This window comes from Lissotriton helveticus, chromosome 8, assembly GCF_964261635.1.
Source record: "Lissotriton helveticus chromosome 8, aLisHel1.1, whole genome shotgun sequence".
Taxonomy (NCBI): Eukaryota; Metazoa; Chordata; class Amphibia; order Caudata; family Salamandridae; genus Lissotriton; species Lissotriton helveticus.
In genome coordinates, this window is record NC_136069.1 from 15,251,834 (window position 1) to 15,506,253 (window position 254,420).

Sequence of the window (254,420 nt, forward strand, 5' to 3'; positions counted from 1 at the left end):
GGTCTCTCCAGGCCCCCCATCTCAGAGCTGCCCCCCCCCGCGTGCCAGCACCCTGCAACGACAGGTTCCCCACTGCACGTGTCAGCGGCGAGCGATGCACACGGCCATTAACAGTCCTCCGGGGCCTGGGGGGTGTTTCAGCGGCTCCGTGCGGTCTCTCCAGGCCCCCCATCTCAGAGCTGCCCCCCCCGCGTGCCAGCACCCTGCAACGACAGGTTCCCCACTGCATGTGTCAGCGGCGAGTGATGCACACGGCCATTAACAGTCCTCCGGGGCCTGGGGGGTGTTTCAGCGGCTCCGTGCGGTCTCTCAAGGCCCCCCAGCTCAGAGCTGCCCCCCCCCCCCGCGTGCCAGCACCCTCCCCCTAACAGGAGCCCCACTGCATGTGTCAGCGGCGAGCGATGCACAGGGCCATTAACAGTCCTCCGGTGCCTGGGGGGTGTTTCAGCGGCTCCGTGCGGTCTCTCCAGGCCCCCCATCTCAGAGCTGTCCCCCCCGCGTGCCAGCACCCTCCCCCTAACAGGGGCCCCACTGCACGTGTCAGCGGCGAGCGATGCACACGGCCATTAACAGTCCTCCGGGGTCTGGGGGGTGTTTCAGCGGCTCCGTGCGGTCTCTCCAGGCCCCCCATCTCAGAGCTGCCCCCCGCGTGCCAGCACCCTGCAACGACAGGTTCCCCACTGCACGTGTCAGCGGCGAGCGATGCACACGGCCATTAACAGTCCTCTGGGGCCTGGGGGTGTTTCATCGACTCCGTGCAGTCTCTCCAGGCCCCCCATCTCAGAGCTGTCCCCCCCGCGTGCCAGAACCCTCCCCCTAACAGGGGCCCCACTGCACGTGTCAGCGGCGAGCGATGCACAGGGCCATTAACAGTCCTCCGGGGCCTGGGGGGTGTTTCAGCGGCTCCGTGCGGTCTCTCCAGGCCCCCCATCTCAGAGCTGCCCCCCCCGCGTGCCAGCACCCTGCAACGACAGGTTCCCCACTGCATGTGTCAGCGGCGAGTGATGCACACGGCCATTAACAGTCCTCCGGGGCCTGGGGGGTGTTTCAGCGGCTCCGTGCGGTCTCTCCAGGCCCCCCATCTCAGAGCTGCCCCCCCCGCGTGCCAGCACCCTCCCCCTAACAGGGGCCCCACTGCATGTGTCAGCGGCGAGCGATGCACAGGGCCATTAACAGTCCTCCGGTGCCTGGGGGGTGTTTCAGCGGCTCCGTGCGGTCTCTCCAGGCCCCCCATCTCAGAGCTGCCCCCCCCCCCGCGTGCCAGCACCCTGCAACAACAGGTTCCCCACTGCATGTGTCAGCGGCGAGTGATGCACACGGCCATTAACAGTCCTCCGGGGCCTGGGGGGTGTTTCAGCGGCTCCGTGCGGTCTCTCAAGGCCCCCCATCTCAGAGCTGCCCCCCCCCGCGTGCCAGCACCCTCCCCCTAACAGGAGCCCCACTGCATGTGTCAGCGGCGAGCGATGCACAGGGCCATTAACAGTCCTCCGGTGCCTGGGGGGTGTTTCAGCGGCTCCGTGCGGTCTCTCCAGGCCCCCCATCTCAGAGCTGCCCCCCGCGTGCCAGCACCCTCCCCCTAACAGGAGCCCCACTGCACGTGTCAGCGGCGAGCGATGCACACGGCCATTAACAGTCCTCCGGGACCTGGGGGGTGTTTCAGCGGCTCCGTGCGGTCTCTCCAGGCCCCCCACCTCAGAGCTGCCCCCCCCCCGCGTGCCAGCACCCTGCAACGACAGGTTCCCCACTGCACGTGTCAGCGGCGAGCGATGCACACGGCCATTAATAGTCCTCCGGGGCCTGGGGGGTGTTTCAGCGGCTCCGTGCGGTCTCTCCAGGCCCCCCATCTCAGAGCTGCCCCCCCCGCGTGCCAGCACCCTGCACCGACAGGTTCCCCACTGCACGTGTCAGCGGCGAGCGATGCACACGGCCGGGGGGTGTTTCAGCGGCTCCGTGCCGTCTCTCCGGGCTCCAGAATGAACCGGCTCCGGGAGGGGCGCACTGAAGCGGGCCCGGGGGCAGGAGGCGCTGGATCCGGCCGGATGGAGCATCGAGCACCTGATGGCAGAGATTGAACGGTTAATATTCAAGCGGCTGAGGCCTCAGGGGGCGCTTAGGAGGTGAAGCCTAAGTGGCATTAATGAGGCTTAGCGCAGAGGAGAGGAGAGGCCGCCTGCGCACGTGAGGGGGGGGGGGGTACCCACGGGCGGGGCCTCTTGAGGCCAGCGGAGGTGGGCAGGGGGCGGGTCCCTCTTGAGAATACATTTTCAGGTTGAGAAATTGGAAACAAGCATTTACAGTGCAATGGTCTCGGCATTATTAAAGGTAGAGCTATTGGTATTGCTTTTTTTTTATAAATCATAAAAAATAGTATTACCTTTTTATTTAGCAATAATTTAAGCGGTAAATCAATGGCATTGTTACTACAATGCAAATATCTTTTTCTTTTGCATGTGGTATTGAATTGTTACATACAGATCTATACATACACACATATAGAGCCACTTAAACAGAGTTGTTCACATAGTTACTTACACACACAGAGTTAGTTACACAGAGCTACTGTCACACACAGATATTAGTACTTACACATAGAGTCACCTACCAAAAAAAGCTATTTTCAGAGAGTTACATACTTACACAGAGGCAGACAGACAGACACACACACAGAGTCACATACACAGACAGAGCTACACAGACATAGAGGCACTTATTTGAAAGCTATATACATAGAGTCACATACACACAGAGCCATACGTACCGACCGAGGCATACATATAGAGATGTACACATACATAGTCATACACACAGAGCAACATACATATAGAGCTACACACACATACAGAGCCACACTTATATTTATACACTAGCAGCCCGTCCCGACGTTGTCCGGGAGCAATAGGCATCCCCGAGCCCCGCCTGCCCCGACATTGTCCATCAGCCCGACCCCCGCCCGGCCCGTCCCCCGCCTGCCCCGACCCCTACCTGCCCCGACCCCCGCCTGCCCTGACCCCCACCTGCCCCGACATGGGTCCCCTCTGCGCCGACATGGGTCACCTTACCTCAGCCGCCGCTCCTCCCGCCTGTCCGCTGCTCGCACCGCCGCTGGCCTGTCTGCTGCTCCTCACGTCAGCGCTCCTCCCCCGCGCCATGTCTGCCGCTCCCTTACCTCAGCCGCCGTTCCTCCCGCCTGTCCGCTGCTCGCACCGCCGCTGGCCTGTCTGCTGCTCCTCACGTCAGCGCTCCTCCCCCGCGCCATGTCCGCCGCTCCCTTACCTCAGCCGCCGCTCCTCCAGCCTGTCCGCTGCTCGCACCGCCGCTGGCCTGTCCGCTGCTCCTCACGTCACCGCTCCTCCCCCGCGCCATGTCCGCCGCTCCTCGTCGTGCTCCTGGACGCCACTCCTCTCCGCGCTCCTGACGTGAGCACGCACGTCGTGGCCGGCGCTACTTCGGAGGGACTACTTTTTTTTTTACTGTACATTTTTTAAATAACGTTTTTTTTTTACATTTAAATAGTCTATAACCATCTACACACCCTGACGATTCCAACGGTGTATCGGATGCGTGGATTGGCGCTGTGGTTCCCGAGTTTACCCGCCTCAAAGGCTGAACGTTCTTCCTTTATTATAGTAGTATAGATATACAGATTCACACACATAGAGTGACACAAACATACCGATTTACACATACACACTCAGAGCCATGCACAGATACTAAGAGCTACACACAGACTCAGACATATAGAGAGGCACTCTTACATTTACACATACACAAAGCTTTACACACACAGCCACCCATATATATAGTGATACAAACATACAGAGCTACACATACACACACAGAGCCATACACAGCCACTAATAGCTACACACAGACTTGGACACATAGAGAGGCACACTTATATTTACACATACACAGAGCTCTATACACACAGAGCAACCTATATTAAGAGTGTTACAAACTTACAGAGCTACACATACACACACAGAGCCATACACAGACACTAAGAGCTGCACACAGACTTAAGCTACATACAGAGCTACATACACAGTAGATAGTTGTAGTGTAAGTAATAGAGGGAGTACAAATAGTAATAAGTTGATACTTAGTAGTAGAGTGTGTAATCTTTGTTAGTAGAGTTTTTAAAGCTGTACCTTTAATAAAGTAGTGATACATATTTGTTAATATGTATGTATATATGTATATCTGTGCAGTATTTGGCATGCATATATATGTACGTATGCATTTATTGAAGTAGGGCGCTGCATACATATGCATTGAAGTACAAACATTTGTTTTTATTGCTTGAAAATAATGAGTATTCAAATAGTTTTAACATATTTTATTATTTTAAAGTATAACATAAAGTATTGTAAATTTTTTGAAAATTTGCATTTTTCTATTTTTTATTCGATGTTGATTTTAAGAGCCTTCAATTATTTCTATAACGTTTCCATTTTGAAAATTGACATTCACTGTTTTTGGTAAGTAATCCATGAGAGCATCTGGAAAGTCTTCTACGTCTGCTGGAATATCGAGGTAGTCCATTTTAATCGTATTTTGTATGTCCATAGATTTAAAATGCTCATAGTCTTTAATTTGTACTGTTATTGTACTTTTTTCTTGTGTGGTATTTTCCAGTCCATAGATTGTAATTGTTATGGGTTCTTTAGGTGGTTCTATTATCTGCAAAAGAAACAATTATTGATAATTGAGGCATTTACTGTGTATTTACATTTTTGTTAGTTATTGTAGTACTACAGATGTTAAGATTTGAGTTCGCTTATAAAAGAGTAAGCTGTAGTTTGCTTTTTTAGAGAATAGGTGCCTGCGTCATGGCAAAAGAAAATGCTAGGTACAATGTACATGAGGTTCCACTTTTAACAGAGAGATTATTAAAAAATAACAGGCAGTGCACCTACTATAAATTTGAAGTTAAAGGAAACATTTGACTGTGAAGTTTTGAAATTTTTTAAATTCGAAAAATATAAGCGCGCTAACAGCTGCATTAAAAATGCACAGAAATGTTGTGGCTAAGATGTTGGGGTAGACTAAAACAGTAATAAATGCAGCTAAGCAAAACTAGTTAGAAGGAAGGCTAAAGTATTTTAGTATTTACTTCCAATTGAGTATTGCGAGTAGTATTTAACATTTTCTCATTATTAAATTTGTGCACAGTCAAGTGTGTCATTTTCACATATGATTCAAGTTTTCTGTGGAAATCTGTTGCGTCCCTCCATAATGTTATTTTAACGGAGTCTGTTGTATCAATCACTGTTATTGATTTTAGTTTTGTTTCTTCTCCCGCCACAAAAATGTTTTTTGTTTCTTCTTCCTGTAAAATATAAAAAACATATTTTGTGTATATAGTGACAGTATAAGTTGTATTTTGTTGTGGAAGAGAGGGTGGCGAAGAGTGGGTGGCGAAGAGAGGGTGGAGAAGAGAGGGTGGGGAAGAAAGGAAGTGAAGTGGCGTGGGTCACCCTCTACACCGAAGTGGCGTGGGTCAGCCTCTATGCCGAAGTAACATGGGGCAGCCTCTACTCCGAAGTGGCACGGGTCAGCCTCTATGTCGAAGCGGCATGGGTCAGCCTTTACGCCGTACCAGCGTTGGTCAGCCTCTACGCCAAAGCGGCATGGGTCAGCCTCTACGCCGAAGCGGCGTGGGTCAGCCTCTACACCTAAGTGGCGTGGGTCAGCCTCTATGCCAAAGTGGCGTGGGTCAGCCTCTATGCCAAAGTGGCATGTGTCAGCCGCTACACCGCAGCGGCGTGGGTCAGCCTCTACGAGGAAGCAGCGTGGGTCAGCCTCAACGCCGAAGCGGCATGGGTCAGCCTTTACACCCAAGTGGTGTGGGTTAGCCTCTACACTGAAGGGCGTGGGTCAGCATCTATGCTGAAGCGGCATGGGTCCGCCTCTACACTGAAGCGGCATGGGTCAGCCTCTACGCCGAAGTGGCATGGGTCAGCCTCTACGCCAAAGCACCGTGGGTCAGCCTCTACGCTGAAGCGGCTTGGGTCAGCCCCTACACCAAAGTGGTGTGGGTCAGCCTCTATACCGAAGCGGCGTGGGTCTGCCTCTACGCCGAAGCGGCATGGGTCAGCCTCTACACCGAAGTGGTGTGGGTCAGCCTCAACGCCGAAGCGGCATGGGTCAGCTTCTACACCGAAGCGGCATGGGTCAGCCTCTACACCGAAGTGGTGTGGGTCAGCCTCTACACCGAAGTGGTGTGGGTCAGCCTCTATACCGAAGTAGTGTGGGTCTGCCTCTATGCCGAAGTGGTGTGGGTCAGCCTCTACACCGAAGTGGTGTGGGTCAGCCTCTACACCGAAGTGGTGTGGGTCAGCCTCTACACCGAAGTGGTGTGGGTCAGCCTCTACACCGAAGTGGTGTGGGTCAGCCTCTATACCGAAGTGGCGTGGGTCAGCCCCTACACCAAAGTAGTGTGGGTGAGCCTCAATGCCGAAGCGGCGTGGGTCAGCCTCTACACTGAAGCGCCATGGGTCAGCCTCTATGCCGAAGTGGCGTGGGTCTGCCTCTATACCAAAGCGGCGTGGGTCAGACTCTGCGCCGGAGCGGCGTGGGTCAGCCCCTACACCAAAGTGGTGTGGGTCAGCCTCTACACTGAAGCTTGAGAAACAAAATAACAATCTGGTATCTATAAAATAGGGCTCGCCTTCTGGGGAATCAGAAAAAAGCAGCCACTATATGTCCCCATGGCTGCCACAGACCACCAGCCTCGCTGCAGTGAAACACAACCTTTCAGCAGAAGGGGGACAAGAAAAGAGCGAGCCCCCAGAGCAACCCTCCCTCCCCCTCCCCCCCATCAGAGAAGGGCTGACACCCCTTAAAGCAAGGTAAGGCCGTGCGTGCACAAGAAAACTTCAGAAAAACCCTTTTGTTTGAGGTGTGATCTGGAAACAACGTTTTATTTATTTGGAGTGCCATAAAAACTTGCACCAGTCTTGCCTCAGAGGAATCTAAAACCAGTTTTACATATGAGAGCTCAACAACCACTGAAGCAAAAAACAAAACCAAAACACTCACCCTCTCCACCCACATACAAAAGAGACATGCTGGTGACTGGCAAACACACAGGCAGTGAGATGCCTCAGCCACTGTCACACTGTCACACTGAACTCCTGGGAACCCCCCTTAGCAATCCCTCCCTGGGTGCAGCAGACTAGGGGGGGGGGGCAGTGGGAGGTGTGACTGTGCTTCAGGGGGGTCCAGGTGGGTGACACCCACCTCTGGCAGGCACCACAGAGCATGTTCACCATAGAATGCCCTCCTGGACAGAGTGTCACCTGGCTAAGACTGGGCATGACAGGAAGTGTCTGCCCGCCCCTTCCTGTCCGGCCTCCATTTTGTTACTTCCATAGCGAGGGGGTTTTGCAGACCGACAGTGGAGACCGGGTCTGCAGCAGAGAAGAGCCTCAACCAACCCCAGACATCCAAGCTCCACACATAACCTACGGCAGTGATCTTAACCCTTTGACTTCTGAGGACCTCACTGAATCATTACTGGAATCTGAGGGCCCCCACTGAATCATTATAGGAACCGGGTACCCCCACTGAGTCTTTATTGAAATCTGGGGACCCCCACGGAGTCATTATTGAAGCTGTGGACCCCTCACGGAGTCATTATTGAAGCTGGGGACCCCCACCGAGTCATTGTTGAATCTGGGGACCCCCCACTGAGTCATTATTGAATCTAGGGACACCCACGGAGTCAATATTGAATCTGGGGACCCCCAAGGAGTCATTATTGAATCCGGGGACCCCCACCGAGTCATTGTTGAAATCTGGGGACCCCCAAGGAGTCATTATTGAAGCTGGGGACCCCCACCGAGTCATTGTTGAATCTGGGGACCCCCACTGAGTCATTATTGAAATCTGGGGACCCCCAAGGAGTCATTATTGAAGCTGGGGACCCCCACCGAGTCATTGTTGAATCTGGGGACCCCCCACTGAGTCATTTTTGAATCTAGGGACCCCACGGAGTCATTATTGAATCTGGGGACCCCCAAGGAGTCATTATTGAATCCGGGGACCCCCACCGAGTCATTGTTGAATCTGGGGACCCCCACGGAGTCATTATTGAATCCGGGGACCCCCACCGAGTCATTGTTGAAATCTGGGGACCCCCAAGGAGTCATTATTGAAGCTGGGGACCCCCACCGAGTCATTGTTGAATCTGGGGACCCCCACTGAGTCATTATTGAAATCTGGGGACCCCCAAGGAGTCATTATTGAAGCTGGGGACCCCCACCGAGTCATTGTTGAATCTGGGGACCCCCCACTGAGTCATTATTGAATCTAGGGACCCCACGGAGTCATTATTGAATCTGGGGACCCCCAAGGAGTCATTATTGAATCCGGGGACCCCCACCGAGTCATTGTTGAATCTGGGGACCCCCACGGAGTCATTGTTGAATCTGGGGACCCCCCACTAAGTCATTATTGAATCCGGGGACCCCCACCGAGTCATTGTTGAATCCGGGGACCCCCACGGAGTCATTATTGAATCTGGGGACCCCCAAGGAGTCATTATTGAATCTGGGGACCCCCAAGGAGTCAATATTGAATCCGGGGACCCCCACCGAGTCATTGTTGAATCTGGGGACCCCCACCGAGTCATTATTGAATCCGGGGACCCCCACCGAGTCATTGTTGAATCTGGGGAGCCCCAAGGAGTCATTATTGAATCTGGGGACCCCCACTGAGTCATTATTGAAATCTGGGGACCCCCAAGGAGTCATTATCGAATCTGGGGACCCCCACTGAGCCATTATTGAATCTGGGGACCCCCAAGGAGTCATTATTGAATCTAGGGACCCCCAAGGAGTCATTATTGAATCCGGGGACCCCCACTGAGCCATTATTGAATCTGGGGACCCCAAGGAGTCATTATTGAATCTGGGGACCCCCACTGAGCCATTATTGAATCTGGGGACCCCAAGGAGTCATTATTGAATCTGGGGACCCCCAAGGAGTCATTATTGAATCCGGGGACCCCCACTGAGCCATTATTGAATCTGGGGACCCCAAGGAGTCATTATTGAATCTGGGGACCCCCAAGGAGTCATTATCGAATCTGGGGACCCCCAAGGAGTCAATATTGAATCCGGGGACCCCCACCGAGTCATTGTTGAATCTGGGGACCCCCACTGAGTCATTATTGAATCCGGGGACCCCCACCGAGTCATTGTTGAATCTGGGGATCCCCACGGAGTCATTATTGAAGCTGGGGACCCCCAAGGAGTCATTATTGAATCTGGGGACCCCCACTGAGTCATTATTGAAATCTGGGGACCCCCAAGGAGTCATTATCGAATCTGGGGACCCCCACTGAGCCATTATTGAATCTGGGGACCCCCACTGAGTCATTATTGAATCTGGGGACCTCCACGGAGTCATTATCGAATCTGGGGACCCCCAAGGAGTCATTATTGAATCCGGGGACCCCCACTGAGCCATTATTGAATCTGGGGACCCCAAGGAGTCATTATTGAATCTGGGGACCCCCAAGGAGTCATTATCGAATCTGGGGACCCCCAAGGAGTCATTATTGAATCTGGGGACCCCCAAGGAGTCATTATTGAATCTGGGGACCCCCACTGAGGCATTATAGGAACCGGGGACCCCCACCAGAGTCATTATTGAATCTGGGGACATCCACGGAGTCAATATTAAAATCTTGGGCTCCTGGCCTAAACAGTTTCGCTGATTTGAACCGCAAAGCAATACACACAAAAAAAAAACATTCTTCAAAAAAATATACGAATAATAATAAAACATTTTATTTAATTCACAAACATTTAAAAAAAAATCAAGATGTTAATTTTAACGGAAAGGTTGTAGCTCTTCTAACTTGAATTGAGATCACCCATCCTCCGTACTAAATTCTGTTTGATGACTCCCAGAAATCACTCTGAGGACACCAACAGAATTTTTAGCCACCAATTTCAATTTCATTCACATTTAAAGAATGTTTTTACACTTTCAATTTTGCTTCTTTATTTGTGTACACTTTATTAATTTGTTAATCCTAATTAATTTTCTAAGCAGACGCTGACCCCCTGCGGTGAAGAAGGACTGAGCTACACAGCACCTTGAACAGGGGGTCTCTGACTGGCGGTACCTGGTTTTCAGCCACAGCTCCCCCCCGCACACACCCCCAAAAGGCCCGAGACCCTCTCCAGCTCCCTGTGCATTCCACACACACACCAAGAGAGACGCAGGGACACCCCAAAGCCGACAACTCACTGAAAATAAAGCACCTTCAGTGCAGGGCTCCGATGCACGACCGCGCGGGTACGACACGACAAGGGGCCTTTCAGCGGCAGTGAATGGTGCGTCAGTCCAGAGAGGTGTTTTTATAAAGACCCGGGGCCTCGTTTCCAAGACATGGGCGCAGGGCAGCGACACCCGGCTGCTTGCACCACGGTGCCAGGGTGTCTGCGTTGTTGGTACACTTACGTTTGTGTAGAAATGGGTACCTTCCTGCACAAAAACAATCAATGGAGGTGTTTTCCGCTTTCTACGAGTGCTGCAGAATGCAGGACACATAGAAAGAGGCAATAAAAAGGGAGAAATAAAGTTATTCCTCCTCATTATGCTACGACTGGGGAGGTGCACGGTTTTGACGCTTTTCCTGTTGTTAATCTGAGAATGTGTCAAAATCCATGGGTGTTGCGTGGGAACTCACACGGCGCGCCTCACTCCATATGTACGAAGCCCGGGCGGCGTTGCGTGGCCTCGTACATATGGTTCTGCACTGTGCGCGGCCAGAGCCCCATAAAGAAGTGACTATCCGGCAGCGCACGGGGCTTGTAAATGAGCCCCAGTCCCTGCTTGAGTTTATTTGATGCATAAGACGCCCCTCCCCCCCAATCCTGTCAGGGAGGCCAAAGCATCATGAACAAACCCCACCTGCAGGCAGAGTGGTACCCAGGCAGGTCGGTCAGAGCAGGCCCCTGGCAGTGTGTTTTAAGGAGCACAGATGTCAGGAAGAGGGTGGGGGAGGGGGCTGCCACCCCCCCCTTACCCTGCAGGAAGGTCACCCAGACTGAGCTGCAGCCTCTCACCTTGAGCAAGTGAGCGGCGCCAGCAAGGCCTGAACTCTGATGCTGCACTGCGCCCTGCTGGCAGCTGCTGGTATCACTGCTGTCAGGCTACAGATGCACTTCTTGACTGAGTTTATTTACTTACAGGTGTGATTCTTTCTCGAGATGTTTGGTGCAGCCTGGTCGTGTTCTAGTGTAAAAGTGCAGCACGCCACGGACACATCTACAGCACGCACCTCAGATGCCGTGCCCCATGACACAGAACTGGCTGCACCCAACGTGGAAAGAGTGCTTCCCCAAACTGTTTGTTTTTTCTTTTTTATTGGGATTATTTTCATGTAGAGTGAGCATGGAGGCTGATTCTGAGCAAGACTGTAAAAATTCAAGAGAAAGACTCAAAATGCAGGACAGACATTTTGGACGAAAGGTCAGTTTTACGGACACACCTGAGGAGGTCAGACCATTTTGTAAAAGTTACTAACCAGATGAGACAAGTACAAGGGAAAATAGATTTCAGTTCTTTTGCATTGTGCCACTCTGGCACCTCCAGTGTGGGCTGCAGGCTGGGGCTGCTTCCATAGCCCACCCGTGACAGGGTGGCCCCACTCCGGCCGCAGCCTCCTGCAGCGTGGGGCGGCTTCGAGGTGCTTTACCAGGGATGAGTCTGGGTTGTAGTCCAGCCTTACTGGCAACACTGTTGTTTGAGAAAAATGCTGGCCAGGCTTGTGTACACCGTTTTCTTCAAAATCATTGTCTACAGTTACTTATTCTATTATTATTATATAGCGCATAGATACTCGACAGGGCTTCCCAGCGCTTGGCATGCGCAGGAAGACATCAGAACAACGCAACAGGATTAGATTTAAAAGAGCCAGGCCTTGAAAAGTTTCTGCAGAGCACTAAAGGATCGACACGTTCTCATAGTAGTGCGTACCACAGCTTAGGACCTGGATAAGAGATGGATCGGCTGCCCCGTCGAGCTCTCCTGGTTCTGGGCACCACACAGAATTCTGTCCTGTCCTGCCAGAAATCATAGGACGCTCCGAATATGGGGGCATATTATCAAGCGGCAGCGATAATTATCGCTGACCGCTCTTAGTGAGAACTTTATTATCACCGGCTATCGCCATGCTATCGCTGTATTAACAATGCATAGTGCAATGCCGATAATTTTCCAGCGATAGCTGTGTTTTCCATAGAACATCTCTGGTTTTCCAGCGATGTTCCATGGAAAACTGCGAAATCCTTGATGATAGGGCCTGTGGTCTTAGCCACACAATCCACCTCCCATGTTAGGTATGCCTTAGTCTGGAATTTAACAGACGTTAAATTCCAGCGTTAAGGCCCAGTTAGCGTGAACAAAATGAGCGCTAATCCGGATGGGGCTTCGTTGTAAATACAGAGAAGCACCGTTAGCGATATTTTATAATGTAGTTGTAAGGGGCACGCCTACCTTGCATCTCATTAGCGATGCGAGGCGATTGGAAACCGGGCGCTGTGGCAGGGAAACAAGCTCTAGCGTATCCTTGTTAATAAAGCGATAAAATTGTCACCGCTTTTCACCCAAAAATGGACGCTAAAGTGGCGATAAATCGGCGGTCCTTGATAATATGCCCCATGTTTAGCATGAAATACGTTCTGGCCCTTGTGGATTTCTGGTGCACTTACACTCTCCTGCCCTCTCTCTAATTGTCTTTAAAGTTTGCACCCAGGGTTGGAGGAGGCAGGAAAGCAGCTGACAAAACACTCACTTTCACTCTAACTGTTGGTTAACTCGGAGGTCACGCAGTATATCTTTGTGTTACAGCCCATGAGTGCTTGCATTCCACTTTTTAATGTGGTGACTGTTCTATTATATCAAAAGGTTGGACAAAAAAATTCACAAAAGTGCTGAGGGAAAAGCCTGAACTTATCTTGAGTCCATGTGCAGAACAAAATGATGCAAAAAATCCGGCCCAATCCGCTCCACAAGCAAACTAGAGGAATGTGGCGTGTCCAGCACGAAATGTGCAAAGCTGGTGGAAATCCAGCGAAAACTAATGTGTACACACCGGAATCTATAGCACTTTTTAATGTGGTGAGTGTCATTTTTTTTACTGCTGCTGATCACCAAATCCTAACGCTGTGTTTGTGACGTATTTACAAGACTTCACTAAATTGCTTTAGGATCAACTAGCGGCCAGGAAAATTGAAGCTAACTCTAGCGTCAAGGTGATAAAAAAAATCACGTTATCATGAAAAAAGTGGCAGCAGGCTAAATAGCAGTAAAAAAGTTCACTCGAGTCAGCCCAATGTCACTTTTCAGCATCTAGCGGCAAAAAGAGCTTACAAATACAACGCTTAGGAAAAAAAAAATCTAAATTTCCTGAATGCAGAATGGAGCAGCCGGACCAAGTTCAGCACAGGGCAACAACGCCCCAAGTCCCTCCAACTGCCAGGATGACCAGCCAGCATCTCGGGAATCGGAAGAGAAAATGCAGATTCAGTCAGGAGGAGACAGAGATCCTGATTGCGGAGGTGACGGAGCATCAACACCAGCTCTTCGTCAGCTCCAGGGTGTCTTTGAGGACCAAAACCGCTATATGGCAGTCCATAGTCAACAAGTTGAAGTCCGTCGCAGAGGTCAAGAGGACAGTGACGGACTGCAAGAACCGCTGGCATGATGCCGTGAGAAAAACTAAGCAGAAACTGGTGAGCAATCGACAGCATTGCAGACTGGAGGTGGCTGTCCGGTGTAGTTTGTTAGAATTTTTGTGTCGCAAATGGTTAAGAGTTAAATTTTCATTGACAGCTCATGTACTTGGTGTTTTTTAAAATTTTGGCTATGAAACCTTAAGGTTAAAGTGTAATGCGGTTAATAAAAGAACGATAAGTGGTATTTGACCTGTATTTGTACTATTTTGTTTAGCCGTTGCATGCCTGGCAACGGTCTATGGCTACGGCATGTGACATATGATGTGTATGTGGCTTTCATTGGTGCCATCGCCAATGCTACCATACTTGAGTGCCTCCGGTCTCAAGCAACGATCTTCCCGGCTGGGCCTCTCTGCTCCCCCAATGGTGTCTGTTTGTGTGTCTCTCCTTCTCCTACGGGAGGCGCAACATGGAGAAATGTTTTCATTTCTCCTTGTTTTTTCCTTTTTTTAAGCCTGCTGCAATCTGCAGCACACATAGAAAGAGGAAATCACCTCTTGTGATTGATTTTGTGTAGGAAGGGACACCTTCCTACATAAAATCAATCAGGCCCGCTATGCTGGCACCCTTGCACCGTAGTGCAAGGGTGCCTGTGTTGGCCCGCAGCAGCCCATTGTGCGCCAGCGCTAGGGAAAAGGGCAGGACTGCGCCGTATCCTATAGAATTGGCTCATTCTTGCACTTTTCTTTTGATGAAGGGCAGCGCAGCAAGAATCCTTGCGGTGCTGACCAGAGCCAAGACCTCATAAATGAGGCCCCTATTAGTGTCATTTTTAACACCAGGTACGCCTACTTTGCATCTTATTTTCGGCAAGTCACACTAAGCGAAATGGCGCTGCGAAAAATTGACTCTAAGGCTTAAAAAATGCCGCTAACTGGGCTGTGCGGCAACTTGTAAATATAGCGATAAAAAAATCTGGCATGGCATAAAAAAATGTAGGCTACTGCGGAGTTAAATCCTTGTAAATATGCCCGTTAAGTATTACGCATGGAGACCGGATTGCCTTGTACAGAGCCCCCAAAACGGGCCCGGATCTAAGGAGTGTGGCCCCTGCATCGTAGGGCCTCAGCACGCACAAGTGCCCTGTTGGTAGTGAGTGGATTCACTGACAATGTGCCTCATTCTAGGGAGGTACAGCAAACTTGACTGTGGGTTGATTGTAACCATATTGTCTGGTGAAACTCATATCTTTACACTAAAGACGTTGCGCCTCATTCCAGGGAGTTACGGCCAACCAGACTGTGGGATGATTGTAACCGGATTGGTTGGTGCGACTCGTATCAACGCGCACCAGAAGTTGTGCTTCATTCCAGGGGAGGTACTGTGAACCCAGCTTTGGGTTGATTGAGACTGGACTGTTTGGTGCGACTCGGATCATCAAATTATCAATCGAACTAGATGGACATTCAAATTGATCTCCTCACAATGATGGCAACAGAAGTTGCAGGGATCGACAACAAACTCGTGCAGCTTAATAATCTGATAATCAGAGTCCAAAATGATAAACAAAAAACAGACATGGAATGTATCTGCTCCCCCCTATTGGAGAAACTTGCAGCAATACCGGAGGTCTTGCATACTATAATAGAGGACCACAAAAAATGCTCGAAAGAAAGAAACTGGGCAGGAAGTGGGTACAAGGAAAAATAAAGATATGGATATAGTTAATATGGAGGACGACAAAACCATCCCTAAAACGAACAAAGAAAAAGTAATAGTGAGGTTGTCAGAGGACAAAGAAGAAACACAAGATGTAAGTGACCTTTTATCTGAATTCAATCAAAGGAACGTAATGCACGAAGAAGATAGAAATACAGCAGGAATAGGAGAATATGATTGTAAGAGACAAGGTTCAAACGGTTACACTATGTCAAAAAGGCAAAGGAAAAAACTACGCAAAGCAAGGAAAAATCAAAAGTCTAGCCATCAGAAAAATGAGGAAACAATAAAGTCTAGTCAGCAGGAACATGAGGAAACAATAAAATCTGATGGTATAAAAAATAGAGTACTGCAACAAGAAGAGCCAAGTAAGGAAAGAAAAAGTTCTCCTTTGTCCATCAAGGAGCCTAAGAAAGTATTATCAATATTCACACAAGAACCATTACAGGAACAACTATTACATAATGTGGATAAAAAAGGACAAAATGAAATAAAATTAAATGAGATGGCTAGAACGAACCCTCCAGTTAAAAAACTAAATAGAATGGAGAAAGTCGAAGCCCAGGTGAACGATTCTAAACAGGGTCATAGGAATGAAATGTCTCAGTCACTAAAAACAATGAGTAAATCCTGCGATCAACAAGACGGGCTTTACAACGGAAACACAGAGCCATGTCTGAGGGAAATCAAGAACGACGTACCGAGATGGAACTCAGAAGCAATAGTAGAGCATAAAATTAAACCTCCGCATTGGGATCAATTAGTAATTGAGAAACGAGAAGGAGAAAAAACAATTAGATATAAAACAAATCAAATAATGGAAAAACCATGTAAAGAAAATCAAGTAATTGCTGAGAAAATTCAACTGATATTTAACCCTGAATATGAATCCAGAGGCAGATACGATACATTGAATAGAGGGAACAACCCTTAGATTATTCAAATCAATCCCAGCATTAATCAATATAAAAAACGATGACATCAACTCCATCGAATTTATTGCTGATAAGAACAGCTCCAAAGAAATGACACTGGTCACGGTTAATTCAATGCCAATAGCAGAGCAAATATTAAAAGAAATTCCGATATTTAAGTCCTGGGGGATAGTTATTACAAAGCAGGCCCCGAAAGTGTATCCAATTCCATTCATTAAAGAGGCAAATTTGGTTCAAACAGAGCAAAATACCAAACAAAAAGGAACTGTACATTGGAACGCTCGGGGTAGATCCATTAGTTCATCAAGAGTGGCACCGCCACCTTCCACAAATGATATCACATCAGGAATAAACAAAAAATGGATTGTGCAGGCTCTTCATAACAATGATGAACAATGAAGGATTAAAAATCCCATCTCCGAATCAAAAGCAACTGAGTTGAGAATGTGTTCATGGAACATAAATGGAGTAGGGTCCAAACTATCCAACGCACATATAAGGTGTATACCCATACCATGTCAAATCTTATTTCTACAAGAAACTTGGGAACCCCACCCGTTTGCACTGAATGGTTATGTAGGTTACTATGAAAATGCAAGCAAAAATCACAGATTCGGTCGTTCAAGTGGGGGGTTAGCAACTTTTGTCTCCTGCAGTCTGCAAGCAGAACATGAAAAAATTGCAACAAATAGTAAAAACATTCTCATAGTAAAACTGAAATACAAAAATACTGAGCACAATGATAGGTCAATAATTCTGATCAATGTATACATCCAGCCAACAAAAGCAAGCAGAACTGATATATGTGCTACCATTAATACTATACTGCTGGAACAAATGCTAAATAATCCATTAGTAGACTACGTGATGACTGGGGATTTTAACCTGAACCTATTAATACCATTTATAAGGGACGATGTATCACAATCCCAGGACCAACAATGGTCAATACCGCAGCAAGAGCATCAAGGCGGTACGAGCAACAAGGGGCGAAAGCAAATAGGTACAACATTCATGAAGGATATGGAAGCGCTCGGTTTGCGAGTCCTTAATGGTCGATTTAAAGACGATAGACCGCCTGCATACACATATATAGCCCACAATGCAAGCTCCAGGATTGATTATACAATGGTCTCATTGAATATATTTCAAAACATAATCTCTTATAGGTTGGTTAAAGTCGAAGACAGTGACCATTGTCAGCAGATAATAACCACCAATATTACAAACAATATTAACCAACAATATTATACTGTGCCAGGACACACTGGAACGATAAACTACAAAAAATTAATTTGGACTAATCTCAATAAGGACAGCATGAATGAAAAGGTCGAAAATATTATAAGGAGCTGCTTCATTGAAAATAGGAAGGAGTCAGCAGTTGACCAGTGGGTGGAATTTACTAAAAAAGTAGTGAAACCCCAATCCCGGAGTAACCTAAGCAGTATGAGGTTGAATCGTGAAGCAGAGGAAAAAGACTCACATATGAATCTTCCATATACAATAACAAAGTTAAAAAGAGCACGGAATAGAATAAGAAGACAACTAAATTCCTCATCAACTAGTGAGGAGACCCTGACTAACTTAAACAAGCATTGGAAATGCAATAGGTCTCGCATTAGAAAAGTTGGAGTTATTGGTCTTGTAAATGACATATTTTATTTATTTGTTGGTTTTTAAAATTGCTAAATTGATGGCTTTGTCATTTACAATGCCAATAGTTATAACTTTCGCGAATGTGACACCTATAGCATTTGGAATGGAACATGTTTTGTATTTACGTCACTTAGATGGCAGCTCTGGTCGTTAGGCCACGTCTCTAGAGAGCAGGAGAGTGCAGCAGGGGAGAGAAGCACAGCAATGCAATAGGTCTCGCATTAGGAAAGTTTGAGCTATTGGTATTGTAAAGGACACATTTTTTATTTATGTGCTTGTTTTGAAAATAGCGAAATTAATAGCTTTGTTATTTACAATGCCAATAGTTTTATCTTTCGCAAATGTGACACCTATTGTAACACAATATGTGTTGTGAGGGTGAGTGAGGGTGAGGGGTTGAGGGTGAGTGAGGGTGAGGGGTTGAGGGTGAGGGGTTGAGGGTGAGTGAGGGTGAGTGAGGGTGAGGGGTTGAGGGTGAGGGGTTGAGGGTGAGGGGTTGAGGGTGAGGGGTTGAGGGTGAGTGAGGGTGAGGGGTTTAGGGTGAGTGAGGGTGAGGGGTTGAGGGTGAGTGAGGGTGAGTGAGGGTGAGGGTGAGTGAGGGTGAGTGAGGGTGAATGAGGGTGAATGAGGGTGGGTGAGGGTGAGTGAGGGTGAGTGAGGGGTTGAGGGTGAGTGAGGGTGAGTGAGGGTGGGTGAGGGGTTGAGGGTGAGTGAGGGTGAGTGAGGGTGAGTGAGGGAGAGTGAGGGTGAGGGGTTGAGGGTGAGTGAGGGTGAGTGAGGGTGAGTGAGGGTGAGGGGTTGAGGGTGAGGGGTTGAGGGTGAGTGAGAGTGAGGGTGAGTGAGGGGTTGAGGGTGAGGGGTTGAGGGTGAGTGAGGGTGAGGGGGGTGAGGGTGAGGGGTTGAGGGCGAGTGAGGGCGAGTGAGGGTGAGGGTGGGTGAGGGTGAGTGAGGGTGAGGGAGGGTGAGGGAGGGTGAGGGAGGGTGAGGGTGAGGGAGGGTGAGGGAGGGTGAGGGTGAGGGGTTAAGGGTGAGTGAGGGTGAGGGTGAGGGGTTGAGGGTGAGTGAGGGTGAGTGAGGGTGAGGGGTTGAGGGTGAGTGAGGGTGAGTGAGAGTGAGGGTGAGTGAGGGGTTGAGGGTGAGGGGTTGAGGGTGAGTGAGGGTGAGGGGTTGAGGGTGAGTGAGGGTGAGGGGTTGAGGGTGAGTGAGGGTGAGGGGTTGAGGGTGAGTGAGGGTGAGTGAGGGTGAGGGGTTGAGGGTGAGTGAGGGTGAGTGAGGGTGAGGGGTTGAGGGTGAGTGAGGGTGAGTGAGGGTGAGGGGTTGAGGGTGAGTGAGAGTGAGGGTGAGTGAGGGGTTGAGGGTGAGGGGTTGAGGGTAAGTGAGGGTGAGTGAGAGTGAGGGTGAGTGAGGGGTTGAGGGTGAGGGGTTGAGGGTGAGTGAGGGTGAGGGGTTGAGGGTGAGGGGTTGAGGGTGAGTGAGGGTGAGGGTGAGTGAGGGTGAGGGGTTGAGGGTGAGTGAGGGTGAGGGTGAGTGAGGGTGAGTGAGGGTGAGTGAGGGTGAGGGGTTGAGGGTGAGTGAGGGTGAGGGTGAGTGAGGGTGAGTGAGGGTGAGGGGTTGAGGGTGAGTGAGGGTGAGGGTGAGGGTGAGTGAGGGTGAGTGAGGGTGAGGGGTTGAGGGTGAGGGTGAGTGAGGGTGAGGGTGAGTGAGGGTGAGGGTGAGGGGTTGAGGGTGAGTGAGGGTGAGTGAGAGTGAGGGTGAGTGAGGGGTTGAGGGTGAGGGGTTGAGGGTGAGTGAGGGTGAGGGGTTGAGGGTGAGTGAGGGTGAGGGGTTGAGGGTGAGTGAGGGTGAGTGAGGGTGAGGGGTTGAGGGTGAGTGAGGGTGAGGGGTTGAGGGTGGGTGAGGGTGAGTGAGGGTGAGGGGTTGAGGGTGAGTGAGAGTGAGGGGTTGAGGGTGAGGGGTTGAGGGTGAGTGAGGGTGAGGGGTTGAGGGTGAGTGAGGGGTTGAGGGTGAGGGGTTGAGGGTGAGTGAGGGTGAGGGTGAGTGAGGGGTTGAGGGTGAGTGAGGGGTTGAGGGTGAGTGAGGCTGAGTGAGGGTGAGGGGTTGAGGGTGAGTGAGGGTGAGGGTGAGTGAGGGTGAGTGAGGGTGAGGGGTTGAGGGTGAGGGGTTGAGGGTGAGTGAGAGTGAGGGGTTGAGGGTGAGGGGTTGAGGGTGAGTGAGGGTGAGGGGTTGAGGGTGAGTGAGGGTGAGGGGTTGAGGGTGAGGGGTTGAGGGTGAGTGAGGGTGAGGGTGAGTGAGGGGTTGAGGGTGAGTGAGGGGTTGAGGGTGAGTGAGGGTGAGTGAGGGTGAGGGGTTGAGGGTGATTGAGGTGAGGGTGGTGGGTGAGTGAGGGTGAGGGGGTGGGGTGAGTGAGGGTGAGTGAGGGGTAGTATCTTTGAATCTTATCTTTGAATCTTATCTTTTAATCTTTATATGTTAGGTTGAGTGAGGGTGAGAGTGAGGGTGAGGGGTTGAGGGTGAGGGGTTGAGGGTGAGGGGTTGAGGGTGAGGGGTTGAGGGTGAGGGGTTGAGGGTGAGGGGTTGAGGGTGAGGGGTTGAGGGTGAGTGAGGGTGAGGGTGAGTGAGGGTGAGGGGTTGAGAGTGAGTGAGGGTGAGGGGTTGAGGGTGAGTGAGGGTGAGGGGTTGAGGGTGAGTGAGGGTGGGTGAGGGTGAGTGAGGGGTTGAGGGTGAGTGAGGGGTTGAGGGTGAGTGAGGGTGAGTGAGGGTGAGGGGTTGAGGGTGGGTGAGGGTGAGGGTGGGTGAGGGTGAGGGTGGGTGAGGGTGAGGGTGGGTGAGTGAGGGTGGGTGAGGGTGGGTGAGGGAGGGTGAGTGAGAGTGAGGGTGAGTGAGGGTGAGTGAGGGTGAGTGAGGGTGAGTGAGGGTGAGTGAGGGTGAGGGGTTGAGGGTGAGGGGTTGAGGGTGAGTGAGGGTGAGGGGTTGAGGGTGAGTGAGGTTGAGGGGTTGAGGGTGAGTGAGGGTGAGGGGTTGAGGGTGAGTGAGGGTGAGGGGTTGAGGGTGAGTGAGGGTGAGGGTGAGTGAGGGTGAGTGAGGGTGAGGGTGAGTGAGGGTGAGTGAGGGTGAGGGGTTGAGGGTGAGTGAGGGTGAGGGGTTGAGGGTGAGGGGTTGAGGGTGAGTGAGGGTGAGGGGTTGAGGGTGAGGGGGTGAGGGTGAGTGAGGGTGAGTGAGGGTAAGTGAGGGTGAGTGTGGGTGAGGGTGAGTGAGGGTGAGGGTGAGTGAGGGTGAGGGTGAGTGAGGGTGAGTGAGGGTGAGGGTGAGTGAGGGTGAGGGTGCGTGAGAGTGAGGGTGAGTGAGGGTGGTGGGTTGGGTGAGGGGTTGAGGGTGAGTGAGGGTGAGGGTGAGGGTGAGAGGGTGAGGGTGAGTGAGGGTGAGGGAGGGTGAGGGGTTGAGGGTGAGTGAGGGTGAGTGAGAGTGAGTGAGGTTGAGGGGTTGAGGGTGAGTGAGGGTGAGGGGTTGAGGGTGAGTGAGGGTGAGGGGTTGAGGGTGAGTGAGGGTGAGGGGTTGAGGGTGAGGGGTTGAGGGTGAGTGAGGGTGAGTGAGGGTGAGTGAGGGTGAGTGAGGGTGAGTGAGGGTGAATGAGGGTGAATGAGGGTGAGGGTGAGTGAGGGTGAGGGTGAGTGAGGGTGAGTGAGGGTGAGGGGTTGAGGGTGAGTGAGGGTGAGGGTGAGTGAGGGTGAGTGAGGGTGAGGGGTTGAGGGTGAGTGAGGGTGAGTGAGGGTGAGGGGTTGAGGGTGAGTGAGGGTGAGGAGTTGAGGGTGAGTGAGGGTGAGGGGTTGAGGGTGAGTGAGGGTGAGGGGTTGAGGGTGAGTGAGGGTGAGGGTGAGGGGTTGAGGGTGAGTGAGGGTGAGTGAGGGTGAGTGAGGGTGAATGAGGGTGAATGAGGGTGAGGGTGAGTGAGGGTGAGGGTGAGTGAGGGTGAGTGAGGGTGAGGGGTTGAGGGTGAGTGAGGGTGAGGGTGAGTGAGGGTGAGTGAGGGTGAGGGGTTGAGGGTGAGTGAGGGTGAGTGAGGGTGAGGGGTTGAGGGTGAGTGAGGGTGAGGAGTTGAGGGTGAGTGAGGGTGAGGGGTTGAGGGTGAGTGAGGGTGAGGGGTTGAGGGTGAGTGAGGGTGAGGGTGAGGGGTTGAGGGTGAGTGAGGGTGAGGGTGAGTGAGGGTGAGGGGTTGAGGGTGAGTGAGGGTGAGGGGTTGAGGGTGAGTGAGGGTGAGTGAGGATGAGGGGTTGAGGGTGAGGGGTTGAGGGTGAGTGAGGGTGAGGGGTTGAGGGTGAGTGAGGTAACCTGGCATGGTAACCTGAAAAAAATGTGGGTGTGAGCCATGTGAAGGGGTCTGCGGTGAGCGCGAGACCCGAAAAGGCAGAAGTCGGGAAGGAGAGGCTGCGGGTAAGGGTATGCACGAAAGTGAATGTGCACAAATGGGGCCATGCGGTGGGCGACCAAAGCAGAAGTGGCTGGCAGAATAAGCGGGCCAAGGCCGAGAGTCCACTGGGTGCACGCGTCCTACCCGGAAATGACTGGGGGATAGGTGGGGAATGGCATGGTAACCTGAAAAAAAGGTGGGTGTGAGCCATGTGAAGGGGTCTGCGGTGAGCGCGAGACCCGAGAAGGCAGAAGTGGGGAAGGAGAGGCTGCGGGTAAGGGTATGCACGAAAGTAAAATGTGCACAAATAGGGCCATGCGGTGGGCGAACAAAGCAGAAGCGTCTGGCAGGATGGTGGTGCCGGAATAAGCTGTGCACATGTCAGGCCATGCTTCGAGTAACTTATAGAGATGCGGCTGACAGGATAGTAGGGTTGAGAGCAAAAGCGCCGAAGGGGCGCCTGTGTATATGCTGCTAATAATTAAAAAATGCATATGAGAACTGTATTATCGCAAATGATGGAAAAGATATCTAACCTGAAAGAAAAACAAGAAAGGAAACAAGACGGAGGGCATTGCTGTGGGGAGGGGGGGGGGAGGAGAAATGCACACGGCGGGCAGGGGAGGGGGCGGAGCGGGGAGAGCGGCATGAGTGTGTGAAGCAGCCGGGGCCTTTGAAGTGAAGCTAAGCTTCACTTCAAAGGTGTGGGAGGAGTGCGGCTGAGGGAACAGACGGCGATTTGGTGATGTGCACGCGCATTTTAGGTCAATGCGCCTGCGCATTGACCTAAAAGCCACGGGCACAGCACCAAATCGCTGCAGTTAGGTAAACTTTGTTTAAAGCCCTATAGTCTCACTCTGCTCAATGCGCATGCGCATTGATAGGTCACGAGACCTAAAACATTGAACCAGCACCTAAAAAAACTTATATGGAATGAGAAATATCAAGCAAAACAGGAACTATGCTCCAAACTATTGCATGCAAGTAAACAGGCTAATGCAAGAGAATTCTGGAAAATTATAAACAAATTAGTACGGCCAAACAAATTGGTAGTTTCATCAACATTAACAGAACAAGAATGGGCAACGTTCCTAGAAAAACATCTAAACAACAATGGTGCAGCAAAAATCACTGTGAGCATGCAAAACAGCTGTACAGCTAGCGACGAGATGCAAGAACAATTTGTAATTGCTAAAGTGCACTTAATAAAATTAATTAAGAAGCAGAAAGATGGGGCGCCAGGCCCTAATGGGATACCATTTGCCCTATACAAAGAAAATCCTGACTTTTGGTCGACGTACCTGTAAAAGTGTTCAAAGAAGTGATAGAGACAGGAAAAATCCCTAATTCCTGGCGAGGATCTCTAATCTCTCCTATATATAAGAAAGGTAATTGGTCTCTTGCAGAGAACTATAGACTTATTACCTTACAAGACACAGATGCCAAACTGTTTGCTGGAGTACTCTTAAATAAACTAAATGAATGGGCAACCGAAAACAATATTTTGCCAATGAATCAAACTGGTTTCATTAAAGGGCTGGGAACAATGACAAACATCATGGCATTATCGCTAACAATTGAAAAATCATTGAGAATAAAACTGCCATTATATCTATGTTTTGTAGATTTTAAGTCTGCTTTTGACTATGTGCAAAGAAACTTATTGTGGAAAAAACTTCTGGAAAAAGGCATCCCAGCTGTGCTACAAAATCTTATACAGTTGCTGCACAACAAAACCTGGGTAAGAGTAAGGGGAGGGGATGGTCAATCACTAACAAAGGAAATTCCTGCATTGGAAGGGTTGAAACAGGGATGTGTACTGGCCCCCCTCCTTTTTAATCTATTTCTAGGAGACTTATCAGTTAACCTGGATGACCTTAATGCACATCCTCCCAAATTGGGGGATAAGCTGATATCCAACTTGATGTATGCGGACGATGCGATCCTACTAAGTCACACTAAAATAGGTCTCCAGCGTCTAATCAACAGAACACTTTTGTATACAAATGAAAATGGAATGGTTATTAATGAAACCAAAACAAAAATCATGGTGGTGTCCAGGAGCATAAATGTGAGACAAAAAAATAAATGGTACATGGGAAACAACCAACTTGAACAAATAGAGGTGTACAAGTACCTGGGTGTACTGTTTGACCAGAAGGGAAATTATCTCCATCAGAAACAGGACATCCAAAGGAAAGCCAACTCACTAACAGCAGCATTCAAGAGAGCACAAAAATCCCTTGGGAATTTAACTTATGGGCCACTACTGAAAATCATAGGAGCTAAATTGCTCCCAACTATTACATATGGAAGTGAGGCACTAATGGGTACGGATGCAGAACTAATTAATAAGGTACTTTCTAGAGTATATAGATCTCTCTTCCACCTCCCAACCAATGCTTCGCCAGCACACATGAGACTGGAATTTGGTTTGAACAATCAAGAGTTAGCAAGAAAAGGTCAGTTTATTAAAATGTGGTATAGGTTTAAGAATGACCATGACAATCAAATTTCACAAATACTCTGGCAAGAAGTAAAAAATAATAAAAAATCACTTGCTTGGAGATATCTTCACGAGGCATTAGAAGAGTTCTCGCTGATGCCTATATGAAACAATACGATAAACAATGGATCATTTAAAAAAATAGTGAATCGCACAACCAACTACCTATCACTTCTACATGACAAAAACGTGCTGGCAAAAAGAAAACACTCGTGGACAGTAATAAATGGATATGGAAAAAAGAAAGTGCAAGAATACCTGGAGATACCATGGTCCGAAAGAAGTAAACAATGTTTTATAAACGCAAGATTCGGAATTCTGCCAGGCCTTAGTCACGCTCTGCCATGGAAAAAAACTAACTCCAGTCTATTGTGCAGACTTTGTAAAGGTGGAGAGGAAAATATTGTCCACCTCCTATGTATCTGTCCTGGACTTCGTAGGGAAAGATGTGCATTACTCAAACCTCACCTTAATCTCCGGGGTATAAGAACATGCAGGCAGGCACTGAAAATTTGTCTTCATCCAAATGATATAGTCATGAACGTTGCCTTTGTAAAAATTTTAAAGATAATAACTACTGAAATAGAAAAATAGATGAGGAAAAAAGTTTTTAAGAAAAAATTAAATAAATAAATAAATAAATAATTTTTAAATTTTATTTCTGTTTTTAAGACCCAAGCATCTCAATTTTAAGGACAAAACTGTCTTTTTTTTTATTATTGTATCGTACTATATAACTTGAAAATGTTTGTGTATTGGAAGTATTGTAAGATTTTAAATAATCAAACAATAAAGAATTTACTTAGTCCAGACTCGGATCATCGCGCACCAGATTTTGTGCCTCATTTCCAGGAAGGTACGGTGAACTCAACCTTTGGTTCATTGTGACCGGATTGTCTGGTGCGTCCGGATCAGGCCTGGGTGGTAAGAGTAAGTGACTAGGCTGAGAAAGACTTCCGAGAGGGATCGGATGCGGGTCGAGAGACTGTGTGACTCCCCCGTGCTTCGCCGAACTGGGCTAGTGCCAGAAGGTGAATTGAGAGACCTCTTGATTGAACTAGGACAGCCTCAAGCCCGTTCTGTTCCGCACGCAGTGGGTGAACTTCCTGAGTGGTGGCCAACCCACTATTTGTCAACAGTTGCAAGGTTGGTGGATAGTTAGTTCAGCCTTCTCCCCTGGGTCCCTGACTTTCTCCCCTGGGTCCCTGACTAAGTGTGTCTATGGCCTTAAACCAGGTATAGTAAGGGGTGGAGGCTTTTTGACTCTAGCCTGTGAGCAGAGTAGTGGGGGTAACTGAGAGGTGGGGGAGGGATTATGCCATGGGGGTTCGCATTCATATTATCAACTGACCTGCCGGATTTCATTTGCACCACGTTATGGTTCCGAGTGCGTGTTTGTGCGAGTGTGTTTTATATGGACATGCTGATTTCCTTTGCACCGCGTTATGGTGCTTTCTGAGTACGGGGGGAGTGTGCGGAACAAGAACAGCCTGCTAATAGTTGCACTGCACTGTGGTGTTGTTGTAATACTTGTTTCATTACCTAACAAATACTCAGTTTTGACATTGATTTTACCCGTGCGGCCTCGGCCCACAGTGCTGCTGAAAAGTGTTATAAATTCCTCTGTGTACACATTCATGATATTATTGTGGCCTGGTGTGCTCCCTAGAAATGTCTGGATTTGAATTGTGTTATTTGCCAGGGTAGGCCCAGTTCTGACAATGTATCCCACTGCATAAGGGTGCTGGGAGTAGAATAGGATTTATTCCAAATATGAACAACCAAAGAACAGGACAACCTGACCAAGGTTCAGCACAACCAAAACAATAGTTCAAGTTGAAGTTATATTGGTGCAGCACACTTCCCGTGCCCGTTGTCCCCAGGCACAATACCGGTCAGTAAATTGTAAACAAAAAGTGGGAGGCGCACCCAGTAAGTAATCACACAGATTCTTATAGTCCAAGAGTTTTTTCTTCTTTATTTAGGTAATTATACCCAGAACACATAGACAGCCAACGCGTTTCGTTACTTGTTGTAACTTCGTCAGGGCATGTGCTCTACTGTTATATTTCAAACTGAGAGCCGGTTGTAGTTGGAAAGGTCGACGAGGTTTAAGAAGTCGCAATTCCACACAATCAGGAAAAAGCCTACATTCTCTTGTTGGAGATTAATCTAGAACACTGGGCATCAAAACGAAACAGTAACGTAAAGAGGCTTCATATGTCCACAAATTGTAAAGAAGGCACAAATGCTCTAATACATCGAAGAGCTGAGAATGAATGGCGTGGTCTTGGGAGAGAAAGACACAGTCCACTGACCCTTCCGGTATTCGCCGAGAAAATTCAGTAGCAAAGTAAGGTCTATAATTGATATATGTTTTCTCCTTGGTCTGCGTCTAAATCCAGAAGCAGTTAACGGACCTTCAGAGTTCCTGGTCAATAGTAACGACCTCCTGGTATGGTAACCTGGGTTTACTGAATCCAAACGGTCCAAGTGAGCATACTACTTGACTACTTGACCCAGAGGTACCCTGCAACTACAGGCCAATCTCGCTCCTTCCAGCACTGACCAAGATCTTGGAGAAACACGTGCACAACGTGCTTTCCAACTTCCTGGAGTCCAATGATTTACTTCATGAATCCCAATCGGGCTTTCGCTCCAACTTAAGCACCGAGACGGCGCTCTTGGAAGTCTCAGAGATCGTAAAAGAGGTGCTGGACATGGGAGGCAGGGTGATGTTAGTTATGTTAGACCTGTCGGCGGCGTTTGACACCGTCCCCCATGAGGATCTCCTCACCAGGCTCCGTGACATCGGGCTAGGGGGGACGGTGCTCAATTGGTTTTCTTCCTTTCTGGCCAACCGCCGCCAGACGGTCTGGGTCCCACCCTGACCGGCCGAGATGCCGCCATTGGGAGTCGGAGTGCCTCAGGGCTCCATTTTGAGCCCCACTCTATTTAACATCCTTATGACCCCTCTGGCGACATTGGCGGAGTCCTATGGGGCCCGGATCGTCTCTTATGCTGACGACACTCAGCTCCTTTTTACCTGTCGTAAGAGCGAAGAGTTCGATGGAGAAAGGATCCGTGAGTGCCTTGGGGCTGTTTTTAGCTGGTTTTCACATAACAGCCTCAAGTGCAACTCGGACAAATCCGAAATACTATTCTTCGGATGCCCATCAGAACCAGATTGGCAAGGATGGTGGCCAGCCGACATGTTCCCTCCCACACAGTCCTCTAAGTGGGCCAAGAACCTGGGAGTTAAAATTGACAACGAGCTTTCGCTCAAATCCCAGGTTTCCACTCTTACGGGAACATGTTTTGGGATTCTCAGAATGTTGCGCAAGTTTTTTCCCCTTCTTTCGGAGCAACATCGGAGGATCACTGTTCAGGCCCTTATAGGGTCCAGATTGGACTATGCCAATGTCCTATATCTGGGCCTGCCTGAATATCTCCTCCAACGTCTGCAGGTCACCCAGAACGCTGCTGCGCGTGCCATTTTTGGCCTTCATCGCCGCACTAGCGCCTCTAATCTCCTTGCATCCCTCCACTGGCTTCCGGTGCGGAAGAGGATACTGTTTAAGGCCATGACTCTTGCCCATAAGGCCTTGCATGGCAATGGCGCCAAGTATCTCCAGAGGAGGCTGGACTTCTATCGACCTGCACGTTCCCTCAGGTCAGAAGCCTTGGCTTTGGCTCGGGTACCACGCATTAAAAAGGCTCGGCTAGGCGGCCGGTCTTTTAGCCTCCTTGCTCCTCAGCTATGGAACTCGTTACCGTTGTCCCTGCGAAACACCTCAAATCTGCTTGTCTTCAGGAAAGACTTGAAAACCTGGTTGTTTGCTGGATAATTTCTCCCCTTCTTTGGGCCTCTTTCTGTTATTGTTATGTCTCTTGCTCTTTTCCATGGTCTGGAGCTCAAAGCGCCGGGACACTCCTTTGGAGTAGCCGTTGCGCTATAAAAGTCCCATTTTAACATTAACATTAACATTAACTACTGATGGCATTTTAACATGGGTGGGACTAGTATTGCCAGTAATATTTCTAAGTGTGATTTGTGCCAAGAAATACATGATTTTCATGTTTTGTTAATGTGTGTGCTGAATACAATCTTTATTTTGAGGGATAAAAGAATAGATTTCCCATGCATAAGGAGTATCGGACCTATATTATGTTAGAATGATGCATCTATAAATACCCTCTTTTGCTTAAAAAAAAAATATATATATATCTATATGCTCTTGCAGGGAAAAAAACGTTTATTCGCTCCTTGCGTATCTATTGCTAACAGAGTAGGCCGAGAACCATACAGACGTCATTTTCCAAACCTATGCTCGAACACGGGCTGTGATCACGTGTTAGTCTCCGGCAGTTGTCAAGCCCCAGTTCATCTGAATTACTGGGAGCAGCTGAACGTAGGCTGTCTACTCGACTGTCCTGAGACTCAAGGTCGCATCTGGCTTTGGGTGCGATAAGCGCATTCCTGGAGGCGCCGTGTCTATACTCCCAGCACCAAGACGAAAGGGAGTCACCCCTCCTGGCCTTCACAGTAATAATAGTTAAGCTTTGAACTAATCATGTGTGCCATATATGGTCCATCCCTGGAGCTCGAGGGCCAACTGGTGTTTTTCTTTTTACAGTGATTATATGTGTTGAACCGAAAAGTATATAACCTCATGTTTGAATACGAGCCAACAGTCTTCTCCGCGCACCTGATGGGTGAGGGTTGGAGAGGCTCCTCTATAGAGTATTTTGCTTAATAAATGATTGAATTATTCTTCACTGCCAACCGATTGATTATTGGGTCATGAGATTGGGGCTATTGGTAGGTATAGCCTTTTATGTTATTTTTGTAGTACTTCAATTTATAACACCAGGTTTGGTCTCTTTTGTGACACTCAGTGTATTTGTTGTGTGAGAGTGCTGTGCCAATGCTTTGCACATTACCACTGTGACAAGCCTGACCGCCCATTGCCTATCTACCGAAGGGTGAGCGCAGGTGATACGGTGAGTGTAATCACCAAACCCTGACAGGAGTGGTAGGTTCTGCCTGGCTTGAGCACCACCTAAGCCAACCAGAAAGTGCCAGTTCAAACATTTGGTGGCAGCGGTGGGATAGGACTTGTATTTGGACAGCATTGCACAGTAGTTAGCTATGTCCACGATTTCACATAGGCAAAGAGTTCCTTTGGTTCCTAAGGTGTCTTTAAAAGGGACAGAGGGATAGCTGGGGAGTGGTGATTTTTTTGAGTTCCTCATAGACCTCTATTTCTGCCTCCACTCAGTTGCTAAGATGTCCGTGGGCCTGCCTGAGATAGAGTTTGAGCGGGCTGATCTGGAAATCTTTATGGTGGCACAGGTCAAGGAGGTCTGGCAGGCAAAGGGGGTGGTATGCAAGGAAAGAACCAAGAAGGTAGAGCTACAGTAAGCCTTGCTAGCCTTGGCAGAGACCCTCTCTGGGTGAGTGGTGAATGGGGGTGAGACCCTGACTGGAGGGAGGAGTCAGAGCAGGACCAGAGGGGTCCTGACGAACAGCTTGTAGAAGTAATGTAATGTAATGTAATGTATGTGTCTTGTAAAGTGCACTGCTGCCCTGAGGCGTCGTGGTGCTGTAGACCGCTGGGGAACCCGTCCTGGCTTTCCCTGTGAGATGGTCCCTTCTGGGTATCTCCAAGGTGAAACCAGGCATCCCCGGCGAATGTGGGGGGCCGTTGTAGAGATGAGGCAAGCTAATGCCCAGAGTTGCCGAGTGTGATCCCTGGTTAGAGTAGGCACCGAGGTGAGAATTATCGAGTCCGCTGACCCTGGTCCACGACCCTGCCGCGTCGGGAATTGAACCCTGGTCCCGGGCCGTTCTCTGCTTCCGGGTCTGCCGCCTCTAACCAGTGAGCCACACCACTCCACACCGGAGGACCCTCTTCTCCCAGACCTGGGGGGCCACTCTAGAACCGGCAGCAGTATATCTTCAAGGAGGCTGACCTCCGAACAGATGGAGGATAAGAGGGAAGAAATGAAGTTAAAGTTAGAGCTTTCCAGGACTGCCAAGGAGCAAGACCAAGCCCTTTCTGAATTAGAAAAGGATCAAGTTGTGGCCAAACTGGGCAAAGAGCAAGCTCTGGCTGAAAAGATACTAGCCATGGAAGAGAAAATGATGGCCCGTGAGCTTAGCCTCAGAGAGTTGGACCTTAGAGGCCTAAAAATTGGGTCCAACAACAGTAACGGTGGCAGCACCCCTGCAGTGTCTAATAGTGAAAAAGGGTTGCATCCCAAACGATATGGTACAGGATTACCAGGTGGGGATGAAGTCGACATATGGTTGTCAGCCGATGAGGTGGCTTTGAAGACACAGGGTCCCCGAAGAGAGGTCGGGAGGTAGTTTATAGTGGTACATGCCCCCCGTAGGGAGGGACAACCTACTTACACTGGAATTTGAATTTGAATTTAAAAGTATTTATTGAGCGCTCGTACACCAGGCGGTTTCATGGCGCTGTTGAGGAGAGTGAGTCCTAAGAGGAAGGGTGTCGTTTTAGATTTTATGAGCCTGTGCGAACAAATAGGTTTTCAGTGTGCTGCGGAACTCCAGGTAGGATGATGTTGATCTCAATCGGAAAGGTAGAGAATTCCAAAATTGTGGAGCAAGGACGGAGAACGTTGTGCCTCCCGTTCTGCTCTTCTTGAGCCTGGGCACCACCAGGAGGGATTGAGAGGAAGACCTCAGTTGTCTGCTGGGGGTATAGGGTCTGATTTTGGAGGTGATGAAAGATAGGGCTGTTCCCGCGAGAGCCTGGAACGTGATGCAACCCATCTTAAAAAGGGCCCTTTCTCTGATAGGGAGCCAGTGGAGGGATCTAAGAAGGGGAGAAGTGTGGTGAGATTTAGGTAAACCATAGAGCAGGCGGGCAGCATGGTTCTGAACCAGTTGGAGCCGCCGAATGGCGTATGATGGGGCCCCAGTGTACAGGACATTCCCGTAATCTAACCGGGAGAGGACCATGGCCATCAGGATCAGTTTAAGGGCTGAGAAAGAAAAAAACGTGAAATTTTTCGAATGGTGCGTAAGGTGAAGAAACAAGAGGAAACCACCGTGCTGATCTGGGAGTGTAGGGTGAGTTGTTGATTGAGGGTGATCCCCAATGTCTTGACAGAGGGAGAGGGAGAGGGGGGGAACTAAAGGAGGGGGGCCAGAAACTGGGGGACCAGAGGTTGAGTTTACTGCCAGTGAGGAGAAGCTCAGTCTTGTCAGGGTTTAGCTTAAGATGGTTAAAGCTCATCCAATCCCTGACAAAGACCCTCACCGACTGGAAGTTGTTGATAGAGTCAGGGGAGTCGGAAAGGTTGAAAATGAGCTGGAGGTCATCGGCGTAATTAAACACCGTGACCTCCATCCTTTGTAGGGCAAAAATAAGCGGAAAAATATATAAATTAAAGAGAAGGGGGGGGGAGAGAAGATCCCTGCGGGACGCCGCATTGCACTTTGTGGGCCTCGGAGGAGAAGTTCGCCAGATGGACTGCCTGTGACCGGTCGCTCAAAAATGAGCTGATCCAGGCAAGGGCAGGACCTCCAATGCCAGCCGCCTCGACACGGGAAAGAAGGATGGTGTGGTCCACCGTGTCGAAGGCGGCCGATAGGTCAAGGAGAACCAGTGCCTGTGGATGGTTGGCGTCTTGTCCCTCTCTGAGTGTGTCTAAAACAGAGACCACCACTTTCTCGGTGGAGTGGAGGGGGCGAAACCCTGCTTGGCGTGGAGAGAGATAGCCGCTGTCCTCGATAAAAGAACTTAAGATTTTGGTAACGTGTCGTTCGAGAACTTTGGCCAGGTAGGGGAGGAGAGAAATCGGCCGATAGTTTACCAGCGCTGTTGGGTCTGCGCCTGTTTTTTTCAGGATTGGAATGATGGTGGCTGATTTGTGACTGGAAGGAACGGTGCCTGACTTAAGGGTCTCATTGAGAAAGGTGAGGGGGGGGAGAGGGCCGGTGAGGAAGATATCTCGTAAGATGTGGGCCGGACAGATGTCGGAAGGAGATCCAGATTTGACGCAGGGGAGTAAGAAGAGGAGGATGTCTTTAGACAGCGGGGTTATAAGGTCGAGGTGGGAGGTGTTCGGAGGGGGGTCAGGGTTTAAGAAGGCTGGGGAGGGAGGAGGAATGTTGGCCTTAATGTCTACGATTTTGTTGATAAAAAAGTTGTTCAGTGAGTCGCACAGGGGTGGGAGGGTACTGGCTTGGGTGTGGTCCGGTCTGAAGAGGCCAATTCGAAAACTGTGGCAAAGATTTCTCTAGGTTTGTTCTCTGCCCGGAGGATTTTATTCGAGAAGTAGCAGGTTTTGGCATCTAAGATGGCTTTCTTGCACTCAGCCTGGATAGAGGAGTACAGTAATTTGGTAGCAGTGCAGTACGTGTGTCTCCACGCCCGTTCTGCACGGCGGGTGGCCAGTTTTTTCTCCTTGAGTTCTGGGGTGAACCATTTGTTGACGTCGTGAGCCCGTCTTACTCTAATGCGTCTTAGGGGTGCCACCTGATCGCAGGCGTTAGATAGCCATTTATTAAGGGTTTCTGCCTGAAGCGGGATGGGCTGGTTCTCTGTGGTTGGACTAGAGGCTAATAGGGAGGAGCAGAGTAGTGGGATATGTACTTTGCCCCAGTTGCGGGCCCAGGTGTGGGAGACCTACATAACCACCTTGCCATGAAGACAGTGTTGGTCAATAAGTTTGGACTGACCCTGGAGAACTACTGCCGGAGGTTCAAGGCCAGCGACAAACTAACCACACAAAACCGAGTAGACTTCTTAGATTACTCGGGTAAGGCACTGGAGGGTTGGGTGTTGGGCAGTAAGGCCATTGATTATGAGGGATTGTACAACTTAGTCTTGAGGGAGCACCTCCTCGAGACCTGTTTTACCAAACTGCGACAATACCTAGTAGACAGTGAGCTGGTTGATTGTCCGAAGCTTGTTGAGGACGCAGAGCTCTGGGCCAGCACCAGAGTGTCCAACAAGATAACTGGGGGGAATCCCTAAAAGGGGGCCAGAGTCCCTACCAAAAGAGGAAGGGAATTATTGAAAAAAGGATTCATCTGTCAGCCCCTAAAAGAATTCACAGGGGACAGGGTCTAGCTCGAATTCTCAATCCGGTCCCCAGAAGAAAGCGTACCTGGATAAGAGTCCATGGCCGACGACTTCTAAGTGCTATGAGTGTTACGGGTACGGACATTACAGAGTAGATCCTAAGGCCCAGATGTAGGTAAATATATTTTACCGACTCATAAATACCGAATTTTACCGATTCGGTACTTATGAATCGGTAAAATATAAGGAGGGAGATGTAGGTAAATCCAGATGTGGATTTACCGAATCTGTAAAAGTCGGTATACTGGTAATGCCCATTCATTCCTATGATTCAAAAAAGGGGGTGGTGATGAACAGAGTGTCTGAATTAAGCTGACCACTCTTACCCAGTCCAAAATCTCAGATGTGAGTCCCTTGCTCATTGCACCATCAGGATTCAAGCAAGCCGGGCCGACGACGGCTGAAATGCCAGAAACCGGTCCCCGGAAGCTTGTTTCCTTCCCAGTATAAGAATTGGCTTGGTAGTTTGGTTTGCCCTGTTCCCATCATGCACTGGGACAGGAACAGACTAATTTGCATGTAGCCAGGTTCTGAGCTGGGATGGTGAGCTAAAAAACGGTGATGGATCAAGCCCTGATCTTTGGACTGGGTAAGAGTGGTCTGCTTAATTCAGACACTCTGTTCATCACCACCCCCCTTTTCTGAATCATTCATTCCTATGGGCTTTGAAGCACATAGGAATGAATGGGCATTACCGGTCGGTATTTACCGAATCGGTAAATACCGAATTTCACACCCTCAGGCCCCCCCAAAAGAGGCTTGGGTGCCATGTGGCAGGCATACCTGCCCTAAGGGCAGGTCTGCCTGTCATATGGCACAGGTGTGCATGCACACATGTGCATGCACACCGGAATTGGTATTTTACCATCAAATTGAATTTGATGGTAAAATACCGATTCGGTAAGGCTTGTGGGACTCAGAAGAGTCCCACCTACATATCAATTTTACCGAATCGGTAAAAATACCGATTCGGTATTTTACAGAATCGGCAAATTTACCGATCGGTAAATTTACCGATTCTGTAAAATAAGGGCCCTACATACCATTTCTCAAATACCAGTCGGTAACGGCCGAAAATACCGATTTTCGGCCGTTACCGACCGACCTACATCTGGCCCTAAGTGTCCAAAGAGAGCGCCCCGCCCACTGTAGGAAAGGCTCTGGGGATGGCAAGCATAGTAATTGAGGAGGTGGTAGAGGCTCTGAGGATTACAGGGGCCAGCATGACTGTGGTAAGGAGTCAGCTGGTCTCCCCAGAGCGCGTAATTCCCCAAGACATCCAGCAGGTAGTTGTGGCTGACAACAGAGAGGGTTGTTTTCGAGTGGCCCAGGTGCCATTTGGATGGAGGGGAGTTTCTGGCCTGTTGAAGGTCACCCTGAGTCCCGCCATGCCAGTGGCTTGTCTGTTGGGTAATGACCTGGAGCACCCTATCTGGAGGGAAGTGGAGCTCTGGGCACATGTGGAGATTTTGGGTTTACCCGACTGGATCTGTGCCACCAATCGGCCCATGGCTGCCCGAGAAGGGAGTCAGAAGCGGCTGGAGTCTGTAACAATGGCCCAGCCCCTGCTAAGAGGGGGAGAGGATGAGGACGGGGGAAACACTGCCTCGGAATGTACCTCCGGTGAGATGGATGGGGAACTGGCCAAGGCCACCCCAGAGTCCACTGAAGCGGGCATTACTCCTCCTGGTGCCCTGCCTGAGCTTCCCGATTGACAAGTGGAAGGAGACCCCACAGGGGAGGAGTTCTGTAGGGCACAGAGAGAGTGCCCCAGCCTTGAGGGAACCCCTGTCTCTACAAGGGCCCCCTTCAGTATAGGTGCCATCTTCAGAGCCAGGGTCCTGTACACTTGTGTTTCACCCCTCCCTGGCACCCCTGAGTCTACAAGGGCCCTTCAGTAAAGGTGCCATCTTCAGGGCCGGGGTCCTGTACTCTTGTGTTTCACCCCTCCCTGGCACCCCTGAGTCTACAAGGGCCCCCTTCAGTAAAGGAGCCATCTTCAGAGCCAGGCTCCTGTACTCTTGTGTTCACCTCTCCCTGGCACCCCTGAGTCTACAAGGGCCCCCTTCAGTAAAGGTGCCATCTTCAGGACCAGGGTCCTATACTCTTGTGTTTCACCCCTCCCTGGCACCCCTGAGTCTACAGGACCCCCTTCAGTAAAGGTGCCATCTTCAGAGCCGGGGTCCTGTACTCTTGTGTTTCACCCCTCCCTGGCACCCCTGAGTCTACAGGGGCCCCTTTCAGTAAAGGTGCCATCTTCAGGGCCGGGGTCCTGTATTCTTGTGTTTCACCCGTCCCTGGCACCCCTGAGTCTACAGGGGCCCCTTTCAGTAAAGGTGCCATCTTCAGGGCCGGGGTCCTGTATTCTTGTGTTTCACCCCTCCCTGGCACCCCTGAGTCTACAAGGGCCCTTCAGTAAAGGTGCCATCTTCAGGGCCGGGGTCCTGTACTCTTGTGTTTCACCCCTCCCTGGCACCCCTGAGTCTACAGGGGCCCTTCAGTAAAGGTGCCATCTTCAGAGCCAGGGTCCTGTACTCTTGTGTTTCACCCCTCCCTGGCACCCCTGAGTCTACAAGGGCCCTTCAGTAAAGGTGCCATCTTCAGAGCCAGGGTCCTGTACTCTTGTGATTCACCCCTCCCTGGCACCCCTGAGTCTACAAGGGCCCTTCAGTAAAGGTGCCATCTTCAGAGCCAGGGTCCTGTACTCTTGTGTTTCACCCCTCCCTGGCACCCCTGAGTCTACAGGGGCCCTTCAGTAAAGGTGCCATCTTCAGAGCCAGGGTCCTGTACTCTTGTGTTTCACCCGTCCCTGGCACCCCTGAGTCTACAAGGGCCCTTCAGTAAAGGTGCCATCTTCAGAGCCAGGGTTCTGTACCCTTGTGTTTCACCCGTCCCTGGCACCCCTGAGTCTACAGGGGCCCTTCAGTAAAGGTGCCATCTTCAGAGCCAGGGTCCTGTACTCTTGTGTTTCACCCGTCCCTGGCACCCCTGAGTCTACAAGGGCCCTTCAGTAAAGGTGCCATCTTCAGAGCCAGGGTCCTGTATTCTTGTGTTTCATCCTTCCCTGGCACCCCTGAGTCTACAAGGGCCCTCTCCAGTAAATGTGCCATCTTCAGAGCCAGGGTCCTGTATTCTTGTGTTTCACCCCTCCCTGGCACCCCTGAGTCTACAAGGGCCCTTCAGTAAAGGTGCCATCTTCAGAGCCAGGGTCCTGTATTCTTGTGTTTCACCTCTCCCTGGCACCCCTGAGTCTACAGGGGCCCTTCAGTAAAGGTGCCATCTTCAGGGCCAGGGTCCTGTACTCTTGTGTTTCACCCCTCCCTGGCACCCCTGAGTCTACAAGGGCCCTTCAGTAAAGGTGCCATCTTCAGAGCCAGGGTCCTGTACTCTTGTGTTTCACCCCTCCCTGGCACCCCTGAGTCTACAAGGGCCCTTCAGTAAAGGTGCCATCTTCAGAGCCAGGGTCCTGTACTCTTGTGTTTCACCCCTCCCTGGCACCCCCGAGTCTACAGGGGCCCTTCAGTAAAGGTGCCATCTTCAGAGCCAGGGTCCTGTACTCTTGTGTTTCACCCCTCCCTGGCACCCCTGAGTCTACAGGGGCCCTTCAGTAAAGGTGCCATCTTCAGAGCCAGGGTCCTGTATTCTTGTGTTTCACCTCTGCCTGGCACCCCTGAGTCTACAAGGGCCCCTCTCCAGTAAAGGTGCCATCTTCAGAGCCAGGGTCCTGTACCCTTGTGTTTCACCCCTCCCTGGCACCCCTAAGTCTACAAGGGCCCCCTTCAGTAAAGGTGCCATCTTCAGGGCCGGGGTCCTGTACTCTTGTGTTTCACCCGTCCCTGGCACCCCTGAGTCTACAGGGGCCCCCTTCAGTAAAGGTGCCATCTTCAGGGCCGGGGTCCTGTACTCTTGTGTTTCACCCGTCCCTGGCACCCCTGAGTCTACAGGGGCCCCCTTCAGTAAAGGTGCCATCTTCAGGGCCAGGGTCCTGTATTCTTGTGTTTCACCCCTCCCTGGCACCCCTGAGTCTACAAGGGCCCTTCAGTAAAGGTGCCATCTTCAGGACCAGGGTCCTGTATTCTTGTGTTTCACCCCTCCCTGGCACCCCTGAGTCTACAAGGGCCCTTCAGTAAAGGTGCCATCTTCAGGGCCAGGGTCCTGTATTCTTGTGTTTCACCCCTCCCTGGCACCCCTGAGTGTACAAGGGCCCCCTTCAGTAAAGGTGCCATCTTCAGGGCCGGGGTCCTGTATTCTTGTGTTTCACCCCTCCCTGGCACCCCTGAGTCTACAAGGGCCCCTCTCCAGTAAAGGTGCCATCTTCAGAGCCAGGGTCCTGTATTCTTGTGTTTCACCCGTCCCTGGCACCCCTGAGTCTACAAGGGCCCCCTTCAGTAAAGGTGCCATCTTCAGGGCCGGGTCCTGTACTCTTGTGTTTCACCTCTCCCTGGCACCCCTGAGTCTACAAGGGCCCCCTTCAGTAAAGGTGCCATCTTCAGAGCCAGGGTCCTGTACCCTTGTGTTTCACCCCTCCCTGGCACCCCTGAGTCTACAGGGGCCCCCTTCAGTAAAGGTGCCATCTTCAGGGCCAGGGTCCTGTACTCTTGTGTTTCACCCCTCCCTGGCACCCCTGAGTCTACAAGGGCCCCCTTCAGTAAAGGTGCCATCTTCAGAGCCAGGGTCCTGTACTCTTGTGTTTCACCCCTCCCTGGCACCCCTGAGTCTACAAGGGCCCCCTTCAGTAAAGGTGCCATCTTCAGAGCCATGGTCCTGTACTCTTGTGTTTCACCCCTCCCTGGCACCCCTGAATCTACAGGGGCCCCCTTCAGTAAAGGTGCCATCTTCAGGGCCAGGGTCCTGTACTCTTGTGTTTCACCCCTCCCTGGCACCTCTGACTCTACAAGGGCCCTTCAGTAAAGGTGCCATCTTCAGAGCCAGGGTCCTGTACTCTTGTGTTTCACCCCTCCCTGGCACCCCTGAGTCTACAAGGGCCCTTCAGTAAAGGTGCCATCTTCAGAGCCAGGGTCCTGTACTCTTGTGTTTCACCCCTCCCTGGCACCCCTGAGTCTACAGGGGCCCCCTTCAGTAAAGGTGCCATCTTCAGAGCCAGGGTCCTGTACTCTTGTGTTTCACCTCTCCCTGGCACCCCTGACTCTACAGGGGCCCCCTTCAGTAAAGGTGCCATCTTCAGGGCCAGGGTCCTGTACTCTTGTGTTTCACCCCTCCCTGGCACCCCTGAGTCTACAAGGGCCCCCTACAGTAAAGGTGCCATCTTCAGGGCCAGGGTCCTGTACTCTTGTGTTTCACCCCTCCCTGGCACCCCTGAGTCTACAGGACCCCCTTCAGTAAAGGTGCCATCTTCAGAGCCGGGGTCCTGTACTCTTGTGTTTCACCCCTCCCTGGCACCCCTGAGTCTACAGGGGCCCCTTTCAGTAAAGGTGCCATCTTCAGGGCCGGGGTCCTGTATTCTTGTGTTTCACCCGTCCCTGGCACCCCTGAGTCTACAGGGGCCCCTTTCAGTAAAGGTGCCATCTTCAGGGCCGGGGTCCTGTATTCTTGTGTTTCACCCCTCCCTGGCACCCCTGAGTCTACAAGGGCCCCCTTCAGTAAAGGTGCCATCTTCAGAGCCGGGGTCCTGTACTCTTGTGTTTCACCCCTCCCTGGCACCCCTGAGTCTACAAGGGCCCTTGAGTAAAGGTGCCATCTTCAGAGCCAGGGTCCTGTACTCTTGTGTTTCACCCCTCCCTGGCACCCCTGAGTCTACAAGGGCCCTTCAGTAAAGGTGCCATCTTCAGGGCCGGGGTCCTGTACTCTTGTGTTTCACCCCTCCCTGGCACCCCTGAGTCTACAGGGGCCCTTCAGTAAAGGTGCCATCTTCAGAGCCAGGGTCCTGTACTCTTGTGCTTCACCCCTCCCTGGCACCCCTGAGTCTACAAGGGCCCTTCAGTAAAGGTGCCATCTTCAGAGCCAGGGTCCTGTACTCTTGTGTTTCACCCCTCCCTGGCACCCCTGAGTCTACAAGGGCCCTTCAGTAAAGGTGCCATCTTCAGAGCCAGGGTCCTGTACTCTTGTGTTTCACCCCTCCCTGGCACCCCTGAGTCTACAGGGGCCCTTCAGTAAAGGTGCCATCTTCAGAGCCAGGGTCCTGTACTCTTGTGTTTCACCCGTCCCTGGCACCCCTGAGTCTACAAGGGCCCTTCAGTAAAGGTGCCATCTTCAGAGCCAGGGTCCTGTACCCTTGTGTTTCACCCATCCCTGGCACCCCTGAGTCTACAGGGGCCCTTCAGTAAAGGTGCCATCTTCAGAGCCAGGGTCCTGTACTCTTGTGTTTCACCCGTCCCTGGCACCCCTGAGTCTACAAGGGCCCTTCAGTAAAGGTGCCATCTTCAGAGCCAGGGTCCTGTATTCTTGTGTTTCATCCTTCCCTGGCACCCCTGAGTCTACAAGGGCCCTCTCCAGTAAATGTGCCATCTTCAGAGCCAGGGTCCTGTATTCTTGTGTTTCACCCCTCCCTGGCACCCCTGAGTCTACAAGGGCCCTTCAGTAAAGGTGCCATCTTCAGAGCCAGGGTCCTGTACTCTTGTGTTTCACCCCTCCCTGGCACCCCTGAGTCTACAGGGGCCCTTCAGTAAAGGTGCCATCTTCAGAGCCGGGGTCCTGTACTCTTGTGTTTCACCCCTCCCTGGCACCCCTGAGTCTACAAGGGCCCTTCAGTAAAGGTGCCATCTTCAGGGCCAGGGTCCTGTACTCTTGTGTTTCACCCCTCCCTGGCACCCCTGAGTCTACAAGGGCCCCCTTCAGTAAAGGTGCCATCTTCAGAGCCAGGGTCCTGTACTCTTGTGTTTCACCCCTCCCTGGCACCCCTGAGTCTACAAGGGCCCTTCAGTAAAGGTGCCATCTTCAGGGCCAGGGTCCTGTACTCTTGTGTTTCACCCCTCCCTGGCACCCCTGAGTCTACAGGGGCCCCCTTCAGTAAAGGAGCCATCTTCAGAGCCAGGGTCCTGTACTCTTGTGTTTCACCTCTCCCTGGCACCCCTGAGTCTACAAGGGCCCTTCAGTAAAGGTGCCATCTTCAGGGCCAGGGTCCTGTACTCTTGTGTTTCACCCCTCCCTGGCACCCCTGAGTCTACAAGGGCCCTTCAGTAAAGGTGCCATCTTCAGAGCCAGGGTCCTGTACTCTTGTGTTTCACCCCTCCCTGGCACCCCTGAGTCTACAAGGGCCCTTCAGTAAAGGTGCCATCTTCAGGGCCGGGTTCCTGTATTCTTGTGTTTCACCCGTCCCTGGCACCCCTGAGTCTACAAGGGCCCTTCAGTAAAGGTGCCATCTTCAGGGCCGGGGTCCTGTATTCTTGTGTTTCACCCCTCCCTGGTACCCCTGAGTCTACAAGGGCCCTTCAGTAAAGGTGCCATCTTCAGAGCCAGGGTCCTGTACTCTTGTGTTTCACCCCTCCCTGGCACCCCTGAGTCTACAAGGGCCCTTCAGTAAAGGTGCCATCTTCAAAACCAGGGTCCTGTACTCTTGTGTTTCACCCCTCCCTGGCACCCCTGAGTCTACAAGGGCCCTTCAGTAAAGGTGCCATCTTCAGAGCCAGGGTCCTGTACTCTTGTGTTTCACCTCTCCCTGGCACCCCTGAGTCTACAAGGGCCCCCTTCAGTAAAGGTGCCATCTTCAGAGCCAGGGTCCTGTACTCTTGTGTTTCACCCCTCCCTGGCACCCCTGAGTCTACAAGGGCCCCCTTCAGTAAAGGTGCCATCTTCAGAGCCAGGGTCCTGTACTCTTGTGTTTCACCCCTCCCTGGCACCCCTGAGTCTACAAGGGCCCTTCAGTAAAGGTGCCATCTTCAGGGCCAGGGTCCTGTACTCTTGTGTTTCACCCCTCCCTGGCACCACTGAGTCTACAAGGGCCCTTCAGTAAAGGTGCCATCTTCAGGGCCAGGGTCCTGTACTCTTGTGTTTCACCCCTCCCTGGCACCCCTGAGTCTACAAGGGCCCCCTTCAGTAAAGGTGCCATCTTCAGGGCCGGGTTCCTGTATTCTTGTGTTTCACCCCTCCCTGGCACCCCTGAGTCTACAGGGGCCCCCTTCAGTAAAGGTGCCATCTTCAGGACCAGGGTCCTATACTCTTGTGTTTCACCCCTCCCTGGCACCCCTGAGTCTACCGGGCCCCCGGCCCCTTCAGTAAAGGTGCCATCTTCAGGGCCGGGGTCCTGTACTCTTGTGTTTCACCCCTCCCTGGCACCCCTGAGTCTACAAGGGCCCTTCAGTAAAGGTGCCATCTTCAGGGCCGGGTTCCTGTATTCTTGTGTTTCACCCGTCCCTGGCACCCCTGAGTCTACAAGGGCCCTTCAGTAAAGGTGCCATCTTCAGGGCCGGGGTCCTGTATTCTTGTGTTTCACCCCTCCCTGGTACCCCTGAGTCTACAAGGGCCCTTCAGTAAAGGTGCCATCTTCAGAGCCAGGGTCCTGTACTCTTGTGTTTCACCCCTCCCTGGCACCCCTGAGTCTACAAGGGCCCTTCAGTAAAGGTGCCATCTTCAAAACCAGGGTCCTGTACTCTTGTGTTTCACCCCTCCCTGGCACCCCTGAGTCTACAAGGGCCCTTCAGTAAAGGTGCCATCTTCAGAGCCAGGGTCCTGTACTCTTGTGTTTCACCTCTCCCTGGCACCCCTGAGTCTACAAGGGCCCCCTTCAGTAAAGGTGCCATCTTCAGAGCCAGGGTCCTGTACTCTTGTGTTTCACCCCTCCCTGGCACCCCTGAGTCTACAAGGGCCCCCTTCAGTAAAGGTGCCATCTTCAGAGCCAGGGTCCTGTACTCTTGTGTTTCACCCCTCCCTGGCACCCCTGAGTCTACAAGGGCCCTTCAGTAAAGGTGCCATCTTCAGGGCCAGGGTCCTGTACTCTTGTGTTTCACCCCTCCCTGGCACCACTGAGTCTACAAGGGCCCTTCAGTAAAGGTGCCATCTTCAGGGCCAGGGTCCTGTACTCTTGTGTTTCACCCCTCCCTGGCACCCCTGAGTCTACAAGGGCCCCCTTCAGTAAAGGTGCCATCTTCAGGGCCGGGTTCCTGTATTCTTGTGTTTCACCCCTCCCTGGCACCCCTGAGTCTACAGGGGCCCCCTTCAGTAAAGGTGCCATCTTCAGGACCAGGGTCCTATACTCTTGTGTTTCACCCCTCCCTGGCACCCCTGAGTCTACCGGGCCCCCGGCCCCTTCAGTAAAGGTGCCATCTTCAGGGCCGGGGTCCTGTACTCTTGTGTTTCACCCCTCCCTGGCACCCCTGAGTCTACAAGGGCCCTTCAGTAAAGGTGCCATCTTCAGAGCCAGGGTCCTGTACTCTTGTGTTTCACCCCTCCCTGGCACCCCTGAGTCTACAAGGGCCCTCTCCAGTAAAGGTGCCATCTTCAGAGCCAGGGTCCTGTACTCTTGTGTTTCACCCCTCCCTGGCACCCCTGAGTGTACAAGGGCCCCCTTCAGTAAAGGTGCCATCTTCAGAGCCAGGGTCCTGTATTCTTGTGTTTCACCTCTCCCTTTGCACCCCTGAGTCTACAAGGGCCCTTCAGTAAAGGTGCCATCTTCAGAGCCAGGGTCCTGTACTCTTGTGTTTCACCCCTCCCTGGCACCCCTGAGTCTACAAGGGCCCTTCAGTAAAGGTGCCATCTTCAGAGCCGGGGTCCTGTACTCTTGTGTTTCACCCCTCCCTGGCACCCCTGAGTCTACAGGGGCCCCCTTCAGTAAAGGTGCCATCTTCAGAGCCAGGGTCCTGTACTCTTGTGTTTCACCCCTCCCTGGCACCCCTGAGTCTACAAGGGCCCCCTTCAGTAAAGGTGCCATCTTCAGGGCCGGGGTCCTGTATTCTTATGTTTCACCCCTCCCTGGCACCTCTGACTCTACAAGGGCCCTTCAGTAAAGGTGCCATCTTCAGGGCCGGGGTCCTGTATTCTTGTGTTTCACCTCTCACTGGCACCCCTGAGTCTACAAGGGCCCTTCAGTAAAGGTGCCATCTTCAGGGCCAGGGTCCTGTACTCTTGTGTTTCACCCCTCCCTGGCACCCCTGAGTCTACAAGGGCCCCCTTCAGTAAAGGTGCCATCTTCAGGGCCGGGTTCCTGTATTCTTGTGTTTCACCCCTCCCTGGCACCCCTGAGTCTACAGGGGCCCCCTTCAGTAAAGGTGCCATCTTCAGGACCAGGGTCCTATACTCTTGTGTTTCACCCCTCCCTGGCACCCCTGAGTCTACCGGGGCCCCCGGCCCCTTCAGTAAAGGTGCCATCTTCAGGGCCGGGGTCCTGTACTCTTGTGTTTCACCCCTCCCTGGCACCCCTGAGTCTACAAGGGCCCTTCAGTAAAGGTGCCATCTTCAGGACCAGGGTCCTATACTCTTGTGTTTCACCCCTCCCTGGCACCCCTGAGTCTACAGGACCCCCTTCAGTAAAGGTGCCATCTTCAGGACCAGGGTCCTGTACTCTTGTGTTTCACCTCTCCCTGGCACCCCTGAGTCTACAAGGGCCCCCTTCAGTAAAGGTGCCATCTTCAGGACCAGGGTCCTATACTCTTGTGTTTCACCCCTCCCTGGCACCCCTGAGTCTACAAGGGCCCTTCAGTAAAGGTGCCATCTTCAGAGCCAGGGTCCTGTACTCTTGTGTTTCACCCCTCCCTGGCACCCCTGAGTCTACAAGGGCCCTCTCCAGTAAAGGTGCCATCTTCAGAGCCAGGGTCCTGTACTCTTGTGTTTCACCCCTCCCTGGCACCCCTGAGTGTACAAGGGCCCCCTTCAGTAAAGGTGCCATCTTCAGAGCCAGGGTCCTGTATTCTTCTGTTTCACCTCTCCCTTTGCACCCCTGAGTCTACAAGGGCCCTTCAGTAAAGGTGCCATCTTCAGAGCCAGGGTCCTGTATTCTTGTGTTTCACCCCTCCCTGGCACCCCTGAGTCTACAGGGGCCCCCTTCAGTAAAGGTGCCATCTTCAGAGCCGGGGTCCTGTACTCTTGTGTTTCACCCCTCCCTGGCACCCCTGAGTCTACAGGGGCCCCCTTCAGTAAAGGTGCCATCTTCAGAGCCAGGGTCCTGTACTCTTGTGTTTCACCCCTCCCTGGCACCCCTGAGTCTACAAGGGCCCCCTTCAGTAAAGGTGCCATCTTCAGGGCCGGGGTCCTGTATTCTTGTGTTTCACCCCTCCCTGGCACCTCTGACTCTACAAGGGCCCTTCAGTAAAGGTGCCATCTTCAGGGCCGGGGTCCTGTATTCTTGTGTTTCACCCCTCACTGGCACCCCTGAGTCTACAAGGGCCCTTCAGTAAAGGTGCCATCTTCAGGGCCAGGGTCCTGTATTCTTGTGTTTCACCCGTCCCTGGCACCCCTGAGTCTACAGGGGCCCCCTTCAGTAAAGGTGCCATCTTCAGAGCCAGGGTCCTGTACTCTTGTGTTTCACCCTCCCTGGCACCCCTGAGTCTACAAGGGCCCTCCTCAGCACAGGCCGAGAGGAAGCCGAGGGAGCAGCCGCTGACGTCACCCAGGAGCCTCGCTGCCATTGGAGGAGGCTGCGGGAGCCTCGCCGGGCGACTCGCGCTGTGATTGGCCCCTAAGCAGGAAGCAGACAGGAGCCTACCCCATGCTCCTGCGCTGAAGAAAGGAAAGACGGCTTCTTCCCCCCACCCCCCCCCCGGGCTCTCAAGACTGAGGGAGAGCTCCGGAGAGCGACGGAGGAGCGAAGAGTGAGAGAGCCCCGAGGAGCAGGAGCTCTCCTGCCGCCGCAAGACCCGGTGAGTGCCTTCGTGGGGAGAGGTGGGCGTCGGGGCACATTGCCGGTGCCCGCCCCTCCCCTCCAGTGCGAGGGCCTTGGTATTTGGAGCCTGTGAGGCCCGTGGGGCCGCTCCCACCTTGCCCCACAGTTTGTTCTCTAGCCCAGCAAGACTCACGGGGCCACGAGTGTCTTGGTGGCCAGAGCCTGCGAGGCTCCACCGTGTGGGTCCCATCATCTCTACAGCTGCCCAGCACTTAGTGGGCAGCTGCTCCGTTTAGGCCCCTGACATTTTTGGGACACAGGGCGTTTCAGCCCCAGAGAGGCCAGTTGGACTGGGGACAGTCACAGGTTGTGGCCTAGGTGATTTCTGCGCAATTATTCTTTGCTGCACCTCTGAATGTGTTTTTATGCGTCATGTGCTTTTCCCTAGACCGCTGAATGTATGTTTATGCATCATGTGTTTTTCCATACACCTCTGAATGTTGTGATGCATCATGTGTAATGTTTTTAGGCCTATACCCCTAAATGTATAGTGAAACTTAGGTGGTTGTTCTTCCTAGTACAGGTGTTGCTGGTGAGGTCCTGGTTCCCTGCGTGATATTTTCCTAAGGTGGTTAGGGTTGCGTAGGTGGTACTTACCTGTTACCAGTGGTTACTGGTTGTGTGCTCTATTTTCTATTTTGTGCTACAAGTTATTCTATGTGCTATGTCCTAAGTGCTAATTCAAACAAGTATCCTAGTTCCAAAAGTGCTTATTCCTGACAGTGGCGCCCGTGGCCCTGTCCCATGTATATAATCCCCTGTAAATTTTGCCTGTGCCTGTTGGCACATTGTAAAGTGTGTGTTTTTATCTCATGTGTTTGGTACAATACAAAGGCTATTTTTATATATAACCTTGTGTGGAGTTTCCTTTGTGGTGGGCCTTGGGTGTTGTTGCTGGGGTGCGTGCGCAAATACTTAACTCACATTGCCTCCTGGATAAGCCTTACTGCTCGCGTCACGTTGCCTAGAGGGTGAGCAGGGGTTATCTTTCTAGTCTAACTCCCTTGCCCTGACTAGAGTGGTGGTCTCTGTCTGGCTTTGGCGCAAGCCCTGGCCAGCCAGAGATCCCATTTCTAACACTAGGTGACAGTGGTTGTTCCATTAATTACAAGTTTGTGCACTCCGCATATGTCCAACAATGATTGTATACATGAGGAACATTAGTTAAGAGAAAGATATTAAACACTTTGCATTCGCAACAATTACACTTGTCCACACAACCATAGACACGCACACATGGCCTAATTGATGGTGACACACACCTCTACATGTGGCAGCTCGAGCCTAGTCTATAAAAGATGCTCAAACTATCTGCACTCGCGTTCCCTCGTCAACGCTACCATTCTTGAGCTCCTCCTGTCTTAAGCGACTATTTTCCTGGCTGGGCATCCCTGCGCCCCCAATGGTGTCTGGTTGTGTGTCTCTCCTTCTCCCACGAGTCCTGATGGCTTCAGAGAGTCTCTGGCCTTCCATAGTTCCTTGTTTCCAGCTTCCTGTTGCTGACGTTCCAGCGGTGCAATGTGCCACAGCATATTTACAGGGCCATGTAAAGCCACGTGAATTTTCATGGATTTGTGAATATGTGCCCCTTTAATGCAGAACACTGCATGAAAGGGGCATTCCATGGGTGTTGTTGTGTGTGTTCCCATGTAACACCGATGGAATCAGAAGCATTCCCAGATATACAAGAAATCGTAAACCTGGAAATGCGTCAGAACCTACGGCCACCCCAGGGGTGGCGTTAGGGAAGCACAACAAGGAGAACTGAGGGAGATTTTTACCCAAATGGGATCCCCTAAGGAGGTGGTATCTAACAGGGGCATGAGCTTTCTGTCTGCTTACATGCAGGCCTTGTGGAAGGAGTGTGGAGTGATATGTAAGTTCTCCACCCTTTGCCACCCCCAAACTAGTGGGCTTGTTGAAAGACTCAATAAGATCCTGAATTACATAATCAGAGGCCTGCCATAGGCTCTGAGGAAAAGTGAGATGTCCTCTTACAGTGTTTGTTGTTTACCTCCTGGGAGGTCCCTTGGAAGGGTGCGGATTTTAGTCCCTTAAAATTTCTATTCACGCACCTGGTCATTGGACCTCTGAGCTTGGTCAAGGAGGGCTGGGAGCAGTCTCCCAAGAGAACTCCCAGGGATGTAGTAAGCTACATGCTAGCCTTGCGGAGCCAAATGGCCAGGTTGTAGAAGCAAGCCTCCCACAGCTTAAAAGCCAGCCAGGATGTCATGAAGGAGTAGTATGACAAGGAACGCCACTCCTGTGCAGTTGGCACCTGGACAGAAAGTGTGGGTGAAGGAGGCTGCAGAGCTGGGAGCCCTCCAGGACCGATGGACTGGGCCCTATGAGGTGATTGCGGGGAAAGGGGAGACCACCTACCTGGTGGATCTCAAGTTCAAGTTCAAGTTCAGTATTTGTATAGCGCACTGCTCACCCAGAGGGTCTCAAGGCGCTTGGGTAAGGGGTTCATTATTTGTCAAATAGCCAGGTTTTAAGATCTTTTCTGAAGGCGATGTGGTTTTGAGTAAGGCGGAGGTGAGTGGGGAGTGAGTTCCAGGTCTTGGCAGCAAGGAAGGAGAAGGATCTTCCTCCCATGGTGGATTTTCGGATGCGCGGGATAGCGGCGAGGGCTTGATTGGACGATCTAAGTTGGCGGGTGGGTTTGTAGAAGGACAGTCGAGTGTTGAGGCATTCGGGTCCTAGATTGTAGAGGGCCTTGTGTGCGTGGGTGAGAAGGCGGAATGTAATTCTTTTGTTGACGGGAAGCCAGTGGAGGTCTTTTAGGTGTCCGGTGATGTGATCTTGGCGAGGGATGTCTAATATGAGTCTCGCTGATGCGTTTTGGATGCGTTGGAGTTTTTTCTGTAATTTTGCTGTGATTCCGGCATATAGTGTGTTACCATAATCCAGTCGACTCGGGACCAATGCGTGGGTGACAGTCTTTCTTGTCTCGAGGGGTATCCAACGGAAGATCTTTTTGAGAATGCGAAGTACGTTGAAGCAGGAGGATGAGAATGCGTTGACTTGTCTGGACATCGAGAGAGAGGAGTCTAGGATGAAGCCAAGGTTACGTGCATGGTCTGTGGGTGTGGGTGATGTGCCCAGAGCGGAAGGCCACCAAGAGTCGTCCCTGGCAGAGGGGGAAGATCCTAGGATGAGCACCTCCGTTTTGTCTGAGTTGAGTTTTAGGCGGCTATGTTTCATCCTTTCGGCTACTTCTTTCATGCCTTCGTGAAGATTGGTTTTGGCGGTGTTAGGGTCTTTGGTGAGGGAAAGGATTAGCTGGGTGTCGTCGGCGTAAGAGATGATGTTAAGGTTGTGTTGGCGCGCGATGGAGGCGAGTGGGCTCATGTAAACGTTGAAGAGGGTGGGACTGAGTGATGATCCTTGTGGTACGCCACAGATGACTTCAGTGGCCTCAGAGTTGAATGGGGGAAGTCGGACTCTTTGAGTTCTCCCAGTGAGGAATGAGGTGATCCAGTCCAAGGCTTTTCCATGTATTCCGATGTTGCTGAGGCGTTGTATAAGGGTGCTGTGGCAGACTGTGTCAAAAGCGGCGGAGAGGTCGAGTAGAATGAGGGCCACTGTTTCACCGTTGTCCAGTAGTGTTTGGATGTCGTCAGTTGCTGCAATGAGGGCGGTTTCGGTGCTGTGTTTGGCTCGAAACCCGGATTGAGATGGATCGAGGGAGTTGTTGGATTCAAGGAAGGCGGCGAGCTGGTTGTTGACGGCTTTCTCAATGACTTTGGCCGGGAATGGGAGGAGGGATATGGGTCGGTAATTTTTAAGTTCAGAGGGGTCTGCTGTGGGTTTCTTCAGAAGGGTGCTGAGTTCGGCGTGTTTCCAGCTATCCGGGAAGGTGGCAGAGTTGAACGAGCAGTTGATGACATCGCGGAGGTGGGGGGCGATGATGGAGTTCGCTTTGTTGAAGATGTGGTGGGGGCATGGGTCAGTTGGTGAGCCGGAGTGGTTGGAGTTCATTAGGCGGATGGTGTCTTCAGTGGTGATTGGGTTCCAGGCGGTGAGGTTGTTAGTTGGCGGAGTAGGATCTGAGGGGGGTGGGGGGGGTTGTATGCCGGGAGTATTCTCGAAGCTGTTGTGGATGTCGGCGATTTTGTTGAAGAAGAAGGAGGATAGCGCATCGCAGAGGTCTTGAGATCTCAAGACCCCAAGGCAGCTCCTTAGGGTTCTACACATCAATCGGCTCAAGCCATACGTTAAGAGGTCTGAGGTCACCATGCCATTGGTGAAGGATGAAGAGGAGGAATGGGAGAGTGAACCTCTCCCGATGTCCTGAACTCTTAAGAGATAGATGAGTCGGTGGAAGAAGTAATCCTGTCCCCCACCTTAACTCCGGACCAGCAGTGTGTTGGGGCAGTTTCCCTCTCTGTTCTCTCTTATCCTGGGAACTACCCATCTGTGTACCCATGATGTCGACACAGGCGACAACCTCCCTGTCAAGAGCAGGTCTTAAAGGTTGTCGGATAAGGTGAGGTCTAGCATCAAGGAAAAGGCTAGAATTGGAAGTCATAGAGCCATCTAGCAGCCCCTGGTTCAGCCCGATGCTTCTGGTACCAAAAGCTGCTCCTGCGCTCACCACACCTGAACTAAGGTTCTGTGTGGACTATAGAGTGTTGAACTTGGTGACCCAGATGGATGCCCCTCTAATTCCACAGAGAGATGAGTTGATCAACAGGGTGGGTGTGGCCCAGTATTTAATTACCTTCGACCTCAACTCTGGGTACTGGCAGATCGCCCACAACGAGGGAGCCACGGAGAAAACTGCCTTCTCCACTCCAGAAGGGCTTTACCAATTCAGGGTCATTCCCTTCTGGCTTAAGAATGCCCTTCAATAAACAAGACAAGAGTGTTCCAAGGTAGTAACGGACCACCATTTTGGAGCAAAGAAACGACTTCACTTAAGGCGTTAAGGAAAGCCTTCACTCACCACCTAGTGATGACATGCTTCATCAACGGGCCCCACAAAAGAGACCTAGCGTCTCTTTTGTGTGCTTCAACGCCAGATCTACTGCGGAGCGGGTTGGTGGGTTAAGGCAGTGTTGTGTAAAGAAAATTAAGTGAGTGGTGAGAGGTTAAAAGGAGTCAGTAGTGTATCAAAATTAACTTTATTATAAAGATCACTAAGGACTTATAGATAAAAATTATGTGTAGGAAATTCGTCCACAATTAAGTGGTAGTTTCCTAATATCAGTTGACATGTTTCAGCCACGAAACGGTATGAATTTACCTGGCATTCATCAGGACTCAGTGTAAATAAACCCTGGCGGTATGGACTCTCTAAGGCCCATCCTTACCTAGGGGCGTGAAAGTGAAAAATACAAAGTGAAAAGTGCAAAAATTAGGAAGAAAAAGATGTCTTCCTAATTACTCCTGGTTTAGGAGGCTTCCGAACTTACGGTTTCTGCACTTTTAAGGTGTCAAGGATTCACACCATGGGTCACAGGAGGGGGGTGGGAGTGTAATTGGCACACCGCCCTCGACGCTCGGCACCCGTTGTATACCTGCATCGACCCTCAACTGGACCCCGAAGATTGCCCTTGCCCCCTGCCAGAGGCTGTGAACCAGGTCATTGATGATATGGAGGTTCTCAGCGGCTTACCTAGATAACCTTGCCGTCTTCAGTAACAGTGAGAAGGATCATCTCTTTCACCTCCAGGAAGTACTTCAGGCCCTGCAGTAAGCAGGCATGACTATCAGGGCCAGTAAGGGCCAGATAGGGCAAGGACAAGCGGTGTACTTGAGACACCTGGTGAGCCACGGAAAGGTGCACCCTGTGTTTCACAGCACACCTCTCCCTGGCACACCTGACTCTGCACAGGGCCCTCTTCAGTAAATATCCCATCTTCAGAGCCAGGATCCTGTATACTTGTGTTTCAGCCCTCACCCCTCCCTGGCACCCCTGAGTCTACCGGGGCCCCCGGCCCCTTCAGTAAAGGTGCCATCTTCAGGGCCAGGGCCCTGTACACTTGTGTTTCACCCCTCCCTGGCACCCCTGAGTCTACAGGGCCCCCCTCAGCACAGGCCCCAGCTGTAGGCAGGGGGCCCTGGTGTAGGCGGGGGGCCCTGGTGTAGGCAGGGCCCCGGGGTTGGCAGCTGACACGTCAGAGGCGGGCCGGCACCGGATGTGGTTCTGCTGCTGGAGGTGAGACTCTCTGCAGGGCTCTGCTCTGCCCTCAGTCTGCAGTCAGGGGAGGAAGAGATGGCGGAGGCCGAGCTGCCCCCCCTCTACGCCAAGGTCTGCGGGAAACTGCGGAGCCGGAGCCCCCGCCCGCCCCTGGAGGCGCTGCTGTCGCTGGGGGTGCCGGAGCACCGGGCGTGAGTGACCCCCTACCCCCTTACTCACTGCAACAAGGGAGACCCGGGGGGCTCTGGGGGGAGGGGTCGGGGTGGACCCCCAGTTCAACGTGGTGGCATTGTCGGTATGTGACTGACCCTGCCCCAGCCCTGCAGGTCAGACACTGACCTGGGATGGATTCGCTTCCAGCCACATCACCCTATGACTGTCTGCACCACAGGCCAGTCCGACTTGTCATTCGCCAAAGGCTTCAAAACATGGGCCTGACATCTGACTGACTCTGCCCCAGCCCTGCCAGCCTCTCAGAGGCACTGCCCTGACATCTGACTGACTCTGCCCCAGCCCTGCCAGCCTTCCCATGGCACTGCCCTGACATCTGACTGACTCTGCCCCAGCCCTGCCAGCCTTCCTAAGGCACTGGACTGACATCTGACTGACTCTGCCCCAGCCCTGCCAGCCTCTCAGAGGCACTGCCCTGACATCTGACTGACTCTGCCCCAGCCCTGCCAGCCTTTCGAAGGCGATGCCCTGACATCTGACTTACTCTGCCCCAGCCCTGCCAGCCTCTCAGAGGCACTGCCCTGACATCTGACTGACTCTGCCCCAGCCCTGCCAGCCTTTCGAAGGCGCTGCCCTGACATCTGACTTACTCTGCCCCAGCCCTGCCAGCCTCTCAGAGGCACTGCCCTGACATCTGACTGACTCTGCCCCAGCCCTGCCAGCCTTTCGAAGGCGCTGCCCTGACATCTGACTTACTCTGCCCCAGCCCTGCCAGCCTCTCAGAGGCACTGCCCTGACATCTGACTGACTCTGCCCCAGCCCTGCCAGCCTCTCAGAGGCACTGCCCTGACATCTGACTGACTCTGCCCCAGCCCTGCCAGCCTTCCAACGGCACTGCCCTGACATCTGACTTACTCTGCCCCAGCCCTGCCAGCCTTCCTAAGGCACTGCCCTGACATCTGACTGACTCTCCCCCAGCCCTGCCAGCCTTCCAAAGGCACTGCCCTGACATCTGACTTACTCTGCCCCAGCCCTGCCAGCCTTCCTAAGGCACTGGACTGACATCTGACTGACTCTGCCCCAGCCCTGCCAGCCTTCCAAAGGCACTGGGCTGACATCTGACTGACTCTGCCCCAGCCCTGCCAGCCTCTCAGAGGCACTGCCCTGACATCTGACTGACTCTGCCCCAGCCCTGCCAGCCTTCCTAAGGCACTGGACTGACATCTGACTGACTCTGCCCCAGCCCTGCCAGCCTTCCTAAGGCACTGGACTGACATCTGACTGACTCTGCCCCAGCCCTGCCAGCCTTCCTAAGGCACTGGACTGACATCTGACTGACTCTGCCCCAGCCCTGCCAGCCTTCCTAAGGCACTGCCCTGACATCTGACTGACTCTCCCCCAGCCCTGCCAGCCTTCCTAAGGCACTGCCCTGACATCTGACTGACTCTCCCCCAGCCCTGCCAGCCTTCCTAAGGCACTGCCCTGACATCTGACTGACTCTCCCCCAGCCCTGCCAGCCTTCCTAAGGCACTGCCCTGACATCTGACTGACTCTCCCCCAGCCCTGCCAGCCTCTCAGCGGCACTGCCCTGACATCTGACTGACTCTGCCCCAGCCCTGCCAGCCTTCCTAAGGCACTGCCCTGACATCTGACTGACTCTCCCCCAGCCCTGCCAGCCTCTCAGCGGCACTGCCCTGACATCTGACTGACTCTGCCCCAGCCCTGCCAGCCTTCCTAAGGCACTGCCCTGACATCTGACTGACTCTGCCCCAGCCCTGCCAGCCTTCCTAAGGCACTGCCCTGACATCTGACTGACTCTCCCCCAGCCCTGCCAGCCTTCCTAAGGCACTGCCCTGACATCTGACTGACTCTCCCCCAGCCCTGCCAGCCTTCCTAAGGCACTGCCCTGACATCTGACTGACTCTCCCCCAGCCCTGCCAGCCTCTCAGCGGCACTGCCCTGACATCTGACTGACTCTGCCCCAGCCCTGCCAGCCTCTGCGAGGCGCTGCCCTGACACGAGAGTCTGTGCGTTAAGATCTGTCAGCAGTCAAACCTGAGATGTGACTGACTTTCCCCAGCCCTCTCTGCCTCTCAGGGGATTCATACCCGTGCTCCACGTTATGCTCTGTTATGATGTCTTTACAGTTATGGAATGCGGGTCTTTTCTTTCCCAGCTCTCTTTATCCGTATTTATTTATTTATTCTTCTTTCTACTGTTTGGAAGGTGAAATAACTAGGGTGTAACTGTTTTACTGGGGTGAATGTTTTGCCAGTGTGCAACAGTCCGTCCATCATCTTGTGTGTTTTGCTGTAACTGTTTTATTATCATAATTATTTAATTCATCAAATGTATTTATTTATATCATATGTATTTTTTGTAGCGTTTTATTGTGCAAATGATAAACTAAGATGAACACTTGATCACGTCATCAGCAGCACTGGTGCCCTCTGCAGGTGGTTGCCCTGGCACTGTTCACCACACCCCATGCCACCCGTGGGGCGCTGTGGGCCCGCCTGGCAGCGGGAGAGAGGCTGAAAGGAGGGGGCGCTCCCGCCTTTTGCCATTATTAGATATAAATACCGCCTGCAGACACATTGGCAGACATGTGTAATGTAAATCTTTATTGTTTAAGTTATTTAAAACCTTAACAATGCCATAATACAAATATGGAATCCCTATAAAATGATTTAAAAGTATTTTTTTTTTTTTTAAAAAGCTTCTTGCACGCCTGGTGAAATGTAGCTCCTCTGCACCAGGCCGGGCGCCTCTTTAACACTGTTTCATTTGAACTTTCTTCCGTGCTCAGATAATGATGATATCAAATGTATATGGTTCACATATGCTTATGAATCACATGGCTAGAGCTCGGTCCAGCGGCGCTGCATAAAACATAACCTGCGCTGTAAAGCGCGCATTCACCTCCACGGGGCTCTGGGCGCTATGTGACCGATGGGTAGCGTGTCATTGGAGTGCACGCAGGAAGATGAAAGGCTGAGCGCACCCCAGGAGTGCAAATTGTGATCTTGCGGCCAGACGCGGACCCCAGCCGCGCGTGCTTGAGCCCACCGAGCCGTACACGCTGAACCACAAACCCCTCGTTAATAGCGACTCCCGGCGACATTCTTGAACGCCTTTGCCTCAGACTCGCAGCTCCTCAATGGTGAGTTCATTCAGGAGATCTCTTTACGCAGAAAGGGAGGAGAGAGGGGGTTCACACCCTTGGCTGCTGGTGACGGAACTGCTCCGTCACCAGCCTCAGGTGGGCTGTGCTAATGACGGAATGGTTCCGTCACAGCCCAGCCGCCGCGCCTGCGCTGAGCGTTCTATTAGGCGGGCGGGGCCGTGACGGAACCACTCCGTCACAAGCACAGCACGCCCGTGGCTCGTGACGAAACCACTCCGTCACCAGCATGGCAGCACCGCGCGGCCCCCCTACCCCCCAGCACCACGGCGGAATTACCGCAGCGGTGAAGGGGTTAAACTGTGCAGGAGGGCGGCGACGGCAGTAGGGCGAAGACTTGAGGCTAACCCACGTGTTAGACCCTCCGGGGCAGATTTACAAGCCGGTTGCGCCACTTTTGCGTCACTTTTAACATGGGAAAAGTGACGCACCGGTGGCGCAAGGGCTTGTAAATCTGCCCCTCCGGGCGCAACAATTACTCTTAATGACTGAATGCACAGTTTCTACTTAACTTCAGAAAAAGAAAAGTACTTTAATTCTCAAAAAACTAAACATGAAAATAGAACCCTCTCGAACCAGAGAACTCGCCCCAAACATTGTTACAGGTTTCATGCAACAAGGCCCCCCCTCGAGGGAGCAGCCAGAAAATAAAAATACTCCCCACTTTGAAACAAAGCTCTTGTGGCACTGCTGCTTGAACATTAAATACCTTTGAAAAACAAGATACTAGAGGCGTTTGGCATAACAGGAACAGTTTGCTTAACCCGTATACCGCGGCGGACATTCCGCCGCGGTGCGGGCGTTCTAATGAGTGGGCGGGGCTGCGATGGCCAACAGTCGTGCGCAGCACCACGAAGGTAGTGCTCGCGTCGGCCAATTGTTCAAATTAATCCAGATGGGTCTCAACCTTGCGAGAAGTGGACACAATGTGGCTTGCGGGTAATGTGTCAGTCCGACATGGGGAGCGCGTGATCACTGCGCGAGCTGCGTGCTGTGTTCTGATTGGCTATGTGTTCCTAACTCATGTGGCATCTGACTTTGCGGTGTTTTGGGAGCGCGCGTACCTCTCTGGCCATGTGTGCTTTATTGGAGCTAATCTTCCAAGGACCATTGTGGTGTCGCTGCTCATAACTGTGGGATTCATACAGGATTTCTTGTTCTTGAATTTGTCTGCTGGCTACGTGCCACCCAACCTGCACTGTTCAATTGGTACGGCATTTCTTGTTCTTGCGTTTGTCTCATCGCTATGTGCCACCCCACCCGTGTCCTCCTCGGACATAAGGCTTAGTGCTTGCCTTGACTACATATTTGTGAGTCGGGGTTGATGTCGAGTTCACAACAGGTACATTTGTTAATAAGGACTTGATTTCGTTCACATAAATGTATTGTTTCTTAACGCAACTCATTGCGGTGTTCCCCAGTAGAGCTTTCATCCAAGCATCTATCTATTCATCCTTTCATCCATCCATCCGCCTGCTGACATCCACCATTTCACTGGTACATTCTTTCATTCATTCAATCTTTCGACCATCATTCTGTCGGTCACCATTCCATCTGTCCGTTTATCCATCCATGTTCCTATCTATATCAAAACCTATCCAACCATCTTCAAACCTATCCATCAAATCCATCCATCCTCCACTCATTAACTCATCCATCCTTTCACTTATCCACACCCCTTTTCATCCATTCATCCATTCATTCATTTATCCATCCTTTTGCTCATCCATTAACCCTTTCACTCAGCCATCCACCCCTTTCACTCACCTATCCACCCTTCGACCATTCATCCATCCACTCATCTATCCATTCACCATTTCACTCATCCATCCTTTCATTCACTCATCATCCACCCTTTCACTCACCTGTCGGTCCACCCTTTCATCTGAACAACCATCTACCCTCCTTTTCATTCATTCATCCACCCTTTCACTCATCCCTCTTTACATGCATCCTTGCACTCTTCCATCCATCTATCCATTCATCCATCCTTTCACTCATCCATCCATTCTTTTACGCCACTCATCCATCTTTTTACTCCACCCATTCATTCAGCTTTTCACTCATCCATCCATTTACTATTTCACTCATTCATCCTTTCACTCTCTTATCCATCCATTCATCCATCCACCCTCCCTCCCTCCCTTTCACTCATCCATCCTTAAATCCACCCTTTCGCTCACGCATTTATGCAACCACCCTTTCACTGACCTATTCCTTCCATCCACTATTCCTTCCTCGCTTCCCTCATTCCTCCCTTTCTCCCCCCACCCTTTGCCTTTGTGTGCAGAGCTGCAGACAGAACAGGCCCATGAAGAGCCCCACCCCCGCTGTAGCTGCTAAAGCGGGGTTCGCAGCGCCCCTGCTGCCTCATTACAAGGTGCGTGGGGTGGATAAGCCGAGTGCAGTGCTTCTGGTGTTCAGTCACTGTACACACTTAGAAGACAGCGCTAACATCAGACCAGGTGTTACCAGGTGCAGAAAAAAATCTTTTTAATTTGGGACCAAACTAACTGCCAGAACAGGTGGATATTAGGGCAATCAAATAACATATGTTTAAAATCAGCATTAGAACTAGGCCTGGGCGATGAACTTCGCTCCGTTCACGGAGTTTTCAGCACTCCGCACTCCGCGGAGCTCGCAGAGTGCAGAAAACTCCGCTTCGCGATGTGCATTGTAGTTTTTTCCCCGCTCACGATCGCAAATGGTAAGATCGCAAACTGTAAGTTCGCGAGCGCGAGCTGCCGCTCGGGTAGAGATTCTACCCGAGCTGCAGGAATACCAGCACAAACTGCAGCTCGCACTGCAGTCCGCCACTCGCGGAACTTCGCAGAGTTTTTTTGTGACTTCACGGAGTTCCACGTAGCATAACTCCACGAACTACGCCCAGGCCTAATTAGAACAGGAACAGGACCAACATGTAGAAGGAGTATTTGGTGAGAAAGATGCTAGTGTCGCAGGGGAAAGTAGTAGGCGATGATAAATAAAATAATGGGCCTGAGGGTATTAGCAGCTCTTGATGTCTCATACATTTTAAAGACAATGTAAGGTTAGGGATGCTAGCAAGGGACTTTGTTTCAATCAAACGACTTTCAGTGTGTGATTCTGTATTATGATAATTACAGACCTCTATTGATCAAATCAATAACTGCTACAAGTTTTCTTTGATTCAAATAAAACTGACAAACACATTTAAATCAATTGATCAGAGAATTTTTAAAGATGGAAAAGACGTACGGAAAAATGTTCGAATGTAAAATTTGTCTTTATATTGTTTCTTAATTTATAGGGTACATATCAACAAAAGTTGTTGATCATAATGCTTAACAAATGAACAAGGAATTTGTAAATTCAGCCTATACTTCATTTGAGAAAAAGTCCATCCCTAAATTAAATTGTTGGATGACATCTATTCTGCCACAATATGATAGTCACCAATGTAAATTCGTCATAAACAAAGAAAAAGTCTGTGTAGTCGACGTTTCGGTCTTGACTTGAATTAATCCTTTAGACCATCTTCAGGACAGGGAACTGTGCAAACGATAGAGACCCTTTACAATGTGGTCCTAAATGTGACCATGTATGTATCCACTAATATTAGAACGACTCTCTTTGGCGATTATATTATCAATCTCCTTCCAGTTATCCACCAGACTAGGTATGAACGTAATTTTTATTCGGAGATCAACCGTCCTCCAGTCTTTGGCTTTAGGCAATGTTGGTGCTTGAGAGTTCATAAATTAAATCCAGCGCAGGATGTCGGAGCCTCAGTACGTCACATCCGCAGGTAGCCTCAGTGATCCAAGTTTAGTTCAAGCTATATTAACTGTAGAAACAAAAAATTGTAACTGCAGCACGTGGTCCACGCCATGCTGTAAACGTTGTTTCCCGGCATCTCACCGGTCCTACTCACGCCTTCTGCCCAGCTGCACGGCCATGCTCACCAGCTCTCTCTTTGCACCCACAGGCAGAAAGCCCTGGCAGCCACTGGACGGAAGAGCAGCGAGGAGGCCGCCGCCTGGTGAGTACCAGGATTTATATTCATTTTTTGGGCATCATTTTTTGCGTCAATAGCCGAAACATGTCAACGTTTATGCCAGCGTTTTTTGAGTACGTTACCGGTAAACTGGCCAGTGATTAAAACCAGCATTAAAATGCATCTTCTAGGTGTTACTACTGTTGTTTAATTGATTACGGTGCTAATATATGTAAGTAGGGGTGGAGTCGCTCACTTCCACTCTTTAATTATTGTCACTCTAACCCTTTTTTTTCAGTGATTGTCAATTTTTTCAATGTAAAGTAAAATGTCCATTGCAGCGGGTGGCGTGCTAGCCCCCTTAGGTGGTGAGGGGGGTGGAGGGGTCCGGTCGAACTGTTTGGGAGGGCCGGTTTCAGCTGATTTTGTTACAAGGGGGTCTATATTGCAGGCCCCTGTAACACAAACACCCCCCCCCAGGGCCCAAAACCGTCCCCCACCCTGGCGGCCCACCAGGGAAATGCCTGGTGCCCACTACGGCCAGTCTGGCCCTGAGTGCACATCCTGCACCCGACCCCCTGCAGGAGAACTCTGCCACTCACCAACCCTCCCCCCGAGGCCCTCCTCCAAGGCCTCCACCTAGCATTATTTTTATTTGCCACTCCTCCAGATCCGCGAATCCCCGACACTCCCCAGGGGGCTGTGCTGAGCACAGCGGCAGATCCTTAGAACCCCAGACCGGCAAACAAAAATATGTTGTTTTTTTTTAGCTTAGGGGGAACCCCACACAGGGCTCAGGGTGTGAGGGTGCCCATACCCTGCCTTATTATATTCTTTTTCTAAAATGTTTCTAGGACTCAAGTACTGAGTCCCCAAGTCCTATGATAGGAGCTGCAGACGGTGGCCCACCATTTAGCGCCAAGAAACCCAAGGGTGTATGTGCTCTCAAGAAATTGCTATTAACGTAACATATTAACATAACATAACCATTGGAATCCTGTACTCAAGATCTATTGTGAATCATCATCGCAGTCAACCAATCAGGGGGCATATTCTCAAGGAGCTATCGCTGAGTTATTGGCACTTTATCGCAGCCAGAGTGGCGATAAATGTATCACCCCATTCACAAGCGGGTGCTAACAGCCCATAGCACCAGTTTACCTGCGATAGCAGCCGCAAACAATATTGCCACAGACAACCCCCACAACTAACGCTAATGAGATGCAAAGTAGGCGTTCCCGCGCAAAAAGCCGTTACAACACGACTCTGCAACATTCTCAACAACCAGCCAGATCAGCGATAAGATCACAAAACATGCGATAAGGCGCATTAGCAGCAGAAAACTAACACCTGCTCTGACCTGGTGTAAAGTCGGACCACAGCCTGCTCCACAAACGGGAGCCCAGCCCAGAGCCACACCTGAAGAACAACAGATACCACGGAGCCTTCAAACATGCAGATCGGACACCCAAGAGGGCCACAACACCCACTGCCACCACCCCAAGGATCCCCCCACCCCACCCCTCGCTTCCCGGCAAAGACATGCCACATCAATTACACGGAATCATGTACCAAATAATCCTCCTGATGTCGCACAATCATATCTGGTGACATGCATGTGTTGTCACAAAAATGAGCATCACACATTCACCTTCGAAGCAACAAATGAAAATGTATTCAAAGAAACACAGACAGAAATGAAGACACATGGCAGCTCCCCTAGGGACAATCCGTAGGTCACAGCCTGAAAGACAAAAATCATGTTGAGAAGGTGTGTTCTGCGCACAGCAAGGGACAGAGAGAGAGCGAAGAAGAGAGAGCGAAAGAGAGGGAGAGAGAGAAAGACAGACAGAGAGAGAGCGAAAGAGAGAGAGAGAAAGAGAGGGAGAGAGAGAGAGAGATAGACGGACAGAGAGGGGGAGAGAGAGACAGATGAACAGAGAGAGAGCAAAAGATAGATTGATAGACGGACAGAGAGGGGGAGAGAGAGATACACAGACAGAGAGGGGGAGAGATAGATGGACAGAGGGGGGAAGAGAGATAGATGGACAGAGGGGGGAGAGAGATAGACGGACAGAGGGGGGAGAGAGATAGACGGACAGAGGGGGGAGAGAGATAGACGGACAGAGAGGGGGAGAGAGAGACAGATGAACAGAGAGAGAGCAAAAGACAGAGAGATAGATGGACAGAGAGGGGTAGAGAGTGATAGACGGACAGAGAGGGGGAGAGTGTGATAGACGGACAGAGAGGGGGAGAGATAGATGGACAGAGGGGGGAAAGAGAGATAGATGGACAGAGGGGGGAGAGAGATAGACGGACAGAGAGGGGGAGAGAGTGATAGACGGACAGAGAGGGGGAGAAAGAGATAGACGGACAGAGAGGGGGAGAGAGAGACAGATGAACAGAGAGAGAGCAAAAGACAGAGAGATAGATGGACAGAGAGGGGTAGAGAGTGATAGACGGACAGAGAGGGGGAGAGTGTGATAGACGGACAGAGAGGGGGAGAGATAGATGGACAGAGGGGGGAAAGAGAGATAGATGGACAGAGGGGGGAGAGAGATAGACAGAGAGGGGGAGAGAGTGATAGACGGACAGAGAGGGGGAGAAAGAGATAGACGGACAGAGATGGGGAGAGAGACACAGATAACAGAAGAGACGGATAGGGAGAGAGAGTGCCGACACTGCGCACCCAGGCCACACTGCTCACCTGCTGCCACCGATGTGTCTCCAACCATATGCCGGTCTGTAGTGCAGTTCACCAGGTCCCTCATCTGAAACAGAGTTCAGATACAAGAATGGCAAAGTACATAGAATTGCACACAACATCATCGTCTGTCCGTCCCAGCGCACCCAGGCAGCTGGACCCCAGCCCCTTCCGCCTCCCAACGGTGCATGCCCGTCCCTGCACACACAACCCACACTGCTCACCTGCTGCCTCCGGCGTGTGGAAAAGAGGGCCCATCGCGTGCCGCTGCAAGCCCCAAGCCCGGGAACCTGCAGATATGGCAACCTCCACATCATGCAGCCATGGAGGAGGACATACCAGTGCACAGGGCATCATCGCAGGCTGCATACCCGCTCAGCCCTTGAGGTGCCACTAACTCTGTGACCAGCGAGACCACACCACGTGGTGGTAGGCCCCGCTGTTCGCTGGCTCAGGCCTACACTGCAGTCCAGCAGGGCTCACACACATCCTTACCAGTCGGAACACCAGGACGGCGCATCATCGCAGGCTGCACACCCGCTCAGCACTTAAGGTGCCCCTACCTCAGTGCACCGAAAGTCACTGTCCCGTGGCGGTGTGCCTGTGCCGGCCGCAGTGTATTCGGTGCCACCAAGTCTGTGCCCCGCAAGTCATGGACCCTCTATGATTAAGTATCGTGGTGCGCAAGCCAACATGTCACCTCCGGCCGGCAGAATGTGATGTCGCAGGCCCCTGGGCCCCCGTGCCTACATGCACACCACACAGATACACCCCGAGAGAGGTTGGAAATGGCATCGAGCACGTGCGCGGGGCCCTTTTTATTGGCAGGGTCACATGTGCTGTGACGCGAGTGCTTGATGGGTGTGGAGTGGGTGTAAACCAGCCATGAGGGAGTGGCTGTGGCACTCTGACAACTAGGCCTGTGATCAGGAGATCACTACAAGGAAGACCTGGGACATGAAGCATTGTCGTCCCCGCTGTGTGCGTAAGCGTAGTGGGCTGGCCTGGCATATGCCAGTCCAGCGTAAGGGTTTGAGCCATGACCACGGGGCCCTGGGTGTTGTTCCGTATGGGGCTGGACAAAGAAGGGTTGTATGATGTTACAACGCGATCAAAATGATCGCGGTACATAACAACGCAAGTCGGTACCACAACTTGCGTTGTAGGGTGCTGGACTTAGGAATAGTAAGATTTACTATTCCAACTCCAGCCTACGTACAGTAGTGAAGGTGTTGGAATAGTAAATCTACTATTCCTTAGTCTAGAGCGCCCTCCAGCGCAAGTCGTGGTAACGACTTGCGTTGTAAAAGACGCGTCGTAATGGCACGCAGTGTTTTGACCGCGTTGTGAAGGATGTTTACCCAAAGAAGCCACAAAGGCGTGTGTCGCTGTTGTTGCGTCGGCACCACCCGGACAACATTCGGCAATGTGTCACCCTGTGACCCAAGTCCGATGGCATGAGCCACATGAACGTAAGAGGAATTCACTGACCCTACATTCATCCATACTACCACACTTGAAAGACCATGGACACAACACATCTGTGTGATTCGGAATGTTTAATGCACATTCAGTGGAGTGTTGCAGCTGGGTCAGTGCAGGGCCATGCAAACCCCAATTGACTATGTTGGCCTGTGGAGGGCCAGCCAGAGTCCGTCAGGGAATGACAAGTCCAAAGGATGAGGAAGAGTTCAGTCCGCTCCCATCTGCAGTTTCAGCTTCTTCCCCATTCTCCCATACCCGATATAGATTTTTTGGTTGCTCGCTCAGTCAACCTTTTAGCTCCTATCACAATAGTTCTAATGTATCGTCCCCCTCAGAATATGCCTAGTTTTGTGCCTATCCTACAAGCATTACTGGCCACACTTGTGGTCAACAACTCCTCAGTGCTCCTTCTTGGAGATTTTAATTATTGGCCAGGTGATCCTAGGGAGGATCTGTCCTCCAAAGATTTTTCAGCTACTCTTCAGTGTCTCAACTTTCCTTCTCACCTCCACTCCCCTACCCATATTCACGGCCATACCTTAGATCAGTTATGGTCAGCCAGTTGTACTATTCTTCCCCCTACAGCCGTCCCCTGCACCTGGTCTGATCATTTTTTGATTTCATTTCTCATTGAGCTTGGAGCCCAAAAAAAAAAAACCTTTGTCTAAGAATGTTACAGCTCGCAACTGGAATCGGGTTGATCTCAACATTCTTTGTTCCTCCCTAACTGCTTCTCCTCCTGATCTAGGGACTCTCTCTCTTGATCTTCAAGCAGACGCTGTGAATCAGTGGTTGTCCTCCACCTGTGATCGCGTCGCCCCCCCCCTTAGAAAAGTTAAGATCTGCCGCCCCCATGACGCCCAAAAATGGTTCACAGATGATCTGAAAACCCTTAAATTGGACCTCAGACGATCCGAACGCCATTGGAGACGCAATTACTGCCCTTCTCTGCGAGCCAAATATAAGCTTCTTTTTATTAATTACAAGAAGGCTATTCTCGCAGCCAAAACGACGTATTTTTCTGAGAGAATATCTCTGTCAGCCAATAAACCTAAGGAAATTTTTTCCATAGTCCGCAACTTAGTTGCCTCGGACAGAGCCAATTTCAATTCCGTCCCCTCTCAAGCTCTTTGTCTGTCTCTTAATGACTTCTTTCTAGAGAAGATCGCGAAGATCAAATCCAATATTCCTCCAACAAACTCACTCCCTCCCTCCTCTCCCTCCCCCTCACCTCCTCTGCCCTCTTCGTTCCTTGATCATTTTCCACCCATTTCTCTAAATTCCTTTCTGGCTCTACTCCAGAAAGTAAAGTCAGGCTCTCCGGCTGACTCTGCTCCAGCTCACATTCTGAGAGAGCTTTTCACTCATTGTCCTGATCCCTTTCTTTCCCTCCTTAACTCTTCTATTTCCTCAGGTCTAGTTCCGCAATTTTTCAAATCTGCAATAGTTCGCCCCATCCTAAAAAAACCTGGTGCAGACCCCTCCCTTCCTTCCAATTTCAGGCCCATTTCCCTTCTCCCTTACCTTGGAAAGATATTGGAGAGCTACATTACCTCTTGTCTCTCCTCCTTCATTGAGGATAACCATCTCTTGGCCTCCCACCAAGCGGGTTTCCGCCAAGCTCACTCTACCGAGTCAGTGGTCCTGTCCATCCTAGACGAGCTCAAAAGTAAGGCGGATTCCAACTTGCCTCAAGCCCTGGTGCTCCTTGATCTGTCCGCTGCGTTTGACACAGTCGACCATTCCATCCTTCTCGACCGTGTCAGCGCGGCGGGCGTTCGGGGCACCCCCCTCTCTTGGCTCACCTCCTTTCTTAACGGGCGGACTCAGGCTGTCCATCTGTCTGGCCATATTGCACCAACCCGCCTGGTTTCCTGTGGGGTCCCCCAAGGTTCTTCCCTGTCCCCTCTTCTTTTTAATCTTTATATCCGTCCCCTTATCCTTTCTCTCCTTGACATAGGGGTCTCCGTATATAACTATGCGGATGACCTCCAGCATGTCTTTGACCTCTCTTCCCCCTTGCACTCCCTACCTAAATTTCATTCCACTCTTGTTTTCATCTCGGAGTGGATGAACTGCAACCAACTTAAGCTTAATCTTGACAAGACGGAGTTGGTCCTGACTGGCCATTCCATCTCCCCTTGGTCGTCTGCCTTTTGGCCCTCCACCTTTGGCCCTTCGCCCATACCAGCGGCCTCTGCAAAGACCTTGGGCATTAAAGTCAGTGGGGACCTCTCCATGCATGCCCAGATTGGCTCCGTTGTCTCCTCATGTTTTCTTTCCCTCCGTATTATTCGGAAAGTGTCCCGCTTCTTCTCCACCGATGCCCTCAAACTTATCATGCTAGCAATGATTCTTTCCCGTCTTTACTACGGGAATAGTCTCTACGTGGGCATCCCAGCCTACGAATTGCGCCGATTGCAGGCCATCCAGAACCAGGCTGCTCGAATTATTCACCACCTGCCCAAATCTTCCCACATCACGCCTGTATTGAAATCCCTTCACTGGCTTCCCAGCTGCCAGAGATCTCTCTTTAAGATGGGATGCTTGGCCTTTAGGGCCCGCACTCGTATTGCCCCAGCCTTCATCAATTCACTCATCATCCCTTATACTCCCACCCGTGCCCTCCGTTCTTCCAACCAATTCCTTCTTAATGTCCCGCGGTTTCGCAAATCTAAAACGGGAGGCACCAGATTTTCGGTACTAGCCCCCCGTTTCTGGAACAGCCTCCCTTTGTCAATCAGGTCTATCCCAACTTTCCCCCAATTTTGTAAAGCCCTCAAGACACATCTGTTCTCCATAGCGTACTCCGGCTGATCTCATCTTGGCATCCTCTATCCTCTTTTAGCTTCTACTCCCAGCGTCAGGAAGCCGCTTGGTCGCAGTGTGCTTTATCAAGAACTTTCTTCATTTCATTTCATTTCTCCTATTGCTGTGTCATTGGCGAACACGCAGTATATGGCAGTCCATGTCGAGGTGCAAGGTGAGTGTCGCAGAGTGCATCGGGGGACAGTGGAAGGTGATGATGCAGAGGGCAGAACCAAGCAGAAACCGGCCACATGGAGGAGATGAATGCTACTGTGTCCTTCTTACCACGAAAGCAGTTTCAGCCGCAACTTCGTCCTATGCTGTTTCATGTGCCTCACGTGTGGGTGGTGGTGTTCTGTCTCCAGCACTGTGTGGCAGCGAAACCTCGGGTGCCGGAGAGGGCATGTATGCCGCTCTGGTTGGCCCTGACGCTTCAGGGGCGGAGATGTGGATGTAGTGGTAGCAGCAGCACGCATCAGCGCCAGGCCTTGTGGCAGCAATGGCATGAGGAGTGTCTTGAGGTCATTCAGGAACCCAGCTACCACTCGGTGGTGTGCAGCCTTGGCAGCCGAACCTTCCACCTGTGTCCGTACCATGGTCTCCATTAACGTCCGCATGTGTTCCAAATCGGGTGTCATGTGTATAATATCATAACAAAAATATCAAACAAGGGAGAAAACAATTTACCGAACAACAAAACAACGCAATTGTTAAAAATTATATTATTTTTAATGATATTCCTTTTAAAAGCATATTGTGACCATACAAATTAATAAAAGTTTGACTAGGAAGACAATTTGTTACAATACTAAAAATAAATTACACAAGTCAATATAAACATATCAATAAAAAATGACAATCAAAACTATTTCAAATTTCATACAAATTAATACAATCAAAAAAAGGGGGAGGAAGGAAGAGACAGTGGCAATTAATACTTTCTCGACGCGCGTTTCGGCGTTTAAACCAACGCCTTCATCAGGAGCCACACAAATATTTCTGAAATACACAATTAAATCAACATAAGAAACACATAAACATTCAATTCTTTAAAAACAACGTAATTGCAAAAACGTAAAAAAAATTTTTTTTTTAAATGTCTCGTGTTCGGCATTTAATAAAAATTAAAAAACATTCTAGTCTCCAAATCGGGTGTGACATCTCTGGAGCCACTCTGACTGGACAGTTGTTCTAGTCTCTGAGTCAGGGCTCCAGCGATGTCAGCCATGGTCCGTTGGAGGGCATAGAGCGAACTGTGGGTGTCCGTTAGGGACTGTGAGTGGTCCCGGATGGAACTCAGACACCTACGTTAGTGCATCTAGTTTTCCCGCCTGACACGTGTGAATTGCAGGCCTGTAGCTGGTTTTCGATGATTTTTGTATGGCGGTTGGCCTCATTGCAGCTTTTTTTGCGTTTGCGTTTCGCATTTTTGCAGCGTGGCGTTGATTTTAACACGGTCAGTTGACGCGTTATCTGGAGTATATCGCATGGTGCCGCCGTGTTGAGAATGCTTCCTTATCATGGTGGAACTTTCCCGCGATAGACTGCGATGTGGAGAGTTGCGTTAGTTAATTTTTGCGATGGTTATCCTACGTTCTTGAGAATATGCCCCCAGAGCACGGCTGGATCCGCGGATCCTCCACATGGATCTGGGAATGCGGCCGTGGACTTTCACTGGACGGGCCAGCGCCTGCCCCCTTCGGAGCGCTGCAGGCCCCTCCCACCCATGCTGCCGGAAGTGATCTCATGTGCTCGGTAGCACCTTCCACAGGCCCGGCCCCTTTTCAAGGCACAGGAGACTTTCACACCAAGCAAAGCAAAGGTGCCTGTAGACTCTTCTTCAAGCTGATGCCAGAGGAGTGGGCGGGGCCGGGGCCGGAAGTGCAGAGTGTGGTTGTAAAGAAGATGTCGGCAGAACCGGAAGCAGTGGGCGGGTTTGGGTCAGATCAGCCGTAGGTGCTGAACCGCGGGGCTATCTGAAATGGTTGTAAAGGAGGCGGGTGGGGGGAGGGGCGTTCTATCAAAGAAGCGGGGGGGGGGGGGGAGCAGCGCCGTGCCTCCAGGATAAGATGGCTCAAACCTAGAGTTTACACCATCACCTTGTGAGGTGCTCTGAGAAGGGTCGACAAGACCCTGAAAGTTATAAAACAGGCTCATGCAGTGCCTGGTTCTAAGGACCCTGGGGGTGCTCTGAGACGCCCCCAAAGGGCCCCAGAGAGCAGGATCACACAAGGGGCCCCTCCAAGTTCCTTGTGAAAGCAAGAGCACATTATAGTCTCCCCAGTGGCGCAAACAAAACATGACCCCCCCACCCCACCCCCTCGCAGAATGTGGTGAGGGCCCCTGAGACTCCCTCACTGATACTCTTAGCTTGGGTTGACAGGGAGGCCTCAAGGGTGGGCTGGCGGAGCCTGTGTTACACCCCTGAGTATCCTGTGACTCCCCCAGGGCCTTGGACTAGGAGCTTATTCTAGGCTAATGTGTTGCTGTGTTCTAGGCTCATGTGTTGCTGTGTTCTAGGCTCATGTGTTGCTGTGCTCTAAACTCATGCGTTGCTGTGTTCTAGGCTCATGTGTTGCTGTGCTCTAAACTCATGTGTTGCTGTGTTCTAAACTCATGTGTTGCTGTGTTCTAGGCTCATGTGATGCTGTGCTCTAAACTCATGTGTTGCTGTGTTCTAAGCTCATGTGTTGCTGTGTTCTAGGCTCATGTGTTGCTGTGTTCTAGGCTCATGTGTTGCTGTGTTCTAAACTCATGTGTTGCTGTGTTCTAAGCTCATGTGTTGCTGTGTTTTAAGCTCATGTGTTGCTGTGTTCTAGGCTCATTGTTGCTGTGTTATAGGCTCATGTGTTGCTGTATTCTAGGCTCACGTGGCGTTGTGTCTAGGCTCTTGTTGGTGTGTTCCAGGCTCACGTTTTGCTGTGTTATAGCCTCTTGTGTGGCTGTGTTCTAGGCTCGTGTGATGTGTTCTAGGCTCATGTGTTGCTGTGTTCTAGGGTCACGTGGTCTTGTGTCTAGGCTCTTGGTGTGTTCTAGGCTCACGTTTTGCTGTGTTCTAGGCTCTTGTGTTGCTGTGTTCTAGGCTCATGTGTTGCTGTGTTCTAGGCTCATGTGTTGCTGTGCTCTAAACTCATGCGTTGCTGTGTTCTAGGCGCATGTGTTGCTGTGCTCTAAACTCATGTGTTGCTGTGTTCTAAACTCATGTGTTGCTGTGTTCTAGGCTCATGTGTTGCTGTGCTCTAAACTCATGTGTTGCTGTGTTCTAAGCTCATGTGTTGCTGTGTTCTAGGCTCATGTGTTGCTGTGTTCTAGGCTCATGTGTTGCTGTGTTCTAAACTCATGTGTTGCTGTGTTCTAAGCTCATGTGTTGCTGTGTTTTAAGCTCATGTGTTGCTGTGTTCTAGGCTCATTGTTGCTGTGTTATAGGCTCATGTGTTGCTGTATTCTAGGCTCACGTGGCGTTGTGTCTAGGCTCTTGTTGGTGTGTTCCAGGCTCACGTTTTGCTGTGTTCTAGCCTCTTGTGTGGCTGTGTTCTAGGCTCGTGTGATGTGTTCTAGGCTCATGTGTTGCTGTGTTCTAGGGTCACGTGGTCTTGTGTCTAGGCTCTTGGTGTGTTCTAGGCTCACGTTTTGCTGTGTTCTGGGCTCTTGTGTTGCTGTGTTCTAGGCTCATGAGTTGCTGTGTTCTAGGCTCATGTGATGTGTTCTAGGCTCATGTGTTGCTGTGTTCTAGGGTCACGTGATCTTGTGTCTAGGCTCTTGTTGGTGTGTTCCAAGCTCACATTTTGCTGTGTTCTAGGCTCTTGTGTTGCTGTGTTCCAGGCTCACGTTTTGGCATGTTCTAGGCTCATTTGTTGCTGTGTTGTAGGCTCTTGTGTTGCTGTGTTATAGGCTCACGTTTTGGCATGTTCTAGGCTCATTTGTTGCTGTGTTGTAGGCTCTTGTGTTGCTGTTGTCTAGGCTCACGTTTTGCTTTGTTCTAGGCTCTTGTGTTGCTGTGTTCTAGGCTCTTGTTGGTGTGTTCCAGGCTCATGTTTTGCTCTGTTCTAGGCTCTTGTGTTGCTGTGTTCTAGGCTCATGTTTTGGCATGTTCTAGGCTCATGTGTTTTCGTGTTCTAGATTCTTGTGTTGCTGTGTTCTAGGCTCACGTTTTGGCATGTTCTAGGCTCATTTGTTGCTGTGTTGTAGGCTCTTGTGTTGCTGTTGTCTAGGCTCACGTTTTGCTTTGTTCTAGGCTCTTGTGTTGCTGTGTTCTAGGCTCTTGTTGGTGTGTTCCAATCTCATATTTTGCTGTGTTCTAGGCTCTTGTGTTGCTGTGTTCCAGGCTCACGTTTTGGCATGTTCTAGGCTCATTTGTTGCTGTGTTGTAGGCTCTTGTGTTGCTGTTGTCTAGGCTCACGTTTTGCTGCGTTCTAGGCTCTTGTGTAGCGGTGTTCTAGGCTCTTGTGTTGCTGTGTTCTAGGCTCATGTGTTGCCGTGTTCTAGGCTCATGTGTTGTGTTCTAGGCTCACGTTTGTGTGCGAGCCGCAGTTACACCTCTCTTTGCTGAGTGGCACTGAGTGATGTCAGAGGTGGGTGCAGGGCAGCCCTCTAGTGGCCAGGGGGCAGCGAGGAGCCCACTGCTGTGTCACCTGTGGGGAGAGTCAGGTAGATGAACCCAGCGCTAGCGGCTTGAAGCCTCAGTGCTCGCTCGCCTTCAGTGGTTCAGTCCCAGCAGAAGGCGCAGCCGGGCCTGTGATGCTGCTGGCAGGGGGTCCTGGCACTGCCACGGGCTGGAACAGAAGGGGCGCCTGCACTGGCAGTTCCCGGGGAGGAAGCCTCTTGTGACGCCCACACCCAGCGTGCTGCTCCCTCCTTGCACGACTGCAGCTCACGAGCACGGATCCGTCGTGTGCCCGGCACTGCTGCAAGCTGGCGAAGGGCAGGGCATCGCGGCCAGGGGTGCCAAGCAAAGATTCTGTCAATCATTCATCCGTACAGAGGCTAGCGCTGCAAGGCTCCTGCGGTGATGTATCATTCATCCATACAGAGTTCAGCGATGCAAGGTTTGTGCAGCGAGGTATCATTCATCCGTACGGAGGACAGCGCTCTAAGGCTCATGCAGCAACGCATCATTCATCCATTCATCCGTACGGAGGACAGCGCTCTAAGGCTCATGCAGCAACGCATCATTCATCCATTCATCCGTACGGAGGACAGCGCTCTAAGGCTCATGCAGCAACGCATCATTCATCCATTCATCCGTACGGAGGACAGCGCTCTAAGGCTCATGCAGCAACGCATCATTCATCCATTCACCTGTACATAGGACAGCGCTCTAAAGCTCATGCAGCAACGCATCATTCATCCATTCATCCGTACGGAGGACAGCGCTCTAAGGCTCCTGCAGCAATGCATCATTCATCCATTCATCCGTACGGAGGACAGCGCTCTAAGGCTCATGCAGCAACGCATCATTCATCCATTCATCCATACAGAGGACAGCGCTCTAAGGCTCATGCAGCAACACATCATTAATCCATTCACCCGTATAGAGGACAGCGCTCTAAGGCTCCTGCAGCAATGCATCATTCATCCATTCATCCATACGGAGGACAGCGCTCTAAGGCTCATGCAGCAACACATCATTAATCCATTCATCCGTACGGAGGACAGCGCTCTAAGGCTCATGCAGCAACGCATCATTCATCCATTCATCCGTACGGAGGACAGCGCTCTAAGGCTCATGCAGCAACGCATCATTCATCCATTCATCCGTACAGAGGACATCGCTCTAAGGCTCATGCAGCAACGCATCATTCATCCATTCATCCGTATGGAGGACAGCGCTCTAAGACTCATGCAGCAACGCATCATTCATCCGTACGGAGGACAGCGCTCTAAGACTCATGCAGCAACGCATCATTCATCCATTCATCCGTACGGAGGACAGCGCTCTAAGGCTCATGCAGCAACGCATCATTCATCCATTCATCCGTACAGAGGACATCGCTCTAAGGCTCATGCAGCAACGCATCATTCATCCATTCATCCGTACGGAGGACAGCGCTCTAAGGCTCATGCAGCAACGCATAATTCATCCATTCATCCGTACAGTGGACACCGCTCTAAGGCTCCTGCAGCAAAGCATCATTCATCCATTCACTCGTACAGAGGACATCGCTCTAAGGCTCCTGCAGCAACGCATCATTCATCCATTCACCCGTACAGAGGACAGCGCTCTAAGGCTCATGCAGCAATGCATCATTCATCCGTTCACCCGTCCAGAGGACAGCGCTCTAAGGCTACTGCAGCAATGCATCATTCATCCATTCACCTATACAGAGGACAGCGCTGCAAGGCTCCTGCAGCAATGCATCATTCATCCATTCATCCGTACAGAGGACAGCGCTGCAAGGCTCCTGCAGGAATGCATCATTCATCCATTCACCTATACAGAGGACAGCGCTGTAAGGCTTCTGCAGCAATGCATCATTCATCCATTCACCCGTACAGAGGACAGCGCTGCAAGGCTCCTGAAGCAATGCATCATTCATCCATTCATCCATACGGAGGACAGCGCTCTAAGGTTCATGCAGCAACGCATCATTCATCCATTCATCCATACGGAGGACAGCGCTCTAAGGCTCATGCAGCAACGCATCATTCATTCATTCATCCATACGGAGGACAGCGCTCTAAGGCTCATGCAGCAACGCATCATTCATCCATTCATCCATACGGAGGACAGCGCTGCAAGGCTCCTGCAGCAAGGCATCATTCATCCATTCATCCGTATGGAGGACAGCGCACAAAAGGCTCATGCAGCAACGCATCATTCATCCATTCATCCGTACAGAGGACAGCGCTCTAAGGCTCCTGCAGCAATGCATCATTCATCCATTCATCCATACAGAGGACAGCGCTCTAAGGCTCCTGCAGCAACGTATCATTCATCCATTCATCCGTACAGAGGACAGCACTGCAAGGCTCCTGCAGCAATGCATCATTCATCCATTCACCCGCACAGAGGACAGCGCTGCAAGGCTCCTGCAGCAATGCATCATTCATCCATTCATCCGTACAGAGGACAGCGCTGCAAGGCTCCTGCAGGAATGCATCATTCATCCATTCACCTATACAGAGGACAGCGCTGTAAGGCTCATGCGGCAACGCATCATTCATCCATTCATCCGTACGGAGGACAGCGCTGTAAGGCTCATGCGGCAACGCATCATTCATCTATTCATCCGTACAGAGGACAGCGCTGTAAGGCTTCCTGTGGCGATGCATCATTCATCCATTCATCTGTATGGAGGACAGTGCTCTAAGGCTCCTGCAGCAATGCATCATTCATCCATTCATCCGTATGGAGGACAGCGCTCTAAGGCTCCTGCAGCAATGCATCATTCATCCATTCATCCGTATGGAGGACAGCGCTCTAAGGCTCATGCAGCAACGCATCATTCATCCATTCATCCATACGGAGGACAGCGCTCTAAGGCTCATGCAGCAACGCATCATTCATCCATTCATCCATTCATCCATACGGAGGACAGCGCTCTAAGGCTCATGCAGCAACGCATCATTCATCCATTCATCCGTATGGAGGACAGCGCTCTAAGGCTTCTGCAGCAATGCATCATTCATCCATTCATCCATACGGAGGACAGCGCTCTAAGGCTCATGCAGCAACGCATCATTCATCCATTCATCCATACGGAGGACAGCGCTCTAAGGCTTCTGCAGCAATGCATCATTCATCCATTCATCCATACGGAGGACAGCGCTCTAAGGCTTCTGCAGCAATGCATCATTCATCCATTCATCCATACGGAGGACAGCGCTCTAAGGCTTCTGCAGCAATGCATCATTCATCCATTCATCCATACGGAGGACAGCGCTCTAAGGTTCATGCAGCAACGCATCATTCATCCATTCATCCATACGGAGGACAGCGCTCTAAGGCTTCTGCAGCAATGCATCATTCATCCATTCATCCATACGGAGGACAGCGCTCTAAGGCTTCTGCAGCAATGCATCATTCATCCATACGGAGGACAGCGCTCTAAGGCTTCTGCAGCAATGCATCATTCATCCATTCATCCATACGGAGGACAGCGCTCTAAGGTTCATGCAGCAACGCATCATTCATCCATTCATCCATACGGAGGACAGCGCTCTAAGGCTCATGCAGCAACGCATCATTCATCCATTCATCCATACGGAGGACAGTGCTGCAAGGCTCGTGCGGCTATGTATCATTCAATCAATCAATCATTCAATCAATCAATCTATTTGTCAAGTCAAGTCAAGTCAAGTCAGCAATTTGTATAGTGCGCTACTCACCCAGAGGGTCTCAAGGCGCTTAAGGGAGAGGGGTTCGCTACTGATCGAACAGCCAGTGCAGAGTTGCTTTCTGAAGGAGAGATGGTTCTGTGTAAGACGGAGGTGGGTGGGGAGGGAGTTCCAGGTCTTAGCCACCAGGTAGGAGAAGGATCTTCCTCCCAAGGTGGATCTTTGGATGCGTGGAATCGAGCCAAGGGCTTGGTTGGACGATCGTAGTTGGCAGGTGGGTGTGTAATAGGTCATGCGAGTGTTGAGGTATCTGGGTCCTTGGTCGTGGAGGGCCTTGTGTGCGTGGGTGAGGAGACGGAACGTGATTCTCTTGTTGACGGGGAGCCAGTGGAGGTCTCTCAGGTGACCGGATATGTGGTTGTGGCGAGGTATGTCTAGGATGAGTCTAGCGGAGGCGTTCTGAATGTGTTGAAGTCTTTTCTGTAATTTGGCTGTGGTTCCGGCGTAGAGGGTGTTTCCGTAGTCCAGTCGGCTGGAGACAAGTGCTTGGGTGACCGTCTTCCTTGTTTCGGTGGGGATCCATCGGAAGATCTTTTTGAGCATGCGTAGGATGTTAAAACATGATGATGAGACGGCGTTGACTTGTCTGGTCATCGAGAGGGAGGAGTCTAGGATGAATCCCAAGTTGCAAGCATGGTCCGTTGGTTTGGGTGCGATGCCCAGTGCCGGGGGCCACCATGAATCATCCCAGGCAGAGGGGGATGATCCTAGGATGAGGACTTCTGTCTTGTCTGAGTTCAGTTTTAGACGGCTGTTCTTCATCCACTCTGCTACGTCTTTCATCCCTTCGTATAGGTTGGTTTTGGCGGTGGTTGGGTCTTTGGTGAGGGAGAGGATCAGCTGGGTGTCGTCTGCATAGGAGATGATGTTGAGGTTGTGTTGGCGTGCGATGGATGCGAGGGGACTCATATAGACGTTGAAGAGGGTGGGGCTGAGCGATGATCCTTGTGGTACGCCGCATATGACCTCTGATCTGAAATGGGGAGGCGGACTCTCTGGGTTCTTCCGGCGAGGAACGAGATGATCCAATCCAAGGCCTTATCTTGTATCCCAACGTTCCTGAGGCGTTGTACAAGGGTGTGGTGGCAGACTGTTTCGAATGCTGCGGAGAGGTCCAGGAGGATGAGGGCCACTGTTTCCCCGTTGTCGAGTAGTGCCCGGATGTCGTCTGTGGCTGCAATGAGGGCGGTCTCGGTGCTGTGGTTGGCTCGGAAACCGGACTGTGAGGGGTCGAGGGAATTGTTAGACTCAAGGAAGATGGCGAGCTGACTGTTGACGGTCTTCTCTATGACTTTGGCGGGGAATGGGAGGAGCGAGATGGGGCTGTAGTTCTTAAGCTCGGTGACGTCTGCTGTGGGTTTCTTCAGGAGGGCACTGAGTTCTGCATGTTTCCAGCTTTCCGGGAAGGTAGCGGTGCTGAAGGAGCAGTTGATGATGTCCCGGAGTTGGGGGGCGATGATGGAGTCAGCTTTGTTGAAGATGTGATGGGGGCATGGGTCGGTTGGCGATCCGGAGTGGATGGAGTTCATCGTGCGGATGGTGTCTTCGGTAATGATCGGGGTCCAGGCGTGCAGGGTGGTGGTGGGGGGCTTCGGTTCTGTGGTCGGGGAAGTGGTCAAGTCTCCGAAGCTGTTATGTATGTCAGCGATCTTGCTGTGGGAGAATGAGGCTAGAGAGTCACAGAGGTCTTGAGAGGGAGTGATGTCGTTGTTGCCGGCGCTGGGATTGGTGAACTCTTTGACAATGCTGAAGAGTTCCTTGCTGTTGTGGGCGTTGTTGTCTAGTCGATCCTTGAATGCTGATTTTTTGGTGGTGCGGATCAGCTGGTGGTGTTTGTGGGTGGCGTTCTTGAGGGCGGTCATGTTCTCTGTGGTTGGGATCCTTCGCCAGGCTTTCTCGAGGGTGCGGCAGTCCTTTTTGGAGTTCTTGAGGTCGTCGTTGAACCAAGAGGCTTTTTTGCTTCCTGGCTTGTTGGGAGGGTTTTTCAAGGGTGCTAGTTCGTCAGCGCAATGTGCGATCCATTGTGCGAGATTGATGGCTGCTTGATTAGGGTCCATTCGTCTGGCAGGAGGGTTTTGGTTCAGAGATGTGGTGAGCTGGTCGGTGGTAATTTTGTTCCAGCTTCTGCGGGGAACTTGTTGTGGGTGGTGGTGGGTCGTGGTTTTTCTGAAGCTGAAGTGGATGCAGCTGTGGTCTGTCCAGTGTAGTCCCGTGGCGTGGTTGACGGAGATGTGCTTGCTGGAGGAGAAGATTGGGTTGAGTGTGTGTCCGGCGTAGTGGGTGGGGGTGCTCACCAGTTGTTTGAGTCCAAGATTGGCGAGGTTGTCCAGCAGGGTGGTGGCGTTGTTATTCTCCAGGTGGAAGTTGAGGTCCCCAAGGAGAATATAGTTATCGGAGGGGAGGGCGTGCGGGCTGATGAAGTCGGCGATGTCTTCACTGAATTGTGTGCGGGGACCTGGGGGTCTATAAATGAGGGTGCCTCTGAGTGTGGTCTTAGGGTCGGTGTGTATCTGGAAGTGGAGGTTTTCAGTGGCTACGAAGGAGTCGTCGGAGCTGGTCGTGATGCGGATGGTGTTCTTGTGAACCATGGCGACGCCTCCTCCTGTTTTGTTGATGCGGTCTCTTCGGATGATCTTGTATCCGTCCGGGATGGCTATGGCGATGTCTGGCGCTTATGAGGTGTTCATCCAGGTTTCCGTGAGAAAGGCGACGTCCGGAGTTGTGGTGTCGAGTAGGTTCCATAGTTCGATGGCGTGTTTGTGGACGGAGCGGGTGTTGACCAGGATGCACTTCAGGTGGTTGAAGTTGGAGCTCTGAGTGGCGTGTGCGGATGCAGTGTGGGTCTTAATGCTGCAGAACTTGCAGGATTGGCAGGTGAAGGGTCCGTGGGTGCGTCCTGGGGCGGCTCGGTGGCAGTCTTGGAAGCGGCCGGTGTTGAGTGCAGTGAGGGTTGCGGCGTCGTAGGTTCGGCGGGAGGGTTGGTCTCTGCGGGGTCCAGGAGGTCTGGCACTGGGCTCGGTCCAGGCGCGGACGGGCGTAGACGGGCTTACCTTTGGCGCGCCTTCGGCGCGCATATGGCGCGTCCGCTGCACGGGAACGCTGCGCGTAAGTGCATCTGTTATAAGTGGTAAAGGGGGGCGGAGCGAGGGAGGAGCAGCTGGGAGGCGGGAGCGGGGCGGCGAGTGGGGAGGGGATTGGTCTTGGGATGCTGTAGGGAACGGGGGTGGGGCCGCGGGGGAGCAGCGGCAGGGAGCGGGAGCGGGGTGAAGGGTCGGGCTAGGGGGCACAACAAGATGGCACCAAAAGCGAAACTAAACAGTGCAGGACTAGATCGGGGGCACGATGTTCTGCAAGTACAAATACACAATGGTACACAATGCAGGCAATATCGGGATCACCATGTTCAGCAGAAACACAATGGCAAACAGTGCAGGCAGGTCGGGGGTACAATCCGGCACAGATGACGATCGTAAGCAAAGGCGCAGGATGCAGGCAATATCGGGAGCACAATCTTCAGCAGAAATACAATGGCAAACAATGCAGGCAGGTCGGGGGTACAATCAGGCACAGGAAATGATTATGAGTAAAGCCACAGAATGCAGGCGAGATCGAGAGCGAAAAGCAAGGTCGATACAATACCAGGTGGGCGAGGAGCGGGTGGAGCGACCGGTTCTGACCAGGTCAGATCGATCACAGCGCTTCACGTCCCGGGTCCTCCCTTAACTTTCCAGTGGGAGGGAGGAGCAGTTGGGAGGCGGGAGCGGGGTGGCGAGTGGGGAGGGGATTGGTCTTGGGATGCTGTAGGGAACGGGGGTGGGGCCGCGGGGGAGCAGCGGCAGGGAGCGGGGAGCGGGGTGGAGGGACGGGCTAGGGGGCACAACAAGATGGCACCAAAAGCGAAACTAAACAGTGCAGGACTAGATCGGGGGCACGATGTTCTGCAAGTACAAATACACAATGGTACACAATGCAGGCAATATCGGGATCACAATCTTCAGCAGAAACACAATGGAAATTTGTAAAGCGCACTACATACCCGTGAGGGTCTCAAGGCGCTGAGGGGAGGGGGTGCTGCTGCTGCCCGAAGAGCCAGGTCTTGAGGAGTCTTCTGAAAGCGAGTAGGTCTTGGGTCTGCCGTATGTGGGTAGGGAGGGTGTTCCAGGTCTTGGCGGCGAGGAAGGAGAAGGATCTGCCGCCAGAGGACGTTTGTTGGATGCGGGGGACAGCGGCTAGGGCGTGGTCGGCGGAGCGGAGCTGGCGGGTGGGGGTGTAGAAGCGGAGTCTTTTGTTCAGGTAGGCTGGTCCGGTGTTGTGTAGTGCTTTGTGTGCATGGGTGAGGAGTTTGCAGGTGATCCTCTTGTTGATGGGGAGCCAGTGAATATCTCTTAGGTGGGAGGTGATGCGGCTGTGTCGAGGGATGTTGAGGTTCAGGCGGGCGGAGGCGTTCTGGATACGTTGCAGTCGTTGTAGGTGTTTGGTCGAGATTTCTGCATAGAGTGCGTTGCCGTAGTCCAGCCTGCTGCTGACGAGGGCTTGGGCCACCGTTCTTCTTGTTTCGGTCGGGATCCACTTGTAGATCCTGCAAAGCATGCGGAGGGTGTTGTAGCAGGAGGAGGAGACGGCGTTGAACTGCTTAGACATGGAGAGGGAGGAGTCGAGGATGAATCCTAGATTTCGTGAGTTGACTGTGGGTGTCGGAGCTGTTCCCAGTGTGGTCGGCCACCAGGAGTCGTCCCAGGCGGAGGAGGTGGGGCCGAGGATGAGGACCGCCTTCTTGTCCGAGTTCAGCTTCAGATGGCTGCTCCTCATCCAGTCGGCAATGGCCTTCATTCCCTCGTGGAGGTTGGTTTTCACGGTGTGGGGGTCCTTGGTGAGGTAGAGGATGAGCTGGGTGTCGTCGGCGTAGGAGATGATGTTGAGGTCGTGCTGGCGGGCCACTTTTGCGAGTCAGAGAGACGAGAGGTAGCAGGGAGGCCGTAGCGCATGCTCAAGCCAGATGATTAAATAAATCTGTGCTGGAGTAAATAGAAAAAGTTGCAACGATTTAATTAAGCGATGACCTAATGCCGAGGAAACCATAGAATCTAGGCAACCACGAGCAAATTCAGGCAACCACGAGCAAATCTCAATCAGATGTCAGTTGACACCCCATTCATCAACATACCAACGGTGGCTACCTCCACTCTCCCATTTTGTTCCTAAAACATGAGGACATAAAGAATCCTTCACCAGATTACCAATTAATAAGGTAACATCTTTTATCAGCAAGTTAAGCAATAGTGGCTTGTGTGTATAACTCATTAACACACACCGAGCATCTTTAAGGAGTCCCCTATTTTTGGAAATGTTGGGCCATCATATAAAGTGATGTAAAGAACTTCTGAAGAATCACACAGGGAGGATTAATGCATTCCCTCCATAAGAACTCTGTCCTGATGAAGGTCACATCCTAAATACCGAAACGCTGCGTCGACAACTTGTGTTCACGATTTTATTGTGTTATTTATATGTACCAACGTACATTTTTAAGTGTTTTAAAGTGTGTTCATGGCACCGCAAAGTATTTTATTGTATATGTAATAGTTTTCTCAATTAAAATTGTACATCTTTTTACACATTGTTTTATAGTTGCTTCATGATTTTCTCCTCTATTATTGTGATTTATTTTTCATGTGGTTATGGCACCTATAGGCGAGTAGCCTCTCCCCCTCCCCCTCCTTTGCATTTACTGGCAGCTAGCACCCCTTTGTCCAATTCTTTGGCGTATTAGGGACCCCTCTCTTTTTTTTCGTGTACTACTCCTCGTCCCTAATTGGATCTGTGAGGAGACCTCTCTTTTATTTACTCACTTTTGCAAGGGGGCCATGTAGATGTTGAACAGGGTCGGGCTGAGGGATGAGCCTTGGGGTACGCCAAAGATGATGTCCATGGCTTCGGATCGGAAGGGTGGGAGACGAACTCTCTGGGTTCTGCCGGAGAGCAAGGATGTGGTCCAGTCCAGGGCCGTCTTCTGGATTCTGGCTTCTTGGAGGCGTGTTCTTAGTGTGCGGTGGCATACTGTGTCGAAGGAGGCTGACAGGTCCAGGAGGATGAGGGCTGAAGTTTCGCCGTTGTCTAGTTGGTGCCTGATGTCGTCTGTGGCAACGATGAGGGCTGTCTCGGTGCTGTGGTTTCGTCTGAAACCGGACTGGGAAGGGTCTAAGATGTTGTTGTCCTCGAGGTGGCAGGTCAGCTGTATGTTGGCGATTTTCGCGATGACCTTCGCCGGGAAAGGGAGCAGGGAGATGGGACGGAAGTTCTTGAGGTCCTTGGGGTCCGCCTTGGGCTTCTTGAGGAGGGCGTTGATTTCAGCGTGCTTCCAGCTTTCCAGGAATGTCGCTGTGTTGAAGGAGATGTTGATGACCTTCCGTAGATGGGGTGCGATGGTTGCGTTCATGATCTTGCGTGTCTCGTCGTCGTTGACGTGGGACCAGGAGGTTAGCTGGTTGGTGCAGGTGGCGTTCGGGGTGGGGTCTGTCATGGTCGGATCGGATGAGGGGTTGAAGCTGTCGTGGATGTCGATGATCTTGCGATGGAAGAAGGTGGCCAATGAGTCGCACAGATCTTGCGAGGGCGGGATGTCGTTGGTATTGGCGCTGGGGTTGGAGAGTTCCTTCACTATGCTGAAGAGCTCTTTGCTGTCATGTGCGTTGTTATCCAGGCGGGGTTTGAAGGAGGATCTCTTAGCTGTTCTGATGAGGTGGTGATGTCTGCGGTTGGCGTCCTTGTGGGCTGCGTGGCTGTCTGGTGTGCGGTCGTAGAGCCATTTCTTCTCCAGCTTCCGGCATGTCCGCTTGGAGGTCTGGAGTCTTTCTGTGAACCAGGCGGCTTTCTTGCTGGGCTGGTTGATGGAGGGTTTCTTGAGTGGGATGAGAGTGTTGGCGCAGTCGTTGATCCACTGTCTGAGGTTAGGGGCTGCGGTGTCTGGGTCGGTGGGTGGGTTCTGGCCGAGGGTGGAGGTCAGCTGGTCCTCGGTGACTTTGCTCCAGTAGTGGTGAGGCAGCTGTTGGGTGCGGTGATGCGTGGTTGGTTTCTTGAAGGTGTAGTGGATGCAGCGGTGGTCGGTCCAGTGGAGTTCAGTGGTGTTGCTGAAGGTGACGTGGGTGCTTGTGGAGAAAACGGGGCCGAGTGTGTGGCCGGCGGCGTGGGTGGGTTCGGTGATGAGCTATCTGAGGCCGAGATTGGCGAGGTTGCTGATCAGGGTGGCAGAGTTGGTGTCATTGTTGTTCTATTGGTGGAAGTTCATGTCCCCGAGAAGGATGTAATCCGTGGAGGCGAGTGCGTGGGTGCTGGCGAGGTCGGCGAATGAGTAGCTGAACAGGGCCTGTCGTCCGGGGGGTCTGTAGAGGAGTGTTCCTCTGAGGGTGGTGTTGGGGTCGGTGTGGATCCGGAAGTGGAGGTGTTCGGCGGAGTTGAGGGAGTCGTCTGCGAGGGTGTGGACCTGGAGGGTGGACTTGTGGACGATGGCTATTCCGCCTCCGATTCCGTTGGTGCGGTCTCTGCGGGAGATCTTGTAGCCGTCTGGGATGGCTATGGCGATGTCTGGTGCCGAGGAGTCGTTCCACCAGGTCTCGGTCAAGAAGGCAACTTCTGGGGCGGAGGAGTCGAGCAGGCCCCAGAGCTCGACGGCGTGTTTGCGTGCGGAGCAGGTGTTGAGGAGTATGCAGTGAAGGTGGTTGGGTTCGGTCCTTGGAGGCTCGGTGGTTCTGTCACAGGTGAAGTTGCAGCTGTGGCAGGAGAAGGGTCGGGGGTGTTTTCCGGGGCGGCCTGGAAGCAGCGGTGGTCTCAGCCGGTGTTGAGAGCGTGGAGGGTGTTGGCGTCGTATCGGGGGCTGGCGTTGTGGAGTGTGCGGGGTCCAGGGGTCCTGGCACTGGGCGCTGACCAGGCGTGGACGGGCGCAGATGGGCGCGCCAAAGGCACGTCCGCTGCGCATCCGGGCAGTAACCGGCATTAAAGGCGGGGAGGGGAGGGAGGAGCAGCTGGGAGGCGGGAGTGGGGCGGGGAGTGGGCTTGGCCGCAAGGGAAACGGCGGTAAACAGTGGACACAGAAGGCAAGAGAGGGGTGGGGGGGCGGAGGGCTGCAATGATGGATAACACAAAGGCAAGAAATACGAGTGCAGCAGAGAATAACCGTGGCCAAATTATGTAAACACAAAACCAAACCACAGACTGAGCGATGAGCAGGGCACGGGAGGCTCGAACCCCAACTAGGAAGGCAGCAGCGGGGGAGAGGGCAAACAGGAGGATCTGTTGGCGGCAGGGGAGTGACCCGACCCTTGGACAGGGTCTAAGGTCACCCGTTCACCCATTCATCCGTACAGAGGCCAGCGCTGCAAGGTTTGTGCGGCGATGTATCATTCATCCGTACGGAGGACTGCACGGCAGGGCTCCTGCAGCGATGTATCACTCATCCATTCATCCGTGCAGAGGACAGCACTGCAGGCCTCCTGCAGCAATGCATCATTCATCCATTCACCTGTACAGAGGACAGCACGGCAAGGCTCCTGCAGCAACGCATCATTCATCCATTTATCCGTACGGAGGACAGCGTTCCAAGGCTCCTGCTGCAACGCATCATTGATCCATTTATCCGTACAGAGGACAGTGTTCCAAGGCTCCTGCTGCAACGCATCATTCATCCATTCACCTGTACAGAGGACAGAACTCTAAAGCTCCCGCAGCAAGGCATCATTCATCCATTCACCCGAACATAAGACAGCACTTCAGGCCTCCTGCAGCAATGTATCATTCATCCATTGATCCGTACGGAGGACAGCGTTCTAAGGCTCCTGCAGCAATGCATCATTCATCCATTGATCCGTACGGAGGACAGCGTTCTAAGGCTCCTGCAGCAATGCATTATTCATCCATTCACCTGTACATTGGACAGCGTTCTAAGGCTCCTGCAGCAGTGCATCCTTCATCCATTGATCCGTACGGAGGACAGCATTTTAAGGCTCCTGCAGCAATGCATCATTCATCCATTCACCTGTACAGAGGACGTCGCTCTTAGGCTCCTGCAGCAATGCATCATTCATCCATTCACCTGTACAGAGGCCTTCGCTCTAAGGCTCCTGCAGCAATGCATCATTCATCCATTCACCTGTACAGAGGACAGCGCTCTAAGGCTCCTGCAGCAATGCATCATTCATCCATTGATCCGTACGGAGGACAGCGTTCTAAGGCTCCTGCAGCAATGCATCATTCATCCATTCACCTGTACTGAGGACAGCGCTCTAAGGCTCCTGCAGCAATGCATCATTCATCCATTGATCCGTACGGAGGACAGGGTTCTAAGGCTCCTGCAGCAACGCATCATTCATCCATTCACCTGTACAGAGGACAGCGCTCTAAAGCTCCCGCAGCAATGCATCATTCATCCATTGATCCGTACGGAGGACAGCGTTCTAAGGCTCCTGCAGCAATGCATCATTCATCCATTGATCCATACGGAGGACAGCGTTCTAAGGCTCCTGCAGCAATGCATCATTCATCCATTCACCTGTACAGAGGACAGCGCTCTAAAGCTCCCGCAGCAATGCATCATTCATCCATTGATCCGTACGGAGGACAGCATTCTAAGGCTCCTGCAGCAATGCATCATTCATCCATTGATCCGTACGGAGGACAGCATTCTAAGGCTCCTGCAGCAATGCATCATTCATCCATTGATCCGTACGGAGGACAGCGTTCTAAGGCTCCTGCAGCAATGCATTATTCATCCATTCACCTGTACAGAGGACAGCGTTCTAAGGCTCCTGCAGCAGTGCATCATTCATCCATTGATCCGTACGGAGGACAGCATTTTAAGGCTCCTGCACCAATGCATCATTCATCCATTGATCCGTACGGAGGACAGCGTTCTAAGGCTCCTGCAGCAATGCATCATTCATCCATTGATCCGTACGGAGGACAGCGTTCTAAGGCTCCTGCAGCAATGCATCATTCATCCATTCACCTGTACAGAGGACAGAACTCTAAGGCTCCTGCAGCAATGCATCATTCATCCATTCACCTGTACATTGGACAGCGTTCTAAGGCTCCTGCAGCAATGCATCATTCATCCATTGATCCGTACGGAGGACAGCATTTTAAGGCTCCTGCAGCAATGCATCATTCATCCATTGATCCGTACGGAGGACAGCATTCTAAGGCTCCTGCAGCAATGCATCATTCATCCATTGATCCGTACGGAGGACAGCATTTTAAGGCTCCTGCAGCAATGCATCATTCATCCATTGATCCGTACGGAGGACAGCATTTTAAGGCTCCTGCAGCAATGCATCATTCATCCATTGATCCGTACGGAGGACAGCATTCTAAGGCTCCTGCAGCAATGCATCATTCATCCATTGATCCGTACGGAGGACAGCATTTTAAGGCTCCTGCAGCAATGCATCATTCATCCATTGATCCGTACGGAGGACAGCATTCTAAGGCTCCTGCAGCAATGCATCATTCATCCATTGATCCGTACGGAGGACAGCATTCTAAGGCTCCTGCAGCAATGCATCATTCATCCATTGATCCGTACGGAGGACAGCATTCTAAGGCTCCTGCAGCAACGCATCATTCATCCATTGATCCGTACGGAGGACAGCATACTAAGGCTCCTGCAGCAGTGCATCATTCATCCATTGATCCGTACGGAGGACAGCATTTTAAGGCTCCTGCAGCAATGCATCATTCATCCATTGATCCGTACGGAGGACAGCATTCTAAGGCTCCTGCAGCAATGCATCATTCATCCATTGATCCGTACGGAGGACAGCATTCTAAGGCTCCTGCAGCAATGCATCATTCATCCATTGATCCGTACGGAGGACAGCATACTAAGGCTCCTGCAGCAATGCATCATTCATCCATTGATCCGTACGGAGGACAGCGTTCTAAGGCTCCTGCAGCAATGCATCATTCATCCATTCACCTGTACAGAGGACAGCGCTCTAAAGCTCCCGCAGCAATGCATCATTCATCCATTGATCCGTACGGAGGACAGCGTTCTAAGGCTCCTGCAGCAACGCATCATTCATCCATTCATCCGTACGGAGGACAGCGTTCTAAAGCTCCCGCAGCAATGCATCATTCATCCATTGATCCGTACGGAGGACAGCGTTCTAAGGCTCCTGCAGCAACGCATCATTCATCCATTCATCCGTACAGTGAACTGGATTCGCAATGAAATGAAGGATGGACAACTGCGCTAATTCGGTCAGACTCGGCATCAGTCGGAGCATGATTGGAGCCGCCCTAAAGCTGAAACTGAAGCTAAACACCCCGGGGAGGCTGAAATGTGAGCGGTGGCCCTGCTGCTGCTTTCGTTACTGGGACCGATTTTGCTTGCAACAGTAACAAAACCGGCCCTGTTTGTGAGGCAAAGAGCTACATATATCAGTACGTCATGGATTAGAGACACAACCCTTCTCGAGAGTAATGAGGAGCCCGTCCAGGCGGTTCCACGCAGGGAGGGGCACGGAAGCCATGCGGGTCACCCACACTGACGATCTGTGGAATTAGGCGAATGCACCGTAAGCAGGACACAAGTCGGAGGTAGGCACCGGTGTCCACCCACTATTTTCACAGGGTAGGCACCATCTCCTCTGCCAAGAGTTTGGGGCCCACAGAAACATGCTAAACAATTTCACCAGGACATGCAGCGCTAGCACGTTGCCTGCTTTCCTTCTGGGCAGAAAAGTGCAGCAGGTGAGGAGGGGGGCAGATCAGATTCCAACTGGGCTCACAAAAAAGACTAAATTAAAGGGCCATCAGGCCTCTTTAGCGCCCACCTAGGCTGCACTTGCGCTATCTCTTCGAGACATGCTGTATCTAGGATATGGGTTTGAAAAAATCTTTTCATTGGTTCCTGCTGCTGTCCTTCAGAAATACTGCCATTTCATTGGTGAATACACTTAGTAGCCCCTCCTTTTGGAATTCTGCATCCTCCCATGAGGACAGGCCCTCTTACATGTGTTCTTACTGTTCAGGTTATTTATACTTAGAGAGAACTCTTTTTTTAGTTGGCCTTCCTCCTGCTGATTAACTGTCGCATCATTTGCTTGCCCCTGACATTGCTTTATCTCGCATGCCTCCCTCGCCCCCCTCCCCCAACACTCCTCGCAGGCCCCCACCACCCCTTCAAGGCCAATGCGCAGTTTTTTCGTTGCTTTACAAATGCTTTTATTTATATAGCACACTCAGAAATGAAACTATCAGCCAAGCATCGCAGGATGTTGAGCCTGACAGCAGAGTCGAACCTGGATCCCCAGCTCACCAGTCGGCCTAGTCATGTTGCAGCGTGCAGTACCATACGCGGCCAAAAGAGGTCCCAAGGGACACCTAGCTACAGCCTGTGGCACTGCACCCTCACAACACTGCTTGTTTTAATGTAGAGTCGGACCTGCCATTTTCACTCCCAAGCGCTACAGCACCATTGCAGGTTTACTATATTAAAAAAAACACAACAGAGTTCTTTATTTTATTAAGGTAGGGAGGACATATCTATTCCATTGATACAAAACATTGACATTTATAATGCCAATAACTCCAACTCCAACAAATGTGAGACCTATTGCATTTCCAATGCTTGTTTTGTTAGAGTATCCTGGCTGGGAGCTATGGGGAGCCTCATTCCCAGATGCAATGGAGGGGAAAGAAAGCCTCACATCTTACCCCTTCTCAGGCACTTAGAGAAATGTTTTTACTTTGTTCAGTCCCTGTATATAAGGGATATATCTATACAGGCACAGTAAGAATGCCAGATGTGCTGGTCTGTCAAAGAATTTACACAATTAACAATTTAAATACCACTATTTCTCATTTTTTCTTTCAAAACACTACTCATCCCATTACAGAATGTCAATGCACTTTTACATGACACATACATATCGTACATTCACAACAAATTAATGTGTGTTAATGAGTGTACAGGAAGTGTTACCTACGTCAGTGAGGGTTACAAGGTGTAGGAGTCACGTGTCCTTCATACCTGACTGTACTATATTAGAAGGATTGTAATTTATGAACTGCAAGAAACAAAAGGGCCTTTGTGTTAAAATCAGTATCCCACTCACCCAGCTACATAAAATTAAATCTGTCATCTGCTTGATACATAATGTGCTTTAAAAGAGACATATTAACTCTCTCTGCTACTTTGATTCAAAACTGGGACAAGAAAAAACATAGGGGCATATTACCAACCTACAGCGATATTTATCGCTAAGTAGGGTTAGCGGTAATATTTTTATCGCCGCCCTTCACCTGTTTTTATCCCTGAGATAACTTGCTATTAGCAAGGTTTATCTCAAAAGCGATAAAAATCAGGCGAAATGCATGAATATCGCTGTCAATACAGCGATATTCATGCATTACCGAGCTAATGCTCTTAGCCATGTTATCCACCTCCCATTGGATAACATGGCTAAGAACTGGTCAGGGCAGGCGTTAGCTTTTGGAGATATTCGCGCTTAGCGCGAATATTTCCAAAACTACGCCTGTGTTGATCATAGGCGATAGCGATGTTAGCGACTGTTTTCAGTCGCTAACATTTTGGCACGCCCACTTTGCATGTCATTAGCGATAAAAATATCGCAGACATGCAAAGTGGGCCCTGAAACCGCTCGCTATCGCCTACAAGATGTCGCTTACTGGTGTTAGCGACAGCTTCGTAATTGGGCGAGAAAATTATCGCCGCCGTAGCGGTAAAAAGTCCCGCTAAAGCGGCGATAAGGGCCCTTGGTAATATGCCCCATAGATCTCTCCAGAAAATGCGTTAACCTCCAGAGTTATATTATCATTCTTATTATCTCCTGAGATTCATTTGGCCACAAAGATATCTGCAGAAAGCCCAGGTATTGTGAAATGCAGACTTTGCAAACAATTAAGCAGAACAGATTTTATTCCTTGTTGTCATTTTTTTTTTTGGTGGAAGGTTTTGAAAAATAAATGTGTCATTTGAGGCCCAGATTTTGCGCCAGGGTTGCGTCACTTTTTTGGCTCCACCCAGTTGTTAAATATTGTAATGCTCTCACATGACTGGTGGTAGACATGCTCAACGTGTGAGGTCTTAAGATCTGATATCACTTCTTGTGATGTCACTTCCGGTGAAGTCCTAATTTGTGATGCCACTTCCTGTAATGCCATATGCAGTGCCACGCGCCGTGATTTCACGCAGTGTGATGTCATGCACCATGATGTCACTTGATTACGGCTTGTCTTGGTTAGTCCCCCCCACATCTTTGTTTAGGATTTGTGCCCTGACTGTGAGGTATGTGGGATCCACCGGTTGTGGCATCTCTGTGGCTTCCTGGTGCTCCAGGATCCAGGGAAGAGGGGGCTCTGCGCTCACTGCATGAGACGTAAGGGGGCTTCAGGACACGGGTGATCATGCACTGATGTGCAGCCTGCAGGGCACAGGGGACCATAGTCTTAGGGTCACTGTTGTACCTTTGGCACCGCGTATCCTGGTTCTGTCTGCCCCCACTGGGATGAAATGTGATAGATGGATCTGATATGGGGATAGTTGTAAGACGGGTGTGTAACATGGCAATTGTGGGGGTCTCAGTTTGACTAAGTCTCAATCTGAGTAGAAGGCAGACTTATTTGAACTCTGCCACAATCATAGTAGGAAACAGACCACGCTCACCAAATAACTGTAGAATTAGAACCACATTACCTCCCCCAGAAGGACTCTAGAGCCCTGAATCCTTTGCTAAGACGACTGTATCGCGCGAAAACCTTCAAAGAACTGGGGCACCAAGATGAACCCCTTCTGGGGGTGAATGTGAAGACCTGACCAGCTGTGGTGCTCAGTGTAACAAGACAGAACATTATCAGACCAGCAGACGTCAGCACTGTCCCTCTCGGCACCACGGGAGCGGACCAGCGTCCCCCTCACACCAGTTGTTCACCTTCACTGGGGTAAGGCTCCCCCAGATCTAGAGCCTCCGACCTATCAAGAGAACCCCCCCCACACACACCTGTGTGACTATTCATACATGCACCTGATTGGTTCCATCCCCCTGGACTCTGTCCTCGTGCCTCTTGCTAAACCCATCACCCCCTCTTCTGCTGGCTAAATGCAAATCTATTTGCCCAGAAGAGGGGAAAGGATAACTCTGGTCTCCAACCAGCCTCTCCTTATGCGGCCCCCAGGGGAAGTGAGGTCGACAGACCAGTCTTCCCCTGGGGTGTTCGCCGATAGCAGGACAGGTAGGCTAGGATAGGCTGGGGGGTGGGCTGACGGGTGGGGAGTTAGGGAGGGTACATAAGGGGACAGGGGAGGAAGTCCTTCCTCTTCCTGTCCCCGGTGCCGCAGGGAACAGTTAGTTTGTGGAAGTGGTGGGTGCTCGTATCTTGCAGGGCCTTGTGTCAGGGTTAGATGTAGGGTCAGCAGGGGTGGGGTCAGGACGCTGCTGGTGCCCCAGTGTGGTCCTTCAGGAGGAATGCTAGCTTTTGTTACTATCGAGTGTGGGGTTAAATGTTTTGCCGGCGGGCGCGCTTTTCCCTTGGCTTAAGTTACGTGTTCCGCGTGAGGCGCGAGGCTGCCAGATCCCATGCATCTCGCGGGCGGGACCTAGGTGCCAAATCTCACGCATCTCGCGGGCGTGCGAGGGGTGCCGAATTGCACGCATCTTGTGGGCACAGCAGGTTTTAGGGGTCTCACAGTGCGCAGGACCTCAGGATAAGGGAGGCCATGGCGACACCGGATGCGGAGGCAGTGCGCGAGGCTCTGCGGGTGTTGGGGATGAGGTTCTTTAATTTTGACTCCATCTTACATTTGTCATCAATTTGCGTTGCCTTTACACAGGCTGCTCTATTCATGAAGTGTATCTGCCCTTTGGACTGCAACGTGTAGAAACCCCCCCTCTGTCCTTGCTTTGATATCAATCTCAGACACCAGCTGGCCTAACTGCATACAGACACGTTCTGCCATTACTGATTGACCTATAAGTGCTGTAATTGATTCACTTATGGGTTGGGCAGATATATGACGTAAGGGGGACATTCTGGTTACATGGTGTTTTTCTATTGGCTAATATTTTGCAGATCTTGTATGTCCATATTAGGTATTTTGCATGCTTGCAGAAGCTAGGACTGCCCCTTTCTTTTGTGTTGAGTTTGTAACCCTAAGCATATAAAGACCTCTGTGTTCTGTATTCTTTAGACTGCCTCATTCAGGTGCTAAAGGCTCCTGTGTGACGTAGTCTCATTTAATTAAGTTTAATAAAGATGTCTTTTAATATTTCAGCTTCTGTGCCAAGTTCTTTTGTATTAGTGAGACCCCTGAGAATGAAGATTACAGTTCTTCAGATGGCGCGGCCAACGCGGGCTTCATCAGAGAAGTGACTATCTGTGGGAGTGATCTTGTCAGGAGACTGAAATCTACTGAGGAGGACAGAACAGGATTCTACTAAGGAGGTACTCTGTGCACAGGGATTCTGGAGATTCTTTGTTTCTGCAGCCCAGTATATTTCTGATCTTCCTGATTTTGATCCTCCACATGATGTCACTCCTGACTGAGAACCTTTTTGGCGTGAGTATTCTAAAAAAGACCGTTAGGTCATGTAGAACTTGACAGTTAGAATTTGGATAACCTTTTGATTAGTAAGAATAAGAAGTACAAGTGGGACGCTCCCACGACTTTGTTTGGTTTCTTGGTTTTGATTTGGTTATTGCAATTACCAAAGACGAGGGGCTCGTATATTTGCGAGTATATCGTTTTTGATAACCCCTTGAAGTTTGAAGCTAGATTAGTGAGCTATAAGATGCCTGGTCTTACCAAATTTAGGACTGTAACTTTGGAATTTTGGAATTTGTGTTGGCCAACTTTAGATATGTTTTGGATTTTGGATATGCAAATTGCAATTTGTATTGGCTCACATGGAAAAATGTGTTGCTTTTTCTTGGCGGTACCATAGTGTGATGTGAAATTAATTAGCCGGCTCTCCTAGAAAGAATACTTAAATAGGTTTAAGTATACAAACATATTTCTTCCTTGGTGATTTTTTATCCCCAGGGAATTAAAATATGACATAATACAAAACAAGGATCCTTTATTCTGCACAATTTTATAAATGAATATATGCAGAGCGATTTTTGGTGTTCTGCCAGCCAAAGCTAGTGAATTGAGTGTGTTTTGGCTTCTTGGATATGCAGCAGTCTGTTTTTGCAGTCTTTTGGAACACTATTGAGAAGCGTTTGTTGTAAATATGACTTACAACTAGTATTTGCAAATAGTTTGGTTTATGTACAGTCTGTGGGCCGTCCTTTATTTTTGTTCTGAGTATTGATTTGTGGGTTAAATGTGTGTTTAAATGTCAATGTGGTTTTCCCATTAGTGCAACTTCTGTAAGTACATAGCGATGGCGCTATTTATGAAATGCATGGCTAAAGCGCGCCGTATTGTGTGTCCTGAGTGTTTGACCCCTTTTCTATTTATGTCTGAAATGAGCTCAAATGTGTGTTTGTGTTTCTTTTTGATGTTTTCAGTCTATTAAGCAAGATGTCTAAATGCTTAAAAACTAAAATGTAAATTCACATTCACTAGGAATAAAAAAGGCCCCAAAAACGAAATTGGGTGTTTTGCAAAAAATAAATAAACTTACAGCATTAGATATTAACAGGCAAACAGATCAGCTGAAGTAAATTCCTGCTGAACTCAAAATATTATAGAACACGCATTGATATGTTTTAGTTTGAAAAAGACTGCCAGCTGCTCATGTTACAGACACTTAGAGACAAGCTAAATAAACAGGAATATTTATTCAGCCAGGACTTTGCCCTCAGTTGCACGGGTGAAACTTTGCATTTCAGAATGTTGTTTTAAAAAGGTTTCAAAACTAAGGTTCATTATTTTGTATTATAGGAAGACATTTCAATTAAGGGTTTTCCTCTCTTTAAGCACTTCTGTAAGTATATTCTTGGCTCAGTTGCTAAATAATAATTAACCCATGTAATGAAGAAACATTTAACAAGAAAGAAACGGTAACAGATGCTGAAACAAGATAAGGCAAGTCCAAGGAAACTAAAAAGTTAACGATGTCTTGAACATTGATTGGCAATCTCAGATAAAGATAAATCAGGGAAATTGGTTTTGCGAGGTCAGTTTCGGGTGAAGAAGTTAGTTTCTTACAGTTTAAAACTGGTTAATGTGTACATGACCTGGGGAGGCCAGGCCACCTTGTTCGAGGAATTACAGAGCCTTAATATGTGGAATTATCAAAAATGATTGAGTTATAAAAATAAGTACTACAAAATTCGTTTTTTACTATTCATGAAGCTTAATGCTCATACTGTGACCTCCTAGCATTATAATTTAATTTGAGTTGTGTTGCACTGCATAATGAGGACGTTAGCATATGACATCTCACTTAGCACAGGCGTAAAAAACAAATTTTTCTAAGGATTTGCATGAGATATGTCTAATGTCTAATATCTGTAATGTGTAAAGAACATTCTGAGGATGATTAATATGTAACATACTTATAGGATATTTATTTTTAAGTGCCCCAAATATCAAAGTCGAATTTGGGTATTTTTTGCCATTTATAATAGCTTTAAAGTGCTTTTAGGCTTCAGTAAATGCATACATTTAGGTATAATACAAATTTGCAGCTGTCCTCATTTGGGGTTTGCTTTTAAATGGCCCAGTGAGATTCATTTAAGGTTGAAGAAATAAGTACCATTGCAACAAGCACTTGTTCTAAAACTGGTATGTGTGTTATTAGGTTCTGTGAATTATTCACAGTAAATGTTGTTTAATAATCTGGAAACAGAGATAATTTTTTAGCGCATAAAAAGGAGACATTATTTTTCAAAATAGAGTGAATTATTGCAGGTTAGGAGGAATTAGGAAGGCCTTTTGCCTTTGTCAGCCTCAGAATGTGCAGAGGATGGGGGCTAGTAGAGCTGCAGAGGCTTGCTCAAGTCGCGCTGAGGTGTTATCTTTAATTTCCCTGTAAACGATGGAAGGAGGCTGTCATGTTGACATTTGTGACCTTTTAAATTAGGGCCTCGTCTCTGTGAAATGCAGAATGACCTTGCTAAACAGGCCTCTAAAGGGAGGGTTTTCTGGTTTCTCCATAAGAACAGTTGCTTTTATTTGACAGAAAATTAGGTATTGCATTACGTTTTACACAGAAAATAAGAGGAAGCTTTTTATTCAAATTTTGAAGGCTACATGCCTAAGTGAGAACGATTTGCCAATTAAGAATTATTTTTCAAAGTGGAAATTGTGGCACAAAGCTAACATGGAGTGTCAGCGAAAGAATTTTAGTTTTAGTTTAATGTTGCAAGCTGACCGACAAGATGGTAACAGTTAAGTAATGGAAATTTATTTTTGTGTCTGTTAATGTGTATCATGCTTTGTCTTCTGATTACAAGTTATAAAGGATATTTGTTTGTTATGAGAAATGTCTCTCTTTTGTGTGTTGTATTTTTTTCTCTGCTTCTGCCCGCAGATCATTCATGGATTGTTCTGGGTGATTTTAAGGCTGACAAGACACGTGAGTTTGGTTGGTTGAAAAAGGGATGTGTTTTTGCGCAACTCCTTTGGAAAGGAATGTTCAGGTGGTTTTCATGTTTGTGTATTTGGTCCTATCATGACTTGTTCTTGATGGTCTTGTATGTCAGAAGTGACATAGTAGATTGTATTGCCAAACGATCACGACTGACTAGTGATCAGCTGTCAAAAGGAGGGTAAGGAAAGTAAAAGTAAGTGTGAGAAAAGTAAGAGAAGGTGTGTAAAAGAAAGTGTAATTATGATTTTAAACCTGACAAATTAAGAAGGCCTGAATAGCAGGTTTTGGGCTGCAGGTTCACAGTGCATACAATACAGGACTTGAAGTGTGTGCGTCACCGCTCATTCACATATGCTATTGTTTGTTTATGTTTTTTTTTGTGCTTGATATACAGCAAGTATATCTGATGGCTTGACATGTCCGTTTTGTGCGTTTTGTTTGTTGCATGTTTTTTGTTTTATGTTGCTGCTTATGATACTATTACAAGTTTACCTGTGTTGTGAAGGGATATACATGACGATGTGTATCCTGTACAACAGCTGGGTGAATTTGCGCTAAATTTCACAGATATGATATTTGTTTTCATCCTGTGAGCAAGACAGACAACACTTCACCAGTGCATGTCAAATTTGGCTATACTGGTATTTGAACAAAAATAAAATAAGATATACAGGAAACAAGGTTTCACCTACAGTTAGTCACGTTACTGCCCCCCTTCCCTTAAGGAACAGGCAGCCCTAAATTTATGTATCCTGATTGGACGTAAGGATAAATTATAGATTTGTGACTCTTGTACATGGTGACCTAATTTATATATTACATTAGTCAGTTTTGTTCTGCTTCCTAAGTAGTGTATGGCTTTGTACCATAAAGGAAACAAGGTTTCATTTTTGTCCCTGGAGAAGGAACTGGAACATTAGCTGAGATTACCGTGTATGGTATAGAGGCCAGCGGTAGAGCTAACATTCGTGAACTATTTTTGATTTTTGTGTATCACCCCCCCCCCCACCCCCCTCACACACACTTTTGGTGTTGTGTCACATGCTTGACTATCACGCAAGAAATTTCTTGTTCTTCCTATAGATTTTTCTTTCGTCACTTCTCCCCTGATTGATGTTGCATCGTGCCTAGTAATTGGGGATTTTAGCTGTGTCCTAGTCCCATTTTCCATTTTCCCTTTTCCATATTCCTTTCACCAGTTAGCCTTCTTTTATTGTTATTATTGTATTAGGTTCACACTTCCAGATTGCAGTAATGTACTAGGAACCCCATATTATGTATAAATCCCTTTTGTATAACTAGACTGGTTTTTAAGAATTTTCTTTAGGCCTACCTCGATGTTTTCCAGTCTGACCTTCGTGGTAATAATGGACTGGTTACATGACTCAATGCTATTATAAGACAAGTTTCCACATTTTTTATCATTAGGCTGTGTATTGCATAGTGCACTTGATGCACAGTTATTAAAAGGGAGGTATCTACATGTCCCTGATAATCTGTATCATGTGATTTCTCTTTTGAGATGTTCTAGATAAGGAATTTAGGAACACCTAGACTTAATCATTGAGAGAAAAAATTTGTTTACCCCATTGGACGATGTCACTATGTGTGAGGACATCCATTTAGATAAAATTCTCATATTGTTATCTACCCTTAGATTGTAGAGGATATGCTCTCACATGGAAACCCAATTGAAGAAATTAGAGGCACTGTTTTGCTTATTGCCTTTGTCTTCGTATTCTATGAGAATGACAATGTGTTCTAGACCAGAATTGTCTCATGGCGTATGGCCACTCCCTCGCAGATTGCAGGCCACCTGCTGGCAATCCTCTTGTTAAAAACAAACTGCTTTTGTACTAAATTGAAGGAAAATAACAAATGTGTCCCATTTCCTACGTTACTAGGTTCTGCGGGATTAAGTCATAATAACATGCGGAACTCACCCACAATCCCATCAGTGACAGCTAACAGATGAACAGTCCCATCACCCAGAAAGTGCTTCATCAACTGCATCTCCAAAATATTGTACTTGCTTCATCAGAAGGCGTTGAACATCAGAAAAGAAGGAGGAGCTGGTTTTGCCACAGAACCAGAGTTTCAGTGCAAAAGAGCGACCTGTCATGTGCTGGCAACCTCTGACAGTGTACAGTCCCTTGAGCCCCTTGGCCTGAGTTTTGGCCACACACCCCCTTTTCTTTGCTCCAACGGAAGTGCTGTGCGCCGGAGGATCCAACATTGGAAAAAGGCACTACATTGTGGTACCTATGATTAAGTGAAAGAGCAGCCTGAGTGTTCTCTGACACTGAATAGAGAGTGTTGGAGCCTGAAAGTGTTGCTGAGAGTGACAGTCTGTTGCTCTTTCCCGATTGATAGTACTTGGGTCTGCATGAGATGATCTGTGCCCATGATCAATGAAGAGCACACTATCTGTAGTGCCTGCAGCACAGGAAATATTGGTGCACTGCATTGAGACATTGAGACTTTCAAGTGAGCTGTGAGTGTTTGCCAGGAAGGCACTCCAACGGATACTGAGAAACATCATTTTCATGCAAGGCCTGAATGAAGAGGCCCATGCGGAAGAAAACAACAGAAACGGATTTTGATGGACAATAGAAGTCTGCCAGAGAGGCTTGGACGGGCTCTGGGTATTTCCCGTGCGATTGCATAGAATGGGTGTTTGGAGACTGATTCTTATTGTTTTATTGGCATTGTCAATAGTTACTGAAATACATAATGGTTGCAAAATAATTTTAGGATTTGCCTGTGTAATGGCAAAAGGAGGGTCTGAGGTTCTTTAATTTTGACTCCATCTTACATTTGTCATCAATTTGCGATGCCTTTACACAGGCTGTTCTATTCATGAAGTGTTTCTGCCCTTTGGACTGCAACGTGTAGAAACCCCCCCTCTGTCCTTGCTTTGAAATCAATCTCAGACACCAGCTGGCCTAACTGCATACAGACATGTTCTGCCATTACTGGTTGACCTATAAGTGCTGTAATTGATTCACTTATGGGTTGGGCAGAAATATGACGTAAGGGGGACATTCTGGTTACATGGTGTTTTTCTATTGGCTAATATTTTGCAGATCTTGTATGTCCATATTAGGTATTTTGCATGCTTGCAGAAGCTAGGACTGCCCCTTTCTTTTATGCTGAGTTTGTAATCCTAAGCATATAAAATACCTCTGTGTTCTGTATTCTTTAGACTGCCTCATTCAGGTGCTAAAGGCTCCTGTGTGACGTAGTCTCACTTAATTAAGTTTAATAAAGATGTCTTTTAATATTTCAGCTTCTGTGCCAAGTTCTTTTGTATTAGTGAGACCCCTGAGAATGAAGATTACAGTTCTTCAGGTAGGGCCGGTAGGGCGGACCTCTTGCGGCCAGGAGTTTTGGATCAGGCGTGGGTCGGCATGACCCGGACGCCGAGGCCTGCGTCAGCGGGTGTGGCGGCGGTGGTGGTGGCTTGCATGGACGAGCCGCCACCGGCCGGATCAGACGCGGGAGGGAGGGGTAGAGGCAAGAAGCAGCCGGTGGCGCCTCTGTGCAGAGGATGGCGTAAGAGCCTTCCTGCGCGGTTGGTGGATGTGTCAGTGGGGGTTGGGGGAGGTTTGGAGTTTACGGCGGGGGGCGGCGCCGCGGACTCGGACCGCGTGCCGCAGGTCATGCATGTTGGCAGCCCAGCCCCCTCGGATTCGGAAGGGGAGGGGCTGGATCAACGGGGCATTGATGAGGCCATGAGGGAGGACAGTGAGGCCAGCGGCCGGGAGGGCGATGTTGGTTCGGAAGTGTCTGCGGGCGAGGAGTTCACGCTTGCGCTGTAGGAAGGGGAGTCTGAGCCGGAGGAAGGGGGTGGCCCGTCAGGGGAGCAGCCGGTGGACTTGTCCAGCGGCAGGAAGGGGGTAGTGAGGGCGCCCGTCCCCAACGGGAAGGGCCCGGCCAAGGCACTATACCAGCATGCGGGGGGGCTCACCCGACAGGGGGGCGCCCGGCCCCACAGCGGGAGGCGGAGGCTTGTAAGGAACCCCCGTGGTACGCCAGGTGGGCACACATGACGGAGGAGGAGAGGATTCACGACCAACGTCGCATAATTGAGGAATCCGAGCAGGCATGGCAGCGTTTGTGCATGGGGGCAAAGGGACCCCGGCACCTGCACGTGGGGCAGGCATGGGTAGAGGCCGTGGTGGGGGGACCCCCGGGTCGCGGGGTGAGTGGGTCTGGGTAGAGGGGTCACGGACTGCTCGGGCGGCGCAGAGACCTGGTGGCACTGGGGCCTCCCCGGGCGCAGACGGCTCGGGGGGGCGGAAACAAGCCAGCGGTGAGTGCTGGCAGAGGCAAGGGTGGGCCGTCGGGGCACAAAACGGCCTCCAAACGCCGGGACGAAGCAGCAGGGGGGTCCGCGGCAGCCTGCCCTCCATCGAGGGAGCGCGCAACTGCAATGCTGGAGTGCGAGTTTATACCTGGAGTGCAAGGGAAAGGTGTAGTGGAAGTGGATGAGTAACGGCTGGACTATGAGGACGAGGATGAGGAGTTGGAGGAAGGTGAAGTGCGTGATGATGAATGTTGGGGGAAAGGGGGAGCGTCAACAAGCAGGATTGGTGTTTTCCAGGCGGCACAGGACGAAGCTGGCCGGACGGCCAAAGGGAGTCTGAAGCTGGCGGATGCCCGGAGGACGGAGCGTGGAGCTCCAACGACTTTGGCAGGTGAGGGCGCATGGTGGGATGCTTGGGACGAAGGTCCTAGAGGGGGGCGCAAGAAGGCCTGCCGGTCGGTGGGTGTGGGGGACGGCTCTGTGCGGGATGTGGGGGCCTTTGGGGACACGGGGCCCGATCCAAAGGATGGTAAGAAGCAGGTCGTGACGGCCAGCGCGCAGACAGACGCGGCGGAAGATCAGGGTGGGAAGGAGGATGTATCGGATAAGTTGAGGAAGAAGTTGCCGTACATGGGTTTGGCGATGCCACTCGGGTCGCATTTGTCGGAAAAGACAAAGGCTAGGATTTGGAAACATGAGTATGTGGATGTTTTCAAACTTTTACATAGAGAAATTCAGGCGAAGGAAGGGTCTAAGGAGGAGGAGTGGGAGTTGACCAGGCGGCCGAGGGTGCCTGTGACAATGGAGAACTGGACGTCGGCGTTCTTGATATACGTATCTATTGCGAGAAGCATGCGGACAGGGCGATAGCATTGTTTAAATATATGGATGTGATACGGAAGGCCCAATTGCATTTTGGGGGCTTTGCCTGGTTGAGTTATGATGAGGAGTTTAGGGCCAGGATTAGTGTGAACCCGGACAAGCCATGGGGTGACATTGATCAGGAGCTTTGGGTGCAGTGGATGTCTTCTATGCAGGCGGCGGCATCTACTCATACGGCGAGTGGTCTCCCGATTGCGTAACGGCCTTTTCAGCCTCGTCCCGCCCAGTCTGGGGCGGGGGGGTCAGGGAGTGTCCGGGGGGTCAGGAAGTCAAGGAACGTGGACGGGGGCTGCTGGACAGCAGTACAAACCTGGAACCACTGGGGCCTGCTGGAACTTTAATAAGGGTTTCTGCACGCGACACCCATGTAAGTTTAAACACGAGTGCTCCAAGTGTGGGGGGCGTCACCCGGTCACACAGTGCCTTACTCTTGCCACACCTTCAGAACAGTGGACGATTACCAAGGGTAGGGGCCAATCTGGGCCGAAGGGCCCCTACTCCGGTTAAGGTGGAGGCCATGGGTCCATTCTTCTAGGTACCCTGATAGAGAGGCGGCTTTGAAGATTCATTGGGGGTTTGTGGAAGGATTTCGGATTGGCTATCAGGGTCCCAGGGAGAGGCGTTGGGCGGAGAACCTGCGTTCGGCGAAGGAATTGCCTGCGGTGGTGGCGAGCAAGTTCCGGAAGGAGGTCTCGGAGGGTAGGATTGCTGGCCCGTTTGACACGTGGCCGATGCCAGACCTTATCATTTCTCCACTGGGGGTGGTTCCCAAAAAGGAGCGAGGGGAGTTCAGACTAATTCACCATTTGTCGTGGCCTGAAGGGAGTTCGGTGAATGACTTCATCGAAGAGGAGGATTCCAGGGTGTTGTATGCGTCGGTGGATGATGCAGTTGGCTTGGTGAGGGCTTGCGGAAAGGGGGCAGAGTTGGCCAAATGCGATATCAAGTCGGCCTTTCGCCTCCTCCCCATTCACCCGGCGGATTTTTCGTTGCTGGGCATGCAATTTAAAGGGTCCATCTTTGTGGATATGGTGCTGCCGATGGGTTGTGCGATTTCTTGTGCGCTGTTTGAAACTTTCAGTTCCTTTTTGGGCTTTTGTGGAGAGGAGTGGGCACCGGCTGGTGTCGCACTACCTGGATGATTTCTTGTTCGTCGGGAAAGGGCTGATGGGAGAATGTGGCGAGGCCCTGGAACAGTTCCAGTTGTTGGCGCAGGAGTTTGGGGTTCCAATGGCACCAGATAAGACGGTAGGGCCTAGCTGTTGTTTGACCTTCCTGGGCATTGAGTTGGATTCGGTGGCGTGGAAGGCGCGGCTGCCGGTGCAGAAGGTGGCGGAGATACAGGATGTTTTGACACAGGTGATCGGAGTTTGCAAGATTGATTTGAGGTCGGTGCAGCGCCTGCTCGGTTTGCTGACTTTTGCGTGCCGGGTGGTGAGGGCTGGGCGAACGTTCTGTAGGCGCCTCGACATGGCCATGTCGGGGGCGGTGCTCCCTTACCACAGGGTCAGGGCCACGATGGGAGTCCGGTCGGACTTGCGTGTTTGGTTGGTTTTCCTGGAAGAATTCAATGGTGTGTCCCTGGATTTTGCGCGCGACAAGATGGTTTGGCAGGTGCAGCTCTACTCTGATGCGGCGGGTGCAGCAGGTTTCGGAGTTTTTGGGGACGGGCGTTAGTGTGCAGAGCAGTGGCCGGCTCATTGGCTGCGACAGGGTAGGAGTATTGCTTTTCTCGAATTCTTTCCCCTGCTGGTGGTGTTGGTGGTGTGGGGGCCAGAGTTCCGGAACCGGTCGGTTTTGTTCCATGTGGACAATATGACGGTGGTGGAACTGGTGAACAATCAGAAGGCAAAGGATCTGCGAGTGCTGCGCCTACTGCGAAGATTCATGCTGCTCTGCTTGCGTTTTAATGTGCTTTTCCGCGCGCAACATGTGCCTGGGGCGAGTAATGACATTGCGGATGCGTTATCTCGTTCGCAGTGGCAGCGCTTCAGGAGGCTGGCGCCGGGAGCAGAGGCTTGCAAGACCAAGGTGCCGGAGGGTATCTGGGCCTGGGGGGAGTGAGAGTGGTGGGTTTGGTCGAGAAATCTATAGCTGAATCCACGAGGCGAGCGTACAGGTTGGCATGGTCTGAGTTTGGTGCCTTTTTGGGTTGGAACAGGACTGCGTGGGAGATGTCACAGAGTGACTGTGAACAGGGAGTGGTGCGTTTTGTTTTGGATTGCAAGGACCAAGGATTGTCACAGACTACAATAGCTGGCAAACTGGCTGGTGTCTCGTTTTACAGCATGGTTTACTTGGGTTTTGATCCGGCCAGGGCGGATTTGTTGAGTCGAATTTTAAAAGGTTGGGGTCGCATGAGGTCAGAGGGGGAGGGGGGGAATTGCCACGTGAAGCGATCACTTTTGAGTTGTTGACGAAAGTGCTGGGGGAATTGCCTCACTGCTGTTATGATGATGGGGAGGTGGCATTGTTCCGATTGTGCATGGTCTGGATGTTCTTCGGGGCATTTCGGGTGTGGGAGTTGTTGGGAGTGCGTGGGGCGTTTGTTTGAGGATGTAAGGTTGGACGGGGCCCGGCTGGGTATATGGTTGGGTCGTTCAAAGACGGACCAGATGGGTCGAGGTAAATGGGTGTGGCTGAAGAAGAGCGGGTGTGCGGGTGTGTGCCCGGTGCGTGAGTGGACGGCCTTTTTGGGACGAGTGCAGAGGGCGGATGGAGAGATTTTTGTGCATACTTCTTTGAGGCGCTTGACGTCCTTTCAGTTGTTGGCTGTTTTACGGATGGCTTTGCGGAGGATTGGCAGGGATCCAGCACGTTTTGGCACTCATTCGTTTCGTATTGGTGCGGCCCCAGCGGCGGCTGGGCTGGGTTGGTCCTGGGAGGAGATTTGGAGAATTGGGCGCTGGAGGTCCCGCTGCTGCGAACGCTATGTGCGTAAATGAAGGAGGTCGGAGTCAAGGTAGCCAGGGGGGGGTTGCGGCGGTTGTGTACAGATCTGTTTTGCTGTGGTGTTAACCTCTTTCTCTTCGTAGGTTGCGTTCGTCGGGCCAGGGGCCAAGACGGTTGCCTGGATTGTTGGACACTCCTTTGTACACTGGGCATCAAAATATGCGGACAGGCAGGTGTACGGTCGTAGCCTGGGCCTGCGGAGCAGTCATCACGAAGTCAATCAATCAATCAATCAATACATTTATAGAGCGCACTACTCACCCGTAGGGTCTCAAGGCGCTAGGAGGGGGGGGGTGCCTTTACTGCTCGAACAGCCAGGTCTTGAGCTTCTGCCTGAAGGAGAGGTGGTCTTGGGTCATGCGCAGGTCGGTCGGAAGGGAGTTCCAGGTCTTGGCGGCCAGGTAGGAGAAGGACCTTCCTCCTGTTGTCGCTCTTCGGATGCGGGGGACGGCGGCGAGGGCGTGGCTGGTTGATCTGAGGTGGCGCTTGGGAGCGTAGAAGTTGATCCGGTTGTTGAGGTAGCTCGGGCCTTGGTCGTGTAGGGCTTTGTGTGCGTGGGTGAGGAGGCGGAAGGTGATTCTTTTGTTGACGGGGAGCCAGTGCAGGTCTCTCAGGTGTCCGGAGATGTGGCTGTTTCGTGGGATGTCGAGGATGAGTCTGGCTGAGGCGTTCTGGATCCGCTGGAGTCTCTTCTGGAGTTTGGCAGTGGTTCCGGCGTAGAGGGCGTTGCCGTAGTCCAGTCGGCTGGTGACGAGGGCCTGGGTGACAGTCTTCCTGGTCTCGGTGGGGATCCACCAGAAGATCTTCCGTAGCATGCGCAGGATGTTGAAGCACGACGAGGAGACGGCGTTGACTTGTCTGGTCATGGAGAGGGAGGAGTCCAGGATGAAGCCCAGGTTGCGTGCGTGGTCCGTCGGTTTGGGTGCGGTGCCCAGGGCGGGGGGCCACCAGGAGTCGTCCCAGGCGGAGGGCGAGGAGCCCAGGATGAGGACCTCCGTCTTGTCTGAGTTCAGTTTTAGGCGGCTGGTCGTCATCCACTCGGCTACCTCTCTCATCCCTTCGTGCAGGTTGGCTCTGGCGGCGGTGGGGTCGTTGGTCAGGGAGAGGATCAGTTGGGTGTCGTCGGCGTAGGAGATTATGTTGAGGTTGTGTTGGCGTGCGATGGCCGCGAGGGGGCTCATGTAGACGTTGAAGAGGGTGGGACTCAACGAGGATCCTTGAGGGAAGCCGCAGATGACTTCGGTGGCCTCTGACTTGTACGGTGGTAGGCGGACTCTCTGTGTTCTTCCGTCGAGGAAGGAGGTGATCCATTCCAGTGCCTTCTCCTGGATTCCGATGTTGTCAAGGCGCTGCACTAGGGTGCGGTGGCAGACAGTGTCGAATGCCGCGGAGAGGTCCAGGAGGATGAGGGCCGCTGTTTCTCCGTTGTCCATCAGGGTTCGGATGTCATCGGTGGCAGCGATGAGGGCGGTCTCGGTGCTGTGGTTGGCTCGGAAGCCAGACTGTGAGGGGTCGAGGGATCCATTTGTCTCGAGGAAGGCGGCCAGCTGTTTGTTGACGGTCTTTTCGATGACTTTGGCCGGGAACGGGAGGAGCGAGATGGGACGGTAATTCTTGAGTTCGGTGGGGTCCGCTGTAGGTTTCTTGAGTAGAGCGCTGAGTTCGGCGTGCTTCCAGCTCTCAGGGAAGGTGGCGGTGTCGAAGGAGGTGTTGATGATGTCCCGCAGGTGGGGTGCGATGACAGCGTCGGCTTTGTTGAAGACGTGGTGAGGGCAGGGGTCGGTTGGAGATCCGGAGTGGATGGAGTTCATCGTGCGGATGGTGTCTTCGGTGCTGATCGGGGTCCAGGCGCGGAGGGTGGTGGTGGGTGGCGTTGCTGCGGTTGTGGCGTGCGTTGGTTGGATGCTGAAGCTGTTGTGTATGTCCGCGATCTTGTTGTGGAAGTAAGAGGCGAGGGAGTTGCAGAGGTCTTGCGATGGGGTGATGTCGTTGTTTCCGGCGTTGGGGTTGGAGAGCTCATTCACGATGTTGAAGAGTTCCTTGCAGTTGTGTGCGTTGTTGTCCAGACGGTCCTTGTATGCAGTTTTCTTGGTGGCGCGGATCAGTTGGTGGTGTTTCCGGGTGGCGAGTTTGAGGGTGGACATGTTGTTCATTGTTGGTTCCCTTCTCCATACTTTCTCGAGGGCTCGGCAGTTCTTCTTGGAGCTCTTGAGTTCGTCGGTGAACCATGGGGTTTTTCTGCTGCCGGGTCTGCTGGGCGGGCTCCTCAGAGGGGCGAGTTTGTCCGCGCAGTTGCTGATCCACTTCGAGAGGTTGTCGGCGGCCTGGCTGGGGTTCGTTGAGCCGGCAGGCGGGTGCTGGCTCAGGGAGGCGGTGAGCTGGTCGGCTGTGATCTTGTTCCAGCTTCTTCGGGCAACCTGTTGCTGGTGGTGGTGGATCGTCGTTCTTTTGAAGGTGAAGTGGACGCAGCTGTGGTCCGTCCAGTGGAGTCCTGTTGCGTGGCTGAAGGTGATGTCTTTGCTGGATGAGAAGACGGCGTCGAGTGTGTGTCCGGCGAGGTGGGTGGGGGTGGACACCAGCTGTTTGAGTCCGAGGTTGGCGAGGTTGTCGAGCAGGGTGATGGTGTTACGGTCGCTGTTGTTCTCCAGGTGGAAGTTGAGGTCCCCCAGGAGGATGTAGTCGGCGGAGGGGAGGGCATGTGGGCTGATGAAGTCGGCGATGTCCTCGCTGAATCGTGTGCGTGGTCCCGGGGGTCGGTAGATCAGGGTGCCTCTGAGGGTGGTCTTCGGGTCGGTGTGGATCTGGAAGTGCAGGTGTTCGGCGGTGGTTAGGGTGTCTTCGGTGTTGGTCGTGATGCGTATGGTGTCCCTGTGGATGATGGCGATGCCTCCTCCCGTCTGGTTGGCGGTGCGGTCCCTCCGGGTGATCTTGTAGCCCTCTGGGATGGCGATGGCGATGTCGGGTGCTGAGGAGGCGTTCATCCAGGTATCCGTGAGGAAGGCGACGTCTGGGTCTGTGGTGTCGAGCAGGTTCCAGAGCTCGACGGCGTGTCTGTGGACGGAGCGGGTGTTGAGCAGGATGCACTTGAGGTGGTTGCTGCTGGTGTTCGGCTTGGCGGGTGCTGGTGCAGGGTAGGTCCGGACGCAGGAGAACTTGCAGGCGTGGCAGCTGAAGGGTCCGTGGGTGTGCTTCGGGGTGGCTCGGTGGCATCCCGGGATGGCGCCGGGGTTGAGTGCGATGAGTTGGGCGGCGTTGTAGGTTCGTCGGGTCGGCTTCCGTCGGTGGGGGCCAGGGGTCCTGGCGCTGGGCGCGGTCCGGTCGCGGACGGGCGCAGACGGGCTTACCTTTGGCGCGCCTTCGGCGCACAATCGGCGCGCCCGCTGCGCGTCAACGCTGCGCGTTCGCACGGTCGCCATATATGGCGAAGTGCGCGGGTGGGCGGAGCAGCTGGGAGGCGGGAGCGGGGAGGGTACAGAAGGGAAAAGGGGCGGGGTCAGCGGCGGTGGCGGGAAGCGGGGAGGGAGTACGAAGGGCGGCGAGACAAGGGGCACACAGGAAGGAAAACGCAAAAACGATCAGAAATTTACTAAAACAGGCACTAAGGAATGACAGAAACAAAACAAAAGTCCATTGGTGGGGTAAGAGTGGGATGCGTTGGGGCGAATGTCTGACAAAATATCGAGAGACAGAAAATCGACCTACAAAAATATCGAGACAAAAATATCGAAGTGAAAAATATCGACATTATATCTACATAATGGTAAGTACAAAAATATCAAAAAAATAATATCGTAGTACAAAAATATCGAAATTTAAAAAATATCGTTTTTTTAAATGTATTAATAATAATGTAAAAATAATTTTAAAAAACATAATTTAACAAATATTAAATAAAAACATTATAACATAATTTAAAAATTAAAAGTAATACATATACATTTAAAATAAATTAAAAACTTAATAATTTAATGTAATGTTTTTTTTTAATTTCATTTAATTGATTTAAAATAAATTTAAAATTATTTTATTTTTACCCTGTACGCCTGTACCCCAAAAACCCAAAACTGACCCTGAACCCTAAAAATACCCCTGTACCCCAAAAACCCAAAACTGACCCTGAACCCTAAAAATACCCCTTTACCCAAAAACTGAAAACTGACCCTGAACCCTAAAAATACCCTTTTACCCAAGAACTGAAAACTGACCCTGAACCCTAAAAATACCCCTTTACCCAAGAACTGAAAACTGACCCTGAACCCCAAAAATACCCCTTTACCCAAGAACTGAAAACTGACCCTGAACCCTAAAAATACCGATTTACCCAAAAACTGAAAACTGACCCTGAACCCAAAAAATACCCCTTTACCCAAGAACTGAAAACTGACCCTGAACCCTAAAAATACCCCTGTACCCCAAAAACCCAAAACTGACCCTGAACCCTAAAAATACCCCTTTACCCAAAAACTGAAAACTGACCCTGAACCCTAAAAATACCCCTTTACCCAAGAACTGAAAACTGACCCTGAACCCTAAAAATACCCTTTTACCCAAGAACTGAAAACTGACCCTGAACCCTAAAAATACCCCTTTACCCAAGAACTGAAAACTGACCCTGAACCCAAAAAATACCCCTTTACCCAAGAACTGAAAACTGACCCTGAACCCAAAAAATACCCCTTTACCCAAGAACTGAAAACTGACCCTGAACCCTAAAAATACCCCTTTACCCAAGAACTGAAAACTGACCCTGAACCCTAAAAATACCCTTTTACCCAAGAACTGAAAACTGACCCTGAACCCTAAAAATACCCCTTTACCCAAAAACTGAAAACTGACCCTGAACCCTAAAAATACTCCTTTACCCAAAATTAAGTAACATTATTTAATTACCAATTAATTATTAATTAACAATAACACTAAAGTAAATATATTAGCACATTAGCTATAATTAATTTAATTTACTAATTAATATTAATTAATTACCAATTAATTATTAATTAAAAATATGTCCAAAATTATAATTAATTAACTAATTAATATTAATTAATTACCAATTAATTATTAATTAAAAATATGTCCAAAATTATATTAATTAATTAACTAATTAATATTAATTAATTACCAATTAATTAATAATAAAACATATTTACAAACATATATTAATTAATTAATTATTATTAAATTACTTCCCACCCTATTCCCCTATAAACCCACAACCCGCTCTAATACTAAAACGCAAAATGTTAACAAAATTACTAATTTTCAAACATACATTTCTAAACATATTTAGCAAACATATAAACAACAAAATAAAATACATAACACTAAACAACAAAATTTCGATATTACTAACATACATACCTTAACCTCGATATTCTGTCTGTCGATATTATGGCACATCGATATACTATACCATCGATATTAAAACATCGATATTATTGCATATCGATATTTTATTTTCGATATTTTGTCAGCCTACCGTTGGGGCAACTTGTTGCCCTGGCTGACGAAGAAGGTTTCTCAATTGGGTTGCCCGGACATACTGGTTATCCACCTGTGAGAAAATGACTTGGTAAAACTGTCAGGAGTGTCCTTGTTACATCTGATGCAGAGGGATCTGGAGGCAATAAGGAGCAATCTGGCTGGCGCCTGTATTGTTTGTACAGAGTTTGTGCCACAAAGGATTTGGAGGGGGGCACTTAAGCCTGCTGCCATTGAGAGGGCATGCGGAAATTGAATAGGGCGATGAGACTTTTTTGTGATGCTCACGAAGTCAAAGTTCTGGCACATGTTGGGCTCCGGCTTATGGAGCCCCTTCTCTTCCGCGATGACGGAGTGCACCTTTCCCACATGGGAAATGCTTACTATCTAATGGAAATGTGGGATACCATCAGCTTGTTGTGGAACGAGTCTATCTGGTGTAGGAGAGATTGAGTGCGAAAGGTGCACGTTTGGTGGGGCAGGTAACCGCCCTCCGGGGGTTCCCTGGGTGGCAGAACTTGGGAGGAGTGGGGAGTCCATGACAAGCAGAATCACCCTTCCGGGGAGGGGGTTACAGGTGCAGGATGGGGGGTGTGGTAGATGGAGGTGAGATGACGGGAGATGTTGGAGGAGGATGAAGGTGAAAGGGGAAAGTGAATGGTATGCGTGAAGAGGTCGTGGTGTGAATTGGAGTGAGTAGTGGAGTATGTGGATGGATGATGTTTGGAGGTCATGATGTTGGGGGGATTGTTAACTGTTATTGATGTTATGTTGAAATTTGTTTGTCATACCTGTCCTAATAAATGGCCTTTTACGCTAAGACATGCGTGGAGTGGTTATTTGCGCGAAAGAGATAGGTGCAACCGAGAATTGGAAATCGATGCAATTTAATTGGATACATTTCATCGAAATCAATTTCCATTAGCAAACTCTGTTGCATGTAATTTGGGCTTCAAGAACACTTAGCATGAAGAGGTCAATTTCATAGTTTCATTTTCACCTACTTCAAAATCATTTTAAATCGACACCTACAATAATACTACGTCCAATTTATCACTGCTTTTAAATTGTGATCCTAAAACGTGGCATGATGACATGTCATCTGCGCCTTTCATCTTGGAAGTGATGTCCTTTAAAGGGGTGTGATCACTTCCGGTGCGTCACCACAGTAGCCGTGATGTCATGGACCAATGAGAAGCCGGCAATGCTTCACTGGGCAGTTCAGTCCTTCTGATGGCTGCAAGAGGTCTGAGAACCAGCTCAAGGTCTCTGGCTGGAGTGACTGATGACGTAGGAAGAGAGAGGAGGGGCTTAGGGGGGCTGTTGAGGAGGAGTCTTATTAGGCTGGAGTATGGGGGCTGCCAGAGAATAAAGAACCAGACAGTCTTTGGGAAGGTACTGAAGGGCTCTTCTGCAAAGAGCTGGAGAGTTCAGTGCTCAGAGGTGGACTCCACCAAGGTAGGACCCAAGGGAGGCAAGCCGCCACCCTGGACCTGCCCAGGAACCGACATTAATCACCGTCTGGTAGAGAGTCTTGAGGTAGGACGGAGGCGCGCCTCACATAAGAGAGGTGACACTTCCACTCTCATCGTTTGTAGTCAAAATATCAACCCGCAACGATGGCAGCTCTACAACTCCAGCGTCAAGGAGAGACGATCAGGAGGTGACCGGTCCTCACCTCGACACTACAGCGGCGGCCAGTGCTGTGGAGTCCAAACAAACGTCACAAAATCAGGGATAGCTCTTATTTTTTTTTTCGGACCAACTGTGGGCCGCGTATTGGAAAAAACATTCCTATGGGCAGCTGTGCAGCAACCAACACAAAAATGAAAAGTTCTGTAAGTAAATAAATAAAGAGATCCATCACCTGCTGGCTCCACTGTTGCCCACCTGTCTGAGGAATGCGCGAGTCACTCAATGCTAGACAAACTTCTGTCTGTATTAGTCGGTTTTGTTTTACTCTGTTCGCCTCGAGGCGTTTGCGAAGCTTTGCGTTCTCATTTGCCTGCTAGCAGAGGGAAGAGGGTGTGGCGTACCGATCAGAGCTGCTTACTCTTGAACAGGGAGCCATGTTCAAGCCCAAAACATCTTGTGATTCTAGGCTCATCTCTTAATGTACCTGTGCCTTAAAAATAATAATCTGACCATGTATAATGTAGCCGGTTCTCCTGTAAAGCGTCCTTTATAAAATTGCAACAAAAAAAATACGAATAATAATAATCAAGTTGATGCAAAAGTACCTCAGATCTGAATCATGTCTCTCGTCTTTAAAGGTGTATGCTGCAGTTATGCAAAAAAGGAAATAAATGTCATTCCTTTGTCAACATCCAGGTGAAACACAAGTGCTGTACGTGGAAGATGCACTGAGTCATTGATTGACCCAATGGGGTCATTTTTAATAACAATAAGCATAGATGTGCTTGCAACTTAAAAAAATGTGTCTTGCAGTCAGCAACATCAGCTGTGTCAATTCCTAAAAGAAACAACAATTTAATGCATGTCAAATGCAATGAATACCAAGTGAGACATCAAAACCCTGACAATGATTTAAGGACTGCACTAATCACTTACAATATATTTAATTCAATTAAAAAACACTTCTCCTAATACTCAATATCTACAAAAAATACATTCTTTGTTATGTATAAAATCTACTGTGTAGTGAGTGACAATAATGTGTCTGAACAGAAACATATAGGGGCATACTATCAACGAACGGCGTTAAAATTATCGCGGATTTAGCGGCACGAAACTGCCGCTATACCGGCGATAATGGCCTTGATAATATGCCCTGGAGAATTACAATAGAAGCCCATGTTCTGGTGTTAACATTGCCAAAGCCAATAGCTCTTGTTTAGGCAATGCCTATTGGCTTTGCCAATGCTTGTTGCCATTGATTTCAAAATGTTCTTGTGGGTAGAGCTCCCTACTGCGCCCTCCCTCCGTTTTGCAGTGGCCAGACTCACTCCCTGCGCTTGCTTGCATGCATCATATGGGGACTCTTCTCTCCTAGTTTTTCTGTTCTCTATTCTCTGGTCTGCCTTTTTGTTTCTCTGTAAGAATGTCTGTCAGTATGACTAGGTAATCTGGTGCACTGTAGTGTAGTCATTTACTGTGCTTTAAAAATTCATACATTTAAATATGTAGCGAAAGGATGCAACATTTTTGCCATTTTGTTCTCCAGTTTATTTTTAGGGGAGTAAATCCAGGCCCTCCTTGCCGTGGTCCGGCTTGCAACAGCCCTCAGGGGGGCTGGTCTGACACAGTTTTCCAGGGCTTCTTTGGATGCCCAGTCTGTTCCTGCTCTGCCTGAAGTAGCCGCGAGGCACCTGTCTGAGCCTCCATCAACCTCCAGATGAGTCCATTAAAAACCTCGTCTTTTGCAGGCTCCGCGCTCATCACCATGACCCCAACTTGGACGACCCCATTCCGCAGGAGTATGCCCTCTACCTGTGCCCCTCTGGACCGCTGGCCACCAGCCTGCAGGAGTTTTGGGTCGAGAGTGAGCGCCAGTGCTCCAGGAACCGTGCCCACGAGAGCTTCCCACATATAACACTCTGCGATTTCTTCACGGTGAGTAGCGAGGTGCGCATGTTCACTAGATGACGCTCAGATCCCCTGTGGGGCAGGGAGATAACTGTAACTAACGTTAATGATTTGAGAGAGGCTCATCCCTCCCTCGATCCCGCAAAGACCCACCCCAGGCTGCCCATACTAAAATATGCCCATGTTTCATTGCAGTTATGGTAATAACCCACATCCTTTATTGACCAATCAGATGCAGTCCTGGAAAAGGATGGCGACCTCATGTATCTATTAAGTGAATCTAGTAAAGCATCCAGTAAAGCAGAGGTCTTCAAACTGTGGGGTAGGTCCCCCTCGGAGGGCTTGAATTCATCTCAGGGGCCACCAGGCTCTGGCCAAAAGGAGCCTTTACTGTACCCCTCGGGAAAGAGACACGCATCATGCTGAAAACAGTGCTATGTTTTAGTGAAAGAGAACAGAGTGGCAGTGAGGCACTCTGCAATGGGCCATCAGTAAAATGTTTGCCACTCATGTCCTGTAAGTGTGCAAGTATGGGAAGGGGCTACAAAAAAAAACCTCAAAGTGGCCTTCCCTCCACCCGCATATCTGATAAAGGTTCACACTTTATAAAGTTTTTAACCTTCAATCATAACTTCAAAATAAGCCTGTCACCTTTTTAAACTCTTGACTAAATATCTCCAGTTTTGTCAATCTCCAAAATATATTATTGTAATTCAGTAGCTAATAATCTCATTGTTTTCACTACCTCTAGATGATTTGTTTAACTTTGACTATTACATTTTGAAGTGTATCTCCAAACTGAAGAAAAATATGTTTAAGTATGTAATGATGAAGCTGTGGAGTTGTCAATTTGCACACAATTGCAGTGTTAAAAATAAACTTTCCAAGTCTCAGATGGTGACCACTCATGGTCATGTGTGGTAGCAAATTGATCCGTGGATCTGTGTTTCTGCCGGCTGCAGTTTATCTGATCCCACTGTAGAGGAAGCCCCTGGCTCAGCGATGATCCTATCTCGAGATCCGTATGTGATCCCTTGAGTCCACTAGGGCTGATAACCTCTTGATCTTTCCGTAGTGTGAAGACCGGAAGGTGGACGGTCTCTACGAAGCTCTGAAGAAGGCCGGTGACCAGTTCGCGAGCAGCTTTCCGCCAGTCGTCTCCCTGAACCTGCACTCCTCCAGCAGCTACATTGGCTTCTTCATCAGCGCCGGCCCCGCTGAGGTTCTCAAGAGCTTCGCCGTGGCGTTTGCGACAGAAGCGTCCATGCTCGCAGGTACGGCAGCTCCATCTCGTCAAGGGTCGATGCGATCTTCTCCAGGAAGGGCATAATGAGAACTGTGAAGGTAAAGGCAAGCATCTGGCAGGTGGTAGCCAGGTCCCATAGTCTAGCCACATGCCAGCGGGATCACCGGCAGGGTGAAGGCGCTGGTTTTATGGGCCATCACCATCCTCACATGACCTGATGGCGAGGGTCCTTCTGAGGAGAACAGAGCTTTAGACCCTCCTCACCTGGCTTCAGCCACTCCTCTTCCCTTTAATGACCCAATAAAGGGAATAAATCCTTCTTCAGCCGTTTCCCTCTATGTGAAAGGAACACGCGTGGCCTGGGATTACCTGTCCAGCATGTTCGTAGACAGTTGTATGTTATAATATCGTATACATGTTGTATGCACTAAATATCTTTGACAAAAACATCTTCACGTTGGTTGTACAGAATCTGTTATTAACTCCAAAGGGGTGATATTTTTGTAAATAATAGTTTGGACATGCTGTTTATGTCAGACAATATTCTGACAACTATATCATGATTCTATACCTTGGAAATTAGCAAGAAAGGATTTACCAAACATATGCTTTTCAAACCATGATGCTAGGGCTGAGAGGGAGGAAGTGTAATCTGCAAAGAATTGTGCACACGTGTTTATATTTTTTAAGGCAATGCAAGCCAGATCTTCCAGTCATGATCTGTGAGGAACAATTATTTAGCAGCTGTGGGGTAGGATTCTAACCTAAAGAACAGACCAGAATGAAGACAGTCCTGTATACTAGTAAAGTTAAGGTCACAAAGGATACACTGCTCCACTCATAGAGTTTGCTTTTAGAGCCTTATGAGTTAACTCATTCGTTGTCCTCATGCAATTTACTTGTTTCAGTTGAACTAAGATACCTTCCTTGGTGGTGATGGTGTGGTACTTTGCTTTGGCCGAGGTAAGGAGCTGTCTGTGTTTTGTACGGATGGAAGTCAGTATCAAGAGGTCTGTGCGAGTTTGGTTTTTCTTCCCTATCTGCAGATGTATTGTTTATTGTCTACAAATTCTTTAGAATACCACTGTGCTGGAGGGGTTCTCTTGCACTTGGTGTTGTAATTGGGGCGTGGAGGTTCACATAGATTTCCCAAAAATTGATAAAGTTGTTTAGAAGGGTGTTGGTGTTGGACATGGAGTTGATGGGGTCTTTGAAGGGCCTGAAGGTGTGGTCTTCTCTTTGGTGCTGACTTTGGTTTGTTGGCAGCACGCTCAGCAGGGAGACAGGAATGGCAAAGTGGTCAGCGCAGCCCCAGGTACTGGTGGTTTGCATTGGCCTGTTCGTGATGTCGAGAAGACCAGATCAAGGCTGCAACTTTAGGAGTGTGTTGTTTGTGTGTCGTGCTGTATCACTTTGATTGTGTTGTCGAGATTTACAATGGTGTCACTTGTTGTTAGGTCTCGGCAGCGAGACCTATTGTTGTTAAAATGCCTCCCAAGGGAGACAGAAAGGTGCACGAGCCACTTAGGGTATGTGGACACGCTTTGCGCGCATGCACACACACACAGTGTTACTGAAGGCCGAAGGCATGCACAAACGCGCATACACACAGCATGCACACACAGACGCGCACACACACACACACACGCCGCCGCCCCCCCACGCACACACACACGCCGCCGCCTCCCCCCCACAATTAAGCCCCACTTACCGCATCAGCGGCCTCAGCCGCCACTCCTGACGTCTGCTGCCACCGCAGGGCCTTCTCGCATAAGAATGCAGAACTGGATGAGATCACTCGACTCTGGGAGCACCCTGCAGTTCCGAAGCGTCCGCCATCCAGGAGGTTGCTGCAACTGCGGCCTGCATCGGGCCTCTGGCCGGTCCACACCGCGGGGGCTCCTCGTCCTCTCAGGCAGGGGCTGCGCACTGCTGTGCACGTGTGCACGCCCCTGGTGACGTGCGCACCCCTGGCGACCCTCACGCCCGACCCCAGGTCTGCCCAGTAGAACGGCGCTCACTTCATCCCTCTGTGAGGCAGAAGGTGAGTGTGAGTGCAGAGTGCGCAGAGTGTGAAGTAGTGAGTGCCGAGTGAGTGTGCAGAGTGGGAGTGCAGAGTTGTGAGTGCAGAGTGTGAGTGCAGAGTGAGTATGCAGAGTGCAGAGTGTGAGTGCAGAGTGAATGTGCAGAGTGCAGAGTGAGTGTGCAGAGTGCAGAGTAGTGAGTGCAGAGTAGTGAGTGCAAAGTAGAGTAGTGAGTGTGCAGACTAGTGAGTGTGCAGAGTGTGAGTGCAGAGTGCAGAGTGAGTTTGCAGAGTGAGTGTGCAGAGTAGTGAGTGCAGAGTAGTGAGTGCAGAGGAGTGAGTGCAGAGTAGTGAGTGCAGAGTAGTGAGTGCAGGGTAGTGAGTGCAGAGTGCAGAGTAGTGAGTGCAGAGTAGTGAGTGCAGAGTAGTGAGTGCAGAGTAGTGAGTGCAGAGTGCAGAGTACAGAGTAGTGAGTGCAGAGTGCAGAGTAGTGAGTGCAGAGTAGTGAGTGCAGAGTAGTGAGTGCAGAATGCAGAGTAGTGAGTGCAGAGTACAGAGTAGTGAGTGCAGAGTGCAGAGTGAGTGTGCAGAGTAGTGAGTGCAGAGTAGTGAGTGCAGAGTGCAGAGTAGTGAGTGCAGAGTGCAGAGTGAGTGTGCAGAGTAGTGAGTGCAGAGTAGTGAAGTGCAGAGTACAGAGTAGTGAGTGCAGAGTGCAGAGTAGTGAGTGCAGAGTAGTGAGTACAGAGTGCAGAGTAGTGAGTGCAGAGTGCAGAGTAGTGAGTGCAGAGTGCAGAGTAGTGAGTGCAGAGTAGTGAGTGCAGAGTAGTGAGTGCAGAATAGTGAGTGCAGAATGCAGAGTAGTGAGTGCAGAGTAGTGAGCGCAGAGTGAGTGCAGAGCATGAGTGCAGAGCAGTGAGAGCAGAGTGAGTGTGCAGAGTGAGTGTGCAGAGCAGTGAGTGCAGGTGCAGAGTGCTGTGTATTGGCAACGTAAATGACAATGCCATTTATTTATGATTTAAAGAAAAAAAAATGTCATGAGCAATGCCAATAGCTCTACCTTTAATGATGCCGAGACCATTGCATTGTAAATGCTTGTTTTTAGCTTGCATTTTGTGGAGGTTTGAAATCCCCCAAGAGGGTGGTATGGGCATGTTGGATAGACGAGGCAGTGAGCAGATTTGAGAATTTATCAGTAAGTCTCTGTTCTACCCAGAAAGCCTGTAGATGAGATAGAAAGTGGTGGTCTGAGTTGCAGTAGGAAATAGCATGCCAGCAGCTCCATGGATGGGAGGGTTACTTGCTTTCCTAAGAGAACTTATAGACTAGGAGAACTTATGGCTCCTCCCTTTTTAGGTCTCGTCGAGACCTATTGCTGCTAAGATGCCTGTCAAGGGAGACAGACCGGTCACGAGCCGCTTAGGGTGTGTGGACGCGCTTCACGCACGTGCACACACACACACACACACACACAGCGTTACTGAGACTGGCCGAAAGCACGCCCACACGAGCATACAAACACAGACAGCCGCATACACAAACGCACGCACACATACACACACCGCCGCCGCAGCCCCCCCACGCACGCACACACACACACACCCAGAGACGCACACATATACACACACCGCCCCCCCCTGTTTTTCATGTATCTCGCCGAGTGTGAGTCACAGTGTCACGGCGTTTACTTGCGACTCACTTCTTAATCGCTTGGCCAGCAGGCAGCCCTGCCCAACTCTAAGGGAATATATTCAAATTAATAATAAATCTAATAAGTGTCATCTTCATGGCAGCCACGGGTCCGCGCGGCCCTTCTTAGTTTATGCAGACGCAGTACTTACTGGCTGCCAGATAGCTGATCGATGCCTGCTGCTGCACACAGGCTGCCCAGCTCTGCCCTTAACATCGTCGGTCGGGCCGGGGCTGCAGGGCTGACTTAACGTCCATGATGAAACTGCGTTGCTGTGGTGGTTATGATGGGCGTGGCAAAGTGAAGTGAAAAAATGTGCGCGCTACCGCGAGCACAGTCCCTGCCTACCCCTTCAGAACCCTCCGGTCCCGCCCAAATACATCAGTGTTTTCAGCGCTGAGTGTGTCTGTTCCGAACTTTGGCTGCCCGTCCACTGGCAAGTCAAGTGGCAAACAGATAGTCTACAGTACCACATGACAGTACTGACGGTCTGGCAGATTGCGGCCTGGAGTGGTAGTGCAAGCAGGCAGCACCAGGCCGCCTCAGCCGAATCAATCGTAGTACATACGTACTAATTATAGCAAAGTCAGTGGCAGTGCAGCCATTCTTGAAAGAGCTCCATAATGCAGATAAACTCACTCAAATGGGGGTTATAAATAGTGTGCGGGAGCCTTAGCGCGCAGTATATGTACTTCACTGCACTCAGTTGGAAAAACCTCTCTCAATACTACAGGTAACATGCCGCTCGGAGCTGAAATAAACACGCGCAATTCCAGCGCACCGAGCCCTCTCGGCGCGTCTCTAAACAACTGGGTCCACTTCTTTCCCAAATCAACGCAGGGCCCGGCCTGTCTTCAGAAACCCTGTGTGCCGCAAACTCGGGCGAGAACGCCGCCTGCCTCTCAACACAAACGGGAACAACAGGTGTGTGCTGGGTAAAGGTGTGTGTCCCTGCCGACCGGCCCCGCACGATTAACGGTAAGATTTGAAGTTAAGCAGTCATTGTAAACTAACTAACTTTAGTACTGGTAGCTAAGCGATGCTAATGCTATGCCGTCACCGACCGTGCCAAAACCAACGCTGTTTTGTTTGGGAGCGTGATGGCATTGGTCCGATTCTAACTCGTAAGATCACCGGCATGGACAGTGGGACTGGACAGCTGCCTAGTCTTTCAGTGGTGGTATGTAAATGTTCGGTGTGGCGTGAAGGAGTCGAAGCAGAGCGCTGCCTCCTCACAAGCTCTGCTATACACACACCATCTTCAGGCTAAAGCCTTTCCTTGCATCTCATCACAAACGAACTACCGAGCCAGCATTTTAAGAAACAAACTGATAGCTGTTTTCTTACGCTAGCTTGCCGTTCACTAGGGTTAAATAATTTATTCTGCAGTGATAATTAATGTGGATCTCAAATTAAAACGCTAGAAACTTATGTGTTGCACATGAGTTCTGTTTGCAAACTGTTCATACATATGATATCGATTTGGAATAGACCAACAACACATCTCTTCCAAATTGCAACTCTGCATCCATTTGGAAACCCACTTCAAGCATCAATAAAAGTTTTTGGACTCGTAAATAACTTTTATACACAAAACAAATCTTTTTTCGGGTAGCAACATGTGTATGGAAATGTTTGGCACCGCTATCTAGACCGTGGTAGTTCTGTGTACACTTTGGGGCATATTACCAACCAATAGAGATAATTTTTGTCTCTAACTTGTTTAGAGACAAAAATTATCGCCGCACATCGGCGATTTTTATCGCAGATAAACCTTGCTATTAGCAAGGTTTATCGCAAATGCGATAAAAAACGGCCGCAATGCATGAATATCGCTGAAAAGTCAGCGATATTCATGCATTACCGAGCTAATGCTCTTAGCCATGTTATCCACCTCCCATTGGATAACATGGCTAAGAACTGCTCAGGGCAGGTGTTAGTTTTTGGAGATATTCGCGCTTAGCGCGAATATCTCCAAAAGTTGGTAATAGGAGATAGCGATGTTAGAGACTGTTTCCAGTCGCTAACATCTTGGCACGCCCACTTTGCATGTCATTAGTGATAAATATCACTGACATGCAAAGCGGGGCCCAAGATGGTCGCTATCTCCTACTAGCTGTCGCTAACTGGTGTTAGCGACAGCTAGGTAATAGGGAGACAATTTTATCTGTGCTTTCTTGGCTTTTAAAGCCAAAAAAGCGGAGATAAACCCCCTTGATAATATGCCCCTTTGTTCCTCAGGCAGGGTGCAGCGTCGATGGTTGCTCAGAGGTGCAGCAGAGCGCCTTTTTCACGGTGCATTGTCAGCGGTTAATTCACGCCAGGATGAAACCTAGAAGGGGAACCCAACTCCCATCCCAGTCCTGGATTTTAATCAAATCGGCTGCGCAAGTGTCTACCGAAAAACACGACAATGTAAACTGCCTTTTAAATTCTTCATGTTGTCAGACTTCATTATGTACAGTTTAGTGTGTGATGAATACTGAAACTGCCAAAGAAAATATTCTCCAGCGCAACAAATACCATTATAAGGCTCTTTCGATCTTAAATGTGCCATTTCCTTTCATTTTCTACTCCAATCTTTGAATGTTGTTTTTAACCCTTCATTAGTCTTTCTCCTGGGTCTGCACAGCCTACGATACTGTTTTTTCTAATACTTAAAACGCCTCATATTCCATTGATGCTTACACAGCAAGAGCTATGCTTGAGGTTTTTTGATGCTTAGTTTTTATGTTAGTGGCATTTGTATAGCGCACAAACTGCCATTGGTAAAAGCATCGCAGCGCTTTCTAAATCTGCCTGTGCATCATTATCAAGGTCAGAACCATATATTTAACATTGATCTTTTTTTTTTTTTGCACAGTATCAAATATCACAGTTCTGCTATTACTTAGCACTCTAAATAACAGATGTTACTTTACTCAACATATGTTAATCAATGGATCCACCTTGGAGGGATGAAAGGCTGACTCAGCCTTGAAGCGATTCAAACTCTTGTTTTATCTTCCCTTCTCCCTGAAGCAAAGACAAAACAATTGCTCAGTTTAACAAGCATTTGCAATGCAATAGGTATTGCATTTAGGCAAGTTTAGGCTATTAATTGGCATTATAAATGACAATGCCTTTTATTAATCTGTTTTCAAAAACAACATATAAATACAAATGTTGTCATTTACAATGCCAATAGCTCTAACTTTTGCAAAGGCGAGACCATTGCATTCTACTCTACTACTCAGTTTATAATACCCTACTCACACTATACTAATAACTATATCTACAATATACTACTCACTCGCCACACCTCAAATACTCCATACTACTCACTCAAATACTCTATAATACCCTAATCTTAATACTCTCTACTACTCTACTCACTAATAATTCTCTACTACTCAAAATAATTATACTGCTAACTTTCTACAATATTAATACCTATTACTCTATAGTACTCACTACTACTCTACTACACACTATATAAAACGTTCTACTACTCACTATTACTCACTCTACAACTCACTACTACTAACTCTCTAATACTCAGTTTATAATACCCTACTCAAACTATTCTAATAACTATATCTACAAAATGCTACTCATTACTACTCACTATAATACTCTGAATTATAACTATCTAATACTCTACTACACTTTACGAACTACTCACTCTACTACTACTGTAAGCTACTCACACGTTACTCAATCTCTACTACTCTAATACTCTCAATTCACACTCTACTACTGACTCAACTAATCACACTAATACACCCTCTAACTACTCTACTACATACAAGTCACACTCCTCACAACTCACTAAATTACACTATCCACAATTTTATACTCACTCTCTACTACTCTACTACTCTCTACTACACTCTAATACTAAAAAATACTAACTACTGCTCTCGAATATATACTCTATTTTAAAAGTAATTCGCTACTCACTCTACTAAATAGATATACTACTCCATATACTATCTATAACTCGCTACACTACATCTATTTCTATCTAGTACTTTTCATTACTCACTACTACTCTCTCTACTACTCACTAACTCCTACACGCTCTCTACACACTATCTACTACTCACTCTTTACTACTCTCCACTAATCTACACTACTCACTACTATTGCCTACAACTCACTCTTACTTTACTCTATACAAGTATACTCTCTATAAATCAACTAGTCACTCTCTACTAACTATTATTCACTGCTAATACTCTCTACTACTCTCTAATGCTTACCTATTGCCATTGTAAATGACAATACCATATATTTATCGATTTAAAACAAAAAAACAATAAATGAAAAAAATGACATTTGCAATGCCAATAGCTCTAACTTTAACAAAGACGAGACCATTGCATTGTAAATGCTTGTTATGTGTGTCATCCACAGGATGGATGCTGTAGGCTGCAGGTAGAAGGACGCCAATGATGTGGGAAGCAGTGAGGGTTTTTGTACCATCTTCCTTCCTTTTTTTTTTTTTTTTTTAAATAGAATGGACCTGCCGCCAAAGGGCAACTGAATGGTCTAGCCTACCGGGCCGACACTTCACGGTGAGGGGATAAATGATAAACAGGACTGAGAGAGCATCAGATGTTGACACATTGATGCAGTAACCAGGGGTGGGTGGCGAACTTCGCTCTGCCAGCTGGGTTTGCGGAGTTTTGCAAACTCCGCGCTCTGCTGCGAATGCAGAGTTCAGCAAAAACTCCAACTCCACGGCGTGACGGTGTTTGTTATGTTATGTTATGTTATGTTGGTATGTTAATGGCTTTTGAATCGCGCATGACTCATCCAGGGGCATCTCAGCGCTTACCGGAGGGGGGAGTACTGCAGGTCGGAAGTTATCGGAAAAGCCAAGTTTTTAATTGTTTCCTAAAGGACAAGTAGGTGGTAGATTTTCGCAACATCACTGGAAGTGGCTTCCAGTATTTGGGTGCTATAAATGATAAAGCTCTGCCGCCTGTGCGGGTTAGCCGAATCCGAGGGATGTTCAGGAGGGCCAGGGCGTTAGATCTTAGATTGCATTCACTAGAATGCTTAGAAAGTTTATCCCTAAGATAGACTGGGCCCTCACCTCTAAGAGCTTTGAAGGACAGGCAGCAGATCTTGAACATAGAGCGCTTTTGAATCGGCAACCAATGCAGTTGTCTGAGCAGAGGGAGGGATGGAGTTACAGTTTGCCCCTGCCGCCCACCCTGTGGAGAGAGTTATAGGGAGAGGAGGATCAGCATTTACCTGGGTCTGGCGGTCTTCGTTATGCCCGGGCTGTCCTCCCCTGTCCTGGTCTCCTCAGAGGAAAAGAAAAACCCCTACGCTATAAATCTTTGGAGGACTGCGCATGCACAGTTCTACCAAGATGTACATCGTAGGTGGATCACTTTTCCACCAAGGAGACCAACAGTGGAGGACAGCCCAGGCCCAGGCACTGTGGGGAACGCTAGACCCATGCCACGAATGGTCCGCTTTAATTCTCACTTCCTGGTTTTGAGACGCGGTCATCCGGACACTGTGGCTGTACTTCCATTTGCGAAGTCTTACTTCCGGAATCCTGGTCTTTACTTGAAGAAGGTGCAGTGGCACTGGGCGCAGGCATGCTTCCTTAGCCGGAATCTATGTATGGTTTTCCCTGCCTCCCCCGTCTGATGGAGGTAGATCTTGGTTCTCTGGGGTGCCACAGCTCTTCCCGGACGTCTTGTGCCGTGCACCCGTGGTGTTCCGCCAGAGCGCAGTAGTTGTAGCGTGGGAGGAAGTTGCGTAATGGGAGGGACTGGTCTGTGCATGGCCCTGGGCCTGCAGTGCATGAGTGATCCCTGACTCAGGCAGCAAAGCCCAGGTTGCGCAGGGTTGCCTCAGGGATACTGCAGGCCTTGGAGCCGGCCAGGGGCCCGCAGGTCAGATGAGGCAAACATCACAGCTCCGTCACCAGGGCACATTGTATGGGGCAGCGCCTAGAGTCCTATGCTAGTGATTGGGAGATATCTGGGATTTTCGTGACTTCTTGCTTTATCTGGATTTACCTAGGACAAAGGCAAAGCTTCCTATTTATTTTGCAACGTACGGGCGGCCCTAGGAGGGGGCGAGGGTAAAACCAGGAGCCTGGCCGCCCTTGCCCGCTGAGATCCCCGCTCTTGCTGAGTCGCTCTCTCCCCGTCGGGCCAGGCCACCTGCTCCCCTGTCACCCCGCCTGCTACTGGAGCGCGTGGTGTGCTCCCTCGCCCCTCCCGCCGGAATTCTGCTTGGTGCGCAATCCTACGCCTCGGATGGCCGCCCGTACGTTGCAACGTACCCGGCCGCCCCGCTTTGCCCTCCAGAGGCCGCGCCGCACCCTGAAGAGACCCCCCCAGTACGGTCCGTACTGGAGGCCCTGTGCCGCGCCTGCCTACTGGAAGCCGCCAGCCATTGAAGATCCAAAGGTACTCTTTTCCGCTGGTGCGTACTAGCTGAGTACGACTCGTCCTCCTGACGTACGCCGAGTGGACCCAGACGCCGCGCCTAGGACGTCTGCAAGCCAAGGTACTGTAACTTACAAACTCGACAGCAAGTCTACAATGGACTCGGGGTCCGCACTGTTCTGATTTCCCCGTAGCGCTGTTCGTCTCGACCTTCACAGCGCTGTACGTCTCGTATGCGAGGCGCGTAGTAGTCGGAAGCCCTTCGTGTACGCTAGCGAGGTACGCCTCGCACGGGAGTGTGATGACGCGCACCCCATTGTAATTCCATAGCGGTGAATGCCTCCCACCAAGTGCCGTGCCTCGGACTAACGTGTCCGCGAGGCGCGTAAGGGTTGGCGAGGCTGTGTTTCGAGTAGCGCGTACAGCGTACAGGAGCGCTATGAAGCAGTGAGAAACACTGCCAGAACAGATCAGAGCTTGTACTTTACAGTTTGTGGAAGCAGCTTAACCCATCTTTAAGAACTTTGAAAGAACACTGCCTCTTTGAAATCTTGTGGCCTCATTTTTAAATGTTATATGGTCTTGTGATAGTAACTGCATCATATCCTATATTTTTACATAAAGCCTACGTATTTTTTATACGAATCTCACGCCTGGTGTCCATTTGTGGTGGGTCATTGTGTTTACTGTATGTGGTCATAAATGCTTAACTAACTTAGCACCCTGAGGATTAGCCTTGTCTGCTCGCACCACGCAACCTAGAGGGTGAGCAGGGGTTATTGTGAGGAGTAGTTCCCTTGCCCTGACTAGAGGAGAGGGTCCCTGTTTGTCACAAGTGCATACCTGTGCCAACCAGAGACCCCCAATTCTAACAATCAATCAGGATTTATAAAGCGTGGCTTATCACCCGATACGGTATCCAGGTGCTTGCAGGCCCAGGAGTCTTATTCGAACAGCTAGGTCTTGGGGGCCATTCGGAATTCCGGAAGTGAGGTGATGGTCCAAAAGTGCGTGGGGAGGCTGGTCCAGGTCTTTGCTGCGATGTGGGAGAAGGAGCGTCCTCCACTTTTGCTTCGGTAGAGGTGGGGCGTATGGAAAGTGAAAGGGAGACGGAGCGTAGTCTTCTCAGTGGTTGGTGGGAGTTCATGCGGAGGTCAATGTAGGCGGGTCCTTGGTCGTGTAGAGCCTTGTGTGTGTGGGTCGGCAGCTTGAAGTGGCATCTCTTCTGTACGGGGAGCCTGGGAGTTCCTGAGGTGGATGTGATGTGGATGCTGGAGGAACGGCTGATTGTGGACTGTGCTAAATGGCGCTCCCCAAGCTGACAAGAGGAGTGCACCCCTTCGTTCTTCATCGCTGCCATCCTGGGGTCGCCCATCCCAGACATGAATCCCCCCTTTATACTGGTTGAAGAGTTTGTTGGTACATTTATTTTCACATGCTTGTTTTTAGTCACCCCAAACTCTTTTCATAATTCCTTTGTACTGTTTCTCATTAATCCGTTCTCAATTTTGCCTAAACTTTGCAGTCAGGTATTTAACGCTTTCTCTACAGCTTTACACTACAGACACCTATCCTGTTCAGGGTTAGAGGTCGAAGATAAGGGCAGCACCCAAATACAGCTAACATAAAGTGCCTAGAAGTGTATGTGAAGTGTATCTGTTTGCTTCCACCAGCCCTACCCATGAGATATGCCTACACCAACCCTACCCTTGGAGGCTTCCTTTCAGCTCCAACACGTTTCTAGATTATTGCGGTTTAGAAAAGGTGCTAAAAAGTTGTCGGCGCTCGGGATGCGCTCAGGAGTCGTAACTCCAATCTGAAACGGAGGCTGTCTGCTGAAGTTCCACTGGTTACGTGGTCAGAATTTGCGCACTGACTTTTTGCGAATCCTGTGGTGCTTTGAAAACCATACCAATATGTTGGTTCACAAAATACTGAATTGCGTCACAATTCGACCTGCCTCATGAATATTAATGAAGTAGATAGTAAATCACAACCGACTATGATTCACGGGCAGTACAGGGATGGTGGCCTGCTGTGGTCAGCAGACCACCAGGTTTGTGATTGCTTATAAATAAAACAAAATCTTTGTTTTTAAATGCATCCTGTTTGCCTTATAAGAAAACAGCATGCATTTAAAATAATATATATTGTGTAAGAGTCCCAGGGACCACTGCCTAGAACCAAAAATATGTTTTTTTCACCGTTCACAATGAGAAAGGGTCCCCTGGGGACCCATTCCCATTTGTGAACTGGTTACCGCTACTTTTCAGTAGTCTGTAAAATATTAATTTACCGAATTGCAGGGTATGTGACCAGAAAATGTGTTTGTATATCTGGACCTTAGAGAACAGATTTGGGGAAAGGGGAGGTCTGGCAAAATGGCGGCTTTTCCTTCCCACGAACTGAGACATGTGGCATGTTGTGTCTTTTGCCCTGTATGTAGTTATTTTGCTTCAGAGAGGCATGTGTGGGGAACTGAGCATACACCCCTCTTCTAGCAGCAGCAGGCATGTGCCCTGAAATCCAACTTGTAAGCAGGCCCTCTTCTCTGACTTATATTTTTCAGAAACTTGCATTTCTTTCCTACATTGATTGCATGATATTGAGGGAACTGCATAGTGACACCACGGCCAAGGTCAGATTCAACAGGGAGGGAGGACTGTCTGACTCCTTTCCATGTAGGAGTGGAGTCAGACAAGGTTGTATACTTGCCCCTTTTCTGTTTTCTCTTTATATCAACAACCTGGAGCAGTTCCTTCTGGGTCTAAGGGCAGATTGCCCAAGGGTTGGGCTGCGGCATATCCCCGTCCTGCTTTATGCAGATGATGCGGTTTTACTAGCAAGAACACCACGTAGCCTACAAACCCTGATAGAGGGGTTTGTGGAGTTTATGAGTAACCTAGACCTATTTGTCAACCTAGGGAAATCATATGTGCTCCTGGCCGGCAAAAAACCTTCCTCCAAATTTGTTTACACAATTGGTTCCCACATTTTGGAGCAGGTTAAGACGTTCTCCTACCTTGGGGTAACTTTTGATGGGGCCCTGCAATTTACCCCTTTGGTGGCGGAACGTTGCACTGAAATGATTGCTTCTAATGGGGCGATAGCTGGATACGGCAGGAGGGTGGGCAGATGGAGTCTGGAACAGGTGATGAATTTGTACGGCTCCATAACATGCTCCAAAGTAATTTATGGGGCAGAAGTCTGGGGGTTCGTGAACACAACTAGTATCCAACAGGAAGAAAATAGGTATTTGAAAGCAATTCTGAGGGTGCCACCCAGTACGGCTGGTTTTATAGCCCACAGGGAGCTAGGGAGGCCATATTTGGAAGATTTGGTAAAACTCAGGCCAATAGTGGCCTGGTTAAAAATATGGATAAACCCGGATGCGTACTTAAGCAGAGAAATTCTATCGGACTGCCTAGGTAGGACCCACTCAATCCGCATCCCCTGGCTCAAATACGTGAAAAATACCCTGGAGGAGCTAGGGCTGGAGAATCTTTTCACGAACCCATCCACTATTTCAGCACAGCACAAGAAGCAAGTAGGGGAACTATTTTTGGGGGAAGAAACCCAACGGCGAGCTGATGCTGAAGGAGTGAAAAAGACTGTGAGGGCCCATGGTTCGGTAAAAAGCGTGGAGGGTATGGAGCCTTACTTATTTCTTCTACATAATGCACAGGACAGATTTTTAATGTGCCGTCTCAGACTGAATCTGCTCCCCTTCATGTTGGCTGTACCTGCCGGGTTTACTTCATCTATCGAGCAGAAGGGTCCCTGCGGCTGCGACAATCGGTCTCCGCAGGATACCCTTCACTTTGTTTTGCTTTGTCCCTATTTTTCCATGCCTAGGCGTAGATTCCTTGTAAATATTTTAAAAAAGGCTCATCTGGAACACGCCAGGGATGCCCTAGTATTTCTGTTAAAAGCCTTTGACCCAATAACTCTATGTAGCATTCTGAATTTTATCAAAGTCGCAATTCGTTTAAGAAAGACGAGGGGAGATGAATGAAGAAATTGTGATTTGTATTTATTGGGCCCTTATGTTGGCACTCTTTTTAGTGTATCAATTATGTACAAGGATCCTAATTAGTATTTAATAATGTTTTATTGTTATCTGTGTATATAAATGTGCTTTTATGGTGTTTTTTAATCACCGAATAAAGATTCTTGAATTGAAATTGAATTGATTGCATGATGTCTGTCACTTTCTGGAGTGTAGTTTTAGGGAGATGCTGCTTTGTCCCATTGCTTAATTTGAGCCGGTGGTTTCCGGTGCTCAGCACCACACTTCATTGTCAACACCGGGGCTTGTGACACTCTGCCACATGGTGGCGCTGTCTGGATAATTTAAAGATAAACACAATTACAGTTGTTTCTTAATTCAATAAACATCAAAAATGACTATTGACTGTCGCCCAAACCATTCTTATAGCTTTGGGAGCCTGGAATAGGCTGAATTGTCACATTTATAGAAGTGTGATGGTTAGTGGTTGTGTTGGTTCTGCCATTGTCAGCGCTGGCAGGGGCAATGGGTGGCACAAGCTGCAGTGATCTGCTGACGAGGGCCCTGGCATTTATTGTTTTACAAATTAAGCCCTGCTGTGTCCCACCTCACTCTTGTCGTTGCCCCCCCAGACTGCCGCGTGAAGGCGGGCACCAAGCAGCTGCACCTGACGTTGGCGCATAAGTTCAGCCCTCACCACCAGTGGACGCTGGAGCAGCTGGCCAAAGCCATCAGCCCGAGCCAGAGGTGCCAGTGGACGGCGTCTCTCTACTCCAGGGACATGCGCTTCGTCAACTATAAGGTACGCCTGCGCCTTGTGGGGTGTCCCGGGCACGGGTGTCCAGGGCCCCTCTTTCACTGTCCATCTGATTTAACCCGTTTGCTGCTTCAAACGATTCGCGCCAGTGCGGAATGTTCTATTAAGCGGGCGGGGCCACGTCGGCCAACGGAGGTGCGCAGCATTACCGAGGTAGTGCTCGCGACGGCCGTAGGCCGACACCCGCAGCGAACGGGTTAAACCCTCTTTATTTACTCAATAATGTTATATTCTCTGCTGTTTCTGTCCTGCCTTCGCTGCTCTGCTCAGCCAAGCCTCTGAGGTCTTACAATGTTGGTGAGTGACTCTAGGCTTAGACAGGCAGCTCAAGAGTGTGGGCGGACCAAAGAGGAAGCTGCGTCTGGTGGTGTCTTCTATTATGTATCCTGTGACTTACGTCTGCAATAAACCTACAACCTGGTAACCTACGTGAACTGGCTACATGAGTAGTGCACAAAGAGATATATATCTTTAATGATGACAGGTTTCTTATCACTTCTTCACTTGTTCTTATTCTGCTCCTGTTTCTTACCTTTTGAGTCCCAACTCTGGCCCCTAAAGTAAATCCCACATAAAGAGTCGTGTATTTCCATATGTGACGTAAGGTCAGTCATATATACCATTTCCCTCAGAACGTATATGACTGCAGAGGGTCACCTGTCATCTGAGGGGGATGTACGTTGTTACAACGCATGCCTTTACAAAGCAGGTTTTACAACGCAAGTCGTGACAACGACTTGCGTTGGGGGGCGCTGGATAGTGAATAGTTTAATTTACTATTCCAACTCCAGTCCCCGAGGATAGTAGGGAAGGTGTTGGATAGTAAATTAAATCTATTCCCTATCCTAGAACGCCCCCAGCGCAATTCGTTGTAACGACTTGCGTTGAAAAACCTGCGTTGTAAAGGCACTGTGTGGTAAAAGTTCCGTTGTAAAGGATGTTTCCCTCTGAGGGTGCTGGATGGAGTCAGACAGGGGCGTAGGGGGAGTGGAGGCAGCCTCGGGAGGGCTCCTTTTCAAACCAAAGTCTGTGCATTTCTGTGCGGTGTGGAAGTGTCAGGGGCCCCTCACCATATTCTGCAGAGGGCCCCATCATTTGACGTTCTTGCAGTGAGTGAGACATTCTCTGTGGGTGCAAACACATACTTTCCGACTTGAAGATCTAGGCCGTAGGCTACATCCTTTACTGCAGCCTGAAGACTGACTTGGGTCACCCTACTACTGACTTGGACCCCCCTACTGCGGACTTGGGTCACCTGACTACTGACTTGGGTCACCCGACTGCTTACTTGGGTCACCCAACTGCTGACTTGGGTCACCCTACTACTAACTTGGGTCACCCTACTACTGACTTGGCTCCCCCCACTGTTGACTTGGGTCACCCGACTGCTGACTTGGGTCACCCTACTACTAACTTGGGTCACCCTACTACTGACTTGGCTCCCCCCACTGCTGACTTGGGTCACCCGACTGCTGACTTGGGCCCCCTACTGCTGATTTGGGCCCCCCTACTTCTGACTTGGCCCCCCCCACTGCTGACTTGGTTCACCCTACTTCTGACTTGGCTCCCCCCACTGCTGACTTGGGTCACCCGACTGCTGACTTGGGTCACCCGACTGCTGACTTGGGTCACCCCTACTGCAGACTTAGGTCACCCTACTACTGACTTGAGCGCCCGCTACTGCTGACTTGGCCCCCCCTACTGCTGACTTGGATCACCCTACTACTGACTTGGCTCCCCCCACTGCTGACTTGGCTCCCCCCACTGCTGACTTGGGTCACCCGACTGCTGACTTGGGCCCCTACTGCTGATTTGGGCCCCCCTACTGCTGACTTGGCCCCCCCTACTACTGACTTGGTTCACCCTGCTTCTGACTTGGGTCACCCGACTGCTGACTTGGGTCACCCGACTGCTGACTTGGGTCACCCTACTACTGACTTGGGTCAGCCTACTACTGACTTGGGTCCCCCCTACTGCAGACTTAGGTCCTACTACTGACTTGAGCGTCCGCTACTGCTGACTTGGGCCCCCCTACTGCTGATTTAGGTCACCCTACTGCTGACTTGGACCCCCCTACTGCGGACTTAGGTCACCCTACTACTGACTTGAGCGCCCGCTACTGCTGACTTGGCTCCCCTTACTGCTGACATGGGTCACCCTAATACTGACTTGGGTCACCCGACTGCTGTCTTGGGCCCCCTACTGCCGATGTAGGTCACCCTACTGCTGACTTGGACCCCCCTACTGCGGACTTGGGTCACCCGACTACTGACTTGGGTCACCCGACTGCTGACCTGGGTCAACCGACTGCTGACTTGGGTCACCCTACTACTGACTTGGGTCACCCTACTGCTGACTTGGGTCCCCTACTGCTGACTTGGGCCCCCCTACTGCTGACTTGGGCCCCCCTGCTGCTGACTTGGGTCACCCTACTACTGACTTGGCTCCCCCCACTGCTGACTTGGGTCACCCCACTGCTGACTTGGGTCACCCCACTGCTGACTTGGGTCACCCGACTGCTGACTTGGGTCACCCTACTACTAACTAGGGTCACCCTACTACTGACTTGGCTCCCCCCACTGCTGACTTGGGTCACCCGACTGCTGACTTGGGCCCCCTACTGCTGATTTGGGCCCCCCTACTGCTGACTTGGTTCATCCTACTTCTGACTTGGCTCCCCCCACTGCTGACTTGGCTCCCCCCACTGCTGACTTGGGTCACCCAACTGCTGACTTGGGTCACCCGACTGCTGACTTGGGTCACCCGACTGCTGACTTGGGTCACCCTACTACTGACTTGGGTCACTCCTACTGCAGACTTAGGTCACCCTACTACTGACTTGAGCGCCCGCTACTGCTGACTTGGGCCCACCTACTGCTGATTTAGGTCAACCTACTGCTGACTTGGACCCCCCTACTGCGGACTTAGGTCACCCTACTACTGACTTGAGCGCCCGCTACTGCTGACTTGACTCCCCTTACTGCTGACTTGGGTCACCCGACTACTGACTTGGGTCACCCGACTGCTGACTTGGGCCCCCTACTGCTGATGTATGTCACCCTAATGCTGACTTGGACCCCCCTACTGCGGACTTAGGTCACCCTACTACTGACTTGAGCGCCCGCTACTGCTGACTCGGCTGCCCCTACTGCTGACTTGGGTCACCCGACTACTGACTTGGGTCACCCGACTGCTGACTTGGGTCACCCGACTGCTGACTTGGGTCACCCTACTACTGACTTGGGTCACCCTACTGCTGACTTGGGTCCCCTACTGCTCACTTGGGCCCCCCTACTGCTGACTTGGGCACGCCTGCTGCTGACTTGGGTCACCCTACTACTGACTTGGCTCCCCCCACTGCTGACTTGGGTCACCCCACTGCTGACTTGGGTCACCCGACTGCTGACTTGGGTCACCCTACTACTGACTTGGGTCACCCTACTGCTGACTTGGGTCCCCTACTGCTCACTTGGGCCCCCCTACTGCTGACTTGGGCCCCCCTGCTGCTGACTTGGGTCACCCTACTACTGACTTGGCTCCCCCCACTGCTGACTTGGGTCACCCCACTGCTGACTTGGGTCACCCGACTGCTGACTTGGGTCACCCTACTACTAACTTGGGTCACCCTACTACTGACTTGGCTCCCCCCACTGCTGACTTGGGTCACCCGACTGCTGACTTGGGCCCCCTACTGCTGATTTGGACCCCCCTACTGCTGACTGGGGCCCCCCTACTGCTGACTTGGTTCACCCTACTTCTGACTTGGCTCCCCCCACTGCTGACTTGGGTCACCCCTACTGCAGACTTAGGTCACCCTACTACTGACTTGAGCGCCCGCTACTGCTGATTTGGGCCCCCCTACTGCTGACTTGAATCACCCTACTACTGACTTGGCTCCCCCCACTGCTTACTTGGGTCACCGCACTGCTGACTTGGGTCACCCTACTACTAACTTGGGTCACCCTACTACTGACTTGGCTCCCCCCACTGCTGACTTTGGTCACCCGACTGCTGCATTGGGCCCCCTACTGCTGATTTGGGCCCCCCTACTGCTGACTTGGGCCCCCGTACTGCTGACTTGGTTCACCCTGCTTCTGACTTGGCTCCCCCTATAGAAAAAGGGTCAGGCAGATCAGGTCGATTACCCCTTTTCAAGGTTTGCCCGGCGTTAGCCGCCTCTCACCCAACTCACGGTTACCAAATAAAGAGGCAGGCGCTGGAGACTGGAAGGCAGGAAACAGGAGTTTATTCCGACGGAGCAGAACACGTCAAATCAGACAACAGGGTATCTTCTCGAGGTGCTCTAAACGCATCCTTGAGGCCTGGCCTCTTATACACAGGTTTATTGCTTTATTACATGAGACACATTCTTGTCAATACTTTGATGTACAGAAAGACATCCTCGGAATCCTCACTTTGGGCCTGTTCCCACACACATTTACAGTAGAAGTCCCCGCCCAAATCTCAGCATGATGGCTATCGCGCAGCTGGACATTCCGCTGGGAACAGGAATGTGGGCGATCGATCGGATCTAGGGGTGTGAAGGCATTGATTAATCCCCGCTCTTTTGATGTGAGGCGAGGCCCTACTGTAGGGGGCAATAAATGGTATCTGCAGGGCTAGGTGGCACCCTGGGAACGGGCAGGAAGATTGGGCACAGAGGAGAGGGGGTTCATCAAAGGATGGGGAGGTGTTGGCCGGGAGCGGAATGCATTTCCGAGGCAGAGTAGCGCTGGAGGGGAGTTTTATGGTTCAGGTATGAGAGAGCGGGGGCTATCAGCGCGCGGGGGATGCTTGCGAGGTCAGAGGGAGAGATGCGCTAGCTAGCGGCGCTGGGCAGGGAGACCATGGTTTTCAAAATGGCTGCCATTTACGCGCACGAAGGGGCCTAAAAAGGGACAAGAAGGTGTGGCCAATGTTTCACGATTTTCACTTTACGCTCAACAGTGGCTATGGTGAACATAAATGAACGCCGCTTATGTATACCGATTTTAGTCATTTTCCACAGTCCCCAGTTTTTATCATAAGTTAGGTCATTTCTGTTCAAGTCTGAGGTAAGGACGTACAAGCTGACATTTAGTACTAATAAGGGAAGTATGTGGCTGGGCTGTCTATTGAGGTCTTTGGTAGCCCATATGCATTACGGGCAGATGGAAATAATCCTACTATCAATGCTGACAGAATCGTACATAACCACATGTAGTCAATGCGATAGGCGAGGAGGCAGTGCATACAACGTCATACGTTAGACCTTGGAGACGGGGACATTATTTAGACGATGTAGGAAATTTGATCGAATACAAACATGATGTACAAAAAAAATTTCTGGCAGAATAAGGGCTATTATCACTTGAGGTCTGGACTCCTTGGAGATCAAAATTAGACAGCATGTTCATGTGCATAACTGGTGTTCTACAATCATCAAGATACAAAGTTAACGTCCTCTTAGTTATCCATGTTCAGTTGGAAGTGACCGATGTAATGTTTCGAAAGCTCAATTGGTTGATAATTAATACAAGTGGTTGGGAGAGGAATTCAAATTAATACAAGGGACAGTCAAGGGGTGGCAATGTTCAAAAAGGGTTCGTCTTTCCAGTGTCTTTTTACAGTGAGCCATCACTGGTAGGCTCTCATTGTTTTTCTTCTTTCGTTGGCACTGTTGAGCACCGGTGGTGGAGCTATGTGTCCAGCTCGGATTCAGATTTTGCGTTGCAGGGTGTGGCCACTCTTTGCTCTAGGACCACAGTCCTGGTTGTCCAGTTCCCGAACTAATCTATCATAGGTACCTTAGGCGGGCTACCCGCATTCCGTTCTTCTTTCGTGACAAACCCTACTCTATCTTTGTGCTGCGCTTCTTCTTCAAGTCAAGTTCAAAGAAAAACTCCGTATGGAAAAAAGGGGGCAATGGGGGCGTGCTTTGGGAGGCCGAGGGAAGAGAGGGTGGAGTGGGATTAGATCTGAAACGGACCAAGAAGGGCAGAAATTTCAAGCAAGTGGGCCCATCAATCGGGCACAATGGGCTGGGACTTTCGGCACAAACTCATCAACATGCAGGAGCCTCTGGACAGCCCTTCTTTCCTTTACTTTCCACGTTGAGAATGGTGCCCCGTCCCGCAACTCTTTGCTCTGTGGCTCCACCTTGGTCGAGGTCATAGATATTCCCCGATCTGCAGCCAGGCTGTGCGTCACGTCCGGCCCCTCTCCTCCGACGACTGCACGTTATCTTTAAATGAGTAAAAAAAAAGGTCTTAGAGAACTGACAGGGGAAGACGTTTACACACTTTAATTTCTCTCCCAACCCCAAGTAGTTGGGGAAACGTTCATCGGTCATGATAGGGTGGAGGCTTATTTATCCTTACAACGGGGTATGCTGTTAATTCATAAATCATTGCTGTGGTGTAGGTTTGTGAGCAATTCTACGAATTTTCATAATCATGTCTGTTAGGTGTTGATTCCTGTTACATTCGTAAACGTGGCAGGGAGTCTGGTGTCTATCAATTACATGGTCTATTAAATTCAAACCGGCTCCTCCGGTAGAGACTCATATTTCTAAAACAAATCCTGTTGAGCTATATTTTTATTTGGGGTCTGCCAATTTTATGAGAAAGTGTGAGATGCTATTATCATGGGCTTATAGCTACAGTCTTTTAAGATTTTCTGGGACGGCTGGTACAGAACTGGGACCATTCTGGAGAAAACGGGGACGTATCGGACATTCTACTTTTGTGCAATGGGCGGTGGTAATCCGAATGATGAGGGTGGTGTTACCAAAAGTACTTAAAACAAAAAAAGCCACTGACATATAGTTCCCTTTTAAGGGTCAGATTAGGGGACATCAGTCGTCTTACCTGTCCTTTCTTTCTCAGCCAATTAAGTTTCATCATTTTACAGAAAGGAGAGGCAGTATTATGGCAAAATACGATCGTTTTGTTTCTGTCAATTTGTTCAAACACTGTCGTGTCTAAAAGCCAATTATTCCCGTACCTTTATTCAAAAGGGAGCGAGGGAGCCCTCAGAGGGAGAGAGCGACGTGCGCACAAAATAGGCTATTAGTACACGTACAACATAAAGAGAGAGAGAGAGAGAGAAAACGTGTACAAAAATAGGCTACTCAGTGCACACACATATAGATCAGTACGGGTCAGTTTCATGTATAAAACACAAGCTGAGGGAAAACATAAATTCATAGTTTACGTATACACAGATACCAGATAGGGTGCGATGGTACATACATCAAGTACGAAAACCTAAGACAAAACACAGAGCTATTTTGGGCAAAAGGACTTTTTCATGCGTGTTGCGCATTCTCAGTATTCCATTTAGTTTATTTGGGGGTCGAGCTCTTTATTCTCCTTCCTTCCTAATAGTGGACAATTTTTGTTGGTAACCTCGTTTTTGAAAATACCTACTCCCTCTTAGTTGGTCGGACACTAGTCCAATCGTGCTTATACTCACGGTGGGGTCTTCCAACATCTAGCAAATGACGATCCAAGCTGAGGTAAAGGAGGGGTGCCAGTCGGACGTGCGATGGTACAATTCTGACTTTTCTATGAGGGTGGAAGAAGAAGGGGTAAATCTAAAACACAACAATATCCCTAATTTCTGGGCTGCGGGGGATTTGGGATGAACCCCAACCCGGGGTACTCTTGACTACTCTTATTTAGTCAGCACGTAAATTGACTCACTGGTGCGCATTATTTTGGGTGAACATTTGGGATGTTGGTTCGGGTCCGAGGTACTACAATAACCCTTCAAGTTTCTGGTGTAGGTCACTCTCCCATTCACTAGCTCCAGAGAGGGAGAGAGTCGTTCCTAGGTAAGGTAAGTGCTATATTCTTTTTCGTCCTTCACATGCAGGTACCATGCTCGGGCTTATTTTTCTTATTCCATTAACCGCTCGATCAACGCCTCCGTCGTACAGAAGGCATTCTTTTATCGACCCAGACGTGCGCCACACATACGCATTCATACCGTACAAATCAGGGCCCATGCGCACATTCATACCATACAATTTCATACTCTCAGAGATAGCTCCTGCATATAATGTACTATCTCACAGAGCTGGCCTTTTTTTTTTTTTCGCGCGGAGCATGGTGCGTTTTAGGTCCTCTCCATACTTCAGCTGAATTTCCGATGTAACCTGTAGAAAAAGAAAAGAGGGGGGGGGGTCAGTGTTCAAAGCACAGCGCGCATAAATATAAAAATGTTTTTACCTACCATGTACTCGACTTATCTCTGTGGGATGCAGTCCCTTTTATCTCGGTATTGAAGCCCAGAGGAACCGGTAGTGCGGAAAAGATAACCAATGACAGGCTGTTCATTACATAGGTCGCCCAAGGGCGGTAGTACAGGCCGCGTGTAGGAAAGGTTCAAAGGCCAGGGGTATTCAGTATAAGGTGGGGGGGTGACGGATTCATGTTTTCATTCGAGGAAAAGAAAAGGATTATGGTGGCATAGGGTTGTTCTTGTTCGTAGAGCATGGTATTTTAAAAACCCTATCAGTCTAAATGGCTGTTATGATGCTAGTTTCATATATATTTTTCTTTTAAAACCTTGATTGAAAAAGATGTCAACATTCAAATACGGGCCTCCAACCATACAGGCCGGCCACGGGGCAGACGGGAAACGTATGAGGTAAGGAGAGATTACACTTGTAGTATAGGAGTACGTAATGAGCGAGCAATTTTAATTGAAAAAAAACTAAATGAGACAAATGGTTGCAGGATCAATGAAGGTCGATTTTATAATTGAAAGTAAAACAGGATCAGTTACAATAAAATCGTTCATACGCATACCGTGGGCTAGTATCATGAGTAGCATTACTTCGAAGCTATAATAATACAATAATCAATAGTGAGTAAGAAGCAATATCGGTAGGGTTGTCCTTATGCTCAGTCAGTACCCTTCCCCGCCCGCCACGTGCTCAAGGACCGCATAAGGAGTTGCAAGTCCCGCCTATACTGGCGCCATTTTGGGGCGAGGCCGGGTGGGTTCAGAGTATAGTCCAAATGCCTCCAACAACTAGCGGCCGGACCAGAATCCCTTTCGGCAGTTCAAAAAGTTCGTTAGCGCCAACAGAAGGAACAGGCTGAATGAACCGTGACTCAAAGGGGAGGAAGGCAAAAATCTTCCCTACCGGGTCACGCTGAGGTCCCACCGGGGCTGATCGAGTGTCTCTTGGTAATTTCAGACAAAAGCCGGCGTCATCATGAGAGCACCATCCTCTCGCGGCAACGTCGCGGCCACTCCGGAGAGCGGGACAGCAGGCGTATCCCTCCACCGATGCGCTGAATCAGCCTCTCTCACGGCACCAGATGGGGGTTAGGCGGTGGTCACCCGGGGCAATGGCATATCCATGGGGGAGAGTCGAGCAACAGTGGCGGTTGCCCCCACCGGAAGCCCGCGGGAGTCGAGGGCCAGCGACTCTCGTAGAATCTTTAAAGCTTGGACAATGTCTTCAAGAGTGTGGCTCATGCCCGAGCAGGCAAGCATTCGAGTTCCAGAGTAGTCCAGAGCCGTTCTAGTGGACCAGGCCCAAATCCAGGGAGCCGGCCGCCATTTTGAGCGTTCCGCAGCCGCAGCCGCTCTTCACCCCGGCCACCGGAGCGGGTCCTCCGGCCATCCGACCGAGTGGAACGCCAAGGGCAGTCCTGGTGCAGTCGTCTGGCAGGTGAAACGCTAATGGTTGTCCTGCTGCAGCTGACTGGCGAGTGAAACGCTAAGGGTCGCCCTGCTGCAGCTGGTTGGCGAGTGAAACGCTAAGGGGCGCCCTTCTGCAGCTGGTCGGCGAGTGAAACGCTAAGGGGCGCCCTTTTGCAGCTGGTCGGCGAGTGAAACGCTAAGGGGTGCCCTACTGCAGCTGAGGAACCTCCTCCTGGGGAGGTGGGGGAGGCCCGTTCGCGTCGCCTCCCCCTCCAGGGCACCCCACGCCGTCTCTCGGCGCAGCATTGTAGGATGGCTGGACCCGCCAGTAAGGCATCCTCTGCCCGCAACTTGTCGGACATTACATCTGGGTGACCCGGGGACGGGTCTTGGCGCATTGGGTAGCCTCCGGCCCATTCGCGCAACGGGCCGCCACCGACGCTACCTCGCCGGCTGATGGCTTTTGTAGATTTTCTATAGCCCAAAGACAACTAAAAAGTAGCCCAAAGTAGCCCAACATTGAAGGCGGGACAGGAACAGTGTTAAGCAGACGGCGAATGCGTTGGGTTTGTTGTTGCAGCCGTTTGCCATGTAAATAGTTGTTTAATAAAAAGTTTTAACAAGTTACTTTGCTGGAGCGTTGTATATATTTATAATATTTGCATAGGGTTTGTCGTTATTTGGGTGGGGTGGGCGATGGAGTCGAGCTGCCTTGCGGCCATCATGGCGTCGAGCTCGGCTCTTCTTATTAGTTTCATATTTCTCATGAGGGGTTGTTCCTAATGTTTCTATTTTAGCGGGGTCAAAAAGATCCCATCAGTGGCCTACTGATTTTGTTCGATTCCTTTTGTTTTCCCTAGCGATTTTTATGTTATAGTTTGCTAGCACGATACAACGGCTAATCCGTATTTTTGTATATATGTCCTTTTTATTAGGGGTGTCCTCCGGTGGAGCCGGATGATCTACCTCTAATAAATGGTCCGGGCTGAACCAACTACCAACAAACGGGGCAAAGATAGGCATGACGGGTTACAAAGGGGATAAAAGTCTGCACTACCTATCCTTCACTATTCACAAAGACTAAACAGAGTATGGCGACCCTGTGCTTATTTGTAAATAGAGAATAACCCAAAGAGAACCAATTCCGAACGGTCAATGTTCGGAGAAACAATCAATCAAATGAGGGATAAAAATAGGCACGACGGATTACAACGGGGGCAAAAGCCTGCGTTACCTATCCTTCACTATTTACAAGGACTCAACAGAGTATTGTGACTCTGTGCTTTTTTGTAAATAGAGAATGATCCAAAGAGAATCTATTCCAAAGCAGTAAATGCTTGGATAACAATCAATCAAATGGAGAGGGAAGTAGGCACGACGAATTACAAAGGGGGCAAAGGCCTGCGTTACCTACCCTTCACTATCTGCAAAGACTAAACAGAGTATGGCGACTCTGTGCTTGTTTGCAAATAGAGAATCTCTCAGAAACAATCAAATGAGTAATACTAGTATTTTCAAACAATCAAACAATCAATTCGCAATTCGTCGTGTTACACGACCTTACCCGGACCGCATGGACAGTTTCTCGCCTTCCGCTTCCAGCACCTGATCGTCCTCTATTCTCCGTAATTGCTGTGGCACTCCTGATGGTTCCCAGTCAGGACCGTAGATCACTCGAGAGAGGTCTGCTCGGAACCAGTGAAGTTCGGATGATCGGCTGCCAGACGAGGGTCTATCGGGCAGGAGCTCTTCCCGATCGTTGCAGTCGTTCACACTGTCGTCGGGACCTCTCCCACTGAATCCACGTGTCACTGATGGGCCCCACGTTTGGGACGCCAATTGTAGAAAAAGGGTCAGGCAGATCAGGTTGATTACCCCTTTTCAAGGTTTGCCCGGCGTTAGCCGCCTCTCACCCAACTCACAGTTACCAAATAAAGAGGCAGGCGCTGGAGACTGGAAGGCAGGAAACAGGAGTTTATTCCGACGGAGCAGAACACGTCAAATCAGACAACAGGGTATCTTCTCGAGGTGCTCTAAACTCATCCTTGAGGCCTGGCCTCTTATACACAGGTTTATTGCTTTATTACATGAGACACATTCTTGTCAATACTTTGATGTACGGAAAGACATCCTCGGAATCCTCACTTTGGGCCTGTTCCCACACACATTTACAGTAGAAGTCCCCGCCCAAATCTCAGCATGATGGCTATCGCGCAGCTGGACATTCCGCTGGGAACAGGAATGTGGGCGATCGATCGGATCTAGGGGTGTGAAGGCATTGATTAATCCCCGCTCCTTTGATGTGAGGCGAGGCCCTACTGTAGCGGGCAATAAATGGTATCCGCAGGGCCAGGTGGCGCCCTGGGAATGGGCAGGAAGATTGGGCACAGAGGAGAGGGGGTTCATCAAAGGATGGGGAGGTGTTGGCCGGGAGCGGAATGCATTTCCGAGGCAGAGTAGCGCTGGAGGGGAGTTTTATGGTTCAGGTATGAGAGCGGGGGGGGCTATCAGCGCGCGGGGGATGCTTGCGAGGTCAGAGGGAGAGATGCGCTAGCTAGCGGCGCTGGGCAGGGAGACCATGCTTTTCAAAATGGCTGCCATTTACGCGCACGAAGGGGCCTAAAAAGGGACAAGAAGGTGTGGCCAATGTTTCACGATTTTCACTTTACGCTCAACAGTGGCTATGGTGAACATAAATGAACGCCGCTTATGTATACTGATTTTAGTCATTTTCCACACCCCCACTGCTGACTTGGGTCACCCGACTGCTGACTTGGGTCACCTTACTACTGACTTGGGTCACCCTACTACTGACTTGGGTCCCCCCTACTGCAGACTTAGGTCACCCTACTACTGACGAGCGCCCGCTACTGCTGACTTGGGCCCCCCTACTGCTGACTTGTATCACCCTACTACTGACTTGGCTCCCCCCACTGCTGACTTGAGTCACCCAACTGCTGACTTGGGTCACCCGACTGCTGACTTGGGTCACCCTACTACTGACTTGGCTCCCCTCACTTCTGACTTGGGTCACCCTACTACTGACTTGGGTCACCTGACTGCTGACTTGGGTCACCCTACTACTAACTTGGGTCACCCTACTACTGGCTTGGCTCCCCCACTGCTGACTTGGGTCACCCGACTGCTGACTTGGGCCCCCTACTGCTGATTTGGGCCCCCCTACTGCTGACTGGGCCCCCCCTACTGCTGACTTGGTTCACCCTACTTCTGACTTGGCACCCCCCACTGCTGACTTGGGTCACCCCTACTGCAGACTTAGGTCACCCTACTACTGACTTGAGCGCCCGCTACTGCTGATTTGGGCCCCCCTACTGCTGACTTGAATCACCCTACTACTGACTTGGCTCCCCCCACTGCTGACTTGGGTCACCGCACTGCTGACTTGGGTCACCCTACTACTTACTTGGGTCACCCTACTACTGACTTGGCTCCCCCCACTGCTGACTTTGGTCACCCGACTGCTGCCTTGGGCCCCCTACTGCTGATTTGGGCCCCCCTACTGCTGACTTGGGCCCCCCTACTGCTGACTTGGTTCACCCTGCTTCTGACTTGGCTCCCCCCACTGCTGACTTGGGTCACCCGACTGCCGACTTGGGTCACCCGACTGCTGATTTGGGTCACCTTACTACTGACTTGGGTCACCCTACTACTGACTTGGGTCCCCCCTACTGCAGACTTAGGTCACCCTACTACTGACTTGAGCGCCCGCTACTGCTGACTTGGGCCCCCCTACTGCTGACTTGGATCACCCTACTACTGACTTGGCTCCCCCCACTGCTGACTTGAGTCACCCAACTGCTGACTTGGGTCACCCGACTGCTGACTTGGGCCCCCCTACTGCTGACTTGGATCACCCTACTACTGACTTGGCTCCCCCCACTGCTGACTTGAGTCACCCAACTGCTGACTTGAGTCACCCGACTGCTGACTTGGGTCACCCTACTACTGACTTGGCTCCCCCCACTTCTGACTTGGGTCACCCTACTACTGACTTGTGTCCCCTACTGCTGACTTGGGCTCCCCTTTTGCTGACTTGGGCCCCCCTACTGCTGACTTGGGTCACCCTACTACTGACTTGGCTCCCCCCACTGCTGACTTGGGTCACCCTACTGCTGACTTGGGTCACCCTACTGCTGACTTGGGCCTCTCTATGGCTGACTTTGGTCACCCTACTGCTGACCTGGGCCCCTCTACTGTTGACTTGGGCCCCCTACTGCTGACTTGGGTCACTCTACTAATGACTTAGCTCCCCTAGACACTTTTCCAGGTTTTTCTAACTCTCACCCATTGTCCCACTTTGACAAAATAAGTTTTTGTCCTATGCTTATTATCATAATACTTGTTGTACTTGTCATGTTGACACAATACAATTCCTTTGACTCCTGAAAGCGACCAGTCTACGATTTCTGAAGAAACCAACCATCCAGGGTTCCACTTTGATCTTGGCTTCCTCCCCTCATTAATTCAAAAGGAGAAAATCTAGTGGCTTCCACAATAGTGACTCTGTACGACCAAACTGTTTTAAAAACTTGTACCTCCCACGAAATGTCACTCCTGCAGGAAAGTTGAAAGGCAGCTTTTAAAACTCTATTAAACCACTCTACCATCCCATTACCTTTGGGATTGTACAACAAAGTAGTCCTGTGAGTAATCCCACACACACTCAAATACTGGTTCATCCTGCCTGATGTAAATTGTACTCCATTGTAACTTATAATACCAGCAGGGGTACCCTCATTAAGGAAAACTTCATAAAAAAAACTTCAAAACCGTTTCAGTGTCCAACTTCTTGATAAGCTTTATAAAGGGCTCCTTAGGAAAAACATCCAGGAATATAATGATATATTTCCCTGAACTGCCTACATGTCCCATAATGCCCACTGCAACACATTCCCACGGACTGCCAGGACAAACAAAATCACTCATGGGGGGCCTACACGTTTTAAGTGTTTTATCAGCTGACATACACATTCCACAGTCTCTCACTTCTCTTTCGCATCTGTATCCACTCCTGGCTACCAGTGGACACTTTTGACACTAGACTTCGTTCCTACAATCCTTAACTGTCCTTCATGACATAAAGAAATTATTCTTTTTCTTAGAGCCTCTGGGGGAACCAACCTTTCTCCACGTAATACATTCAACTCATTACTTGTTAACTCATTTCTCACCTCCCAAAAAGGTCTTAACTCCCTTAATTCCCTCTTCAAAGGCAAACCTTTATTTACACATTCATTGACCTTTGTAAGCATCTCATCTTTTTTACATTAATCATCCCATTCTTCTTCACTAAAACCCTGTCCCCCATTGTCCCACACCAAAGCCACCTTTGCTTCTTCAAGTAAATCATCTTGATTTTCAGACATTTGTATAGGCATGTGAGACAGGAAATCTGCAACTGCATTCTTTCTTCCTGGTAAGTACTCAATTTTATATATGAAATCTAACATTCTCATAGAAATGCAGGCTAACCTAGATGCCACATGGACCATACCCATATTGGTTAATACTTTAACTAGAGGCTTATGGTCACATTTAATAGTAACATATTTCCCTCAAATGAATGAACGAAAATGGTCCAATGCCCATGCACAACCTAAAGCCTCACGCTCAATCACTGTATATTTTTCCTCTGCCGGAGAAAGGGACCTTGAGGCGTACGCAACAATTACTTCCTTCCTTTCTTCATTGTACTGGGACAGTATTGCCCCAATGCCTATGCTGCTAGCATCTGTTGTGATGGAACTGTTACTCATGGGGTCAAAATCTTGCAATGTAAGAGCTGCACAAATCACATTTTTAACATCAACAAAGTCACTCTCGCAGGGGTCTCCAACCTTTTCTGTATTGAGAGCTACTTATGTTCAATAAAACACATTAACAGCCACTAATATTATTAGTGCAGTATAATTTCAATTTCTTTATATGTATATTAATTCAACCAAGAAAAATCTTTCTAATTTAATAAGCTGGGCTGCACAAAGGTGAGCTACTCAGAGTTAGCTCAAGAGCTACAGTAGCTCACGAGCTACAGGTTGGAGACCCCTGCCCGGACCATACAAACTTAATTTTGATCTTAAGTAGTTGTCTGATATAAAATGTCCTCATGGAGAAATTCTTAGCAAATTTAGAGAAAAACTCTACCAACCCGAGGAATGACTTCACCTCCTCTTTACATTTGGGACTCCGGGCATCTCTAATAGCTTCCACCAGTTTACTCTTTGGTTGAATCCCCACCGCACTTACCTCATGTCCCAAGTATGTAACCTGTCTCTCAGCAAATTTCCACTTGGAACACTCCACTGTGAGAACAAATTTGTCTAGCAAAGAAACAACTAATTTAAGGTTAAAATCATGGTCATTTCTGTCTTTCACCATCACCAATATGTCGTCCTGAAATACTAACACCTGACTATACTTCCCAAAAATGTGAAACATCAATCGTGGGAACACCGCAGCTGCAGAGGCAAGCACAAACAGCATCCATTTATACTGGAATCAACTCACATGTGTAATAAAAGAAGAGTACTTTTTGCTTTCCTCGCATAATGAAATTTGATGGTACGCTTGCGATAAATCAACTGTGGAGAAAAATCCCATGCCTCTAATCTTGGTTAATAACTCATTCATTTTTGGTAATGGGAACTTGTCAATTAAAATATTACCATTGAGATGGCGCAAATCGATACATAATCTGATTTTTCCACTAGCTTTTCAGGCAACAACCACCGGAGCAACCCACTCTTCCGACTCAATTGGTTCTATGATATCCTCCATGACAAGACGTTCCAATTCAACTTCCACTTCTTCCCTCACGGACATTAGAATATTTCTAAGCCTATGAGTTTTGGGTATAGCATTTTCCTTCAGTATTATTTTGTGCTCAAAACCATCCATCCTTCCAACATTCTTTGCAAACACTCTAGGGAATTCCTCACATATTTTCTTCACAAGGACTTCCCCTCATCCAGTACAAGTACTTGTTCGACCCCATTAGGATCCAAAATAATGTTCACATTTCTTTGGCCCTTCCATCCCAACACTGAAGGCCCTTTCTTGGAGACATACAGCTTACTGATCGATTTCCTGTTCTTAAATCTCAGAATAAGATTCCTATACCCCAACATCTCTATTGTTTCACCTGTATAACTCTCTGGCGCAATGTCTGTTTCAAACTGATGCAATCTCAAATTTGTCTTTCCATACCGACTCATTCACAATAGTAAATGGTGAACCGGAAACTGCAGCAATGGTGATTCCTACACCTACGATTTTCACGAAGCACATGGGTTTACTTTTGTCATTGCGACGCTCGATATTCAAAAGCACCTTTCCTCTCACATTCAATCAACACACCTGCATTATTTGCATCCCCATCCTCCTTACTCGTGAAATCTGTGTCTACCGCCCCAATGCACTTGACTTTCTCTTGTTTGGATACTTTTAGTTTACAAACTCGACCAAAATGCCCTATTTTCCCACACACGCTGCATTTTTGCTTAATTGCTGGACAATTTCTGTTATTCGCTAGATGATTCTTACTATCACACCTATAACATGGTAACTCCTTGCTCACATAAGTTTTCCTATCCTCTATTTTGACAACATCTTTACTAGCTTTAGTCACATTAGATTTGACAACCTTGGATTTGTTAGGTATGACTCTCACTACAACCTGAACTTTTTTTTTCCGCATGTTCTTTCTTCAATGCCTTAGCACATCTTCCAGATAATTCAGCTTTTCTAACAATAGACACAACATCTTTCAAAGGACTAACTCCACTAATCCACAATCTTTCTTGGATTGATGGATCAGGAGCATGCATCACCACCAGTTCCTCTTGTATACCACCAAAACGAAAGTCCTATGCAAGTTTTTTAAATGCGGATACATATTCATCAATAGACTCCCTCTGCTCTTGTTTGCTGTGGAATAACGTATGGCGTGTTATACTCATACAGACCTTTGGCGAAAAATAAGTATCTAGTTGTCTAATGACTTCACAAAAAACATTTCCATCCCCTACATTATCCCCTTGGAACCAAAGGAGTGAAGAAGTAATTATTTCTTCCTCTCATCTGAAAATGTGTTTCCATGGTCTATTGTAGTAATATAATTCAAAACATTTCCCTTCCACTGTAACCACGGAACTGGTGGGTCTCCAGAGATACACACAAATTACTTAGGTGGATTCACCATTATACTTGCTGCAGGAGTTGCTGTGGAGCAAGAGGTACAGTTCTAAGGATAGCAAAACACACAAGGTGATGGACAGAATGTTGCACATTGGCAAAACATTCACCCCAGTCACAGATCTGGGTTTAATACATTGTTATTTTGCTCACCACGCCACCCCGGTTCAGACATGGACAAACGCAAATCAGCTCTGACCCTGTGCCTCATGGGAACAGTCCAGACCGAACTACCAAGCCATGTCTTCCCTGGACCGGAATCAAGCATCCTAGGACCGGTTTCTGACTATCAGCCATCTTCAGCCCGGATAGCTTCACTCCAGTGGTGCAGTGAGCACGGGACCCACGTCTGGGCATACCCTTCCCACATAGGGTGAACAGCAAAACACACAAGGTGATGGACTGAATGTTGCACATTGGCAAAACATTCACCCCCAGTCACAGATCTGGGTTTAATCCATCATTATTTTGCTCACCACGCCACCCCAGTTCAGACATGGCCATATGCAAATCAGTCTTGACCCTGTGCCTCATGGGAACAGTCCAGACCGAACTGCCAAGCCATGTCTTCCCTGGACCGGAATCAAGCATCCTAGGACCGGTTTCTGACTATCAGCCATCTTCAGCCAGGATAGCTTGACTCCAGTGGCTTAGTGAGCACGGGACCCACGTCTAGGCATACCCTTCCCACATAAGGTGAACAGCAAAACACACAAGGTGATGGACTGAATGTTGCACATTGGCAAAACATTCACCCCCAGTCACAGATCTGGGTTTAATCCATCGTTATTTTGCTCACCACGCCACCCCAGTTCAGACATGGCCATATGCAAATCAGTCTAGACCCTGTGCCTCATGGGAACAGTCCAGACCGAACTGCCAAGCCATGTCTTCCCTGGACCGGAATCAAGCATCCTAATAATAATAATATAGCATTTGTAAAGCGCATGGCTGCACAAAACTGTGTATCCCCGCGCTTACTACTAACAAAAAACTTTCAGAGGGAAGGAGACGGAAAGGAAATCATAACATAAATTTATTGCGGGAAGAGGTGAGTTTTCAGTTTAGCTCTAAATAGAGTTTCCGAGGGTTCCATCCGCAGATGCACTGGGAGGGCATTCCAATGTTTCACTGCTTGGTAGCGAAAGGATCTACCCCCCATTTTTGCTCTGGAGATGCGGGGAAGTTTGAATTGCATCATACCAGATGATCTTAAGTCTCTGATCGGGCGATGGATGGTCAAGAGACTTCTGAGGTAGATGGGTACCTTATTATTGGCAATCCGATGGGCATAGCAGAGACTCTTATATCTGATTCTTTCCCTGATGGGGAGCCAATGCAATTTAGAAAGGGCAGCTTTGGAAGAGGTTCTTTTGGGAAGACCCAACACCATGCGAGCGGCAGCATTTTGAATGCATTGTAGCTGATGTAAACTGTTCTGGTTAAGGCCTAATAGAAGAACGTTTCCGTAATCTAGATGGGGTGTTATGAGAGCGTGTACAATGGTCTTTCTGGCTCCGATGGGGATTAGGTCAATGATTTTCCGCAGGGTCTTTAGTGTGCCAAAGCACTTGCCTGTAATTTTGCTGACTTGGGCTTTGCCCGAAAGGTCCGTGTCAAGCATGACCCCTACGTTTTTGACCTTTTCTACAGGGCAGGGGAGTTCTCCCAGGACCGAGGGCCACCATGCCTGGGACCATATCGATGTTTTGTTCCCCACCACCAACACCTCTGTCTTGTCTCCATTTAAGCGGAGGCAATTATTGTTCATCCAGGTGGCTACAGCAGCCATGCAGTTAGAGAAATTGGTGGCATATTCCTCGCTGTCTGGTGTAAGTTTGAACATTAATTGGGTGTCGTCGGCATAGCTGACAATGCCCACCCCAAAATTCTCTACAACGTGAGCCAGGGGTTCCATATAGATGTTGAATAAGGTAGGGCTCAAACTGGAGCCCTGTGGAACCCCATGGCTAACGCTTCGAGAAGATGATTTAAAGGGTGGGCAGTGCAGCTGAAACGATCTTTTGGTGAGAAAAGATTCGAGCCAAGCTAGTGCCTGGTCTTTTACTCCTATGTCCGAGAGCCGGGACAGCAGCGTTGAGTGAAGCACAGTATCAAATGCTGCGCTTAGGTCTAACATGACCAACGCTGCTGTCTCTCCCTCGTCCACCATCCTACGGATACATTCCGTGGAGTACAGAACCGCTGATTCTGTGGAATAGCCAGGTCTAAAACCCGATTTGGAGGGGCGGAGTATAGTTTCCTTTTCTAGAAATGTCATAAGCTGTTTATTAACTATTTTTTCTATTATTTTGGCACATTGTGGCAAAAGAGAGATAGGCCTGAGGTTTTGGAACTGAGTAATAGGGATATTGGTTTTTTTTTAAGGGTATGACTTGCGCTGTTTTCCAAGCCTCCGGTACCTTACATTCTTGAAAGGATAGGGTTATCATGTTTCTAATATGATCTATAAGAAAGTTTTCCATGATGTCCTTACTTTTTGCCAATGGGCACACATCACTAGGAGAACCTGAATGAATACCATTGATGATATTGATAAGATCTTTTTTGTCAGGTATAGTGAAAGTGGTAAGTTTGGAATTTTGAGTAGGGAAGTCTTTAGTCACTACCTCCTTTCCTAATTTAGTGGGTTTGGGGAAAGTAGCATGAATTTTCTCGACTTTTTCGACGAAGAAATCTGCTATTTGTTCACATATATCGTTGGAATATGTGTCTTGAGTGTCTAAGCGTGTGGTGTCTGTTAGTTCTTTATAGATACGGAACAGTTCCTTTGTAGGGTTATCTGCCTCTTCAATTCTGTTTTTGAAGAAGACACTTTTTTCTTCTCTCACCATTTTTTGGTATTTTTTTAGTTCAAATCTATAAATTTCCTTAAGTTCGGGAGTGTAGCTTTTTCTCCATTTGCGTTCTGTCGCTTTGCATTGGGCCTTTGCGATTTTTAATTTCTCAGAGTACCATAGCTCTGATTTGGTTCTTCTCACTGGAGGTTTAGAGGTCCACGGGGCAATTTTGTCTAATGCCTTGCCTAGCCATAATTCATAGTTATTCCATGTGTCTTGTAAGGACTGACCTGTGGGGGGGGGGGGGTGTTCCTCTAATGCGCTGATAAATCGATCAGGGGTGTAGTTTTTCCAATTGCGACGCTTCAGTGATAATAATTTGTTTGGAGCGTTATTGGTAATATTAGTAAATATGTCAAAAGTGATCATATAATGGTCAGACCAAATTAGCGGGGTATGGGGGAGAATTTCAATTCCTTCCCAAGTAGCAAAAATTGGGTCAAGGAGGTGACCTTGTTAGTGAGTTGGGTTGGTGGATAACAATTTTATTCCCAACGAGTACAGTGCTGTCTTAAGTATTTGTGCCTCTTTTGCATTGCTGTCTTCAAAATGAAGATTGAGGTCACCTAAGATCATAAGATTATTATGTCTTATAGCTAACTGGGTAGATGCTTCTATGAGTTGGTTGCAGAAAGGGGTTGAGGTGCCAGGAGGGCGGTATATAAGGAGCCCAGTAATGGTCGTAGTTGATGTCAGTTTTATAGAGAATGTACCACATTCACTATTTATGATGGCCTTATTAGTAAGGGAACATACTAAGGACCGGTTTCTGGCTATCAGCCGTCTTCAGCCTGGATAGCTTGACTCCAGTGGTGCAGTGAGCACGGGACCCACGTCTGGGCATACCCTTCCCACATAGGGTGAACAGCAAAACACACAAGATGATGGACGGAATGTTGCACATTGTCAAAACATTCACCCCCAGTCACAGATCTGGGTTTAATCCATCGTTATTCTGCTCAGCACGCCACCCCAGTTCACACATGGCCATATGCAAATCAATCTTGACCCTGTGCCTCATGGGAACAGTCCAGACCGAACTGCCAAGCCATGTCTTCCCTAGACTGGAATCAAGCATCCTAGGACTGGTATTCGAGCCTCAGTCCAATCTTCACCACCAACATTTCAAAAAAATGAAAATATAGTAATTGAGGGGAAAAAAAACTTCAAAATTGCCAAAGCTGAAAACGAAAACTATGCAGCAAATGTCATTGTCAAAGATTTTTTTTTTATTGTCAAAGATTTTTATATAGCGCATCTTATCACCGTAAGGTCTCAAGGCGCAAATGTACAACAAATAATAATGCTTATACTTCGTGAGTCAGCGAGAGCACACGGTTAAAACTGAGGGCCTCATTTACGAGAAGTGGTGCATCACTGCGTGAAAACAGCGATGCATCACTTTTCACTGCGCCCTCCTTGCGATACCAATGACGCGTCATATTTACAGTATGACGCATCATGTCGCAAGGAATGACAGATACGTAAGTATAACTGACGTATCTGTCAGCGCTAAAAGTGGCGCATTGCTGGAGTTGTGCCGGAAGCCTGACGCAACTCCAGCAATGTTCCATTCACATGGGGCAAGCCCCCTGTGAAAGGGCCTGCGTCACCCTACGCCTGCCATGAGGCAGGCGTAAGGTTTTGACGCATTGGCGTCCTAGAAGTGGCGCAACAAAATTTCATAGATTTCGCAGCGCTACTCCTACGACCCTTTCTTGCAGGGGTACGCCAACCCTGCATGCATTATACCTGGCGCAGGTATAATGTAGCGCAGGGGTTTACGAAGTGACGCATCTACCTAGTTGCGTTACTTCGTAAATATGGCACATCATGTCGCATTTTTTACACCACTGGTGCGTCACAAAAAGTGAGGCACCGGTGGTGCAAAAGTGACGCAGGGGCTCATAAATAAGCCCCTGAAGGTATAAGTTGAAGCAGAAAATAATAGGTGTGTGTGTCAGCGAAATGCTACACCATGGCCACAAGTTGGCAGCAGTACACTATAAAACTCAAGTTGAACAGTAGAAATCACCAAACCTTCTGATATTTATCATACTCAGACAGTGTCATACAGGGGAAGAGAATCACCAGAGCATGAGTCTGCACTGATCCACGGTGCAGGAAGACGACATGTGGCAAAGAGGGGCACAATGAAAGAACACGAGGCACTCTCAAAGCCTCCTTAAATGTCTGAATGACCTGATGCAATGTTGACTGACTATGCGTCGCACGCAGAAAATGCTTGCGTTCCAGGGACCGGCAGGAACAGTCATGTGCAGGACATCTAACCTGGGCTTCTATTGGAATTCTATAACGCATATTAGCAAGCCCATTATCGCTGTTTTAGTGGCAGTTTCCTGCCGCTAAATCGGCGATAATTATAACGAAGTTCTTGCTAATATGCCCCTAAGTGCTGGGGAAGCCATGTCAGTGAGAATGAGAGGGTGGTAATGAAAATCATATTTGGACAAATTGTAAACTGAGGGGCATATTATCAACGGCCAGCGATAATTTTCGCTGGCCGTACATAGTGATAGAAATATTATCGCTGCCTATTGCTGAATATTATCGCCATGAAAACGCTATATGTAGAACGTATAGCGCTATGGCGATAATATTTCAGCGACAGCGGTGTTTTCAATGGAACATCACTGGTTTTCCAGCGATGTTCCACTGAAAACAGCAATAACATTGCTGATACGACCCTGTGGTCGTATCAGCATAATCCATCTCCAAACAAAAGTATGCCTTAGTCAGATTTAAGGCTGAGGTAGCGCCATTTTTTTTATCGCTGCACCTCCTTGTTAATATCGCGAAGCTGCCTTCACGATATTAACATGTGTTGTTTTCACAGCCACGCCTTCTTTGTATCTCCTTAGCCATGCGGGTCGAGGCTGTGAAAAAACGGGCTTTACATCAAGGATACACGTGCTAGTGTGCCCTTGATGATATTGCGATATAGTTATCGCCGCTTTTCGCCCAAAAACGGACGCTAAAGCGGCGATAATTATATCACCAGCCCTTGCTAATATGCCCCGCATTTGGTTGAATGTCAGACTGAATCTATATATATATATATATATATATATATCTTTACGGTACATAGATGTGGTGTTAGGTATAGTAATTCTATACTTACCTAAATGTACTTATCTTCACAATATTTTGGTATTCAATATGTTGGTCATGATGTTTTGTGGGACAATATTTCGTCCAGGATAATCCAGGAGTGAAGCTTCTGGTCCAAAGCGGCATTGAGTAGAAAAGCTTTATGAGAGGTTATTATTCCGCAACGTTATAATCAGCGCTTAGTTTGTAAAAATAAATAAATCCCACGGCTCTTGACAGGAGGCCACTGCAGCTTGCACCACGCATTGCCCCCGCCCGTGCTGCCAATGATAATAACAATAACAACTACTAACCATCACACCTCTAGGAGGTTCACACTGCAGACTAGTTCAAGCCCCCAAAGATAAATAAGTGGTTTGGTCGGCAGGCAATAGTCATTTTACGTGCAAATTGAATTAATAATTGACTCTTTTTGTCGTCTGCTCTAAATTAACCAAACAGCGCCACCTTGTGGCGGACTGTCACAAGCGCCGGTGTTGACAATTAAGTGCCAGTGCCAAGCACTGGAAAACACCAGCTCAAATAAAGCACTGGTGTAGCACCTTTCCAAGAGTTGTGCAATCTCATGCCTCTCCTTCTCGCACTCATCTTTGGGTGAGGCAATGACTGCAGTCATTGATCAGTGAGACTTGCCGCGGGTACAATATTATTATCACTGTGCACTAAAGTGAAAGGGGGAGGTTTTTCACAAGGAGTCACAAACAAATGAAAGGTCTTGATTCTTATGTGACAGCAGAGCTGGCGGCATCTGCTTCCCAAGGTTTAACAGAGTTTGCATCTGAGGTGGAGCATCTGATTGGTGCAGCAGGTTTGGTCCTCACAGGTCTCGGCCTCTGAGTCACGTGTCTGTACTTTTTTGTTGTTTCACTCTGCAGACTTTGCGTGTGCTCTACCAGTACAGACCACAGAACCACGACGAGCTTCTGCTAAACCCAGGAGACCTGGTGTACGTGGACCAGTCCCAGCAGGAGGAGGCGAGCACTGGCTGGATGATCGCGACATGCCACCAGAGCGGCTGCCGGGGACTGGTCCCTGAGAACTACCTGGAGAGGGTCAGCGAGTCCGAAGCATGGGTGAAGCAGAGGTCAGTAGAGGCTTTATTAGTACGTCATTTCATCAATAGAGTCAACTCACATAGTCATTTCAAGTGCATCCTTCATCAGGCATCCATGTAGGCGAAGATCAGTAACCCTGAGAAAACTCAAAATGTCCCTCACTAAGGCCTCTGGGCGTACCTCCAACCTTCAGCTACTGAAAGGAAGACAAAAGTAACTCAGGATCTAGGGACATATGTATGAAGCCTTTTCCCAGAGTCGGCCCATTTGCGAACGTGAAAAAGCCTTTTGGGAGATATCATCCCAAAGTGCCCTCGTACAATAGGGAATCACAAAGTTTGTGATTCCCTATTCCATGAATGCATTTAAAGAATCGCAAATTTAATGCAATTCTGGAAGCCCCCAAGGTGTGCGATTTTACCTTTGGAAATCACAAATTACCACCAACTTCAAGTTGGTGGTAATTTGCGATTTCTTTGAAAAATGCACCTTTTTGCATTTTTCAAAGTGCCATGTGGCGCACATACATGCCCTTGTGCGAGTTCTTAATAACGATTTCGTAAAAATCACTATTAAGGACTCGCAAAGCAGATTTTTCATACATATGCCCCCAAGTGACAGACTGACAACTCCTCCACTTCAGGCTCCTGAGAGGAAGTCAAAAATAACCCTGGCTCTAATGTAAAGTAACATCCTCCCGGCCTAGGACTCCTGAGAGGAAAGTTAACCTCAGATCTAGCGACAGGCTGACGTCCTCTCCACCTGAGGCTCCAGAGAGGAAGTCAAAACAAACCACGTAGTTAACTTCCTCCCCCCTTAGACTGCAGAGAAAAAGTCAAATACAAACCCGGATCCAGTGTCCAGGTAACATCTTCTGCACATTGCACTCCTCAGGGCAAGCCATAGCTAACCTCAGATCAGATGTTAAAGGGACATCTGCTCTGCCTCACACTCTTGAGAGAAAGTCCAAACTAACCTCAGTTTTATTGTCAGAGTAACACCCTCTCCCTACCGTCAACGGCTGAGGAAGGCGATACGCACCCCGATCTAGTGTCAAAGTGTCATCGCCTTTGACTCCTGAGAGAAAGTCCGAACTAAACTCGAATCTAATGCCAAGGTAATGTCTCCTCTTCCTTCAACTCCTAAAAAGAAGTCAGAACTAACCCTATAGTGTCAAAGTAACATTCTCACTCTGTAGACTCCTGAGAGAAAGTTCCAACCTCGAACCTCAGTTTCTAAAGCCAAAGTCATATCCCCCCTTCCTTCGGCCAATGAGAAGAAGTCAACATAACCCCAAATATATTGGTGAGTAGTTGAAAGATTGGCAGCAAGTCAACCAGCCTTAGGTTGGTAGGTTGGTGGAAGCCGTCCCCTCTGCCATCCAAGCAGAAGGTCGACCACCGTACATAGAGACCTCCAGCGGGCGACGAATCCAGGGCACCATCTTTATTGCACAAGCAGAGCGGGTATGAGCTTTTTTGGTTTTAAGGGAATAAAAGTCCCATAAAGTTTTCTTTTCATGAACAGTAACAAATCAATGACTCCTATGAGCAGGGAGGTTTCTACCACTGTGGGGAGCGGAGTAGATGCAGTTTCCCTGCCTCGGTCCACTGTACCGCCCACGACGGGCCTGGCAGGCTTTCATCAGCAGGGGGTGTCCTTCACTATGACCTGGTGGCCCTGTGGACTTTACCACCTCCTGAGCAGCTGTGCAGGTTTGGATGTGGGACGGTGGTCGACATCCCACAAACTGTGGAGTGTAATAATGTTGGTCAAACACTGAGGTTTTGTGGATTGCAACGAACGTCAGTGAGGGTGGAGGGGGAGGGGGGACTAGTCGCACCTATGGTTGAGGCCACAACTAAAGATTTTTACTTTCAAGTGAAAAGTGCAGAAAAAGCAGCAAAAGTTCTGCTCCAGCGAGTGACTTCTTTCTTCATCTAAGCTCCTTCCATCCTCTCTACTACTCAGCACACATTTACTCTTCACTCCTCTCTGTTTCTACTTTCTCCCCATTCCTCCTCTCTCTTTGTTTGTTTCCTCTTCACTTTCCTTTCTCAGTATAAGATCTTTGACATCATATCTAAGCTAAAGTATCCCAGTGCCCCAAGACCTGCTACTGTAAAGCAAAACACCAAAAATGAAAGTGTTTGCCACCTTCCACCACAGCCTTATCCACGAGGCTTGCTGTGCCCCCTTTCCTCTCACGCCCCGTGTGGTTCTGCCATGCCCCCGATGCCAATCGTAAATAAATCCCTATTTGTAAAGCACTAACTACTCACCATTACGGGTCTCAAGGCGCTGGGGGCCGTCGTGGACATTAAGTGAGCTACTGCCCACAGTCACATGGGGCTGAGCTGAGCTGCCGCCAGCGATCGAACCGTGAACCCTGTGCTCCGAAGTCAGCTGCCCTGGCCGCTGCACCACACCTCTCCAGTCGTAGCACATGAAGCCCTCGGTGGTGCTCTAGAAAACCCACCCTGTCTGTCCTCTTCCTCATTCAGCTCCACTGTCATGTAGTTCCCTCTGATCAGTAGGATCTGCGCGTTTGTGGACAACATAAACCTTGGGTGAGGGGCCTAGACTGGTTCCATGCACCCCCATAGTGTACGGTGGCCTAGAGCCCAGCTAGCTCACAGTGCCACCATAAGCCCCCCTAACCCTACCAGGGAGCGAATGGTTTCTGGCAACCACTGAGCATGACAGCCCTGACCCCTCGGGATCTGGTAACAGAGCTAGAACCCTTTCGCTCAGGCACTCGTGCGCTCTCGTGCTCAGAGAAATATACAGAGAATGCACAGTGGGTCGTTTTCAATATATTTATTGAACCAACGTTATTCTGGTATAGAATGCATGTGCGGCGATAATCAGGAGACAGAAGCCTATGAAAGTGATTGCAAGCACGAAGAGAGTAAATAGTAGGCGTAGTTCAACCGTGGTGCTAAGGACAGTGTATATATGCAGGCATATAAACAAGGTTGCAATTAGGGATACTTCTATTATGCAATCCCTCCCCTACGTGCATCTAGGGCGTGTGTGTGACTGTAGATATAGCCAAGAATCCCCAATGGGAAGCTCCAACCCCATTACGTGGCGAGATAGAAGGTACGAGCCCGTCTTTGTCATGAACTGGACACCCCTCACGGAGATGTTAGGCAGCTGCTTGGTGAAGTTTCAGCATGCAGGGACCTCTCGATGTCAGCAGAAGTGTCTGCTCTAGCTAATGCTTATTTATTTATAACTAGCAGCAAGTCCAGACCTTGTCCGGGAGCAATCAGGCTTCCCCGACCCCCACCTTTAAAGGTCGTAGATGATGCCTCGTTGTAGATTGGGAAAGAGGCTCGTGGAAATGTGTGTGCAAATTTGTGATTTCTCCGTTATTATGTCCCTGGCCGCCCCCTGTGTATCCCCTTCCAACAACAGTGCGCGACTACGGATTTCGCGTTTGTAGAGCGTACATGATGCCTCAATGGCTTGTGGAAATCGCCGTGCAATTTTTTCCGTGGCCTGTGACAATGTGTATTGCTCAGCCGTTAGTGGCCCCGACAGCAATAATGCTCCTAGATCACGTGCGTGTTGGACCAATGGCTGAAGGTTTTTCGTAATTTTCTTTACAATGAATGTGGTACTTGCGTGATTGCTTGCGTGATTGGTTAATTGTGTAATGTGTGTGGCGCCATTGGTTGTTTGCTGGAAGGCGCGGTGCCGCGATTGGATGGTTGTGCAAGGTTGTTTGGTGGAAGGCGCGGCCAAGAGTGTCCCGAAGCCGCGCCCTTTTGTTTATGTTGGCTCGGAACCCTGCGGAGTCAGTGAGTACTAAGCCCATTGCACATTCCGAATTTGGCGAATTCGTACATATTTCAAAAATGATGTTTATGTCACAATGTTTATCCACTACGCTCCGTAATGCTCCTGAAGCGTAAAACGGTGTGCTGAAGTTGCTGTGTTGTTGTGTGGTTGCAGAATCTGTTGGTTGCTGTGTTGTGTGTGTGCTTGCGTGTGCTTGAGTGCTTGAAACTGAGTGAATGGGACATGCCCCTCTGCCAATGTTACCGCCCACATTGAGAACAACGCCCACAAGGAACTACTTTCTCCGGAATGTGGTTTGCCCTTCGTAATGTATATGTTGTACAAATGTATAGCCTATGTCCATCGCCTGGACCTCCCCTTTCCAACGCTGTATTGGGTGTTGTGATTGGTGGTGTACTTCTGGAGTTTACCCGCCTCAAAGGTTCCCAGTTCTCGCTTTATAATAGTAGTATAGATATAGATAAAAAGCATCCTTGCAATGTATATAAAATTAGCATTGTTATGAGTTTGCAGATAGCCCTGTCGCCCTATGGATGAAGATAGAACGACATTGTAAAAAAGTTTTGTACTCGGTGTTCGAGGCAGCGTGATAATGTTGCGTGAGATGTGTAAGCAAAGCAATTTCAGAGAAACTAATCCAACATTGTCACACATGCAAATGTGTGCAAAAGGTTCTTGTAAAATGTTATTGTGCAGAAAGAGGGCAATGTAAGAAACTGTGCAGCATTGCTACATGGGCCTAACTCAGGCACATCTGCTTCTATGAGCTAGCTTTTCAGAGCTCCCCGCTCTCCCACAGTATTACGCAACAAGATTTTCTATTTGCATAATATCCTTTCAGTATTCAGGAGTATATAGTCTGTCTTTCAATGTGTTGACTTTTGAAGTTTTGCCTGACTATCTCTGAGCTTTTATCCCTTTCGCTCCCCTCTTTTCGATGCTTACTTTCTCACCAGCTCCCACCCTCTCCTCTCGCTCTCTCTGCAGGACCTATGCCTTCACCCCCGCCCAGGGCTTGTCCCCCAGCCTTCCAAGGGACACCACTGCAAGACCCAAGAAACCAGAAAGGACCTTGTACATAAACAGCGTCAGTAAATCCCTGGACCTCCAGGTAAGGCTTCTGCAGTGTGCGGTGGCACGCGAATGTGCCAAGGACCCTGTGCATTTTGGTTCTCTGTGGTAAATCAACCCATTGAGATCAGGGCCGGCTTCAGCATTGGTGGCCCCCCTCGCTGCCTCCACACCCTAGTAACCTCTCTACCACCGCATCCCTCACCACCACCCCCAACAAAGCCCCTCATCTCTCCTTTGCCACTTTCTCACCTTCATTATCTTTATAGTGCTACTCATCCCAATATAGGGCCTCATTTATGAAAAGTGACGCATCGCTGTGTGAAAACAGTGATGCGTCACTTTTCATTGCGCCCTCCTTGCGACACCAACGATGCGTCATATTTACATCACACACACAAATATGTAATGACAATGAACCATACAAGTGTGTAAATCAATGTACAGGAAATGTTACACAAGACATTGAGGACTCCAAAGTGTAGAGTTTCATATCTTCCATGCTGGTAGTCATTCGCTGTGCTTTGTTGCGTGGAAGGGGGCGAGTACAACCACACCACATCTACTAAGATATGGTGCTGTTGCTCTCTCCACTGTGCACACCAAATGTCAGAGTCTGGTACATGCTGGTTCATGGAAAAGAGCAACATTTCCTGAGTTCACAGGTGAAATATAAAACTTTGGCTATCAATAACCAGTAGACATTATTCCAGCTTAGCCTCATCACAGCAGTTGTAGAATTTACCAAAAGGCCTGACTGTAATCTGTAAACCTCTCGGTAATAACTCAACAAAGTCTGCCCTGTTTCAGGTGTATTTTTCCTAGGAACGGTGACAGAAAGCTGTTTATTCTCCCAGATTTATTTTAACTTCCCATCAATTTCCTGGACAACTTTCAATCTGGGTTCAGACGGGGCTGCAGCACCGAGTCTACTCTTCTAATGTTGTTGACAACACACACCATTTCCTGAACACAGGAAACCCTTTTCAACCTGTTTTCCTAGAGCTTTCAGCGCCTTCCCTAGGGCCCGGCATACTTCCCCGATCAACATCCTGAGAAATTGATTTGATATTGAAGAAACATGGGGCCCGATTCACAGAACTAACTTAAGGCAAAATCCTAAACTTACTACATTTGTTATTCACAGAAGGCATTTAGTAGTTGTAAAGTTAGGATTTTGTCTTAAGTTCGACTTAAGACAGACATAGGACAGACTTAAGACAGACTTAAGACAAACTTAAGACAAACTTAAGACAGACTTAAGACAAACTTAAGACAGACTTAAGACAGACTTAAGACAGACTTAAGACAGACTTAAGACAAACTTAAGACAGACTTAAGACAAACTTAAGACAGACTTAAGACAAACTTAAGACAAACTTAAGACAGACTTAAGACAAACTTTAGTTAGGATTTTGGCTCAAGTTTGTCTTAAGTCTGTCTTAAGTCTGTCTTAAGTTTGTCTTAAGTCAAACTTTACCCAAAATCCTAACTTTACTACTACTTAATGCCTTCTGCGAATAACAAAAGTAGTTAGTTCAGGATTTTGTCATAAATTAGTTCTGTGAATCAACACCAGAGTATACTGATTCACCCTGTATCTGTCTAACTGAACCCAAGCAGGTAAAATTGCCAAAATCATTTCTAGCATGGCCAGTTTGCATCAAGACCGGCCTGTGTCCTGTTCACGACTCTGTTTAATCTGTAATTGGAACCATGTGGGGATATCCTCCGGGGATCTGGTATGGTGTATCGTCAATATTGAGGTGATAGCCTTCCTATTCTTAAATTTAGATATCTTACGAATGACATCTCCTTGCTTTCCAACACCCTGGAAATGTCCTTGGATAGATGTCGGATCCCACCTAGAACTCAACCCCTCAAAACGGAATTTCTTTTAATCTCCCTAAAATACTCCAAACTCCCTGTGCAATCCTGGATCGAGCCCTACCTTCGCTATCGGGGATCGCCAAATCCCTGGGATTCATCTTCAAATTTCCACTCTGGGCAAAGAACGTGTGATACCAGCTGTTGGAGGGTGGGTAATTAGGTGGCACAGGTGGGTACCGACACTTAGCAATAACACCACAATCACAAATGAGGCCCAGGCAAGTCTCAATAAATTAATCCTTGCTCAACCCTTGGTAGCTTGGCTGTGAACAGGCAGGCTGGACTTGGAAACAGGCATGTAAAGCATTTAAAAACACCAATTCAGTGAATAATTAAGGCACAACACACAATAAAAATCAAACACCAATTTATTAAAATAGAAAATATGTGTATGATTACAATGACACCAAAATGACAAAAGTCGAGTGTACTGAATGAGAGATATGAGGTTCTCCTAGTTCCCCCATCACACAAACTTACCCCATACTTCGCTCTTTCATCATCCTCCAACCCTACCTCCTCCAGCCCCCCAGCCACCACCCTATCCCCCCGCCAGCTGTCCAATCAACCCATCTCCCCCAAAATGCCCCTGGCGGTGTGATACCCCCTTCTTTTGCAAAGCCTCTTCCTCACAGCCAGTGACACATACCCTTCCTGTCTGTTTTTTGCAACACTGCAGAGCTGTGTGGGAAACATTTTTTCAATGGTACCGTTTTAGGGCTGGGAAATGGGGGCCGCCATGTTTCCCTCTCCTCCTATGTTCCTTGTCTCCCACGATGAGGTGCAGCGCTACTTTATCACAGAACACGTGGACAGTGCATTGCATGATTTCACCTGCACCACGAGGGGTAATTCTATTAATATAGCACCTCCTCGAATGTGGCCCCTGTGGCGTCATTGCATCGATGTAGCGCCTCCTGAATGTGGCTCCCATGTGGTGTCATTGCCTTGATGTAGCGCCTCCTGAATGTGGCTCCCCGTGTGGTGTCAATGCATCGATGTAGCGCCTCCTGAATGTGGCTCCCCGTGTGGTGTCATTGCATCGATGTAGCGCCTCCTGAATGTGGCCACTGTGTGATGTCATTGCATCGATGTAGCGCCTCCTGAATGTGGCTCCTGCATAGTGTCATTGCATCGATGTAGCGCCTCCTGAATGTGGCCCCTGTGGTGTCATTGCATCGATGTAGCGCCTCCTGAATGTGGCCCCTCTGGTGTCATTGCATCGATGTAGCGCCTCCTGAATGTGGCCCCTGTGGTGTCATTGCATCGATGTAGCGCCTCCTGAATGTGGCCACTGTGTGAGGTCATTGCATCGATGTAGCGCCTCCTGAATGTGGTTCCCATGTGGTGTAATTGCTTCGATGTAGCGCCTCCTGAATGTGGCCCCTGTGTGATGTCATTGCATCGATGTAGCGCCTCCTGAATGTGGCTCCCATGTGGTGTCATTGCATCGATGTAGCGCCTCCTCAAATGTGCCCGTGTGGTGTCATTGCATCGATGTAGCGCCTCCTGAATGTGGCCACTGTGTGGTGTCATTGCATCGATGTAGCGCCTCCTGAATGTGGCCCCTCTGGTGTCATTGCATCGATGTAGCGCCTCCTGAATGTGGCCCCTGTGGTGTCATTGCATCGATGTAGCGCCTCCTGAATGTGGCCCCTGTGTGGTGTCATTGCATCGATGTAGCGCCTCCTGAATGTTGCCCCCCTGTGGTGTCAATGCATCGCTGTAGCGCCTCCTGAATGTGGCCTCTGTGGTGTCATTGCATCGATGTAGCACCTCCTGAATTTGGCCCCGTGTGGTGTCATTGCATCGATGTAGCGCCTCCTGAATGTGGCCCCTGTGTGGTGTCATTGCATCGATGTAGCGCCTCCTGAATGTTGCCCCCCTGCGGTGTCAATGCATCGCTGTAGCGCCTCCTGAATGTGGCCTCTGTGGTGTCATTGCATCGATGTAGCGCCTCCTGAATGTGGCCCCTGTGTGGTGTCATTGCATCGATGTAGCGCCTCCTGAATGTGGCCCCCCTGTGGTGTCAATGCATCGCTGTAGCGCCTCCTGAATGTGGCCTCTGTGGTGTCATTGCATCGATGTAGCGCCTCCTGAATGTGGCCCCTGTGGTGTCATTGCATCGATGTAGCGCCTCCTGAATGTTGCCCCCCTGTGGTGTCATTGCATCGATGTAGCGCCTCATGAATGTGGCCTCTGTGGTGTCATTGCATCGATGTAGCGTCTCCTGAATGTGGCCACTGTGCGGTGTCATTGCATCGATGTAGCGCCTCCTGAATGTGGCCCCTCTGGTGTCATTGCCTTGATGTAGCGCCTCCTGAATGTGGCCCCTGTGGTGTCATTGCATCGCTGTAGCGCCTCCTGAATGTGGCCTCTGTGGTGTCATTGCATCGATGTAGCACCTCCTGAATTTGGCCCCGTGTGGTGTCATTGCATCGATGTAGCGCCTCCTGAATGTGGCCCCTGTGGTGTCATTGCATCGATGTAGCGCCTCCTGAATGTGGCCGCTGTGGTGTCATTGCATCGATGTAGCGCCTCCTGAATGTTGCCCCCCTGTGGTGTCAATGCATCGCTGTAGCGCCTCCTGAATGTGGCCCCTGTGGTGTCATTGCATCGATGTAGCGCCTCCTGAATGTGGCCCCTGTGGTGTCATTGCATCGATGTAGCGCCTCCTGAATGTGGCCCCTGTGTGGTGTCATTGCATCGATGTAGCGCCTCCTGAATGTTGCCCCCCTGTGGTGTCAATGCATCGCTGTAGCGCCTCCTGAATGTGGCCTCTGTGGTGTCATTGCATCGATGTAGCGCCTCCTGAATTTGGCCCCGTGTGGTGTCATTGCATCGATGTAGCGCCTCCTGAATGTGGCCCCTGTGTGATGTCATTGCATGAATGTAGCGCCTCCTGAATGTGGCCCGTGTGGTGTCATTGCATCGATGTAGCGCCTCCTGAATGTGGCCCCGTGTGGTGTCATTGCATCGATGAGGCGCCTCCTGAATGTGGCCCCGTGTGGTGTCATTGCATCGATGTAGCGCCTCCTGAATGTGGCCCCGTGTGGTGTCATTGCATCGATGTAGCGCCTCCTGAATGTGGCCCCGTGTGGTGTCATTGCATCGATGTAGCGCCTCCTGAATGTGGCCGCTGTGGTGTCATTGTATCGATGTAGCGCCTCCTGAATGTGGCCGCTGTGGTGTCATTGCATCGATGTAGCACCTCCTGAATGTGGCCCCGTGTGGTGTCATTGCATCGATGTAGCGCCTCCTGAATGTGGCCGCTGTGGTGTCATTGCATCGATGTAGCACCTCCTGAATGTGGCCCCGTGTGGTGTCATTGCATCGATGTAGCGCCTCCTGAATGTGGCCCCTGTGTGATGTCATTGCATCAATGTAGCGCCTCCTGAATGTGGCCCCGTGTGGTGTCATTGCATCGATGAGGCGCCTCCTGAATGTGGCCACTGTGTGATGTCATTGCATCGATGTAGCGCCTTCTCACATCTTCAGCTGGGTTTTTCTGATCTTTGATCTCTTCTTCCAGTTAACCCCTTCGGTGTCGGTCAGGAGGCGCCTGCTGGTCGTGCGGCACGGAGAGAGGGTGGACCAAGTCTTTGGAAAGTCCTGGATGCAGCAGTGTCTGACCGCGGACGGTAAGTCTGTAGCGCCTACTGAGTGCGCATCATATATATTCCTGCAGCTTTTTAGGGCCGACAGTCTACTAGGGAAGATCCAAGTGATGCTCTGTGACCTGACCTTAGACCTTAGAGGTCAGTGCCCTGAATAGCAGGATCCCAGTCCAACTAAGTCGAAAACCAGCAAAACACCAGGTAAAAAGTGGGGATAACCATGCAGTAAGATTCCACCTTCCTACAGCTGCCGACTTGTATTTTGCTGTTTCTGTCAGTGCATCCAGATATATGATACAACAAGTAACATCATACCTATAACAAGCAGTGTCGGATTGGTAACGGGGGCACTCGGGCAATACCCGAGGGGCCGGTATCCGAATTCCACCTGTGGGCTGCTTTTTTTTAGCAGCCTGGGGGGGCGATTTGGGCGGTTTCTGCATTGTTTGATGCCGCCAGCGTCTCAGTGGGTGCCTAGGTGGCCTTTCTGCAGGCAGGTGGGCGTCCACTACCTCCCTTTTATCAACGGTAGAGGCGTCTCTCCCTTTCTCTCGCTGGGCCGGCCCATTAATATATGCATATTGAGCGGGGGCAGGGGGCCTGGGCAAAAGTGGCCTCACTTGTTTTCAGGTGTGTTTCACCAGTGTGGACTAATCAGTGCATATTTTTAAACACCCCACCCCCTTTTTTAGGGCTCGGCATTGAGCCCTATTGCAGACGAGTTCGCTCTCAAGGGAGGACAGAGCGGTGCACGAGCCTACCAGGGTCTGTGGACGCGCACACACACAGGCAGGCAGGCAGGCACACATAGACAGACAGACAGACACACGCACACACACACACACACCTTCCCTCTCTGCCCACTCCCTCTCTGCCGCCCCCCTCTACCCCCACTCACCGGGCTCTTTCCCTCCGCAGCGGGTCAGTCGCGGCAGCAGGCAGACTCGGTGTCTTCTCCGGCGATCTTCAGCTGATGTGCACGCCCACGCTGCGTCTCGTGCGCGCCCACCACGCTGTTTCGCGCCCGTTGATGCTCAGCTTGTGATTACTACTCCTTCTAACCCGGATTTTAAATGACTATTTCTTGGTTCTCTAACTCCACTCTGTTGTTTCATAACAAACTGATATTCAGCACATTTCACAGTCTCGCTTTTGCTTCTCATAAATACAATAAGATTATTTTAAGCAAATGTCTACCCTTCATTTGGTCCTGTCCCTTTTATGCTTCGGACTATAGAGTTTTAGAAAGTGTGGTGGAAGATTCCATGATATCGGCGGCGCCAACAGTGCGGAACCTGGGTATCATAGACATAGAAAAAGACTGCCCATGTGCCAACCTGTGTGCTGAGTGCAGAGTGTGAGTGCAGAGTGTGAGTGCAGAGTAGTGAGTGCAGAGAGTAGTGAGTGCAGAGTAGTGAGTGCAGAGAGTAGTGAGTGCAGAGTAGTGAGTGCAGAGTAGTGAGTGCAGAGTGCAGAGTAGTGAGTGCAGAGTGCAGAGTAGTGAGTAGTGAGTGCAGAGTAGTGAGTGCAGAGTAGTGAGTGCAGAGTAGTGAGTGCAGAGTAGTGAGTAGTGAGTGCAGAGTAGTGAGTGCAGAGTAGTGAGTAGTGAGTGCAGAGTAGTGAGTAGTGAGTGCAGAGTAGTGAGTAGTGAGTGCAGAGTAGTGAGTAGTGAGCAGTGAGTGCAGAGTAGTGAGTAGTGAGTGCAGAGTAGTGAGCAGTGAGTAGTGAGTGCAGAGTAGTGAGTAGTGAGTGCAGAGTAGTGAGTAGTGAGTGCAGAGTAGTGAGTAGTGAGGAGTGAGTGCAGAGTAGTGAGTAGTGAGTGCAGCGTAGTGAGTAGTGAGTAGTGAGTGCAGAGTAGTGAGTGCAGAGTAGTGAGTAGTGAGTGCAGAGTAGTGAGTAGTGAGTGCACAGTAGTGAGTAGTGAGTAGTGAGTGCAGAGTAGTGAGTAGTGAGTGCAGAGTAGTGAGCAGTGAGTAGTGAGTGCAGAGTAGTGAGTAGTGAGTGCAGAGTAGTGAGTAGTGAGTGCAGAGTAGTGAGTAGTGAGGAGTGAGTGCAGAGTAGTGAGTAGTGAGTGCAGCGTAGTGAGTAGTGAGTAGTGAGTGCAGAGTAGTGAGTGCAGAGTAGTGAGTAGTGAGTGCAGAGTAGTGAGTAGTGAGTGCAGAGTAGTGAGTAGTGAGTGCAGAGTAGTGAGTGCAGAGTAGTGAGTAGTGAGTGCAGAGTAGTGAGTAGTGAGTGCAGAGTAGTGAGTAGTGAGTAGTGAGTGCAGAGTAGTGACTGCAGAGTAGTGAGTAGTGAGTGCAGAGTAGTGAGTGCAGAGTAGTGAGTGCAGAGTAGTGAGTGCATAGTAGTGAGTAGTGAGTGCAGAGCAGTGAGTGCAGGTGCAGAGCAGTGAGTGCAGGTGCAGAGTGGTGTGTGCTGTTTAGTGCAGAGTGCTGTTTATTGGCAATGTAAATGACAATGCCATTTATTTATGATTTAAAGAAAAAAAAAGAAAAGTCATGAGCAATGCCAATAGTTCTACCTTTAATGATGCCGAGACCATTGCATTGTAAATGCTTGTTATAAAATGTCACCAAAGCAGTGTTTTGCAGAAAGGCATTATGCAAATGTGGGCCACTTTTTTTTAGTGTGCCGGGGCCGATTTTTAATCCCAATCCACTCCAGATAACAAGTCAGGACTATTGGCTTTGTCAATGGTTGTTAGTTGCATAAGATAAAGAGGTAGCCACTATTGCTTGTATATAATATTGAAAAAGCTTCGCCTTAAAGCCCTGGTGACACCACGACAATGTTGCTGCTCCTGAGTTTCAAAAAGAGAAGGAAAATCCATTGAAAAAATGACTCTTTAAAGGATTTCCCTTCCACTACAACGCTCACCTGGCATGACGTCATGCCGTAACCTCTCCACTAGTGAGAAGTGAGCAGTGTGAGCACGCGCACATGGATGTGAGAAGTGAGCAGTGTGAGCAGCGCACATGGATGTGCCTGCTGTCACTGCAGTCCACCTGTGCCAGGGCACAAAACAGAGCCCGATAGAGACCCGTTTTGAGGCCCCCTTTAAAAAAACTGACGGTGCTCAGCACCAGTGAGACCCGGCCCACTTAAAGCCTTGCCTAGGACACTGTTTTGCAATTGATTGTGTTTGTGAACTGGCGGGCAATAGTTGTGTAAATGCTCCTAGAAGCCCTTGCAGATCCTCAGTTGGTGCTTCTTTCTCCACGTACTTTCCCCTGGGGCACCATACACCTAGTGTGTAGCTGTGCTTGAGGTGACAGTGTGCAGCTATGCAGCCACTTTGAGAGTGTGCAGGATGCAATGTGCATAGCACAGCTGCGTATCCCGCGCTGAATATCTCCCTGGCCGATGGACGCAGGGAGTACTGCGCACTCATTCTTTTAGACCTCAGTGCCGCATTCGATACAGTGAATCACTCCACTGCGCTGCAGGCTGGAAGGAATGGGTAGACAGTGCACCGCCTTGTTGTGGCTGAGACCTTCCTGTCTCGCCGCACCTTTCAGGTGCATTCCCACCAGTACAGGTCCACACCTCCCCCCCGAGCCTCGGAGTGCCAGCCCGCTGCTCTTCAATGTATATGTGAGGTCTCTGCCGAGATTGTGGGATCCCCTGGGCGTACACTTTTTTCACACACCGATGACACCCAGATTGGGGCATCCTTATCCACTGAGGGTGAGCACAATGCAGATGTGCTCAACACCTGTCCTGCCCAGGTTTCAGCACGGATGACATCATTTCACTGAAACTCACGGGGACGAGACAGAGGTTCTGCTCGAGGGCAGTCCTCCCCACCCCTGGGGTCCACATCTTTGTCTGGCAAACATGGGCTCAACCCAAAAGTGAAAGAGGTGTGGCGCAGTGGCCAGGGCGACTGACTCTGGGATCTGGGGATCAGGGTTCGATCCCCGGCTCCGGCGGCAGGTTAGCCCAGCACCATGTGACTCTGGGCAATAGCTCGCTTAATCTTCCCGACGGCCCCCAGCGCCTAGAGACCTCTCCGGAGGTAGCTGTGCGCTTTACAAATTCAAGGTTATTATAACCCCTTCTCCAGCTCAGAGATTTAAAAGTCTGGGAATGTGGCGGTTGTATGACATTACCACGCCTTCCTTCACCAAGCAAGTCTTTACATCGCACATTTCACAACGCATTCCGCCACCAAGCACTTACATTCATTCACATTACAAACATCTTCCCCAGCATTCCACTACCACGCATACTGCCTCTGGAAAATTCTAGTATAACACTGCCACCTACTGTTGCAAATGTATACATTAACTCAATACATTTTGTAATTCCAATCCATTTGTCGTTTACACATTTTTTAGTAATTGAACATGTTATATTTTTTGTGGGGGGGAGACCACCCCAATCACCCTTTTTTAATTATCCTCAAACGCGTGGTTTTGTCTTGCGATGTAAAGACTTGCGTGCCAACAGTCTTTAGGATCTAAAAAATGTGTGGAAAATGTACTACGAAGTGAAAACTTCAGAGTAAAGGCTGTTTTACACTGTGGCTAGATAATAAACTGACTACGCATTAACAGATAATCAAGGTGGCGGCTGCCTGCTTAGGTGTCCCTAAATGGCTGAGGAGGATTTTGTCATGTATTCCAGTGTCTGCTTCACTTACTGTGTTCCAGGCTCTGGTAGTTTCCAGACTGGACTATGGTAACATTATATTTGGGTGTGGAAATAGCTTTGTTAAAAAGGCTGCAAACGGTCCGAAATGTGTCTGTCCGCCTACTTCTTCATCCTCCCAGTTCCACTTCCTCAGCCAGCCTGCTGGACGCCTTAGACTGGCCAGCGCTTGGGCGCCGAGTCCACGTCAAGCCCCTTTGCAACATGCACAGGTGCCTTGCCAGCACAGGGCCTGTGTGATTGAGACCGCTGGTGTCTGAGTACTGTCCGAATTGTACACTTCGATCCAGCTATTAGGATCTGGCAATGGTTCCCAGGATCAGTCGCCTCCGCCCGACTCATCCTGGACATCCCCCGACACAGCCACATCTCCGGCCACCTGAGAGACCTGCACTGGCTCCCCGTCAGCAAGAGGATCACGTTCAGGCTACTCACCCACACACACAAGGCCCTCCACGACCTGGGCCCCAAGTACCTCAACGACCGCCTGACCTTCTACACGCCCACCCGCCAGCTACGGTCGACCAACCACGCCCTCGCCTCCGTACCACGCATCCGACGAGCCACCGCCGGAGGAAGATCCTTCTCCTACCTGGCGGCCAAGACATGGAACTCCCTCCCCATCCACCTCCGGCTGACCCTGGACCATCTCTCCTCAGGAAGCAACTCAAGACCTGGCTCTTCGAGCAGTGACGGCCCCCCTCGCCCAGCGCCTTGAGACCCTTCCGGGTGAGTAGCGCGCTATACAAATGCCTTGATTGATTGATTGATTTCCAGGGTGGCCCAGCATTCGTGCTTCTTGTGCCTGAGCTTTGGAACGATTTGCCGCACTCGTTGAGAGAGTGCAAACTGCTCGCAGTTTTCAGAAGCTGCCAGAACCCTGGCTGTTTCCATCTTCCCTTGGCCTTCAAAAAGAGGTAGCACTAGAATAGATGTTGTTAGGAGGCGTGGTCTGTGACTGAGAAGGTCCTCGCAGAGGTCTGTGGTAAAAGGCGAGTAAACCCTGTCGAAGGGAGAGTAGGTCTCCCTTCCAGCCCCTACAGACCACTGCATGGCTCTGGGCTGGCACTGCCCCTCAGGCCACAGAGGCGACCAGGTAATCCTGCTCTTCTCACCCTTCCTGGGGGTTGTTAGTGGAGGTTCTTCCTTATCGTTGTTCCCACCATTTGTTCTCCAGCTTTGCACAAGCTTCCCTTCTGCATTAGTTGTTCCACGCCAGACTGCAGGGAGTGTACTGTGCCTGTGGAGGGAGGCGGTGTGAGATCGCAACTGCACTTTTGAAGTGAGGTTGTGTGAGACCGCGACTACACTTGTGAAGGAGAAGCATGCACCACCTGGAGCGGCAGCGTGAGACCGCAACTGCGCCTGTGTAAGGAGCGTTTCTGGATCTGCACGAGCAGATATGCCCCTACAATGTCCAGTCCATTCTTGGCTCTTGTAAGTGCACAGGGAAGCCATTAAGTGTACATGGGCTCCCTGTCAACATGAGTTTCCTAGCTCCATGAGGGCATCACTGATTTCTAAGGTATTTGGTACTAAACATCACGGGGCATATTTACAATAACTGGCGCATCCCTGCATATCAGCAGGGATGTGCCACTTATTGTGCACCATGCCTGCGCCACAATGGATGCGCTGCATTTACAATGCGGCGCACCATGAGGCAAAAACGGCACAGATGCGTGACGCATCTGTGCCGTAAAAGTGGCGCATTGCTGGAGTTGCGTTGCAAGCGCGACGCAGCTCCAGCAAGGCTCTAGGGTACCCTATCCTTCAAATGCTGCGTCAATCCTTATGCCTGCTTCAATCAGGCGCAGGGTTTTGACGCAGCATGGGCCCCAAAGTGACTCTCAGCCACTTTAAGAGACGTTCCTGCACCGGAACGCACCCCTGCGAAGGAACGCCTCCTTCTTTACAACGTGACGCATCTCCTAGATGCGGCACATTGTAAATGCCCCGCACCATGGCGCATCTTTTGCGCCGCCGCTGCGTCACAAAAGTGACGCAACGGCGGCGTAAAAGAGGCGCAAGGGGCTTGTAAATCTGCCCCCTTCTATTAATAAATCCTCACTGATGCCAGTGGTGGATTTATTGATACATTCACACAAGAGACCACTTTAGAGGGTCCCCTGAAAACCCACCAAGCACTGGTTTACTTCCAGGTTTGTTTTCACTAGCCTGCCACCACAGACATGTTTCTGAGCCCATGGGGTATGTTGGAAATGGGATCCCCGGCTGGCCAGGGCTTTCGCCAAAGTCAGTCAGAGACCACCACACCCAAGTCAGGGCAAGGGAGTTACACGCCAAGATAACCCCTACTCACCCTCTAGGTAACGTGGCGCGAGCAGCAAGGCTAAACTTGGAGGCGATGTAAGTTAAGTATTTGCGCACGCACCCCAGCAACAACACCCAAAGCACTTCCGGGTCGCCGCGGGCAGCGCGGCGGCTCGTTTCAGGCAGGCAGGCTGGGACTCAATATCCGCGGAGTGGGCTCCCTCGTGATAATTACAAATATCGCGGCAAGGTCCCTGGCAGGGTAGGCACCTGCCAGAGGGCAAATTGATAAAAAATAAGCGAGGTGGGCACTCGCTCGGGGCGGACAATACCAGGTGGGCACCGGCTGCGGACATAAAGCGCTCCTAAGCGCTAGCAGGACATCAAGCGCTTCCAAGCGCTAAAAGGCAAATAAAGCGCTCCCCCAGCGCTAGGCACACAGAATACCGCTCTCATGCATCAGGGGTCAATGGAGGGCGCTCCCAGGCGCTAGGGCAACAGCAAGTCCTTCAGGGGTCCATCAGCAAGCCAGGGGCTGGGCAGGGCTCAGGGAGGCAAGCCATCCCTGAGCCCAAGCAGCAGCACGCCCCTGGCAGATTCAAGCAGCAAACAAGAACATTTTCATGGGGTCACAGCCCCTCTTTTATACAGAACAACCCTTTGTTTCAAGGTGCAGGGTGGGGGAAAACCAGTCGCAGCTGGTTCTGGAGCACTCTTGATGGCCCAACCACCCATTTCATTCACTGGGGAGGCTAGGGTCATCAGTCACACCACAGGGGGGCGGAGCCAGCATTGTGTGGGGAAAACCCAGCCCATCCAGGACACAGGTACACTCCTCCCACACATCACTCATGCTAATCTCACACTCACCACCGGGCAGACCCATCCAGACTTGCTGGAGCCTGGCATGCCAGCCAGCTCCAGCCAATCACACTCCAGCACCCTCACTGCACACACACAGCCATGTCTAGAAATGGCGCTTCCCTACTAGACACATACATGCTGCATACACCATCTCGCAGCATTCACTCCCCCGAGTTCACACATACCAAACTTGACCATGCACACCTCACGCACCAGGAACTACCAGGGACACAGACATTCCCCATGCATTCCTATGGGAGGGCAGGCCAATCTCACACACGCACTCAGGGAGAGCACGCACTTTACACTGCGCCACAGTGTCAAAGTGCGCAAAGACCAGAAATCACTACACTTCAAGGCAAAAAAGTTCAGGGGTGAACCTGCCACAAGGCCCAAGTCCAACACAACCCCCTTCCAGCCAAAACGCAGGGGAGACCAATCACCACCGTGATGGACTTCCCTGCTTGGGGCGATAGAACACGGACGCGGGCCCGCACTGCAGGGACACCCTCCGGTTCTACGCCAAGTTAATCCATAAGACAAGCACATCCTTAAAAAAACAGGCCCAACTAGGCTACCCCACTGGTACTCCTTAGTTGTCCACGGCTAGGACCGGGCCCTAGGCCACCTAGATACCACTGGTCCTTGCCAATCCACAGAGTGGGGGGTAGTAACCCCTGGCCTACATAGCCATTCTCCACTCCCTCTCAGTGTAGTTCCAAACTACCACTGACCCTTCAACCTAGGGTCCGAACCCTCAGGCTGACCAGAGGTCACGGGCAAGAATGCCCCACCCTACCTCTACTTCTGAAGCACCCTCCAGAACACAAATCTCCCACCTGGGATCCAAATTCACCGGATGCACCGGGGTCAGACTCCCTCTGACCCCCTTCCAGAGTTCTGCACCCTCCCACTGTAGAACAGGGTCCCTCCACTTAAGGTAGGCCCCACCTGCTCTCAGGGTAGTACCACAACACTCAGCCAAGAACCCTAAAGATCCCCGCTAGGCCTGTACCACCCCTTCTGGGAAACACAGGGTCTCTTCACTTAAGATGAGCCCCACCTGTGTTCACAGGGGTACCCCTAGAAGACAAACCGGCCAGGACACTGGCTACAGTCACCCTGCCGTCCAGGACAGGCAACACCTGACCCTGGCTCCCCAACCTAGGGACGCTACCCTTTGGTTAGATGCCTGGCGCACCAGGACTTCTACAAGTTGAAAACAAAAATCTAAGACTTTCTCTCCTCCTTCAGCAGCAAGGCAACCACTGCAGGTCAATACCCCATACAGCTTACCCGGTTCCTTCTCATCAGGCAGGAGTTCCCTCTTGTAACTTCAGGACACTACATACAGTTGTCCTTACGTCCAGATCCGGAAACACCGGCTACTGGCTCCCCAACCGAGGGACGTACCCTTTGGTCAGATGCCTGGCGCACCAGGACTTCCTTGAGGGTGACACATAACTAATGTGTCGTGTACAAGTCTGCCTGACACTCAGGACAGAAGTGGCACCACCATGGTCACTCACTGGCGACACAACCCTTCTGGCTGGCCCCTGACCCACTGGCTTTTCCACTGGGGAACCTATCCCCCTCGCACCCCTCCATCTGGACTTCTGCACCCTCCCAACTGGAGCGGTACTGCCAGACACCAGAACTACTGGAACCCTGGTTACAGAGGTTCCACGTTCTCCAGACTCTCTGGAAGATCCTCCTCAAATGACCTATTGGTACAGCCTAGGCCCCCGACCTGATGTTCCCTTCAAGAACAATCCAGGCCCTGAGACTGGGTTTCGGGCACCTGGAGACATGCAGTCCCACCCACTCCTTCTCCTCTTGAGACAGGACGTGAGCCCCTACACCGAGACCTAGCTGGGCTACACTGAACCTCTTCCACCACGCTGGGCTGGAAGACACCTCAGACACTCCTTTTGGAATCACTCCATCCCCTATGCCTCTCTCCTCCCAGAACATTACCAACTCCAAAATTCTGTCTCTCAACAGACCACAGAAATCAAAAAGCAGGCTCCACTATCTGCAGACGTTCTTGGGAAAAGTTCAACACACAGGACTTAGGTATCTGAACAAAACTAGCATTCAGCAAGCTCCCCATCCAGAGAACTCACACACACGTCCAGTGCCACACACCATTCATCCACACACCCCTCCCCAGACTGGTAAGGCAGTTTCTACCACCCCTGACTTCTCAACCTGACCACACTTGACACAGGTACCATTACTCCAGGGCAGGGACGGGGGACACATGCACTGGACACACTTATGCTGCCACCACTGGATTCCACCCTTCTGGTGAATCCAGAAAACACACTGCACTTAGGGGGATGATCTACCCTCCCGAGCTAGGGACACCTAACTCAAAGTGCACAAGAAACACATTTCCACAGAAATGACATTTTCAGCAAACTCCATACAATAATCCCCAAAATGTTTTTATCTAAAATGCAGAGTTTTGTGGTGCAGCCAGCTGCTACTAAGGTACAACGCAAACACAAATCCTTATCCCACCGCTTGCCGCCAATGTTGGAAATGGGATCCCCGGCTGGCCAGGGCTTTCGCCAAAGTCAGTCAGAGACCACCACACCCAAGTCAGGGCAAGGGAGTTACACGCCAAGATAACCCCTACTCACCCTCTAGGTAACGTGGCGCGAGCAGCAAGGCTAAACTTGGAGGCGATGTAGGTTAAGTATTTGCGCACGCACCCCAGCAACAACACCCAAAGCACTTCCGGGTCGCCGCGGGCAGCGCGGCGGCTCGTTTCAGGCAGGCAGGCTGGGACTCAATATCCACGGAGTGGGCTCCCTCGTGATAATTACAAATATCGCGGCAAGGTCCCTGGCAGGGTAGGCACCTGCCAGAGGGCAAATTGATAAAAAATAAGCGAGGTGGGCACTCGCTCGGGGCGGACAATACCAGGTGGGCACCGGCTGCGGCCATAAAGCGCTCCTAAGCGCTAGCAGGACATCAAGCGCTTCCAAGCGCTAAAAGGCAAATAAAGCGCTCCCCCAGCGCTAGGCACACAGAATACCGCTCTCATGCATCAGGGGTCAATGGAGGGCGCTCCCAGGCGCTAGGGCAACAGCAAGTCCTTCAGGGGTCCATCAGCAAGCCAGGGGCTGGGCAGGGCTCAGGGAGGCAAGCCATCCCTGAGCCCAAGCAGCAGCACGCCCCTGGCAGATTCAAGCAGCAAACAAGAACATTTTCATGGGGTCACAGCCCCTCTTTTATACAGAGCAACCCTTTGTTTCAAGGTGCAGGGTGGGGGAAAACCAGTCGCAGCTGGTTCTGGAGCACTCTTGATGGCCCAACCACCCATTTCATTCACTGGGGAGGCTAGGGTCATCAGTCACACCACAGGGGGGCGGAGCCAGCATTGTGTGGGGAAAACCCAGCCCATCCAGGACACAGGTACACTCCTCCCACACATCACTCATGCTAATCTCACACTCACCACCGGGCAGACCCATCCAGACTTGCTGGAGCCTGGCATGCCAGCCAGCTCCAGCCAATCACACTCCAGCACCCTCACTGCACACACACAGCCATGTCTAGAAATGGCGCTTCCCTACTAGACACATACATGCTGCATACACCATCTCGCAGCATTCACTCCCCCGAGTTCACACATACCAAACTTGACCATGCACACCTCACGCACCAGGAACTACCAGGGACACAGACATTCCCCATGCATTCCTATGGGTGGGCAGGCCAATCTCACACACGCACTCAGGGAGAGCACGCACTTTACACTGCGCCACAGTGTCAAAGTGCGCAAAGACCAGAAATCACTACACTTCAAGGCAAAAAAGTTCAGGGGTGAACCTGCCACAAGGCCCAAGTCCAACAGGGTAAGAGCCAGCACTCTCAGAGGCCAGGAGCAAGGTCTGTTCTGGGCGGAGGTGCGTCACACCTCCTCCAGGACAGGACGGCCTTCCTGGATGGAGAGCTTCAAAGGTGATGCCGCCTTTGAAATCCAACCCAGGAACCTCCAGATAGTGGGGTAGGCCAAGCCCCCTTTCCTGCACCACTTTTGGCAGGAGTAAAGGCTGGAAAATGAGTTAGATTAGGAGGCGGGTCCCCGCTTAGCCTACACCACCCCTAGGGTGGAGCAGGCGAGGTGAACCCTCTCCTGAAATTCCACCATCTTGGGATGGTGGAGAAACAACCTATCATGGCTAGGGTAGCGCCCCTTCCAACTGAGGGTGTAGACACCCTAAAAGTAGGTAGTCTATTGGCTACTACCGGTCTCCCTTTGTAGCGTCCCTAAATTTAGTATTTAGGTGGCACCCCAAGACCTGAACATCAAGTTCGATGGACAACAGAAAGAAAATGACAAAGAGGAGCGGCTGCCTGAAGACTAACACCCCCCTACAGAAGAAATTGGTGCCAGACCCTGCATGCTGCATGAAAGACTCGACAATCGTGTTGTGCTGTCTCGTCCTGTGATTGTGATGCCTCCAAGAACCCCGGAGCTCCTCCAGCCTTCAAGAAATCACCAATAAACTCCCTTAGAGTGAAGGTATCGCTCCCCTCTGCACCACCGGCACCAAACCCATGAAGTCCGGTTTGTCGACTTGCTGCTCCCTGACGATCTCGCCGCAGCACCAAAGCAAGAAAAGGTGCAATAGCTCCAGAGGGTCAGATCTGTCTTCTCCCCAAGTTTGGATACACCAGGACCTACTGGAGCTGCGGTGTACCCATACCCGGGGTACTGGACCAACAACGGCAAGCACAGAGAGGAAGAGTCCACTCTACACTCCAACAACTCCAGAAGCAAGCACCCATCAAGGGACACCAAGGCCCTTGAGCCCCACTTCCTGAGTGGCCCGGCTCTCCCGCGATCGCCTCTCCAAACTGCCTGCTCCTGCCCATGAGGACCTCCAGTTGCACGACGCACGGCTCACGTATGTACGCTGCACCAGGCCTCACTGGCTCCCGGTCCCTGAGCCCTTGCAACCTCCTCCCTCTAAGGAGACCCACTGGACTTACCTGTAAGTCCTCCTGCGCAGTGTGTTTTTAAGTGGCCCCCTTCGTCTCTGCGCACCAGCTTCCAGGACCCTCAGCACTCTGCTCCTGGCCAAACCGGGACGCTCTTCAACTTCTTCTGCTGGAACTTTGGACCTTTTCCTGATATCAACCTAAAACTAGAATGTGAACTTCCTGAAAGCATTGCCTGATTTTATATACATTTTCCTGCTTTTGCCCCATTGTTTTTAATGGTGCGTAATTGTTCACTAAATTGATATATTTTCCAAACTTTGGAAAATTGTAACTCCAAAAGTACTTACCTTAAAACTGTGTTCTTGGACCTAAGAATTACATACAAATTGATTTTATTTTTATAAATTTGCCTCTGGTTTATTCTTGAGTGTGTCTCATTTAGTGACTCTGTGAGTACAACAAATGCTTGGCTCTTCCCTCTGATAAGCATAACTGCTCACCCACACTACCACAAGAAGAGCGTTAGTATTATCTTCTTTTGCTTCTGTGTACCAGTTAGGGAGTCACTGGACTCTCTGCACTGTGTTCTTCGTTTTAATGCACTGTATAGAGAGGAGCCAGTCTCCTACAGAGACAGTGTGAGACTGCGACTGCACAAGAGTGACCCCGCACCCTTCAAATATTATTACAATGTTTGTACATTTACAACAGTGTTAACCATAGATTTCAATAATCCTCCTGGACGTTCACCCAAGAAATTCAGAGTCAAGTTCTTCAAAAAAGAGTTCTTTATTCATAAATGATGATTGAGTCAATAGCCAACGCGTTTCGTCCGAGACCGGACTTCTTCAGGGCTTGTCAAGTTTCTTCTTTTTTTAAGATATAACCAGATGACCACACGCCTTACTACATGCCGATACTGTTCGCGGCCTTTACTCTCCAAGATCCTTTAAAATTGGAACCATCAATATCATGGAACCATGACTGTTTTCGTTCTATTAAATCACCTGATTTTTCATGTGTGAAGAATAACAAGAAGTTATATCTTAAAAAAAAAAGAAACTTGACAAGCCATGAAGAAGTCCGGTCACGGACGAAATGCGTTGGCTATTGACTCAATCATCATTTATGAATAAAGAACTCTTTTTTGAAGAACTTGACTCTGAATTTCTTGGGAGAACGTTCAGGAGGATTATTGAAATCTATGGTTAACACTGTTGTAAATGTACAAACATTGTAATACTATTTGAAGGGTGCGGGGTCACTCTTGTGCAATTTATTAGAAAGCTAAGTTTCTTGGCTCTCGATTATTGGGATCTAGGGAATTGTGTCCCAGACCATCTGCACCTTCATTTTTATAAAACCTTTAGGACTTCATAACTAGTGCGGGCAAGGTAGCCTTAATCTCCTTTTACGGTTTGAGACTGCGACTGCACCTGCAGGAGGCTTTGGGTGGCTTGAAGGCATGCATGGGCTCAAGTTGCCTTGTGTGACTCAAGGGCACTGCAAGCCCTTTGTAAACCTGGGCCCAGGTATCTTGGAGGTCTTTGGTGTGAAGCGGGGACTCTTAGAGGAATGGGGATAACCTGCTTGGAATCCAGTTAATGATTCCAAAAATGTAAGTCACCCAAACATCCACCGGCCAAGATGAAGCAGAGCCACATCATATGCCCAGCGTGATGGATGTCTTGGGTACCACTTGACCAGTTCCCAAAGGTCTCTGCACCAACGCGGGTCTGGTGGTCCATATGTACACTCGGACAAGTTCAGGGGAGACCAATGGAACCCCAAACCTGTGTTCAGCACGTAGGACCTACTGGTGCTGTAGCTGGGGTGACCCCCACAACAAACTCGCTATCAAAGCCCCAAGCAGCTAGGACTTAATTTTGGAAATGGCCAATCACAGTAAAGCTTTCAGTGGGCGAGGACACCGCGTCACTAGGTCACCCAATGAACCCACAGGCTCAGCAGCTTGAAGCACACAACTAGGAAATAGCTGATGGTCCTATTAGGACTTCAGATCATGGCGTCTCCAAAACACCAGGAGCCAGGGACCTAATCACACCCTGAGAGATCTCGCGCTACGAAGTGGCGATATGTACAAGACGGCACTTTACAAGTTAATGAAATAAACTCACAAACCCCCAAACAAGCAAGTGGTTTAAATAACCTGCTATAGGCACTTTCTCGTCCAACTCCTCTTGAAGAAGAGATCTGGGGGGGGGGACAGCAAGTAATGATGAGAAGAAACACAAAATAGTTTGGCTTATTAAAAAGCATTGCTGTTTACAGCAAAACAAATATGTTTCTCGGCCCTGGCATTGCAGGCTCCGAAGTGCGCAGGTCACATTGGCCGGCTGTAGGCAGTTGGCCTATCTGGCATGCGCACTGGTGGGGGCTGAAGTAATAGTGCAATTGCGCTAATCAGCTAGGACGGTAAACACGTTAATAAAATTGCATTTATTACCATTTCATTAATGTGTGTGCCTGCTGCGTTCGCAGGCGCGGCGACGCTCCTCTGCCATAATGGAGGCGGCGCGGCTGTTTAAAGATGTAACTAAACAATACTTTTAACATCAACATCTTTTAAACTTATCAGCATAAGTCCTCTTTAGAAGCTGAGGCCAGGGGTGCTTTGAGTGTTCTTTAACCCGGTGCGGCGACTTTGATGAGTGGGCGGGCCGCGTCGGGCAATGGACGTGCGCAGCACTACAGAGGTAGTGCTCACGACGGCCGTTGGCCGACAGAAGCACGCAACGGGTTAAGAAGGGCTTGAGTGAGAGCTCTGGGAGACAGCGTTTGATTTAATGCTCTTCCTGGGGTCGGGGTTTGTGTGTTTTTTTGTTATTGTTTTTTCTAGACTGCGCAATTCTCTCAGCTCTGCGCCCACTTGTATCGCTTCTGGTTTCAGGGCGCTATACCCGGCCGGACCTGAACTTCCCCGCCTCCCTGCCCCCCAGATCCGATGGGGCGCAGGGCTTCGAGCTGGACCCCCCGCTGTCCTCCTGCGGCATCTTCCAGGCCAGGCTTGTGGGTGAGTGGACCTGGGATCCTTCCTTTTAACACTGCAGAGTTGTGGTGTCAGACTCATAGGCAGTGGTGTTAGGTGGCACACGTACCCGTTGTAACAACTACACAAAGGGCCAGATGTAGGTGTCAAAATACCGGTCGGAATCGGCCAAAAATACCGATTTTCGGCCGTTTCCGACCGGTATTTTGACATTGGTATGTAGGGGCACTGTAAACATGCAGATTCGGTAATTTTACCGAATCTGTAATTTTACCAAATTGGTAAAATTACAGATCGGTAAAATTACTGAAACTGTATTTTCCTATGTAGGTAGCACTTCTAACAGTGCTACAGGGCCTTTAGAATTCGGTATTTACCATGTAATACTATTACATGGTAAATAACGAATTCCAGTGTACATGCACATCTGTGCATGTACACCTGTGCCAAGTGGCACACAGACATGCCCTAAGGGCATGTCTGTGTGCCACATGGCACACACGCCAGTTACAGGGGTGCAACAGGGTGTCAAAGTGACACCCTGTCCCCCTTGTGAATTCGGTACTTTTACAGATTCGGTAATTACCGAATCGGTAACTGCCATTGAATCCTATGGGCTTCAAGGCCCATAGAAATCAATGGCAAATACCGATTCTGTAATTACAGAATCGGTAAATACCGAATCATACCAATTCGGTATTTGTTACCGATTTTCTACCTACATTTGAATTACCGATTCATGAATACCGAATCGGTAAAATTAGCTATTTATGTGGTAAATAAATAATTAAATACCGGTACTATTTTTGAATATATTAACAATAACAGATAGCTCAATAAATAAGAGGCAGGATCCGATGTATCCGAGTTGAACAGGCTTTATTCAGGCAAAAGGGAAGGGACTGGAACGGGACAGCCTGAAATAAAACAGGAAGGAAGGCAGCTGCACCATTTCATTAACAGTGCAGTGTATATATATAGTAAGACATTTCAATTACATTACATACAGTAGGCGTAACTTGTGACAAGCGTAAGATAAGAACACATGGGCGTGAAAAGAAGGCGTGCACAGGGCGTGCACGTGGACATGTGATGAGAACGTCACAAAAGTGTCATGAATGGGCGGAAACATGGAGGGGGCTACCTGAGCAGCTGGGACCTTTAACCTAGTGGTGCGCGCAAACGGACAATGACGTGTTTACCGGGGAGAACTGGGGGCTATGACTTCTGCACTAGAAGAGGAGACTAAAGTCTGCGGTGTCAGGACGACATGTACCTATAGCATATCTGGTATCTGGTGTTTGGAGTACATGTTGATAGAATCTAAAAGTTATCAGGGCAAAGGCTACTTGACACTAAGGCTGGTGCATGCATATATTCTACATGTATTGCGTGTGCTATGAATCTTCTATGAATACTAATACAGTAACTCTCTTGCATGGAGACAGAAAGACTAGACTATGGCTGAAACTGTTTATGCGGTTCAGTAGCTTAGGAATGTGAAGAAGGAAAACTGGACTGATAACTAGAAGCATAACATACTCTTGGCAGACAGGCAGGCAGAGCCAGGCCGGGCACCGCGCTGCTTGGCAAGAAGTAGTGAAGGGTCAGGGATGCAGGTGGGGGCTGCATCGCTCCTCGGAGTGGGTTCAGGAGACTGGAGCTTGAATCTGGTGTCCGGGCCCTTTTGAGGCCTAGAAACGGGGACAATGCGGTGAATTAACGTGCATACTGTAAAACATGGCAACATAGGCCTAATACTCGTTGCTTTCACGGGAACTGGATACTGGCATACTAGAGTTGGACACAACTATAGTTGTGTCTTTAATCGATCATAGGGTGATATATGCATATCGATCATGCACATATAACATAGGATGGGGAACACGTAGGCACATATAACAAGGCAAAATTCACCTTTCCACATTCCCTCCTTGTGCCCTACGTTTCCATCAGGAAACATCAATATTCATGATGCCATCTATCTGTTCATATAGCATCATTTGCTCGTCTCGAATTGTCTTGGAACGGGACTTAGGACTAGGAATACAAGAGGTAGCACACAAGCCGCAAATCGCAGGGCCACATTGTAAACAGAGGCAGCAACTGAATATGATCATTACTGCTATACCTAGGAATGACAATACTTTCCATCCCCAAGCAGATATTATACTCCAGAGCCAACCGGACCATGTCCAGGTGCCTGGATTCTGGTGTAACTGATGGGCAATTTTATGAAGTCTGGTTATAGCTGAATAAACAGACGGCGCGTTATTAGGAATGAAAATGCAGCAACTAGATCCGATGACTCTACAAGCTCCTCCTCTATCGGCCAGTATGACGTCAAGAACGAGACGATTTTGGAGCACAACAAATCTCATAGCAGATTGCTCTTCGGTTAAGTTACCTAGAGCGGAAGTAGTCTCATTCACTACTGCTTCAAGGGTTCTGGTTAGCCTACGTATTAACTTACTATTCTGGACAGGGCCTATAAAGCAAAAGAAACCTTTATTGAAGTCTTGATACTGTTCTAGAGCAGTTTCAGTTTGATCGACAATTGGGGACTCGGTCTCCCTTCTATGTCTAACGTGTACTAGATGTGTGTTTCTGTGATAGTCAGACGGGGCTAGGAAAACTGGTGGCAGTAGAAAGGCAATATAACATGTTCCATCCCAATCGAGGGGCAGACGAACATATGCGGTCTGACCACAAACAAAATAAGAATGACGTGAGGCTTTAAAAATAGATTTCCCACTGTCACTATACTCAACCATAGTAGTACAATCACTATGTCCTACATGTGCGGAACCATTCTTTCTGACACATAATTCGCCTTTAACTGGTAGAACTGAAATAGCAGGCAAATCTGGAGTAGTCTCGGACTGAACATTCAAAATCATGAAATTCGAGGAATAATTACCTAGATCATATACTTCATTTTCTAGATCTAATCCTGTTCTATGGGAAAGTCCTTCCTTGTCTGGGAAACATGTTCGATTCAGAAGGGACATATCAGTTGAGGACGACGTTAACGTGGACCATGCTCCACACGAACCATTATGTGAAAACGGATAGGGAAAGAGTGGCAGAACTCCCTTCGGTGTCTGAAAAGGGGGGAGTCGACCACACACCCAACAATTAGTGGCATTGCTGGTCTGGTGTGAATAGTGCAGCATTCGGATAAAAGTATTATTACGCATAGCAAGACGATAGGATAACTCGTGAGGAGGCAGGTCACTAAATGTGTGCTCTACTGTGACATTAGAAAACATATGTACATGTGAAATAGGAAAACATAAATGTAAAGCATAACTTATGCAAGTGACCATAAGACTCAGGAATAATAAAAAGAACAGAGTAATGATACATCTCTTAGAGTTTTGACTAACTCTCTCACTGTGTGGGTCTATCTCATACATGTCAGGAACCTGTCTAACCGTTTCACCCGAGAGGGACTTAGACAATTAAACTGGCTGACTTACTAGACCGTAATTTCTGTTTATACTCCTGCTGCGGAGTTTTCTCTAACAGGGGAAGTTTAGATTCAGTGTCTGGACAGTCCTTGAGAACGGGGCAGTCTTTAAGAAAAGTCTTTGGTTTAAGTCCATGAAACTTCTTGACATGGCTGGAGTGCAGCCAGCCTTTTCGGTTTTCAATCTTCACTGCTGTCCGGGTGGTGAGAAGAACAAGGCGGGGCTCCTTCCAGAGGGGCTCCAGCGGACTTGAACGATCGAAATTGCGAACCAACACAAAATCTCCCGGAACGACTTCATGCGGTTTTACTTCGGTGTTGTCTGGAAATGCAGCGGCAACCTGTGAACGACAAGATTGTAGTGCAGACATCAAGGAGGCAAGGTAATCTGTCAGCATATTACTGTCAACATCGGTAATGGTACGGGGTCTAGGTGTACCCCACATATTGGGGGGACGACCAAACACTATCTCATACGGAGATAGACCTGAACGGGAATGAGCAACCATTCTCATATAAAAAAGGGCGACTGGCAGTGCTACCATCCAATCTACGCCTTTCTCTGCACACACTTTTGCGATTCAGATTTTCAGGGTCTGGTTATGTCTCTCTACGAGACCGGCTGTTTCAGGATGGCGTACACAATGGAACTTCCACTGGTACCCTAACAGAAGGGATACTTGTCTCATGAGCTCGGATGAGAATGGCTGGCCGTTATCTGAATACACGACCCTAGGTAATCCATAGCGGGGAAAATACTCACGAACCAACTGCCTGGCAGTGGTCGCAGCTGTGTAATCTGGAACTGGATAGGCTTCTGTCCACCTGGACAAAGCGCATACAACTACGAGAACATACTTGAAACCTCGACATCGCTCCATCTGAATATAATCCATCTGGAGGACTTCAAAAGGGTGGTCAGGAGGATGGAATCCACCTTGTTCCACCGGGACACCTTTACCTGGGTTGAACTGACAACAAATCATGCAGGTACGCACTTTCTGCTTGGCTGCTGCTCGTAAATGCTTGTTGAACCAGAGGTTCTGAATACTGTCTAACATGGCTTTTTCTCCTAAGTGTGCTGGACTATGTGCGGTGTTAATAATGACTTGAACCATAGAGTCGGGGAGAAACCATGTGGCCTTTCCCTTCGTCAACCATCCTTGATCTGTCTGGACCCCTCCTTGTTCGGACCATTTCTTGATTTCATCGGGAGTAGCATGTAACTGTATATCTATTACATCTTGTGTAGGGTCCTTAACTGTCATACAAGTAGTCTGATCTGGAGTGAGTGTCTGTGTCGTGTTAACTGGAATATCTGGAGTCTGAGCTGTGAGCTTGGCTGTTCGATCTGCTAGATCATTACCCTGGGAAATGATATCAGTGGCTTTCGTATGTGCCTTGCACTTCATGATGGCGATAGCTGTCGGTAAATGTATTGCATCTAACAGAGCTTGAATGAGGGGGCCATGCTGAATCTTGGTTCCATGAGAAGTCATAAAACCTCTTTCTTGCCAGAGCACTCCAAAGTCGTGTACGACTCCGAATGCATAACGTGAATCTGTGTATATATTTACTTTCAGGTTCTTGGCACGTATGCAGGCTTGGGTCAGAGCGACAAGCTCTGCTGCTTGAGCAGACAGGGTGTCTATACGATGTGTTTCTATAACTTCGGTTTCAGTAGTCACTGCATACGCGGCTACTAGTTCTCCTGTACTTGTTCTCATACATGAACCATCCACATAAAGTGTCAGGTCGGGATCAGGTAATGCAATGTCTGTCAAGTCTTGTCTTGGCTTTGTCATGGTGTTAACAACTTCCACACAGTCATGTGTGGCAGGATTTGAAGTAACTGACGGTAACAGTGTAGCTGGATTTAAAATGTTGCAGCGTCTGATGTCTATGTGTGGCTGGAACAGTGTCAGTTCATAACCTGTTAAACGTGCAATTGTCAAGTGCTGAGTCTGTGTTCGGTTTAAAAGAACTTCCACGGAGTGTGGAACTTGTACTGTCAGGGAGTGTCCTAACACTATGGAATCACTTTGTCTGATAGCTAGTGCTGTGGCTGCAACTGACTTGAGGCACGCAGGCAGAGCCTGGGCCACTGGATCTAATGTGCTAGAAAAATAAGCACAGGGCTTGTATTGTCCTGCTTGATCTTGTGTGAGAACAGATAATGCTGTACCATCACGTTCAGTGACAAAAAGTGTAAAAGGCTTACTGTAGTTCGGTGTTGCTAGAACAGGTGCTTGGCATAAAGCTTTCTTTAACTCATTGAAAACAAGTGTATGTTCTTGGGTCCAAGGGAGGACAGTCGATACGGCTGCCTCCTGTGTCGTTAACTGTATCAGTGCCTTGGCTAGAAAGGCGTACTGAGGGATCCATTGTCTACAGTAAGAAGTGAGGCCGATAAAAGCTTGTATCTCCTTCTGTGTCTTGGGCTGTGGAAGATGTGCTATTAACTGGATACGGTCTGGTGTCAACTGCCTACCCCTCTTGGACAGTAAGTGTCCTAAGTAGACCACTTGCTGGACACAGAATTGCAATTTGGATGGGGACACCTTGTGCCCCATCTCGGCCAGGAAATACAAGACTGTAAGTGACGCACGTTCGCAGTCACGTTCAGAACGGGCTGTGATCAATAGATCATCGACATACTGGAGCAGGGCAGTGTCAGTTGGCATGTGAATGTTGTCTAGTTGTCTTTTAAGTGCCTGACTGTAAATGCTAGGACTTTCTGTGAAACCTTGAGGTGCTCGTGTGAATTTATAGCTTCTTCCATTTAAACAGAATCCGAAAAGGAACTGGCTGTCTGGATGAATGGGGACACTAAAGAATGCGTTCTTGAGATCGATAACTGTAAAGAACGTAGCTTCAGAATCAATGGCTGTCAATAGGGAAGAAATATCTGGGACCACTGGGTACTGGGGTATGATACATTTATTAAGTTCTCGAAGGTCAATCACTAATCGATAAACTGGAGGTGCATTTGGATCAGAATCGGAATGATAGGAGAATTACATACATTGGAGTCAGTTTCTACAACTACTCCTTGAACAATAAGCTCGTCTATAATTTTGGATAAGGCTGCTACAGCCTCAGGTGGCAATTTGTACTGTCGGATTCGCGGTAATACAACACCTTGCTTCAGAGTGACACGATGGGGTGTGATATGCATACAACCTACATCAGTTGGACCTTGCGCCCATAAATGCTGCGGTACATTCAATAATCTTGGATCAAAATCACGTAATACATAATGACCTTTAAAATCACGCAGAAACAAACGTACCCCCTCTGGGGAGCAGCATATGACTGCTCCTAATTCTTTCAGAGTTTTAATGCCTAACAGATTCTCTGGGCAAGATTTCGTGAGTAACAAGTCTGTAGTTCGGGACAATGGACCAACTTCTAGAGTAACTGGTTTCGATATTTCATTAACAATAGGCTTTCCTGAAAATCCAAGGGAAACATTTCTAGAGCCTGAGAGCGGAGCCCCTGGAACCTCGTCATGACTGATGGTAGTCCTACTTGCCCCTGTATCAATCAGAAAGTTTCTGTCTTTCCCTAATACTTGACTGTGTACATAGGGACCTTCTTGATCTACAGGAATCTCGATGAAAGGCAAGCCTACCTCCCTCTCTAGGCTGTTTCATGAATACGGCTGATAATCTGGATACTCTGACTGTGCGTACTGGTACATCTGCTGTGTAACGTGTTGTGTTGCAGCTATAGGCTGCGGTACTGTAACTGTCTGTGGTGCATTCTGTGGTGGCTGGGAAGTCTGTGAAACTTGTTCTTGTCTAGGCGGACGTGGTCTTTCTTTCGTTTTACCAGTAGCTATGTTGTGTTTCAGAACTGCACATTCGTTTATATAATGACCTGGCTGTTTACAGTAATTGCATGTCCCTTTAACGGGAACTGCAGGATGACTGGCTTGATTCGGACCCCTCTTCTGACTGTCTTGTGGAACAGATTGTGCAACTAGTACTTTCATTTTAGTGTCTTTCATACGTCTCCTTTCGTGTTCCTGCTCTTCCCTGATTCTGTTCTGGTGATACTGGAGCATCTGGAGCATCTGTGACGGAGTATTAGCTTGCCAGGTACTTTCGACTTTCAGTACTCGATTTTTAACTTGTGGACTTGAATTCTCAACTAGTTTGGTAACAAAAAGATGGGGATACGATTCACTACTTGTTTTCAGACCACTATTAATAATGAAACATTTCTCAAATCTGGAATAAAAATCACTAGTGTCTTCGTCTTGTTTCTGTTTACAGGCTGAGATGGCATCCCTATCTTCCTTTTTCGTGGCTAGTAATCTTGGCAAAACTTGTATTAACAATTCGGGCAAAGCTTTAGCTTTTTCCCCAAGACCGGTACCTGGTACTCGTGTATTATCTTCAGTTTCTAATGCTGTCCAATCTATCTTTTTCTCTCCCACCTCCCATTCTTTTTCTTTTAATTTTTCATATATGCCCGCAGGCAACAGGACCTTTAACATTTTAATGATATCAGGATACGTGTATTCTCCCATACGGAGCATGTCCTTTAATTCACGGTGAAACCCTGCTGGATCTTTATCGTGACAGGGAATTAACTTTTTCATTTCCAAGAGTTCTATTTTCGTGATAGGGGTGTAAACAAATACTCGTTCTAGACCACCACCTTCTATCTTAACTGGATGTACTTCTCTTAACGGATTCTGTCTGTCTATGTAGAATGATTTACTTTCTGGGGGTGAGATGTGAACGAAATGTGGATTCAGGAACGTTCTGTATTTATGGCGCTGTTCTAATATGACACTAATTAAATCGGTACCTAGACCTTTCCATCTGTATTGTAGTAACTCGTTTAATACATCATGTAGAGGACCTGGATCAGAATGCTGTTCCTCATACAGTGTAATGAGGTGCTGGATCATATACGTACCCACCAGACGTTGCTCGGCTGGGGGCAGTTTCAGAAACGTTTGAGCCACTATTTCATCTGGAAACGTGGTAGAATCACTAGTCCAACGGACTGCTGATCGGGCTAGTTCTTGTTCATGCATTGTACTAAGCTCGCTATAACCTATTCGTGATTTCAGAATTTGATCGGTGGCCTGGAATACTTGCTCAAGAGAACACTGTTCTGGTGCTGGAGGAGGAAAAGTTTTCTTGTAATCTAGGCGTGAATGTCGGTCGGAAAGTCTAGTTCTACCTACATACGCTATTCTGGAGAGATTCTCGTTGTCTACCTCTTCAGTAGAAGAGTCATATTCTTTCTCGGTTGCTCGTTTTTCTTCCTCCTTCTGGTGTATACGTATTATTTCCTTACGAATTTTCTTGTACATACTCTCTATACAACCTTGTGTCTTGTGTTTTCCATCGGCTATATTGTCACTCCACCTAGTCAGGACTTTCAGTTCTTCTTGATCTTTTTCTGGGTAATCTTGCTCTCTTATTAAACTATTAATCAGGAACTTTAAAATCATGAGCTGAGTCTCGACTTTTCTTTGAACCATGGCTTCGTGAATACTTCCTGGATTCTCTCCTGTACGGATAAAACGATATATTCTGTCTAGATGTTCCTTCATATCGGGCAGGGTGATCAAAAAACTGGCAACCCGTCTTAAACGTACTGAATATAAGATCATGTGATCTTCGCCTGGAACTGGATCATATATACAATCAGTAAGAAGTCGCTTGAGATCTGTGTATGTCGCCACTTTTGGCGTACGCTGTAACGCTACTTCATGCAGCGTCAGACGTTTCGGTTGAGGCGGGGTGCGAGGAGAACCTCCCCCCGCGGCTCCTAAACTAGAATCGTCGGTGAATACTGTACGGGCTGGTAGAGTGACTGGCATAACGGGTACATTTACTGTGGGCTGGCCCGGGGGTGCTGGAACATGAACTTGGCCCCCGGGAACAGTAGTTGGCGGGACAGGAATTACATTATTAACGGGAGCAGGCGGAACAGGATTTGCATAGGCTGGGACTGTGTCGTCCAAATAGGACGAAAGAAATATGTCAGCTGCGGTCGGTTTGTAACTTAGCTTAATCGGGACTAATGGCGGCGGAAAATTACAGGGTGCTTCCGGGATTGCTTTTGGCAAGCCCTCGGCAAGAAGAGGATACATACCTTTAATAAGGGCATTTCTCTGTCTATCTGACTGTTCTGCTCTAACTCGTTCACCTTCTTCGATTAATTCCCTTTCTTGGGCTCTTTCTGAGGATTCCCTACTTAATTCTGTTTTTCTGTATTCTTTTTCGGTTCTTTTATGAGATTCTTTGCGCCATAACTCGATGGCATCTTTCTGGGACTGTCTGGCTTTCTTTTTCCATAATGCTTCTTCTACTCGCATGATGCACTCGGCATCCCATGTACCTGATACAGGCCATCTATATTTCTCTTCTAGTTCCTTAGTATAGTCCGCCCATAAGTCTAGATATATTATGGCATCTAAGCCATGCTTGTGATACATAAAATGTCCTGGACTGTCCCTAGGAGGGACAGGAACTGCTTCTTCGAGTAACCCTTTTCTGGTCTTTAACTGACGTAATTTCGAGAACAGAGGCATTTCGGTAATACACTTGGAACACAATACACAATAATCACAGTAATTAAATGGCAAACAAAACACTCATACCACGACATAAAAATACATTGATAACAGTTCGAACAGAATACTACCTGATGCACTGAAAACAGAACACATGAATTTCTCGAGAACGAAACTTACTAGAATTACTGGATGCACTGCTAAAACAGTACAGAACATACCGGTCCCATAAAGAGACACGTCATACCGTACCCACCTAGGTGAATACTTTGGACTGGATCTGTGTACCCAAACCCAACGGACCAGGAACAAACTAATGATCCTGTCTAGATACTTCCCCCGCGACGGTACTCACCGGGAAGCAGAAACTGGAAGGCCTCGGACTGGACTGGACTGCTACGACGTCGGACTACGAACTTCGGACTTCAGAAACAGGTGGGCCTCCGGATACTTCGGACCTTGCTCTCTCGGCTTGGGCTCTGGTCGGGACGAACCGCATTCCACACCGCTTCGTCTGGATGTCGGACCGCAGTCTCCGTCTCCTCCGTGGACCTGAGGGAGACTTGAAGCAGAAATATCTGCACGTGCACGGTATTGTTCCGTCACGGCTGCAGAGGGTCAGGGGGCCTGCGTAGCATCGCCAGCGCGTGAGGAAGGGGCTCGTCCCTGTTCGGGCGCCATTATGTGGTAAATAAATAATTAAATACCGGTACTATTTTTGAATATATTAACAATAACAGATAGCTCAATAAATAAGAGGCAGGATCCGATGTATCCGAGTTGAACAGGCTTTATTCAGGCAAAAGGGAAGGGACTGGAACGGGACAGCCTGAAATAAAACAGGAAGGAAGGCAGCTGCACCATTTCATTAACAGTGCAGTGTATATATATAGTAAGACATTTCAATTACATTACATACAGTAGGCGTAACTTGTGACAAGCGTAAGATAAGAACACATGGGCGTGAAAAGAAGGCGTGCACAGGGCGTGCACGTGGACATGTGATGAGAACGTCACAAAAGTGTCATGAATGGGCGGAAACATGGAGGGGGCTACCTGAGCAGCTGGGACCTTTAACCTAGTGGTGCGCGCAAACGGGCAATGACGTGTTTACCGGGGAGAACTGGGGGCTATGACTTCTGCACTAGAAGAGGAGACTAAAGTCTGCGGTGTCAGGACGACATGTACCTATAGCATATCTGGTATCTGGTGTTTGGAGTACATGTTGATAGAATCTAAAAGTTATCAGGGCAAAGGCTACTTAACACTAAGGCTGGTGCATGCATATATTCTACATGTATTGCGTGTGCTATGAATCTTCTATGAATACTAATACAGTAACTCTCTTGCATGGAGACAGAAAGACTAGACTATGGCTGAAACTGTTTATGCGGTTCAGTAGCTTAGGAATGTGAAGAAGGAAAACTGGACTGATAACTAGAAGCATAACATACTCTTGGCAGACAGGCAGGCAGAGCCAGGCCGGGCACCGCGCTGCTTGGCAAGAAGTAGTGAAGGGTCAGGGATGCAGGTGGGGGCTGCATCGCTCCTCGGAGTGGGTTCAGGAGACTGGAGCTTGAATCTGGTGTCCGGGCCCTTTTGAGGCCTAGAAACGGGGACAATGCGGTGAATTAACGTGCACACTGTAAAACATGGCAACATAGGCCTAATACTCGTTGCTTTCACGGGAACTGGATACTGGCATACTAGAGTTGGACACAACTATAATTGTGTCTTTAATCGATCATAGGGGGATATATGCATATCGATCATGCACATATAACATAGGATGGGGAACACGTAGGCACATATAACAAGGCAAAATTCACTTTTCCACATATGAATCGGTAATTCACATTTACCTACATCTAGGCCAAAGTGTTCTATCGGAGCTCTGTGAGATATTGTGGCTTTCACAGCACCACAGCCAAATAACTTTAAAGGAAAACTGTATAGAACGTTTTTAAAATTGTGCATGAAGTTTGGGGGCGAACGATGTTCGTAATTGTATCTTTTCACTTCTGGCTTCAAGTTCCTACATTTAGAAAAATCGATCTTGTACAATCGCAGGTTATGGAAAACACGTGCATCTAAAATACATAGAAAGGTAACATAACACAAAATGCAAAAGAAAAGACTCAGCCATCTAAGTTCCACAAAAGTACATAAATCCTTCTCTGAATGAGTCCGCTTATAAGAAAAGATAGAGGCATATTATCAAGAACGGGGTTAAGATTATCACTGCTTTTATCGTCAGGAAACTGCTGCTAAAGCGCCTCTAAGGGGCTTGATGGCCGTAGAGAATTCCCACAGAAGCCCAGGTTCACACCAGACTATGGGAATTCACAAGGGCATATTATCAAGCCCATTATTGCCGCTTTAGCTGCAGTTTTCTGCCGATAAAGCGGCGATAATCTTAACTCCGTTTCTTGATAATATGCTCCAGTCAGGGGCATATCAACAAGCGGCAGCGATAATTATCGCTGGCCGCCATTAGCGTGAGGAATATTATCACCGGCTATCGCAGATATATATCGCCATGCTAGCACTGTATTACCAACGCATAGCGCAATGGCGATAATTATTCCAATAACAGCGGTGTTTTCCATAGAAAATGGCGATATCCTTGTTGATAGGGCTGGGTGGTCTCAGCTTTATAATCCACCACCCATTGGCTAACATTGTTTAGTCAAACGAAAAGCAGTTGTAAGGAAAGTAGCGATAACCAAGGTTAGCGCTACTTTTCTTATCGCTATGCTTGTTATCGTGCCCATTGATAATTGGAGAAATGTCGTTTATCGACATTTCTCCAGTTATTTTGAGCTGGAACAGCCACTTTGCATCTCATTAGAGATGCAAAGGTGGGCTTTATGGGAAAGGGCGCTAAGGCAAGGATTCACGCAATAGCGTGACCTTGCTGATATAGCGATAAAATTATCGCCGCTTTTCGGCCAAAAGCGGCTGCAAAAGTGGCAATAATTTTTTTTGCGCCGCCTTGTTGATATGCCCCTCAGTTCGGCAGGTGCGGCTGGTGTATAAGGGTGTCAGGACACCGCCCACCAACAATCCCAAAGTCAGATCTGTCAGCTCACGCGGTGCCACCGTGTGTCACAGTATTCCACTCTCTTCACATGGTCAACCGAGGAAGAGCCTGAGTCACACGGTGGCAGGAAAAAGGAGCTGGAAACCTCTGCTCGAAGTGGCTTTCCAGCTTGTCTTTGGAGGCATTAAGCAGCCGATGTCATTGGGTGGTGTGAAATCACCCCCCAAGAAATCGGCGACAGCCTCAGCAACCCTTTGTATTTTGGGGGCCCGCCTCCTCCTCAAACAGTGTTTGGTTTTCACGAGTGGGCAGGTCTGCAAACAGCTGCTAGTCATTTGGTGTGCTGATATGTTGTCATGTATGAACATGTTTTCATGCACACTCCAAGTGCATATGTCAGCCCTAAAGCTCACAATGATGGGGAAGGGCATGTCTGTGTTTGTTTGTGTAGGAAACTGGACTCTTTGCAGATGTCCCCTCCACTTATTTCCCCCATTTGAACTGCTAGAGGCCGTTTTTCGACTCCGACAGCGCACTGAAGCCTGCTAACCAGGTTCCAGTACCTGTGTTCTTCCCCTAAAGTGACGTGTGTAATTGGCACCCCCAACTGACAAGAGCTGACTTCTCTTCTAAGTCCCTGGTAAGTGGTACCCAGGGCATGGTTGGTAAAAAGGTATTCAGGGCTTGCACCAATGGCTGTGCCACCCTGAGTGACCCATGTTAACCAATGCCAGCCGGCCGGCCACTGCAGACTGCAGGAACAGTGCTCACTGCTCCCGTTCGACTTAGTCCCCACCATAGGTGACACGGTCACAGCACTGCTTTTAGTACATGCCAGTCACGCCTAGAGTGCGTCTCTTGAGCCCAGGAGGCAGGGTGCAGTATGTTAAGAGTGTAGACATGTAAGTGCAAGCTTATATATCTCTATAGTGACTTTCCCATGAAAGTGCACTAAAAGTGATAGGCGCTCCATAGGATGCTGTGGGACTTGTACCCAGGCATACCCGGGTTGCTAGCTCCCTTCTGGTACCACCTAAATATGTCGAGTTTGGTGTCAAACAACACGCCTTCTCTCCCTTGTGTCAGGGGAAGGCTGGCATGCACCCAGGTGGCCACGTTAGAGGTTGCCCACCTGATTACCCCTGCCGACATGTACTTTGGCTGGCGGACCCGGGTTTCCCGCCTCAGCTGCCACCAAGATGGGTTTCTGACCTCCTGCCAGGCAGTGTCCGTGCACCCAGGAGTCAGAAGAAAGGCCTAGGCAGGAAGGAGGTCACACCTGCCTCCCCGTGAGTGGGCTAGTGATGTGAGACATCAGAGCAGTGAGCTTTGAAGGCTCTCACCGCCTCTGATATGCAGGAGGGCTGGCTCAATGTAAAGTAAAGTCCACATTTGTAAAGCGCACAATCACCCGTAAGGGTCTCTAGGCGCTGGGGGCCGTCGGGAAGATTAAGCAAGCTATTGCCCAGAGTCACATGGTGCTGGGCTAACCTGCCGCCGGAGCCGGGGATCGAACCGTGGTCCCCAGATTCCAGCGTCAGTCACCCTGGCCGCGGCGCCACACCTCTTCCCTACAATGTGGAGGTCACAGGTCCTCCTTGCCCCAGGCATGCTCGACCCAAGGGGGAATTAGGTATGCAGGAGGTGTCCATCTCCAGCAATGCTGGCCAGACCCCCTTGGTGGACAGTCTGATCTACACTCCTAAAGTGAATTTCTGACATCTTTAGGAGGGCAGAATTAGTGGGTTCAGGTCCGGAAAGTGACCCACACCACCTGACGTGGTCGCCTCAGGGATGGATTAGCTCTCGGGAGTAGCTGCCCATTGGCTACGAGCTCCCACACCCCTAACCCCCCTAAATCTAGGATTTAAGGTACACCCCTGACACCATAACCTCAGTTCTGATCGACAAACTTCAAGGAAGGACGCCAAGAAGATCGATTTTCACCGACAACAAGACTTTGCCCCCGCCAAAGAGCAATAGAGGGATACTGGACCCCAGTGGCAACATGGCTTGTAACTGCATGAGCGACTTTGGTCCATGGCCAAACTCTGCACTCCCTGGCCGAGGGACCCCTGTGGTATCCAGAAGCAGCCTAAGACTCCCCTGGCCTGGTGGGACCAGTCCCCTGCTAACTGCATGTAAAACGACGTGAGGGTCAGTCACCAGACTGGTGACCAACAAGCCTTGGTTGCAGTAACCGTAATCCCAAAAAAGTTTGGCGGCTGGAGGTCCACGGGAGTGCAGTAACAGCTTGAAACTTCAGTGAGAGCAAGACTACAACTCCCAGTATGCACTGCACCACTTTTTTTTTGTTTTGGAAGATCTCGCAGCAGGTCCGGTCGCCAGCACTTCTTTGGTTTCTTCACGTCGCAGTTTTCTGCTGCTTAACCAGTGATAATTTGTAACGCCGTCCTTGATAATATGCCCCCTAAGGTCTTTCGGCTCTTGTTTCACCTCCCCCAGAGTGGGTCACAGACACAGATTCGATAAGAATTTGGTCCGACCAACCAAAAAATGGTTCAAACATGCTGCCTAGATGTCTTTACTAAGGGCTTCTGATGAAACCACACTCGGCGCCCTGCTGTGGGAAGAAATCCGAAATAAAACAATTAAATTCAAATACTTGGGCCTTGGCTCTCGAGACAGCATTAAATGACCTGAAAGTAAAGTAGCTATGGAATATGGGACTTCCTCGTAGCGCCTATAAGAAAGTCATTAATAAAAAAATAAGAGGCATATCAGCAAGGGCCGGAGTTAAAATTATCGCCGCTTTAGCGTCCGTTTTCGGAAGAACAGCGGCGATAATTTTAACGCCTATTAGCAAGGACATGCTAACACGTAAATCCATGCTTCTTCGCCCTTTCCCTCTAACGCCCAGCTTTGCATCTCTAATGATATGCAAAGTGGGCGTTCCTCCCCAGGATAACGGGAGAAATGTCGCTAAGCGACATTTCTCCTATTATCAAGCCTCACGCACAGAAGCATAGCGATGAGAAAAGTAGCGATAACCTCTGTTATCGCTACTTTCCTTACGCCTGCTTTGAAACTGACTTAGCCATGATATCCTATTTAAGGTGGATATCATGGCTAAGTATGTGTAGCCCTATCAGCAAGCTATCGCCAAAAGTTGCGCGATAATCGCTATATTTCCTACGATAATCACACAGTTGCCAGCTTGCGCTCTGAATTTTATCGCTTTGGAGATAAGCGTTGCTGATAGCACTCTATCTCTGCGATAAAATTCTGAGTTGGCTGGCGATAATTATCCTAGCGCTAAGAGCGCTTAGCGATAATTATCGCCGTCCCTTGCTGATATGCCCCTTAGGATGTTGTCATGGAATAAAGATAAAGAGGAATTCAGTAAAAGAAGACACGCCTGGACAACTATTGACGCGTACGAACAGCCTCGCCGACAGACCTATTTAACAACACTATTAAAATCATTTCATCAAATCAAGCTACTTCACCTACGATTTGGTGTACGTCAAATACTGGAACATATCCCCAAATGACAACTGAAACCTCAAGATAACAAGTGCAGACTACGTCAAAGACATGAGGAAAGCCTAACACATCTTTTATCAATTTATCCTATATTACTAATTGAACGTAAGATTTTACTGAAAAGATGTTTTAATTAAAATCATATCAGAACTTGTCGACATGCCTTGCTTTTTTGCATGAAAGGGGAGACTCCTCAAATAATAGCTGCTTACTTTATAATAAAATTCTTTCTTAAAGCGGATCAATTATTGATAGCAAAGGGATTGGTGAAGACTGTGCAATCTAAAAATACTTAAATGTGATGAAAAAGGAAAATGATTGGATATTACACAATTTGACAGAGGGGCATATTATCAAGGGGGTTTATATCCGCTTTTTTAGCTTTAAAAGCCAAGAAAGCGGAGATAAAATGATCTCCCTATTACCTAGCTGTCGCTAACACCAGTTAGCGACAGCTATTAGGAGATAGCGACCATCTTGGGCCCCACTTTGCATGTCAGTGAAATGTATCACTAATGACATGCAAAGTGGGCGTGCCAAGATGTTAGCGACTGGAAACAGTCGCTAACATCGCTATCTCCTATTACCAACTTATGGAGATATTCGCGCTAAGCGCGAATATCTCCAAAAGCTAACACCTGTCCCTGAGCAGTTCTTAGCCATGTTATCCAATGGGAGGTGGATAACATGGCTAAGAGCATTAGCTCGGTAATGCATGAATATCGCTGACTTTTCAGCGATATTCATGCATTGCGGCCGATTTTTATCGCATTTGCGATAAACCTTGGTAATACTAAGGCTTATTTGCGATAAAAATCGCCGCAGCTCAGCGGTAAATTTTTGTCTCTAACCAAGCAATAGCGATAATTATCGCTTTTGCTTGGTAATATGCCCCAAAGTTCTTACATTCGAGCGGAATAGAATGAAGACTAGTCCATTTTTATATTTTTAGTAATGGTATTTTAACTGAAAACTTTCTAAACTCAATTTAAAGCCAAAAAGAATCAGAATGATTTTGAAACTTTTATTGTATGTATCGAGCTGTGCAAAATATTATGTTTTTAATTAACTGAACTAAATGAATTTCCTGACTGACTGAGTTAACCTGTGCAGGTTGTTGTCTCTGTTTCTTTTAGGGGAGGCTTTACTTGAGCAGGGGCTCACCGTGGGCTCCGTGTACTCTGCCCCGGCGGTGCGCTGCGTGGAGACGGCTCACCACATCCTGCACAGTAAGTGTGAACAACACTCCCTCTGAGAGAGTAGCACCGCTGTTAACATCTGGAGTCGATGTGCGTATTTTATCATGGCTATGTTTGTACACCAAGTATGGAGCAGGTCATTCTAAAGATATGGGATAAAAAGAATGTGTAGACTTGTGATGTGTTATTTGTTTTTTAAACCTTGTAAAAAAAGAATTACATGATACAAACTAAGGGATGAAGATATTGTAAAGCCGAGGACACACATTTCATCCTCCGTGGCTCACATACTAAGGGCCCGATTCACAGAACTAAGGTACAACAAAATCCTAAACTTACTACCATTTTGGTATTCACAGAAGGCACTTACTCATTGATGACTAACTTACTTGGGCCCAATGGCTTTTTGAAGGATCACAATGACAAACATACAGACAGACACCAGGACAAGATACAGTGAACAGCATTCACTCCCTGCTGTCACCACCATATATCCAGCTGTAACCACATCTGTCTACTAGAGCTGCACTTAACCCCCCTTTCATCTCTGAGGTGAAGTCTCTGGGCACTTGCTTAGATCTCCACCTCTCCACATCATCGCATATACGTCACACCATAAAACCCACAATAGCTGGGGGGGGGTTTCTAAAAAAAGTCCAACCTTTGTTTCAACTCCGAAGCGTCCACGTGGAGGTTCAATGTCTGGACCTTGCACGGCTGGACTGCGGACCTTCCGTTCTGAGGGGCGCCCGAGCCCACCCTGACTCCCCAAACTTTGATGAGCTCCGCAGCCAGACCAGTGCCTGGAGCCAGCAAACCCAACATCACCCCACCTGTGTATCGCCTGCTACCGTGGCTTCCAATTGAAAAAACATTTAAAATTCAAGATTGCCCACATCCCATTAAACTCTAGCACATGCAAAAAACAAATTACTTGTCGGCTGCAATAAAAATCTCAGGGGGGTCTAAAAACCTCACAAGCAAAGAGGTCTTCCGGTTCGAAACCACGAAACGCTAAACCCACTGAGCTGACACCCACTGCTTCTCAGATGCACCCCATCTTTCTGGAACTCCCACCAAGTCTCAAAGACCATCTTCAAATCTACCAAAATCTGAGACCAAGCCTTGTTAAAGTCTTTTAACCTATAATCTACTGAACAAAGTCCCTTCCTCTCCTAACCATCTCTGCTCACCTGTTCTACTGCCCTGCTCTCAGCCTCCCTCTCCTGCCCTCCCCTCCCCCTGCAGCTGCTTTTTACCCCTCTTGATGCCATTTGACTCCACCCCTCTTGCAGCTGGTTCTGCTCATGCTTCTGGTCACCACAGTTCTGGAGCTCCGGATCCCTGGCTATCGGTCCCTCTGTAAAGGACCCCGCGCTTTATAAAAATGTGAAAACAATAAAACACACACATGCATGGCAGGTAAAGATGCTGTTCCACAAATTTTTCCAACATGAAACTCACTGTGCGGCTCATACTAGACCCAAGACATGCTTAAAATGCCCCCACAATTCCTTGGATGGGTTGTGTAAGCGTGGCTGTGGAATGTCTGGCACCTTCCTCCACATATTGTGGGAATGCCCGGAGGTGGTTGAGTTTTGGTTCCGATTACATGTTGTGATGGAGAATGTCACGGGTGTGTCCCTGCTGCCCGAGGCCAGGCGTTGTCTGTTGAATGTTTGGGAGCCCAATGACTACAGCGCCGCACAGATCGCATGGGCGACCCTTGGAAATATGGTCGCAAAAAGAGACATTGCTCAGCTTTGGGGATCTCACAGAGCGCCCACCATTTCCAAGTGGAAGGAGAACATGGACTGGTGCATGTTCCGGGAGAAGACTGTGTACCTTTCCCGGGGCCGGCCCAGGAAATGGGGTAGGATCTGGTCCCAATGGAACGCTTATCGTGGGAATATATGTACTCCCCCACAGGATGTAAACCCTGATGTTTCTATGTCCCCCTAATTGGCATCCAGCTTTCCTTTCTCGTCAATATTTTTGCTTGTTTCCTTGTCCGCCCCTTTTACCCCACGCTAATTGATTGCAATACATGTATCTAACTCTGGAGCTCTGCCCGCATGGACTCATGATCATGTAACACTGTACTTCTGCCTTGTGAGTTTTGGTTTTTTCTTTTGTATGTTGGTTTGATTTATTAAAAATTTAATAAAAAATAAATAAATAAATCAAATGCCCCCACATACAGTGCCTGCTACAACAAGCATCATGGACAGGTCGGTGCCTGGCACACCGCGCTTCACTATCCAATCTGGGCGCTGCATGTCAGTGATGGGCCTGTTGTGTAGGTTGTGCTTCAGACCTCTGCATCACAATGCCCAGCTGCATTGGGAAGATTGTGCTTATTTATTTATTTTTATTTATTCAATGTTTTTTTATAGCATGAACCAGACCCAGAGTTTGGGAGTCAGAGCGCTTCACATTTCAACCACCTTTGATATCAGCAGATATCCAATTCTTTCACGTCAAGAGCATGTCTATGTGTTTCACTTACACTGACATATATTCATCCATACACAAAACAAATATAATGAGGAATAATAGAAATCATTAGATTACATTCAAGATTGTCGTGTCATACTTCAATTTAAGATAAGACCACTCCTTAGATCTTATATATCCCAAGCTGGTTATAATATTGTTCGTTTAATCACATATATCTGGGTATCGGTCGAGGTATCTGTCCATAGACGACATCAATGTTGGTGGACGAAGGGATTAACTGTACCCACCCTAGTTGAGGCTAGCCATTCGAGCTCAATCAATGACCGTAGCTTGATTCGAGAGGAGATCAGTTTCTTTGTTCTGTGACTAGCAGGGCAGTAATCCTGCTCACAATAGTTTACTTGAATAATCTGAGGTAGGATAGCCGCGCTGACAGCACATTTCCATAAAGACTTAGTTGTCCTTGTTGATCGTTATGGGAGAAATGTACCCATCAGACAGGACTTAGTCTACTTTTTGAATCGTGGAGCATATGTGATTCTTTTGATATTCGGTGGGAGCGCATTCCAAGTCCTTGGTGCAGCTCCCGTGAACGCTGTATCGCACACTTTTTTCTTATGGAAGAATGCTGGTTTCAGTAGAAAATCCACACATCCCCTCGAGGTTCTGGTGCCTCCAGACAGCGTATTTTCATGGGCTAGGTAATGTGGAGTTTTGTGGTGTAGTGCCTTGTGTGTAATACATGCAATTTTCAGCTCTATTCTTGCTTCGTATGGTAGTCAGTTGAGTGCTTTCAGATGTGGAGTGATTTGGTCGTATTTTTTTGTTTCCGTTATAAGTCTGGTTGCAGCATTGAGACACGCTTTTAGGGGAGCTGTTGAGATCCTATGAGTCCTGATAGAGTTGCGCATCCATAGTCAATTCTTGATATGACTAGCGCCTGGACTGCCATTTTCAGATCACTGGGATTGATGAGTGGCTTCAGTTTCCTGAGGTAGTTCAGATGAAAACAAGCGTTTTTTGCCATTATGTTCATATGCGCTCTAATCTTCAGATCTTTATCCAGTATGATACCGAGGGATTTGGTTGAGTCAACAATAGTACAGTTTAGTGCTGTGATCATCTTGGTCCATTCTTTAATTTTGGCTGAACTTTTAGGGGGGATATCAGAAGGAATTCGTTTTTTTGTAAGTTGAGCTTAAGATGATTGTCAGCTAGCCATTCAACGGTTTTCTTGAGAGCTTGGTTCATAGTGTTGATATCTTCATATACAGCTGGGTGTCGTCAGCATACATGTGGCAGGAAATGTTAGCCGTATGCAGTACTTCAGTTAATGGTTCGATGTATAGGTTAAATGGTGAAGGGGATAGAGTTGATCCTTGTGGAACCCCAATTTGAATCGGAGATGGTGGGGATAGCTTGTTGTCTACCTGGAATCTTTGCGATCTGTTCTCTAAGAAGGAGCAGATCCAGTACAGTTACTGACAAGCCCATCCTATTTTCCAGATGTTCTAATAGTTTGGGATGGTTTATTGTGTCAAATGCAGACGATAGGTCCAGAAGGATCAGGAGACAGGTTTTGTTACGGTCGAGGGCTTGCAGAGCGTCATCTACTCTGTGTAGGATTGCTGTCTCCGTGCTGTGGTTTGGTCTGAGCCCTGATTGGCAGTCATTTAGTAGTTCAAATTCAGTGATGTGCTGACTTAGTTGATTGTGCGCACATTTTCTAGTGCTTTTGCTAGTAGGGGAATGGCTGTTACTGGACAAAAGTTGTTTGGGTCGGATGGGTTCTCCGTAGGTTTCTTTAGGAGAGGTACCACCTTGCCTGTTTATAGACAGTCCGAAATTAATCCTTGGGCAAGCGATTCATTAATTATCTTTGTCCAGAAGGGGATGACCATGTGGTTGCAGGAGGGCCAGCATTTTGACGGCAGAGGGTCATTGTAATGACTATTTGGTTTCAGAGAAAGTAATATTTTGGTAATGTCATGTTGATCATATAGTTTGAAGGTTGACCAATGGGCATTATTTTTGGGCATTACTTGTGTCGGTAGGGCAGGGTTCCTCCCTAGTTCAACTCTTAGGTATGAGACTTTTTCAGCGTTATTCTTGAGGTCTCTTTCCAATGAGCTGACTTTATTAGTAAATAATGTTGCAAAATCTTCACAGTTCAGATCTGATTTAGAGGTTAATAGGGAAGATTTGGCTAATTTGTTAAATTGTTCTTTTATTAGAACGAATAGTTTCCTCTGTCTGTTCTTTGCATTTTCAGGTTAATTTCTAAAAGAATCTTTTTTTGATTTAAATACACTTTTATTGTAGGTTTTTCTGATCATTCTTAGGTTTTTTTAAGTGGGGGATGCCGGAGTTTGTCTCCATTTTCGTTCTGTTATTCTGAGTTAACGTCTTTCTTCTTTAAGTGATCCGTTGAACCATGGGTTTTTAACTTTGATCTGTATTCTTTTTAAGTTTTAAAGGGCCAATGTCTTCAATTATTTTAGATATCGTACGATTGTAGTGGTCTGTGAGCTTGCTGACATCCGTTAGTTCAGAAGGGGGTTGAAGTTCTTTCTCGCCTTGCTTTGTTAGAATCTCCGAGTTCAGATCTCTAGTGACTCTCACCCAATGTTTGGGTTTGATTGGTTACGAGATTGTGTTCTATTTTTTTGGCTGGTATTTGGAAAGTGATGATATGGTGATCAAACCAGTCACAGGGAACGGTTGAGATTGCTTGGATCGCATTTTCTCTGGAGATAATCCAGTCTAATGTAGCTCCTTTGGAGTGGGTTGGTAGGGCACTTGCTTGTACTAGTGAGTGGTCAGCTAGGAATTCTTTAAGAATGTTGACCTGATTATCTTGAATGTCGTTCCAGTGAAGATTGAAGTCTCCTAGGAAAATATCATTGGAGTGAGGTTATGAGTTAGTAGTAATAATTTCCATTAGATGGTCTATGAAAGTTAGATTTTTGTCTGGGGGGGATAGAATGCATGCCGTTTGTAAACTTGGTTTTCTGTGAATCTTGCTGTGAGCCCCAGGTATTCACATGATTCTATAGGGTCTGAGAGAACTTTAGAGATGGTGATATTAGATCGGTGGATACAGGCCACTCCTCCTCCCGTTTTGTTTAGCCTATCTAGTCTTACAATTTTTTAGTTCGGAGGCACCAGCAGGTCTAGACATGGGCAGGATGATTCAGATAACCATGTTTCCGTTAGAATAGCCACATCAGTATCTTGATTCATGATGAGGTCAGCTACATGTTTCATTGCTGAGATCTTGTTTGTAGGGTTTTCTAGGATAGAGTTGGAGTCTGGCCCCTCTGGCGCTTAGCGTTATTTCTTTCAGGTTATTAGAGTTGGGTTTTCTGTGATTTGTATCTGTTACTCTGTTGACATTAATTGGGACCACCTGAATCTTCCGGTCGCTTATCTTATCCGGGATGTTGGAAGTCGTATCGTAAGAAAGTAGTAGGTTTTGGGTTTCAATGTCTGACAAATATCTAAGGAAGATACGTGGACGGTAAATCCTACTGGAAAAAGGCAGTGGGTTGTGCTGAGCTTATTGTGGAGATTGTGTGCCGATTTTTGACTCTGGATAATTTTGGAGGGATAACTTTCTGAGAGCAGTAGAGTATTCTTCATGTTCCTAATAGCGTTTCGCAAGTCTGTAGCTATCCTATCTATCTGGACCATGAGCATTTCTAATTTCTTTCCTGATGGTGCAAGTTGGTGTTTTTGTAACAGGACCGCTGAAAGCCCTATCTCTTACAGATCTCACCTACATACTCCTCTCCCTCAAAGCCACTGGAAGATGATGTCTTAGCCTCGTCCTTTATTAAAGCTCCATCCGGGGAAGTTGTCTCACCCCTACACTCCATCATCAATGCATCCCTCAAGGCGTCTTCCAAGAGGCACTCAAGACTGGCCACATCCACCCACTCTTAAAGTAAGCTACACCAGACCTTGATTTACAAAGCCATCGCAAGCAGCACCCACTCTTATCTTGCAGACAAGCTCACCGTCCCTGGTGGCTCTCAGCTCACCATCAACCAGGGCACCATCAGACTACGGACGAAGAAGTGTAAAAAAGTAATAAACAAGACCACAGTCCTTTGCCATTTATACTCCCAGGCTCTGGAATAACATGTGCTTATCCGTCAGGCCCCCAAAATTAGGGGTGGGCGGTAAACTCCGCTACTCCAGGGGAGTTCACAGAGTTTTGTCCACTGCATGCTCCGCTTGGAGCGCATTAGGTTGGCGAGCGAGCGCTAGACCGTCTCCCGGCAAGATTTCTCAATGCAGGCGGTTGCAGCAGGTTGCTTCCACTCATATTGAGAAAGCTGCCGCTCGAGAAGAAAATCTACTCTAGTGGCAGAAGGAGGCAGCGCTTCTGGCACGCCGCGTGGTGCAGTTCATGCTGATTTTACAGCGCAGGATAAGCTCCCGGCAATATAAATCAGCGCGAGCAGCACAACGTACTAAAACTCCACCACTCGCCCAACTCCATGGAATCTTGCGTAGTTGATAGGTAACTTCATGGAATTCTGCTGTGTGAAACTCGTCGAGGTCTGCACAGGCCTTCCAAAGATGCCCAATTCAGTAAAGAGTTGAAAAGACACCTCGTTAAAGGACACTACATCTCAGTACATTCAACATCTATAACCCTGTCTCCTCGCTTTATGCCTGTCTTTGACCATGTACAGCACTGCAGTGCATTTTGGCTAGGTTTGCGCTGTACAAATATAACATCCTTGTCAACTCTGTAGAAATAAGTTGCGTCAGCCTCTCATCCTTGTGATGTTACCCATCCCAGGGCCATTCAAATGGGAGTAATTAAGAGAAAAAAACAGAGGACGATTTCAGTCAAGGCGAAGTATAGCGCCAAGAGGTCCGTGGTACTGTGCAGCCTGTCTGTGTATCCAGCCACCAGGGGTGACTGGAATATTTAGTCTCCTGAAGATGTGCATAAATGTGCCATCTGCATCTTTAAATGTCAAAGTGAACTTCTCAGCACTCACATTGTCCTCCTTTCAGCTTTTACTATTTTACACAAAATCACATATTCGTTTTCTGAATGCAGACCGCAGTTCTGTAAATATGATTTTTTTACCGTTTATGCAAAACGGGCTAGGCTTCCCCGCATCAATAGTTCCCTGAAGTCATCTTTAGTGAACACAGCGCTATGTAAATGAATAGAAATCATACGTTTTTCTTGTACCCTATAGAATGTACCTTCTTGGGATGATCAAAGGAAAAATTGTTTTATCATTGAAATTTACTGTCTAACTTACTGGATGCGATTAAAATGATGATTGATCCTCAAGTGCTTTTCACACTTTCAAAGTTACCCTTTAAAATTCCTAATTATTATTTTTCATAGATTAATTCTTTATGTACCAAATTTCTATGGAACAATAAACGTACTTGTATTTCCCTTTCTAAATTAACCCGACCAAAATCAGAGGGTGGTGTTCGATTTCCTGATTTCAAATTATATCACAATGCTTTTTTGATTCGCCAATTTTATGCCATGTCTAAAGACAATAAAGATTTGCCTATGCCAACACGGGTTGCTGATGAACGTACGATGTTAAATAACTTTTCTTTTCAAGATGTTATGTTTATGACCAATTGTACTTTCATTTACAAATATCCTATCTTAAAATACTCTCACCATCTAGTACACACACTATTTTTTCAAGAATTTTGATCCATACCAACTTCTTCAATTTGGTTTAATAAACACATCAAATTTCGTCACAAATCGTTTTACTACAAGCACTGAAAGGAAACGGGAATTTTGTATGTACATCAATTGATAATTAACAATTCGATTTTACCCTTTCCCCAACTACAAGAGGAATTTAATCTTCCAAATTCTTGCATACAGCAACATAATACATTATCACATGCTCTCCAAAACTTGTTACAAAATTACAATTACAATCATACTCCTATTTCATATTCACCTATTACACCTCTGCTTCAAATTTCTTATGACCCAACTCCCAGTGCATCCTTTATATATTAAACCCTATCCTTATCTACTTGTACTCAGAGTAAATCTCCTATCGAATTAGCTTTCGCACAGGATTTATTTGAATCGCTTTCTGTTCCTCAATGGGATCGATTGTGGCAAAAAAAATTCAAAACGTCTAAAGCTGCTATCATTACACAATCTTTATATTTTATTTATAACAGAGTTGTAATTACTCCCCTCTTGTTACACAAACTTGACCATTCTATATCACCGTTATGTTGGTCCTGTCTTTCTTCTGAAGGATCATTGATACATTTACTATTGTCCCAAGGTTTACGATCGAAATTTGATTTGATTTTTTCATGTGATGTTACATTTGCTATTCACAATATATTTTCAGGCACTTCATCTCCTGATTTTGACCAACTCCCTTCAAAAACTATTTTACTTGACCTTTTTATTGCTGTAGCTTTCAAAGTTATATTAACATGTTGGAAAGACAATTCTAAATTATACTTTTTGCTTTGGTGGAATTTAATCTGTGATGAACATAGAATTGCTTCTGTCTCTCACTCTTCCAATCCTCTAAAGATTAGGTCAGATTTACTATGATTACCTTTCACTACATTACTGTCCTCACGCTCACCTGTTTTATAATACCTACTTTTTATCTATTCCTTTTTCTTTCTTTTTCTTTCCTTCTCTTCTACACTTACTTCTTCTATTCTCTTTTTCTTTTGCCTTCATTGATTTTTTTTCTATAAAAACAAAATACATACAACATACCCTTTTCTTTTTTCCTCTAGAACACATTACTGTATTCCGGTAATATGATTTTTTATCCACATTGCTTGTCTTTTCTTATACGATTGTGTTTTATTACAGTATTAACAGTCTGTGCTTTTGTAGTATTCTTGTTGAAATAGATTGTATTAACCTCTGTTTTATATCATGTTCTTTATCCTCTGAATTCTGTATTTTTTTTAATATGTGTTCACTCTCTTAATAAAAACTATTTAACAAAAAAACAACGTACTTCTCTGCAGGCCTCAAAATCCACACGACAGTCCCCATCCGCCTGGAGCCCGGACTCTTTGAGTGGGCGAAGTGGGAGTCGAGCAGGGGGGTCCCCCCCTTCATGTCCTTGTCAGAGCTGAGTGACGCCGGATACAACATTGACGCGGAGTACAGGTGAGTGAAAAGGGTGCTGCGGTTTTCATGTAGCGCCTGGTGCTGGCTGCCCTGCATTGTGTCGATGCTGTGAACTCAGACAGGGAAGAGACCCCAGCACAGGAGTAAAGTGGATAAAGCCATTTGCTTAAGACTGATACAGTTATTTGCCCAGGATCACACCATGCGGCTAACTGAGGAAGCCCTGCATTGAAATCAGGTCCTATGGCTCCACAGCTGAGAAATAAAACATTGACCCACGTGCCATGAGGTGTGGAATCTGGGCCCTGTCTGGCCTTCCAGATGTTGTATCTGCTCATTTGAGAGTATGTCTGGGGCAGACAACAGGGAAGAGAGGACGTCTGTGTACAAACTGCTCAGGTTTGGTGTCTCAGTGGGCGAATGCACCCGCTGCCACCACGGTCAAGGGATTGAACCCCACTGGATCCTCAGCCTTTCCTCTTCAGGGGTGAATAACATGAGTGGCATTGGCCTGAGTATCAATGGACATCTGTTGTCTGTCAGCAGAACCCAAGGCTGTCTCAGGAGAGAGTGTGCTCTACAAATGAGCTTGTGATTCAAAGCACTTAGGGGCATATTAGCAAGGGTGTTATCGCCGCTTTAGCGGCACTTATTGCCGATAAAGCGGCAATTTTTTTAACAGCAGTCAGGGACAGCTTCCAGGCGATAGCGACCGGTTTGGGGCCCGCTTTGCATGTCAGCGATATTTATCACTAATCACATGCAAAGTGGGCATACCCAAACTGGTAGCGCCTGAAAGCAGTCGCTAACACAGCTATCGCCTATTAGCAATACCCGCAACGCAATAAAAAAATGCTCACTAACCCTGATTAGTCAATGCGAGGTGGATTCTACGGCTAAGTGCCCACCTGTCTATTAGCTAAATTTTCTTTAGCGAAAGGATTTTTATTGCTAGAAATCTTGTGTTAAACATGAGATTCGCCACTATTGCTGGGTAATTTATCACCGGGGAGATAAACATTGGTAATACTGCGTTATCTCTGTGATTAAATCCAGCGATAGGAGGCGATAAAAGAAATTGCGCTAAGCGCGGTTTGCGATACTTTTCACAAGTTGTTGCTAATATGCCCCTTAGTTGTTTGAGCATTAGGCAATTTATGAATATTTAATCTTCCAAATGATCAATTGTGAGTTCTGTGCATGGGCTTTTAAATACCCAACTCTCAGGGGGAAAGAGGGACCGAGAGAAAAGGTGAGAGAGAGGGACCGAGAGAAAAGGTGGGAGAGAGGGACCGAGAGAAAAGGAGAGAGAGGGAGAGATCCAGCAGGGCATTCTAGACTGACGACACAGTGAGACTGTCAAGAGATTGATGGGATTTTACTCTGACAAATCAGAGACAATGTCCAGCTGTGGGATTTTATTCTCATAAGCAAGACGGGTTTGTCTATTTGTGGGATTTCACTATGACAATTCATTGAAAATGTTCAGGCGTGGGATTTCACTCTGACAAATCAGAGACAATATCTCAGATAATGGTGTTTGGTTTAAGATAAAGATTTGGAAGGTTTTCTCAAGCATAATGGCGTGAAACTGAATTTTACTTTGCTTTACCACCCGTGTGATAATGGGGAAGTGGAAAGTTTTAATCGAGTGACTAAGGGAGAGTTACAAATGGCAAAGGACAGGAAGTTAAATTGGATAATTAATTGTCTATAAAATGATATGGCTGTATTGGACACCCCCACTATTACCGATTATAATCCTTTGACTATTATGTTTGCGAAAGATACTCAGAGTTGGATGGTAAAAGCAAGGCGAAGGCATTGGTCTTCTGACGTTGTGAAAATGAATATTGTGAAGACAGAAGGAGTTTGCTAGGATTATTAGGATAAGAGAAAAGGAGCTAACATTATTTATTTGAGTAAAGGCTACATGTTGTGTGTAAAGTTGCCCACAAAGGTCAAGAAGGGTCAGAGTACAGTTTCTGAGTACTTACACGTCATGGGGTTATTTAAGAACTCTGCAAGACTGAGTGATGGTAAAGTATAGCACTTAAGTCAGTTTGTGATGTGCAAGAAGAGAGTGAAGTGTGGTGGTCGTCACAATAAGATGGAAGGGAGTGATGCCAGATGGTTGGATGAGGAGTGTCCGGTGAATAGAGGGGAGGAGAGTACTGATGAAGATGCTGCTGAGATGCAGGAAAGTGCAAGCGGTTCATTGACACACAGCGTTCTCCATAGAATACACAGTAACATACCTTCTTGTAACCGGTTGTGGTACGAGTACAGCATGTTTTTGGATTTAGTTTTATGTTGTTTTGTGTGTTTTAAGTACAGTGTTTTATTGTCATTCAAGTGGGTAGATGTGTTGAGTTTACCTTTGAAATCTATCTTTGCTTCAGTGTAGGTTTATAGTGATGTGATATAGAATGTGGAATAGAGTGGATGTAATGGAATGGAATGCGGTACAGGTCCTAGGGTCAGCTGATCCTTAGACTGTGCACAGAGGAGTTGTTTGATTTCTACTCTCCAAGACATTTATGAATAAAACTAGAGGAAACTTACCAGCGTTTCCTGCAGATAATTCCCAAGAGCCAGGCACGAGGAAACCAGGATGTGCCTCAGAATAAAGTGTCCTATTTCTTTCTGGAATTAAAGGAAGGTGTTCCATCCCTTTACACCTGAGGTCTTCAAACTTTTTGATGCCGAGACCCCCTTGTCAAACTTTTTTAGGCATAAGGACCCCCTTCTGACAAAAATTTCTAGAACCATGTACTCTTCATCATCGACAACTATAAACGCCCCCAATTCCTACAGCAAATCATTTTTACAGTGGGGAAATATTAAACAGTGTTTAGCAAACCAAAGGTCAGTAAGCATTGGGGTGTTGTCAAAGGTGTAGCTAAAAACAAAGGGCCTAATTTATGAGGAATTGCGTGTTTATGAAATACGGTGCATTCCTGTCCTTTTCCGTTGCGTTGGCGCACAAATTGCTGCCTAGCAACAACACTGGCAGGATTATATTTGTATAGGAAAGGGCACCTTCCTTCACGTAAACAATCCAGTTAGGCGTTTTTCTCTTTTTACGTGAGCTGCAGAATGCAGCACACATGGAAAGAGGAAAAAATTAGGAGAAATGAAAACCTCTCTCCTCAGTACGCGTCCACTGTGGAGGCGTCTGTTTTTGGAGCTGCCGCAGGTTTACGTGATTTTGTAAATATTGGAAAGCATCAAAATCTATGGGTGTTGCGTGGGAACCCCACACAAAGCCAGTGGAACACCTTCTTGACGCAGAGTATTTCAAAGCAGTGACTTGCGCTGCTATGTCTTACTCCATATCTATGAGGCCATGCAAAGCCGCGCAGGGTGATTTTGCACCGTGTCATTGGTATGGTTGAGAGGCTTGCGCCACTGAAGGGTCAAAAAAAGTGATGCTCTGGCGATGCAAGTCTCTCATAAATAAGCCCCAAAATATTCTGGGCCCTACTTATGAAGGCTTGCCACACTTTTACGCCACCATTGCGTCACTTATTGTGACTGGTGGCGTAAATAATGCACCACGTTGCGCCATATTTACAAAGTGACGCATCTAAGCAGATGTGTCACTTTGTAAAGGCCTGCGCTACATTATACCTGTGTCAGGTATAATGTTTGCAGGGTGGGCGTTCCCCGGCAATAAAGGGTCGTAGAAGTGACGGAGTGAAATCTATGAGATTTCCCTGCGACACGTCTAGGACGCTACTGTGTCAATATCTTACACATGGCTCACAGCAGGCGTGAGACTGACGCAGGCCCTTTCACATGGGGCTGGCCCCATGTGAAAGGACACATTGCTGGAGTTGCATCTGTTTTCAGACACACCCAGCAATGTGTCACTTTTGCCCCTACAGATATGCTAGAAATACTGACGTATCTGTAATTCCTTTCAACATGGTGCGCCGTACATTAAATGCGGCACATCCAAGGTGTCACAGGAGGGTGCAGGCAAAACTCTAGCATCGCTGTTTTGTGGCAGCGATGCAACAATTTTCATAAATGAGGCCCTCTGTATGTTTGAGGTCTTTCACCGTCAGGTATCTACATCAGAAATAATGTAAAATAAATTTAAAAGTTGTTACTCAGTGGGAAATGCACTGTAGAACATTATGAAACCTCTAGTGGAGTAGTGTGGCTCACTGGTTAGAGGCGGCAGGCCTGAGAGCAGAAGTCAGCCCGGGACCAGGGTTCGATTCCCGACGCGGCAGGGTCGTGGACCTTGGTCAGCGGACTCGATAATTCTCGCTTCGGTGCTTACTCTAATCAGGGGTTCCACTCGGCAACTCTGGGCATTAGCTTGCCTAATCTCCACAACGGCCCCACCAATTCCGGGGATGCCTGGCTCCACCTTGGGGACTCCCAGCAAGGGACCATCCCACAGGGAAAGCCAGGACGGGTTCCCCAGAGTTATACAGCGCCGGGACGCCCCGTTGCTGGGGCAGCTGTGCGCTTTACAAGTATACTACATTTACATTTACATTTATATTAGTGAATGCACTGCAGAGGTCTGTGTGTAACCAGAGAGCCACAGAATTACATCTTGGTTGGTTCAGTGGAGAATAGTGATGCGTATTTTTAGTGCTACGAGGAAACAGCCTGTGACAGAAAGCACTGTGTATATGTAAGTCATTATTTTATACTTACATTACACGGTGTAAGATAGAAGTTGCAAAAGGTGGAAATAGTTTTACAATAAAATGGTGCTTCCAAAACATAGAATTTAGTAATACCAGAGTGTATGTAATGCAAACTTTTTTTCCATAGCTGTCCGTTCAACACCTCTTTGAATTTGAATTTTAAAGTATTTATTGAAGCGCACGTACACCAGGCGGTTTCATGGCGCTGTAGAGGAGAATGATGCCTGAGTAAAGAGGGGGGAGCGGCACTAAGGGCTGTGTAAATGCAGTTAAAACTAAAAGCAAGCACTTCCCAGCCCAGTTGTTAACGCTTTGCACTTCCACTCAAAAAAACAAATCTTTGTCATCACAAAGCTTGGAGTGATTTGATTAATTAAAGCCAGAACTGCTCCCAAGCACCCTTTACACTTGCAAATGAACTGATAAGGCACATTTGCATTTCATTCAGAGAAGCGGTTGATAACGATTTAAATTAACCGTCCCAGGAGGGCTGTCCTTTTTCAAAAGGAACGCACACGTTTTGAATTGCAGGGACAAGTGAAGCTGGGGAGTGCGCGACCCCCTTGCTAGGAATCCAGGGACCCCCTGGGGTTTGCGCCCCATAGATTGAAGACCTATGCGTTACACGGACATTCCGGATACATCCCAGAGAGCCCTGGGTTCAGGATAAACAGCGTGTTTTGTTTATGTTTACACGTGGGTACGTACGTCACCAGTGACGTGTGCTGTTTTTCTGTTCCAGGCCCTGTCTTGCAGTTTCCTCCTTGGCTGCAACTGAGAGTTATGAAGACTTCACCAACCGGTGCTCCGCGGCCGTGAAATCCATCATCCGTCATTGTGAACAGAAAGGTAACTCCTCCCCTGTCTTTTTTCAGTGCTTAATTTGTAAAAAAAAAACAATAAGCCAGGGCTCTTGTCAGGAGGCCACTGCAGCTTGCGCCACACATTGCCCCGGTCAGCGCTGCCAATGTTAGTAACAACACAACCACTAACCCTCAGACTCCTACAAATGTAACAATTCGAACTATTTCAGGCCCCCAGTGCTATAAAATGGCCTGGGCGGCAGGAATTAGTCAGTTTGAATGTACATTGAAATAATAATTACCTGTTGTTGTGGTCTTCTCTACATTAGCCAGACAGTGCCACCTTGTGGCAGACTGTCGCAAGCACCAGTGTTGACAATTAAAAGTGGGTGCTGAGTACGGGAAACCACAGGCTCAAATTAAGCACTGGTTTTAGTGTACAGGCCCTTAGCACATGCAAAACATATACTGCGTCAAAGGTATTAAAAGTAAAACATGTTCATACTCTTATCAAACTCCCCTCACGAACTAAGTACAACCAGGGGTGTAGTCTGCCCGCTATGGCTCTGATGCTAGCAAGGAAAATTTCCCCCTACCCAACCCTGGCCGATATTAAAATACAGACATAATTGTGATGTCGTGGGCCCCTCCCACCACGGGACCTGGTGTTGCTGTACCTGCTGCACTAATAATAGCTCCGCCCCTGCTTACGGGTCTCCAGTTTTCACAGACTATACCTGCCTTTTCTTCCTTCCTCCCTGTCTTCATCTCTCCTCTCTGTCCCCTTCCTCTCTTTCTTCTCTTCTGTCTCACTTTCCCTCTCGCCTTCCTCCCTTCCCTCGCTAACATCCTTATTTATGGCCCCACCCCTCCTGTTGTAGGTCCATCTCTCCGCTCTCTTTCTCTCTCTCATCTTCATCCCATTCTTCCCGGCTCTCACTGTTTCCTTTTTCTCTCGCTCGCACCCTCTCTTGTTATTCCTTCCCTTTCCTCTCTCACTGCCGTCTCTTTTCTTTCCCTGTACCTCACCTACTCACCATCCCAAACAGTAACCCAAGTGCCAGGCCCCAGGGGGGCACCACCTTTAAAATACTCACATATTCTAACTGCAGCTCGGGCAAGAAGGGCTCCCGTTTTAGGGCCCCGGTGCCACTGCACCCCTTAGTCCTGTCCCCTGCCAAGAAACCCCTTGCACTGGGAAACACGCGCTGGAGCAGGACAGAGGTTCGCATGAGGTCCAGGCACCTTCACTTGTGTGGTGAAGCCCGATAGAGGTTCGGCTTCAGGCCCATTGCATGTCCACCTGTGTGGTGAAGCTGAAAGGGGGTTTGCCTTCAGGTCAATGAATCAGTCATTTGTTAAGCCCACTACATACCCATGTGGGTCTCAAGGCGCTGGGGGGTATGAGGGGGGGCCGCTACTGATCAAACAGCCAGGTCTTTAGTATCATTTAGGTCCATTGCATCTCTACCTGTGTGGTGAAGCAGGAAAGAGGTTCAACTTCTGGTACGTTGCAGCTCCACCTGTGTGGTGAAGCCGAAAGGAGTTCCAGCTTCATGTTATGTTATGGTATGTTATATTTAATTTGTACAGTGCGCAGATACTCAAAAGTGTCCAGGAGCAAGCTAGAGGAAAGGACCAAAAGAAGCACAAAACAGCAACTAGAAAAGCAACGTTTTCAATTTTTTCCTAAAGAGCAAAGGGTCCTGGATACACCGAAGAGCCAAAGGCAACGTGTTCCAAGCCAAGCGAGCTTTTCACACAAACGTAGTTGCCACCCAGTCTTTGGCGGTTGAACCTAGGGGTCTGTAGCAACCGCTGGACGGACGAATGCAGCCGTCTTCCTGGTGTGTAAAAAGTAAACCTCCTTTGCAAGTAGATGGGGCCAAGCCCATGGAGGGCCCAAATTGCGATAGTCAACATCTTGAATTTCAACCGTGAATCAACAGGAAGCCAGTGCAAGGCACGCAAATGAAGGCGTACACTGAGCCTAGATGACAAACCAAAAAGCAATCTGACCTCCGAGTTTTGAACAAACTGCAATTTCCTAATAAGGAAGCCTGAGCTTTCTTTGAAGTCCAGAGTGAACGAGCCATAGAGGACCACCTCCGATTTCCCTTTGTTACATTTCAGCTGAGCATTAGCCAGCCACTGGAAAACCGAAGACAAACAATGTTGAGCCGCCACAACTGAGTCGTCCTCCTTGCTCGATGAAAACAAGAGCTGGGTGTCGTCGTGTAGGCCATCACTTTATCCCCAAGTTAAGCCAGCAGGGTCACATAGATGTTAAAAAGTAGGGGGCTAAGTGATGACCCCTGAGGCACCCTGGCGGCTCAGAAGCACAGGGAGGGAGCCGGACCCGCTATGTCCGGCCTTCCAAGAAGGACCTAATCCACAGCAGGGCCAAGCTTGAGATGCCTATCTCTGATAGGCGATCTAGGAGCAGAGAATGGGGAACCGTATCGAATGCCGCTGAGAGATCTAGCATAACCAATGCGGCTCTCCCGCCGGCATCTAGACACTCCCGGATCGCCTCAGTCACCTCAAGGAAAGCAGACTCCGAGTTTTAAGAAGCACAGAAGCCAGACTGAGCCGGATGGAGCAAGCCAGAAGTCTCAACATAGTTAGAGAGTTGGGAGGTAAAAACTTTTTCGCAGACCTTAGGCAAACTAGGTAAGAGCGAAATAGGCCGATAGATCTCAGGAAGAAAGGGGTCGAGAGACGGCTTTTTAAGGAGAGGCAGGATAAGTGCCTGCTTCCAAACCGAAGAAACGTGCGCCTCTCGAAGTGACTGGTTGATCATTAAGTTAACTTCAGTATTAATAGTGTCGGCCATGTCCAACAGTAGGTGAACCCGACTTAAGGCCCTTCAAAATCCTAAGGGAGCTGGGCATATCCACCACGCTAAAAGTGGGAAACATAGGGGCTGAGTCGACCATCGGTTCCACCACCAGCCCACCTATAGGCTTCCTGAGCGAAGTTGAAAACGACTCTTGGATGCTGGTGAGTTTATCCTTAAAGAATTTTGCCAGAGTATTACACCAAGTCTCCGACGTTAGAGCCCCGTTCTCCTGAACGCTAGGTGCCAGAAATCTCTGTACAATGGCAAAACTTTATTTTGCATTGTTATTAGCCCGATCAATACGAGCCGAATAGTATTGGCCCTTGGCCAGACCAATGGCCGTATAATAAAGTTTTTGTTTGGCTCGCAGGGCATCTTTGTCCATAGGGCCATAACCCCCAGACCACCCGGCTCTCTCCAGCACTTTACACACATGTTTCAGAGACTTAAGCTCTGGCGTGAACCAAGGCTTGGAGGGGGACTCTCTCCTCAGCTTAGGCAGACACTGAGCCGATACAGTGGAGACCGAGCTAGAGATCCAGGTAGCAAACTGGGACAAATTTTCCTCCAGGCACCTTCACCTGTGTGGTGAAGCCGGACAGAGGTTCGGCTTCAGGTCCATTGCATCTCCACCTGTGTTGTGGAGCCGGACATAGGTTCGGCTTCGGGTCCGTTGCATCTCCACCTGTGTGGTGAAGCAGGATAGAGGTTCGGCTTCTTGTCCATTGCAGCTCTACCTGTGTGGTGAAGCCGAAAGGAGTTTCAGCTTCATGTCTATTGCATCTCCACCTGTGTGGTGAAGCAGGATAGAGGTTCGACTTCTGGTCCGTTGCATCGCCACCTGTGTTGTGGAGCCGGACATAGGTTCGGCTTCGGGTCCGTTGCATCTCCACCTGTGTGGTGAAGCAGGATAGAGGTTCGGCTTCTTGTCCATTGCAGCTCTACCTGTGTGGTGAAGCCGAAAGGAGTTTCAGCTTCATGTCTATTGCATCTCCACCTGTGTGGTGAAGCAGGATAGAGGTTCGGCTTCTGGTCCGTTGCATCTCCATCTGTGTGGTGAGGCCAAAAACCTTACTAAGCTCTCTGCAAAGAGACAGAGGCCCAGAGAAAACAAAGTGAAAGGCTGGTGCTGGGAGCCAATGAAACCAGCTCCCTGCAAAATTTGTCAGCTTTGTAGGCCAGGTACCAAAAGTCTAAGTTTACAAGTTTCGATGTTCACAAAGGTAATTTCCGAGTACTATCTTTACATCCACACTCGTGCAGTGTTTCCTCACTCGGGTCGGAATCTCCGCCCCGAGTACAGAGATTCCATCATGCACATGCAATGGAGTCGCCGCACCTGGAGTGGGAGGGAGAGATCCCAACTGACCTCTCCTTTTTAACATGCCCTGTCACCGTCCTGCAAGACTCCTTCACTCAATCTACATGTGATATGGATGGTGTGTGTATGTTTACTCAATGTATCTGCATTGGGATGAATATGGAAGGTATGGTCTGTGCTTGGCTGTGCCAGCCTGGAACCCATTGTAGATCTCCTGTCTATACGTGGTAAATAAGTTTATGGCTGACAAGAGACCAGGCACAAACGCGGAAAAGCTCGAAGGAGACTAGAGGTGAAAAAAGTGACCAAGAAGGACAGTAAACTCTAACTTTGTGATTAAAAAGGTGAAACCTCATGAGGCACAGGGCTTTGTAAATAATTATCTTCCTGACTTGGAGCCAATGCAGGGACTCAAGCACCTGGGCGAGATGGTCAGGTCTGAGTATTCCAGAAAGGAGTCTTGCTATAGAATTGTGGATTTAAGGAGTGCGGAAAGAAACATGCCAGGAAGGTGCTAGTCCAGGCTGTTTCTGTTTTTCATTTCTGGCCAAACAAGGCGTTCACAACCAAGATACAATAACTAAGAGAGAAAACGACAGGATGTGAAAGAGATTCAGAAGAAAGAAGCATCCTTGGGAAACATTTACCTGAAGGATTAGAAAAGGATTGGTGCCTATCACAGCGGCCAACATTGTTATGTTATCTGTATTTGTAAAACACACTATCACTATCACATGTAAGGGTAGCTTGGTGTTTGGCCTAGCCCTGCCTATGGTTGGTCAATTATTTGAAAAGTCAGGTGTTCAGCTTTTTGCGGAATTCAAAACAAGAGGAGGAACTGATGTGGAGTCGGCGATCGTTCTGCGTTTTAGGGGCGATATTGGAGAACTCCCATCCTCCGGAACGGGTTCAGTGTGTGCATGGGATGTGTTCGAGTTGGAGTCCCGTGGAGTGGAAATGTCTGGGTGGTTGTGGAAGGAGATGCAACCATTCAGTTGGGTGGGGCCTAAGTTGTGTAGTGCCTTCAATGTGTGTGTGAGAAGGTTGAGATGGGCGCGTTTGTTCATCGGAGGCCAATGGAGTTCCCTGAGTTGTGGTGTGATGTGAGTTCTGTGTGTGAGGTTGAGGCCGAGTCTGGCTGCTGAGTTATGGATGGTCTGTAGTTGTCCAGTGAGTTACTTGGTGATTCTGGCATAGAGGGTGTTTCCGTACTCCAACTTGCTGGTGGGTAAGGCATGAGTGACTGTTTTCCCAGCGTTGCTTGGGAGTCATAGGAAGACCTTCCTCAGCGTCTTCAGGGTGCGGAGGCGAGGGGTTCTCACTGTTTCTCCTGGCTGTGGGTAAGTGCCAATAGACACTGGCCAGAATTGAGGGGCATAAAGCGGGAGATCACATTTATTGAAAAGGACTTATGTTTTGGTGTGACTTAACTTCAAGAGTTCGATCCGCATTCACTTTCCATCATCTAATCGAAGAAGGGAAGGCACATGAATAGATTGTTGACTATGTGAGAGGGGATGTTTTCAGGGTGATAATAGGTAATATGTATGTAGTGTTGATAAAAAAGAGCAAAGCTCTATCCATAAAATGGTTGGCACTGAATGTCGCAATGCTAGGATCATCCCTGCTGAATCATAAGCGGGAAACAACCCCCACTTTGTCTAGCAAGAAATAATTCACTGTTCTCAAGTTCTGAGCCCCGGATACCAACAAGTGGTCAAATGAAAGAGGAGTGGATGGACCATGGTGTGGAAGGCAACTAACAGGCCCAGCAAAATCAGGACAGTGACAGAACCCTATACACTGGATTAAACCCAGATCTGTGACTGGGGGTGAATGTTTTGCCATTGTGTAACATTCCATCCATCATCTTGTGTGTTTTGCTGTTCACCGTATGTGGGAAGGGTATGCCAGACGTGAGTCCCTTGCTCACTTTGCCACTGGAGCCAACCTATCCTGGCTGAAGACGGCTAAAATGCCAGAAACCGGTCCTAGGAAGCTTGTTTCCGGTCCAGGGAAGGCATGGCTTGGCAGTTCGGTCTGGACTGTTTCCATGAGGCACAGGGTCAGACTGATTTGCATATGGCCATGTCTGAACTGGGGTGGCGGAGTGAGCTAAAGCACGGTGATGGATCAAGCCCAGATCTGTGACTGAGGGTGAATGTTTTGGCATTGTGCAACATTCCGTCCATCATCTTGTGTATTTTGCTGAGAAGCATATACACCTCCTTGGTAAGATCTTCCAGGTTCGATAGTGGGATCGCCTCTATGCTCCTACCAAGCCGAAAGCCGACCTCGAAGGAATCCAAGAGAATGTTGTTCTCACCAGATGGCTGTAGCCCAGTTGTCATTGTCTGCTTCAGTGATTTGGCAGAGAAATTGAGTTTTTTTTTCAAAAGAACCATAATATCCATAAACTTAAAGTTTTCTGGTGAACACTGGAGGAGAGTAGTTTAGTAGTGGGCACATCAAAGGATTGATATCTCAGGTAAAGAATTTGCTATTCTACTGTGAACATTGATGTTCCCTGTACCCATGTTTCTTCTGTGTCTCTTTGTTTCCCCTCCAGCTGGTGACGTGCTCATCGTTGGCCATGGCTCTGCTCTGGATTCTCTTACGCGACCTCTGTTAGGTCTTCCTCCGAAAGACAGCAGCGAATTTGCTCAGTTGGTTCGAAAGGTAAGATGTTCACAGACAAAGGGGTGAAATAAAAGATGTCTCCAGAAACAATTTTTGTTGTGTTTCCTAGGGAAATGACTTGAGCCACAACCGGAACTAAATTTATGCCATCATGTGAATGTAGCCATGGACAGGGTCAAAGGCAAAGATACAGTCATGAGCCACTGGAGTGGAGGATGGATTCTCAGAGAGGAGGTGACTGCTACTGAGTTGTAATGTAATTGGGTCTTCAGCTCCTTGCAAAATTAGAGCAGGGTTGGGGCGGTCATGGTGACTCAGAGATGTTGGATGCATGAAGGCATGTGGCCTTGTCTTTTCCCTTTTGCTCCTTTTCATCTCCAGTCTGATGCTATCCAGACAGCAAGTGTGCAGAGATCAGATCTCAAAATCCTGGTGGGTCTGTACCGACGGCGAGTTTGAATATCCTGCCTTGTGCACTAGAATCATGGCCTTGAACACGATGTTAGCTTAACTGGGCTGAAAAGGGCGCACACTGATAGGGCCAGCGGTGGTGGGGGTTTGGGGTGGGGGGGTCAGTGGAGTCCTCCTTCCATTGGAGATGGGGAAACGTTGTCATGTTTCTCCATACCCTTAATGAGACGAGCAGCCGAATGTAGACTGCCCTTGAAGGAGCATCGCAGAGTTTTAAAGACTATGGACTATGGGACTTATTTATGAGCCCATGCTTCACTTTTGCGCTGCCGGTGTGTCACCGCTTTTGTGACGCACCAAAAATGCGCCTTATTGCGCCATATTTACAAAGTGACGTATCTAGGTGGATGCGTCACTTTGAAAACCCCTGTGCTACATTATACCTACGCCAGGTATAATGTATGCAAGGGGGCGTATTGACGCAAGAAAGGGTCGTAGAAGTGACGCAGTGAAATCTATAAGATTTTACAGCACCATTTCTTGGACGTTAATGCATCAGTATCTTATGCCTGTCTCATGGCAGGCATAAGACTGATACAGGCCCTTTCACATGGGACACGCCCATGTGTAATGACCCATTCATGGAGTTGCCTCACTTTTGTGACACACTCCAACAATGTGTAATTTTTGCACCTACAGATACGTCAGAAATACTGACGCATCTGTAACTCCGTGCGCCATGATGCATCATACTGTAAATATGACGCATCATTGGCGTCGCAAGGAGGGCGCAATGAAAAATGACACATCGCTTTTTTCGTGCAGCGATGCGTCACTTCTCATAAATGAGGCCCAATGGATCAAGGCACTGCCACCATCCAGAAGAGAGGATAGGGCTTGAATGGCCGCCATGAAGTCTTTTTCTGGGACCATTCGTTTCACTTTCTCCAGTAGAGAGAGAGCTGGTACCAGACCGACATCGTTTTCTTGATGATATTTTTAAATTTTTACAGAGAGTTTTATACAGCATGAACTTGACCCGAATCGGGTATCAGAGTGCTTTACATAGCACCAGTTGCGTTACATGAGGGAACATTCATTTTTGTTAGGCACGGGGAGATTAAGTGATTTGCCCAGAATCACAGGATGTTCAGCGTCATTGCTGAGACTCAAACCCGGTTCCCCAGATTCAAAGTCGACCGCCCTAGCCTTTAGGCCAACTCCTCTCCTCCTATATGTTCCTTGAAGATGAGGTTGATGTCCAGGGTGACGCTGAGTGACTTGGGAGTGGGTGAAGTTGAGGTTTGAATCCATCCGGGTTTCTGTCCTGTCCCTGTTGGCAAACTGTTGGAATCCTGTCTGGGTGAGGGCGGGTCAGCTGTCGATGCTGGACATCCCGGTCTGGAGGAGCGTCAACAACTGGATGTGGTGGAGGTCCGCTCAGCTCTTCTTCTGTGGAAAGGGTGACTTCTCCAAGTAACCATGGGGTCACCCTGCACAGCAAACCATATGAAATGGAACCAAGGTCCCATACAGAGTTAAAAAGAACATTATGGCAAACATACCTCCCTGTCAATCTGATACTGCTTGATTGAAAATGGAAATTATTATTGCAGTAGGTAAGACAGGTACCAAACTTATCCTAACTCAGGAGACCGACGAAGAATCCCAGAGAAGATCAGAAACAGAATCCAACTGCAAGAAGCAAAGAACATGGGAAAACTTACAGAGCAAATGTATACTCACTTATTAAAACTTTTTTCTTCTCCATTGGGAGATATTTTATCTTATGGAGATATACCTTTCCCTACAACTTCACAACGTGTGCAGGGGGGGTCTCTCCCCTCGTGCAAGCATTTACCAAGACACTTCAATGTTACAGTTACAACAGTGGTACCTTCTGAGCTCTGCTGCTGACATGTCTAGGGCTCCACTGCCCCAAACAGAGTCCAACAGCCACAAACAGCCCATGTGAAGATTCAAGTAGGTGAACAACCAGAGTCATGGGCTGCATGGAGAATCACTGGCAGAATATCGACCTTCAAAATACCGACCTACAGAAATATCGACACAAGAATATCGAAGGAAAGCATATCGACATCCTATCTATAACATGGCAAGGACAAAAAAAAAATATATATACGGTATATTGATGTTAAAAATATCGTAATTTAACACATCGTTTTTTTCTGCTAAAAAATTTGTAAAATAAAGTAAATAATACTTATAAATAAAATAAACAGTTAAAAATATTTAACATTCTTTAAAATTAATAAATAATACATATATAATAATAAAACATTAAGGGGTCGATTCCGATTCGGGAAAATCCAGTCCAAATCGCCGTACGGATCATTTTTCCCGTACGAATCGTATCCCGAATCATCCCCGTACGTACGAAGTAGTACGATGTGCACCCAATGCAGTTCTCCGTACAAATCGTACCAAGGACCGTACGACTCAGTAATCTGTACGGTTCGCACTCCGAACACGCAATACGCGATGTCCGTACAGATCGAAGCACCTATCTATGACCCAGCAAGTACGATTCGTATCGACAACACTCCGTACGACTCTTTTTCTACGGGAGCTTAAAACGTCCATAAAAGCAGATTTCGTCTCATAATGCGTACGATATGGAGCCCCCGTGTATACGGTGCGTACACACCATGATAGCAGGGGGTACGGTGCATCGGGGTTCGGTGCGTATACCCCTGGATTTCAGGGGTACGGTGCGTATGTCCCCGTGCGTACACTCCATGATCGTAGGTGTACGGACCGTAGGGGTACAGTTCGTACACCCCAAGGTCATAGGTGTACGGTGCGTACACCCCGTGCGTACACCCCTTGAGTTTAAGGGTACGGTGCGTATGTGAATGTGTGGCTCTCCGTTCGAATTGCCTATACGCGACGTGTTCCGTATGAATCGCGTATTCATTACCCGGTCCGGATCGTACTTGACGGGTCGTACGGCATGTTTACGAATCGTACGGTTCACTGTGAGAGTCTAAGTCATACGGATTTAGCCTTGTTTTTCGTACGGTTCGCACGGATTCGGACGTATTTGTAACCTACGGATCGTACTACGCGATTCGGACGGATTTGTACGATTCGGACGGAAACGGCTACGAACACAAATCGTCGTAAGGATTTGTTTCCCGAATCGGAATTGACCCCTAATTAAACATATACATAAAATATATAAGATATACTTACTTAATAAAAAGTTTTAATAATTATTTTAATAACTTATACATTATTAAAAAATACTATAATTTACAAATACATCTACACACATAAAACAATAACATAAATAAAACGTAAATAATTATGTTTAATAAATTAGAAAAATATACTTTCAATATTTTTAAACTTAATTATATACTACATTATCTAAAATAATACCAAAAATATTAAATAGCTAAAGAAATAAAACTACTATTCAAAGTCCCAAAAAAACTACAGTAGTGAAAATGTTGGATAGCATAGGGCTTAAAATTACTATTTCCACTCCATAAAATGCAACAGTAGGGAAAGCGTTGGATAGCGTAGGGGTAAAAATTACTATCCCAACTCCGAAGAGTGCAACAGTAGGGAAAGCGTTGGATAGCGTAGGGGTGAAAATTACTATTCCTACTCCAGAAAGTGAAACAGTAGGGAAACCGTTGGATAGCGAAGGGGTAAAAATTACTATTCCCACTCCAGAGAGTGCAACAGTAGGGAAAGCGTTGGATAGCGTAGGGGTAAAAATTACTATTCCAACTCCAGAGAGGGCAACAGTAGGGAAAGCGTTGGATAGGTTAGGGGTAAAAATTACTACTCCAACGCCACAGAGTGCAACAGTAGGGAAAGCGTTGGATAGAATAGGGGTAAAAATTACTATTTCAACCCCAGAGAGTGCAGCAATAGGGAAAGGGTTGGATAGCGTAGTGGGGTAAAAATTACTATTCCAACTCCAGAGAGTGCAACAATAGGAAAAGCGTTGGATAGCGTAGGGGTAAAAATTACTATTCCCACTCCAGAGAGTGCAACAGTAGGGAAAGCGTTGGATAGTGTAGGGATAAAAATGACTATTCCAACTCCAGAGAGTGCAACAGTAGGGAAAGCGTTGGATAGCGTAGGGGTAAAAATTACAATTCCAACTCCAGAGAGTGTAACAGTAGGGAAAGTGTTGGATAGCGTAGGGGTAAAAATTACTATTCCAACTCCAGAGAGTGCAACAGTAGAGAAAGTGTTGGATATCGTAAAAGTTAAACATAACATACTTATAAATAAATGTTGTATTTAAAATAATTAATAATTTAATTTTTAAATAACTCTACATCATTTAGAAATACCCATTAATAGTTATTAAAAACATAATGACAATTGAATAATTAATTTACAATAAATTAACAATAAATAACAATACATATTGAGTAATAAATATTAATTACCAAATAATAAATATTGAACAATAACATATTTTTCATAACAAAAACATATTGATTATTAAAAATTGATTGCCAATTAAAACATATTAAACAATAAAATGTTTTTTTATACCAAAATATACTTTTTATGAAACATTAATTACCAATTGATAAACGATAATTTCCAATTAATAAAAAATAATTACCAATTAAAAATATTAATTGCCAACTAAAAAAGTAATTACCAATTAAAAACATTATTTACCAATTAAAAAAATGAATTGCCGATTAAAAACATTAATAATCAATTACAAATATTGATTACAAATTTAAAAAAAGAATTACCAATTAATAATAAAAAAAATTTTAAATGATCAATACCAATAAATAAAAATAAATCATTACTTAATTACAATTAAATTACTTCCCACCCAATTCCCCTATAAACACACAATCCGCTACAGAAATGAAATGCAAAAATTAATTAAAATTAATTTATAATTCCTAAAAATTAATAATTAATTTAGTATTATTAAATTACTTCCCACCCTATTCCCCTATAAACCCAGAACACGCTCCGGTACTAAAACACTAAACTGACTTAAAAATAACATTATTAACATAAAAAAATAGTATACATATAATTTAAAACCAGTAGAATACTTAACAAAAAACATATAACACATACATATTAAATACATAATAAAATACAGAACAATAATACAAATATCGATATTAGTAACATCGATATATTTTATATCGATATTACTAACTTCGATATTACTTCATCGATATAAAGAAATTCGATATTATTACCTTAGGGTCGATATTCTGTCCAACGATATTCTTGTCCTCGATATTCTTTACCTTCGATATTTCCAACTCGATATTTCTATGGGTCGATATTTCAGAATCGATATTTAGACTGTGCACCCTGCATGGAATGATCAGCATGTAGCATCATCAGAGCCTTGATAGAATTCAAACCCTAACAAGATGGGCTCTGGAGCCACCAGCGAGGACAGTATCTGAGGTGTGACGCAATGAGAGTGTTGCCGTAATGTGTGACCTCACACTGCATGGCATCAAAAGGGACGACTGAAATTATATACACGACAAATAGACGTGTCCCTTGGAAAATTGATACTGAGCCCCTCACTACAAGTGGGCTGATAAACTCCAGTAGTTGCAGTAAGTTCTGTTACCAGACATATCAGAATTATGAGTTTTGTGTTAAGCATGGGCAGGTCAAACCTAGTGATATTTATTGGGGATAAATGGCCATTACTTACCAGAAAACATGAATTTCTAGTGCAGGAAGCACCAAAGTCTTCATGTTATTCCCCAAACCCTTGTGATCATTCTCACACCTGGTGATACTAGAACACCTTGGTGTTAGCTGTTATTGGCGGCCATAAATATGGCATCCAATTGTGGCCAACTGGTAAAGAGGGCTTGCGTATCGGAAATTCCTCTCCAGACTGAACATCCCAGGAAACATCCTTTCTCATATTTTGGTGGTCTGGGGATGTTCTCCACCTGGGTGTAGAATATGCAAAGTGCGCATGACTGTTTGGCTGACAGAGGAGGCGCCGCGGCCCAGAATGCTCTGGGGAAAAGGAAGGAGATCCATCGTCCAGGAAGCTGATGTTTGCCATCATGGAACCCGATCTGCCCAAGAAAACAAGATCGACACAGCGGCGATGGATATTAACTCAGTGAGAAAGTGTATTATTAGTTGGGGGTGATCGTGAGACCTTAAGAAGTGATAATGCCACTAATCGTTATCAGGTCCAATAGCGTAATAGCGTTTACTCTAAATTGAACCTTAGCTCACTCCTGGGAGCTGTGGCAGAGAGCAGTCACACTTAACTCGAAGGAAAACAGGCGTAAAGCATGTATCAGTACCGGAACAGTCAAGAAGAAAGAAACAATACACAATAAAATCCCATTCCAATTATAAAAATTTAATATATTTTTATCTTTAATAAGACACCCAAAAAAACAAAATCAAATTAAGGGTACCGGAGTTAGGATTTTTGTAAGATTTTGATAACTGACTGCTATAAAAAAAAAAATGTTCATCACTGCCTTTCACTCTTCGCTGTAGTCTATGAGTGCCTGGAACAAAGTCAAAGTTTAGGCCGAAAATAATAACAATTTATAAGATATTCATGACCCCCTGATGCTGCTGATGCGTCACTTTTTGTGATGCTCCAGCCTCGCAAACTACAAAATCATATCTATGAGTCCGCACAAAGCCTCCCTTCATTCCTATTAGATACGGAGTAAGGCGAGACAGTGCGAATCGCTGTGTCCCTTTACTCTTCCCAGGGAGGCGTTCCATGGGCGTTGCAGTGGGTTTTTCCACGCAACACCCACGGATTTTGACGCCCCCCAGGTTTACAAGAACATGTATATCAGGGGACGAGCCAAAACCTTACACCTCTGGAGGTGAGGCGTAATGAGGACAAATAACTTTATTTCTACTGTTTTCTTCCTCTTTCCGCATCCTGCAGCACACATAGAAAAAGGAAAAAGCCTCCCAGGATTGTTTCTGTGTAGGAAGGTGCCCCTTCCTGCATAAAAACAAACAATTCTGCAGACAACACAGGCACCCTTGCACCATGATGCCAGGCTGCAGAAACAGCGCCAGCGCAGGGCAAAAGGACAGAATTTGCTGTATGCCACAGATACGGCACATTCCTGCCCTTTCACGCTGATGCAGGGCAGCACAGCAAGGTGATTTGATGCATTGCCCTGCGCCAAATACCCATAAAAATGCCCCTATGCCCCCAAATGATTCTTTCTTACATGCATTAATTGATTCTTCAAAAATCATTATACCTTACGAGGTCTGGGGCTGGTCAACTGAACCCCGATACGTGATTGGCACATTGTCGTCTCAAGAGGAATGTATGACGTTACTACGCCATACATTACCATGCAGTAGGTTACTACGCGGACGTTACATCGTCCGACTTGTTACCACGCATGGCTTTACATCACAAGTCGTTTCAACGACTTGCGCTAGGTGGCGTGCTGGATTTAGGAATAGTATAAATTACTATTCCTACTCCAGTTAGCGCAACAGCAGGGAAGGTGTTGGATTTAAAATCCAACACATTCCCTGGTGTTGCGCGCCATCTAGCGCAAGTCGTAGAAACGACTTGCGATGTAATGCCATGCGTGCTAACAACTCGGACGATGTAACGTCCGCATTGTAGCCTACCCGTGTGGTATTGACAGTATTGTACATGCTCTTTCCCTCTCAAGAGTGGGTGTCCAGTATCCACCTCTAGGAAAGGATGCTGCACTCGACCATACTGCTCCAAGAACAAACTTACATTTCCACCTGTTTCTTGATATCCTGGACCACGATTCCGGTGATCCACAAACCAGGAAACCCAGCATACAAGTGAGGCTCCTACTGGCCAATTTTGCTCCAAAAAATCAAAACGAAGATATTGACAACAATACTAGCTATGCGACTAGTAAAGGTCATTACCCCCCAGATTCACAGTGATCAGTCAGGCGTCATGCCTAAACGGTCAACAATGTATAACCTTCTCAGACTTTACAACTGGTTAGATACAGATAAAACGAGTGGAGACCCACCGATAGTGCTATCATAGGATGCTGAGAAAGCATTTGATGCTGTACATTGGCCCTATACGCTACAGGTCCAAGAGCGGTTTGGATTTGAACCCAAGTTCTTGACCTGGGTGAAGTTAATCTATCAGGTTCCAGTGTCAAACCTAAGGGTGAATGGTGAGACTTCGCCGGATTTCCGCATCAAAAGGGGGATGAGGTAGGGTTGTCCCTTATCCCCTTTACTGGTTACCCTAGTGCCGGAGCCGTTGGCTTGTAGGATTCGGACACACCCTGGTATAGCAGGCTTTCTATGAAAGCCCTGGGAGACACATGACCGGCGGATTTAAATTTACGCCAATGACATCCTCCTATATCTAACACGCCCCACTGAAACTCTGCCGGAAATGCTTAGGGTCTTTAAATGATGCGGGATACACACTAAACTGTGACAAATCCTGCCTATACCCGGAGGGAGACAACTCAGAGGGCCTTGTTATTCCGTGCCGCCTCCAACTAGATAGAAATGGTTTCCAATACTTGAGCATTGATGTGACTTTGGAAATAGAGAATACTCTGAACCGAAACATCCGAAGGGTACTGGCGGAGCTCCACAGGGATGTGGAAAGATGGAGGGTCCTGCCCCTCACGCTACTGGGAAGGGCCGCCATATACAAAATGATTACTTTGCCCAAAATCCCATACAATCTACAAAACACTCATCACAAAGTGCCTGAGGAGATATTTGTCAAAATTGACCGGGAAGTCCGGTTACTATTATGGAACAGAGGACATCGTAGAATGGCACTGAAAACACTTCAGAGAAAGTTATATAGTGGGGGACTAGCCCTCCCAGACACACTAGATTACGATTGGGCAGCACACCTGGTCGTGGTCGAGGATGGGTGTTGCACAGCTAGCGATCACCCCAACTACGCACTGGAGAGACTACAATTTCAGTTCAAATCCCACCTATGCTATCTGTATGCAGGGGGCGGAGTGCACACACTACTGCTGGCCACTCAGATGACAGTAGAGGCCTGGATAAAAACAGGGAAATATATAGGTTAGGACAAAAGGGTCACTCGAAAGACCCCACTTATGGAGGAGACAATCTTGAAAGAAATAGGGAAACTGAAGGGATACAACATCTTGGAACACGGTAGGATTATCCAAGTGGGTTGACATCATGGTAGAGGGGATCCTGATCTTGTTCAATTTATTGCAAACAGACCACCAACTACACAAGACACAGTATTTTAAATACTTACAACTTAAACATGCATGGAGGGCCGAAGAACTGAACATCACAGACATGCCGGAATATGTACCACTGAAAGGGAGATTGATCCAAGGCGAATAGGAAGCCAAGGCTGTCTCGTGGACCTACATAACTATTAATAATAATAATAATACGGCGGCCTTGTCTTTTCCTTTTTCCTCCTTTTCATCTCAACTCTGATGCTATCCAGGCAGCAAATGTGCAGAGATCAGATCTCAAATTCCTGGTGGGTTTGTACCGACGGCGAGTTTGAATATACTGCCTTGTGCCCTAGAATCATGGCCTTCAACACGATGTGAGCTTAACTGAGCTAAAAATGGCGCACACTGACAAGGGGCAGTGGAGTCCTCCTTCCCTCACAGACGGGGTAACAGGATGTTTCTTCCAACCCTTAATGAGATGAGCTGTAGAATGTGGGCTGCTCAATACAGAGTTAAAAAACATTATTGTTAGAAATGGGATCTCTGGTTGGCTGAGGCTTGTGCCAAAGTCAGGCAGAAATCACCACTCTAGTCAGGGCAAGGAAGTCACCCTCCAAGATAACCCCTGCTCACCCCCGTGGTAGCTTGGCACGAGCAGTCAGGCTTATCCCGGAGGCAATGTGTAAAGCATTTGCGCACGCACCCCAGCAACAACACCCAAGGCCCACCACAAAAGGAACTCCACACAAGGTTATATCAAAAATAGCCTTTGTATTCTCAAAACACATTAGAATAGTAAACACATTATGTACACTGTGCCAACTGGCACAGGGCAATATTTACAAGGGATTATGTACACATGACAGGGCCATGTGGGCCACTGTCAGAACCATCACAGAGTGAACTTGGTAAAAGTTAAATAGATCATAAAACGTACAACCAGTAAACACTGGTAATCACTGTACTTTGCATCAGTCTGTGACATAAACTACATCATGCACAGTATCCCACAAGTCTAAATACATTAGACCCCAACCACCTAAGCATACATCACACTAGGGGCGTAAATCACACAGGGAAGTATAATCTCCCTAACACAAAACTAAAGTAGGCAAAACAACCTCATAGTCATAAACCATTTTGAGGTATCAAATAGGGTGCGTAAAACATACTACACACACTACATTTCCTGGCACCAAAAGCATTAGCACATAAATCACATTAGGGCCTGGCACCCTATAAATGTAACAACCCCCCTGGCCAACTGGCCATCTCAAATAGGGGGCTCAAACGCCCTATGTCCACAAAGTCAGGGCTGCTGCCTAGGCAGCGAAGATCAAGGGTGCGCCACTGCGCCAAACCTAAACGTTGCAGCTGCCCATTACTTGCTGGGCAGCTGAGAACAATAACAGGGCGGCCTAAACGATGCAGCTGGCACTAAGTGCTGCATCTGTGGAAGGCCTGGCACCTCTGTGCCACTTCTGTCCCTCTCAGGGACTCTCACTTGAATTGCCCCTCAGGCTCTAGGAATAGTGGGGCCAAAAGCATGGAAGCCCCACGGGGCTCTGTGGAAAAAATGAGGCCCCAAGCCCCTCACAGGGACTTTAAATACATCAGGGCCAAAGCAGAACTTGCCCCCGTGGAGCACACAACTGGCCCCTAAGCACTGTGGAGCGCACTGGCTCCTAAAATTATCATGCCCCCGTCGCTGGAGCAGCCCCACTATCAAGCGGGGGCTGCTTGGAGAACGAAGGAATCCAGCACGGTGCCTCAATTTGGCACTCTCCCCTCACCCCCCCAGGCAGCTCTACTCACTGGTTGCTCTCCGGAGGCGGTGGGGGACGCTGTCTTCTCCTCGCGTTCTGCTTGGGCTCTCCCTCGCTCACGGGAGCCTCGGCGGGCTTCATCGAGGCAGCGGGCGGGGCTCTCTCTTCCTCTCGGGAGCCTCACTAGTGGCTGCACTTCACCTTCACCCGCCCCCCCCTCCCGCCCGGGGACCCGGGACTCTTCGCTGCAACTCGGGGAGGTGGGGTAGGCTCCCGTCCTCCGCTCTGGCAGCACCACCTTCCGGCCACACTTCACTTCCTGGTTCTGTCCGCTGGCCCCGCCCACAACCAGGCGGGCCGCGGTTCGTGGCGGCAGGGCGGCAAGAGGGGTAGGCTCCCTCCTAACGGAAAATATTGGCAAAGTCACGGGGTGGGCACCCGTGCATACAAAAGAAATCAAAGAAGCGGCCATAATCGGGGTGGGCATCCGAAATTAAATATCAAAACATGCGGACACTATGCAGGGTGGGCACCTGCCAGGTGCTACAAAAATAAGCGGGGTGGGCACCCACTGTTGCCGGCATCCCGGGGAAATCCCCAAGGTGGGGGTTCCCTCCCCGAGGTGAACAGCATCGCGCTGCGCAGCCCGTGCTCCTACTCAGCTGGGCAAATTACAAGTACAAATAAAGCGCTCCTCCTTGCAATCCGAGCGCTGTCCTGTAGGGAAAATAAAGCACTCCCAGGGCGCTAAGCAACAGAAGCACCAATAGGATCCAAGAAGTCCTGTAGCATCAAGATGGAGCACAACAGCTCCCAGCAAAGAAAAGTCCTCCAGGAATCCAGGGGCAGGGCAGGGCCCAAGGAAGCAAGCCTTCCCCTGGGCCCCAGCAGCAGCAGGCCCCTGGTAGTTTCAAGTTAAAAACAAGACCATTTTCATGGGGTCACAGCCCCTTATTTAAACAGAAACCTCCCTTTGTGACACAGCACAGGGCTAGGAGGGAACCAATTACAACTGGTTCAGGAGCACTTGAGCACTTTGTTTTGCTCAGCTCCTCTCCTCTATTCACAGGAAAGGCCAGGGACATCAGACACACCACAGGGGGCGGAGCCAGCAGTGTGGAGGGAAGGCCCAGCCCTTTTCAGGTCCCACGTGCAACTCCTCCCTCCAATCTACATGCAGATCTCGATATTCACCACCGGGCAGACCCATCCCGGCTCCTGGAGCCAGGCACACCAGCCAGCCCATCAATCACAAGTCAGACAGGCAATTCCCATTCACTGCACACAGATATGCCAAATTCTAAAAGTGGCACTTCTACACTAGACACATTAAATCTGTGCACACAGCCGCACAGCATTTAATCTCACTCGCCCCTGCAATCCCCACACATCAGGAACTACCATGGACACTCATATTCCCATGCATTCCTGTGGGAGGGCAGGCCAATCTCACCACACACACTCAGAGAGCGCACGCACTTTACACTGGGCCACAGTGCTAAAGTGCGCAAAGACCAGAAATCACTACCACTATGTCATATTAATAGGCAAAAAGTTCAGGGGTGAACCTGCCAAAAGGGCCAAGTCCAACAATTATGGTAAACATACCTCCTTGCCAATCTGATACTGCTTGATTGAAAATGGAAATCAATATTGTAATGGGTAAGGCAGGTACCAAACTTGACGTAAGAGACCGACAAAGAATCCCAAAGGAGTCCTAGCTTTACTACTACTAAATGCCTTCTTTGAATACCAAAAGTATTAAGTTTAACCAAAAGTAATAAGTTTAACCAAAATTAGTAAGTGCATTCTGTGAATACCAAAAGTAGTAAGTATAGGATTTTTTCTCAGATTAGTTCTGTGAATCAGCCCCACTATCCCTAAGTCCAGCGCCCTCCAGCGCAACTTGTAACGAACGCGATGCTAAAAACTACGTTGTGAATGTATGTGATGTAACATCATACATTCATTTTGATGCATCCCAAATTTACAAGAACATGTATACCCGGGGATGAGCCAAACCATACGCCTCTGGAGGTGAGGCATAATGAAGAAAAATGACTTTATTTCTCCTAGTTGTTTCCTCTTTCCGCATACTGCAGCACACATTGAAGGAGGAAATAGCCTCCCAGGATTGTTTCTGTGTAGGAAGGTGCCCCTTAAAAACAAACAATCCTGCAGACAGCAAAGGTACCCTTGCACCATGGTGCTAGGCTGCAGAAACAGCGCAATCGCAGGACAGAAGGACAGAAATTGCTATATGCCATGCATACGATACATTCTCCATGATCCCCCTTACTGTTTGCCCTAGTGGTGGAGCTCTGGCTTGTAGGATGCAGACACACCCTGGCATAGCAGGCTTTCTAAGAAGGCCCGGGGAGACAGATGACAAGCGAATTTCACTTTATGCAGATGACATCCTCCTATATCTTACACGCCTCACTGAAACCTTGCCGGAAGTGTATGAACGATGCAGGGCCCATTCGGGATGCACAATAAACTGTGACAAATCCTGCCTATACCCGGCGGGAGACAACTCAGAGGGCCTTGCTCTTCCGTGCCGCCTCCAACTAGATAGAAATGGTTTCCAATACGTGGGCATTGATGGGACTTTGGAAATAGAGAACACTCTGAACCGAAACATCCAACGGGTACTGGCGGAGCTCCACAGGGATGTGGAAAGATGGAGGGTCCTGCCCCTCACGCTACTGGGAAGGGCCGCCATGTACGAAATGATTACTCTGCTCCAACTCCCATACAATCTACAAAACACGTATCACAAAGTGCCTGAGGAGATATTTGTCACAATTGACCGGGAAGTCCGGTTACTCTTATGAAACAGAGGACATCGTAGAGTGGCACTGAAAACACTTCAGAGAAAGTTATATAGTGGGGGACTAGCCCTCCCAGACACACTAGATTATGATTGGGCAGCACACCTGATCGTGGTCGAGGATGGGTGTTGCACAGCTAGCGATCACCCCAACTACGCACTGGAGAGACTACAATTTCAATTCAAATCCCACCTACGCTATCTCTATGCAGGGGGCGGAGTGCCCACACTACTGCTGGCCACTCAGATGACAGTAGAGGCCTGGATAAAAACAGGGAAATATATAGGTTCGGACAAAAGGGTCACTCGAAAGACCCCACTTAGGGAGGAGACAATCTTGAAAGAAATAGGGAAACTGAAGGGATACAACATCTTGGAACACGGTAGGGTTATCCAAGTGGGTTGACATCATGGTAGAGGGAATCCTGATCTTGTTCAACTTATTACAAACAGACCACCAACTCCACAAGACACAGTATTTTAAATACTTACAACTTAAACATGCATGGACGGCCGAAGGACTGAACATCACAGACATGCCGGAATATGCACCACTGGAAGGGAGATTGATCCAGGGCGAATAGAATCCAAGGCTGTCTCATGGACCTACAAAACTATGATTAATAATAATACGCCTGACAACTGGCAGAAATTGAGGAACAGATGTGAAAGGGATGTTGGAAATTGAGATGACACAGACTGGAATGCGGCCTTGGTGCATCCAAGAGAAACCGCCAAGATCAGATTAAGGTTCGTTCAATTTAAGATCCTCCATCGGGTATACTATGATAGGGCTTGCTTGCACGGAATGCATAGGGCAGAGTCCCCTTATAGTCTCCGCTGTACGACAGAGCGGGGTGCCTTTCTACCCAAATTATGGCATGCACTAAGATGCTAGGGGAGCTAAATAAGATACTAAGGGCCAGATGCACGACGCTTTTTGGCATGTGCAAACGGGTCTTAGTCCCGTTTCTGCACGCTAAAAAGCATGGGCCCATGTACAAACTGCGAGTCGCAAATGCGACGCAATTTGCGAGGCGCTATTTGTCAGGTCGTACATCTGGCCCTTAGGGACAATCTACCTGCTGAAACCAAATATATCCTCTTGGGCAGACCAACTGACATAGACCTTCCCAGAACCACGCTTCTTTCAAGTAATTTGGGGCTGACAGTTGCCAAACGAGAAGTGGCCAAACTCTGAGGGGCACCAGAGCAGTCAGCTCTTAGGGAATGGAGAGTGGGGATGGACCGCTTTAGGGCAGCAGAGAGGGTCACACACAGAGCCCGGGGCTGCTAGTAGAAATTCCGTAACATATGGGTCCCATGGTTGGAATACTACAACATGGATTTGGGTGACGTGGAAGGTGCGTCACGATCCACTCAACCTCTCTAACTCATCACAGCCGTAATGCTCAGAGCTATACCACCCATAGTTATATTGATCGCTGACTTTGAATTTACACACAGTGCTGTACTTGCATTACTTGTTAAAACGTGTCTGCACTCCATTCTATTTTGTTGGTGTTGTTGAACACCATGTTTCACACTAAATAAAATCAATACAGATGTTTAAAAAAATTGTCCAGTCTGCTGCTGACGAGGGCCTGTGTCACCGTTCTTGTTTTGGTCGAGATCCACTTGTAGATCCTGCGGAGCATGCGGAGGGTGTTGTAGCAGGAGGAGGAGACGGCGTTGACCTGTTTAGACATGGAGAGGGAGGAGTCGAGGATGAATCCTAGATTGTGTGCATGGTCGGTGGGTGTCGGTGCTGTTTCCATTGTGGTCGGCCACCAGGACTGAGGGGGTGGGTCCAAGGATGAGTACCTCCGTCTTGTCCGAGTTCATCTTCAGACGGCTGTTCCTCATCCAGTCGGCGACGGCCTTCATTTCCTCGTGGAGGTTGGTTTTGGCGGTGTTCGGGTCCTTGGTGAGGGAGAGGATGAGCTGGGTGTCGTCGGCATAGGAGATGATGTTGAGGTTGTGTTGGCGGGCCACTTGTGCGAGGGGGGCCATGTAGACGTTGAACAGCGTCGGGCTTAGGGATGAACCCTGGGGGACGCCGCAGATGATGTCGGTGGCCTCGGATCAGAAGGGCGGGAGGCGGACGCTCTGGGTTCTGCCAGAGAGAAAGGACGAGGTCCAGTCAAGGGCCTTCCCTTGGATTCCGGCTTCTAGGAGGCGTGTCTTTAGAGTGCGATGGCAGACTGTGTCGAAGGCAGCTGACAGGTCCAGGAGGATGAGGGCTGATGTTTTGCCATTGTCTAGTTGGCGCCTGTTGTCGTCTGTGGCGGTGATGCGGGCTGTCTCGGTGCTGTGGTTTCGTCTGAACCCGGACTGGGAAGGGTCCAAGATGTTGTTGTCTTCCAGGTGACGGGCCAGTTGCATGTTGACGATTTTCTCGATGACCTTCGCCGGGAACGGGAGCAGGGAGTTGGGCCGGAAGTTGTTGAAGTCCTTGGGGTCCGCCTTGGGCTTCTTGAGGAGGGCGTTGATTTCCGCGTGTTTCCAGCTTTCCGGGAATGTCGCTGTTTCGAAGGAGATGTTGATGGCCTTCCATAGTTGGGGTGCGATGGCAGCGTCTGCTTTGTTGAATACGTGCTGTGGGCACGAGTCTGACGGCGATCCTAAGTGGATAGAGTTCATGACCTTGCGAGTCTCGTCGTCGTTCATGAGGGACCAGGAGGTCAGGCGGTTGCCGCTGGTGGTGTTCACAGGGGAGGTGGGGTCTGGCGTAGTCGGGCGGTCATGGTGTTGAAGTTGTCATGGATGTCAGCGATCTTGTGATGGAAGAAGATGGCTAGTGAGTTGCACAGTTCTTGTGAGGGTGGTATGTCGTTGGCGCTGGGGTTGGAGAGTTCCTTTACGATGCTGATGGCTTTAAGAAGAAGATTGATGACCTCAAGCGTGATATCTCGGTAGTCAAAGAGTTGGTGCAAAGCATTCTGCAGCTCTCCTTGAAGACGGGAAGCATTGGGTTTCACCCCCGCGATGAGGAATGATATCCACAACCCACGGAAGATTTACTCTACCAAAGGCATTACCTCGTTCTGATCCTATCTTAGCTCTAGCTGGAGCTCGAGGCCTCTACCCAACCACCACTCTCTGCCCCACAGACTCCACCTCAGTTATCTGATGAAGACATTCTCACCCTGCTTGGGCCCTACTCTGGCTCTAAAATGGTCTCCCAACCCAACTCTCAACATACCCTCAATCGTTGCTGACCCTGACAGGGAACCGAGCCTTAATCTCAGAGAGTTTAACATAGAGAACCTACATCATATAAACACGTTGACTCAAGAAGTGGTCACATCTAACCTGCACATCAACTCAATGCTTCTCAATTGTAGATCAGCTGTGAAACATGCAGCTTATATTTCTGATCTAACTAATCATTGCACGTAACTTGGGCCTTCTGATCATCACTGAAACCTGGCTCGATGATACTTACCCCCCAATTCTTGACATCTTAATACCTCTGACTACTCTATACTCAGAAGTGATAGACTGGATAAAACAGGAGGGGGCATTACCTGCATTCATCGCTCCAACCTCAGAGTAAAACAATCCCCTAGTACGGTCTTATCCTCCTGTGAACAGCTAGTCTCTGAAATCTGGAACAAAGACAAGAAGGTTTGTGTGCTACACTCAATCTATCACCCTCCTGGTGACAATCTAATCCTCACAGAGCAAATCATGGAGGTCATTAGCTCGAGCTCGGATCAACCCTGCCGTATATTCCTCGGAGACTTCAACCTTCATTGGAATGACACAAATTATCCAGTTGTTTATTCCTTTAAGACTTTCCTCTCTGACCTCAATTTCTCGGAGCTCTGTAAAGGCCCTACTCACAATAAAGGTGCCACTCTAGACCTCATCATTGCCAAAGACAACTTCAAACAAATAGGGGAAATCCTACCCTGTGACGGGTCAGACCATTTTCAAATGTCCTTTCTCATCCTAGACAAGGGACTGGGTAGACAGGGACAACCCCTTAAAGCGAAACAAATGACTCGCAATATGAGGGACCTCGACATTAGTTTGATAACCTCATTCACTAAAAATAGACTACAGTCCCCCCTAATTTAACCAACCTTGATGATCTTTTGGAGCATTACATTAACCTTTTCTAACATTCTTGACTCTGTTGCTCCGAAACAGCTCAAAAGGATCCCAGTCAAACTCTCCAAACCATGGTTTAATGGTGCCCTAAATGATGAACAAAGCGGTACAAAAGGGGGTGGTATTGACTGGGTGTGAGTGTTTGATTGGTTCTGATGCTCCGTCCATCACCACCCCCTTTTGTACCGCTTTGGCCGCCATAAGTGTGGCAGGTTATGCTCAGACGTGAGTCCCTTACTCACTTTGCCACTGGATTCAAGCAAGCCGGGCTGAAGACGGCTGTAATGCCTGAAACCGGTCCTAGGAATCTTGATTCCGGTCCAGGGAAGGCATGGCTTGGCAGTTCGGGCTGGACTGTTCCCATGAGGCACAGGATCAGACTGATTTGCATATGGCCATGTCTGAACTTGGGTGGCAGAGTGGGCTAAAGAAGGGTGATGGATTAAACCCAGATCTGTTGACTGGGTGTGAGTGTTGGATTGGTTCAGATGCTCCGTCCATCACCACCCCCTTTTGTACCGCGAAATGATGAATGGCGCAATCTGAGACTCTCGGAGAGACTCTGAAGAAACTCACCTTCCACCACAAATCTCTCTCAACTGAGGAAAATGAGAAGCGTTTACAACAAACACATACGCTTGGCGGGAATCGATCATTTCAGACTTCAACTGGATGGAGCCAAAAACACAAAAAAACCTCTTCAAAATCATTAAGGAACAATCTAACCAATCCTCTTACCAGAGCTCGACTCCGTTATCCCTGCTCCCTGGTGGTGATGATTTTACAGCTCACTTTGCTGGCAAAACAATGAAAATTGAGCTGGAGCTATTACACACCTCCCCAACTTTGCTATCCAAGATACTGCCGGCAGGATCAGGGGAGGTGGCAGAACCCACGACAATACACTTGCCTTTGGACCTCAAAAATAACGCCTTTTGAAGCAGTTTTCTCCTACCAGATGATACTGAGTTACTTCGCAACATGGCATCCATCCAACTCACAAACCATTTGGGTGATCCTCTCCCCACCAAGCTCTATAAAGATTTAATCTCGGCCGTTCTCCCTCTTTGGTCCAGGATCATTCATGAATCCCTCTTACAGGGAAAGATTCCAGACTGCCTAAAAGTTGGGCAAGTTACTCCCATTCCCAAGAAGCCCAATGCGGGCTTATCAGATCCAAACAATTTCTGACTTATCACCAGCAGTATTACTCTAAAAAAATTGCTTGAAAATGCGTTCACTGCCAGCTCTGCAAACATATTGAGAAATATCAAATCCTGGATTCCCATCAGTCAGGATTCAGAGCGGGGCACAGCACCGAAACGGCACTAACTCACATTGTTGATGACGCCCTGAGAGCCCTCAACCAAAATGTCCCTTGTCTCCTGATCCTTCTAGACCTGTCCTCAACCTTCGATACCATCAAACACAAAAACTTGATTGATCTCCTACAACATAGGACGGGTTTGTCAGGCCCGGTCCCAAACTGGTTTTCTTCCTTTCTTCACAACCGCACGCAAAGGATCAAAGTTAATCATGCCCTCGCTTCCAGTACCCCTGTCCTTATTGGGGACCCTCAAGGGTCTACGCTCTCGCCCACTCTCTTCAACCTATTTATGGAACCTCTTGCGGACCTTTTGAACAGAGCCAACATCCAACATCACATGTATGCGGATGACACGCAACTGTACCTGAAGATCTCCTCGCAAGAGGACATAAAAATTTTAAACATTGCACTTGCTCAAACTCAACAATGGCTATGGCTAGCTCAGAACCATCTCCTACTAAATACTCTCAAAACTGAATTTCTGTTGATCACCCCACCTAATCACTCAGCTCCTACCCTAGACTGGATTAAACACCTAACTGGTCTGAACTGCACTCCTCACGTTGTAGACTCTGCCAAATCTTTAGGCATCACCTTGGATAAACACCTAAACATGCAGGCACACATCAGTGCGACTACTGGGGGAGCCAATTTCCAACTCAACACACTGAAGAAAATCAAACCATTCCTCCTCCCGAAGATCTCAGACCCACGGTTCAATCCCTGATTATTCCTATATTGGAATACGGGCTGGTGACCCTGGCAGGACTTCCCAAAGCTAGCCTGGCCCCTCTCCGAGCTACATTGAATGCATCGGCCAGGCTTTTAATGGGTTCTAGAAAATTTGATCACATTTCACCTGACCTTTTGCGGCTAAACTGGCTATCCATTGAAGCAAGAATACAACTCAAGATAGCCTGTCTGACTCATAACGCTATACACTACAATACCCCATACTATCTAGCTAATAAACTTGAACTATCGGGTTCCAACAGGAACCTCAGAAGTACGTCCACCCTTCTCATGAAACCTCCAAGATTAAAAAAGAAAAGATCGTACAACCAAGGGTTCTCCGGTCTTGCTCCAAGAATTTGGAACTCCTTGCCACCAGAGATCAGATCAAATCCTTCCACTACTGCCTTTAAAAAACTGGTTAAAATACTACTAATGAACGAACGTTAGTGCGCTGATCATATTAGTGTCTTCTGTTAATAACCAAAATCTTGAAACATTTTTCACTGATGACATATTTTTCCCTTCTTTTTCTTCTAGTCCTAGATCGCCCCTTTAACTGCATCAACTGTTGATTTGTGAGATTTTTTTTACTCGGAGTGCTGAATCACACCAATGATACTAATGTATGACCTTCTTTATGTTCTGTATAATTGCTGTCGACAGCGCTGTACAGCGCTCTGATACCCCCTTGGGTCTTGTTCGCTCTGTATAAAACTTTCAAAATAAATCAAAATAAATAAAAACAATCACTACATGCATTTTCCTCTTTCATCGTATGGTGTAGAATGCAGCCCGCATTGAAAGAGGAAAAAACGAGGAGAAAGAAAACATTTCTCCTCATTGCGCCTCGCTGCACCACCCCTAGAGTGGCGTAGCATTCAGACACATTTCCAGTTTAACGTTTCCTCATAAATCTGGAAATGTGTCAGGTTCCATGAGTGTTGTGTGGGAACACCCACGACAACACCCATGGAACGCCCCTTCAACGCAAAGTGCTGATTATGAAGGGGCCGTATTTATAAGGACAGGAAAAGCCATGTCCTTGTAAATATGGAGCAGTAACATGCGCTGCCAGTAAGTCACAAAACGTGACGTACTGGTGGCGCAGGGGGCTTGTAAATCTGCCCCCTAGTTTCTTGAAGTCCACCGTGTTGCACCTTCTCATCTGTGCCCCTCAGGGTCAATAGTGTTGCGTCTTCTCCTCTGTGCTGCTTATGCTCCATAGTTTCATACCTGCTGAATGCCTCTTTACCTGTGCAGGTGCCATCTCTGGCCATGTGCTGCTGTGTGGAGGAGGAGGGCAGGTGGCAGATGACGGCGCCACCAGTCAAGGCGCTGACCCATGGATCCAACTCCGCCTTCCATTGGAGCTTCATCGTCTGATCCGCGAGCGTTCTATTGGTGCCTCGGCCCTATACCGGGAGACGTCGGTGGAAGGAGCCTGGACCAGCCCTTCATGTTTCATCGATGGAGGTGGGGCTGCTCTTGTGCTGTACATCATCACCTGTCTGCATCCCGCACCCCTGAAGAAGGACAGCAGTGGGGGTGGGGTTTGCCCCAAAAGTTGCATCCCCCAGTCCAATACCACTGTACCTGGCGACCACTAATAAGTCTTGGTTTTTGGGACCTCAGGGTGCCTGATGGAACACACTTCACAAATGTTTCCTTAAAAATAAAAATAACCCACATTCTTAAAGCTCCCATAGGTCACACAGGCATCATCAAACCTTTTATGTTTCTGTGCTCGCGACTGGTGAATATGCTGAACACAGGGAGTGACTTCTTCAAATTTGACCAAATTAAATTTCCTCTCACTGTAGAATCCTGGATTGCCTGAAGTTTGCAAAAACCTTTCTTGAGCGGATGAAAAGAGTTTCAGAAATCGTGTTCACAAAAGTGTTGCTGTCATAGGGCCAGATGTAGGTAAATCTCATTTACCGATTCTTAAATACCGAATTTTAGCGATTCGGTAAATTTACCGATTCGCAAACCGTTGTGATTCGGTAAAATTACCGATTCGGTATTTTTTCAAATTTTGTATGTTTACCGATTCGGTAAATTTACCGAATCGGACGATTTTCTGTCCCCTACATCCCAAATGCTCAATACCGGTTGGAAATGGCCGAAAACCGGTATTTTCGGTCGTTACCGACCGGTAAAGGGCTACCTACATCTGGCCCATAATCCTTTGACCTCACACAGAACAACATTTTTAAGGTATATTTCCAACTTCATTGTTGGGCTTGATTTGCGTTTTACACTGTTATACAGATCCAAGTTATGTAATGCCTATTTACACCCTCATTGAAGGCTTCTGTTTCAGATATTAAACTATTATATAGACAGAGACAGTTTATTGAATGTCTATCTATGTATGAAACAAATAGATCATACGACAAGAGTTCCACGTTTTGGCCTATTTTACAACAATGCACACAATGTAAGATCTACGCTCAGGCTGTCTGTACAGCTGAGTAAACACAAGAGTTTACTCACTTTTTACAGTTCGCAAGAAGCTGAAGACCTGGGGCCTCATTTATGAAAAGTGATGCATCGCTGCGTGAAAACAGTGATGCGTTACTTTTCATTGGCCCTCCTTGCGACACAAATCATGTAGATTTCACTGCGTCACTTCTATGTTATGTTATGTTATGTTATTTATTATTTGTTAAGCGCGCATACGCCCGGAGGCTTCTTGGCGCTGGAGAGAATCAAACATAACAGTACATAAAAGACACAAATCACTACTTACAATAAGCCTGAGAAAAAAGAAAAGTTTTGAATGCCTTCCTAAAGGTAAGGAGGTCCCTGCTGTGTCGCAGAGTCAGGGGGAGTGAGTTCCACAATGAAGCGGCTAAAAATTGGAAACTGCTGCCTCCCTGACGTTTTCTTTTAAAACGAGGGACCTCAAGTAGGTCCTTGTGGGTAGATCTCAAGCTGCGCAGAGGTTGGTATCTACGCAGCAGTTGTCTGAGAAACATGGGACCCTTGCCCTCCAAAGCCTTAAACACAATACAGCCCACCTTGAACATTGCTCTCTGCTCCACAGGCAGCCAGTGCAAGGTCTCCAGTCCATGTCTAATCGATTCCCACTTAGGGACTTTACAAATAAGTCTCGCAGCTTGATTTTGCAAGTATTGCAATCTTTTCAGTTGGCCAATAGGAGCCCCCAGATAGAGGCCATTTGAAAAATCGATATGAGACAGGACTAGAGCACTGACTGTCTGAATTAAGGCCAAACCTGTGAGGAGATGTGCTATTTTCTTGATCTTCCTCAGTTGGAAAAACCCCGTGGAAACCACTGTTCCAACTTGGCTTTCCAAAGAAAGGTCCTCACTAAGAGTCACTCCCAAACTTTTTATTGTACGGGATTTTTTTGGAGGCGAGCCCATGTCCGATGGCCAAAAACAAGGGCTCCAACTGATCTCACTCTTCCCAGGTAGAATGAGCTCCGTTTTTCCCGGATTTAACTTAAGGTGGTTTAGAGACATCCACCTTTGGATTAAGGACATGGTTGCTCGAAAGTCCTCCGCCGCATTGTGTGAGTTTAGGACAAAAACCAACTGCAGGTCGTCTGCATAGTTATATACATCAACCTTAAACTGTTGTAGGGAGAACAAAAGAGGCCGCATATACAAATTAAATAATAAAGGGGACAAGGAAGATCCTTGGGGAACCCCACAGAAAGAAATGTTTTTAGGGGCTGTAAAAGAACCCAGACGAACCGACTGGGTACGTTCTGAAATAAAGGACCTAAGCCAGGCCAAAGCCGAGTCTCGAAGTCCGGCCTGTTCGACACGGTTGACCAAGATGGTATAGTCAACCGTGTCGAACGCGGCAGACAGGTCTAATAACACCAAGGCCTGGTGCAGGTCCCCATCAGCGTTAGACCTCAAGGTGTTCTGAACGGCCAATATCACTGCCTCAGTAGAATGACCAGGCCGGAAACCTGCCTGGTTAGGTTGTAAATAACCAGAGGCTTCCACAAAACTTGATAGGCAATTGGTCACATGGGCCTCCAATATTTTGGATAGATAAGGCAGTAACGATATTGGTCTATAATTTGAGAGGTCTAAAGAGTCAATGCCGGGTTTCTTTTTTAAAGGGATCAGCAAGGCCTGTTTAAAACTATTCGGAACAGTCCCTGACATGAGGGAATTATTAAGCAAAGGAAGCAGGCTATTGGGGAGTGCCCGACCAATTTCCCTCATTATTTGAGGAGGGCAGACATCCTGAGGAGATCCAGATTTAACTCTAGTTAGCAAATCTAGGAGGATTTGGTCAGTGATTAAAGGGAAAGAATGCAAAGTAAGGGGATTAAAAAAGGTATCATCTATCGGAATACAAGCTGGAAGCTTGGATAGAGTATCCTTAATCAACACTATTTTATCATAAAATAGTCATTCAAGGAGTTGCAGAGGGATTGTGACGGGACAACCGGGGGAGAAGTTCTTTCATCATTGCACAGCTCAGTCACAATCCTGAAAATTTCTTTCGACTTATTAGTCGCATTAAGTATTTTAGAAGAGAAATAATCAGTTTTGTGAGTGTGCAGTGTCTTTTGGTAGGCTTTACGAATTAGACAGTATGCAATCCTTGCTTGAGGACAGTAATTGGTACGCCATGTCCTCTCATGTTGCCTCACTTCAAGTTTTAGTTTCCTCAACTCTGGTGTGTACCACTTATGTGCGCCCACGCCGCGTGAGTTATCGAAGCGAGTGAGGGGGACACAAATATTAATGGCCGAATTTAGCCATTCTTGAAGCCTACAGTCGGCAATCTCCACATCCAAGTTCTGCTCTGGCAAAGTAGACTTTAACAAGTTTAAAAAAGCTGAAATGTCCACAGAGGACCATTTCCGAGTCAGACTGGTAGCCTTCAGCTTAAATTGAGGAACTTTCACAACACAAAATGAGAAACTAATGATAAAATGATCAGACCAACTACATGGTTTAATATTTCTGGTGTCATATGTCTGCCCCCTACACAGGTCAGCTGGACTGACCATTTTATCCTTGAGTTTTACACTCCCTATCCTGCAATCACTACCCCCAAAACCACAAATATCCCTGAAATACGGCGGCAATGGCATAAAGTCAACGAGGCCTCCTTCGCCGAGAACTTTGTCCAACCCTACCATGAGATTCCCGATGATATCAATAAAGCTATTGATATGTTCAGCAAAGACATTAAAATAGCCATAGACAAAATAGCTCCTTTAAAGCAATTTAGACCCCGACCAGCCAAAAAACAAGAGATCTGGTTCTCTGAAGAGCTCAGGAATCTCAAGAAAGCAGCTAGGAAATTAGAAAAGATTTGGAGATCTACCCATCTGGTAACAGATAGGAAACAGTATTGGGACGCCCTAAGCACATATCATAAAGCTATCAGAACGGCGCGAAAAACACATATTACCAATCTCATTACGGCTGCAGATAATTCCCCCAGAGTATTATACCAGGTCCTTCACTCTTTCACTAATCCTACAGCATGTGAGAGTGCAGACACTTCATCACAACTACTTTGCGATAATATATCGCAATTTTTTTGCACTAAAATCGATCTTATCTATGCTAAAATAGTCAATGCGAACAATATCTTGACTACAAATACAGTCCCCGTCTTTCAGGATTCAGAACTTGATAGTGGCCCTTATACTTTAGACCTCTTTCCCCCTATCACTCATAAAGAGGTATCCCTGCTAATGGTGCAGATTAAAAGTGGAAGTCCCGATGATATTATCCCGGCAAGACTCATGCCCGCCTTGCTCGGAATTCTATCACCCACCATCGAAAAACTTGTTAACCTTTCCCTTTCTACAGGATCTGTCCCTAAGCAGTGGAAACAAGCCTTGGTCAGACCAATCAGGAAAAACACCACAATTCCTTGGAATGATTTGTCTAATCTTAGACCTATTTCGCTGCTGCCGTTTTTGGGAAAGCTCGCTGAGAAGTATGTTAATCGTCAGTTATCCAGCTACATTGAGAAAGCTGGCGGCCTAGACTATTCCGAATCTGGGTTTAGGCCGAAACACAGTACAGAGTCCACCCTCCTGTCTGTCACTGACGATCTGCATATGTTTCAGGACAAAGGCTACTCAGTAATTTTGGTGTTGTTAGACCTTTCAGCCGCGTTCGACACCGTGTCACATAACATCCTTATTGACCGGTTGTCGAACGTAGGGGTCAAGAACAAGGCCCTTGCCTGGCTAAGGAGTTTTCTTACGGATCGGACCCAGACTGTCACCATGGGTAAATACAGATCAACTGAGGTAGAGATTACGAAAGGGGTGCCACAGGGCTCCTGTTTGAGCCCAACACTCTTTAACATCTACGTGGCACCCCTGGCAAGAGTGATGCGCAAATTTGGTTTCATCCCCGTGTCATATGCGGATGACACGCAGCTCCTCTTCCCCTTTCAAAATCTCACCACAGAAATAAGAAACTCCTTCTCCGCTGGCATGAAAGCCGTCGCACAGTGGATGTCCACCAACTTCCTACAGTGCAATGTCAACAAGACGGAAGTAATGCTGTTTGGAGACGCCAAATTACTGTGGACCCCTGACTGGTGGCCGTCTGATCTGGGTACTGTTCCAGAGCCCAGACAGATTGTCAAGAATCTGGGGATACGCCTTGATTACGATCTTTCTCTCAAGCAGCACAGTAATATGGTAGCTGGCTCATGCTTCCATACCATCAGCATGATGCGCAGAATATTTCCACTGCTACCGGACTCCTTCAGAAAAACTTTGGTGCAAGCCCTTATACTGAGTCGTATTGACTACTGTAACGGGCTGCTCCTTTCTGCTAATGAAGGAGTTCTGGACAGGCTCCAGGTGGTCCAGAACACGGCAGCTCGCCTTGTCCTAAATGCTCCCCCAAGAACAGCTTCAAAACCGCTATTACAGAAACTACACTGGTTGAGCGTTCGACAAAGAGCCAAGTTTAAGATATGCTGTATCATTCATAAATGCCTAAATGGAAATGGCCCCACATATCTGGAGCGGAAATTTACCTTTTACACCCCCTCCAGATCGCTGAGATCCAGTGAGAATTTTCTGTTGGCTGTACCTCGTGCAAAAAAAACCAGACTTGGAGGGAAAGCCCTATCTGTTGCGGGGCCCACACTGTGGAACAAACTGCCTCTGGCCCTCAGGCTCTGCACAGACCATTTAAAATTCAGGAAGCAACTGAAAACTCTGCTGTTCACTGATAAAATCTAGACCTTATCCCTCATCTGCATATTTGTTGGACTCTATCTGGTATCACAGCGCAGAGATACTCCGTTGGAGTCGATTCCAGCGCTATAGAAACCCATAAATAAATAAATAAATAAATATCAATAAAATCAATAGGTAGGTTCAATGACCAGATTTGATCGAGACTGTGGCCCTTTTGATGGGTTTGAGTGTCTATGTATTGTATTAAATTAAATTCAGATCACTCAGAAGATCCTTCGTTTCAGCTGCTTGGGGGTCTAATAGTATATTATCAAACCAGAGATTTAAATCCCCGATCAGAAGTAATTTAGAATTATTAGTGGCCAGCATGGCCAGTTGCTCAGCGAAAATAGCAGGAAACATAGCCATAGTTTGGGGCGGGCGGTATAACAAAACCACCACAAGTGTCCCGTTGACAGTATCCAATTTAGCAACAATATTCTCCACATTAGGTATATCTAAGGAGGAGAGTTGTCTAAGTTGGTGTTTCTTATTGGAGATAATGGCCACCCCGCCCCCGATTTTACCTGCCGGTCGTGACACAGACATTATGTAATAATCAGCAGGCAAGGCAGCCAAGATATCCGGTAAGGAATCTGGTGTAAGCCATGTCTCGGTCAACAGGAGTAAATCCGGTTTGGTATCAGATAGTAACAAAAAGATGTCCATCTGATGTTTGGGCATAGAACGAGTATTTAGGTAAACACATTTAAAATTACAGATAGTGCCTGGCGTATTTTCCGACACCGCATAGTTAGAGCCAGGGTCCATAGCTATATTAATGGGATTAGTAATGCCTAAGCGAAAAGTCCGTTTCACCGTTTAAAGGGGTACGGGGGGGCACATCATAATGGTAGGTCGCAACGCTAGTAAGTCAGCAGCTGTGTACACTACAGGACCAACAGAGTCCTTAGCCCCTAGTCCCGGACGCTCGCGGACGAGCGCAGACGAGCTTGACTCTAGCGCGACTCCGGCGCGCCTCCGTCGCGCCCGCTGCGCTCGTCCGCTGCGCTCCCTCCAGCACATTACGTTTTATGTGAGGGAGCCTCGAGCGACTGGACCGCTGCCACAGGTCCCTGCGCTCTCTGACTCCTCCCAATATGGCGCCCGTTCCCACCACCAGACCGGCACTAGGAGCCGCGGTAAGTGAGCCGCCCTCCACACAATCGGCAGAAGCCGCGATGGAACGAGGCAGAGGGGCCGCTGTTCAGGTAAGAGTGCGAGTGGCGCTATTAATCAGCCGCCCTGCACACATAAAAATTCAAAAGCACTCGCGAGCTATTCCGCGTGCAAGTGGCAGTTGTAATCACCGCTTTGCACACAGTGACTGTTAAAAACACAATATGGTACAAGAAAAATACAGGTTAAAATTAGTTAAGCAATTGTAGTCAGGTCTGCCGTTATACAGAGTCTCTCAACAAATGGCGCCGGGCTGCTACCACCAACCCGGAATCCACGAGTGAGAAGGGACTCCCTATCGTTTCATGGGAGGGAGCCTCGAGCGACTGGACCGCTGCCACAGGTCCCTGCGCTCTCTGACTCCTCCCAATATGGCGCCCGTTCCCACCACCAGACCGGCACTAGGAGCCGCGGTAAGTGAGCCGCCCTCCACACAATCGGCAGAAGCCGCGATGGAACGAGGCAGAGGGGCCGCTGTTCAGGTAAGAGTGCGAGTGGCGCTATTAATCAGCCGCCCTGCACACATAAAAATTCAAAAGCACTCGCGAGCTATTCCGCGTGCAAGTGGCAGTTGTAATCACCGCTTTGCACACAGTGACTGTTAAAAACACAATATGGTACAAGAAAAATACAGGTTAAAATTAGTTAAGCAATTGTAGTCAGGTCTGCCGTTATACAGAGTCTCTCAACAAATGGCGCCGGGCTGCTACCACCAACCCGGAATCCACGAGTGAGAAGGGACTCCCTATCGTTTCATGGGAGGGAGCCTCGAGCGACTGGACCGCTGCCACAGGTCCCTGCGCTCTCTGACTCCTCCCAATATGGCGCCCGTTCCCACCACCAGACCGGCACTAGGAGCCGCGGTAAGTGAGCCGCCCTCCACACAATCGGCAGAAGCCGCGATGGAACGAGGCAGAGGGGCCGCTGTTCAGGTAAGAGTGCGAGTGGCGCTATTAATCAGCCGCCCTGCACACATAAAAATTCAAAAGCACTCACGAGCTATTCCGCGTGCAAGTGACAGTTGTAATCACCGCTTTGCACACAGTGACTGTTAAAAACACAATATGGTACAAGAAAAATACAGGTTAAAATTAGTTAAGCCGGGGGAGGAGCCAAGATGGCGACCTGAACGGACGTGTGGTCGCTCGGCTCCACCGGCCCTGAAGAACCGCGCCTACATCCTGCCTGTAATCCTGGGGTTTCTTTCGCCCGACATACGCGGGACACGGAGCTGATCCTGACGGTGTCCCTCTGACCTCTCAGCCCGCCCGGAGTCTCGAGCTCTGGGAGGATCGTCTTTGCCCCGGACCTCCGCCCGCTCCCTGGAGCCTGCCGGACCTCGCAAGTCTCGAAGAGATACTCTGTTGCGGTGGCTGTCTGTACTGAAGGAGTGTTTTCGCCCGTCTACAGCCTGGCCCGTGCCCTGCGCTTACTGTCCTGCCGAGATCGCACGGAGCAGCTCCGGCACGCATATGTGAGGGCTCGCACGGATTCCTTTGTTTGTGGCCGCCATGATGCCGGTCTGCTTTCTTCTCAGCTGCGCTGATTGCCGGTGAGCTCGAACTGCCCTGGCTGCCCGCCGCACCATCGGATGCCCCTTGCTTATGCAGCGCACAGGAGGGGGTGTAGAGTGTTGTAGGGCAAACATCCACTTCCCTGTCGGGGACTGTGACCCCCGTCTCTCCCCCCTCCCAACACCCCGTGGACTGCTGCTAAGATGGCGATGCCTGATCACCAACGGGGTGGAGATGGCGCTGGGACCTCTTCCTGGGGTGGCACGTGTGCATTGGTACGGGGGACCGTGTTTGAGCCCTCCACTGAGGCTGGAGAACCTCGAGTATCGCAGCCGGACTGCACCTACAGGGAGGTGTTGAATATCCTGAATGAGGTACGGTCGGAGATGCGGCGTACCTATGCTGTGCTGTTTGAGAAACTTGAGGCATGTATCCCTGCTGAGAGCCGACCGCAAGGGGTTCACTCCCGACAGGACCCAGGTCTGACTTTGTTGCAGCTTGCCAGCCCCTCGCTACCTCCTGTTACTATTGTGTCAACCGATGGAACGAATGCTGGAGCCTTTGAAGATTTGTTGCCGCTCGTCGACACTGCTGTTGCAACAGTGTTTCCCCTTTGTTCTTCGACTGGCTGTCTGCCTCGTGTACCAGCCTGGCTGCGCAGTGCATCGCTAGCCTGTTCTCCTGCCCTGTCCCCTGCTCCTTCCTTGACTAGTTCCGTCTCGTCGTTCAGTGACTTTTGTCATCTATACGCTCTGGAAGTACATTTTGTTGTTGGACTACTATCTACGGGGGACAGGCGAAGCTCCCTCAACGATGGTGCGCCTCCCCCATCCTTGAGGCGGCCATGTTTTCACGTCGAGGCGGACTGCAGTGAACTGCCAAGTTGGTTGGGTTCCAAAGTGCCTCCTAGATCGGGCCAGGGCTAGACGATCCCCTGATCGCATTCATATACTGGCGGGTGGAGGCTAAGACAGACTTGATATGTGTGTGGGACACTGGGTATTCTTTGCTGTCTCTCCCCAATGATTATATCTCGGATGAAGTTCTCTGGTAATTGATATTGGGGTGTAGGATGTTTAATGGGTCGGCGGTATCCGAGCGTGTACAATCGGTACAGGGTTGGGCGGGTTCCTGGTTGTGTCACTGTCTTGCCGGGTGGGGATTGGGGTTAGAATGTGGTACGTACTGGCTGCTTGGCTTATATTTACGATGTAGATTGTTTTCCCCCGTCTGTCTCTATTATAGTTAGTGGTTGTTTTGCTTTCCAATCAAGGCATCCTTCGGGTGTTGCGACCTTTGTCAATGGCACAGTCGGCGTCATACACTGGCTACCCTGATTTATTGCTGGATATCGGCTCCGCCACGTTTCTCTGGTTCCTGTTGGCTGGTCCTGGAAGCTTATTGTGACATGGGGGTTATTTGTATAGGGTAGCGTCCATCTTGCTCTCCTTTGTCTGCACTCTCATTACGGCGGCCATCTTGTCCCTTTGTCCTGACTGGGGAGGGCTTTTGCTGGGCGTCATAGTGTAGTGGTCGCTCGCGACCGGTTTAAAGATGGAGGTCTCCGGGGCTTCACTCTTTTTGGACTACTGTTATGTTTCGTACTGTGCCTCCTCTCTGGCGAATGTAGTGGTCGTAGCTCCCCACATCTGTTCTTCTACTGTTGCTCATTCTGGTGATTTCGCACGTGGGGTGTAACTGGGTGTATCCTGCTATGGCCCATATGGACGGGGTGATCATTCAAGTACTGGCTCGGGGTCCGGGGTGCATCTGTTTCAATTCTTCATTTGGCGGTGTATTTTTTGATACTATTGCTTCACTCGATGCTGGGGGCTATACATGGCTGGGGGACCGAGAGTTTGTTAATGTTGGGGCTCCTCCTCCCCCGTTTCCTTTCTTTTCGGGAGTGATAGACTAGCTTGTTCTTTTCTTCCTCCCGATGCTTCAAGTGTGATAGCTTTCTTTTCTTATCTTTTCTTCTTCTTTTCTATTCTTTCTCTGTATTTCGGGTTTCTTTACTGGGCGACAGGCACTTTGCCGGGGGGGGGGGTAGGCCGTAGCCTCCGGATTGTTGCAGGGTGGGGGGGGTAGATTTAATTTTCCTTTTTAGTTTCTATGGGCCTTATTTTTCTAATTTCTGCGCTTTCTTGTTCTGGTTTCTGTTCTGGGTCTGCATTAGAGGTTAGTAGGGAGTGGGTGGCGCTGAGGGTAGTACGTAACTGTGGACTGCAGCTCTTATTGTTTTGTATGGTACTGCCATATTGACGGGGTGTTCTTCCTAATGTTGTTCAAATTGATGCTGCCTGCTCATGTTTGTGTAACTAATGTCTGGACTCAGATCTTCTTGATTTTATTCTTCACTGATTTATATTTCTTCACAACTTTAAAAATTTAACCTTCAATACTCCTTTTCCTTGGCGACATGACTCTATTCAATGCAACTGCTACTGATTGCTGCTATCTTGCCTGATGCCGCTGTGGGACCGCGTTGCTCGCACCTGTGCTTAAAGTTTCGTGGCCGGCCCGATGGTTGTAGGCCCGTATTTGTTCTCTCTTTTGTGCACAATAAAGGTTTAAAAAAAAAAAAATAAAAAAAATAATAATTAGTTAAGCAATTGTAGTCAGGTCTGCCGTTATACAGAGTCTCTCAACAAATGGCGCCGGGCTGCTACCACCAACCCGGAATCCCTATGACCCTTTCTTGCGTCAGAACGCCCCCCTGCATACATTATACCTGGCGCAGGTATAATGTGGCGCAGGGGTTCACAAAGTGACGCATCTACCTAGATGCGTCACTTTGTAAATATGGTGCAACAAGGCACATTTTTACGCTGCTGGTGCGTCACAAAAAGTGACGGACCGGTGGCGTAAAAGTGACGCGCGGTCTCATAAATGAGGCCCCTGGCTCTTTACCCGGCTCCCGCCCTGACTCCTCCCTTTCAGCTTCTGCGTCAGCCCCAAGATACTCTATGGGCGAGCTGTGCGCTATACAAGTAAACATAAGGAAATGCCCTGACGTTCCAGCCATGTCCAGGGACGCAGGGCCTCTTGACAAAGGGTCACAGACCCGCCCCACCCTGTTTGTTGCAGTACCCCATGGCGGTGGTGCTGTCCATAACACCTGCACAAGCTTTCATTTGATGAAGGACAGAAGTGCACTCCATGCCAATCGGATTATACAGAAATCCAACAGGTTGGTGTGGAGGTCGGATTCCGACAGAGGCCACCGTCCTCAGATCTCCACCCCTCCCAGTTGGCCAACCCATCCCAGAAGTGAAGCAGCCGACTTTAAAGGCACAGCGCTGGGGAATGGGGAGCCGGTGCAGTTTCCTGAGGAGAGGGGAAGCATGTTGCCACCTCGGTTGTTTAAAATGTAATCGTGTCGCTTGGTTTCGTACCAGTTGAAGTCGCCTGGTGAGGCTGAGTGGGAGTCCCAGGAAAGTGGCCTTTGCGTAATCAAGATGGGATAGGACCAGGGTTATCATGACCTGAACCAGTGCAGCTTGAGACAGTAACCTGCTTATCTTCATTATTTTTCGCAACGGCAGGGAGCAGGTGGAGATCACAGTACCTACGTGCGTTTTGAGGGAAAGGTTGTTGCCAATGGTGACCCCTAGACTTTTTACTGAGGTAGTGGGGATGGGGGGAGCCCAGGTTTTTTGTCCAGTAGTGTGGGCCCCAATGTCTGTATGCATCGCTCGTCAGTATCAGTCCTGTTTTGCTGGGGTTCAGCTTTAAATAATTATGGTCCATCCATTGACGGATGAATGTCAAGGTGGATTGGAAGTCAGAGATGGACTGGGGAGAGTTGACGATTTTGAACATAAGTTGGAGGTCATCTGCGTGGTTAAAAATGACCACTCTTCTCTCTTTCAAGGATCTTATTAGTGGGAGGAGGTAGAGGTTGAAGAGGTGGGGGAGAGGGAAGAGCCCTGTGGGACCCCACACGTAGGGCCTCATTTATGAGAAATGACGCATCGCTGCGTGAAAGCAGCACTGCGTCACATCTCAGTGCGCCCTCCTTGCGACATGATTGTTGCGTCATATTAATAATATGACGCATCATGTCGCAAGGAGTTACAGATACGTCGGTATTTCTGACGTATCTGTAGGCGCACAAGTGACGCATTGCTGGAGTGTGTCACAAAAGTGACGTAACTCCAGCAATGTGTCCTTTCACATGGGCAAGTCCCATGTTGTTAGAGCCTGCGTCAGTCTTACGCCTGCTGTGAGGCAGGCATGAGATTTTGACGCATTAGAGGCCAAGAAATGGCGCAGTAAAATCTCATAGATTTCACTGCGTCACTTCTACGACCCTTTCTTGCGTCAAAACGCCCCCTTGCATACATTATACCTGGCGCAGGTATGATGTGGCGCAGGGGTTTACAAAGTGACGCATCTACCTAGATGCGTCACTTTGTAAATATGGTGCAACAAGGCACATTTTTTACGCTGCTGGTGCGTGACAAAAAGTGACGCACCGGCGGCGTAAAAGTGACGCACAGCCTCATAAATGAGGCCCCTGGTTTTTAGTTTGGGGCAGTGAAATGGCCGATGTGGACTGCCTGGGTGCGGTTTTTTAGGATCGACTTTATCCGGCTGAGTGCTGGACCCTGGAAGCATGCCTCGCTGACACGCTTGGCAAGAATATCATGGTCGACCGTGTCGAATGCCGCAGAGAGATCAAACAACACCAGGGCCTGGGGCGTGCCTGTGTCCGCTTTTTCACGTAGGACGTCAGGTACTGCTACGATCACTGTTTCCGTGGAATGTGCTGGCTGAAAACCGGCGTGGCTAGGGTCGAGGAAACCTGTCTGTTCCACAAAACTGGACAGGCATTTGGCCACGTGGGCTTGTAAGGGAGTAAAGACATGGGGTGGTAGTTAGCTGGTGTCTGGGGGTCTGCGCCTGGTTTCTTTAGGAGGGGTACTACTATGGCCTCCTTGAAGGCGTTGGGGACACAGTCCTGAGGCATAGAATGGTTTAGGAGGGCAAGGACTGGATCAGGGAGAGCCATAAGGGCAGTTTTCAGTACTTGAGGGGGGCAGTGGTCCTGGGGGGAGCCTAGTAATTTATTCAGGGTCTCTGTGTCAATGAGGGGGGGGGGGGAAGGACTCCATCGAGTGAGAGTTCCTGGGAGTGGATGGGGTCATTTCTTGCGAGGTCTTGGGGGGAATGCTGGCTTTGATGGCAGTGATTTTCTCGACAAAGTAGGTATTCAGGGAATCACAGAGGACCTGCGACAGCTTGGGTTTGTTTAGGACTCTCTCTGGGTTTGACCGTTTGTCTACTATAGTGAATATTTCTTTGGCTTGTTGTTGGAGACGAGAATACGTGAGGAGAAATAGGTTGAATTTCCTCTAGAGATGGCATGTTTGTATTCCTTCAGGGACCGGACATAGATAATTTTACCTTCTAGAGAGTAGTTTTGTCTCCATTTTCTTTCTGTTTGGCGAAGGGAGCGTTTTTGAGATTTTAGGTCGGGGTGATCCATCTCTGTGCCTCATGCCGGCGGGTGAGTCTAATTTGTTTCAGTGGGGCCTGGGTGTAACTGGCCGCTAAGAGCCAGTCCGAGAAGGATTCCTCGTGTTGGTTGACTTCAGGTGTGGAACGGGGCACAGTATTATTCAGTGGGTTAATGAATTCGTTATCGTCAATGGAGCTCCATTTTCTTACCATACCCCCTTTTGGAGTGGCTATTTTCCCGGGGGATGGGAGTTTTAGGGAGAATTTTACCAAATAGTGATCGACCAGACACAGGGAGAGATGGCTGGGACTGAAACCACCAGATTGGGGATGTATGACATTACAACGCATGCTTTTACATCGCATGCTTTTACAACGCGTTTTTTACAACGCATACTATTACAACGCATAGTGCT

General features: G+C 48.7%; 1 protein-coding gene across 1 annotated transcript; it reads left to right on the top strand.

Annotated features, from left to right (window-relative positions):
* Positions 1 to 52,015: 52,015 nt before the first annotated feature.
* Positions 52,016 to 240,158, top strand: UBASH3A (ubiquitin associated and SH3 domain containing A). Its single transcript, XM_078658361.1, has 14 exons — positions 52,016 to 52,155; positions 59,287 to 59,340; positions 111,196 to 111,382; positions 112,431 to 112,629; positions 127,354 to 127,523; positions 152,263 to 152,471; positions 157,240 to 157,363; positions 162,746 to 162,854; positions 178,495 to 178,617; positions 196,296 to 196,388; positions 205,845 to 205,989; positions 211,366 to 211,472; positions 218,159 to 218,268; positions 239,887 to 240,158. The coding sequence occupies exons 1-14, from the start codon at positions 52,040 to 52,042 to the stop codon at positions 240,007 to 240,009; spliced, it is 1,869 nt and encodes a 622-aa protein (XP_078514487.1). The 5' UTR covers positions 52,016 to 52,039; the 3' UTR covers positions 240,010 to 240,158.
* Positions 240,159 to 254,420: the final 14,262 nt, after the last annotated feature.

Coding starts and splice junctions, on each gene's coding strand:
- UBASH3A (XM_078658361.1), top strand. CDS start 52,040: ATGGCGGAGGCCGAGCTGCCCCCCCTCTACGCCAAGGTCTGCGGGAAA. Junction 59,341..111,195: donor AGCGAGGAGGCCGCCGCCTG/GTGAGTACCAGG, acceptor CGTCTTTTGCAG/GCTCCGCGCTCATCACCATG. Junction 211,473..218,158: donor CCGTCATTGTGAACAGAAAG/GTAACTCCTCCC, acceptor TTTCCCCTCCAG/CTGGTGACGTGCTCATCGTT.